This window comes from Cyanistes caeruleus, chromosome 8 (genome assembly GCF_971803275.1).
Source record: "Cyanistes caeruleus chromosome 8, bCyaCae1.hap1.1, whole genome shotgun sequence".
Classification (NCBI taxonomy): domain Eukaryota; kingdom Metazoa; phylum Chordata; class Aves; order Passeriformes; family Paridae; genus Cyanistes; species Cyanistes caeruleus.
Genome location: NC_141708.1, coordinates 13,215,028 through 13,435,486, shown reverse-complemented (window position 1 = coordinate 13,435,486; position 220,459 = coordinate 13,215,028). Strand labels below are relative to the sequence as shown.

General features: G+C 44.4%; 2 protein-coding genes and 2 long non-coding RNA genes across 17 annotated transcripts; 2 read left to right on the top strand and 2 right to left on the bottom strand.

Annotated features, from left to right (window-relative positions):
• Nucleotides 1-15,212: 15,212 nt before the first annotated feature.
• LOC111930943 (solute carrier family 2, facilitated glucose transporter member 5-like) lies at nt 15,213-22,977 on the bottom strand. Its single transcript, XM_086899948.1, has 12 exons — nt 22,761-22,977; nt 21,712-21,810; nt 21,106-21,266; nt 20,895-21,019; nt 20,493-20,638; nt 20,280-20,412; nt 19,753-19,940; nt 19,515-19,625; nt 18,255-18,356; nt 17,616-17,691; nt 15,979-16,106; nt 15,213-15,763 (listed from the first exon to the last, which is right to left on the bottom strand). Exons 1-12 carry the CDS (start codon nt 22,899-22,901, stop codon nt 15,524-15,526), a joined length of 1,650 nt encoding a protein of 549 aa, XP_086756074.1. The 5' UTR covers nt 22,902-22,977; the 3' UTR covers nt 15,213-15,523.
• Nucleotides 22,978-28,401: 5,424 nt separating this feature from the next.
• Nucleotides 28,402-149,682, bottom strand: BTRC (beta-transducin repeat containing E3 ubiquitin protein ligase). 13 transcript variants are annotated; one of them, XR_015290321.1, is made up of 16 exons: nt 149,386-149,555; nt 121,997-122,104; nt 100,718-100,795; nt 88,225-88,314; nt 57,062-57,293; nt 52,332-52,518; nt 48,646-48,742; nt 47,629-47,766; nt 47,032-47,150; nt 44,454-44,703; nt 43,680-43,798; nt 39,415-39,525; nt 38,734-38,812; nt 35,226-35,419; nt 31,844-34,203; nt 28,402-31,555 (listed from the first exon to the last, which is right to left on the bottom strand). XR_015290321.1 is itself a non-coding variant. In XM_086901440.1 (16 exons), exons 1-15 carry the CDS (start codon nt 149,680-149,682, stop codon nt 35,258-35,260), a joined length of 2,136 nt encoding a protein of 711 aa, XP_086757566.1. In that variant the 3' UTR covers nt 28,402-34,203; nt 35,226-35,257. The 13 variants fall into 13 exon arrangements, 11 of the variants coding, with proteins under 11 accessions (XP_086757566.1, XP_086757572.1, XP_086757569.1 ...); XM_086901440.1 differs by adding an exon at nt 132,793-132,861 and having other exon boundaries at nt 28,402-34,203; nt 149,386-149,682; XM_086901441.1 differs by lacking the exons at nt 28,402-31,555; nt 31,844-34,203 and adding exons at nt 34,241-34,933; nt 132,793-132,861 and having other exon boundaries at nt 149,386-149,682.
• Nucleotides 149,416-152,703, top strand: LOC111931255 (uncharacterized). 2 transcript variants are annotated; one of them, XR_015290324.1, is made up of 4 exons: nt 149,416-149,606; nt 149,928-150,115; nt 150,439-150,541; nt 150,843-152,703. It is a non-coding gene; the product is annotated as an uncharacterized LOC111931255 (long non-coding RNA). The 2 variants fall into 2 exon arrangements; XR_015290323.1 differs by lacking the exon at nt 149,416-149,606 and adding an exon at nt 149,690-149,831.
• Nucleotides 152,704-190,434: 37,731 nt separating this feature from the next.
• On the top strand, nt 190,435-197,253 carry LOC147651872 (uncharacterized). The gene is made up of 3 exons (XR_015290320.1): nt 190,435-190,548; nt 195,817-195,915; nt 196,887-197,253. It is a non-coding gene; the product is annotated as an uncharacterized LOC147651872 (long non-coding RNA).
• The last annotated feature ends 23,206 nt before the right edge of the window (nt 197,254-220,459 follow it).

Sequence of the window (220,459 nt, the reverse complement as noted above, 5' to 3'; positions counted from 1 at the left end):
AGGGGAATCTGAACATCTGGGAAGCCAAGGGTGCACATGGAGATAAGCAGCAGAAGTGATTGGCTTGCAAGGGATTTGCAGAAGCTGGAGAAGGACAAGGGCTGCTGAGGCAGAATTGAGCTGGGTTATCCATGAGCAGAAGGGGAGGCAACCTCAGACTATGGGGCTGTCAGGTCCAGGGAGAACACTTTGACCCCAGGAGGGCTGTGTAGCCCAGGGACCACCCCTCAGGGAAAGGGGTCTCCATCCTTCCAGTCAGCCAACTTTGGCTGGGCTGCACCACATCTGGCTTTGTCCCATCCCACAGACAGTCCTGTCCCACAGGGAGGTTAGATGGGGAAGCTGGGACAGAAATTCCACCAGTGCCCTGCTCTGTGAGGGAATGAGCCTGCTGTCTGTCCTCTCCCACCCCACAAATGCCTGCCCAGGAGCTTTGGAGGGGGCAGAGGGCCCTCATGTGGCTAACTGCAGCCAGGTGGGCCATGGATGGATAAGGGCCGTTTCTCCTGGGTGTAGCTGTAAGGGTTGAAAGGGGCAGGAGGTGAAGGAGCACAAGGAGCCTGTCCACAGCAGCTGGAGGGTGACATTTCTGGATGCTGATTCTCCCACATCCTGCTGCAAGGGGAGAAACATGAGAGGCTGGGCCATGCCACCCACTGTGAGTCAGCCCTGCCCTGGGCAGAGGGGACAGAGCTGTCCCACACATGCTCCTCTCCACACCTCTAATCCCTGCCCTTGCAGCAGGGCAGGGCCTGACCAGCTCACAGCATACCTCCTGCCTCTTCTAAACAGCATGCCACACTTGGGAAGAAGGTACAAGGGATGAGTCTCCTGGGGTGTGTGAGAAGAGGTGGGTGCTGAGTCCCCTGGATCAGTGCAGGCAGGGAGAGCAAGCATGCTTTTAGGCATATCTTGCCTGGTTTCTGCTTCCCAGGAAGGGGATTCAGTTATTCCTCCCTCTCCAGCACACCCCCTCCCGCTCTCCCTGGCTGTGAGTCTGATCATCCTGAAAATTAAAAATAACACAAAAAGCAGCAGCACTTATAGAATGAGTGGAAAGTCATGGAGCTGGGACAGGCCCTCAGGTTCTGCTGCAGAGCCCCTTGCTCTCACCCTGCCAACCCTGTACCCTGAAGGTGAGTCTAGACTGGGGTCTCGGGCAATTCCTGTCCCCCCAACAACTCTCCGCCTCCCTCATTGAAAAGGAAGAAAAGCTCTGTATGAAGAAAAAGCTCTAGGCATTAGGCAGCTCTTCCCACCCTGCTCTTCTTCCCTGTGGGGAGGACATTCAGCTGTCCTGCTCATCCGGGTGCAGGGATGGTAGGGGGCTGGGGGAAAGGGGTGCAGGGAGAGTAGTTTGGTCTCCAACTGGCACTTTGTATTCATGAGTAAATATTTGCTAATGGCAGCATGGCTGGGCAAATGTAGGGGAGCTGCTGCTCCCCCCGTCGGAGCAGGCAGGGAAATGAATATGAATTTATCATGATTAGGTGAACTCAGCAGGGAGAGCGGGAGAGAGAGGGCTAGGCAAGGAGGGGGCGGGCGAAGATGGATCTGTGCAATAAAATTAAATAAGGACACCAAATAGAGTCACTTCTCACGCACTCACCCGCCCTCCCGCGTGCAGGGCCTCTCCTGCCTCCCGTGCTTCTCTGGCTTTGCTGATTTCTCTCTTTCCTCGAATTTATGAGGCCAATTATGAAGATGAGGTTGGAAGTTCTCAGAAGTTCACTAAATGCAAAGTGTGGTCCCTGCTGTTCCCATCAAATTAATTAACCAAGTGCTATTGATGGCCAGGGTGACGTCGGCACGGTGCGGAGCGTGAGGGAAGGGTTGCTGGGGTGTAGCTGAGGAAGCCTGGTTGGAGAAGGCCTGGAGGGAAGAGCACCCTGCGGGGCATTCTCGGGGCCAGTGGGTGCAGAGTGAGAGGCCTGCCTGGGCAGCCAGTGGACAACAGCAGCAAGGAATGCAGCAGGGCATGCACCAGGTCCTGGTGTGATGATTTGTACTGCAGTCCCTGTTTCCAGCAGTTTCCTCTGTCTGGAATAAGATCCAGCTGGGTGATGGCAGAGCTGCCCTGATGAGAACATGGCTTGGATACATGGTGGGATGCTGGGCCATGTTCTGAAGAGGATACCATGGTAGTGTCTTGTGGTCTGCATGAGCCTGTGTCTGCAGGAGCAAAGCCAGGAATCAGTGCCTTCTCAGAATCATCCCTCCCATCTGGTGAAGGGATTGCGACCCCAATCCCATGGGAATGGTCTGCACAGGGGCTTCATGCTTGCTTGACAAGTGACTTTACGGTTCAGCAGTGATGGTGCAGCTGGGACAGGCCTGCTGCCACCTTCCCTTGCTCCCAGAGTCCCAGCAGCCCTCCCTGCCTCAGTTTCCTTGTCTGTTCTGTAGGAAATAGCCTGCCTGGTAGGATCTCATGAGCAGAATGTCCTGATTCTCCAGACTCCCTTGGCCATCCCTAATCTCTGTGCAAAGCCGCCCAACTCTGTGCAGGGCTCAGGGTGCCAATGAGTGCCTTTGCCACGGGGGCAGCAACGTGTGCCTAGATCATCCCTGCTCTCATGTGCCTGGCTGTGTCAGTGTCATGTCAGCCCCTTCTAGGGAACGTGCTTGGGGGGGCTGTCTCCAACGTGAGCCCGTTTGCCTGCCCTGTCCCATGGTTCACTCACTGCAGGGAAGGTGCTGCAGGGCTGCTGCAGCAAGGGGCTTGTGGATCCCCAGACTGCTCAGGCCCAGGTCAGACACTGGGCACGGGGCTCCTCCTTTGCCTACCTGGGGGAAGTTCACTCAGAGCAGTTTGTAGTTCCTGGGGTTAAATCTCAGCATTCTCTGTGCTACAGCAAATGCTTGAGGTTGTAAAAGGATTCCCTCATACTGGCTGAAACCCAGGATGTCACTGCATGCCCCATGGGCTCTCTGTGCCTCAGTTTCCCTCCTTGTATTTCTCAAAACTGTTTTTTCATTGGGCAGGGTCTGTTTATCTCTGGGTACAAATAACATCCTGGTTCCTGAGTATCCTTGGTAGCATTTAGTGGCTGTGAGTTGTGGGCCAAGTAAAGGGTCAGTCCTCACCCCCAAACCAGCCTTTTTTCATACCAAATATGCATGCCATATTGGCTCTGTGCTTGCACCATGCTGTCATAGGGACCTTTCTCCATGGACTTCTGACTTAAATCCTTTTGCAGTTGCTGGCCAAGCAAATGAGCTTGTTCAAACTGTGTCCTTAGACCAGGGATCTCACAGAGGCAAAAGAACACAGAGGGCCAGATCCAAGCATCCCTGCATGTGTCCAGCTCCTGGCATGGCTCTGGCTGTGTGTCTCCACCATTCCAGCTCCTGCTTCTCTTCACTGGCTTCACTCCTGACCTATGGGATCAATGTGATCAATGGGCCCTGGTTGAGCTGGAAAACAGCACAAACAGAGGCATTTACAAACCCGCTGTCTCTCCAACAGGGCCATAACTCAGGATGCCCGTCACCGTGGGGAATGGGACGCAGGAGCTCCTGCTTTGGTGGCAGCAGCAGCACTGGCATTTTTCTTCTCATGGTAAATGTGTTACTTGGGGATAATTTACCTGCTTATGTGAAGTTTTAAAAAGAAACAGACTGGCTGCTGAGCAGCTCCTGACACTTGCAGTGTGCATGGCATGAGCACACACGTCTACCCAGAGAAATCACCTAAGCTGAAAAGACCTGTTTGCAAGTGCCTGCACTTTGGAGCTGCAGTCTCAGCGTGGAGTCCCTGGTGTGTAGTACTGAGGCTGAGATCTTGCCATAGTCCGTCCCTCCATGGGGTCTTCAGGGTCTGCAGCCACCTACTGGTTCTGGCAAGGCTGCCCACCTGCACAGGGGGCTGCTCGGGACTAGGTGTCCCACGTCTCCCCAGCAGCGTGCTGGGAGCATCCTCTGCCCGCAGCCCTTCTCCAGGTGAACGGATCGGGGGGCGTGTGGGTGATGCTGGTGCAGGTGCCCTGTCGTCCGTGTTTGAAGACCTTAGTGGGGACCTAGGGCGGCTGCGATGCTGCTCCGGCCGGCTCGGGCAGCCGCCGTCCTCGCCGGCAGCAGAGGGAGCTGGAGGACCGGGGATGGCAGCACGGGCAGGCAGAGGGAGGCTGGACTGGGCTGGGCTCTGCTGGGCTGGGCAGCTCAGAGAGACCCATTGCGGGAGAGAGACCCCTCTTCACCCACATCCTTCCCTAGCAGGGCAGTGGGATGTCTGTGGCGGACACCTCCTGAGCTGGCCCTCAATCCCCTATCTGGGCTTTTAGGGTCTCAGCCCTACTGTTTCATTCTGGGGAGCCATGTAGCCTCTCTGTGGCACAGTCCCTTGTCCTCTCCCTCGACACAGTGCTTCTCATCACCCTGCTGGGTGCTGGTGGGACAGCAAGGTCCCCAAGGAACCTGTCTGGAAGTGATGGGGATAAAGACTCCATCCCTGGGAAGCATCCCAGAGCCAAGGTGGTAGAGTCCTATAGCCCGTGGTGGGCACTTGTCACTGCCATCCCCATGTCTCCTTGCCCATAGGGAGCTGATTTATGTCTGGGCCAGCCTGCACTGACCTCCTGCTTGGGCTCGGGCATTATAACTAATGGCAGGTCAGTGGAGCTACAGCTAAAGTGAAGTGGCTGGTATGGGTCAGGGAGGGGGGATGCAGAACAGAGGTTTCTGAGGATCCCAGTTTCAATGGCACAGCTGCCTGGAGCAGTGAACAGCAGGGGTGAAGCACGTGTAGCTCCTAGTATACCCCTCCCTACCCTGTCCCCTGCCCCTGAGCTCTCTTTCTGACCATACTCTCCTTCTGTTTTAACCACATCATGTTCTGAGTCAGTGGTAGCAAGCCTGGAGAGGTGGCTCCTTGCTGGGGGGGGAAACTGAGGCATACATGGACTGATGGTTTCATGAGCATCAACAGCAGAGCCAGGGAGGGCACCAGGTATCTGAGCCCAGCTCCTGCCCAGGACTTGGGGTGAGGAATCAGGAGGACCTGATGCAGGTACAGCAGGGGGCAATGCCACAGCTGGTGGCCTGAAATGTCCCCTTTGGTCTGCTCTCACCTTCTGCTTGATCCATGAGCCTTAAGGTGCAGAAATCTCTTGTGGAAATCTTGTGCAGAAATCTCACCCCTCCTGTTCCCTCGTGACAGGTTTACCAGACCCCAGTGTGCATGGGCCCTGTGTCATTCAGCCCCATCTCAGCATACTCTCTGTGTGTTTTGGCAATAAACCCTGTTTGTTTTCCCAGCTGGAGTGGATAACCAGAGCAGTATCCAGCTGGGCTATGGGAACTGAGCTTTGGGGACATATATATCCTATGTATATCTATCTATCTATCTATCTATCTATCTATCTATCTATCTATCTATCTATCTATCTATCTATCTATATCTACTCCCCCAAGTCCCTGCCTGCACCAGCTGCTGAGGTGAGACCTGAACATAGCTGTAAACCTGGATATTCATGTACCCACCAGGCAGCTGCTCCACATCCTAGGATGATGCCAGCCCGACCTGCCAGCCTAAGTGGTTTAAGCTGGTTGAGGGGAGCCCTGGGGGATGCAATAAAAAACACCCTATGCCACTCCTGGCCACACACTGAGCTCCCCTCTGTCCAGCAGTAAGGGAGAACATTTTTGCTGATACCCTGCCTTTTCCCTCTGCTTGGGAAGAGGGAGAACAGCAAAACATATCTGAGTAAGGCATTAGGACTTTCCCAGGGATAAGCTATATCTGCCTGACTGCCTGTGCTGGGATGGGCTCATTTTTGGTGAGCAGTACAGCCAAGGGCTGGGGTGTGCAGGCTGCCAACCCCCTGGCTGGGCAGGCAGGGCTCTGTGAGCCTCTCCTGGCACTGCCTGGCCATCTCACAGGTGCATTGCATCTGTCACAGTCCTGCCAGGCTCCTGCTGCTGGTCACAAACTGAAGGGTGTGCTGGTGTCCAGACTGACACTTGTGCTTTCCAACTGGAAGCACACATTTCTGCTCCCATTTCTCAGCCAAGGAGTATTACTAACTTTGCAAGGCTGCAGCGAGAACTCCCATCCTTCTAAGCAACCCCTCCCCAACAAGTTTGTCAAGTCCTCCAGATGACCCCATTGCAAGTTGTTTTTTCAATGTTTATTGGGGTGATTTATCTTTTTTAGGGTGTTTCTTAGGGCTAAGCTGGGTTCAGACAGCAGCAGCTTGAGGCCAATGCCTAAACATCACCCTTGAGCACTGGCCTCTGACAGGTCCAGGTGCAGCATCCAAAGCTCATCCCAGCTGGGGAAGCAAGTCCCCTGGTTGAACCTGCTGCAAAACCAGGTGGTGCATTCCCAGCTGGCTCTCAGCAAAGGTGATTTGTTTAAAATAATTTCCATATCCCCTACACTTATTTTTGCCACTTGATCCAGGAGAGCAGGTTTAATCTTGGCTGCTAGGCAGCACCAGAGACTGAGTTTCATCCAGAAGAAGCTGTTGGAAGACTTCACTCAGATCTCACTCTGAATAGATCTAAAATTAGATCTGGGATACAAAAGTATATGAGCAACCGATACGTAAGTTTGGCTTCAGATTAGCAGCTTTTACAACAGAGCTGGGATGCTCCCACTGGCAGTGGTTGCCATTTGGGATCAGTTTTGCTCCAGCAATATTTCAGGTTTGTCAAAGCCCCTTTGAAGGCCTAGGCAGGCGAAAGGAGCATGGGGAGCTGTAAATAAATGTGAGGCTTAAAAAACTTCCTGAAATTACCAATAAATCCCCCAGGACATGACATCTCATTCAGGGATCCTTCCTGAAGAAACTTAGCTTTCCATTGAAAAGGAAAAGTACTTTCAAAAGCATGTTCAGATCAGCACAATGTGGTTTCCAGGCAGGGAGTAGCTTGTGTCCAAGCCTCCTTCTCCATCACCAAGGAGGTGTCACAAGGACAGTGACATTCCCTGACAGACCCTGTGCCACTTATTCCCCATACCTTGCCCTACCTGGAATTATTAAGATATATGGTACAAAACCAAATAAATGGAAAACCTGAACCTACAGACTGCCTGGCATGAGGTAATATATGTTGGATCTGGCCAGGACCTGCAGCAGGAAATGCTGCTCTGTGCGGTCCTTTGGGGTGTAGGGGGTGTGTGGGGCATCCCCTTCGCACCACCCTCATCAGGTCTGGTGAGGGCTGGAGGTTGCCCAGATCTTCCTTGCATATAGAAAAGATGGGAAAACTCCATCAGTGTGGGCCCTCAGCATATCTGCAAGGTGCAGTCAGGGATAGATCCAGCCACACAGAAGGGCCCTGGTGGCAGTGCTCCTCTCTCAGGAGTGGGACTGGAAGTGTTGTTGTGTGTCTGCACAGACCACTGAGACACCCCACAAGCCTGACTCTCATCTGTGAGTGCTCTTCTGATCTCTGGGAAGAAGATGGGGAATGACTTGTCACTTGCACATCTCTTTCTCCCAGTGAAAACACCCAAGGAGGCTGGGTATGTGGGGTGGGCTGAGGTGGAGAGGGAGACCACCTCCTTTGCTGGGGAGCTGGGAGGGGGCGAGGGATGTGCAGGCAGCTGGGTGGCAGTGGAGAAAATGTGTTTATCCCCACTGTGCACCTGTGGCAGGGGCTGACCCCTCCTTTCCCCCAGCAGGTTGCTCCCACCTCACTGGCAGCTGTGGTCATGTCCTTGTCACCAAGGGCACAGCCGTCGGTGTGCTCAGTGGGTATGGACACACAGAACTCCTGGAGGGACTGGCCCTCCCCAGCTGCCCTCTCCCACTCCTGTCCCAAAGCAAGTGCTGCTTTCCATGAGCATCCCATGGACTCCTGTTCAGCCCTGTCAATGGCTACCCCCACACAGAACCCACTGGTCAGTACCGACCCGCTCCACAGCGGCCGAGCCTCCTCCCAGGGTGACACCGTCCCGCCCGTCCCCTCTCTGCCGCGCAGCGCTCCCCCCGCCACTTCACATGCTGCAGCAGATGGTGGAGGTGACATTTGTCTCCAAGTGACGCATTTGACGGTGGCCGTGTCCCCCCTCCTCCCTTCGCCCTGGATGGGGGAACCTTGAACCCACCTGGCAGAGGCAAGATGGGCAGGCACAGGCCGAGGGATCCCCCACCCCTCCTGCACACCCCCCGGACATCTGCACTTCTTGTCCATCTGCATCCCCACCAAAGCTCTCTCCCAAGGCTCTGGGGCACCAGGGCAGCTGGGGGACATTGTGCCTGAGGGCGAGTGCCCATCACCCGTGGGGCGTTTGAGGGGGCGGTTCTAGGTGGGAGCCGGGCACCAGGGACTCCTGTTCATTCTCCGTTTTCTGCCTTAATTAGAACCCGGAGAGACCAGGCGAAATCGCATTAGCGCGGGGCCCCGGTGCGCTGAGCCATCCATCTTTTTTTATTACAGCGTAATGGGGCTGCTCGCGAGGCGCCGTGCGATTTGTCACAGGCCTCGTTCCCTGATAACGGGCATTTGTCATCACTTTCTTCCCGTGTTAATGTCATCATCGGCGAGCTGACAGGCAGACCCGTTGAGGGAGCACTGGCGACAGACCACATCCGTCAACCTAATATTTCCATGGCTGTGGGGATCAGCCGGGCTGCGAACACACATTAAAGCGCTTATGAGGGGAGGGGGAAGAAAAAAAAAATAGGGGTTGTCATTAATTAAAATGTTAGTGTGAGAGTGTGAGCGTGTGTGCGGGTGGCACCGCGTGGGGACACGGGGGGGCCGCGGCGCGGGGCGGGCGCGGCGCGGGTGCGACGCGGTGGCCTTTTAACGGAGCTCGCATCAGCTCCTGAAACCCATTTAAAAGATATTTGGGACTGGGGAATCAGCGGTGAGCACGGTGGAAAGGTCATTGTTAATAAGGGAGAGCACATGGGAGCACGTGGGGAGGGCGCAGGCATGGCCAGTGGAGGATGGAGGATGGAGATTGTCATCCCCCTGGAGCGGGGGCGTGTTTGTCCCACCGGGAGTGGTTGAGCCACTTCTGTCATGAAGTGAGTGGCCTCAAATCTACATGGCTGAAGGATGAGGCAGGGGGAAGGAAACCCTGCAGTGGGGTTGCCCCATAGTTGGCCAAGAGCAGGAGTGGAGTGTGGGATGGGCTTGGGGCTGCGTCCCTCCCAAACAGGAGTTTGTGACAGGGCTCTGCAGCTGCAAGACGGGCTCGTGGCACAAGTCTAGAGGGTCAAACCTGAGATGTCCCCCCTAAGCAAACAGTGAAAGGACCTGCCCTGGTCCTGAGGCCATTCAGTGACAAGGGGGCTCAGGTCCCTACCCCAGAATATGTGGCTGTTGCCATGGAAATGGGTGGTGGTGACTGGGAGGAGTGGATGTGTGGTATCTATATCGGATTTTCCTGACAGTGGGAGCTTGTTTTTGATACTTTTCTGGTGTTCCTGTGTTATACAGAACAGGAAGGTTTCGTGGGCTGCTTTTTTTTTTTTTTCCCTTTATCTTTTTGTGGGGTTTTTGAGGGTTTGGGGATGAGCATCTCAGTCAGATCTACCCAGCTCCCATGATGTACTGGTACAACCCTGATCTGAACTGCAAAATATGACTCCAGGAGCTCTTACACAAATGAGACCAAAGGTGCTGCTTCCTCTGCTCAAATCCCGTCCTCAGGTTCCCTGGGAAATGTTTTCGACCTGTGGTTGGACACAGTGTTAGAACAGGCCATGGCAGGGCACAGGCAGGTGTGGGCAGTGCTGAAACCCTGCTGAGTGCAGACAGGGGGCTCACGGTTTGAGAATGTGGCTGCACAGGGCTTTCACTGACATCCCATGGCCCAGGAAAGCTCACAACTCCTTCTCTCATTGTTTTTCTTCTTTTTCTTCTCTTCTGTCCTTCCTCATTCCAGTCACAGGCTCTGTGCATGGGAAAGTCAGGTTTGGGATGAGGTGTGGGGTGTTTTTAGAGGTCTGGGTCCTTGATGTGTGTGCACACAAAGACACATTCCTGCACACACATACCCATAAGTAATTTCTCTAAGTGCACCCCAAACTTTGGCTCGCTGGGGAGCACTGAGAATAGGTAGAGCTGGGAGAGGGTAGTTTTCTTCAGGTCTCGACAGGGAAACTGAGGCATTGTTTCCCAGGATTTTTCAAGGATTTGCAGTCCTCATCCATGCTGTGGATCATCCACATCAAACAGGTCATCCCATCACCGGCAGCATCCAACAAGTCTGCAGACATCAGGGAAAAGTGTGCAGGAAATTTTCTTAGGACTGCCCAGCAGTGGTCAGGCTCCCGAAGCTGTGACATCCCCAACACCCCCGGCAGCACACTCAGCCACCAAACCTCCCTCTGCTCCATCTCCCCGCCATAAATCACTGCCCTGCATTGGCCGAGGACCTTTTAAAAAGGATTTATTAGGGGGGATTTAAGCACAGGCAGCCATACGGTTTCATAAATCGAAAGGCAATAGTGCTGATCGTTACCGGTTGGCTCGGGGGGACACCCCTGCTCCCCCCGTTCCCACGGCCCTGTACCAGCTCCTCCCCGGCACCGCCGCCTCTGCCGCTCCCCTTCCTCCAGTCTGTGGAGACTGCGAGTGTGGAAAATCCCCAGACAGGGAGTGTAAATGCTTGTTCTTTGTAAATGAAGAACATAATTAACATTAAATTAAGGTAATACAAATGAAGACAACACAGAGCCTGACAGGATGAGTGTTTGGGGAGGCAGTAGAGAGAAGTGATTCATATTTTTAATTTACTGTACAAATAGACTAGCAGGGCTGGGGGGAAAAGGGCCATCCAAGTGGAGTGGGGATTTTTTTTTTTCCCACTGTTGTTTTGCTGTGCTTTAAGCACACAATGACTATTAAAGTCAACTGCCCATATAATAGGACATCTCCTACATGACTGCTCTCTGAGAGGCAGCTTGCTGTAGCAATAAATTCTGGGAGTGCCATCTGCTGGTGTGCACCCTCCGCCGGGCACCCTTGCTCCGGCCACCCAGCCTGGACTAGTCCTGGCTCCCCACCATTGCTGCAAAGACCTGCAGAGCACCAGCCGCAGGCCTGCAGGCATCCATATATTTCCATGCAGTAAGAAACACTTTCCCCCACCCAATTGTAAGTATTTTTCATTATATATATATTTTTTTTTTCTGAGGTTGATGCCGGGGGAATAATTGAGGCTTTTAAAAGATACGAATCACTGTTCTCCACCCCTCTGAAGCGCTGGGTTTCAGCTGAGTGCCTATTACCCAGACAGAGTAAAAAACCCACCCATTTTAGATTTTTACCTGCAGAAAGACTGTTGATCAGAGTCCATGAGAGCTGCAGGCTGGACCTGGCTCTGCACTTTAAGGAGATGAGCTGTGGTCTCAGCCTGGGGAGTCCCCACAAAGGGATGACTTTCCGTGAGGAGGGAGCCAGGTTTATCATAGCACAGAAGTGTCCATGGGGCTGTGACACCTGGAATGGACACACCTGCTTCTGTGTCCTGTTCCATTCCCTGGGAAACTCCTGACACCATCAGGCAAAGAAAAAACAGGAGAAGGTTCCAAGAGGTCCCATTCCTTAATGAAATCCCCCTTCCCAGCTAGAAGATCCCCTGGAATGGTGCTGAAAGATTCCTCTGCTGTGTCAAAACAGGAGAAGAATTTTCATCTTTCGCCAGGGAGGGGTGGGTGAGTGGTGTCCTAATTTTGGGTGTGCCATCTTTTCCCTCTGGGTGGCTTGTATCCTGGCAGTTATTACTGTGAGCAGTGCTCATGGGTCCAGGGCAGCCACTTGGCCAACTTGCCCTTGAACACTTCCAGGGATAGGACATCCACGATTTCTCTGGGCAACCTGTGCCAGTGCCTCACCACTCTGACAGCAAAAAATTTCTCCCTAATATCTGATCTAAACCTGCTTTCTGCCAGTATAAACAATTCTGCCTTGTCCTATCACTACATGCCCTTGTACCAAGTCCCTCCCCAGTTTCTTGTAGCCCCTTTATTCAGTGAAACCTCCCCAAAGCCTTTTCTTCTCCAGGCTAAACAACCTAAGCCATCTCAGCCTGTCTTCATAGGAGAGCACTCTGAGCATCTTCATGGCCTCCTCTGGACTTGTTCCAGCAGGTCCATGTCCTTCTTGTGCTGAGGACCCCAGGGGTGGATGCAGCATTCCAGCTGGGAATCACTGGAGTGTTCTAGAGGGACAGAATCCCTTGACCTGTTGGTCACACCTCTTGTTATGCAGCTCAGGCTATGATTGGCATCCTAGGCTGCAGGTATGGATTGCAGGGTCATGTCAGACCTCTCATCCACCTCCAAATCCCTGAATCAGTCCCTGAATCCCTGGAATACATCCAGGGCCCAGGCTGCAAACACGGGGTCTATTTACAAACAGAGCTAACCCAGGCAATGCTCCCTTTGTCCAGTGACCTTCTCCCATGGCTGCTAAACTGGGAGCATGAACAATCTTAGTGAGACAAGAGGCAGGAACAAATTCTGCACCAACCTCTGTGGGGCAACAGGATGCTGTCCCAGAGCCGCTTTTCCCACATGGAATAAGAGAGGAGGTGGAGCACACAGGAACCTACCTCAGTCAAACCGGGCCCTGGTGGAGGCTCCGCAGCCAGCTGAGATTTGTGGGGAGTGAAGGCATCCCCATTGTGGTGACAGGGATGGTTTGCTGTTAGAACACCTGGTGAAACCAGTGTGAGAAGGGTTCAGCCTCAAAGGCTTGGTGGGCCCCCTGGAGCCCATCTCTGCTGGAGCCATGGGGACTGAGGGGACTAGCAGGGTATGAATGCTCTGTGGCTTGTCTGACCATGGTCTGCAGCCACTTGTGGCCTCACCAATCCCCAGTGATTGCACAGGGACACCAGGGTGTGTCTAGCAAGCCTTAATCAGCTTTCCACTTGGGATGTGACCATTCACCTTGAGCCAGGTGAGCTCCTAGACAGCTTCCATGAAGGATCTGCAGATATCCAGTGATGGGCCATGACCATTTCCTTGAGGATCTCCATTCAAAGCATCTGGAGAGTTTGAACCAGGGTCTTCTCTCCCATTCCACATTGTCCTGGGCTGAGCCCCAGCCCTCCATGTGAATACCTCAGCACTTGAACCCACCCACCCTTTAGCATCAGGAGAAGGCACTTGTGCATTTGGAGAAAACAACCTTCATTTCTGCAAACCTTAAGAGGATCAGCAGCATTTCCAGGTGTCCAAGTAATTTCTCAGAATCTTCTTTGCACCTTCTCCAGTCTTTCCAGATCTGCTTGGACACTGCTAGAGAATACAGCCTTATCCTCATCAGACAGAACCAGTGCTTTTGGGGGTGTCAATCTAGGGAACTGGATTTTGTCATTTTTGTGGAAAAGCAGCTCAGAGCTCACCCAGCCATATCCTTCCTGAGAAGCCTGCAGTGGAGCAGCTGGGAATGCCTCCCTGGCAAGACAAGCAGAGAGGAAGCCCAAATCCTTCTTTTGCAAAAGTACCAGGTCAGTGGCATGGGACAGCTTGAACTACAACCCAAAAGAAAAAAAAGTCTTGCCCCAGTAGCCTCAGAAAAAACTGATGAGTTGCTGGTGTTCTGTGAGCATGGGGGTTCCTCTACCCCCAGGCCCTGATGGAAAAGAGGATGGACATGCCCTTGGACATGGTACCCTCAAATGAATCCCCAGGAACAAATGCATCCAAAAGGCACCAAAGAATTTTGCCAGTGACCCCCCAGTCCTTGGAAAGAGGGCATTTCTGGCTCTGGTGGCATCCAAAATCCTGACAGAAATGGGTCCTGACCCCACATTGCCCAGGTCTGCCCCATCTCACTGGCCACTTAGAGCAATCCTTGGCCATAAGGGAACATTCCAACTCATTGGCTGTGCTAGAACCACAGGAATGGGGGCTGGTCCCTAGGGGGCCATTGCTTCCCACATGGAGGGCAGGGGGCATCCTCCAAGCTGCCCCACATGCTGGGTGGGAGAGATAGATAAATACCAGAATAAATAAATACAAGTGGCAAAGAGGCCTGAAATGATGCTGTCGTTTGCTGGGAATGAGAGACACAAGTGTAATTTAGGTTTTGATATTATCAAAGTCTCGCTGCTCTAAAACAGCAGGGCACTCAGTGCCTCATTAATAAAGGATAAACTTGGAGTCTATTTACAATGCACTTTTTGGGGTTATTTACACTCCATTATACATATGTAATGCTGCACATATTTACCGCTCTGTTCTGCTGCCGAGAGCAGCCGAGTCGGGAGGGAGGCGGAGTGGGAAGCGGCTGATGCTGCGGAGCCGTGACCCTGCTCTGACTGGTGTCCTTTAAACGGCTCAAGATGCGGGAGAGCCCCAAGCTGGGGGCTGAGGAGGGAAGGGATAGGACCAGGCACTGGGGTCCCAGTATGGCCCGGTCCCTGTCCCCATAGGTGCAGCACCCACACGCACCCGGAGGCACCCTGAGGCTTTGCCAAGGGATGCAGGAAGGGTGGGCTCCTCACTAAGAGACCTCAAACACCAAACACCAACCTGTGGACCTGTCATGGAGAGGGAAACCAGAAAAAAAAAAAAAAAGAGGCTAAATTATTTGCAACAAAATGATGTTGGTGTTGGCATGAGAGTGTTTTGGCCACATAACCCTCCCCACCACCTGGGCTTATCTCTTACTGGAACAAAATGTGGTAGTTTCCCTGCAAAAACAGCTCCTGGAGGGTCTGGGAACCCCACGGTCTACCACGGTATCTGTGGGAGCTGCTGTGGAGGGGTCCTGGGACACAGGACAGCCTCTCCCTCCAACACAGGCCCCAGGATTCACAGCAGAGACATGGGAGAGGTCGTGCTTGGAGAGCACCTTGGGGTCACAGCAATTCATGAGGTGCAGTAAGGGGATGAGGGTAAAACCTGGATCCCTCTGTCCTCCAGAGAGTTTGGGAGTGTGCAGTGTTCCCATGGGAGCACTCTGTGGGGCCAGCACATGAGGCTTCCAGCAGTCTGTGGAGGGGCACAGTGGCTGGACTGTCACCCCCAGCTCAGAGCTGCTCTGTGTCCCTTCTGCAGCAGCATCCAGCTTTACACAACCAACTTGGGGTGAGAGGCAAGAGCCTGGGAGACATCCTGACCACCCTTCCTAGAAAATGTGGGGTGACTTTGACCTTTCCAGCCAGCCACAGTGGGGAGGAGGACAAGCCCCTCTTCCCATTCTACTCATCCCTGGTACTGGAGAGGCACCTGCTCATTCCAGCACACACCTGCTTGCTGCCATTCCAGGCTAAAATTGCCAAACAATGGCGCTGGTGGCAATGCTCTTTATTAACAGCTCATGCCAGAAGCTCTTGCCAAGGCCCCGCATCCAGGAGCATTGAGCACCCTTGCCTCAGGATGGTTCCCTTGTCTCTGTGGGGGCATCTCTTCCAGCATGGGGGTCATGCCCAGCAGTCACTGCAGCCTTGGTGCATCAATAGGGCTCATTGTGGGCACAGATTGTGCCATGGAGAGATGTGCTGGGAGACCCAGCGGTGACTGGGTTGGAACAAATTGGCCACCACATCCTTCCCCAGCCCCAAGCCTCCTCCACCATCCCCATTGCCCCCAGCCCACTCAGATCAGGGCAGGCTGGAGCCTGAGCCCTCCAGGGAGCTGCTCTCCAAAGTCCCATAGCCATCGAGCTTCATCATCCCAATGAGATGGGCTGGGACAGAGAGGACAGAGCGGCGTGTGGCAAAGATGTGGCTGATCTCCATGAAGGTTTTGTTCTTGGTCTCAGGGATGACAAGGTAGACGTACAGGGCCACCAGCAGGCAGACACCACAGAAAACCAGGTAGCAAAAGGCACCGGCTGACATCTGGGGACAAAAGCAGGATGAGGCAGAGAGCCAGGCACTCCCAAACTGGGCATGGCACGAGGCAGTGTCCCCTCCCATCAGCCTGCCCTGGGCTGGCTCTGTCCAGCACTAAGCTGAGCCGTGAGCATACAAATCCCTGACTTGGCACCCCATCCTGGGAGAGCAGCAGGGCTGTGTCCATCCCCTCCCTCTCCCAGGCCCCTCTGAACTGATACCTGCAAGAAGGGGAAGATGAAGCCGACGGTGAAGTTGCAGAGCCAGTTGAGAGAGCCCCCCACGATGTAGGCAGCTGGGCGGTGTGACTGCATGAAGAGCTCAGCTGTCATCAGGAAGGGGACACCAGCTGCAGAGGGAGGGGACAGATTAAGGGTATGGGGGACAAGCTGGGTCAAGTACCCCTGGGTCAACACCTTCTGCCCAGGTCAGTCCTGTGGCCAAAGGGCTGGAGGCCAGCAAGACTCATGGTTCAAACTGGTGGTGCTGGGAGAGCTGGAGGAGACAGGGAGTGTGGGGGAACAGTGTCCTACCCTTGGTGTCCTTTGGGATATGCCTTGGGGTGGGTGATGTCCCCCTGACATACCACACTGGCACATTACGGGGTGCTCAGGCCAGCTCCCCAAGTTGCATGACTGGAAAGTTTCAGACTGAGTCAAAATAAAGGTGGAACATTTCACGTGGATCCTCGTCTTCCAAAAATCTTTCTAAATGCTGATATATTAAATCTCAGAGATCACAGGCATAGAGAAATATCTTCCTGGCACCCTCCATAATGCCCTTTCCAGACTCCCTTGATCAAAGCAGTTTAGAAAAATTCCTTTTATTAATCATCTTCTGTTGCCACTGTGGCTGATTTGGGGAGGAAAGAAGCAAACACTTTTCTGAACATCAGAATCTCCCACAGGACACAGAAATGCCATTCTCCAACCTGCTTTTCCCATGTATGGTGAAAAAACCCAGAATGTATGGAAGTGGTTTCCCAAGCCAACTTGCAAGTGGTCTGAAAACTGGATACAGGTTGTGGCTATTTCTTCTAGAAGGACTCAGCATCTCCAGCCAAGTGTCACTGAGCCAGAAGTCCTGAGTCCCAGGGCTGTCCCTGTGTTGGGGGGCAGGATCCGAGGTCCAGAGTACATTCCAAGACACACAGAAATCTGGCAAGGGATTGTATTTGATATGGTGACATGGCTGGGGTCCCAATTGCCTGGAACAGGGCTGGCTGGACCTCTTTATAAATGCAAGGAAAAGATGAACCAAAAACCAAGTGTAAGAAGTGAGGGAGGAGTGGAGCCCCTGACGGACTCTTACTCACAGCTCGCCCAGAACAGAGATATATATTTTTTTGTTTTAAAACTCCTATTCATCATTGTTTGTGAACAATGAGCCATTAAAATCCTAATTAAAGATGTAATTACAGTGAATAAAGTCTGGGCTGAGGATGAATTATAGATCTGTTAAGAGCTCTGCTAATACATCAACTGGGTAAACCAGTCCAGGTTTCACTCCTGGCTGTTGGAGCCTGCACTTGATTAGGGGCAGGATGATTCTCATCAGTTGCACTGTGATAGGAGTGGTGACACCTCCATAGAGGTCTGGAGAAGGCTGCCAGGGCTTTCACTCTGCTTCCTCCTGGAGGAATGGCCAAGGAGGAAGAGGTAGAGTGTGCCCTGGGGATGTGTGGGGCTGGAGGTGTTTGTGGTGGGGTTTCACTTGGAAGTACAGCATCATAAACCAGGGCCTGACCACGGGGACAGGGCCAAGGCTTAGGTCCTGTCACCTGCCTGCAAACCCTGCTGGTCGCCTAGAGCCCCCATTCCCACCCTGTTGCTCCCCATTGCCCCAGCCCCAGACCCACCTGGTCCCATGCAGAAGCCAGCGATGATGCCGACCACGCAGGCAACGCTGATGTAGCGCATCCAGGGCAGGGCGGCCTGCGAGGGGACACTGGGCTGGGGATGCTGCTGGGGGCTGCTCCTGAGCTTCACACCCCACATCCCTGGGACACGGCTTTGTGCCTGCCCTTGGCTTGGTGGTGGCTCTTGAGGACAGTGGCCACAAAGGACACATTGGTGAGATGCAGACAAGCAATGGTTTGGGGTGAAGCAGGTAAGGGTCAACCTCAGCCAAGCTCAGCAGCTCATGATGGAGCAGTATCCCCAGAGCCATGGGAGCATCCTCTGGAAGCTCTGGAAGACAGCAGGAGAAGGACCCTCCACCTGCCTTGGCATTTCAAAGCTGCCTCCCTGTGAATAACTGTTTCTGAAAAAAAGCTAACAGGAGCAGCAGGATTTTTCTCATATGGATTTGTGTTTTCTTTTTCTTGTTGTTCTTGGTGCTAAATTTGCCTTCTCTTTAACTTTGAAGGGAAAACATGACTTGGTAGAGCCAGCGCACCTCTCATTTCCATGCACGCTCCTTCCCCCAGGATTCTACCCATCCCTCCACCACGGAGCCCCAGATAATGGCCCAGGGGGTGGCAGTGGGCAGGGCCTACCTGCAGCAGCAGGGAGATGGTGATGCCAGCCGAGCAGACACCCATGGCACAGAAGCCGGTGATGATGAGGGGCCGCCGGCCCACCCTCTCGATGGTGAAGCACTGCCAGGAGGGAGCAGAGACTGACTGGATGTTGGGGAGCTCCAAGGTGGATGGGACCACCCCTGAACCCCAGATCCAGCTGAAGGTGGGGAGATGCTCCTGATGGCATCTAGGGATCAGGGACAACTCTAGCTCAGAGTTCCAGGGTTGGGGCTGAGGCATGGGAAGTGCCAGGTGTGAGCGTGCATGGGGCAGGAGATGGGTCCCACAGAGCATGGTTGGGGCTGGCTGGGGTGATCTGGAAGCCACATTTGCATCAGTGCCAGGAGGAGGTGCTGGGGCATGGGGTGTTTGAGGGGCAGTGGGCACAGCAGGGCATGGGCAGACAGTGCAGCAGCAGGGGGAGCAGGCAGGGTATTGACAGCAGAACAAATGCCTGTAATTTTATAACCAATCTCGGCATGTCCATCGGGGGCCATTTGTGGGGCTGCTCCCAAGCAATCTGGCTCTATGCTGGGCCACTGCTGGGGGGCTGGGACACCCCCACAGACTGGGGAAGGGAGAAGGGGGTACCCTTCAGAGAGGCAGGGGACCCCACTCTGCTCTAGATTGGGCTATGGGAGAGAGGAGCAGCCCCCTCACTCATTCCCTGTTTTCTGGAAGCAGCCACCCCCATCCATCTCTGTAATTGTCTGGGAGCAGATTTAGTGCCGGGTGGCTTGGGCTGGCCCTGGGTGACACTTGCAGACGGGACAAGGGCCATAAATCTGCCTGGCCCAGTGCTAACTCTCCAGCTAAATGAGGGCTGGCTGGGGTGGGGCAGGGCTGCTAGCCTGGGGCCAGGCCAGTGCTTGGCTGGGGGCAGGGGAAATGGGGACATGTGGTTCTGCTAACAGAGGGACAATGAAAGTGGGAGCTGGAAGGAACTTCTAGTCCCCTCCATCATCTCCAGCCTAGTCTTTGCCTGCCATCTCTACCCAACCTTCCTGCTACCCTAAAATTATCCCACCACTCCTAGATGTGACTCCTAAATTGAGCCTGTCTCATACCATCTCCCATCCCCATTTCCATGCCAAATCATTTGCCCCCCAGAAAAGGGGCTATGTTGTGGCATGTATAATAATTGGGGGTCCACTCTGTCCCCTCTGATGGTGCTGGGAGCTGGCAGGAGGGCTCTGGCATGGAGGGTCTGTGTCCATCTGTCTGTCCCTCACTCACCCCGATCAGCCCAGCAATGACCTCGATGGCGCCGGTGCCCATGGTGGTGTAGGGGATCTGGGACACGGGGATCCCGGCATTCTCGAAGATGGTGTTGGTGTAAAACCAGATCTGCCGAGGAGGGGACACAGCATGAGCTGCGGGATGGAGCCACGGGGCACAAGATGAAATGAGCTGCCGGGTCTTAGCTCAGCATCTGCAGAGCCGTGTCCCGGGGCGAGGACCATGCGGGGCTTACGGCATCGATCCCCGAGAGCTGCATGCCGGCGTTCACCACCGCCACCGAGAGCGTCTGCCAGCGCACGGAGCGGTCCCGCAGCAGCTGCCAGACCGACACCATCTCCATGGAGGAGAGCGACCGCTGCTCCTCCTTCATCTCCTTGATCACATCCTGTACATCAGGGGTCCCCAGGAATCGGTGCAGTGCTGTGGGGAGAGCGGGGCCATGGACATGTGTTTCCAGCACAGGGTGGATGCCCAGGTATTGCACAGGGTAGGGGCTGGCCCAGCCTCCCCAGCAGCCTCCCTGCTGAGGCTCAGCATCCACAGGAAATGGAGAAAAGCCTCAGAGCACAGTGCTGGGCACCATGGAAATGCTGTGGCACAGCCAGGTGGGACAAAAGGGCTGAAGCATCAGGACTGTGGTGGGCTGTCAAGTATGGGTAGGGATGAATGCCATGAGAATGCACCTAGGTCTTGGAAGACCTTGGAGAAGCACCCAGCCCCTTATTCCTGGAGCCAGTCTCCTCCAGGATAACCCCTCACCTTTGGTGGCCCCACAGACGTCGTTTCTCTCTATCAGCAGGTACCGAGGGCTCTCAGGGAAGCAGTGCAGCAGCAGAAGCTGAAGGGAGGCAGGAACAACCACCACTGACAGGAAAAGGGGCCAGAATCTGTCCTGAAAGGAATTGAAATGGGATGTGTCATGGGGAGGGCAGAGCAGCATCCAGCATGTGTGGGCTAGGGTATTGTGCTCACCTTGCCCAGCAGCTCTGGGAGGCCCAGGACCTGGGCAGAGAAAACTCCCAGGCAGATGAAGATGCTGGGCATGAGGCCCAGGAACCCCCGCAGGTTCTTGGGAGCGATTTCTCCCAGGTAGAGGGGCACCACACTAAGACAGATACCTGGGGGGCACAGGAGGGACTGGGATGGCAGAGGCAGTAGGGAGAAGGGTACCTAGCCAGACCCTTGGTCCATCTGCACCCATGCCCAGCATCATCCACAGCGGGGACCCCATGGCCTTGGAGGTGGCCCTGGCTGTACCAGAGAACCCCTCCAGAGAGCCTGTGGGGAATACAAAGCTTTCTCCATTCCCCTAGGAATGGCTGTAGGGGAGTGAGCCATGAGGAAGAGGCTGAGCACAGCCCAGGAAGCACCCACCTGAGTGGAGCCCCGTGATGGAGCGGCCGATGATCACCATCTCGGGGGATCCCAGCTCCCGGCTGAAGCTCATGAAGCCGCCGGCCAGGAGGACGAGGAGAGCACTGCGGCTCAGAGCACCATTCCTGGCAGGCACAAGCAGCAGGGCAGTTCCTCCAGTCCCACCCCACCTCCAAACCACCCTGGCCCATGGTACTACACCCTGCCTTACCTGCCGTACCGCTCCACCAGCACCCCCACCAGCAAGGAGCCCACCAGCCCACCCAGGGCGAAGATGGAGACAGTCAGGGCATAGAGGAGGGTCAGGGGCCCGGGGGCCAGCCCGTGTCCGTACCGCTGGGACCATGTGGCGTTGTAGAAAGCTTTTATGTGCTGCATGGCAGAGACACACACAGGCACCAGATGTGTTGGCAGAAAGGGTAAGGCAAGGGAAGACAGGATCTATAGGGATGATATCATGGGTTTAACAGCACTAAAGGAGATGCAGGGCAGAACATGCTTGGGGATGACTGGGATGTGCTGGTCTGGTTGCTCAGCAAGTCTCAGCACCTGAGAGGCCTAAGGATGACTTAGAGACCACAGACAGTGCTCAGACTGGAGCAGGGAGGTTGTGGCCAGCTTTCCAAGCACTGCTTTCCCGGGGGGACCAGTTTGGTGTACATGAACATGTCCCTCCCATGCCACTCCTCTCTGGGTGACTGCTCAAGGAAAGTGCCAGTGTTCTGATGTGGGGCTGCTGGACAGCTGTCCCTCCACCCTCCAAGGGAGGGATGCAGAACCATTTTCTCTGCTCCCAGAGAGGCTGCCCATCCCTTACCTCTGCCGGTGAGTTCACCACAGCAAGGTTGTAGCCATAGAGCATGGAGGAGCCAAAGGATACCAGAAGGGTGACAGACAGCAGGGGGAAGGTGAGACGCTGGGAAAGAGGAGGAGGATCAGCACAGCCCTGGCCAGCAGAGCCAGGAGCCAAGGTGTCATGACATGCCCCTTTTCCAGTAGGGATGACCCTGGCCCAGAGCAAAAACCCCAGTGTGATGGAATCCTGTGTTGAGCACTGCTTCATGCCAGTGCCCAGCACCCAGCCCAGCTGACCCAGCTTCCTCGTGGCTGGTCTTGTGGCTGTGGTGTGAGGCTTTCACAGCGGCAGTGACTCTGCCTGGGTAACCCGGGCACCCCTGTGCCCAGCTGGGAGGGGCAGCAGATGGAAAGGGGCAGGTGGAGAAAGGAGGGACACCCATCCCCATACCTTAATGGAGCAGCTGAATGGTGCTGCCGTCAGTGGCCCAACACCACTGAAAGGTCCCCGTGGAAAGTCCTGGCCCACCCCAAAATGCCACATGGACCCACCTCCTAAACCCTCACCCTCTCCAGGACCTTTGTGTCCCCCTCCAGCTGCTGGGGGTCCTCACTGCGGGGAGCCGGTGGCTGCGGGGGAACAGCCACCCTGCAGCTCTGACCCAGCCCACCCCAGGATCGGGGTGTTCAGGAGCATTCAGAGCACCCCCAGCTGCAGGGACATCCCTGGGTGCTGCATCCCGGAGCAATTAATGTCCCCGGAGCGACGGGGCTTGCAGGGCGCGGGCATGGGACGATTCTGCGCCCCCCGAGCAGCCCCGCTCCCCAGCACCCCCAGCCCGACCCTCCTGGCAGCACCCCCCGCACGGTAGCCGGATTCGCAGCACCCAGCAGCTCCCGGCTCATGCACAGCAAATCCTCCCTAATCCCATCAGGAATCCCAAGCCGGGAAAAAGGGGAGGGGGATGCCAGGCCGGGGGGTGTCGGGTCAGGGGCTAGAGAGGGACAGGGACACCGTCAGGCAGGAAGGAAGCGGGGATGGGGCAGCCCTCCCGGCCGCAGGGAGCTCACCCCAGGGATGTCCCCGCCGGGCGTTGGGGTCCCGCTCCCGAGCGGCGGCGCGAGGCTGCGGGCGGAGAGAGGGGAGGGAGGAGGAGGAGGAGAGGGCGAGGAAGGCAGCCCCGGTCCGGTGGCCCGGCTGGTCTCTCCCATTTTTAGATCGAAGAAGGAGGGGGTGAGGGAGGAAGGCAGGGCAGGGCAGGCCGGGCGCCCCCGGGGCTCATTGGAGGCGCCTGAGCGGCCGGAGGAGGAGTCCGGGAGCCTCTCCCCTCGCCGGGGGCAGGGGCAGCACCTCCGCCCTGCTCAGCCCGCGGAGGGGTCACGGCCCAGCCTGGGGCAGCGGAACCACCGACGTGATGCTCTGTCACCGCTGAGAGCTCTCGCATGTCCCCTCTAGACGGGAGTGACCCCGGGAACCGTAAGTGGGGCAACATCACCGCGCCATCCCCGAGGCCAAGGGGCGGCCACACATCACCCAACGCCCCGAACACCTCCGGGCCCTCGCCCACCGTGGGGCAGATGTGCCCCATCCCCTGCGCTCGGGAAGAGGCTGCTAGCCCACGGCAGTGGCTCCAGGCAGCTGCCTTCCCCGGACACGGAGGGACACAGCCCCCAGTCCCAGAGAGGAGAGAATCGGCTCACGGCAGCTCAGAGGAATCCAATTTTGCTGCGGCCAGGAGCTGCCTCCCCTGCTGCTAATGAAGTGCCTTTAATTAGCAGCCTAATAGCAAGCTCTTAATTTGCCGAACAGCCAGTTGAAAGGATGGGGACCCCACTAAGCCACGGCTGGCAACAGCTCCGAGGGCTTAAAAAGGACAGGTCCCGACAGGCTGGCCCCGCTCAGGACGGTGCCGTGGAGCAGGGAAAGCGGAGCAGAGCTGGGAGAGCCTCACGGGCACCCCCAGACCGGCCGTGCCAGCCCCAACTGGGCTGTCCGGGGTGTGGGAGAATCCCGGCAACGCATTCTCCCACGGAGGATGTTCCAGCTCTGGGCTCCTCCCTGCACATGAGCCTCCAGGTTTTCCTGAAAGCATCGGGCCCTCTCCCCCAGCCACCACTCCTTGCCAGCCTGCCAGTGTTCAGTTTTCCCAGGGCTGGCCCCTGCTCAAGGGTTCCCTGTGTCTTGCCTAGACTCAGTTTCTCCACATTTGGATCAGGGCATCACCTTTACCTTTGTGGGGGCGTGTTGGGTGGCTGCAGAGACCTTGGTGACAGGGCCACAGTGGGGGAGACCTGCAGGAGCCACAGTCCTTCTGGGGATGGTCCTGGTTCATTCCCAGAGCAGCAGGATGAAGTTCCATTTTATTGGACTTCACCATGGGTGCGATGACTCAGCAAGAGAACATGCAGCCTGTGGGTCCCAGCCATGCCCAAAGCACCTGCAGTGCTCCAGGGCAGCCCTAAACATGCCCAGGACTCACCACAAGCCCTTGCTAAGACAGGACAAAGCAGCAAACCCGGGACAGGATGATGAGGCATGATGCTGTGTCCTGCAGCCATGCTCCAACTCTGGTCATTCAGGTACATGGCTCATCTCAGAGGGCAGCGTGTGGAGGGTTAAATGTGTCCAGTGGTCTCTGGAAAGAGGACTGGAAGTAGGAAACAGCAGCAGCCATCCCTCCCCCACCCTGGTACTCTCCCAATAAGTACCTACCGAAAAACCCTCCTGGAACTTCCCAGCTCCCCTGAACTTCTGAAGCCCATACCTGTCCCTGAGCCCCGTGCTCATCTCTGCAGCCACAGCCCCTCCTCCTGCAGGCCACACAGCCTGATGCTGGGGACCAAGCAGGGACCTCAGGACACAGCTCCAAGCCAGGGGATGGCTGCTACCTTGATTTAGGGAGTAAATATGGGTTATGGTCACTGGTTCCCAGCAGTGGCTGGGATGATGGGAGCAGAGGCTTAGCAGCAGATGTGAGAAACTCGTGGTGGTGCAAGAAGGGGGAGGAGGAAAGCCTGGAGTGCCAATTAAGGATCACCAGGGGGCTGGGTTAATTGGAGACACTCCTGTGACCTGACCCGGTGATAGTGGCACACGACAGACAAGGGCTGGTGAGAAACAGCCACCGCTCTGAGCTGCAAGGGAGCTTGTCTCCATATTTTACAGGCATTCCTCCCCTGTCTCCATGCAAGGTATCCCTGGCTAAAATATTTCCCATGGCCAGGTAAGTGGCTGTGAGTCCATAAACCATCCTGATCCTCACCCATCATCACTCCCCGAGCTCCTGTCCCACTCTTGCCTCGCTGCTGCCCCAGACTCCAGACACAGCTCTGGGGCTGTCCCGGTCCCAGCACTCCACCATGGGATGCTCATGCATCTCCTTTCCTCAAGGCATCTGACACAGTGCCTGAGGCACACAGAGAAACCCATGAGAACCGGGAGAGGCAGAGCAGCAGGTGGAGCTGGTCCCAGCACACATCCTGCACTGAGTGATGGCATTTGCTGACTGATTTGAATTTTTGCTGAGGCTAGGAGGATGGAGAAGCAGTTGGGACACCTGAGGGCTTCCCCTGAGCTGACAGCTCCCCACTGGGAGGTCTGTCCTCTTTTTCAAGATGAGAGAGAAATCCCTTAGAAAGGATGCGGTCCCAGTGCTGGTTCTCGGGGTTTGCCCAGCACCATCTAGTCTAAACTAGTTAAATTCCACAAGGGAGCAATAAGCAGCTCCTGCAAAGGCAAAAAGATGCACTGCTTGGCAGCCACTGACCCCTTCCCCTGTGCTGGAGGAGAGGGGACTCTGCAGCATGAGCAGGGCAGGCAGAGCTGCTCCCAGACATCACCACCGCTCCCAAGATCAGGGCAGTTTGCTGGAGCTGCCCTTTTGGAGTTGACACTGCAGAAACTGAGATGGTCTGGCAGCCTTACTGCCCTTGGAGGAGAAGCCTTCCTTGACCCACCTTTGTAAATGCCAGTAGGGTGCTTGGGGCATGGGACAGGGAGTTGTGGATACATCAGCCGTGTGATGTTAACCAGGGGCTTGAGTTTCTTCAAACCACAGTGGCCTCCAGAAGGCAGGCAGTGCTGTCCCCAGTGAAAAGCCCATGTGACTGTTCTCCATCTGCAGGCGCACTATTTACCTGTACAGGTGAGACCTTTCCAGCCCAGGTTTCCCTGGTCACATTCCTTATCCAGCTTCAGCTGATCAGCCCCACAGCTCAGCAACCTCTCTGCTGGTTTGGAGATTTCTAGCTGCTCCTACCAGCCAGGTGCATGTCAGCAAATAATTTTGGAGAGAAAGCTCAGGATTGGGAGGTAACATGGATGTGAAACAAAGAGTATCTCCCTTGGGGATGTAATGATTGTGTATCTGAGCTCTTTCAGAGTAAAGCAAAGTGGCTGGTACTCACAGACATGCACTGCTGGGCATGGATGAGCTGGCAAAGGGGTCAGGCTGAGACCTCTGATGGCTGCAGCCCACTGCAAGTGAGAATGTCAGCAGCAGCTTAGTCTTCCTCTCTTACCTTCTCCTCCAGCAGCACTTTGTGGGACAAGGTCATGGACAGTGCATATGTGCTGGCTGAAAAACAACTTCAGGAGTGGCATCTTACTCCCAAAAAACATTGAGTAATTCCCACATCCTGGGCACTGACATGTGCCATTGCACAGGAAGCTGTGCCACACACTGCCTTGGAACTCCTGGAGCCAGGTACAGCCTTTACTCCCAGGACAGACAGACAGCTCACCCACAGAAATCCAAGGCAGCATTACAGCACGTCAGTCTGCTCAGGGCCTTTTGTTTCCTTGGCCACGCTGCCTCCTCTCCTGAGAGCTCATCATCCTCTTCAAACTACCAATTGCTAAACTCAAACAGTTATTGTAAGAACTGCATTCTTTGTAGCCTAGCTAATCTAAACTGGCCAATTCACCCTTTCCAAAAAATGCCTTACTATACTCTTGAAAAGATGTATATAAGACAACAATAAAAAACCACCAAACAAGAGAAGATTTCATTTTAAAGCTGTAGGTTGATCAAATGCTGTTAATTTGAAGCTATGGCAAACATTACTTTCCTCCTTCATTTGAAGTGGAAATAAGGCACACATTTTTAAACAGAAAGGGTAATTAACCACTGAATCTATTTAAGATAAGCTGTTCATTCTTTCCAGTGGAAATTTACAATTGAGATTGCTTTTCTTTCTCAAAGACTCTCTTTAGTACTTGAGTTTGTGGATTCCAGTCCAGATTTACTGTGAGAAGTTTTCCAGTCCATGCCCTGCAGGACAGAACTGTCCTAGTCCTAGAAATCTGGAATAAAGACTCTGATTCTCATGTTTAAACATCAGGGAGAAGAAGGGGAAGGACTATATAAGGAACATCTGGAAATAACCCACAAGGAGAACCTGTTTCTCATGGGAGTGGGCAGTATATGTGCTGTTTGGATACACACAGACACCTGGGACTGTGGGTATGGAAGGGGTCTCATTTATGTGTGCTGGCACTCAGAGATTGTTAAAATCAAGCTGCATTCTGTGTTACAGACCAATCCAAAACAATGGATGTAGCCTGTCACCGCAACTCCTCTTCCAAGTCTATTATTGGATGGAAAGAAATAGCTGAGAGGGAACAGAAAAGGTTAAAGTGGTGTAAATATATATATTTTACATATTATATATGAATATGTATGTAAAATATATATTATATATGCGAGCACATACATGCATACATATAAACACCAAAGCCTTGCCAAATAAAGCAGGGGGCTGCTGGGAACCCTGTCACAAGGAGAGATAGAGATTGGAACTGACAAAAATCCTGCTCCCAGCACTTCAGAAAAGCAAGAGCCTTCACAATCTCCAGTCCCCCGCTGGCTCCCAAGAATGGAGCCAGCAGGGAGAGAGATGTTGGGAGTGCAGGGCTTTGTTTGTTTTCTGACCACCCCTGGAGTCAGGATCTTAAAACTGCGGTGGCCTTTGTTTTAAAAGGGGCTGTTAAGTAAAACGGAAAGATCCAAGACTGCTATCCAAGGAGCACTTTTAAAAGGAAGGTATTCTGAGGGCAAGGGTGCTTGCGTTCTGTTTCGGGTGAGCAGTAAGCATGGCAGCATCCCCAGCCATGGAACTGTGTGGCAGTGCTGTGATATGTCAATTACTCACTCATTATTGAACAGCAGGATTCTGATTAGCTTATAAAACAAATTTGTGCTTCTCCTACCGGGATCTTGCAACAGTACCCAGAAAAACACAAAGTCTTTATAGGTTTCCCCCCACACTTTTTAAATGGGCAGGATGGCTCCAACTCTTCTCTATCAGTCACATCCACTCTGGTTTACAGGGCAGACTCATCTGCCCCAGCCAGAGGTCATTAACTATGAATGGAGAGAGTGTTAATTAAAAAGTATGCCGTAGTTTTAGGAATAAGTGGTTTTTTTCTGACTGCCAGGGCAGTTTTTTATGCTGCAATCATCCATGAGCAGCACCTCTGAGGGGGGACTAGCTACTGCAGATTCTGTGTGTCCTGTGAAGCTGCCTCCACCTCAGGCTCGGGGCAAAACCGTCCACTTTTCGTCCCCAGCACTTGCAGGTGTTCACACTGCAGATGTTGTGTACAGTACATGTGTAGTAAAGTGTGACTCACACACATGGGGCTTGAGGAAGATACAGGATTGGTATTCTGTCAGTGTCTTCCCCCCCCCCAAAAGGAAAACAGGAGAGATTCACAGCTTAATCTTTGTATTTAAGTTATTTTCTGAACAGTTAAAAAAAAAAACAAAACAAACCACACTGTTACCATGATCCTAGCTCAAGTGAACATTAGTACATTAACTACACATCACCGTAACATAATCACAAAATTCAAAGCACTCATTACTTAAGAATCCAGATAACAAATATAGCAGAGTAACAAACAGAAAACTCTGGAGAAACCATGTTCTTTCTCACCTCTCCCACTTCCACAGCCAACCCAGCCTGAGCAGGCTGGAGTGATGCAGCACAGGCTGGCCTGGCAGGCAGGCAGCTCTCCTAAACGCAGTGATGGCAAATGACAGGAAGAAATGGGACAATACACTTTGCTGAGGTCCACACTATTGTTCTGCCATGCTAAAACTGGGGCTAGGCTAAGCCCTGCAGTGCCTCGCATGATAAAGACAAAGTAGCCAAAGCAAAGTTTTACACTCAAAAGCAAATCCAGATTTTCACAATGAATTGCCCAGAAGTTTTCATAGGTAGCTCCTTGTAAAAGCCCCTGCAAACAGCCCACTGGCCTGCCTCCTGCATGTGGAGCTTTGCTGAGATGTAAACCACTGCTCCAGTGCCAGGAGGTTAAACACTTTACCAGTGAAGGCAAAAAACTGTTCATCATGCAGGTACAAGCACAGCTGCTCTGTGATGAAGACTTGTATTTCATGCTGATTTTCTGGCCACAGCTGCACTTGGCTCCTGCTTGAGCAGAAATCAAGGTATTCAATAGAAATCTTAGGGTGATAGGCTATTGAAAAAAGGGATTTATTTAGGAGTTGTTTATAGTATCTAAAGGGCTTGCTGCACATCCATGTACATGAGAATCCCCCTGATTTTGAGAGTTATCATCTTAACATCCCTAAGGATCAATCAGTGTTGCCAACTCCAATGGGTTATCTGCTGGACAAGGTATGCGGAAGCCCAGCGATCTTTGGGAACAAGCACAAAGTCATGGGAAGAGTTTTCTGACCAGTCAAAGATAATCTATTCTGGCAGTGTGCCAAAGCCCCCCCTGGGGATTTGCTGTGGGGATTTTGCCCAGTAGTTTGGCTACACTTCATCTTTAAAAAAAATGGGGCAAGCGGGGAATAGAGGGGAAACCAAATGCTCAGTCTCAGCAGGCAGCCATTCCTCTCAACTCACTATTGGGATTTTGGAGAAGAAACACACCCAAGGGACCTGCTGCTCCCATCTCTGAATTAAAAATGGGGGCAGAAAGACTGTAACCCTCTCATGCCAATCAATCCAGTAGGTATTTTCCAGCAGGACAGTGGAATTTCATCTGGAGACCTTTGAGGACAGCTGGGTCACTTGCTGTTTCCCCCCTCCTTCAGTGAAGCTGCTGCTTATCACTTTGGAGGAAACAGTAGGGCAAAGCTCAGCATGTCAAATGCATCATGCATGCCACTTGGAGACCCTGGAAAAGCTCATTCTTCTCTTGGCAAGTGTAGTTCAGACCATCCCTTTCTCCTTATGTCTCCACTGCGTCCTAAAAGGGGAATCACCTGACAAGTTCAACAGTTGGAGGCCTTGATCACCTCCAGATGACTTCTGATCATGGAAAACCTCAATTTTTCCCAGCCAACTGCACAAGCTAAAAGATCTATTTTCAGCACTGCCTCCACTTCTGCAGAGACCCATCTCCATTCCCACATACCCCTGGTTTTTAACCACTCGAGGCACCTCCTCCTTTTCCTCCCACAGTTAAGAGCCAGCCTGCAGTAGGAAGGCTTGCTCCCTTCTCTAGCAAAGGAGAGCTGCTAGTATTTGTGATTTATTAAATGCAAATATTGCCCTTTCTCAGTGAATTAAGTAATAATAAGCCACAAAAGGCAGATCTAAAATCATGTTAAAGGAAGCTAACAAAGTTAGACAAGAGCCTAACCTAGAGAGGTGCTTCCCATTGGAGCCAGGATGCCAAAAAAATTCAGAACCAAGCCTGAAGCTCTGCTCAGACTGAGGAAGGGACATGTGGAAGGGGCAGAAACACATACCTGGGAGTGGAGAAATGTGCATGATGCTCTCCAGCTTTTTCAGTGTTCAAAAAAAATTAAGAAAAAGAAAAAAGGATCCTTTGGAGCAGGAGGTGGGTAGGTAGAGCATGGTGGTCCAAGTCAGCTTCCAGTTTAGAAACAAGTGTAAAGCATTTCAATGTTTCTGATGATCATAGACTTCTCAACTTGTCACCTGAATCCTTCTGTTCCAACAGTGGATGTGTCTGTCCTTGAATGTTAACAAGGAGCAGAGGGAGCTGCTCCAGATGAGACATCTGTAGAAGTTATCTCACTGCAAACTCCTTCATGCCATTTTCTACTTGCATATTTGAAAGCAGGCTGTGTTCCTCTGAGGACGAGAAATACTTGCAGCAAAACTGTGCCCTATTGCAAAGGAGTCACAAGCAGGAGATGGTGCGGCCACAACAAATTGTCCCACACCTCCAGTACCTTCCATCCCATAATCCAAAGTGGAAGGCTAGCATGAGCTTCCTACTTGTGGGAGAAGTGACGATCTCTAAGCAGCAGAGGTATTTCATTTCAAAGCAATGTGCAACACTTAAAGCCCACAGACACTTCCAGCCCTTTTTTATCTCCTTTCAGCAGGCATGTTCTAGTTATTTTCATTATAAACTCTGCAATTATTCCAATCTGGTTGAGGGATTATCCAACCTGTTCATGCTGAAACCTCTCTCTCACATGCACTCTTGCACTCACACACACATGCACACATATCCTAAGGAAAGGGAAGGGAGTTTGAAAAAGCCACTTTCTTCTGACATTGGGAGATCTACTTACCAGATTTTCCCTCCCTGGGTGCACAATAAACGCCACCAAATGTCAGGCTGTGGCAGTTTCAAGTTCAAGTTACATCAGTTAACTTCAGTTTCCTTCTTAGCTATCAGAAAATTTGTACAACTTGGGGAGTGGGGTAGGAATCCTCACCCTTCTGCAGTCCTGTTTGAAGTACCTACACACAGTCCCTTCCTGAGGGTGACACACCTTTCTTACCACGTGCCAAAAATGGATTCCAGCAGTTGCTTGCTAAATGTACCTTAAAGAGCTCTATACAGCAGAGTACAAAGTATGGTACCACTTGAAGACCCAAGAGAATAGCAGCATACAGCAGCAGGGCTATGACAACCAAGGACAATTTGCAGTGGTGGTGTCTTTTGTGTTTGGCCAGCTAGTCTGCCAGTTCTCCCAAATTCTCTCAACCAGCAAAAATACAACACATCCTTGTAGATGTTGCCACAAAGATATAAGTAAAATACTAGGAAATTCTGCAGCCTTCAGCAGCTGGAGTTACGGATCATTGTTTTCTACAGTAACAGAAATGGAAAAGACAGAGGATGACCAAACTGAGGAAAATAATTATTAAAACTTCACCCAAGGTCATCTAAAGCCCTGCTGATATGCAGCCATGCCACAGACCCCTTGTAATATCTGAACTTAGAGGGACAATGTTAAAATAGTATTAAGACTCAGAACTTGAATTCAATGAAGTTTGGGATGTGAACTTGGATTCTCTTTGCTCTCTTGCCACTTTGGCTTTGGGACTGCAGTATTCATAATATGTAGAGCTGCCTAAAAGTCAATACAGTCTTCCTGGACTTAAAAAGTAGTGCCAAAATTAGTTGTGGATAAACATTGTGACTCAGAACTTACTTATGACTCTGCAGAGGTAAGTCACCCTGTCACTGTTACCTGAACAGAGCTGTTAACCTGTTTGACTCTTTTACATTAATAGTTCAAACAGAAAAGAGGAGTGTCATCACATGCTCTGAGATGCTCGACACTGCTGCCCACATGCTTCAGGAAATGCACTAGGTACTCCCCAAGAACCAGCTCTGCTCTCCTCCCTAGCTCCACTGCCTTGTTGTCTGTCTTAGCTGACACCTAAATTATTTAAGCCCTCTGGACTGCTCTTTGGGGACTCTTGGACCAGCTCCTTACTAGATTTCACTGGTGGAAAAAGCACATCCCAAGCAATTAGAAACAATGCAACAGCTTCCCCAGCAAAGTGAAGTTGATGAGAAAAGCTTATAAAAAAATCCCACCTGCCAAGTTCAGAGGGTGTTAACAAAGTCAGTTTAAATCCCTCCAGCCCAGAGACAAAGGACCTTGATTTTCTACTGTGGGATTGGAGCAACTCCCCACTAAAGAAGTGGAGATTTTTTCAGACCTACAGCAGAAGATCTGGGCCTAAACCTGGAATGGCCAGGGACTGATTTTACAGAGTAATTTCTGATCTAAATGCAGGCCAGCTGCAATTTGTTCCAGCTCTGTGAAGAGAGCTGTTTACCCCCAGACCTCTGTCTAGTTCAGAGACATGCAGAATTGTTTCTCATGTACCTACTCTTCAGGGCTATTTTTGTCTTCTAAACAATGACAATTGGCAGAAGTCTCAGCCAGAAAGTAAAGACCCATCTCACCTATCAGCAAAAAAAAAAAAAAAAATAAAACCAGCCCATGTCCCTAAACTGCAGTGCAGTACATAGGTTAGAGAAGCAGACCAAAAACTCCTCAAACCCTTCTAGCAAAGCCAGTCCCAGAAATACTGCAGAACTGGCCTGGAGTCACTGCTAAATGCAATGGTTGTCTTCATGGCCAGACTTATTTTACTTAACCACAATCTCCAGGGTGTGCATTTGCTCATTCAAGTGAGGCAATCTTATTGTCATGGCCAGAATGTTTGTGTAGCGTGTCCACTCTAGGGTGGCTCTTGAGAGCTCCATGAAGTTTGGAACAGCTCTCTACTTCCAGTAGAGAGTAGTATCCAGCTACAGCCTCTCTGAGGTGAAGGAATGGAAAGATAAGAGCAATGTCCAGCCTTCCTTCTCAGCCCAGCCTCAAACTTCCTCCAATTTAGAGAATGGTTCATAAGCTACCAGCAAAATAGTGTCTTCAGGGAGAACAGCAGTAGGAAGATGGTACAGACAATCCCTTTGCTAGTGAAATACTGTCCTGGGCCAACAGTTCACCTGGGGTGGGGGTGGACAGGATCTCAGCCCCAGTCCATCATGCTTGGGACTTTGGCAGGAGAGAGTTTAACTTTTCATTGACTAGCATTCCCCAGCCAAGCAGATGTTAAGGGGAGACTACAATACACATCCAGATTCCAAAGGGTTAGCATAGCAGGCAGGAGACGAAAGATGGATTTGGCTGATAATAGTCAAATTTCAAGGGTCCTCTCTCCACAAAAAATAAGTCTGCTGTCAGAACAGCCAAAAGCTGCAGGGAAACTGGGGCTAGGGGGATGATGGTCTGGCTGTTGTGTTTTTGCTGCTCTTCAGAGCTGAATGCTTTTTCAAAGGCCTAGCGATGGATATTGATTTCAGCCTGAGAGTAGCAGCCTCCCCCCCACCCACCCTCCCACCCACCCTGAAATGACTCTCAGCAGGATGCACTGTGGCTGTAAGTCTTCTGCTTAACAGCAAAGCAACACATTCTGGCGACATCTTAAATATATTCATAGGACATCGGTGACTGGGCTTGGAGGGGAACCAAATGGGGTAAAGGGAAGAGTGAACATGGAGAGGGGAATGAGGGAAGAAAGGGATGGGCAGGTTTAAAAATGTTAACTGTTCATGAAAGATAAAAGTCATCTTCTGATATAGCAGCACTTTAGCAGTCAGCCGCGCTGAGTAGACCCTGTCTGAGATCAACCGCATGCCAACTTTGTTCCAGAAACAAGTCTGAGAGCCTCTCTCTTCAGCAAGTATTGGTTACGTGGATAGTTCTTTTGTCCTGGCATTTAAATACTGCAGCTTAAATGAGTCCTGGGAACAAAAAACAGAACAAACCAAACAAACCCCATTCATACTAAGCCTTTTAATGATTTAAAATAACATCTGATTGATCAGAGTGTTTGATCAAGATCTGACAGGTCCAGAGCATCACTGTACAGTTACCAAACAGGATACAAGATGTGCCCTGTGACAGAGCACTTTCATGGGAAAATGTCACTGTGGACACCCCTTTTCAGAAGCCTGTCAGCTCTTCTGCCATTCTTCTCTCTAATGTTTACTGCTATCAACAGTAATTGTGCGTGTACCCACCCATGCAGGAAAGCATGTTATCCCACTTCACTCATATGCATAAAATTCACTTTACAACTGACCCAAACACATGAAACATTTTGTCCTGCCCACACTGTGCTGGCCAAGACAAAAGGTAATGAGCAAACCAACCAGGCTCTGATATGAATAATTTAACATCCATGCTATGAGAGAGAGAACAAGTGCTAGGCCCTATCAGTATATTATTTTGCACATTGATTCATCTCAATTTAATTTGCCTGGGTTTGTGCTTGTGCCTCAGTGTCTCCTCCCCCGGCCAAGCTGTAATCTTGAATCAGCTTGCTGCAGAGTGAGGAGAATGGTCATCACTTCAGAGGGAGGTTCTTGGCAAAACTCTCCTGCCTGGTGACAACTGCCCAGGGTCAGGCCATCTGCATCCTCTTGTTAGGCAGCAGCTGCTCTACTCGCTCTGCAGAAACTCTTCTTCCTTCTGGACAACAGCATAACTGATTTAATTATTGATGATGATGGACAGAGGAGGAGGAGTTCTTCAGGGGGAGTCATAGGCACCACATGTCACAAATCCTAAAATAAAGTCCCTATTCTAAGGTACCAGAACCATTCCTGTCCTTTTTCAGGACACTGTAATTACTGTATAACCAAGATGACAAACACTTAGATAGACCCAGCCAGTTACTCAGGCAGCAGGCTCACACTACATCCAGTGTCACCTTTGAGCCTCACCTTATTTTTTTAAGTTTTTTATTCTTTTTTTATTTTACCTGTGCGAGTGTGAGGTACAGTGTAGTGTTATTTATCTGGAGATGTAGGTGTATGTTCTGGACGGGGAACGAGTGGATTCTGCCTGGGCAGCTGGATCATTCAGAAAATCCCAGATGAGGATGGTGTCATCATGTGAGCTGCTGACGATCTGGAACTCATCAAACTGAAGTCGAAAGACTCTTCCAGAATGCTCCTGAAATGCCAGTGGGAGACACAGCATGTTACTTTGCAAACTAACTAGCACCTGAGATGGAGCAGGGAAGATGAACTTGGGCTTGATTTTAGTGTTGTATTAATTTGTCAGTAAACCCCACATGACATACTGTGCCTCACCATCACAGAGCATAAATTAAACCCTCTCTCAAGGAAAAGGGTTTGTCATATCTGACTACTTGACTTGCAGGAAGTTTTCATTACAGTTGCCCCACTACTCCTTAAATCCCAGTATTAGACACACACTGTGCAGAACAAACCAAACTCCCTCCCCACATAATTCCCTCTGGTGAGGCTGACAGGTGCACTGTCTTCCTTATTCCATGGCAAAACTCCTTCCTGAAATTACAGCATTCTCAGGTATAGCAGGATACAGGGTAAGAGATGAGAACTTTGTATTCAAGACTTGGCATTGCCATGCTGAAGAGGGAACAGCTTAACACCGGAGGACACTAAGGAGCCTGTTGTAAAGTCCAGTGACACAGCAGTAATTCCTCCTAAACAGTTCTAAAAATATGATCTAGAAAGGGCATTCTTTATAGGCAGTTTGCATTCTGCTCTGAGGCTGAGTGGAAATGGCATGACAATTTGGCAAGAGTTCAGACCATAATTAACAGGAGGCAATGGCAACATCCTGGATATTACAGAGCAAATCCACTCTGCTTTCCCTTGTGTGTTGCCTATTTTCTCCTGGTACTCGTATACTCCAAAAGCAGTGGCCTCCCTGGTCATCAAGGAACAGAAACGGTGCAGTGACAGTGAGCCCTATCCCTTCCATGAAGACACATTTCTCTTTAGTGCTCACACACTGTAAGGGGCTTCTGAGGGTCAGGAAAAAAACACATCTTAAAATACTTTAATACTGAAACTACAGGTTTCTCAAACACTTAGGCAAAAGAGAATTGCAAGTTACTCAAGGGGAAGTCTTTATCTTATAGCACAAGACTACAAAAATACAGCTCAGTTTACAAAGAACAACAGCTCCTTTAAAGTTAATTTCTGAATCTTTAAATAAAAGTTATCTAAAAATAAATGGACACGTAAGTCAGATTCTAAGATAAATTTTTTAGAATTTCTAACCAATGGAACCTTTTTGATCTTCTAACTATAACTTGAGTTTGTCTTATAAGCACCTTATGAGTTTCTGTCTTCCCACCTATTCTTAAGGAAGTGTTTTTCCATATTTTGTGTTACAGCAGTAAAGAAGTTCTTCCAAAAAGTTATCATTACAACAGTCAGATCCACTGATTGACTGATTACTCACAGAGACGGTGGGAGGGGAGGGAGGAAGGGAGAGGGGGAGAGAGAGAGAGGGGAAGAGAGAGAGAGAATGGTACTTTCAAAAGTTTTTTTCAAAGCTCTCTTTTTGATCCCAGTCATTGTGAACTAAGTAAGGCTGCCCTACCTGGACTGTTTATGTCATAAAGAAAGCTGAACTGTGAGATTATTCTGTTCATAGAAAGCTTCTGTCAAATTCATGTGGCCACTGTTCCAGCTAACGGAAGACAAAACTGGAAGGGACCTGGCATGCAGCGAACATTTGTTATCTGTGCACTTTCCTCCTACTGTTTGAAAATTGAACACAAGCAGCAGGAGACTCATGATGTTCATTGTGCAGCCAGGTTTAATTTTGGAGGACGAGGGAAGAGGAAAAAAAAACACCAAAGCATGGATAAGCGGGTATAAGGACACCCTGTTGTCATAAAAGTCCTAAAAGCACTGCAACAGCTTCCTCTGCTCCCCATCCTGCTTTTGGCCCCCTCCATTGCTATCAAACAGGGATTTATGAATATCCATGTGTTGAGATTCCTACAGTGTTTCCATCCCACCGCTTCTGATTTATACTATAATTAGCTGGGGCACTTTGGCTGTCCACTGCTGGAAAATGCAAAGGAAATCACACCAGTTAAATTAAGTCTACAGGTTACTAGGCACACATTTGTCTCAAGCTGGAGCAGAAACACTACAAATACCAAGCTTAAGTCTTAAGACTCTCAGGATATGAGCTCATGGGCACACAGTGGCTCTGTAGCTTGGAACTGGGTGACCAATGACAAAGGATTTTTCTGGATTTCAGCCATGAAACTATTTGCACTTCTATCTGGCTAACAAGAAGGTTTTCAACACAGCACCTGCAGGCATCCAAAGCTCTTATGAATTCTGATCCTGTACCTGATGGTCCAAATACATGCTTGGAAAAGGGTGGCATAGCTTAATGATCTTACTACCTGTCAGCTGAGTTCCAGTAACCTTACATTCTGCACCAAATGTGATGGAAAGTACTTCAGTGAAATCTACAACAGGAGCAATTCAGCTGGTTCACGAGTGTGCAGAAGGTCAGCCAGCACAGCTCAGCTGGTGAGAAGTAACCACACTTTTAGAGAATCAGATAGCCTTGGTACAATCCTGTTTTAGAGCACAGGCTACAGTCATGTGCCACAGCAGGAAAAGGTCTAGAATATACAATCAAAACACTGCCCAAACACTTTTAGCCTAAGAAATAAAAACATATAGTACTTGTTTTTCAATGGGATTTTGGTTCTGGTTGAAATCTTTCTTTATGCCCAGCAACAGTGTCGTTTTTTTGGGTTGAATGTGGTGGAGGAACATTTATAGGAACCACCCCAAGGCCTTGGCTGTCCTGGCATTTTTCTAACAATTTTCCCACATTATTGTAAGACCAAGCAGAGCCGTTGTTAAACATGACTGTGAATGTTGTTAACACTCACATAATGACATTCTAACCACACCATCATTGATCTGCACTAGAAACCAGTGGACAGCATGAAAAGAGTCATTGCTGTTTAAGCATAAGGCAATTTCCCTGTCTGTTGCAGTCCTTACCTGCTTTTTCTCTGAATACCCAAAAGGCAGTTAAAAGCAATCCCAAGAATGTTTTTGTTCCTGTTCCTCAAATTTGGAACAGTATTTTTAAGAAATTTCATGCCAACAATTCAGAGAACTTACTGCTACATCATCAGGTACACACAGATCAATGTAAACCCACTGGCATATGCGGGTAAGTTAAAAAATTGATTCAATTATTAACTTCAAATCACAGAATAAAACTGTTGAGAAGTCCAGAGTGGAGTGAAAAGGCCAGAGATTCTAACTTTTAATGCTTGCAATTAATAGCTTGTAAAATTAAAAGAAGTTGAACACCCAAAGAAGCCAGACCCCTAGAAATTATTTCAAGATCCTGCAGACTTGGGCTAAACTGACCTTGAGTTTCCACAGCTCAAGACAGCTCTGAACAACCACACTTTCTTCAACACCTCTACCTAAAGCTCTTACCACAAGGGTTCGCAAGCAGAGGGTCCCTGCTGGAGCACGGGGATCCAAAGCAGCCACAAGATCCCATACTTTGATTTTCCTAGTGGTGAAAAAATAGACAAACACCATGGCTCTGTTAAAGAGAAAAGAGCAAGTACTCACAGAAAAAAAATAACTGTTAGTACAACTTAGCTAATACACCAGTTTAAGGAAAATTTCAGCAATCCTTCTGCTCTTGAGACCTGGTTCTTGCATTTCCCCTTTGTAAAGCTTATAGAGCTTAATGGGAGGTAAAAATATGCTGTCAATAAAGTAAAACACATAAAAAACAGGTGGCAATAACTAACAAACACATAGGAGGGCAGACAACTAGTCTGTAATGGCAAATGGTCCTGCAGACAACCACAGATGGGAAAGATTGCTCTTACAAGAGGCTGAGCTGGAAGAAGTTTCTGGTTGAGTCAGTCAGATATTTTTTCAAGTACAAGAACTGGACCACACACATCAAATCACATGGACTGATTTCAAAAGAAGAATGAAAGCTATGCTCTGTAGCATGGTCCTCATTTACTGGCCATGAAAAGATCCTTTTAGTATGACAGACAGAGAGTCTGATATCTATATGGAAGATGCACAAAGTGGGATGGGAGACACTGTGACAGACAGGAAGATGCAAAGCATTGACTGCACTGATAATCTCACCCATCATATGCCCCACTGACTATCCTCTTGTTATCAAAGCGTATGCATCTCACCAACTCTTCATGGCCTTCCAGTACTCGTAAACATGCCCCACACTCGATATCCCACAGCCTGGAAGAGAGTACAAAGGAGCATTAATAATTTTTTAATACCTTAGCATTGCAATGAAACATTTTCTTGTTAATGGAAACTTGGAAATAAAGATTACGAGGAAACAACAAAGAAGAAACAAATTATCACTCCTTTTCCCACAGTTAAATGGATACACACTTTTCCAGGTGTTCCTATGATGTTACAGTAACACTGTAGAGATGAATCACAAACCAGTTGCGCTCTAGTAGCACAGGGTATCTCCCAGTTATCTTCACAGTGAACCTCACTTTATTTTACTGAGGTCCACTGTTCATAAATGTGCTGTGCCTTGGTTTTAAGATATTAAGAGAGGGAGACTTACCAATCCCCTTGGCAGTTTGTTTCAGTTGATATGATCACCTTCACAGGGCATGAGCCCCTTTCTGGTCCCCTATATGCCCATTTCTGATTTGGAGACTACCATCAGACAAATTAAGTTATCAGTATAATGGCAGAGGTACAAGAATTAACAAAACCTTTTTCTTTGTCATTTCTCCCCCTTAAAGTATGTTTAATCTGTAATCCAGGCACTTTATGCATAAAATGTATGCTCTGTGTTTATTATTTTGAAATGCATTTTTTTCTTGCTCTCAAATAACTCCTGTGGTTCTATGTGAACTGTTTCTAATAATACATTATTTTTAAAAAGTTCTGGCACCCAAACCAATATAAAGTAAGAGGCCCAGAAACACATTATTCTCTCAACAGTAACTGTTCCCAGCGTTCTGGCTTTTGTGATGGATTTTCAGCATGGAGAATAAATGAAAATACATAATTTTTACACTTGCACACTACCTTGAAAAATAGTTAAACACTTTAAACAGTTATGAAGCAAGTCTATTTGTTTTCCATACTTTTGCCAGCTCTTTGACATAACTCCCAATTACCATGGATAAAGAAAGATTATTTGCCTACAAGAACTGAAATTCTTCGACATGTAGAGGTGTTCCATCTCTGGCTGAGACATGCTCTGCTCATACAGCAGTCTTGTAATAGCAATATCTGCTCTGACTCCTTGACACACAGCAGAAAGAAAACAGTCAAAAATGGTCTCAAATGCTCATTCAATAGGTGCTCTGACTGGCATGAGCTTCACAGTAGTGAGAAATACGGGAGATTTGTGGAATTTCTCTGGGTGACACATCTTGAAGCAGCACAGCTGCTGAGAGGTCAAGTCACTTTTGCTTGAGAGACAAAGAAAGAGATAAACCATCCCCACATATTTGATTCCTGAGGTTCCCCAGGGAATAATCCAGATTCAGTTGATGTGTGCCCAAGGCTGGTGGATAATGATTGCAGCTGTCTTGCCACAAGTTGCTCTCACTTTGGACAACAGAGGAATGAACAGAACGTTTTTGTCACTGTAGAACTGAGAAAGGGTATGTCTATGCACATGTTTGAAGCCAACAAGGAGCACAAAGCAATTCTTCAATCTGTGAAGTGGATCTTTCAGGAATCTGTGAAGGGCCCAACAGTTTTCACTTGAGTACAGCACACAAGTCAAGGTCAGAACAAGCAACTCCATGGCAAAGGTCAGCCAAAGGCACTCTGCCTGGTCAGAGAGCATTATGTCTCTCAAGGACTGTAAATACGACGGACAATGCCAAGAGATTAACTGGTGCAGAAAGGTTTGAAGAGCAATCTTGTGCCAGGAACTATTTTGCCATGTGTTTCCATTCCTTGCCATTGATCCTGAACCTGCCAGCAGCTCTGTGAGGCTGCATGACACTAACTCAGGCCTGTATTTTCAGGTCCCAGTCTGAGGTTTTACCTGAATCTGAACAGGATTACAAGAGGCAATCATGTTCCTTGCCACATGGCAAATGGGCTCTCATGTACAAAGGGGATAATTGCTAGTAAGAGTAGGATCTCCTACTAGATTTGGTGCCAAGGGTCCTTTTCAGATTTGGTAAGTCTCTCTAAGTTCTACTTCTTTAAATATTCAAAGGAACAAACAGTAAAATAATTAAACTTAAGGCTTGAGAACTAACTAAAAAAAAGTCACTACAACATGTGTGCAGTCAAACACACTACCACTGATCCTTCCTGTAACTTTGGGAGACCTTCCAGAAGTAGAGGGAGGTCTGCAATTATCTCAGCCTTTAATTCAGTTGAAAACAGATTGGGGAGATGTACAGAAGGCAGGTGAATTTGAATCCCCACCTCTTAGAGAGAATGCTGTTGTCTACACAGATTAGTATTTGATCCTTATGTGTGTACACACTAGAAATAAACACATGAAGACCAGCTACTCATTAAAGACTTAACCCAAGATGATCTAGTCTAACTTTATTTTCTTGCCCTAAATTCCCTGGTTCCTTTTTTTCTATACCATGTTTGTCTGTTGCAATTAAGAACTCTGGCCCTAGAAGCTAAGATACTGAAGTGATTGGATTAAATTTGATGGACTAGTTTCTGCTAGATGGAAATTGGCACAGTGATAGTGATGCCTATGTAGTTCTGTCCTCTTACAAAGGTGAAATTTCCCGCCTAAATCAAAACGTAAATAATTTTTCTATGTGGAGTCTCCCTACAGAAGTCTCAGCTACTTCACATGTCCTTAATGTTTGCAGTTGCAGAACTAGAAATCACAAAGTCATCTGGAAAGAAGTTTCCCTGCAATTGAGGAATAATGGACTTTTAAGTTCTGTATCAGCCTCTACTGAAACCCAGCACACAACATCTGGTAGCAGATTAAAACCAGACCTACAAAGCAACAAGCCATCCACAAAGATGACTTAGGAACCTTTATCTTCATCATTCATCCACTGACTTGTGCCCTCTGCTAATGGCTGGGAGAAAACTGTCTTTTAGCACTGGGTAAGTTTTTCACCTTGCTCACACTGCTGCTAAACTTGACTTCCATTAAGATTCACTGTTGACATTCATGAAATTCTAGTATAATTTATCTGTCAAGTAGGGATTTTGTCCAATGCAAACATAAAAGTAACTGTATTCCTGTTTAGCATTATCACTATCTTGACATTTATTTTTATTAGCACTGCATATTTTAGATCCCTCCCTAACTGCTGTAGTATTTAACTATTTCTTGCTCTACTTCTGAGACCAAGTTTCATAGTACAACAACTGCAGAGGCTTATTTTTTCTATTTGAAATGCAGAAGTTCTCACTTAGTGGTGCTGCTCTTACACAATACCTGTAATACCTCTTCCCTTGATTAAGAGATGGAAGTTTTAGCTTTCCTGGTCATGCTCTCAGACAGCCCTGCACTAAAATCTGGAACAGTGACCTGGTGATGTCAACCAAAGGACCACTGTTTTCCACAGAATGCAGAGCAGGGAGAGGCAGCACGTTGCAAACCGAGTCCACAGACAAACAATAGCATGGATCACTCTCACTGAGGAAAAATCATTACTGACATGAAGGGTTCCTTCTTACACTGTCCAGCTTTCAAGTTTTTATCAAAAGGCAGACAATTATTTTAAAAAATGACAAAGGGAAAAGGGAGGTTGTTGTTACTCCCATTTCCATGACAGGGCCATTTTTCTTTATCACATAAACACATATTCAAGCTTGTTCTGTACATCCTGGAATTAGTGGGACATCCCTCTGCCAGCAGCTGCAGGATGTAGGGAGGAATTCTGACTTGTGATACCAGAAAGAGTTAAATCTCAGACTGCAGCCAGGGCAGCTGGAGAAGTGCAAAAGGCAGCAAACTGAACTTCATGCTCTAAACCAGCTGTTCCAAACTTAACCAGGTGCCAAGTACCACAAGAAGAGTTTGGCGAGAGCCCAGGAGGATTTCTGCAGAGGATTAAATGCCTCTTACTGCAAATCTGACCCCTTTAACTAGACACATAGTCCAATTAAAATATCACAAGAGGACATTGTAGAAAGTGGTACTTGCCAGCTCTTTCATACACCAGAACTGTCAGAGCACTGCAACTTGTTGATTAGTATGGGACTCTTGAGATGTAGAGGATGAAAGACAACACAGTAAAACAGGCTTCTAATATCTCTTTCCAGTAGTTGCCAATGTTCTATACCAGAGAAAGCATATTTCAAAGTTGACAAGGGTACAGAGCACTCCCATTGCCTAGCCTCTGCATGTCCCAGCGCACCAGAGACAGCGTGCTCGCACAGAACCCTGCAATGGGGAGTTGGTCTCTCACCTGATGGTATTATCTGAAGAGCCGCTCACTACTAGCCTGTCTCTGTACTGCAGACATGCAATGCCTCGTTTGTGGCCATTTAAGGTGCGCACAAATTCGCAGGTACTAGTGTTCCATACCTGTGACAGGAAGCGGGGAGGGAACCACACAGAGACAAAATTATTACGAAGAGACTAACAAAAGATGGTGTCTGTATGATATATAGATGAATCCAGAATGCTCATAATGAAGATGCTATCATTAAGACTGGGAAAATCGCCCCTCTGATAACCTGTGATTATAGTCTGCAACCAATAGCAGGTTGGGTCACTGTACACAGAAGATTTTTGCCACACAGTATCAAATTAGCTTCCAGGTTTAGCATTCTTGAGCTATGATTTAATTTACACATGATATAGATTTTCCTGAGGTTTAATGCTGCAGACTGGGATCACAGCAGTAACACCGAAGTGTCTCCTATCCACTCACCTTCACTTTTGTACCCATGCTGCCCTCTAACAACTGTTTAAATGACTGAAGAGGTTATGGAAGTGGTCAAGTCGAAAAAGAACACAGAAAAAAATGTTCTTTTTCAACTGCATCTGTATCTGGAACTTATTTGCCACAAGCTCTGTAAATGAGTTGTACCAGCTTAACAGGGACAAGTGCAAATGAGCAGGAGGAACACTGCTTCTAAAGGAAGATCCTGCCAGGGGCCATCTTCCCTGTCTGGTCAATGTCCTTTGTTAATAAATACCCCAGTGCTGTAAACAAAAAGCCTCTGAAACACCTCACCTTTATAGTTCTGTCACCTGATGCCGATACAATGTACTTGTCATCAAAGTCCACTACGTTGACGGCAGCTCGGTGCCCCACGAGCACCCTCCTCAGGGTGATGTCTGTTGGGGAGGCCATGTCCCACACGGCGATGGAGCGGTCCTTGGAACACGTCACCATCATGCCGTTGTTGAAGCGGAGGTGCAGCACGGCTTCGCAGTGGTGGATCAGTGTATTCAGCATCTCACCTGCATTCACATCCCACACTCTGCAAGGTTCACATTTCAAACCAGAGAGAAGAGAGTTAAAAACCTGCACAGTGAATTTTCTGCAGAGCAAGAGAGGGACAGGGAGGGGTAATTGACTCTCTAGCGTTATTAGAGAAGCAAACACCACAAGTTATATCCACATCTATTAAATAGTTCATTAAAAATTGTATTAGATAAACCTGTTGATTATGTGTACATTGAGACAGTCCAGCAGCCAAAACCCTGCAATGCAGTTAACACCATAAAAATAATGCACCCAGGAAAAAAAGCGTTCTTTAATTAAAGGAATTTAATGCTGAGGAAAGGTAGAAGACTGATGACCTTAAAGACTGGTGTTTCCTGGTTGTGCCAGCCTATTACACACTTCATTTCCAGTCAATGTGGAGAAGTAAGTTCCCTGACAAGCTTCATTTTTGACCTCTCTCACAGGACTATCAGCTCAAGTGGTAATTTATACAGAACCAGGAAGACAAGACAATTCTTTTCAAACAAATACAAAATTACTTAATTGCCACAAGTTGCACCATGATTTGCATTTACCCTGCGGTGCATCTGGTACACAGCTACATTCCAGGAATGTGCTGAATACCCAAATTAAGACATAGCATTTATGTCAATTTAATGTTATTGGAACCAACTGTTTCAACTGAAAGATAATTTAAGATACAAGTTAGATGAAAGCTTCATATAGAACTTCTAGAACTTGAAATGAAGACTTTAAGCCTTAAAAATATTTATTTTGGGCTATTCTGTTGGCAGAAACTTCTTCTGCCCTCCATAAAGAGATTTCTTTTGGCACTATCACACTTATATTCCAGATACACTATATGAAGCAGAAAATGGCTGTATCATCAGGCACATCAGACCCTGAAGAAGTTAAAACTTCCTGCTGTCAGTAAGGCAAGCAGTAAGAAAGATCTGGGAAAGACTTCTAATGTCTTATTTTCTAACTTATGGAAATTAAGTGCATCAACTTATAAACTCTAAATGAGAAAGAAAACCACATTCCAATTAGAAAATGCAAAGGAGAAAAAACTAAAGACCTGAGCCATTAACATATGAACAGTTTGCAGACAGGGCTGCCAAAGTGAACAGGAGCTGGAGACCCACTGACTTCTTTGGACAAATGCATCCCTGAGATCTCAGAAGCATTAAGAGCCCATCTGTACTGTCTATTGGATGAAGCCTCTCTTCCTGAGGAGACCCAAGGATAAAAGTGATGCATCCTATGTGCCTCTGGGGTCTGCACAAACATTTATAGATACAGTGGGAGACAAAGTATTCCTGGGCAAGTAGCCAGTCTGCAATTTAGCCTGCCTGGCCTGGTATGCAAAATGACAGTGTTTGTTACAGAAATCAGCCTCTCCTTTTGTGATCTGTTTAGCCCAGTGCAGCTCCCACATCACCTCCAGGCTGGTGGCGTTGCTGAAATTCTGGATTGCTATGAATGACAGGACCCCAAAACCTAGCAGAACTGCAAGACTGCATGCATCACATATCAGGAATTTAATTTAATAGTTATTAGCTTAACAGTAGTAGTCTACACAAGCACAGAGGAGCTTGCAGCCATAGGAAAGCATACTAATAGCTCCAGAAAAAGCCACCAACGCAGCTCATTGCTGTCTAACTCCACTGCATGAGCATTGCTTGTACTCTGACAAGGAGGGAATATATAACAACATGGAGAAGTCAAACCTGCCCCTTCACATCCAAGTTCATATTGCAATTCATTAACTCATATGTGCCTCTATTTACACTACAGGTCTTACACTCTCTGGTATCCTCTAATATAACTAATGCACTTCACAAATTCACAACATGCACCACAAGTGCTACCTTGAGGTAGCCTTTTACTGGAGACTTGAAGGATAGCAAGGTTAGAAATATTGAATGAAAAGAAACATCATGCTGAAATTTAATTTAGAGTCATAGGATATCTAGTCATACATATTTTGTTAAAATTAAATGACAGTGGATGACTAAACCTTCAAACTTACTTTGAAAATTTCAACTCTTAAAAAGTTATTCTCAAAAATAATTTATAACATTCTCAGGGAGTGTCAAAACATGCAAAACCTTGATGAAATTCTAGATGGCCTTCCTAAGTCATCTTGACCTTGACTGGCCTTGGCTTAGATTCTCATTTCTCCTTGACAGCGATTTGCATGGACATCTGATAAACAAGGACAGCAGAATGCTGAACAAATTTGCTGAACTACTTCATGGAACTGCTTGAACAGCTCATGTTTAAGAAGAGATCATTTCAGCAACTTGCAAAGCTGAAATCTTAGGAGGCAAACAGAAAGGTCCAAATCATGAGCACACACCTGACTGTTGAGTCTGAAGATCCAGTAATGATCACCCGTTCATCATACTGGAGGCACAGGACAGAACCCGTGTGTCCCGTGAGAATTCGCTTGCATTCCAATGTATTCTTATCCCAGATCTAAGAAGCAAACATTCAAAACCAGACAGTTCAGTAAGGTTTTCATCTTTCAGCACATACCAGTTTGACTAGACTGATTTTCACTACAGCCCATCTTCCATAGTGCACTTAGAACATCTCTAGTGGCATCTGCAAAGTCTTCTACAAGCTCTTTGGTGCAATACATTGACATCTTTGATATTACCAGCTTTACTACGAATATTGGTTTTACCCTTCTTATTAGGGTACAGGGCCCAATAACTACATAGCCTGTAATTACTGCTGGACAGAAACTCTGCTGGTGAAGCCTGTCTGCAAACAGGGTCTCTCTAGCCAGATAAAAGAGGCATAGCTGCTGTGCAGGTGGGAGATGGGGGAAGGGGAAGGAGAAGGCTAGGTTACTAACAAGAGACTGGGTATGTGTCACTAAAATTAGGACACTATTATTTATGACATAGGCACTCCAAGTCATTAGTATGCCATGATGGAGCATTCTCACCTTAATAGTATTGTCTCTTAGGCCGCTTACTATCTTCTGATCATCATACTGTAAACAATAAACCCCTTTGCTTGTCTCACTTCGGCAGTGGATCCTCTGTAAACTGTGCCTTCCACACCGCCAGTTCGACTCTATTGTCTTGAGAAGAGACAGGAGACAAATGAGATGCAGGGAAAAAAAAGCATGGAATTATCTCCCCTTTTTTTTTTTTTGTTTGGTTGAGAAGGCAGCAGACACTTTTCTTTATGCTTTTTCCTGTAATCAGACCCATATAATGACATAATTGCTTTATAGAATACATGTAATAAAACCAATCAAACAGACAAATGCTTGGAAAACATATCATACCTAAACTGGTCTGTGTTGTTGGGAATGGTGAGGAAGATGTAACCTAAACGCCTTTTGTATCTCCAACCTTTAGTCCCCTGTGATGACCCAACAGCTAATTAACTGAAGATAGTCTCAGTTGAACTCTAAGTGCTTTTACAAACTTGTCCCAACAGTGCCTGAGCACTACTTCTACCATTAGGAAACAACCAGAACATGCAATTTTGCTCACACTAAATGCTAGGCAAACACGCTCAGCTGCTTCCTGTTTCCCTGAACCTTAGAACTGAAGACTTTTGAAATGCACTCTCTCCCTGCCTCAGTTCTTGATATCCTGTAACAGCCTATTAGGTCTCATTGCAGGAGGAGCAAAGTACTGTGGAACAGAAAAACCAAGATGTTACGGTGCTGCTGTGATACCTGATGTGCAAAGTGCAGAGACTCCACCTGCAAACAGCTCACTGAACAACCCAAGTCATCCTCTGTCTAAAGGAGTAGCAGAACCTTTTATAACTATCCCAGATCTACAAACTCCAGACAAACAAAAGACATGTCAGATTTAATAAAATATTACACTGCAGTGGAATATCCCCAGAATTTCAGCATCATGAATAAATCAGGAACATTTGAAGAAAACAAAACTGAAAAACCAACAGTGAAACACCACCACATCTGGCAGCTCTCTCTTACCTCTATGTCTTGTATAATTTTGGGGTAAAGTGCTCTGTAGAAGGAGTTGGGTGGCGCAGTTCCATCAGGAGGTTTATTTTTAAATAGATATTGCCCCCTGGAAGACAAAGAACATTTCCATTGAACACAAATCACGTTTCAGCATTTTGGAGAAAGGTCTTCCTGGCATTTTACAAATGGGTAACCACTGCTGACAGATTCATAGTCAAACTTAATTTACTAAGATGGGATGGTTCCTTGTTTGTTTTCCCTGCAACATGTCAGTGTCATATTTTAACACTGAAATACCCAAGAAAAATCTGTGTCTAGTAACTCAGGGAAGGGAAATAAATTCTCTGTTATGGACATGGGTCCATTCAGCTCAGTAAGGGGTGACAATGGTTCATGCCTGCAATACTCACACACATTATCAGAGGTCACCTTTAAAATACAGCTTGCAAAGAAAACAAAACAAGCCAAGGAACCCTCAAATCAACTACACATTCAAGGCTAGCTTTTATCTGCATTAGCAGGAACAGTGTCAATTTGGCTACATGGACATTTTACTGCTACTACTCTGTTTTGGTACGCAAACACCTCATTTGTGGTGCTTCCCTCATCTCAACACTGATTTGGAATACTCATATCCCAAGCTAGATTTTTGTTACCAAAAAATCTGTGAACAGCAATCACTGCCTGCTGTGTAAAAAACTTTAATTCCTCATCCTGAAGTTAAGAAGCCACCAAACACGGTGTGGAAGCTAGTAAAGCCCACCATGGGCGTACTAACTGCTGCTCTGCCTGGCAACATGCCTCACAAAACGGAGAGAGGCACAAATGCCTCCGAGTGTAATCCTGGCATCAGAGACACAGAGTTTACACTGGGCCAGCTCTCCACTTCTCCCTCCCTTGCTCCATTACAGCATAATTAATTGTTCAATACTTCCTTGTGCATTTCCTTCCTGTCCTTTCCATTCAGTATACCTCAAAACTCATTTCAGAGACTGTACATTAGCTGCCTTGATGCACTTGAACTAGAGATACCACAACAGTGAACCAAAATCTTTGGGTTGTAAGGCAGTACAAACTATAGGACTGGACAAACAAACTGACAAATGCTCAGGAAAAGAACTTCTGATACTTCTTTAAAATATTCTAAGTACAACTCAAGAGAAAGGTGCTTTCATGTTTGGACAGAAGAATTACCTGTTTCTTCAAATACAATGACCAGCAGACATGCATACGGGAACAAACACATGAGGATGGTACACACGGATGCAGACAAACCACTAACTAGACAGATGCCTATTAAATGTGATCCAGCCAGGAAGTGCATTCATGAAAATTAATATCACTGGCCAAGGAAGACGAAAACGTCTTTGGAGATGCACAGAATACCTCAGAGACATCCTGGAAGACTTGGAGCAGGTATAGAAAAACCTTTGTACAAGCCTATGTGCCTAAAAATCTTTATATTCTTTCTAACTTTACTAGCTAAGATAAAACAAAGTCTAGTTGCTACCTGTAAGTTGTGTCCTGCTGCATGTAGAGTCAGTTGTTTACTGACTGTCAGCTGAAAGATTGCTTGGAATTTCCATGGCATCCCAGTAGTTGTTGTGCTGTGGCTCTGGGATAAAAGGAACTATTGTTTGAAGGTTTTGATGGCCAGCCAATTCAATCAGATGGACACAAGCGTGCCCAGATTTTGGGCTTCTGTTTTATATTTCTCTAAATCTGTGTAACCCTTACTGCTCTCCGACAATCTGCCAGTGAAGGCTGCCATGCTGCAGAATGGGGAGGGGTTCTGTTGTAAAGCACAAGCTGCAAATGCTGAAATCAGGCAGCTTGTGCAAATTGAGGAGCTGTAAACAAATAACATCAGTCATCCATCATTCTGAACTGTCCAGTTAGTCACCTCCTTGTGCCATGCACAGAACTAGCACTGATTACAAGCTATAACATTCTATATGGCAGAAATGCAATTGCACCGGGTATTTCTTGTCTTCATCTCTTATCCACAGAGCTCTATCTGTTGATCAAAGAGATAACCAGAGGGCATAACTTGCTTGTGTCTAAGCAACCTCCAGCACATAGCACAAACCTGAAGAGGTGCAGTAACAGGGTGACTGTCCTTGAGATGAGAAGCAAAATTTTGCACCTGTCTTTTAGAAATGTCATGTGTCTGTATGACTAGTATTTGGAGCAAATGTTATTTCTGAAGTGTGGAGGGAGCAAACCCCAGTGATGCCTCAGCAGAAGATACTCAGCTGATTACACCATACTCCAAGAATGGAGTAGAGTAATTGGGAAGGGTCTAAACAGAGAAAACTGAAAATAGAGTACAAGACAACACATCATTATGGTTGGCTAGTGCAGCCAAAACATAGGAAACATGGTCATCTTCCAACACGGATAGGATTACTTCAGAAAGGAGAATGAGAAAGTGTCCTGTTTATCTGTGCAGGTTAAGTGTAACAAGTCAAAATGTAGCCTAGATATCAGGAAAACCTCTCGAACACTGAAGTTAGAAAGAGTTAAAAAGTGAAACTGTGGAATCCCTTTTTTAGACATTGCCTGGGAACTCTCCATCAGTAGAGGATTTTAAGAACAAGACCAAGATTTGGGATGAATTTAGAAAAACCTGTCCCTGCCTGTGGGAAACATAAAGGACTAAATGACCTCTCAAGCTCCTCTTAGGACATACCATGACCTCAACAGTAGGGAGGAAAAATGTCAGAGAATAAGGCACTAAAAGAAATGCCAAAGTTACCACTGCCACGCTTGTGTTTATTTTATGCTCTTTAGAAACACTGCACTATTAGAGGCAGATCAAAGTAGTATTTATTTTTAAAGAATGTCTCATAATCCTGATTTACTTGCCTTTACTTCCTGAGACAAACAGTATAACAAAATTAACCATAAACCAGGGGTCTTTGTTTGCAACTCTGTATCTTTTTCTTTTTAATAGCAACCAAAATGCCTGAGCTGTCACTTTTATCTTGTTTATGAAATATTCATACCCAGTTTCCCTTCTGCCAACATCCTAGGGACACCCTTGGAAAAGAAAATTATGTATTAAAGGGTGCACCCCTGAGAGAGAAAGTTCTAATGAAATGTTAGCAGAGCAGCTTCAAACTTGAGTGAGACCTACATTGCAGTAAGGCTATTCCAGATGATTATTAACTAATCTATCTGCATTTCTAAAGTCCCCTATTCTCTGTGGTACCTACCCTCAGCTTCCAGTTTGAAAATTAAACAGATATCTAATAGTGAAAATCTGCTGAGGAAAACAAACAGACCTATCAGGAAAGAACTAATTCATAGCACATGCTCCCCCACTGCCACTCCTGAAAAAGCTCTTCTGCTCTAAACTGCTGACCGGTTTAGGGTTCTCACGAGGCATACACTGCTTCTTAATTTGAACTGAATGACAGCTGGGCGTAAAAATCTCAGTCCATATATCTCACTTGTCACAGTGGGGTAAGAGCATGGCCAGATGAGGAAGTTGAGGAAAAAATCCCCCACACTGCCACATAGCCAAATGATGCCCTAACTACCCAAACCCTGATTTTTGGTGTAAGCAACTGTCAGGTTTGGAACCAACATGATGTTTCAGTGCTGAATAACCCTCTCCAAATATGGCTTGAAACACATAACCCCTATTGTCCTGAATGGGGGCAAAAGAGGTGAAGATTCAGTTTCCTTACCATCCTCTCCTCTCTGACAAACCCTTCCACAGGGAATCTGTTCTGACCATTCTCTCAATGAGCTTCTTCCATAGCATCCCGTCAGATGTCACCCGGTACCACTCCTTGCACACCAGCTCAGCAGCACACAAAGATTTGGCATCCAGGTATGACAGAATGTTCTCAGCAATGTGATCCAATCCCCGAGCTGGGGGAGAACAACAACAACAGAAAAAACATTATTTGCTGGACAGACACAGAGTTTAAAACAACTCCCCCTGCTAGTACAATGATACACTCTCCTTCCATCTCCTCTTCCGCATGCAGAGCTGGACCAAATGCACAGAAGAGCATTTGAGGCTAAGTTCAGGAGTGAGCAGTCTTCTCCAACTTCCTTTGGATATAGCACAACAAGTCATTAAAAATAATAAAGAATCCAAGAAGTCATTCCAATCTATTTCGATGGGTTTTAGCACTAGGGGGATATTCTATGGATGGCATTTCCAACTCAGCAATGCAGCCCCCAAAATCTCTCTATATTAGGACCATTTCTCATCTCACTGCTACAGCTGTTCTCATGTTGAAATGGCTCAAAAGCTGTTTTTGCTAAAGCAGTAGCTTTTAAATGTAATGAAGAAAAAAATATATATTCCCAATGTGTGCCCTGAAGGGTAGTGGTACCTTTAGACAGGGGGGAGGGAAGGATATGCAGATGCACAGGGACGTCAAGAGGGAAGGAGAGGCTGTGGAGGAGAAAGTGAAGCAGGTTTGCTAGTTTCATTTATTTTAGTGGGTGAAGGAAAAATAGGCACCAAAATAATAAAATTTGCAAATATTTCCCAATGTGAATACCAGGACTGACTTTACTTCAACATGACTGGAGTGAAATGTAAAGCAACTGCCTGGTTAGCACCAAGCAGCTCAATGTAAGGTCTACATAGGGAAGGTTATGCTATGTTTCTTAACTGGATGGATGAAGTCAATAAAAATGTGTCCATACCGACTCAAATTTAATCACAATCAAGACTTCAGGAAAACAAGATGCCTTAAAATGTGAAGTTGTGCAAATACAGCTTCTCTTGAAGGCTGTTTACTTCACAAATGAGACACACCACCAAGAGATTATCTTAGTTCACAGGTTAAATTTCATAAGCTTTGTGAAAGTTTAGACCACATCATCCCTCAGGCATAATGTTCAGTCCAGCCAAAAATGAAGCATGGCAGATTGGTATCACATGAATCTTCCCTCTTGTTCGCATTTGGAACAAAGTTAAATACTTGTTTTCTTGCTTTTAAAACAGTCTCAAAGACCAGGATCTGCTTGTGAGAGGGAAAGAAAAGGCAGTAAATACATTTTTACAGTCACAAGTCTGGACTTTTGAAAACCGAAACTAGGCACAACCAGCTGATTTTGATCAGAGTTCATGATACACAAATGGCCCAACCTTTATTTCCTTAACGAAAAGATCTCAAAAGTATCTCCCACTGCATTAAAATGAGACAATTCAGCATGCCTCCTCCTGCTGCTTTCAAATATACTAAACTTAGAATACATTTTGGGTGAGACATTCTGCTCAGCATTTTATGCTTCAATCTTTATGTAGAAAAAGCATGTGAATGATACCAGGTACAACCAGAGAGTAGAGAAAGAAGTCTGACATTTCTTATCTTTAGAGATACAAAATTAGAGGTCAACTGCAAAATAAAAGCATCATCAGCCTTTATTATGTATTTAATCTGAAGAGACATGTACAACCACTATTAAAAAAAAAAAGTGTAAATTTAGATTGACCCTTCAGCAAATTGCAGAAAGAGGGAGACAATGGTTAAGTGAATGTGAACTGGAATTTTCAGGAATTCCACAACTGGCAGGGTAGACATGGACATCCTGTTGCCCTGTTCCTGAAGCTTTGTGTGGAAATGGCAGATTTCCCAGACTGTGTTGCTTCCAACAGGCTTACAGACATTTATACACCCACCAGGACACTTAAAAATGCCTGCCTCCATAGCATCCTTACAGGTGGCTTTAAGTCAGCAGTGTCACAGAATTAATTAATTTTATCTATGGAGAACAACTGGTGGCTTTAGGAAGCAGGGCTACACTGCAACATCTGGGCATAGCAAACCTCATCCACGTGCCCTTTCTATTTCATCAGCAGTTGCACTTTAGATCTTGGCTGCAATGAGGTGCTGTAACTACTGCCACATCCTTAAGTCATCCTTTGCCATTGATACTAGACCCTGTGCAGCGAAAGAATACTAATGTTTTGGCCTCTCTTCCTCACAGTTATGATAAGTGGATGGGCAGAACTATTTTGGCCTGGTTGCAAACTCAATTTTATTATTTTGTTTCTTAGGAACAGCACAACTCACTGAGGTATGTATCTAACAAAGCACTGCTTCCTTAGAAAGGGAAAACTCTGCTCACAGAAGACTTTGCTAAATGGATGTGAAACACGATTAGCCCTTCAGCCCTCCGAACCAACAAGAATGTCTCAGTTATTTCACACATGAAATCCTTATCAAAATGACTTTCCTCATAAAAAATGTTAAACAGCTTGAAAATGCTAAGCAGAAGCCTTATTTTTCAGAAACTGAACAAACTTTGTAAGTACACAGTTAAGCTGTATTTTACAAACAACCTTAATTCTGTTCAAAGCACTGGGAAAATAATCCCAGCCAACTTTATATTGGTAAAACATGCCCAAGATCTAAAACTACCTTTAATTCTGGTCATTCTTTGGGACCACGCTAGGAGGACAGAGATAAGATGCCTCATGATTTTGAGGTAGCTTTATTGTTTTATTCACTCAAGGGGGAGAGCAGGAGAGAGAATGAAGCAGTAAAAATGAAATCAGAGTACTGAACACTTGAGAATTTCAGAAAGCTAAAAAATACTTACAGATTTTAGGTTTTTTTTTCATTATATGACTTACTTTAGAATTTTAGGCTCATCATTCTTTTCTAGGCTGTTTCTTACCTTCCTCCCTTTCCATTTCCCTCATTAGAACCTGCTTATACTCAGGACATCCTGCACAGACTGCAGAGTCTGTGCCATTGTAATTCCTTGACATTAATTTTCTCCCTTAGAGCTATATTCACTAGGACATTTGCACCTTGCAAATATGCAAATTGATGCACATACATTATTTATGCACACATTTCCCCCAACTATTAAAATACTCACATATTAGCTGCTTGGTTCCTATTTATTCTGCATTCTGATAGAGTAAAATCAGCTGCTTCCTGGGCAACTGTGAATAGACCAGTAACAAATATGGTATGGCTAGGAAATCTGGAATGCTTCTAGAAGTATTTATAGCACCTGCCCAAAATTCTCAGAAAAAGCTCTGTTGGAAGAAACTAACCAAGTGCAGTGAGATGTGTTGATTTCATGGGGTGCTTTCATGGGGTTCCGTGGAGAAAGACCTGGAAAGATTGTGTATGCAACTACATGTATACTTCAAAAGTGAGGAAACCAATGCAGTTTCCAAATAATTCCTATTTTTCTGAAACAGAGCAGCTCCACAAGTTATAATGCTGCTCTAAGTACATGAGATTATTGCCATTGGACTACTAAAAACTAACATAAAGCAGGTACTTAGCATAACTAACATTTTTTTTTAATGCTACAACAGCCATTAGATTACTGGGCACAATAAGCTTAAAATCCAATGAGTCTACCTATTTAACTTCCTAGCAAAACTCCTGCAGTGCCTTTATGCTTTATATAATTCACAGTTAAAGATACTTTTTTCTGTCTTTTAGGGCTAGAATTTATATTTCATGTTGAGAATTCCCTTCTGAAGAACGATCAAACTGCTTGAAGTTCAGCACTTCTCCAAAGGTATTCACAGAGTAAGGTTTTGGCAAGAAACATCTTCTTCAACTGTCTGTTTAGAGACAACACCTGTACCACTCCTCACTCAGGTCCCTCACAAACTAAGGACTTATGGCATGGGAATACTAATCTACTAGCTATCTATCTATTTATCTGTCTACCAAGGTATGATCTAATGGTCTGAAAAAATATGAGCAAAAGAGCCAGGAATTTCTGCTTGGTTCTGAAACTCTATTACTGTATATATCTGATCTCCCACCACTTTAGTTTTCCCATGTATAAGACAGGGCCGATATAAAACTGCATGTTTATACACACTACTTTATGTGTGCATTCAATGAAATCTGCCCAATGCCACATCTGAGAATAACTGGGATAATATTTTCCATGGAAGGCACTAAAAAGGTGTAAAAAACAGAACACTTCCATCTTTTGCTCTTATGCCCTCCATTTTCTATTAGCAATAAACACATAATCAAAGCAATGGCTTCAGGAAGTTATTTCAGTAGGAAAGAGAGACAAATATCTAAATAAGAAAAGGGAAAACCTCAGCTGAGCAACCAGAAAGAGTAGTAGTTTTAATTTAAAAAAATTTCGTTATTCATGCATCGCTGTGGGCATTAAGAGCACAAGTACCTGCCCTGTGGCTTGGGATAACTACCCTTACAACACACAGATTAGCTAACACTTACTCCTAGACAAACCATGACGGTGTTAGATCATGCCTTGACACACAGTAGAATCACAAATTAAAATATTACAACGTTTCATACTGGTATAGAGCTTTTCATTCAAAAGCTACTATCTGTTCTGCAAACTGACTGTATAAGAGACCTCTCCAGCAGGGTAGGGTGAAACAGAATAGTTTTTTGAAAGACAGGGAGCAAGCTCCCTCTGCCTGCAGAAATACCTGGCAGTGCAGTGATGAAGTCCCGCTGTAACATGGGTTTGAGGTATGAGTTTATGTGTCCGTGCTGGTAGTGACACATCTGGGAGATGAGGTGCTCCACAAACTCCACCTGATCAGACTCGGACCACTGTTCAAAGTACTTGACGCAGAGCTCCTTCTCCTTCTCATAGCTTGCAGACAGTTTTCTTTGCTTGGGCACAATCATACTGGAAGTGCCATTGGCAAGTTTTGTCTGTAAACAGGAAGGACAGGAACAACCCAAATAACACATATGAGAAGAAACACAAGCAGTTGTACAATTTCTTACAGGAGGCAGACAATAGAAGGCAAAAAGCACTCTGACACATGAAAGCTGTCTGAAACCACATATCGCGGCCGGTGCCGCCAGCCCGAGCACAGCCTGCAGGACAATGCACTGCCTCGTGCCAGAGCTGCACACAAAGCACTCTGGTCAGATGGGAAACCTTCAGCAGCAGTTTAACATAAACACATATTTTTATTATTTAACACATTATTTAATATATAGACAGTAAAATGCATTTGGATTCCTAATGTACATCTATCATTTACTTCAATGCACCAACAGCAAACTGCATTTGTACTCTGTAGTATGAACTGCTTTGTTTTTTTCTTCTAAAGAATGGATTGCTGCTAAAATTCATAGGGAATGCATGAAATGGATGAAAAAAAATTGAATTATACCTTGAGAGCAAAGCCAGCTAAAATACACCCTGACATTTGGTAAATACTTCTTTCACAGAATAAAATATTTTCAACTTTCTGAGCACTGTTAATATCTTGTCAGAAGGAGTCAGCTCAAAGAAGAGTTTCAGGGACAAAACAGAACACTGACATTTCAATTTACTACTTGATAGTAAGATATAAATTCTGCTTTCTAAATGATTTAACTGGAAGAAAAGTGCACATTTTGCATTGCAAGGGTATCCTTTGTCCAAATAAGATTAACCGTTTGCTGGGAAATTATTTTTTCTTATGCTGGTCAAATAGTTCCTATCTTCTGCTAAAAATGTGATTTTCTCTCTTTTATTGCAACAGTTTAACACCAGACAGCATTATAATAACAGTCAATATTATTACATCATTTTTATTGTCAAAATACACACAGAGGTTCTTCATTAATTATCAAATAATTTACAGATATAAGAACACATAAAACACTGAGGTAGGGATGCCATATTTTTGTTCTATAATGATAATTCCAAGCATCAACCTTGCCAGGGAACCTTATTAAATTTAAGAGAAAAAAAAATGAGTACCTAAATATCTCTGCAAAGATATCTAATGAACTAAAAGAAATACAATGATTAATCAATTTTACAGGAAAAGGGAAAACAAGAAAAAAGCCCCTTTTCAGCAAGTGCAAAAACAGCAAGCTATTTGAAGACCACAAAATTTAGTTATCAATAGTAGATTTGGAATGCAGAAGTTTCTCATTTCTCAGGAGTAAATAACTCCTGAACTTCAATACCTCCCAATCCCAACAGTAATTCTGATTTTGGAACACCAAAATCTTGTAATTTTAAAATCTACATAACTGGTCACCATATAAATTTCATTTTCTTAGAGATAATGCACCTAAATACTCTTTTCAACATTTCTGGAAAGCTGGACCTTCCTTTGGTAGAAAAAGATAGCAAACAGCTGTAATTTTTAATAAGCAGCTTCTTCTATTTCTGGATTATAGTTTGACTTTAACTTCTTTGAGAACACAGAATAAGGTGATCACACCATCAGTGCTCCACTGTGTAGCTGTTTTCAAGTTTACCCCTGTTCCCCCCTGCAAATGTGTGGCTGTGGGTGGCTGTGTCCAGCAAGATCATTCAAGACAAGGACACAAGGACAGCAAGTTACAATTTCATTCAATCCTCACGTGGACAGCACTGACTGCTGTGACTTGCAGTGACTGCAAGCAAGTTACAGAGCCAGTACTGGGCAGCAGGAACAAAAAACTCTCTCTTGGGCCAAGACAAATCACTAAAGAGACTATAGGCATCAAGTCCTGTGTGTGAAAGACTGGACTTCTTCTAGCAAAGTCCAACAGTACTTAAGGTAAATATGATTACCAGAGGAGTGGACTGAACATCTTTGTTAAGGGATTCTGGTAATTTTTTGCCGCACTTAAACTGCCTGCAAAACAGGCATCCCAGCAAAATGCCAGATTAAGACAGTGGGGAGATGTTGCAATCTACAAACTTGATCTCTTTTAATTTCTCATTTTGTTTGCTGTGCACCTTACGAAACATCTTGTCTCTAAAAAACATTTTTTGAAAACCTACACATCTGTCTTCTAATTTGAGAGACTGTGAAGTCTGCCTGATATGCTGAGGCTGAGCAGAGTATACAGCTGATGTTCAAAGGACACAAAGCTGCAGCTCCTTTCACAGGGTGGCACCATATTCTGGCCTTTCCTTGCCTTCTGAACACCCTTCTCCCAGCAGCCTTCAACTCCCCAGTTTCTTCGAAAACATTGGTTTGTGGTATCAAACAGAAGTTGTAACATCTGCAAATAAAAGTCATGGCTTATGTGTGTACAAATAGATGGTTCAGATGGGACAAAACAATTAATTCTGTCTTAACACAGGCTCCTTGGATAGGAATAATGAGTAAATTAAACAATCCATTGACCAGCACTTTTAACAACTCTGGAAGTGAAACTCCAGATTTATAAAGTGGTTCTGCTAAGAAAAGCATGTTGCAGTGTTTATGTCCAAATTAGTGGACATGAGAACACCATATTTTTTAGGTTCATACTTCAGCTGCATTGTTACAATGTCAGCTTGAGACCCAGTTTGCACTCTCACCTGCCCTGGTTTCCCACCAAAAGGAGTGAACATAAGCCCAAGAGGTGTGCTCAGCAGGTCCTATGGTTTGTGCAAGCAGGGGACCAAGAGAACAGGATATGCCATGAACACACCAGTTCTGCCGAACAGAGACAGGTAAACTGACAGGGTTCTCAAATCACTCCAACTATAGTTTAGAACAAAAGTTCCAGAATTTGAATTTAAAGATTCCTGAAAATCCACTGGCAGTTCAGTGAAAAAGACCTATTACAACAAAAAAAGCAGCAACAAAACAACATCATCAAGCGTCTGTATTATTGAATCATCTACAGCCTCCTCTGTCTCTTGACACAATAATCAGGCCTCACCTGAAAAAGAAAAACCTGTTCCACTTGCCATCCACACTGCTAGGGTAAATATCCATCCAAATGCACTGTATACAATCATATTTTTTATAAGCTTCACTTCCAAAAATGGCAAAGAAGAATAAGCACCAGTAGTTCATCATCTGGGAGGAAATTTGGGTATAACAGAAAAAACCACTAACTTGGAGCAGATGAAGCTTCACCAACTCTTTTTCACAAAGCCCTGTAAGTGAGGGCTGAGAGGTGCCCCAGCTGGCTCTGGGCACCATGACTCATCTGCAGGAATGGCAGAGGTGTCCTCTGACAATGCTGAGCCTGAGCTCATAAGCAGTGCCAGGAAACACAGGGGATTGAGTGCCTCAGGTTGGTACGAGCTCAGGGATCTACGTACTATGCTCCACTGCATCCCCTAATTACAAGACCATTTCTCCAAATGGCTACATTTAACACAAAGCACATTTGTATGCCCAGTGAAGTAGAAGAGGACTAATATATGAAAGGACTTTAATCTAAATAATGGCTTGCAACTGTAGGAAGGTGCAATATTTCAACACAGATAAATAAAGACTGGATAAATCTACTGCTTTGCACATAAAACAAACCATCTACAGTAAACTGCAGCTGTAAACCCATATATGACAACCAAAGTTACTTTTGGTTTTCTTCGGTGCAAGGGACCAAGGAGCCTCCTAAAGCACAGAAAAAAACCAAAACCAAGCAACTTCCCTGACTGTAGTACAGCAATAGTGTTTACCCACCAACACAAGTGGTCACAACTTTTACGTTTTTTTTAAAAAAATTACGTTGCTCTAGTCATTGCAGAGGACTTTGTTCAGTCACCTTTCACAGGATAGATGAATTCAGCTTTTGTGTTTCTCAGTGCAAGAAGACATCTCTTCAAGTCACAGAGAAACTGTCTCCTAGAATATCAAGAATGGCTTAAATGATCCCAGCAAAATGTGGGACCTTCTGAATGTTCAAGACATCTTCATGATGAAGCTCTAAAAATACTGAGAGCTTAGACCATCACTGAAAAATTCAGCTTCTCTGTAGATAAAAGGAAAGGTCTTCTCTTTCATGTTCTAGTACCAACAGGTCATTCTGGGCTTTTTCCCTCCTTCCTGGACTCACAGGGACTACAGGCTCTGACACAGACAAATGTCCTTTACTGCTTCTCTGCAATTGCAGCATTTCTCCTCCAATTGCCTGCACTGCCCGTTGTGGTTAAGTCACTGATCTAGACAGAACCACCTTAACAGGAATTTTGGATGGGTCTTAGTGAAGGGGAGGAAAAAAGAGGACATAATGTTTAATTATAAGAAATGATTGAAATAGGCACAGACATACCCCGGGTGCCTCTGCACTGCAGCAAGCTCTAAACTTGTTATCGTTAATGGTTTAAATTTCACTGTGCTAATCATTTCAGGACACAAGCCTTTCTTGATAATCTAATGAATTATTCCAACATCCTTCAGCAAAAAAAATCCTCCATGACAGCACTAATTACAAGACGTTTTCCCAGTGCTTATGTAAAATATGACAGAGCAGCAGCTTAGGGAATTGCAGAAAACTGCTTCTAATTTCCACTGAGAAACTGACAAACACCTCTCTTTCATCTCTCCCAGCTCTCAAGTAAGATTTAACTTTCTCATTTAGTTAATTACCGAGTGAGGATCATCATTTTCCCGGATCGGAGCGGCACAGAGCCTTTATCGTGTTAACTTGTGAACTTGATCGATGGCTGCTGCTAAAACTTAATAACTTCACCCCCTGGCAAATTGTAAGATAAATATAATAGGAGAAACTCTGACAGTAAAAACCTGCCAGAAATGAGCGCTGTGTTTATGTTTCTTTGCAGGCAGCAAAAAAACAACCGACAGCTTATTACTGGGTGCGTGTTACTTATATTTAAAAGACTCCAGGCAGTTAACTTTCTGCGTACTGTTCAAACTTTACTCACAAGATAAAAGACACTGGGGGAAAAAACCCAAGCAATGGAATGACAAAGAAAGGAACCACGGAGGTGTATGTCCAGGGGCCAAGGAAGGCGGGGAAAGACAAGAACTTCACAATGAAAGCAAAGCCATGCTTGCCTCTATATCCTGAATATTCTTCAAGATTGACCACATAAAAAATGCCCACAACTGTGAATCCAAACATGAAACTATTTTCACCAGCAGCAAAAGCTCAGGAATTCTGGATCAAGTTAGAAGCATGTGGGAAAAAGCAGAAGGATTAAAAAGTACACACATGGCCATGGGACGGTTTGGTTGATGCCTGAAAAGGTGCTCTTAGCCAGAGAATCTCAGCCCAGTTGCCTTTCCCAAAGTTACTTGTGTGGCCATGGAATTGCTTGCTACTGCTCATGATGAAGTAGCACTCAATGCCACAACAATGTAACCACAGCAATGTAACAAAAATGGTGAAACCGAGCTGAGGTATTCTAGCCTTCCATGCTAAAGGCAGAGATAGTTACTTGAGAATCCAGTTCAAAGGGTGTTTTTTTCCACTGCCCAAAGGCAGTAGAAATACTCTTAATTAAGAGGATACAGGTTCAATTTCTATGGCGGGCTTCTTTTTTAGGCTTGCAGTTACCAAATGCTCCAGAACTGATTCCCAGACTGCCAAGGCTAAGAAAAGAGGTAAGTTCCTTTACAGATCCTCACTGGCAGCTTCCAATAAAAGAACTCCTTTGCTTTGAGAACTGGGGGGTGGTGAGAGGGTTGCCTCACCATAAAAAACATGATCTCATGAGCCATAGCACCTGAGAGACATGAATAGGGCAGCCAGCTCCTCATTTTTCTCCTTTGCAGGATGAACCTGCTTTTCCAGTGTTTGAGTTGACAGCAAGGCTACAATGCTAGGTCATTAAACAACTCACTCCATTTACTTTTATTTTAAAAGCTCAGTTTAGAATCTACCCATTTCTGCCTGCCTCCATCTCACATAACAGCCTCTGTGAGGTTAACCATGGGTTTAGCTCATATATGGACTTACTCGCTCAGTACTGAATTACTTTCCACGCTGCAAAGCTCACTGAAACATTCTGAAAAACGAACATAACCCACAAGTAGATGATCATCAATCACATCTGAGAGTCAAAAAGAAACCACCATGAAAGAAACTGCAGCATCTCTACTGTTTATTTTCAAGAGAAAATTCAAAACACACATACTGAATCTAACAGCACCCAAGGAACTAGCAATTTTGCTTCTCTGGAGCTTTAGGCTGCTTGTCCACATCTGGTTTCTAATCACACTGCAGAAAAGCTTTGTAAGAAAGGATACATCTAGATGAAAGATCACGGGAATTACGCTGGACACAGCATCCCAACCTGCTGCACTTTCTGAAATCCTGGGAGGGCAATAGTTTTCAGAGGTACCATCTAAGTACCTATGATATGGTGTCAGCCTGGAGGGCACCTGGCTGAGGATATTACCTCAGATACAGAAGAAAAGGAAAGGGCTGATTTTGTTCAGGGCCAGGAAAAGCTGCAGACACCAGAGAAGTAACATGGGTAGTCTCTCTAGGGACTGGGGAGACAGGACTGAGCCACGGGCACTTGCACATAGGCTACACAAAGAGCAGCAATAATACCTTGCTGGATAAGATGCTCCCCTCCCACACTGCTACACAGTAAACAGTAACAGGGAGAGGAGATTAAAAAAATATTCTTTTAAGCTAATACTTAATGTTTCAGACAGGCTAATAAAGTTTAACTGTCTGGAATCTCATAGCTCTTACTGTAAACTTTCCTTCGATATAGGTCTCCCACCTAAATTTTAAGTGTTGACAAAAACCTCCAAAATAAAATTTTTCTGATGCCAGCAATGGATGTGAATTGGGAGTCCCTCTCCTCCTCCTCATCTCCAAGTTGTCTTTGCAAATAACCAGCAGTGATGAGAAATCTGCTTGCATCAGCACAGCACTGGCATATGTTACTTTCCCAAACTATGATCCCTGACCAAATGCATATCTAGACATTTGGGGGGGAGGGCAGGCACCATCACTCTTAAAGAGACAGATTACAGAGCACACCTTTTACTAGCTGTAAAGTGATCATACATAAATTTCAAAACAGACACTCCAGTAACAACAAATCTCTTCCACTGGAAACCATCAAAGGAAATGCTTTCTTCCTTGGTATGGCTACCAGAACCAGAGCTGAACTGCTGGGACCATTACATGTTATTACTGTTAATGGAGGGAAGGAATATGCACATTATGACTTGAAGAACCAGTCTACTAAAGTCATCAGGTAATGGCCAGTAGCAGCAAAGCGCTCATTTATATCAGGGAGAGGCATAAGTAAACAATGCTCTAAGCAGCAGTTTCATAGTTTTCTGGAACAGTTGCTTCTGTTTTTAAAACACTCAAGCATGATCTACTGCCTGAGTGAAGTTACTCTTTATGGGTGTTACTGCTGATTTTCTTCTTGCTTCAAGTGCTCCCTTAATTGAGAGAGAAAGGCAGCCATGAACAGGTAGATGGACTCAAATGATTCAAAACATGGCTGAAGTAACAGTGAAGACTGATACTACTGTGAACAACACAAAAAGAGAGAGAGAATGACCCTTAAAACCTGTTATCTGCTCTCAATAACAGTACTGAAATTTTCAGACCACTTGGTTCTTCCTATGTAAAGCTTTTAGCACCAAGAAACAGAAGCCCTCCAAGATGGCTTAGTTGTATTTTCAGTGAGTTTTTCCTTTGAGATGCATTTTGTTATCAACAAAGAGGGCACATGTGCACCAAACTACTAGGCCAAGGCAATGTGAGAGATTCAGAACTGGACATCAGGAATATACATGCTGGATATCATATAATATTTGCAAGCTACAGGAGTACTACGTATTTCAGGCATACTGGAGAGATAGATGTAACAAACAAAAACCCAGCAGCCTTCTGAAAAAGCACAAGATTCATGTATGTGCTCTGCTCCCATTGCAAATGTACTCCTTGGATCTGCTGGAGGAGTTGGCTACACGAGCACTCCCTAACCTATTTCAGTCAAAATAAGCTTGTTAGCAGAGACCTGCTATTTAAACTGTCTACACTAAAACACCTCATCTTAACTGAGAGCAGGTTTGCAGTTTTGCTGACAGATCCTGGAGGGCAGCAACCTGCAGCAGCCAGGCAAAGGCTGCATGGTATTCTTTTCCACCTGTACAGCCAGATCTAGAAGAGGACATCTGAGCAACTCACACTGGCTGATACCAATACTATTGCTATTAGCAGCCACCACAGAGGCACTTGTAAGAAGACAAATCCATTAAATATTCTTGTACAGTGCTAAGTTAAAGCTGGTCAGTGGTCTGCAGCCAAAATCTTGAGATTTTGTCTTGTAGTGGTCCTATAACCTCTACAAGGTCATCCAATAACCCTCTCTTGCTAATGAGCATTGTCTTCTCCAGATGAGCTGTTCTGCTAAACTTCCAGTCAAACACTACCTTCCTGGCAAAGCAGGGTGATTCCCATGGAGGACCCCTAGGATTGCCAAGGAAGATGGATGTGTTTCACCTGGAGAAGACTGGGGGTTATCCACCAGCCTTCCACTACCTAAAGGGAGGTTCAGAGGAAAGAGAGATGGAATCTTTTCAGAAGTGTGTAAAGACACGAAGAGGGGCAACAGCAACAGGGTGTAGCAATCAAAGCTCTTGACATTAAAAGGAAGACATTCAAAATATGAGTGGACAAAATTCCAAGCAAAATGAACTGGTTGTGAAGTAATCCTCCTCTGAACAGGCAGCTGAACTACAGACCTCCAGAGGTCCATCCTACCTTGAAGTTTTCTTTGACTTTGTATCTTAAGATTAAGATTGATCTTAAAATATAAGATTGTGTTGGTCCATTCTTTCATTGATACCTGATAAGAGATTCATGACCTGAGGAACAGACTCCAAATATACCTGCTAAGGACAATGAATTCTGTATCTTCAGAAACAGCATTAAGTTGGGTTAGGCCAATTGCTGCTGCAATGTGAAAGCACATGACATAAGAAAGGCAGAAACGAGGACTCTCTGTTACAGCAAGTGACCAGCTCTAACCATAACAGCACTTCAGGAAGGCATATGCAGCTCCACAGCTGAGCAGACTTCATTCGTATCAGCTGACACTCAAATTGCATAACCCAGAGGCTCAAATCACAAACTGTTCCACCAGGGATTCCTCCTTGACTTGGTGTTTAGCTGCCAATAATCTTTCAGAAAAATACCTCAAACTAAAGGAGGGAGGGAGCTTTCCATTATTCATCTCATTATACTAGGCTCAATCAAAGTGGATGTGTTTGAATGTAGCATACAAACAATATAAATCCCCCAGTAAATAGTGGCAAAACAGAACTGCTAGCCTCACTTGGTCCTTCAAAATACTGTACTTTCCACACAATGTTCCTTCACACAAAACCATGATTCTGCTATTCCTTTTAGTGAGTTTGTTAATAAACAATGAAAATAGTATCAACTCACCTATATTTCCCTTTCTACAGATAAAAACCAAGTTTTCTTTTCTTTTTTTTATATCCCATTTCTGAGAGTTACTTTCCTGTCATATCAAGAATGTTATCAGTGTGGAGCATATGAAGTGAGAAATCTCTCCCATCCTCATGCACTGATGCATCCAATTTGTAAATTTATCTAACAACCACCAATGTGTTCTATAACTTCTACTATAATAACTGGCTAAACATCTAAGACTCTGTTACATGCTGAGTAAAGTAGCTTCTGCTTCCACCAGTTTAAGATGTATTCTCTTTTAAATACCATTAGGTCTTTCATGGTTAGAATTTTTCTCCTTTGCAGAAGGAAAAGACTATTAGCCTTCAGCACTCAGTATTTGCTAAACATCTCTCTGATACCACTCGTTTTCTGTATTTTCAGGTAGCTCACAATAGCCTGTATTAAAGCTAATAATAGTACACCTACAAATATAGTATTTGCATCTTCTCATCTAGGAAGGGCAATTTGGGCTCATGCCTGGAAAAACCATATGCAACCTTCTGCTATAAAATAAAATTAAAACATCAAAAACACTCAACGTTTCCTACCACAGCCCAAACTCTGAGATGCACCATTGACAGCCTGTTCCTCGATCGAGGGGTTAGAGCTCCCTCTAGCACTCTCCAAACAGAAGAGCCATAGATGCCAAGCGGTGACTGACTGATCCCAGTCAAAGCAGTCCTGGGTAATGCTGTTTGTAATTTTCACTTGATTTACTTTTTTTGTCACATGCATAATTAACACATCCACTAATTTATCTGAAATTCAAGAGAAACAAGTGTCATTAGAAATTCCCTCTACAACTGATTAAAAATACTCAGATCACTATAATTATCTTATCTCTATTTTAAAATGTAATTTAGGACAAGCTGAAGGATTATCATGTCAGCTGTGTGTACAACGTGAAATGTAACAAGAAATTAAATGAAAAAGTTGTTGAAAATTTTCAATTTTCATGGCATAAAGAAAGTCTTGCTACTTCACCCACCTTTTGGCTGACAAACATCCCAACACAGCTGACTGCAGTTGTGAATTACGTGTTTCTATTTCACATTAAATATTGAGTAATGCCACTTAAGTAAAACTAAAAACATGTAACACTGCTGAGTTCTGCACAATGCTGAAGACAAAGAAACATCTCACGACAGAAGGAGTGTCAGGCCTTTTCTATCATGGGTTATTACTTATTAATTCTTGATAAACTGAAAGCTGGAAGTACAAATGCAAAAATGAAAAAGGGAAACGGGAGCCAAATCTTTCGAGTTTTACTCCTAACTCTCCCACTCCCTTCCTGTGCTGCCATAGGCAAGTCACTCCATTTCACAAGTCTATCAGTTAAATAGATGTGTCCCAACACACTTCACACAAAGCACTGCTTAATGCTGGGAATGAAGCCTCTGCACCAAAGGTGCTTGTTGAGGGCAATGCCACAAAGTGACACCACATCACACAAGTGTAAATTTCCTCTCAGGTGTCAGCAAACAAATCTGTCATGTAAAAACTAAACAAAACAGAACCCCTTAGTAAAGGCATGGTCTCACTTCACCAGCTGGAAAAAATGCAGCAGCAGTAATTGTTTCCACAGCCTTCCAAAGCAGAACCAAAAGCCAAGTGTGTTATCAAAGTTTCACGTTGAGTTTTCTCAAACTGAGACACAGAGATAGCACTCCAAAATCAATACAGACATGGCAACAACTCATATCCCAAAGGTAAGTGCCTTAGGGAGGATATGCTTTGGCTAAGTTTCTTTACTCATCACAGCAATTCTAACGTGTAACCACTGGGAGACTTCAGAACACCTCCTGGGTTTAGAAGTTTGTGATTTTAATATTTGTATGTGACAGAGATGAGGAAATACAGTAGGATGTGCTAGGCAATCCACAGCTACGTTTTCATGCCTCTGACAAGTCCAATAAGAAAGATTAGAAGTAACTAGACCCGAGTAGATGACAGAAGCACCTGACCAAAACTTCCCAACATCGCCTGCTGATGCCCCTCAGTCCCATCTGACAGCTGTCCTTGCCATTTTGGGCCCGAACTCTGTACACAGTCCTGCTGCTGCACCCAAATCCTGACACACAGACCTTCCTCCTGCACTACAGATGGCATCCAAGGCCATTCCTTTCATCCCCTTAAGAGGACCTGGAGAAAAGCATTGGCAACAACTTCTCCCTCCCCACACCTCTTGCATGTGGCAGGAGAGGATTACAGTGTGACATCTGACCTGTCCAGCAACAGTGAAAGGACATCTCAAATGAAAGGAAGATCTCTGCAGTTGCAGATCTGTTGGTTGGGCTGGTGACCTTCAGCTGGGTGTCTCTTGGGCTGACACCACAATCAATCTGGTCTCCCCCCATCTCTACAGAGCTGTGGCTTAGGCCTGAATGAGACAAGTAAAAGGTGGTGCTGACCACACTGCAGGAAAACAGCAGCAGCAGCTCCCCAAACATACATGACCAAGTACTGAAACTTTTGAGATCCGTGATTACTTCTGTATATTAACAGCAATATATCTCCCTTCCTTTTTGAAAAACAGCTTGCAGCTGTTTTTGTGTCTTTGTTACTTCAATACTACCTAACTTGATGTGGTCCTTGGTGCTATGTTAGGAGACAAAGGTGGACAACAGCTAGGACAAAATGTAGCCCTTCTTACACAACGCACATGCTGGCTTCACTTCTCAGTGCAGTCTGAGACCTCAAATTGTATGTAGATATTCTGTAGATGTAAAACCCAAAGAAGAGAAGCTGGTACCTGGCTGTGGAGCTTACTTGGAAGTAATGAATTCAATATTGACTCAACTGTAAGCAGAAGGTTGGATCACCTGAGGTCTTTTCCAACCTACGTGACTTTGTACTTCTAACCTCACTATCCAAGTTCATATACACTTGACAGGTTTTTGGATAGTTACAATTGTCTGATGTTGAAATATTTAATTTATCATGAGCAAACTCTGGAACTCTTTTTAAAAGATGCTGTATAGAGAATAATATTTTAGTTAGATTTTCCAACTATAGGGTTCACAAACCTTTGCTGTTCATCTTTTGCAGCCACTAAAGACCATGTTCTTCAAGAGTACTGCATATGTACTTGCCCTCTGGATTTACAAGTTGAGAACAAGCAGTATCCATCTGTTCAGACATCCAATACTGACCTTCAATTACATTCATCCAACTATTTAAAATTTTTCAAAACCTGTTTATTTTTTTATGATCCATATGCTCTCTAGGAACTTCAGCTAATACTTTCCAAGAATTATTAAATTCCCAACATACCTTCACTTATGACCCGAACCAGTTTCAAAACTCAGGTTTTACAATTAATTAACTGCCTGTGAAGTCTAATCATCTGCAGTCTTCTAAATCAAACCTTGAAATACTCCCATTACAGCCCACCTCAGAACTATTTGGGATTACAAATTATGATCCAGAATAGGGCTGACAGATCTAAATCAACATGGCAGGAGAACAACCTGATTCAGCTCTGCAGTTCACACAATTTCATAAAATACAGTGACTTGAAAGAAAACAACAAATACACATAATTGGCATTAATTAAGAACATTTTTATTACCTACAATCAAAGACCTATAAGGAAGGTTTACTTGTCAGAGAGGGAGCTTTCTTTGCTGAGAAATTACAAGTCTTAGTTAATTAACCATCTAATTTTTTGTAGTATAGTTGTTAAGTGGTTTTCACTTTTATTTTCTTCTAAATGGATGTTAGTCTACACACAAAAGCAGTTGCTTAAAGTGAGAGAAGTGAAGTCAGAAAAAAACAATGCTGAAATATTTTAGTCTCGTTTGAACTGAATTCTCCGTTTGTCATCACTGTTACAAAGGTTTCACTGTGTGCTGAGAAGCAACAGGAGTTTTTCAGACTTCAATATTGTGAGAAGAAAGTTAAGTCTGAACTTGTGCACACACATTTAGGATAGACCTACTGTATTTCAAAAATTCAGGGCATCACAAAGGCAAGTTCACCTGTTGGGCACAGGACCCAAACAGCCCGGTTACATGAATTGAGCAGGTAAGGGCTAATTGCCAGTCAAGATTCATTATTATGGTAAAACAAGTAACTGCAGCCACTTAGAATATTATTTTCAGGACTGTGAGCGCAACTGCTTTTCTGCTCATTTTTAATTTCCCTCAACAGTAAGGTTCAGCAATGTATACAAGTGACTATTGCTGTCTCCCTCCAAGCTGCAGCCTCAACTAAGCCATCGCTTTCAAGCAACAAGGGACTGCCTGCCTGCCTTGCTGAAGTTATCTTAGGTACGAGCTTCCACAGGCAGACTAATTCAAATCTATTTTTGTAAATTACAGATTGTGTTAAATATACATGAAGGAAAATATGGAACAGTTGCTTTTACTGCACAACATGAATTATTTCCCATTATAAATTCCCTCCGAGAAAACAATAAATTTTAAAATCTGCCAATTAGTGGCAGTGACTACTGATGATTCTGTATTCCAGTCAAGCAGCAGTATTTGCTGAGTACTGCACTGGGCAGAACAATATTCCAGGAAAATCAGGGACCATGATACCTGACAATAACAAGTTGGAAGATGCAGTGATTCATCCAAGCTTTCTTTTCCTTTTAGAGGGATGCAGGCTGCGTCACTACATCTGCCAGAGGGATTAAATCTTTACATGTATGTAAGATTTTCAATACCTGAAGTACAGCTCAGAACAATAATTTGACAACTTTTGCCTAAGAGAGAGTGATCAGAAAAGTAAATATATTCTTCCTAGAAAATGAAGTCCTCAACCACAAATGCTCAAACATCTTTTCCATTTCTTAAATCACACCACTCCCTAAGGACCATTCAACTTGTCCTAATAAAACAAAGCACGTATGACAGCTCTCTAAAACTATATGTGGATAAACATAAAAAATGGAACAAGAACTACTAAAACCAAATGAAGAAACAAAGAACCAGTGGTACAACCTCTCCATGAATAAGCTAGGTTGAAAACTCTAGCAGGGGATTTCCAGTCATTAGAACAACTGGGTTCTGGAAAAAATCTTTTGATGGAAACAATGGAAAACAAAAAGACTGCAGAGCAGACCTTAACTGATTGCAAAATGAAATTTTGTAAGTCCACTAAAGAGACAAAGAAGGATCTACAAGACAAGATGCTGGAACCAGTGACCTGCAAAGTCCCAAAAGGTAGAATCATGGAGGCTGGAAAATACCTCAAAGATCATCAAGTCTATCTATTAACTTTGCCAAATCCACCACTAAACTAAGTGCCACATACACAAGCCTTTAAAATACCTCCAGGTCTGTGATTCAGCTTTCCTGTAGCTTGTTCCAATGCTCCATAAACCTTTCAGTGAAAAAAGTTTTCATAATAGCCAATCTAAACCTTCCCTGCACAACTTGAGGCCATTTCCTCTTGTTCTGTTGCTTGTTACTTGGGAGAAAAGGCTGACCCTCACTTTGCTACACCCTCCTCTCAGGCAGTTGTAGACAGCAATAAGGTTTCCCTGAGCCTGAGACTCCTTTTCTCCAGGCTAAACACTCCCAGTTCCCTCAGCCACTCCTCACAGGACCTGTGCTCCAGGCCCTTCATCAGCTACACTGCCCTTCTCCAGACTCGCTCCAGCACCTCAATGTTTCTCTTGTAGTGAGGGGTCCAAAACTGAACATGGAATTTGAGGTGCAGTGTCGTTAGAGGACATGAAGTATAGAGCAAAGGGCTCTGAGAATCACACACAGCCACAGGTTTTCATGAGGCAAAAAAGCCTTTATTTTGGGGTTTTTCAACCCTTTTATCAGGTGTTCTGATTACAGGTTATCCTGACTGGTAGAATGAACACCATCTCTCTCATCCCATTGGTGGGACAAGAGAGAAAATACTCTCAGAACATCTGTGTCTTGCTTTGGGAAAGTAAAACCTTATTTACACAAACAATCCTTGAGAGAAGAAAAAGTTCCCAAAAGATTTTCCCTTGGGAACAATCAGCCCCTGAGAGCTTGAAATTCTCTCAGGTTCAGAAATTATGTCCACAGTGCAGCCTCATCAGTGCTGAGTACAGGGGGATGGATAATTGGTGTCCTGGTCCTGCTGGCCACACTACTTCTCATACAAGCCAGGATACCACTGGCCTTCTTGGCCACCTGGGCAACTGCTGGCTCCTGATCAGCTGCTGTTGACCAGTACCCACAGGTCCTTTCCACTAGGCAGTTTTCAGCAATGCTGCTCCAGCCTGCAGCACCATGTGGGGTTGTGATCCAAGCGAAGGACCCGGCACTTCACTTTCCTGAATCTCATATAGTTGGCCTTGGTACATTGATCCAGCTTGTTCAGATCCATCTGCAAAGCCTTCCCTACCTTCAAGCAGACCAACACCCCACCCAATTAAGTGTCATCTATCAGTTTGCTGAGGGTACACTTGATCTCTTGTCAATAATGATACTAAACAGAACTGGCTCCAATATTGGGCCCTGGGGAGCACCACTGGTAACTGGTGACCAGCTGCATTTGACTCCATTCACCACCACTCTTTGGGCTTGGCCAGTTTCTCCAGGAGAATGCTGCAGGACATGATATCAAAGGCTTTACTGAAGTCAAGGTGACACATTTACAGCCTTTCCCTTATCACAGATCAGGCTGGACAAGCAGGACTTGCCTCTAAGAAGCCTTTGCTGACTGGGTCTGATCACCTGTTTGTCCCATATGTGATGGTACTGAGGATGATCTGTTGATGATCTGATGACCTGCCCTAGCATCAAGGTCAGACTCATGTGCCTGTAGTTCCCTGGATCCCCCTTCCAGCCCTTCCTGTGTAACAAGACCGGTAATGTCTTGTTCTGCAAGAGACATTCATCACTCCATAGCTCAGAGAACACACGAAAAGCTGCAGATGCAAACTTGCTGACTGTTAACTAAGCAAACTGATTTTGAATGAGTAGAGAACATTGATGGGACTGTGGACTCCACTTTGTTAATACACAAAGATGGGGCTTCATTCCTCTCTCATGGATAACTGGAAGAGCTCTCAGTTTTCAGTCTGGCATGTGCCCAGTGAGCTTGAGCCTATCTGAGATTATGAAATGTACAACCTACACCTTTCCACCATGTGCTGAACAGCTGAGTTGCACATGACAGGCAGGAACACTACTTATTCTGGTGAGGTTTTATCCATTGATCTTGCCTCCAGGAAACTCCCAGGTAACTTCAGATTGCCCTGAGGCCATATTCATTGTGTTTGTCACTGGTTTCACAGGATATCCCTCATGGTATCTGATGCATTTATAATAAATGTATTACATGGGAACAGAGAATATCTCTTTTTATATCTTCACTATCTCTAGGTAAACTCTTACAGGATCTGGGACAAACTTTTACATTCTTCATTCATGTGATGTCTGGATGTCTGATGAAGATCCACATGTGAGTAATGCAAGTGACCTTAGAGTCCCTGATATGGAGGCACTTTTGCTGGAGGAGTTGCCTTCAAGCCACTTACTGGGAAGATCAGGCCGAGATCTGCTGGGCAGCAAGATGTTATAACTATGAACTCCATTTTCTCTAGGGCCAATTGTCTATTGTTTCCACAATTAGAAGAAAAGCTACATGGTTGATTTCAATATTGTTGATGTTTTGTGACTTTAAGTGACCAGTTATGTGGGTATAGATCACAGTGGCTATCTGAAAACTCCTGGGATTGCGAAGAGCAAAAATTCAGAGAGGTGGCAGTTGGATCCCAGTACGATTCCAAATCAACTCTTACGACTACCAGGATTAAAACCTGTTCTGCCACTTGACAGTCATTTACTTTGAGAGAAAGGAGATGGAGGCAGGTTCAGTTTCTGACCTCCACACTATGTTGAGTCACTTGAGGTCCCATATAAGATGAAAAGTTCTTTACTGCAGTATCAGGAAACTCTGAAAGAAAATGTGTCTCAACCTGAGGACAGGATTTGAACCTTGTTGATCTGGTTTTTCATATTAGAAGGGATTCCACCTGTCAGTACTCGATCCAAAGAAGTTACTATGGTAGTAAGTATCCAGAAATAAAGGTGATTAACTATTTGGAAGTAAACTGAGGGCAAGACATCAGGTTGTCCTATGAGAACTGCTTTATTCTACTAAGCATTACTGTAGGATATGAGACTGCAGACTCGACAGTGCTGCTCCCATTTCTGATAACTTATGTATGCAATGTATAAATTCACATTTCTCTGACCCCACCTTCATGGGAACTACAAGATATATTTCAGGAACTAGCACTTTAAAATATGCATTAATTTCATTAGTGCAGCTAAGGTTTTATAATCTCTTTAAAGACAAATCACATTCTAGAACACTTTATTAGTAACTGTTTAAAAAACCTTAATAAGTAAACTTACAAAATTATTTCTCTTAAAATGTTATCCTTGTGTTTTAAAGTTATTAACAAAAAGGAGTTTCGTGTACTTACACTTTCTTCATATCCAAGACACAAAATTACTATTTATCACATGTTGACTCATACTGCTTATATGAAAAGGGACAGTTAAAATCAAGTGAAAATTTTGAATCACAGGTTTTAAAGTGTTTCACATATAGTAAATACTACTGCATTAAGAAAAGAAGGATTTCTGTGGAAGGGTAATACTATATGTAAAAGAGTACAAAGAAGAGTACTAATAATACAGCTACAAAAAACATACAAAACCTTTTGATATATGAAACTTGCTATTACTTTTCAACATGCAAAAGTCAGGCTAAATTGAGTCTGAAAACTGTAATTCTGTTAAACAGTTTTTACAGAAAATAAAAAAAAGAGAGGAATTTAAAAAAAAAATGTTGCTGATATTCTGTCAACAGCTACTAGACAGTTTGCTAGTCCTCAGAGAGCAAAGAAAGAAAGAAACGATAATTGGATTAACTAAAATATAGACCCGACCAAGAAATTCAACACTGATAAAAACATACACTTGCAAAAGCCAAGAGCTAGAATGAAATTATTTTATTAGGTTCAAATAGAATTAATATTTGCTCTATGTTCATGTTAACATATACATAAACATTAACAATCTCAAGGCTGCCTATTAATTCACTAGTGGCATATTTACAGTATTTATGATATTATACCCCATGTTGGGACATCCCATTACAGAGTCACGGTGGTAAGCTCCATACTTAAGGTGGATTCTGCAACACATCACATCTTTCCAGTTATTCTCCTGCAGTATGATTACTTTTGGGGCAAGAATTTACCACTTGGTTTCCGCCCACAGGGTAATCTCTGTGGAAACTGACAAACTGATTTAAGCAGCTGTGGAATAATTTACTGGGTCTTGAGTTTTATTAAAGGAGAACAAAAGGCTTTGAGAGCTTTTGGTGTTTTATGCCAGAACAAGAAGGATGTTTGGCTTAGGAACTGTTCAGTTTCTCTTAAACTTTCCTCTTGCCTCCCACAAGGATCATATTTGACTGCCATTTGAATGGAACCATTGCTAAGTGCATCTTTCCCAAGATTCATGTCCAACACAGCCCGTTAAAAATGTACATGGTCCTGGGGAGAGAGAAGATGCCACAACAATAGAATAAACAAAATAAACAAAATAAAAATAGTGTTTAAATACAAAACATGCTTCAATGATACCATATTTCAAGATTCCCAAAAATCTAGCGAGGAAATGTTAAGCAGCATTATCCTTTTACAGTTGAAAGAACTGAGACAGAAAAGCAGAATATGGTAAAGACAAAAGATACCTCAAAATCTGGGGTCATAATTCCTAATCTAATAGTCCTCCTGCTTACTACAAATAAACTATTTCCTCCCTTTATTTCAGCTGTTAAAATAACTTCTGAACTTTTCTGCAAAAAAGCGATGGTGTGAGTCCAACTCTCACCCCAAGAAACACTGGAAGGATTAATTAAGGTTTGTGAAGCACTGAAAGTGCAGGGGAAACCCCCAGGAGGAAGTCTGTATTTCCATATTCTGACCAGGACTTGAAAGGCATGCAATAAATACAGCCTGGGGCACAGAACAAGCAATAAGAATAAAGTAAAATATTGAACAGCTGTTTGTTAAGTGAATACTATTTGTCCCACACAACAGATTTTATTTTTGCCTTAGGCTGCAGGGAGCGGGAGGCTGAAATAAAATGTTACTTTGAAGGGTTAAATAGTGACAAAGTTATAAAAAATTGGAACTTCTTCTTACAAACAAGAATATTAAGACAACCTTTACAAGCAGAACTGCAAGCTCTGCTCATTATTATATTAGAAATACAACTGGTTAGATAATACAAAAAGTCTCTGATTTACCAGATTAACATCTTTGTGGAGATGCAATGTCTTTCAGCCTATAAAAACTATGTGGACACCACCACACTCATTAAAAGCCATCATTTTTTAAAGAGGGGTGAGAAGGAAAGAGCTTACTCTTAGAAAACTAGGAATGTTCCACATACTACAGTAAGCAAAGATGGTGAGATCTGCCTGGAACTAAACCCCAAAGGAACAAACCTCACCCACAGCAGCTTTCCTCCCCAGCACACTGCTACCTACCTAAAGCAGGCAACGCGAAGTTGCCAGTGGGTGTGAGCTCACAACTCACACAAGTACGGCTTGCTGGGTGCAGAGCGCTGACTTTTGCCTTCTCTTGCAAACTGACAAGAGTTTATTTGCTTTTCAGCATCAGAAAGTGGAATAACTAAAAGTAAAGAGAGCCTGTGTGCTGTCTGGAAAAATGAAAGGAAAGCAGCACAGCTGCTGTGCCCAGTGACAGTCTCACTCTTCTACCACTACAACTTCTTTGGGAATTACATGGAAGAAGAAAAGAATTGCCTGAAAACAATAATACAGAGAGTAAGGAAGGAAGAACAGGAAGCGTGGTTATCAGAAATAGCTGCGTTCCCACTGCAAACATAATTATTTTCTAACATTTCTTATTTTCCTTTCCAGAAATTGCTCCATAATACCGCTTTTTTCCCCCCACATTTTTTTCTCTCTTTCCAAAATAAAGATTTTCCTAAGACTGGTATTCAGAACTGACAGCCATTAACTCCAGTGCCTGTTTTTAGAATGTGCTTGAGAAAACTGTGATTTTCTCAAACCACCAAGAAAAAAAATCAATTCAATCTTAGCAATTACAGCAGTCAAATATTTTTAATTATAATTTCTTGCTGTTAAATGAATAAACAGAAAATACTGGGGCAAAAAAACACATTGAAAAAAAAAAACAACAAAAAGGAGCATTAGGAAAGCAACCCAGTATTTGATGTCTCCTCTTTTTTTGCTGCTGAAAGCCACATGGCACACACAGTATTTTTAACTGAGGAGTCTCGTTTCAAATATATGCTGAGGAATCTTATTTCAAACATATTCTAAATAAGGAGAGGAGTATTAAAACAAGCAGTCCCTTACTCTAATTTTATCCATCTCCCTCCTCTTCTTTCCTTGATGCAATGAAACTTTAACACCAAACACTGTCTCTCTCTTTTTTTTGTAAACAGTGATCAACATTTTCCTAAATGACCCCCAAAACGACCTACTTCGAATCTACTCATTAGTAACAGCCACGTTTGCAATATTAACCTGGATGTGGCTGTTTATTAAGATCTTTTAAGGGGGTTAGAATGAAGACACACTGCCGGTGTACAGGGAGCACAGAAGGGGTAATTTAAAACCCATGTTTTTCCTCCCCCTCACCGAAAACATGCCCAACATTGTGCAGCTGTGCTGCCAGCTTCATCACTCCCTCCATCTCCACTCTTGCTAATTAAAAGGTTGATCACAGAACAATGCTCTTCTCATTAATTTCAGCCTTCTGATTGGGCAGGATTCCCACTCGCTCCGCCTGATCTTTTCCACACTGCTGAAGTTAATGTGACAGGAGCCCGAAGATGGATTACCCGCTGCCATATTGCCCATCACCTCCAATCAGCAGCTATCGGGGTAAACTGATTGTTCTAATTTGCTCTCATTATTTTTACAATATCAGGAGAAAATAACGCACACAGCTCACTGTCAAAGCTGTGAAAATCAGCCATTAGTTAAACCCAGACACTGAGTGGCTTTATTAGAAGCACTGCAGTTTATTGATTTGGCTTCGGTAAACTAAGATAATACCTGTCCTCTTTACACACAATTTTTAAGGTGCACTTATGTAGCAAGAAAATATTTATTAGGATACTTTTGGAAATGCTCGCTGTCTCAGCCTGTTATTTTGATACACTGTCAGACAACAAAGATTAAGAACAATGGAAGCTTGACTTCCACATAAAGAAGGGCAAAATATGCAGCATTATCCACATGGCAGCCTGCATGCATGCCTCAGCTACTCTTCTATAGTTTAAATAAAAATCATCTCAGGATGAGTATGGCAGGTGAATATGTAAATACACCCCATAATCACAGAAAATACAGTACTACTATAAAGACAGACATAGTACAGGCATGATTCCATGAGCTGTATGTACAAGGTCAGCAATTTAGTATCGGGTTTGGTTTTCTGTTGGGCTTTTTTTTTGGCTAAGCAAGCCCACCATCAAAACACAGGGTCTGAGAGCAGAAGGTCCAAATAAGAGAAACTGTTTTGTATGACTGGGAACTATTTTTTACCCTATGTAAAGGCATTACGCTGCTACAACTTGGGAACAGGATCTGAGATGTCACTCCACACTAAAGCCTCACAGGATCCCAGAGCTAAGAAATTAATAAAGTATTGTTAGCAGTATGAAGTCAGGCATTTTTACACCACAGCAGTGTTTAGAAAACACTGAAAATTCTGGACCTCTAACTGTCTCTATGTATAAAGGGACCTACATTATTTTGCCTACTGCCTCTCTGCATCTTAGCAAAGGGAAATGCTAAATAATGGGATTAACAGAAATATGATACCTTAAATCTTCCTAAACATAAACCCTTAACTGGTGTCTACGATGCTCTAACTGCCAATGTACTCCAAGAGTGACAGGTAGAGCACAGCGGACTGATTTTACTTTTAAATAATATCTAAATTAGATTAGTTCTTTGTGTAGATCTGCATGAGCCAGAGGGGACATTCATCATTGTGCCAAAAAAGTTAAATTCACTGGGGTACGCTCAAAGTGAGTGGTTCTAGATCTATGTTTTATCTCTCAGACGCATCATCAAGATGCTGTGCCAACATGCATGAAGCCAGCTAGGAGCCGCAAGAAAGACAACGGGAGAGTAACTGGATAGTAGAAAAGGTTTAATTTTTTCCTTTGTAGATTATGAATTACTTGGGACAGGATCTGTGGTTTCTCTGTCTTGTAAGCACAGAGCATCCCTTTCAAGACTTGAGCTTCTTTTTTAATATTTAAATGGCTTAAATATAAGGAAGAGTATTCTCCTCCCTCTCCCTCCTCCCCCTGATGTAATTAAAAATGCTACAATTTTCATTAGGGCTTTTTAATATTTTTAAATCTTCATCAGCTAGAGCCTCGCATTTGGGGTTTGATTTTTCCTCCCTCCTAGAAAAGCCACCTCCTAGCTTTGTTTGGTATCTCTTTTGACCCTTGCTAATGGTGTTCTCTTGGAGGGGCGTGCCATGCTTTTCCCCTTAAAATTCCTGCACTGAAAGACTGCGCCACACCACACTCCACAAAACGTGCTGATGGCACAAATTACAAGCCCCCAGCCGAACACTCCAGCCCCCACCATTCGGGCAGATTTATGTGGGCTCTTGCCGACGTTATTACAAGTCAGAGTTTATTGGGAAATTGTTACATTATGCGGAGTGTCTAACAAATTGCTTATGCTGCTATAATTGGATTACAACAGCCGCTTGCTCCCACCGGTAAGATTAGGCAAGTAGGACTCCTGCCGATCTCTGAGCGTTAGCAGTAATTTTATTTGCCTTGCCTCTCTCTTTCCTAACAACATGCCTCTTTCCCTGCCAGCTGTCTGCTGAAAAGGCACAGGCTTGTTCCTTGGCCCTAACAATGCAATTACAGCCCTGCAGATCGCACTGTTTGTGCATTAAGTACAGAGCCAAAACGAGGCGAATTGATCGTTTGACTTTTGGAGGAGCCATGTGATCTCTGCGTGCGGGTGATCCGGCATGCACCAGTGGGCAGTGCTGCAGTGCGTGCCTCACGATGAACCCGCTTCACGCTGCCTCCCCTCCCCTGCCCGCTCCCAACAGCAAAGATGCTGAAGCCCACCCCATGTTAACCCCCATCAGGCTACAAAAACAGACTCATTTTTGGGTGATCTCTTGCTAGGCTGAACTCAGAACTCACTATGCTTTCTGAAATGTGATACTTGGCCACATCAGTGGCTTCCCTGCAGTGGGCTACACTAGGAAACTGTTATTACAGCATTTCATACCACAAGCTTTAGCACAAGAATTGGACATATTTTCAAACAACTTTTTCAATTCATGTATTTGAAAAATACTAAAAATACATCTAATGTCATATATTCCATACCATCATGTCTGCCACCATTTATTGTCAAAGCCACCGATGACTTGTATTCCAAACTGTTTCACATTTCCAGCACAAAGGATTCTAAAGTACTTTGTAAATGCAAGTCCAGTTTGGTTTTAACATTTATTAAGGAGATAAACACTCCTTACAAATATAATGTGATGGATCTCGAATGAAGACCTCAAGGCTGTAATTCTTTATGCAGCGTATCTGTCAGCAAACACACAGCAAGGAACTACAGCACATACTACACATAATAAAGTTGCAGGTGAATTTTGACTAAGGATGTCAGGTCAAGTTCTAAATTTAAAAAAAAAAAGACTTCTATTACATCTTCATTGTCTGTTCACTGAGAGGATTCCAGGATGATTCCAGTTAGAAAACACCCCTGGAGTTCTCCAGCTCAGCCTCCTGCTCAAAGCAGGGTGCATTCATTATGAAGAATGGTCAGATCAGGTAGCTCATGGCTTCATTTAACATGGTCTTGAAAACCTCCAAGGATGGAGGCTGCAGATCCTCCACAAGCAACTTGTTCCAGCTTGACTGTCATCACCACAAGAGAACTCTTCCTTGAAACCACTCAAACATGAGATGGAATTTCTAACATCTGAGGGGGGACCTGCCAGTATTTACTGAACTCAATCTGAAATGTAATGCAATTTGCTTTATCAAGACTCCAGACCATGGGGTCCAAAAAGTAGAAACATCTCCATCAAGTTGACCAAACTTTGAAAATGATTCTTCATATAAAGATTTGTCTATCCCCTGCCTGACCATCCTTACTGCAGAGTTTAGAGAGCTGATCTCCATAATACACTTAAGAGACCCTCAGCTACAAAGCAATGTAGGAGTTAGCTTTTATATTGCTATTTCTTCAAAGTCTCTGTTGCATTCAAAATACCCTAAGTGCAATTATTTTTTAATTTTTTGTTTCATTGACATGCAAAGTCATTTTGGGTGGTAAGAGTAGCAGAAATGACAACCACTCCACAATGTTTTCGTAACTGAAGACTAAAGAAGCCTGTTTACACATAGTTTAACACTCAAAAGAAACTCTGAACAGCTGAAATGCCTTATAAATAGCTCAGACCCAGAGGAAGTGCAAACGTCTGCATTGTGAATTGTAGATCTTAATTACAGACAATGGCTGGTACAGCAAGTAGCACAGAAAAAAAAAAGTGAAACAGTTGCACTGTTCATGGTTGGCAATAATTCTTCAGGAAAATATTTACTATCAATCAGTTATGAGAAAAGGGACTCTGCGCTCATAAAACAGCACGTTGCTTCTCATACCAGGACCATTTTGCTTCAGCATAATCTGAATTTAAACAGCTTGTTTCCTGCGGATATAATTTTGGAAATAAATAAAACAAGTCTATCAAAATCTGGAGAATGTGTATGGTGGGGTGGAGTGGGGGAGCAAGAATATCACATTTCTGTCTCTGTCATTTGCAAAAAGATTATTAGACCAAGATGAAGCTAAAGCATAAAGATTGTCTTGACCTAAAAAAAGACAGACAAACTAGCAATGAAGATAGAAGTAGTCATATTTGTGAAAGGACGATCATTATTAGGTCAAAGCTTTTGGATAAACTTCTGATGCCATTTTCTACTTTTGTTGTCTGAGAATTCACTTTCAAGACACCTTTTTCATGTTAAGTACCCCCAGCAATGTCCCTGCAATGCCTGCCATTCATACAACCCTCTTATTACAGAGAGAATGCCTCCAACAGAAGGGTAAAATGACATGCTCACATCTCTATCAGCCAGTGGCTGAGGCAGTGTTTATCCAGTTTGCAACAACCTCAAAAACTGCTGATCCTCGCAGAGAAAGGTATTGCCAAGTCATAATAGAGGATATTTTACTGAGGGATTTGGGGCTGAAAGCATGTCCACTAAAAGTCCCTCTGCATCATTACACAGAAGCTTAATACTAAAAATTAAGCTAACATACTTTCTTATTAAAACGGTAGAACAAATATCAGGAAACAATGTTGCTAGTCAAATAATGTTTGTTCATTATTAAATTGTTCTAATTTCAATGTCAGTGACTGGAAAGGCTTCAAAAGCACTAGAAAACTATGCATTATCTGACTATATACTGACTCAGTGGTATATATCACAGCAGAACTCTAAGCTGGTTGTGCTATTCATGCAAAGTAAATGCAGACACACTCTCTGGAAAAAAAAGAGCTATCAATCTGTGACATAAAGGGACTTGAGAGTACAAGAGGGACACTCTTCAGATCAATTTGTCCTACTGCCAACTGGAACATCCAGCTTGGAACCTAAATGCTTCTTTATTAAAGAGTGCTCGTGGTGTCTCCTTTAAATTCATATAAAAATTCCAGACATAGTGTTATTATTGTGCAGACTATGTTTGTTTTAAAAATTCGAAAGTAGTCATGCAGAAAGAACTGACAAAGGAAAGAAGATTTCAATTACCAGCTACTTCCACCACTCCTTGCTTTAGCTGAATCACCCTTGAGTGTAAAATGCGTAGCTATAGCTAAATAATAAGATCCATCTTTGAAAGGAAACTTCACAGAGCACACTGGGAGTGCCAAGGCCTGTTCTGTGTTTCCAGATCTGAGCACAAGAGAGCTCCATCCCACCTTTAGAAGTATAATGAACAGTAAAGATTCCCTAAATGATAGAAAATGCCTAAAAGACCCTGAGAAGTCCCTTAGTTTGCCAGGAACTTAAAAAGCAAGAGCGGTTATCACATGTGAGTAGAAAGCAGTGGCCTGAAACAGAAGTCTGATTTTTCAAGGGTGGTGTGCATGACTATATTTTTCTTCCAATTTTACTTAGTTCAAGGTAGAGAACCTCTCCCAGCTGCTGCTGCTGAGTTCAGAACTAAGTAAAAGCCTGGGGATGCTGGATGCCATTTTGAAGGTGTCTCATCAGTGCTGTCACAGGGATGCCATAGGGTGCCTGTCTCTGGCACAAGTAGGAAAGAATTCAATATGCAAAATGAAACTGAGAACACTCCTTTGTACAGGAGATACAGATGAACTTGAACCAACTGCAAGAGCAAATAAACAGTAAGACCTATCTAATGAATGGAAGAAACTGGTATTGACTGTAGGACTCTGAGATCAGTTATATACCCATCTCCGGTTGGGAAAAGAAAGAGCACTTGGAATCTAAAGGGTATTTCCAGGATCCAGGGAAATGCAAAATCTAACAGACGTGAAACAAACAGCAAATCTCAGACCTAACACAGCCCACATAACAAAAGGGTGAAAAGGTAAGACCTCTGTTTGAAAACAGGACTGTATTTAATCCATCCAAGCAAAGACTCAGCCAAGGGGACTGAAGACACACCAAAGCATCCCTCACGACACATCAAATAGAAAGTGTGAAGGTCACCACAGAAAGATTTCCTGGGTACAAAACAGAATAGAAACTTGTTTGCTCACCCAGGAGCATCAAAAGAATCCTAGTGACATACCAGATGCCAGGGGACTTTTAACTATGTCCCTCTCTAATTGAGGATGAAGCACACACCAACACCATTATCTGCCTGAAGATACTGGCTTACAAAATATGGAACAAACAATAGGAACAGATGCTCATTTGGCCAGATTTCAATAAGCCTCATTAAAATCAAACACCCTGTCCTTGGAGCCCAGGTTCATGCTACATCTCTACCTTATTTAAGCACCTAGCACAAATTCCTGAGGAAGCTGTCCACTTGTGGTTGCACACCAGTTGTATCATTAAAAGAAACCCTCTTGCAGAGATTTTTTGGTTTCTAAAGAAACAAAAAAAAAGGGATATTTTCTATATCTATGCCTGTGTGTGTACATACACATGTAAAAACACAATCAGAGATTGCATTTCCTTTTAAAAGACGTTAGCTTGAATATACATCAGACTTGTTAATCACTCAAAGGCAATGGGAAAAAGGATGCAAAAAAATAACAGAAAAACTCTGGCACATGGGAGAGAAATGATGTTACAGATCACACATATGAAATCCACACATCACAATATATAATTTTTAATTTAGGATCCCAGCTCTTCAGTTGAAACATGCTCATACTTGAAACAATTTCTAATGCTCCTTATTTGCTTTTACCCAAACTTGTCCAATCAATGGACAACTATCAATGGAGTTTCAGAGGAAAAATACCAGAAAAGAAGGGCTAAGAACAAGACAGATTCATCAGAATATGACATTCTAGCTTTATTTTAAAATGTCTGAATAAAAATAGTTAAGCTATAGGTTTGCAAAAGGCACTGAGCTCCTGGCTGCAGAGGCAGCATGACACTGTACACAAAACCAGACAGATGAGGTTTCCTAACACATAAAAAATTTCTTGAGTGATCAAAATACTGTGCCCTTTGCTGCTGTCCATACCTGAATATGTGTATCTGTTTTTTCCCCCCTCTATTTTAGGATGAATGCTAGTTGTTAGGTTGGTAGTTTACACTGGATGTCCTGTATAGAAGCACTCCTTCACAAGAGAGTTTAACAAATGAACAGTGCTTCAGCCTGGGAGAAGAGATACCTCAATATCGGCATGTGTGGTCTCACAGGTAACTGCATTTCATTCTTTGAACAAACTTTTAGAAATGTCAAGCACACAGTCAGTAAATGCCATTAATACACTCTTAACAGAGCACAATTATCTTTTCTGCAACTAGGTGCAGAATCAGAAATTTAGTTTTCAGTAAAACCATTGTCTCTTGCAGACTGACTGACACATCTGACAAACAAGTGATAATGCAGATGGTGTCTCCCAATCAGGGCTGATATTGCACTGCAGAACCAGAAAAAGTACATCATGATTTCAAAGTAACCCTTTCTGTTTCACTGCAAGTTGGAAAAAAAAAAAAATGGAACCCCCTGGAATATGTTTGGAAAAGTCCTGGAGATAATGAAAACTGTATCACCTTCCACTATTCACCTTCCTGACAAAACATTTTAAAGTCCAAGGCTATAAAATACATCAGTCATAGAGGATAAATCTTGCTGTGTACATGTGGTAGAAGAAGGCCTCTAGACTCCCTAAATCCCATTTAAGCCCTTTATGTAGGGAACATTTAACAGTTGTGCCATTTGCCTATGCCATCATGAAACCATCTGCATTTAGATAGCTGGATTTATAAATGCTTTGACACTTCTGGAATTTGTAAGACAAGCTTTCTTAGAACCAACTTCATGTGGTTTGTAGATAGGAAGGCAAAGGAAAGGAGTACAACAGCCAGGCAAGACAGTATTAGAGGAATTATATCCCCAGTAAAGTCCTTATGTTTTTTTAGAGTAAGATACATGTATATTTCATATACATATATACACACACACATACATATATGTATATATAGACACATGTACGTGGATGTATGCATGCATATATATGTGTGTGTGTTTATATATGGTTTGCCATACATACATATGACGGCAGACTGTCCAAGAGTATATATATACATGTATTTCCCTACAGCATATAGAGACACGATACTTCAAAAACATACACTTTTTTATCTCCAGGATGGTGTCTCAAATTCATCCTCAATAGCATGAAACAAGTCTTGCTGTTCCTGCCTTGAGCCCTATCCACAGCTCTCACCACAAACCTGCTGAAAACTTAACTTTTGGAGAGCTTATTAATTAGGACACAAAGTTGTTAAAGGATGTGATTTTATTCAAAAGAGGCACCACTTAAATTTGCTGTACTTGTTGCACACCCTTGCCCCTTAGTGAGGCAATCAAGTCAAACAGGACACTGTAGAACAGATGGGGTTGAATGGGTTTGCTCCTATGAGCTTGCTGTGAGCTGCTCTATGGCATTGGAACAATGCTCTATAATGAGACAACTCAGCCAGAGTTGTCCTGATTAAAAGTTTCACCTAGTCTGTATCAGAAAGCACCGTAGGAAGCAGTGTGCAAGACCAGTCATGTTAAGAATGGAAGTGCTGGTATTAGACTTTGTATCAGGACCTTGCACCAGAACTGGTAACTTCTCTCAAAAGTGCTTCTCCAGTGGGAGGTAACTGGCATGTCAAGCACAGTTTATGAATGCTAAGCCACCTGCAAACACCATTACAAACTTCTATGGTAGCCAATTCCCTGACAAGAGTCCAAAGTAATGGGACATCCAAATTCCACCAGCAAAACCCCAGCAAAGATTTAGCTGGGAAATTATCTTAAAGGTCAATACAAAAGTGGCCCCTGAAGGGACAAGGCACCTTTAACAACCAATCAAAGAATGAAAGAAATGGACTTCAAGAAGATCAAAGAATAATAACTGAAAGAGAAAACAGGCTTTTGAGTGGTTGGGTTTGTGGTGACAGAAGAGCAACAAAATGCCAGCTGGTTTCAGTAACAGATGGCTGTATGCACTGATCTCTCCTGCATGCCCATTCTAAACTTCCTTTCAGTGGAAATACAAAGCTTACACAAGGCTAAACGCATCGTCCATGCAGCCTTTCCACGCATCATCATGGTTCAAATGTTCTCCATTCACAAACAGACCAAGCTGTACATTTTTTTTACTCTAGTTATGCTGAATTCTAAGAGGGTGGCTAATGGCACCTCATCTTTTCCAATCACATCTACCTCAATTGTCAAAAAATCACTTTTCCGTGACAGGCTAATAAATTCATTTTCTTACCATTCTGCCTCTAATATCTCCCTTGTCCCTTTCCTTTACGTACAGTGTTCGCTGTATTTTAATTGAAAAGTCTTCTTGCACCTCCCTTCTGGTATCTAAGAAAGGGAACCATGATACAAAGAGCTCTCATGTAGTATTTCTAATATGTATCTGGGCATTTATCATTTGAAGCTGCCACAGCTAATTACATGGCTGGCATAGGTCATCCCACTGGAAAAGCCTATTACTTGAATAGCAGAATGAACCCTTCAATCCTACATAGCTCAGGCAGGACTCAAGTAATCATTTCCAGCAGAGAAAAACAGCAAGTCTAAAATCTCTACACTGAAGGACAGAAAAGCCTACTCAAAATACTTGCTCTTTGTTTAAATATTTTTTTCCTAACTGTAATATTCCACAAGAACTTTTTGTTGACTAATAATGAACAATTTGCTAAAAACCCCTCAAAACCAAAGCCGTTCTCTTACTTACTTTGGCCACACAATTTTCAGTCTTCATAGCAGTGCTTCCTAGACATACTGTTTCCTGGTTTAAGCACAGTCTGGCACAGCTGTTGTAGGTCTGCAGAAAGATTAAAATGGTTATGAATAGAAGAACACAATTTTCTTTCAGGCACCACATTTTTGGCACAGGAACCTACACTAACTCTACTACTCTACTACATTTCCTTTTTCTTAGATGTAAATGTTTCAAACCAAAATAAATTAGTTTATAGCAAAAGTCTATGTTCAGGGCATGCATGTCCTCTGAGAAGCTATGTACAATTTTACAGTAGGGAAATACAAAGAAAAAGATTTTTCTTCTCTATTCCTTTGAAAATGGAAAAGAAATTCTCATCTCAGTTTTTGTTCTTTCACAAAATGCTGCATAATGAAACAACTAAAGCAAGGTGATTTCTACACACTAGTTAACACAAAGTATGTCAAATGTGAATAAACATCCGACTTTATCAGAATATAAAATGTAAAATACATGGGACATAGTGAAGGCTATAGTCAGAAAGGAGCAAATGCAGACCACATTTCATTGTTGTATTTAATCTTCTCAGTCATGTAAAGCTTTTTTAATTTTTTTGAAATAGAATGTCTTTTTTCTTTAATGCTGCCCTGCACAAGTGAGCCCCAGTCAGGGCTGCAGACTTCAGAGTCCTTGCAGAACACATCACTCACGGTCTCTCTGCCTTTCGAGGGAAGTGTATGAACAATACTTACAAAGTGGGCTTAAAATTATAATTTGGTTGACTTGGCTGTTTAAACTACTATGTCTGAAAAACTCAGGAGCTTTTAATAGAGGCTCTCCTCCTCACCCCCAAAGCCTTTTCATCTAAGAGCTTCAGTATGGGATTAATACACCTGCCACCATTTACACAAAAATGCTCCCATGCAAAAGTGGCAGCTCAAAAGCAAGCACCAACTTGGTTTCTTTCAAGAGTAGAAAGCAGACCACAAAGAAGATGCTGCCACCTCAAATAATTGCTTGGGGAAAACCCAAAAATATGCTGAAAGAGAATGAAATCAAACTTGTTACAAAGACATTTTCAAGAGCAGTAAGCAAAGCATACTAATATTCATGATATTTTTATGATTGCCTTAATGGGAGGATGCACAAACACTTGTAGTGAGCTGCCTGTCAGTTCTCTCCCTGTAATACTCACTGGCAATCTCTGGAGATGTTTTTTTCAGGGCTTGCTATGATTTCCATTTGCTTGACTTGAAATGACTTCAACCCCAAATCTGGTACAGGTTACCAAACCTGTGGACAACACTGGTATGATAAGGGCACCTAAACTTCTCCCTCTGCCCCAAAGCTCCATCAGCAGAGCCAAATTCCCTCAGTGTCAAGGACCAAAAAGCTATTTCCCTCTCTTGCCCCTCTGCCAGAGGCTTGATTCTGTGCAAAATATTGTCAGCAGCAACACAAAAACTGGCAGAGGAGCACATGGCAAAGGATGTCAGAGGCAAGAATGCAAAGAGATTAAAAGGGGTTTATGCTGAGCAATTGGAGATGTGTCCACAAAGCCAGTGCTCCCAACAGCCCCCAGATGAGGTAAGCACCAACTGAAGGGAACTGCATGTTACCAATCAGTTTATAACATTCACCTAAGTTCTAACAATCCTCATGAATCATTCCTTACTGCACGGGGGAATCAGTATACTGGCTTAGGTGAATCTGTACTGGACCAGCACAGTACAACCATCCTTGGAGAAATTAAGGAAATCACAGTCCTTTCCACCTTACCTATTTACAGAGTCCCTTTAAAGTTCACCATGACGCAGAAACAAAAGAGAGCACAAAAGCCCTAATTTCTCCATTGCTTTAGCGGTTCATATTTCATTTCTCAGTGAGGTCTCTAACCAGAAAACAACCAGTGACAGACAGGAATGCAGAATATTCTGGCTCCAGCAGCTCTCCTTACATGTCACAACATTGATATCTGCTTTGACTAGCAGCCAGCAAGCAATTTCTGACTCTAGACCCAGAAAGAGAAACTGAAAAAATCAAACACATGAATTCTTTCAAGGTGCTGCGCAGATGAGCAAAGTGCATCTTTCAGCAGGAGAGGCTCAGATTCAAACTGGATTAGGCCACAAGCAATCAGAAGTCTGACTGCCTCTTGCAAATATTTGCCACCATCACACTGGTATGCATACAACTTTCTCCTCAGAAGAAAGATCAGAATGGTATAAACTGCTATAAATTTGGGCTTAGATATAGCATCCTAACCGATAAGACAAAAAGTTGATACCATCTGCTTTGCACTGACATTCAGACAATACCATGCAAACTTCATTTCACAGGCATGGTATTAAACTCAACTAGATTATGAAGGTGAAAAACTACGAAGAGATGGTAAGATTCTTTGTTCAGTTTTTACATTTGTGTAATTTAACCCATTTATTGTAAATCTGTATTTTTTTCACTTGCAATTTAATTCTTAGAATTCTATATGAAGTATTTCTGTACAACTTGTCTGCTACATACTGTACATACATATGTAAGTTTTATGAGGAGCCCTGACGTGAGAAAAGCTACTACTAACTCCACTTTGCAGATCAAAAGCTCAGCCACAAAAACATTTACTGAAAGCAACAAGGAAGTCTGTGGCTCTGTGAACCGAACCATGAACTCAAATCTTGTCAGTCTTTTTCCTCCCAAGACAGGTATGCACAAACCTTGGTTGCATGCCAGCTTTTTAAAAGCTCGGCTTACAACAGGCTTTCTCCACATTTACAAATGGGAAAAAGTAGACAATCCAAATACAAAATGTGAAATACTAAATGCTAAACCTAAAGATGTCAGCATTTTCTGAGAATGAAAGAAGCTCACCATGCACTATTCAAAAGTTACATGCATGTCAGAACACAAATACAAATAATTATTCCAGTGTATTGCTTAATTTTGATTACTTTCACCCACACATTGCTGTTCTCAGTGAGAACAGCACTGACTGAACTTCCAGCATAACTTGTTAATCAAATCCCACAATAGCAGGACTACTGACATTTGACAGAACTAGTATAGCATAAATTTAAAGAAGATAAAGTGAAATACTTCTTCAGATAGCTGGCACTGAACTTCTAGTGCTTCCTGCCCCAGGACATCATGCAGAGAAACTTCATCAGAAGTAGAAAAATGAACGAAACAAATTCATGGACAGCAGCTCCATAGATACTCAGCACAGATATCCTCCAGACATGCCTAGTGCAACAGCAGTAGCTGCTGCAGGAACAGGAGGCCAGTGGAGTACCAAAAGAGGCCAGACTTGTTTGCTGTCATTTAACAGCACCTTCCACTGAGTGCTGGAGTTGGCAGGGGATGAGCTGACTAGGTCTGACTGACCTGGGCATTCTCATGCTATCAATATACCTCTCTGCCCTTTGAGAACAAGCCAAGGAACTCCTCCTGCCCAACCTTTTAAACCACAGAAGGAGAGAAGAACATGATTTTACTGTAAGAGCCAATGTTTACACAGTAATTTTATTACATAAGGATTCATGTATGTGCCAAATTACCAGACAACCATTTAGTCCTTCAGCAGCTCTTTGTTTCTCAGCAGAAGTAAAAGGGAAAAAGAGAAAATAAAAAAGAGTACATATCATGGATTCAACACATCAGGATGCATATTTGAGAATAAAACATAAAGTACTCTTCCATTTGACATACATTACTGTCTTTGCAAAGTTACAAAGTTCTTATTTTCACATTCTCACAGAAGAATGTGTCATTAGCCTTGTGGGATGAATAAAGAGGGCGAAGAAGATTCACATGCATGTTCTACAATATCTTTTAAAAGGTTGAAAGCAAAACACAGAAAACCTAGTTCTCCCTTAAAGTCCAGAGGAAAAAGAAGTAATGTCACTCTGCTTGATAGGTCTCAATGGAAATGTACTGCCAGTGTTAAAAAGAAGCTGCATCTGGCTCATGAGGCCAGGTTTTAAGAAGCTTGGAGAATATATTGTCAAGGCAGTACTATATGGTAGTCTCCAAGTGCTTTTTTGCAGGCAGCAGTTACTGGCTACTGAGAGACACAAAATGGCTGCTGGACATGGTGATTTGGTTTCATCTGATACTCTTTGTACACTAATAGCTATTGTGAATAGGTCCAGTGAATAGACTAGTGAATTCTGAAAGCAGAATGAATGTCATTTCATCAAGTAATAATGCAGAGCCCTTCACGTTAAGTGAAACATTTGATGGTGTCTAATGCTACACTGCAACGTAAGAGTACCTCCTTTCACTTGTTCATTTGTTCCAATGCCCATGGGAACACTGACTTACCTGGAAGAAAAACAGGAAAATCAAAGCCAAAACTAAGCCTTAGAAAAGGAAATTTCTCAAATTCGCCTTTAAAGCTTGACCCTTTTACATATCTCATCTAATGCACCAAAACTGTTCAAGTTTCTCCTCACCTTTCATCAAAATAAGAGGTTTCTTCATCAAGGAAAAGTATTCTGAAATGGTAGCCTGGTTCAACGCTACAGGCAGATAGCTTTGCGTTGGAGTGCTTTAATATGTTTTTATATTGCATATAAAGCATGCAAACATAAACCAGTTTGTTGAAAACTACCCTCTTTGTGGAAGCTGGCTGTAATTCTGAACAAGTTTTCAATTTTCGCACTGCTGCTAGGGTAAAACATTTTAAAGAGTTTAATTTTTACAGTGGCTTCAATGACACAAGATTATCTAACAAAGTAATGGTTAATCAATAGAGGGTTTAGTTGTCAGGTGAAACATATAACACACTAAAAGGGATTGATTGCAAGACTCTTCCTTATTTACTGGGAGGTATATATTTAAAATGACACAAACTTGTTACCAAGCTGCATTCCTTTAACCTTGCAAAAGCCGTTTGAGAAGAGTGTTAAGCAGCCCTATAGCCAAACAAGCTCAAATGGAAAAAAAAAAAGAAACCTACAAATATATGGGAACACCAAATCATGTCAGAAGCAGGGGAACCACAAAGCTGTATTCACTCTCAGCCAAAGGCTTAAAATGCCACAGAGGCACTAGACTATGGTTCACTAAAGATAGAGCTGTATCTGATCTCATTCCGTAAGTGTCTTTGGTTACATTTTTCTTTTTAAAGAAAGTGTGGTCCTGCTCTTTGACACAAACACATGAACATTTCTACTCTTGTGTGCAGCTCTGGATGAACAGTGAGCAGCAGCCTGAAGCTTCCAACCCCAGGCAGAACTCCATGTGTGTGCAGCTTTTCTACCAACTGAAATCCATTTCTTTGGCCATTCATTCCAAGAATCCCCAGTCCCTTAACAAAGCTCCACTTTTTAATAGAAGCTGCAACCCAGGAGTTCAATAACATTTCCCCCCCCAATAGTTAGTAATTACATGATTTATCAGAGAAAGATAACACTAATAAAAACACAGCAAAAAGACAAAACCCATACCCTCCCTTCAAGTAATTTTCAGGGAAAAGATTATTAAACTGCTCTTTTTGAACAAGGGCTTTTGTAGCTAAGCACAAATTGCCAAACGGTTAGAAAAAAAGTTATTAGACTCAGAAGAATTCAGCAGAAGTGGGAAGTTATATAAACAAATCACTCCAGCAGATTTGGAAAGATCGCTTTCATCTTATTTAGAGTCTTAGGAGACTTGCATTAATTACCCTTTAAAGGTCTTTCACATGGACTATTTAAAATAAATGCAATTTATTTATTTATTTCAAATGAGGTGCTTCTTCTGAAAGAATTAAGTAATCTTAACAAATTTAAAAACGTTTTTATAAACAGGTAATTAAAAAGAAGACTAGAATTAAGTCGAGCTGTAAGACATTACCCAGGATCCACCTTGACTACTTTCTTAAGATGAAATTTTTGTTATCCCCAGCCCAGCCTTGGGAAGGATAGTCTCCACAGAAAGTCATAAGACAAAATAAAGACTAGCCAAACAAAAAAACTCGATCATTTACTGGATTTTCCCTAAAGCACAGTTTGTCATATTGCAATTACACCTTGCTGACTGTGAAAGCCAGAGTCCTTAATATTGCCACTAGAGGGAAGACGTGTCTTAACACACAGCAATGGTAGTTGGGGAGTGGGTTTTCTTGTGCAATTACCATAACAAAGCTCCCTTGGCTGTGTGTACCTTCTAATTACCCAGTACAATTAAAATGACTTACCTAAAACAAACATGAAAAAAAAGGCCCCTAAACAAAAAAAACTCAAGACAATGCAAACAAAAAGCTTTAGTCCAATATGCTTGTTACCTGAAATTACACTAAAGCTGAAGATTTTTTTTAACTCATCCATCAATGCACAAGGGGGAGAAACACAAAAAGGAATATGCCACAATGCCCAACACCATGGGGTTGTTCAGCTAAGTAAAAGCATTAAAACAAACAAAAAACAAAGAGCAAGGCAAACTAGATCTCTTGTTAAAGAAAAGAAGGAAACAAAAAAAAAGAAAATGTCGTGGTATTTAGCCATCTGGTAGCTGCATGAAAACAAATTGTCCTCAGAAGAGCAGAAATACAGTATGTCTTCTCGCAGTTCACTGGCTTATGAATCAGACTACTTTTCCTACTTTTTTTTTTTTAATACAGGCATGATAATGTTAGACTTCTCTGCTGCTGCTTTCACTTCCCTCTTGTCCCACTGTGCAGACATAACCATGGTCATCCCAATCAGACCCGGTTATTCTAACTCGGATGCATTACCCAAAGTCTTTTGAGATACATCTTGTTGGGCCCATTGTTCAAAATCCCCCAGGATTTTTTTTCTTTCCCCCTAACAGCTACTTGCTGATTTTTAAACCCTTAAATCTTTCATTTTATAAGGCATATCATTATGGGAAGATGGCAGCCAAGTGATTTTTCTTTCCATTGACAATTCGTGACATTTTTCCAGCAGCGTGCAAGGTGTTGAAAACCTGGCAGCTGTTACCTCCCGGGATGAAGATCCTTTTTTATCCTCCCTTGACAGTTTAACTCAATGGGTCAGCACCTTTAAAGACTGCAAAGTACCACTGAAGTGGATGGAGGCTTGAATTACTGCTCCCTCCCTAATCAATGTAAACCCTCACTGCAGGTGAAACTCTTCATCTATAGAGGTGCATGGGGGAGGAAAATGTAATGCCCTGAGCCAGATGGTTTTCATCTTGTTTTTTAAAGAAGAAAGGAACAAGCTAACAAGGGGACAGCCACTTTTGTTAGCTTCTTGGCCTCTCTCATGGCTTTGGATCCCCAGGGTTCCAGCCACACAAGAGAAAGAATACAGAAAAACATAAACACTTAAAGAAACATAACTAGGGGGCTGGCAACATGCTGCTTTCAAAGAGCTTGGAGCCCTGTTCAGCACTTTATTTATCACTGCCCACGTTCTTCGGATGGTAAGTGGACATGGACACAAAGGGCAGGGGGAGCAGACAACACTTGCAATTTACTCAATTACAGAGGAATGCAGCAATGTGGTGGGGTGACAGATTCCTATTAGCACTAATGCTGAAAGAGCCCAGTGGCCTTTCTGCCACAAGGCAGCATTCCCATTGTAACTTAGACTCCAGCACAACCCGCATTGGCTAGCTTTTTAACACGCACTAAGTGTCACAAAAGAATGGAAATTATTTTTTGTTGTTAGAGAATAATGAGAAAAAAAACTTAAAAAGAAAGAATAATCTCACAAGTAAGACTAAGGGTGTACTTCTAGCAATTACAGGGGGCTTTTCAATCAGCAACTGCTTATTACCAAGTGTTGTGGTAATCAGGACAACTTCATCGACTAGGACTGCCCTGCCTCAGCCAGCTCTCCAGAAGGCAAATCTAAAGTGCAGCATCTTCCCCAAAGAGATGGAGGGAACTGAAGGACCCTCTTCCTCCATACCATGCAACTTTCCTCATCAGTCGAAACGAGGGCTTCAATTCTGCATGACAGAAACACTTCTGCAGAGAAGCAGTACACCTGGAGAAGAGCCCTAAGCAGCAGGATGAGGCTGCCAGCCAAAAGTAAACCACTAACAATTGCTACTTCTTGTTTTTCCTTTGCTCTACCTTCTTCAGCCACTTTCTGCTTCTCACAGCTTTCTTGAGTACTGGCTTTAAACTCTTAAAATCACATTGTGCCTATTTTAACTTTGAAATAGTGCCCAGAGCATGTTTTAGGTGCTACATGTAATTTTAGAAAATTATCTCAAATCTGTAGGAGTGAATTGAGGTAATATTCCGTGCCAAAACTGTAAGAGGAAGAACTCTTGAAAATGCTAAGGGGCTTGTCTGAATGGGGTAACAGACAGGGATTTTTTTCCCCCGGACTTCCATCTGGAAGCTTGCAGAAAGACAGCAGAGTCCAATGTGAGGTTTGCAGGAGGTACACTGTGGCAGCCTTGCTGCTGCCAGCTTTTCCCCACAAGGCACCTTCGCCCACAGATGAACCACAGCAGCAAAAGGCACTTCATTATTGCTGCACTGAAGAGAAGGGAGGGAGGGTTTTAAACAACCAGTATTGTGCCCGTCTTCTTTAAAAACCAGCGGGGTAATCAAGTTCAGGGCAGCCCTGGACAGCTGCCCTGTGACCTATTCATGTTGACCCCCACTATTCATCACTTTCCTTAGGACTATGAGGGCAAGCTCCCGGGGAGTGACCACCACAATAGACAGATACGAGCCAACAATAATACGGTTCCTGCAAAAAAACCAGATGGCACTGCAATAAATTTACAAATCTGCATTCATGGCTCTGTTAAAAACACCCAGAAGCTAAAAGGCTGGAGGGGCCCCCAGAGAGTTTCCCCTTCCCAGTTTCTAAAGGCTGGCTCTCTCCCCAAGACTATTGAGCTCATGTTCTTCATAAATGAAGGATGGAGACATAGCCCTTAAAATAACAAATGGCTGACCTAATCAATCTAGTGTTTGGGTCTAACACTAAATGATAGGCACTGAAAACTAATTATGTTTTTTGGCAAGGAAGTTGAATTAAAATGGAAACACACAGGTTAAAAATGCACTGAAGCATTTGCGAGTCCCTTTGAAAGGGCAGCACACACACACACACGCTCACATGCAGGGTTTGAAACAGGAACCTGATTCAATAACTCATGCATTTATTTTTAAAATGAATCAGATTAGTCCCATGTGTGACCTGCCGGTCCATCTGTATGAGCTGGACTTAATGGGCACTCTTCTCACGCTTACTTCAGTTTGAAGTATGAGAGAGATAAATTTAGTTTAATTTTCAACAGATCAAGCTATCCATTTTCCAAATGGACCATCTGGATCAGCCTATTAAAATTAATTTATAACTTTGCAGTGTGAAAATTCGTTTGTTAGCTTAAATAAAGTTGCCAAAAACTTTTGCCACTTGTCATTGTTTTTTTCTGATCTGTTTTCATACTATGATTTTCAGTTTATCCCTTCAAAATTTAATTTTGTCAGATCAAGCACTCAACAAAAACTGAATGTCTGCATCCATATTTCAGAGTCCATCACAGCTTAGATCTTTTCACTTTTCCAGCTAACAGCGTCAAGTTCATTGCCTTTTCTGTTTCCCAGTGCTAATCTCCATGTCTCTTCTGCCTTGCTGCCCCCACATGCACCCAACAGTGGCTGTGCCTTCTACTTCCAGCAATTCAAGGACAGCCCCACTTGTTGAGACTTCTGAAGACACCCTTCTCCATAAACCATTTTAATCAACAGCAAAATTATATTTCTCTTACTAAAGAGTTCCACAGCACTGAGCAACGGGTGTCTTCAGCCCCTGCACACAATTTCAGATGTGTAAGTATTACACCTCCTCAATGCCTCTACCTTCTGGTATGTCTGATCCACACACCCACCTGGGTAAACATTATGGGTAAGGCTGCATAACAGCACTGCAAACAAGGCAAGAAAAGTAAATGCACCTTTACTTAAACTTGTTAGCAGCTGAACAGGTCAAGACATAGTACTTACCCTGAAGTGGTCTGATGCATCTCATTAATTTTCTAAGACCAATCAAAAAGTACTAAATATGAGGATACATTCACTGGAAAGACCATTTAAATAAACAGACTGCTCTTCTACCCACATACATTCAATTTCTCTGTTCATGTCGGTCCATGTTCCCCAATAATGAAATATTGAAGGATTCTTACAGGAGAAACAGAAAATATGAAACTGTTCACACAATATCTACCAGGTTAGCATCTTTCCACTAAAATGGAAGCCATTTTTTGAGCATTACTGCTTTGACAGCATTTGTGGGTCACATTCTTCTGGTTCTAAAAAGTATGGAAATATGTAAGACATAGCAGTCACTCTGCCTCTATAGGAGATCCAGATCTTTCCCCTAAGTATTACGCATTGACTGTGAGTATTTAGGCACATGGCTAAATATGTGTCTGACTTCTGGAACAAGAGCCAGAAAACTCCCCACTGCTCCTGTCCATTATGGCTAATAGAGACAAGGAGCAATCTTAGCTTTCAAAATGCTCAGACAGCTTTATGTCTATGTAAAGAACAAGAATTCCCTCCATAACAGGCAAAAAATCATGGACAACCACCTCCTACAATCTAGACAAGAGGGCACCTGCTTTAAGATTAAGACTACATCTTGAATTTATTTACAAAGACTGTTCTCAACACAAAGGCTCCAAATAGCAATAGAAGACCCAAGGATTTTGTCCTGCATCTGTCACTGTAAGGACTGGACACAAAGATGGAGACTGATACAATGTCTCAGCAATACTTTGCAACACAGCTAACCATCTTCAATGTAAACTACGTCCATTGAATTCTTTCCAATATGAAATCTTGGGACACTACAAGTGGTCTTCTAGTTGTACTCCTGGTTTATGTTGTATTCCTTGATTTATGATGAATTGTGGGCTTGAGGGAAAAGACAGCTTTCTTGTGACACTAAGAATACTTTTACAGATTGAAGTATAACAAAATGGAAACCCAATTCAAGAAACTGTACCTTTCTCATCTGCATAATAAAGTTTGTAGGTATCTACTTTCTCAATCAGTAATCATGAGAAAGGACTCAGTGTAATGAAGAGACACACAAAATATGTAACTCACTATCCTTTTTAATTAACACCTCTTACTATGAATCTTCTTCTGGAGAAGAGTCATACACCTCTTCTTGCAGAACCTGAAGACTTGCCATGTATAATATAAGTAAGATAAAAATCCCCAGATTTTCTGGCATGCTGGGGACCTTGTTTCCTATCCTGGGGATACACAGTAGGGACCTAGTAGGTTTGTCCTCTTCCTCCAGCTCTTGTTTGCTGAATGCCAGAAACAGTTTAAGTTTCATCTAACATATTTAATCAGTTCTTCAAGGTAATCCTTTTCAGCTATAAATGGGACCTCACCTTAGGCCAGCATATTGCCTTATGTCTAAATGACTCCTATGGACTAAATCTGATAGATGGACCTGTCTTAGTCACATGTATGTAGTCCTCCATATGACACCTCCTCCCACAAAATTTAACACTCCTAAAACAATCCATTATTAAAAAAAAAATAAATCCCCAAACCAACCACGCAAAACCAACAACTCTGAGCACAAGTGCACTGTATCAAAAAGATACTTTTTCCTTAACTATGGTTCTGACCCACTACTTCTCCAGGAAATAGCTGATGTGGGGCAGGACTGTGCCATCTTATTCCTCTGCCTGAGACTTATGCTCCTGTGGCTGAGATGCAGAAGGAAACATAACAATTCCTCAGCTGCTGCAATGTGTGGCCTGGGGTATTCACTTAAGTGAATACCAATGGTTTCACTCTGATACTCCAGGCAGCAACCTCAGGCAGCTAAGGCATGGACATCATTTTGCTTCTGCTGCCTGAAGGTTGCAGTGGGGAGAAAGACCAAGGTGAAACTGGATCAGAAATCACTAAACCCAACTTGAATATCTCAGAAAGCATGTGCCAGACTCCCTTTGTTGGCCACAGGGATTAAATAAAGGAATTATTTTGAATTGGTAAAAAATCTGCTTTACTATATATAAAGGACAAAGAAATATTATTTTATTAGACCATCCTTTCTCCTTTTTACCCTTAAGTAATGTATATGAATGCAAAAGAAGTAAGAATAGGTCCTTTTTCAAGTTATTAACCTGGATATAATCTCCAAAAAAATTTACCTTCAAGGACAATAAGAAGTTTAATTGTTGTAGAACCTTTTGAGAGTCTTGATCTGAGGCAAGGCAAAATATACTACAAACAAGACAGGAACAATTACAGAAGAAAAGGCTGAAGAGGTCTTGATGAACACTAACTGGAGAAAGGTAAAGCTAGTCACAGTTGACTGAACTATACTGAAGCATACATTTCTTCAGAGTCATCAAACTCCCCTGAAAGCTAAATCTCTGTGTCTGATTTTCCTGGGTACAATGTAACTTGCTCAGACTTCAAAGAAGAAAAGAAAGTATTTCCATGAACATAAGCCAGACTTCAGCTTCTAGAAACATTTAAGGATTCAAATAGCTAGAAAGTTTTATCACATTTTTAAAGAGACTGATCACATACCTGTCTAAGTGAATTCTTCTCAGGAATGATCTTCCTAGGGGGCTCATCATTATTACAGTCTTCTCTCTCAGAGGAATTCTGTGAAAGAAAGTAAGCTTTAATTCAGTTCTTATCCCTAATATTATTCTGCGAGGAGAAAAGAAACAGAATATTTCTGCTACACAGGCTGTAGCATTTTACATATACACATACTGGAGGCTAAGTTGTACTTTTATGCCAAACAGCTTGTTATTGCAGAGAAAGAATTTCTCCTCCTCAACACAACAATGCACCGCTGTGCAGGTATCTATCTACTGAAGAAGCCTGTGCTTTAGGGATTTATTCTGAAACTACCAGTAACAGCCACTTTGAAAAGCTGAAATGGTGGTTGAATCAGAATGGCAACACTGGTGCTCCTGAACACCCCAGAATAACCTTTTAAAACAGTGGAGCCTGTTGAAAACAAGAGATTGTTAATGTGTGCAACTGTTCTCTGAGCCCCTATGTTTTCAGTCTGCCTAACAATTATTAATTGCACTCAGTCTGCTTGGCTGCCCAAAATCATAGATAAATTATGGTGGAGCCAAATTCTTGTAAAAGATGTCATCAGGAAATCCTTCCCAAAAGACCCCAAATATTGTGTACATAGTCTATGATAATATAGCTATGTTTTCCTCTCTTACCCCCTGACTCCACATACATGTACAGTTTCTAGAAAGACTGATTCTCCAAAATGCAAGCTGCCACCTCCAAAAAAAATCAGTAAGAGGAGAGAAGGTAGACAAGAAATACAAGGGCTTTTCCAGCATGAGGAAAAAATACAACCAGGAAACTTTTGTCCTGCTAATGTCATGATTAAAACCAAATATTGCTTGGTTTAAAGACAAACCAAGGGCATGAATAGTCTCTTGCAAATGTTTGGTTAAAAACTGCTGGATACAGTGGGGAGAATCCTGACCTCACTGCCAAAGTCAGCTACTCTGAAAGACAGTATTCCTTTGCACAGGTTCAGCTATGGCACTCAGGGAGAAATGACAGCCAGCTTTGGGGGAATCCCACACACACATCTAAAATCATTTTGATCACCACAGTATTCATAGCCTTAGGCCACATTCCCACACATTCAGTAGTGAGCAACTAAACAGGTTTTAAAGAGATACAGAAAAACTGCCTAGGGAGAGCTCTGCCAGGAAAAGGGTGGTTTTCCAGTTTCTTGCAGGCAAGCTGAGGACTGCATCTATTACAGCACAAGTTTGCACTGTACCTGTCCCCCAAATAACCTGTCCTTCACTGAGCATGGCTCTGCCTGGCTACTCACAGACAGCTTCCAGCCCAACACCTCAGGAGACAGAAGTGGCATCTGTTGGCAGAGGAGGAGCAGGGCCCTGCGAGCAGTGGCAGCACAGGGCCAGCAGCAGCACGGCAGCTGCAGGAAGCCTCAGCAGAGCAGAGTGTGTGCCCACTGCAGTGCTGCGTGATCCGGCACCGGCGGGGCAGCGCGAGCTCGCTGCTCTGGGCGAAGGGACAGCCAGCAGACAGGGCAGGGACAGAGGATGCTTGCTGAGAAATGGCTGAGAAGGGGTGGAGGGAGAGGAATACAACAGTAAAACCCCACTTGGGATGTCATAAACTGGTCAGGAGTAAATCGAGACTTCCAGACCAACTAGTGATTTTGAATTTTTTTTTTTTTTTTTAAACAAGATACAGAACTTGTAAGGTACCATGACATTTGGGATGCTGTAACCAGGGTTTTATGATGGAAATCAATCCTAAACAGGGCTGATAAATCCCTGTAAGAGGGCAGCTTTTTAAACTTTCTGTATGAGGTCACAGTCAGGACCAAGTTATTACATTAAATCCTGCTTTGAAAGAACTGTGATCATAAAAACACACAAGCTATCATTGCATATATATGAAAAGGAAGGTCAGACATTAAAGCTGCTCTTTTCTGCTCATGAAATTTAGTTTAGTAAGTGGTTCATTGAAGTTAGGATTTTAATTTTTGTGCTTTGGAAAAAAAATAAAGGTCAAGAGTGAAAACTATAAGAACCTGAAGTGAGTTACTACAGACTTCCAGGAACACATTTTGTTGTGGCTGTAGGGTAAAGGGGTTGTTTTGTACTTCTGGATTCATTTTCAACACCCACCCCCTTCCCTACAGTAAGTATCAGAATTATTTTCCCTTCCAAATAATCTCTCTTAGACAGTGAAATCTTGCATTCTTCTCATCTTTCAAAGCCACTAAGGATCCTCCCTCACACAAACAACAAAAAGCAAGAACTGCTGGTGAACTGTTAGCCCTTATTTTGAAATTTCTAGTTACTGCAAAGCATCAAGTTATCTGTTTTTTCTTTAAGCTGAGCATCTAATTTTAAGAGCAAGCAGAGGACCATTTTGCATTCATTATCTTTATAGGTGGCAAGGCTAAGAGGTTGGCTGAACAAAGACCAGACAAAGACTGCCAAGTGCATATGGTGGTTCACAGCTTGGCGTCTCACCATTCTACAGCACCAACACAGCAGCTCCGATAGCAGACTATTAAAGAGGAGCGCTGCTCATGCACTTTTGTCGGCAAGTAAGTTACGCTCGGTGAAGACAGAATGACTGGAAAGCATTACACTTAAGAAAAAGCACAGATGTTTATAACTCCCGCTCATTTCTCAGGAAAAGGAAACCTATCAATCCAGGTGAAGGTACAGGACCCCGTGTATTTCAGGACTAACTGTAGCTGCATGGAAGTGAATTTCACTTGACAGGGCAACACAGACATGGCCAAGGGAAGAGCATAACGTAATCGACTGAAACGGTACATCTATATATTTCTCCTTGCTGAACAAGGTGGGAGGAGGGATAAACACGTGTGAGGTCAGAATAAGGTTTGTCTCAGCAGGACTCCAGCGATGCTCTCGGCCACAGGAGAGGCAGACAAAGGGAGGAACTGCTCTGAGCACCCTCTCGTGGTTACAGAAATGCACATCCCGGGCACAGACCTGGAAAGAAGCATTTGGTATCCAGACGGTAAGTTGGGTGTACTCACTGGGAATATTAAAGATCTGCAGCAACTGTACTTCATACATAGTAGGGAAACGATGGAATTCGTTAGGGAGAAAGAAGCAAAGAAAAGTAGCACACATGGGAAGCTGAAAATCCGCACAAACTCCCTTCCACCAAAGAAAATTTTTACTTCCCACAGGCAAGCCTTCTTGACTAAAGCTGGGCTGGCTAAAAGTGTTTGTGCTTGCATGCAAGGGTCTCTTCTTTCAAACAAATAAAGGGAAGATTAGAGGCTAAAGTCTCCAAAGCAGCCCCTCTTTCTACAGACAAGTGAAAATTTTTTTTTACTTTTTTTTTTTGCCCAAGGTCACACAATGACAGGGGAAGTACTGAGAAGTCAGGAAACCCAAGCTCATAGTTCTTGTAACCTTGAAAATTTCTCTCTAACAGGAGATTCCTGCAAAGGGGCTCTGCCTTCCATAGCTCATTTTTGCTAAAATGGCTACTGCCTATAATGAGATCCCTTTAAATCTGATTTGCATTTAAAACTTCAGCCTGTAATTAAGAGAATATAACTCCATGGCAGGTTGTCTTAAAGACCACTACAAAATTATTACTATTTAACTCTCCCCATGAAGCCTCCTCCACCACTAAACACAACATGCTACAATGCATACAAAATCCCCAGACTGAAGCATTTGACAGGAGATGACATGCAGTATTTTGTGTACACAACCCCAGCAAAACACTGCTGGGAATGAGATATAATACATGGAGAAATGCACTCCCAGGGACTACCAATTGGGCAGAGCTACCTTTAGTACCGCCTCACTCATGGTGGAAATCAAACCCCTGCCAACTGGGGGAGGCTCTCTTTGATGCTGTTCTGCCCTGCACTAATTATAAAAGAGTACAGACACAGCCTTTTTTCCAAGTGCGTGGAGGTGGGGGTGGGGGAGAAGCGTGTGTCTATGTGAGGAGCACAACTATTTTTTATGCTTTCAAATTCTTAATCCTGTTTGGAGCTGTCAGTGGGGGTTAATGGAAGCCTTGGATAGGAGAATTCCAATCTGGTTGGCAGATGGATAGGTTGGTTATAGCTGCATAACTATGTCTTGCCTGCAGGCACAATTCAGAACACTGTTAAAGCAATATAAAGTCTCTGTCAAGCTGAACCATTTGGATCAGTAGCAAGGAGAAATAATAATAAAAAAGGAGTTCATTTCTGGGCCTTGCGTGTTTATGCTAGTATGCAGAAACTGATTAATTGTCATCGTGTGCTGGTCTGCTATACCTCAGATTTCTACTTCTGGAGTAGATTTTGCATGCTAATATAATCCTTCTCCCTCTTGAGACATTAGCAAATAATCAAATGAAAAACAGGATCATAATTTACTGAGATTCGGGCAATTCTCTATGCAAATTTGACTTGTTATTGCTGCTGCCTCGTTAATCTGAATGCCTTTGACAAACTCCTTTGATTTATGAACTCATGACAACTCCAATGTGTATATATTTTGCTAGATTGACATTATCATTAAGAGTGGGTGGACTGAGCTCACATGAATGGCTGATTTTATTCGCTGGTGTCTGCTGCTCAACAGCTGAGCATCTCCTTCTCACAAAGCCCCTGAGCGCCAGGCTCTTCCCATCTACCCATCCATTCATCATCTCGATGTTAATTGGCCCAGGCTTTAAGCAAATTTTCAACACGATTTAAAGGCACGATGACACTGATTACTGACCCTCTGCCATACGGTGCCTATTGATTAACCTGACAGAGATGATGAGCTTGAGGGAAACTAGGTGTGTGTGGACCTCGGGGAGGGGAAAAAAATAATATATTGTTTATGCAGGCAAAACACTTGTCTTTATCCCAAAGGCCAGAATTTGTGCTGCACTGGCCCTTAAAACACACTATTGCTTTAAACACCTGCATCCAATACAGAAAATGCTTGCTTGCTTGCTGTGGAAAAATGATTACAAATTTGATGTCATGTGCAGTCTGTATTTTAATCGAGTTCCCTGATAAATAGACCCCCTCAAGCCAATCAAGTCTCGCTCCAGCCATTGCGTGCGTATACATCAGTGAGAACAGAAGCCTGGGCAGGGTGTGCTTTTAGTGGTATCAGCAGATCCAACTGCATGTAGGAAATCTACTTGGGTATTTTAGGTCTCTAAGCAAATAATACGGTGGGAACACAGTGTGCAAACAGTTAGAGTAGAGTAAATGTTCCAAGGGCGAACTGGATGCCAGACATAGCTGTCTCAGTATTTTTGCTGCCACATTAAAATAGATGCTTTAGCACACACCGATGAAATAGTGCATTTTTCCTTTTCCAGTGCAAACTGTTGCTATGACCTGACCCTCAAGCTCCTAAGTGCATTGAATGAACACAACATTTTATCAGAAATTGAAAATAACTGACATCCTTTTTCATGTTCCTGGAAGTGTCCCTGCGCTGCACTTGGTCCTCCTCGCCAAGGACAGAAGGGTACTCTCTCAGTCAAGAGGGAGCCACTGAATAAAGAGGTACATCAGCATTCTGTCTGCAGACTGGTGCTGTATGAAAGTAAAAGGAGGCAGAAGGCCTGTTTAACCCCTGCCCAGCCCCGGGTTAAGTCTGTCAATCAGGGCACACTGTTCTTCTCTCCCAATTCAAGCCAGCAGCCTGCCAGAAGTCAGGATGTTCCTCTTGTTCAGGAGGGGGGAATCTGGGAGAAAGAGGGTGTTGCTCCAAGATGCTGTGAAGTTTGTTGTCTTGCAGAAAACAGGACAAAGCATTACCAGGTTAAGGTATGGAGGAATTAGCTGTAATTGCCTAATGTCGATGTCAGCCAGAGAAGACCGAAAAGAGAGAGATATGAGTGGAAATAAGTGCCAGTCTAAGACCAGAGGCACATAGAAGCCTTATGTTCCCTTTCCAATAACCTCTGTAAGTGATAGATGAGTTCAAGCCCATTGTTATCGTTAAGGGACTGTCAGCATCCTCATTTTATAAATGCTGTCTGTCAGTTTATAAATATCTCAGCCATTTCAAACAGTGCTAGGATGAATCCTGGCATAGCCAGTGTCAGCCTGAAGCAGTATTACTGTTAAAAAAAATAAGTGTCTAAGATACACTAAAAACATGTAAGGATAGCTTCTCCTTTTTGTCCTATCATGAGGCCCAAAACATTCAAATTCACACTTATCTGGCTAGTCACTACAATATATAAAACCACTCCTTAGGATTGGTAATGTTCTTTGAGAAGAACAAGTATGAAAGCTGCAAGTTTGAAGGCAATTCTCTGCTGTTCAGTAGATAAAACAAAAATGACAGCTATAACACACAGGGAGATCCACAGCAATGAAAATGCAGAGATAAGTATCAGGCCCCATTCCTCCTCGGCATTTGCTGCTCTGAACATTCACCAAGATTAGATCCTTTTAGAGAACACCATAAATTGCAATGTGTAGGCACAAGGGGGTGACTTCAGCCTGGAATGAAGGCACAGACAAGTTTCCCAGCTCTTACATGTTTAAAGTTAAGTGGTACTTTTGCAAGGGGTTTTGGCTGAGCGTGAGAATGATGGAAGGAGAGGGCAGAGAATCTGCAGCCTGCCTTGCACTGATAATGGAAAAAGAAAGGGAATAAACTAAAAAGGCCTTCTAGTTCAGTGCCTGCTTTACAGACTGGCATGCATATGTCTATTCTGTTTATTATATCTATTATCTTGTTAGCTGCCCAGAATCATGCCCCTTTTTCTTCCTCCAATACATTTATAAATGTCCCATGATGGAGACTTCACCACACCTGGAACATTTACAAGTTGAAATTCATGCCCAAGCAGCTCAGGTGCCCACTATAACTTAAATTCTTAAAACTGAAGCTCTGACAGCAGTGAAAATGGGAAGTACAACACTACACCACTGACCAGACACATACATGCATGTTCACACAAGCCCTAATTTGGTCTGCCTCCATGTTAACAATGCTGATGATAACAAAAATTTCAACAACCAGGACAAGATTCTGGTTTTCACATCTGTACAATGGATCCTTCATGGTTTTCTTTATTTTTCGTTCAAATAAATAATTGGAAAAATATAAATTTTCAAAGCTACAAGACTTGGTAACAGAATTTCACAACATAAAGAGAAGCTTCTTATGACATTCTTTAACTTAGTAATTACTGGTTGGCCATGAAAGGTAATTTAATGGTGTGGGAAGTCAGGAAGAACAGTAAATTCAGTTCAACATTAAAATACCAAAAACCAGCACAAATATCAATGATCTGATGAACAGATGCATTTTGAACAGCAAAAATTTAGTTTAAAAATCTAATTTATTTAAATCTAATCTAATTAAAAAATCTGGTTTGGCTAAAAAAACCAAACTCACTACCATCACCACCACCCCCTCCCCCTCAAATACTGATGCTGGGAGCAAGTCATTTAGGGGAATTTTAAAAAGCTACCTTCACTTCATCCACATTTTTCAAGAGGAGGGAGAGAGGGAGGGAGAGAGAGAGAGAAAAAGAGAGAGAGAGAGAGAATATGGCTAATGAAAACAGGCTTTCCATGTTTTCCAGGAAGCAGGAAGCAACCCTGCTTAACAGTTCTGTTCTGTGCATTTAAGAGAGTCAGCAGTGGCAAATTTGTTTTTAATATTCAAGCTTTCAAGCCTTGCAAGCTAGTTGGCCAATGGCCCTTTCTATTCCAATGTTTGTTGGTGCCTTATTTACACACACATTACATCCGGAGAGCCTTTGAATATAATTTCATGTGAATTAAGGGAAGAACATTTGCTTCTGCTAATCAGGACATCTGGTTATTTTTGTAACTCACAGACATCTGCATTAGGCAGTTCAACTTCCCCATTCCTCATAACAAGGTTAGAGCTTAAGAAGCCTCAAGGACCTCTAGTTGAATTTTATTATTTGCATTTCCTCACAGCCGGGACTGTTTCAGAATTTTCTTTCCTAAATAGCACAAATTGATCAGCACCTTCACAGGTATACACGTTTTTATAGCTAGCACTTTCTATGCATGATTTTATAGTGTACATCTTGTACTCAAAGACTTTATGTAGTTCAAAGCCATCAACATCTTTTTAAGGAACAGAAAGCTCACATTCCCCAAAAAAAACATGGCTGAAAACATTCAATTAACCTTACAATACACGTAATATGGGTATACTTTCAAATATTCAACCAGATCACCTATGTAAGACTGGTGTCAGGGCTCATTCTGAATCTTATTATATCTCTGTGCATTGGTTTGCCTCTTCCTACTGACCCTTGAGCATCTGCTCCTCACATTGAACAAAACAATATTCCTCCCTATTCTTCAGGACATTAGTAATTTCTCCCTTATTTTAAATTCATGTTAAAATTCCTTTATAACAGTTTCAGATAGGGTTAAATTTTTCTGCCAGACTGCTGAATTTTGCCACACATACTTCAGGAAGAAGGATTTTGCATGCAACAGAAGCCTTTTAGAGAAGAACTGAATCAATCCAGACTTGGCTCTCACTTCTTTGTTGCTTTCATTTTGCTACATTCCTTCCACAAAAATTCATTTTCAACACTCATCCCAGAGTGTAAAAGTACTAAAGTTTGAAATTATACACTCTTATTCACAGTTCACAGCATTCTTCCCTCTCATGCTTATGAATTGTAGGCTTTTATCAGTAATTTTATATGCAGGAATACGATGTTCTCTTGATTTCTCTCCCCTACATGTAGGGTGGCGGGGAAATCGCAAAGTCAGCCTTTACAAGCTTGGAATATAAACCAACATTCAAAATACATGTCAAAAACATATTTCTAGTACTAACAAGAGTTAGCAAGAGCCAATGGATCCGGGGAGTGTTTTAAAAAACTTTTTATTTATTAAAATTCTCCAGATACAGTTTAACTTTCTTTGTACAATATTTATTACAGCTTCATCTGCATAGGAGCTGCAAGTGCTCTTAGAAACCAGTTGTAAAAGTGTCTAGTTTTGCTGTAGATTTCATGTCCTTGATGCCCAAAAGACAGGCTGGAAATAAACCCCCATAGACCAATGTCTATAGAGCAGGTGTTTGTTTATTCCCAGCACTGGTGGTGAGGGGGTATCTCCACCTAACTCACTGACCCTTGTCAAGTGCTGTGGTACATTTATACAGTAAGTATTGCTCAGTGTCACTATGTCACCACAACATCATCACATACACACAGGAACTAATTTACATAGTATGATCTCTTGGTTATTAGATAGTTCTTTTGCACTGTGATTGCACCTCCCCAATTTGGGCATTACTGGGGGGCTTTGATGAAGGCTTCCAAAGTCTTCTTTGCATCTGAACTGCTCAACTTTGTCTTCAGAGCATGCCAGTTACTGTGTTCCTTTGTCTGACTGGTCTCAACTGTTTGTTTTGCAGCCAATTTGCTTTGTACTTGCCAATCTTTCACTAGTACTATACTTATCTATCTCTAAAGCTATCCTCTTGGCAAGTTTTTTTCTTCTTTTTTTTTTTTGTCTATTCATATTAAGCAACTAGTTAACCATATACTAGTCATTACATTCTATAAAAAGTTATTTATATCAGGTTATATTGGTATGAAAGTTAGGATTCAGGTTATATAGGTATAAGAAGCTATGATTCAGGTCATATTGGTATCATGTTATATAGGTATATAAAAAGTCACGATTTAGGTCATATTGATACCAGGTTATATAGATGTATCAGGTTATATTGATATCTTTCAACTCAAACTATATAAGCACCTTGTAACTTTGAAATTAAATAGGCATCATCCTTCTTCAAACATTATTTTCTAACTTTTTTAACTACTTCTCTCAAAGAACCAATGCTGTCTCACTGGACTGACTACAAAACCCCTTCCCCTCTCATTCCTGGTCATCAGCTACACTTATTATAATAATTTTCGTTTTCCGTTTTCCAAAACCTCTCATTCTGAGTGTTCCTGTCAAACAGACAAAATACATCCATTTGACATCACACCCCTTCCTCACAGCCTGTGGTATTCTCACTCCCAAGCACCTAAATCAACCACATCATCCTCATCTTGCTGTACTGTTTTATGCTTTATTAGTTGTTTCTTCCTATTTTTTATTGCATGAACGGGGAAAATGAGATACAAAACCAAGGCATGAAGCACAAGTTGTCTGTCCAAAGTAAAAATGACAGCAAAGGGGAACAAAATTTGTTAACTTTTTAGGCAGTTTCTTCCCTGAAGCAGCTCACTTGTTAAGTGGCTATTCAGTGGTCTCACTGCAGTGTCAGACTGATGGGAATTCACAGCACTGTCTCCACCACCAAATGTGGAGGCACCCAGATTTTTGTCTTAGACAGTGTGAACCAGGTGACCCTGTAGCCAAAGCTACTTGGTTCTCAATCTGGAACAGGTTCAAAGTACCTACACAGTCACCATGGAGCAGTTCAGATGACACAGCTCCACCTCCCCAATGTGCCTCACAGTAATAATTAGTCCATACAGTCAGGCTTCAGTGCCTTTTCCAGCTTCCAAAGCTACATTTATTACAAGAAGCATCAATCACACCACTGGACTAGGAGGCAAATTTAGTTAGCTTCCAATACATGGTGTGCTTATCTCCATACAGTGCTGTTGAAAAACCTCATTGCTGATATGAAAACAGGTGTGATTGTTCAATCGCATTAAGAAAAAAATAAATTATAACCTTAAAATAAAAGAATCAAAGGTTACAGATTAGGCACTGCACATTATAATGTCTGGCTAGTAACACTGCAGCCTTTTAACAGCTGCCACCCAAGAAACAAACCCTGGGGTTCTCCTGATTTGGCGAGTTCAAACTTAAATTTTGGCAACACAATAACCCCTCCTGCAACATTTAAATTTAACAGCTCACCACTACCTACTAAAATAATTCCAACTCTAAAACACCATTTTCTTAAACTACAACAAGGAGTTACAAAGTATTATTTTAAATTTCATTGAACTGGGTAAGAAAGAAGAGCTGGACATGCTTTGGAAACCGGCAAATTGGGTGAGTAGCCAAGCAACCAAAGAAGGAAAGATAAAGATGTACATAGGTTCTCACCTTCATATACCTTGGGGGTGGCAAACACTTTGTTCCTATAGGAAATTATACAGCTCTAGACCACCACCTATTTGAGTTTCAGTAGTTGCAGCTTTTTTGCTACAACATGAACGGCTTATTAAACCTACAGCATATCTGTTTTATTTAACTTCTTGGTGGAAAGGGGCCAGGAAAACAAAATGTACTTAAATGCTGAATTTTTTTTTCCAGGCTGAATGCCTTTCATCCAGTAAGACATTCAAAGCAGTGACCCAGCAAATGGATTGAAAAAGCAATCTTCCGTCTCAGTGCCACATTATCATTCCTATTCAGTATTCTCGGTGAGATATCTCAATCAGCTGGATGTGTGTGTAAGTGACAGCGCAGCCCATTGCTGGGTTAATTAAACATTTGACTTTAACACCCTCCCCATCATTAAGCAAATAAAAACAGATAATTCAAACTGCACTTCATCCACGGGGTACACAACATACATGTCAAAATTAAGAGAGTCCAAGGCCCTCAGGGAGTTCTACTCGGGGAGGTAATCAGTTTAAATCTTATCTGGTTTATCAATTATTCTATTGATTAAAGCAGGGTGATTATACAAAACTCCCTCTTGCCACATGGGATACATGTAAGCAGAGGAGGACAACACACAGAGGCTCAAAAACAATTTAAAGAAAACAGAGACAGATGAATAACAGTCTATTAGTACATGCCAACAATCCATAGATGGAAAACCTGATACTTCTTCTAAGCAACTGAATTAAGTCCTTCCAAATTAGAGTGCCAATGCTTTTACCTCATCTGCTTTAAAATCAGATCTATATGTTGAAACGACCACATTTCTTCATTTTAAATAGGTAATTTTTTTGCCTGAAATATGTTTCATTGTTACAGTCCCAGAACATAACAAAGACACCCAACACCAAAAATTCCAGACTTTTAAAAGGCATCATACTTATGTACAAGTGACTCTGAAAAAGTGGATAGAAAGGGCATTCTCTGTATATTCACTCTCCCACACACATATATGGCATAGCCAAAAGTAGAATGTTGTATTTTAACAATTTAAGTGACAGATCAACTCAGACAAAAAAAAAGAATGTGCTGTGGAGTTGTGGAGTTTTTTTTGCTTTTGCAACCCTGCAAAGTGAGATATTACAGCTGTGGGAGCTGCCACTGCCACATACTCCTCATTTTCAACAAACCCTCACAGAAAATCCCACCACAGTGGTCCTTATCACAATTCTCTTGCATACAGCTGCACTACACAAAGCAATTCCAATTACTTCTCATTTTTTGTTTTCAGGTAAAGACCTCATTCTCTTCAAATGTCTGTTTGTGTCCTGAGTTTATGATCACAGTCCCACCTCCACCATCTTCCAGCAATATTATGTTTCAAGTTTCACCTTATCCTAATGTGGACTGTACAAGACCTTGCCCTACACATACAAAACAGGAATCTTTCAAAACCAAAACACTGGAGGCTACTGCAAACAACAATTGGAATTTATTTCCAAAAGTACCCTCAAAGCAATAATTAGCAGCAAAAGAAAACTCAGCTTTAAACCAGGGCCTATTTTTTTTCTATAGTATCTCCTGCGATCTGCTTCATAATGGTCATACTGGTAGCACAAATTAGTCATCTAATCACATCTCAGCTCTTAACCAGGACACAGGGTATGAACCACAGCAGTCAAAACACTGACAAGCCAGAGAGCCCCAACACCTCACCAGCCAGTATTGCTGGAGTTGCAGTCACAGGAATTTTAAGCAACAAGGACAGCTAAAAAGCTGAGGTGTGTTCTTGCCCTTCACCTTCAGGAGGGGATTATGTGCTGCTCCACATTGGCATTGTGTGTGCATCCAACCATACTTCGGCCTCTTCTTTGTAGATCCCTTTTCTTCTTTGCAAGCAGACTACAAGGCTGCATTAGCATGCTGTATTTTGCTCTCACCACTAGAAATACTGAGGGTGCTATTTGTAATTGTATTCTTTTAAGAGGTTTGTTCTCTGCAGCTGTTTTCTGCTTGCAGTGTATTTTGTGTAATCAGCACATCATCATAAATACATTGGCTGTTCCCCCGAGGGAAGCTGTCACTGTTTAATTTACAGAACAACCTGGCCAATGTGAATTCTAACACTACAGCACTATGGCAAGAAGTTACCACACTCGGAAAAACAGGTTTCTATGAATTTTTATATCAAGAGCTGGTCCCAGGACAATTTAGTTTCTAGAAATAGATTGATTTTAAAAGCACTCTATACACTGGATGGAATAGATTCTTTCCCATTTACAGCCTCTTAAGGCAGCACCAAATTCACTCTCACATTATTTTAAAGGTGACAATCTCACCACAACCATCTTCACTTCTGACTTTTGCCCAAAGAAGGCACTGGATAGAGGTGTATTATCCTACACACCAATTCTGTGTGTGTTTGGGGTTTTTTTAAAGAACAACCACAACAACATCAACGTGTTAAGTTTGTCTTCATTTGCACAAGGGAACGTACTGTCTTGCAAGGTCAAATGTTATTACCCACATCAAAGGGGTGCTGCACAGTTTATTACTCTGAAGATGTGATAGCAGAGCAAGGTATATTCCTGAAAGAGTAGAAGTGTATGCAGCTTTATTGGCTGAATGAAAAGTTGCTTCCTTTGTTTGCTGGATATATGGCTGTGTTTTGAGAGAATAAATCACAGGGATTTTTTTGTAGAAGGTAAGCAAAAGGCGATGGTTGATCTTGCTATATACAGACACAATTTAGAAAATTCCACAATGGTGGAATATCAAATTATATTGATAGTCATTTAAGAACTAGACATGAGCCCAAAATATATTTCTGGGTATGATCAATGAGGTACTTGGATATTTCATTCACAATGGCTACTAGAAGCAGTCTGACTACTTAGAAAGGGAATCAAGAAGACTGACAACCTAATTTTTTTAATACTTACAGATACACATATATATATGTAAATATATAAATAAAATGCTAGAGAGAAACAATTACAAATATAAATAAAATCAGAAAAACAGAATTCCCGAAGTATAAACTTCTTTGGGAATTCTCGTGAAAAAGCAACAAAAAACTGTTTCATATATTTAACAAAAAATTTGCATTTTATTTTGGGGGGCAGCTGATTATTAAATAACTTTCAGCATAACTGAAAATTCCTAAAATTTCTGTGTTTAGCAGCAATTTTTCTAACTCTTAGTGGTAATTAGAAGCCCTGTTTAACATCACCAGACACAGGGCAAGTATACAAACATCATAAAAATGAATCATGCGTATCACAGAGTATTGGCTATGTATTTTCACAAGGAGAGTTTAATTTTACTTAGTTAGTAGAGTATTCTAGCAAATTATTTTTATTTCAAATGTAACAAAATTTAAGAAACCATTGAAGCAAAACAAATACATCTTGTCTCTTATATGGTTTATGTTTATGAGAATGGTCTACCAAACACAGATAAAACTGAGTGAAAATAGTTGAGATTTTTATGGACAAGTGAGTCATCTGCTTATCTGTAGAAGAAAGAATACAGGAAAGAGAATATCTGAATAAAAATACTCAGATAGTCTATATAAGTAATAGCCAACAGAAAGCAGAGGAAATAAGATAAAACCCACCTGACACAATGTAGCAAAGTACTTCTTCAAGCTATGAATTTTAAGATTTAGCAATCACATTTCTACTGAGAGTGTTTGGGCTGATTCCCTGCAATTTTGCATGCGTTTACCTTATTTCAAAGAAGAAACATTTTATTTTCTTCTCCTTATACAGAACTATTCACAACTATCTCTGCATATTTCCTAAGAGTGACTGAATTCTAACACTGCCTTAAATTTAGATGCTGGATAAGAAAGTATTTCATGACTTCTCCAAATTCGTGGTAAAAATCCATATTTGCCTTTTAAAATTAAAATTATTGGTGTTATCGCTTTGCCAGTTGTGCACAAATAGGTACAACTTGATCTTGTGCCACGGGCTCCCTCTGAAGCCCTCGCTGCCCGTGGAACCATCAAATCCAAAGTGCTAACTGAGCGATTTACAGAGACTAGCACTGGACCATCTGTGACTGGTGCGAGAGGGCTGCAGCGGGGTACCCTCAGATCCTCCCTTCTCCACAGAAAGGGACAGGGATTCGGAGCAGCACGAAGAGCGCTGATATGTTATTCGAGCGGCAAACGCCCGCGGCGGCCGGCGGAGCCCCGGGGCTGCAGTTCCGGGCGCGGCCGGGGGAGCGCAGCACAGTCCGCGCCATGGCCCGGCCCCCGCCCCGCGCCCGCGCCGCACCGCGCACGGCCCCCTTCTAATTCAATTAGCGCAGCCTGCAACTCCAGAAAAGAGTAATTCAATTAGTGCATTGTGGAGCTCCACAATACCTCCAAGCAGATGTTCGCAATCCTGAGGAACCGGAGCTAGCTTTAAAGATACCTGTATGCCTCCAACGCGGCGCTGCATATGCCGTTTGTCACTACGGCTTTACACACCTTCCTGACTCCTAACGAGGGAGGAAGGAAAACGCGGATGAGTTTTGTTTCATTTTTTAAACCAAACAGCCAAACCTGTGCTGCTGTGCTAGAAACCTTGCTCTCACCTTAGCGGGAAAAGCACGTCAGTGGTAACCGGACCATCGCTACCGAGGCTGAGGGAGGGGGAGGCCTTGTAGCTACGGTGCACTTTAAATTAATCATTCTGTTGGACACACTGGGGTGTTTTGTCTCAGTGAGAGATACTGTCACATTTCTTGATACTCAGATTAAAGAGCTAATAAAAGCACATGGAACTTTTGAAGATCAATGTGTCTGCAGAACAAATGCCGATTTCTGTTACTAAATGTAATTACTCAGTGTAATTAGAAATTAGTGATGTGCTACAAAAAAAAAAACCAAACCCATCCCACTGATCCACAAAAGAAGATTTCTTTCTAGTCCCCTTTCATTTCTTTGTCACGTGAAAGGAGGAAAATATCTCTTGCTGTTGCTACTACCCGAGAGCTGAGATTGTGCAGCACACCCTGGCAACTCCCTGAGTTTGGTGGGCTCCACAGCATCAGTCAGCCTCTGCACAGGTCACAGTACCAGCCAGACAAGGTCACCAGATTTAAAGAGGGATAAATCCTAAATATGTTTAAGAAAAAGCTCTTCTGTAGTCACTGGGCACTTTATTTAAAGAAATTTAAAGCCAGGCTAACCATCATGGGTCTTCCTACAGTGAAGCTCCCGAAAGTCTGAGCTACAAATGGAGCTGGAGTCAAACACAAAAATTATGTGATTTGGCTTTGTTTCTGCTCTTTCTTGTACTGTCTCTCATGCCTTTATAATTGCTCCTGCCAGGTGGTAAAATGAGGAAAACCAGGAAAGACTGCTGCTGAACACCTCCAACAAGAAACTTTGCTTAAAAAACTAGGTGTCACATTGTGGCAGTTCAATATTTCATAGCCAATACAAGGAATGTGCAACAGCACTGCAACTTTAAATCTTAGCCTCCTGTGTCAGTCTATCTCCTCTCATTGTAATGCCAAAGGGAACAGCAATCAGAGTGGAGATGTTCAACGTGATAGAGGTCAGGACACCAGTGGATCAACGTACCAGAAACACGACCTTGTTTATTTTTTTCCCCAGTATTATTGTTTACAGGGTGCTTTGCTCATGTACCTTGTGGTTCTTAGCTAAAAGATGAAATTACAGCCCAGGATGAAGCGCTCAGGCACACATCCAATTTGTGTTTCCATCTCAGAAAACAAAAAGCTTCTGAGGCCCTCGGGCTGCCATTCAAACTTGGAGAGGCTGACATTTTTAACAGCATGAACCAGAGACTGGCAGAGGAATGATCTAATGCATTTCTGACTTGTCAATCAAAGATCTCACCTCTGCTGTCTTGTAAACAGTTGGGGGCCACCTAACTACATTCACTACCAGGGCAGAGCCTACTGCCAGCCAGGGGGGTGCTGGAACCACATGCTTTGGCTATTAGTCACAAAAATTAGGATTCTGCTTTAGAGGTGCACTGTAAACAGCCCCAGGGCAGCTTTCACACAGCCACTGGCAGAGCGAGAGGGGTGAATACAAAGCAGGCTTAGTGTCTCCATGCTGATGGAGTCTATGACTGGACACCCCCTATCTTTCCCAATTAGAGACAGAACTATGCACACCAGCAAACACTGGCTCCAAAGCCAAACAATTTCCTTCAAACGTATTTCTCATAAATGCATTTCTGAGCAGCTAGTTTGCCCACTCCAAGACTCTAGCTCTAACCTCCTGTATAACCAGAAATTATGTACTACTACTCACATTTACACTGTATTTCCAGCAATAAAATGTCAACTTCTAACACAAAAGTGCATGAACGGGCTGAAGGAAATTTACAGACACAACTGCTTCCACCAATACACAGACAACGCTTCTTAACAAATACTCCGTTTTTTAACACAAGAATATAAACACCACGAAAAAATAATGTAAAAGTAATTTGAAAAATAAGTTCATGTCTGTCTCACAGGGACAACAGACTTCCATCACTGCATCCCTTTAACATCTATTGCATTTTCATCTTTCTGCTAAAGTAATCTCAGTCCATCGAGGTCACATCCACACAGCACAGCCTCAAGTGCACTGCTTTTGCTTCAATTTGCCTAGTACAGTACACCTATGCGTTCCTCCCCAGGACAGAGCATTTAGCCCAGACCGAGGAAGTCTCACACACACGCTCATTTCTGCAAAACCAAGTAGAAAATCTTCCCCTTTACCTGACAAACCCTGATGTCTAGTTCTTTATGGCCAAGATCTTCAGGGAAAACAAAATGCAAATTTCTGACGTTCTATAGAGACACTTCTATATTCAACAAGATGCTGCTACTTCTACAACAAAAGTTAATCCTCCTCTTTGATTACTAGAGCCTGTTATAGAAACAGAAGTTCCAGATTTGGCAAAATAAAGCTGACAAGTCAACTCTGTTCTTCTGCACCTGTGTCTAGGCTCCAGACAAAGGTAGTAAAAGTGTGACTCTTGTCCCAAGAAGTTCACAATCTAAACAGGAGCTGTTATTTGTGTTGGCTGTGAATTAGGTAAAAAGGAAGAGGTGGACTGCTCTCTGTGATTATGGTGATACATAAACTCTTTGGCAAGCCTTTAAAATTCCTCTTCAAACCTCCTCATTTATACAGCAGCCTACAGAACTGAATTAAAGGAAATATGTTGGTCTTCTGCAGACCTGAAATGATTAATACAATCATTCCCTTGGCATACTTGATGGGTGTAAATGTAAATTTGAATTTTCAAAGGCCTGCAACTATGAAAAACAACATAAACAGAGCATTGTGAGCATGCATGGAAAAATATTTGAACAGGGAAAGTAATTATCTTCACATGGAAAATGTCATGAAAACAGACACCTGTTGGCACATCTGGAAACTTATGAAGCACAAGTTTCTACGAAAAAGAAGTATATTCAGCATAATTTATTTTTTAGGAGAATCTGCATGCAACCTCACTTTCAGTTGCTTTGCAGAATAATACTGTAAAATCTGGCATCAAAATACTGCAAATGGAATGGCTGGCCTTTTTCTCTTGTTAAAATATCCTCTTTGACCACTTCCCACTGTGCCTTATAGGAGTTCATGTTCCAATTTGCTGCCATCTTCAACCATGATTGCTACGAAATTCAGTTACACAGTAGACTGTCAGTTGCAAAGCCCTTTGAGATAAAGGATATAAAAAAAGAACTGTTTCTAGTTCCTTATTCCCCTATTCATGAGTTCAGCCTTAAAGCCTTTCCTACTGCAGGATAACTGCCTAAAACCTGGGCTGAGGAACCCTGTTTTCACCTAAGCGTCTCCAATAATAAAAACACAAAGAGGAAAAACAAAGTTACCTGACATATGAACAGAATCATCTCTTCATTTACTACCTGCCAATGCTTCCCATGAGCAGTCAGCAAGACTTTAACTGAGCTATTCACAAAGAGCATCTTTTCACATTTCTGTCTGAGCATCTGAAGGCAGCCATGTAAATAACTAGACAAATTCAGCAGTGACTAAGTAGCCTTCCAGATGGCATCTTCTCTTTTGCCACAAGCAAAGAACATTGATATGCTTCTCCAGTTACTTCAAGCTTGCTACGGAAAAAAGAAAGTAACTTAATATGAGAAAATTCACTGGGCTACAGTAAAGTCTTTAATGCTTTCCCAAAGATTTGATACCAAAAAAAAGGCATCAAAGAATGATGAAATACTGCATCACTGCTTCAAGCAGGCTCCAAACCACTCCCTTCTGCACTGGAAAATGCAGAAAGCCATGACTCAGAGGGGAGTTTTTTCAAACCATGCAAGCTAATGAGGATCAATCAGAGCCCATTGAAAAAAATGGACTGAAATGTGGATGACTCAGTGCTGCAGAAGCTGTTGCTGGCAATGTGGTTTCTCTCTCAACTGGCAGTAAATGTGTTCCTCAACACAGCAGTCAGAGTTCAGTGAAGAGTACCAGTCTACCATTTCAGATGGCACGTAGGACATACTTTCCCAATACCCAAAGTCACTAAATATACATGGAAATGTCTCTCAAAATATGCAAAAATGCAAATGTCAGTCCTACCAGTATCCCAACACAGTGAATGGTTGTACAGCTGGCTCGTTTGACACCAAATATCAATGCACTGCACTAGCAAAACAGTTATTGTTCATATCTGTCATTAGCAAGGGTATCTTAAGCTAAAATAAATTTATATCTCTTCCCCTTTGTAATATATGCCTATTTTAAGTAATCAAAAAAAATCAAATAGAAAGGGAGAAGCGTCAATTTGAGTTTATAAATTACTTTTTATGTACTGCTAAGCTTAAAGAGATCTGAGATTTATTCAACAGCCAGAAGCTCAAAAATTAGACCCATCCGATTTAGTTAAATTATGAAAATCAGGATTAGGAGTCTAAACTCTGCCTGCTGTCTCTAGAGTCCTTGTAGACTAATAAAAAGTCGTGTTTCCCCCTCCCCCATGGAAAGCTCCACTAAAAGCTTGGTTCAGCAAAGGAGGCCTGGCAGGACACCTTCCAGAGTCCATCAGTGCTACTTGTTGTGTCAGCAAAAGAGTTGCAGCAAAATGATGCAAGACACTTAAGCCTCCTCTGGGACTAAGAGGATTATTTCCACCGCACTAGCCTGGCTCTGGGAGCAAGAAGTAAAACCTAAAATAATCTTTGCATACCTTCCTTTAGAGGTGCATAATCAACTTACCCAAAAACATGTGAAAATCTCAGAAATATTCTGTCCTATTCTTTTTATCTGGTTTTGAAAGATGCTGGTAAATCAAACTCTCTGCCACAGGTTAGGCCACCAGTAGCATATTCTAGCAGCATAAACCTTGAAGTAGATGTTCATGCTACCATAAGCTCAAATAAACACGCTCTTTACAGAGATACTCCTGCAGTCCCTCAGTCACTGCACTTCATAGAATACCTCAGAGTTTCCAATGTGAATATAACATCTCTGGACCAGTCTCTGCTGTTACATTCACGTCATCAAAAATGCTTGCAATGATCTTGAGAGCCTTGTCTAGGTTTCTTGATGCTCACCCAGCACTTGTCTAACTCTCCCATAGGAGAACGTCTCCATTTTTTAGGATTCACTGGTCACACAAAGGGTCTGAACAAACTTGTTTGCCAGAAAGCTGACTCATGACAGAGAAAAGCCTGAATCTAACAAATTCAGAGATCAAAGGAAAAAAAAAAAGAAAAAGGTTTCCTTTATTTGCCTTTTGACTGACAACTTACTTGAACAATAATTTTCTGTAGTGAAAATGTCCAGACTCCTGGTAACAAAGCTGAAGTAAAGAATTGCTGGCATCAATTCTCATCATGGCAATGAACTTATCCTCTCAGTCCTTTACGTTGCAGACAAAAAATTTAGACAGGAGAGGAATCGCAAATAGCCAGAATAGCCAGATTGGAGACTGTGTGATGGATGCTGTTTGCCAGATATAATTAAGTGGTATCTTTTTGACACAATTTAAAGCAAATGAAAAAGATGATGGTATCAAGCCAATTTAGATGAAATAACTATATCAAGGTAAATGGAAATGCCCCAGCTGACCTGAATCTACACAAGATGGGTTAAAATACTAGAGATCAGAATGACAGAGGAGAGGCATAGAGTATGAACCAGAATAAATAGAGGTCAAGCAGGCAAGTAAAGGAGATGCACACGCACACAGATGGAGAGAAAAGGAGTGGGGAGAGACAGAAAGTACCTGGAAAGCTGGGAGTGCGCCAGTCCCTGGGTTATACAGGCATCGCAGCGAGGGCATGCTGTCCGCCAGGCTGGAGCAGCCCAGCCACAGAGATCTGGGCATAGAGCACTGCAGAGAAAGGACAACTATGAGATGGGACTGTATGAGACAGGATGGCACAGATTACAGGAACTTTTAAGGCTTAGCCAAATGGCATCAACACAACTGCCCTTTAAGAGAGCACTAACTGCTGAAGCATCTTTTCCTTGAGAGAAGCTTTACAGATGTCATAGTAGCAAGAAAAAGGCACTATGGATCCAGAAAGTAAATTTTGATTTATTTTTCACAACAGTGTGTTGAGTTTTCCCAGTAACAAAAAGTTTCCTTCCAATTAATCAGACCTCTTCTCCATCCATAGCAATGCTCCAGGCAGAACACAAGGCGAGCAATTTTGCAAGGAAAGCAGAAAAGTAAATGACAACTTTAAGTGTAATACTTGCAGGGAAAGAAAAGGTTTGTGATTTGTCTGTAAGTGGGATAAAAGTAAAAACCTATGACCCAAGGTGAATAGGAAGTTGGTGACACTTTATAAGAGTTTCATATTTCTGCTTGCCTTGTTTTTTAAATAAAATACAATTGTTATAATAAATAGATTCAGTTCCTACAAACAGAAATACAAAAAAGGAGCCAAAGCAGCCAATCAAAGAAAATACTAGTAATTTTGATAGTTAAAGCCATTACCCCTTGAAATAGAGAGCTGCTTATTCATTTTACACCACTACTATTAAATTTAGGGATGCATTATGACAGCAATTGCTTTTACCAGTCACAGAGTTTTTGATGCCATAAGCACTACTGCATTTGTCTAATTACTGGCAAGGCCGGAAAAAACAAGTGTATTTTAAATTGGCAGATAGCCATGAAAACTGAAGGATGTGATAGATTAGCTGCTAGAGATTTTAAATCCTCATACTCTTCTTTTTTCTGCAATTATGCTCCTGCTTTTTTTTTTTTTTTTTTTTTTTTTAATAGCGGGGGAGGGGATGGGAGGAAATTTGAGTGGAAAGGGCAGCTGGAATGGGTATGAAATGACAGCTGCCTTCTGAGCCACCATTTCTTCCTGCTCTTTAGAGGGCTAGAAAACCTTGCACAATCTTGCACTAAATGAGTATGTAAGAGCAACAGAACCCATCTCTGAATGAGCAGAAAGGTGATCACCAACATCCATAATCTGGTCCTGTGCAGACAGACACAGAGATTAACCGCGTCTGTCACCACATTCTTTGCTGTACTTTGTTGCAATTTACACTGCTGTTCCCGAATTAGTATTTAAAGACTGCTGGATAATATAACCTATAGAAATGTTCTCAATAGAAGTTTATGATACCTTAAAACACATTCACTGCTGCATTTTCATTAAAAAAAACAAACAACCAATTCCCCCTTTATAAAGGTACTGAAACTCAAGAATTTGAGTACAAATAATTGTAGTAATACATATCACATGAACTTGTATGTAATGCCCCTCCTGAAGCCAAAAAAATTACAGCCATAGTATTGTAACAAGCTACCAAAGTGAGCCATACTTCCCTGTTCACCGTTCTAACCTCCCAAACACTCCCACATATAAAAAACCTTCCAAATGCCAGCAGTCTTTTCTTTGCAATGTAATATGCATCACTACAGCTACTGAAAGCTGTTGTGACAATAACTTTAAAAAAACCCCATACATGAAATGGACCATCCATGTTTAAGCATTTCACCAGTTTTATTTATTTAAATCGAAGTTGTTTATTATTCTCCAAGAACGTCACAGTAACAGGAGATTCACTACATGGTGCCTCTGATGATGCAGAGAAAATTCACTAGGTAAGCATCAACTGCTTACCATTAACCATCCCAGGATTCATAACATAATACAAAATAAATACGGGATGATTTTTTTTTTTTCCCCTACAGAGTTACCCAAGACTTGCAGCTATCATTTATTCCATCTTCTCAAGCTTTCCCATCCCTTGGGCTGGCTCAAGTTTTCATGCTGTGATAATGAATTCAAAGAACTGACTGCCATTTAGACTGACAAATAAATCAAAGAAGTTACTTTAAATATTTTTACTGACTTAAGCATGGAATGGTACAGAGGCAGGAAAAATGTGGAGCATTTTGTCAGTGGAAAGGCAAGCTTAAGTTGACTCAAGGTTTATATGAGATTACAGCTCAAGTCAGAGTCATCACAATCTGCAGGTAGGGCACTCTATTGTGCCAGGGAATTTACAAGGCAATGAAATGTCTTCCTCCAAAATTGCCACAATAACAAAGGAAAACATTGAACGGCTATTCTGCAGAGCTCTCTGTCCAACAGAGGATATCATTCCTCACCCATGCACTCCTGCCACTTAGTATTGTTCCAGAATTAGGAAGTACAAAGTAAAAAACTACCACTACCTTAGATGATTTCTGAATCTGCTCCAGTATATAACAAAATCCACATTAGTGATACAGTTCTGTTACCTCTCTAAAAATATAAGCGTGAAGTTGCACAGTGTGGAAGGAAATGTCATTCCCGTACTTGCCTTTTACCTATTGAAGGAAGCAGTGACACTAAATTACTGTTGGTGACTGAAAGAGGCTTATTCACAAGCCTGAACAAAAGGCCCCAGGTGCTTCAATAGAAACAGCTTGTGTGTAAATCAGATGAGTGACCCAACAGAACAACTTCATTTAGAGGCTGATCTCTGAAAAATCTCAACAGCTTCTATCCCCATGCACTGAGCAAGCCACGTGTCAAACACTCACTTTTGTACTGTCAGCTCCACAAACTAGGGACTGGCCTCAATGTTCATGACTTGAAAGCTGACTGACAAAATCCTCTCCTGAACTGAAGTCAATCTACATCGATTCATCAAAACAAAGATAGAGGCACAGTGCATGGACTAGAGCCAAATGGGAATGCTGGTATTGCTTGCTAAGTACTGGGCTGGGATGCAGCAATCTCTTTACTTTCCTAACACCCAGCTGCATTAATACTTCAGATGTCTGTGCAACTTTCAGACCCAGAGATGCAAAGCTGTTTATTTAGAAAAGCTAAGCATCTTTAATACACATCAAATGGCATAAAATAGGGAATTATTTGATGAAAAACCCAATTTCTTTTTCCAATTGATTTTAAAATCCTACTCCCTGAACTCTGAAATGTATTTTCCCACTAAATAAATACAGGGAGTACAGTTTCAAACGAGACCAGCATCCTCCTTCTGACAGAGGCTGGTTCCAGCTGCTCCACTGGTGATTAAAATGGGTTTGCCTTACTTTGAATTAAAATAGGCTAGAAAGATTCACAGGCACTGCCTGAGCTGAGTGGACAGTAACCATGAGCTGAAGGGAAGATGTATTTTAACCTATTCAATTATTCTTGTAATTATATTGCAAGAACATTTTTTGACTACATCAGATGTTCTGCCTCTAATAGTCTACCCTCTCTTCCAATTATTGGATGTCCTAAAGACAAATTTCAATACACACTCAATGGCTAAATTTTTGCCAGTGCTAAAAATTGGTTATTTACTTTATTTGTTACTGCATTACAAGATTATATCATTTCAGACTGGGTTTTTCTTATCAAATTTGTTCTCTTCTAGTCCTTCAGCAAATACAATATACTAGTGGTAACTAACACAGTTTTAGTAAATTGTGTTACAGGTCAGAAATATATCACCTTGTCCTGTAAAACTAAGTGGCTCTACATGAGGAAAAAAAAGTTCTTGGACTACTACAGTGCACAACTATAGTGCACAGGTATGAAAGCATAAACTGACTATACTGAGCTCACTGTAAAACAAGAATGACCAAAAGAAAATCAAACAATAGTTGAAGGATATTTTCTTTGTAATCACTTCAGAGAAATTAATTAGACAGTAGTATACAATGACTGTCTCTAACTGCGGCACATTTTAAAATAGTGAGGTATTACCTACTACCCCTATACGAACTCTGTACTGAACTTTATGATAACCTGTGCACTTAAAAAACCTTTGATTTACAGGCAGCCTAACATACTTTTGTACATCTGCACAAATTGGTGACAAAGCCAAAGAGGAAACCAAATTATCTCCCCAAGGGCTGATGTTTGGTGTACTGTACATAAGATTAATTTCAGATGCTAACCACATCTATTTCAGTCCTTCCCCAGTTCAGAATTATTCTTCCTCTAGTACAGCATCCAGTGCCTTATGCAGGTGAACTCTAAAGATAAACTAGTAACAATTTCTAACTCTTACAAAAAACAAGACATGAGGGGAAAAGAAGTCCTAGAAATTCCACCACCCAAACTGAAGCAGACAAAAAATAAGGGATGCTCTGAAGGGTATTAAAAGTTATTAAAAGTATGTAAACCAGATGTGAGCTCTGTATGAGGAGACAGATCACCACTTCAGAAAGCATATACAGGATGGCTGGCAAGAACAATTTTCATTGAAAGTCTCTTTCACACTACTGTTTCCTGCATGCTCTATAAAACCTAATTCTCAGGAAATGTGTCTAAGGAATTTTAATCCTTTATCAAACACATGCTCAGATCTTACTGGAATTCCTAATATTCAGAATTATTTTTAATTGCACTACAAAAAATGGGAGAACAAACCTCAATACCTTTCCATCTCACTCAGTTCCTCTTATACTTTTTTTGGCCACATACTTAACTAAGCCAATGCCAAAAATATAACATACATCACTTTCACATTGTGTTCAGTCTGCACTATTCCTGTCACCACAGAATGCAACACATTGCATGAAACATATCAGATAAGGCATCTGCTATTTACATTACAAATGTTGGTCTCACAAAACTTAATAACAATTCCAGAAATTTACTTCTGACAAAAAATTATTTTGAATCCTTTCTCTGGTTCACTTTTCATTCTTTTAACCTCTCACATACATGTAAAAATTAAAAGGTATCTCTTATTTTTCCCTCTGCTGTTCTGAGAGATGTTTTCTGATTATATATACAAGTATTAAAAAAATACTCCCAATGCATTTTGTATGCTTCCATAATTAAAAAAATGCCATACATATTTCATTTTTTAGCTTTGGTAGTTCTTTTTATCTGAAAAAAGTATAAAATACAACTTCTAAAAAAGCTGCCAAAACAGAATGAGAATATTCTTTTATTATTTATTTTAGTAGATTTTCTGGGGCTTAATTTTTTTTCGTTTCCCCTATCCCAACAATGGATTCAAGGCATACTAAATACGTAATTACATGAGAGAGCCACACAGCTTTCAAAGGAGCCATTCAAGTGAATTGTGTAAATAATATGCCTTTAAAAACTCTAACATATGAATACAGATTTACCAGTTATGAAGTAGTTATATACCTGAGAGACAAGAATATGCATTTTTAAAAAAATTCTGCCCAATTATGAACTTACCAAGGAGACTAGCATGTCTCAGAGCAAATTAATACTTTCATAACTTTTGGAGAAAGTTTTTTGCCTGTTTTCATTTGAAAATAAGAAAAAACATTAAAAGCTGTAAGTCTTAATTAAGACAAAGAAACAAGAGTCAAAACCACACAGTTAAAATGTGCACCTCCTTGCATCCCAGACCAGTTTTCCACACTTAGAACCAGATAACTCTGACTTTGTCACTGGTGGCTTTTCTTGAAAGCCTTTCCACAGTAAGAAAATAATTTAGATAAATAAAGAGGCAACTGTAGTAATCCTTGGAGTGTGACCATGAGAAGGATCTAGCAGAGCTCAGCCAGCCCACCACATCAGCTCTTCTAGCCACACATATTGCACCAGAATCATGAAAGGCCAGACACAGTACTTGTCACAACCAGTGCTTTGCACAGTTCCTCACCTTCTATTACACTCAGACACCTTGGTCACATTTCCACAAGCATCTATGGGGATGATTCAAAGTGGTTTGTGCTCCTGTTTTGCCACAACAAAAGCTGAGCAATCTCATTACAGACCCTTGGACCATTTTTCACAAACTGCAAATCAAGCAAACCAACATCTGACTTTGGGAAAGCTGAGCATATGTTTCTGGGACAACCAGGGTCTGACATCCAAACAGTTAGGTCTCACAAACCAGAGGCTGAAACATGCTACTAGGATCCAATTATAACAGTCTTTCTAGATTCCAAACATAGGTAATACTGGACTTCTTACCCTGGTACAGATCATTGACTTCAGTGCAGCAGTTTTCCCCTTCACCCTCAGGGTGTTACTACATTCTGCCAGCTTTGCTGTGCACACAGAGCTCCAACTGCTGTAAGGGTTCTTTTTCCTTCAGCCACCCACTTTGTGTGTAATTGCTCAGTAAATTTTCCTTAACGTACGTATTATGCAAACTCTTCTCTAATCTTCTGGTAACTCCCTAGCTAACAGTAACTTTTTACAAGATATTCTAGTTCACAAACTACTTTTAAATATCAAAGATAAGACACATGGGAAAGGATTTACGTATTCAGATTATCCAAATAATAACTTACCTGAGTGGGATCTGGGAGGATCAAATCCCAGTTTTTAGGTAAATGTTTATGAAGAAATGTTTTCCCCAAGGAGTGGTTACTGGAGTTCAACCTCTGTGATTTCAAGTCAACAGAAATTATATGTCCCAACAAGGGGCCAACTTCCATCTATAAGGTGTACAAGATCTTCATTTGCCAAGTGCTTGAGCAAACTTGTTTGTATGGATCACATCTGAACTTGACAATACTAATGTTTTCATAATTATAGCTCTTTAATGCATGAAGCTGATACATCTAAACCAGTGCAGCTGCAGAGCTTTAAGATTTAGGTGCCATACCCTTCTTTAAGGAGAAAAACTTGCAGAGACCTGTGTGTGCTTCTTTAAACACCAAACTTACTAAGAGCAATCTCACCAAGGTCTAAAGCATGAAACTACATGAAAGCTTAAAATTGAGATCTTACAAGACCAAATACACTTGGCTCTTTGGTAAGCAAGAAAACCCCAGCTGCTACTAAGCTCCATTGTGTCTGGTGATCTTAGAAGTACCTTCCAAACTTAATGATTCTATAATTCTGTGTCTAAAGCCTGATCAATTCCAAACAATTCCCCATGAGTTTGGGCAGAGTAAAACAGCATCCTAAGGAATGTGTTGAAACCTCTTCATCTTGGAACATTTCTAGAACTTCTCTCTATTTTCATGACACAAACTGCAGAGAAAAAATACATGTCTCTACACTGCTGGAGAGATGAAACGGAAGTTTCATTAGATTTTTCCCTCATCTCTAGCTTTATTTAATTCCATAAAATCTCTCAGAGTTATTGTTATGCACCTACCACACAAAAGTGTTTCAAGGATAACTGATATGCCTGCATAGTGCTTTGAGGACATAATGTACCATATGACTGCCAAGTATTAATAAATGAACTGCAGGAAGAAATCTTATTTCAACTTTCCACCCAAGGAGTTAGTATCTGCATTTTAAAAAGCATATGGATCCACTGAAAATAGATGTCTTAGAAATTAAGGAAAAGATGCCAAATGACAAAATTACAAAACCAAAATATATCCAGAATAATTTAATTTTTCTCTCAGCAAAGTGCAATTCTAGCAGAAGAATCCTGGTTTTACCACAGTCCTGGTTTTTACATTCTCTTTTCCAGCTGACTTGACTGAAGTGCAGACCATTAATATCTGAAGTGCCTTGTTTTGATTATATTGGCCTTTGCTGGTACCAATCTAGTTAAGGTATCACCAAGAATTTCCAGCATAAAACACATTTACAGGTTTATAACTTGGCTTTAAAAATTCTACTACAAAAAGACAGTGGGAGGCAGAAAGGCTCAGATGAGTGCATTGCATTACATTACATATCCTACGTGATCCATACTTGCTCACAATGCTATGAAAAAGGGAGGCATTAGCTTTAACTCTGAATTACCATGTTTCAGAAGTCACCTGAAATGATACTTTTACTTCCCTGTTTATGCAATCAAAATAATGTTTTGTAAGTGCTTTACCTAATTAGCTTAACTTGCCCAGTTTCATAGTTTGGCTTAAATTATTCAAAGTGTCCATATAATAGAGGAATTAAAATGTCATGTCTGTTGACTGTATTTATACACAAATATTTCCCCCTTTTCCCCTTCAGAGAGTCAATTGTGGCTTGTCTCCAAAGGGTCAGCATCTAGGTGATGGGATGTTACAGACTGCTATCAAGTCAAAAGCTTAAATGAAGATCAACGCTGAATAAACCACCTGTATCTTCTACAAAAAGACAAACACCTAAACAGGAAAGAGCTAGAGTAAAGAGAACAATGCAGGTTACTTAAAATGCCAGTCTTAAGGCAACATGTATTTCTGGCCATAGGTATTGTATTTCCTCTAGCCCACATAAGTACGCAATACAACTCTCCACTGCAGCACAGCAACATTAAATATATAAACCTGACATTAAAGGGCAGAGGATAATGGCATCAGTGTGGGCAACCCATGCTTAGGTAATGTTCAACTATTACCTCCAGTTTAAAAAGGCTGAAAATACGCAAATGCAGCCAGCACTGGTTTTAGATAAAATTGTCGGTTTTATGGATATTTATAGTATGTGTCCAGTCTTGCAGAACTCCATCTTCCTCCACCTCATCTGTAATATAAACTGCTTTTAGTCCACATTAATACAGTGTGTTACTGGGATACTTCTCACATTCTGTGTAAGTCAGGCAACAGATCAATACTCAGCCATGCTGAGAAAAAAAAAAAATCATTAAGTTAGGATCCTGTTAAAAATACAGACAACAGGAGAATAAACCTGATGAACAGCCCCCATTCCATTTGGATGCATATATAGATTATGCTTTTACATACATCAAAAGTGGCTTTCTTTTCAATACATAGTTTTAAGGAATCCTACAGGTTGTAGGATTCCTATACCAAATCAAACTCACCTCAAAAAAAATTAACCTCTCTGCTTCCCATGAAAGCTCTTTCCAGCCTTTATATCAACTGCCTTACCCTTACACTTCCTGTGGTGAAATCACAGCACGAAATTGGAATAGCAAAGCTATTTCCACGACAGTATCTGATGATGACAAGCACAGGTTTATAACTTTTCCTTGGATCAAGAAGTAAGAAGATTGAGATAGACATTAGAACTAATATCAATAAACTGAAAATCAAAGGGAAAGCATGCTTACAAAAAATATATTTTTTCAAAAAGTGCAAGTTCTTTTATTATTTGAGGTTGCTTTGTGTAAAGGCTCCTTAGAAATTTTACTGTGCATTTTAGGCTTTTTTACCCCTTGGTATTTTTCAGTCCAAAAAACATATATTCCACCTGCATCAGAGCACTGGCAAGATACGACTGGTCTGTTTGCCTCAGAAGTAAAAGGAAAACAGAACAGCCACACAATTCTCTTCCTATTGTTCTCCCAACACACATAAGAAACAGAAACTGATGCCATGCCCCATAGGTCAACAAACTTGAGCTCTGTGAGACAATAATTGCAGAGTTTAGATTCCTCTGAGACACCTTGCCTCCGGCTCAGCAAAGTTTAAATCAAGAAAACATAAGCTTCAGTGTCCCAACTGACCTTCACTAGAGTGGACTTGAGGAGAGCAAGAGAGAAAGTCTCTCAGAAAGAAGCTCCAAAGCACACTTCACCTTTGTGGCACATCATTCAAAGAACTCATTCAAAGAAATGGTTTGCATATATAATTTAAAACTTGATGCCCATCTTCTAATAGATGTTCAAGCTCTGCTCAGTTTCACAGAAGTCAATATAAGTTGACAGCAGTAGGCAGCTTGCACAAGCAAGTTACTACTGCTTATAAGATACTGACACAACAGGGGACAATCCAAACCATCCTGTTAGCACCTTCAATGAAACTCTCATATTTTAAGGGGATTTGCTGATGCAGCTTTTCATTCTCACACTCTGCTCAAGTGACTTGGCTCTTTGTTTATGTTGGGCTCACGGCACCACCTTGAAGATCCCTTCATCACCATGTTTTGTCATTTCACAACTGCAGTTGCCATGACAACGGGATGCAGCTTATCTGTGCTGTTTTCATATTTCCAGTTTTTGTTGCCATAACAACACATTCTGGCTTTCTACAGAAACAGCAACTTTAAGTCATGTATTCTCAAGGACACAGGACTCATCATATATGTATGTTCATCAGAGAAGAGATCTGTACAGGCCATTTGTAAATTAAGCGATTTTTTCTGAAGGGGGATTTTTCACTCACAAAAGTGAAAAGCTGACAGCAATTGCTAGAGGCAGGCTGCTGAGACATCTAAAGCCTGGCCTTTAATAATAGCCAGAGTAATATAGCACTAGGCCACTTCCGAGTGGGGACTCCCCACAGTGTCAGACTATGTCAAACTGCACAATTGTTATGTGATGTGAGTAAGTGTCCATACTTGATTCACCCAGGCAGATTTGAATTAGATGCTAGATGCAATCCTCTTGAGTTTTAACCCAGTGGCCTCCCCATTATTACCAGCACCACCACCATGCAGCTTTGTGTTTGAAGGCCCATTTTAATTCTGTAATTCAAGCTGTTGTTGTAGATTTGTTTTCAGACTCTGACCCTCTTCGCTTCCAGGTGACTGCATTTTGAACTTTTATTTACAGGAAGTGCACATTCATCAGACTGGTGAGAAAATGTTATACAAACACAGCATGCATAAACACAAAACAGTGATGGCTATGAGGGGTATCAGCTAACATGGCACTGTAACTTCATTACACCCTCATTTATGTACTTCACTAATGAGACAAGCACAGGTGTCCAACACGGTCCCTCACATGAGATGAATAACAATAATACAGTCCAACCTGCTTTAGCCATGCTTGGTATCCAGAAGATATAAGCTGAAATCCATCTTTTGGCATGTGTATTCGGGGCTAGGAGAGAATAGACATAAAGAGAGACCTCCTTTTACACTGGGACCTAGCTAACCTAAGTCTAAATTCTGGAGCATTTTAAACAATGCAGATTTTTTAAAGGCACATACGAAGATTTAGACCCCAGATTAGTTCTTGTTTACTGCTCTGATATCAGCTGCTTTAAGAACACTTTTTAATAAAGTCACCGTTTTTCTGTTTTTCAGTTTTACATTTCAGTTCAGTATATATAGGTATTTATTTTTAATTTCCACAAAAATGTGCTTGGATAAGCACAGCCTCTGTGGTGGGTGCAATAGCAAAGACTAATGGTCATTAATGCTTTTGACATTACATAAAAAGCAAATGGTGTCAAAACAGCAGTAGTCAAGCTATGAGTGCTTTCACAGTTACCATCCTCAACATGGTCAGAGCAGACACTGGACAACATGAAGAGATGACAGAAAATTCCTGAAGAGGTGCAGCCTTAATACCACGGTAACAGGTTACTGTACTTACACACAGCCATAAATTATGCCTCAAATCAACAGACAAATATAACCTCCCCCCTCATTTACTGTTTTTATGCTTTATTGGATTGAAGAAAAGGCAAGACATCAAATTGCTCTAGAAGCACAAAACATATATAGCATAACTTACAGCTAGGAAAAAACATGCAACAAACCCCAAAACATTGTCTAACGTGACATTTATTTGTAGTTCAAAGATACTTCCATATTCAAGTGGATTCAAGTGTTCCCCCTCCCCCTCAAAACAAGGAGACACTTAGAAATTAAAATCATATCTAAGCAACAGGACCAGACAGAATATCCACAAACAGCAAGCCTAGAGACTTCTCTTACTCTCCGAAACTACTTCACAATTCCTTTCTTAACTTACAGTACTTCCCCTCCAAATCAGATGTGTGCCCCTACCATTCCTCCTGGAAGGCTGGAAGAAGCTTACTCATTTTAGTTTGTACAAACTGCATCCACTTCGGTACTCGTAACAACAAAAAGTACAATTTCTTGGAGAGAAAAAAGGTGTTACAGCTGAATGATAAACTATCACATCTATGGTGGGCATTTAATAAAGAAATAATAATACATATAATAAATATATAAAAATAATATATATTAAATATATATTAAAGAAATAAAATTATTAATAAAATAAGGACTAGAACAGACTAAAATCTTGCCTCTAAAGAGAAGTACACACTCAGGATTTTACAGTATACTTTGAGCACTTGTTATTTTTGCTTCTCTCCAGTTTGAATTTAAATCCTCCTAAATCTTTCAAAGTAGTAGTAAGATTATGCCCTGGTGTCCTAGCCAATGATCTCAGTTGAACATGAATTTTAATAACCACCATTGTGCTGATAAATTAAAGTCAAGTATGTCTGGTTACTGCATTCACCTGCTGTGTTTGGACTTGCAATGCTTAACACATTAACAAACCATGTTTTAGGAGACTTCTCACACAGCTAGAAGCATCATCCTCCAACTGATCCTTCCTTCAGCACTAACATCATGGGTGGTTAGTCTCTCTACGACTGTAAAATGGGGACAACACTCATTTAACCCACCTCACAGGTTTGCTAAGAGGAGCTCTTGACATTTCCATGTGCTTTGGAAATGGAAGAAACTATATGAAGTGCTGCATATCTAGCAAGAACAATATAGAAATACACATTTTACTTCTGGCTCAAGTGCTTCAGTTTCTTTTTCAAAGAAGCACAGCCCAGTATGTATCTATTCAGGAAATAAAAATAAGAGCCCTCATAAACTAGCAGAAATAACAATCACTTGAAATTGGTTTCAGAAGAAGAGAGACCTGAATACCACTCTCAGATGTGCCCAAGTTCACAGAACAAATTGTTGTGATGATAGAAACAAATTGCATTCACAACAAATTGTGAAAAATTACTTCATTTCTTTCTGTCACCTAACCTACAAATTAAAGGATAACAGTCAAGCTATTCAGACCAGCAGGCTTCTTAACATTTGCTAACCCATCAGTCCAGAGCAGTCTGAATAATTGATTTAAGACACTGACTTGAACCATTTCATTTGAAGACCCCGGTCCTGCAAATATGTAACTGTATTAACAGATCTGTTACCAGTAACAGGATTACTCTTCAGCAGAAGTGTTTTCAGTAGTAAAGATAACACTGTATTTCTATTTACACAATGCTTACCAACACAATTTTTTGTGATTAGAAGGTAAAGTTGTTTGAGTATTGTAATAAAAGCAATCAGGAGTTTCAGCAGATTAGCAGCTACCATAAACTCAATTTATTTTTCAATGCTGACAAGTGAAACATAAAAATAGTAGAAACTAAGACCCATCATTCATCCCTCAATACTTGCAAATATTTGCAAAATCCTCTCAATGAGCTACGTCTCCTCTGCATTTGATAAACCTACTCTCATCTAAGAAGAAATGACAGACTGCATAGAAGAGAAGCGAATTTTACCACTATAAGGTATGTGTGTCATTACCCACATACTGCCACTTATGCCATTAAAGTGAGATATGCACAAGTGAGCCCCCATTTACATCAAAATAAGTACAATAGAAAAGTATAATTTAATTAAAATTTATCAGAGTGATGATTGGTTGTAAAAGTTTAGCCAATTTCCTAAATTCTGAATTTCTGTGGTTCTATAAGGCACACTGTAAATGACCCCTAGGAATGCATCCTTCAGCAGAAAGAGGCAATTAAAATAATACATCTGGTTAAAATATTCTGAATTGCAGTATCCCAATGACAGCAGACAGGACTGTAAGACTGACAATTAAAAAAAATAAAATTGCCCCTCTTACCCTCAGCCTTAAAAAGAAGTGGGGCCCAGAAAACTGTCCTGTTTGAAAGCTGTATTAATTTATAAATCAACACTAAAATCTTCCATGATTATGATCCATTCAAAGCAATTCCACCAGCAATACAATTAATTGCCCAGCAAGACCTACTCATTTTTGTATTTTCATGAGCACACATCGTTTATGCTCATGGTTCAATACCATTCATAAACACAGTATTTTCTCTTAGCATCTGCTCCAGCATTTTCCTTGACTAGAAGTCAGGCTGCTAGGGGAATTTTGCTCTTTTTCAATAGCATTGACAGTGATTGCTTTCCTCAAAAAGTAACTCTAAAAGCACTCTAACTACTAATTTCTATCATGCTATTTCGTGAATATTTCATGTTTTGGTTTAGGTGAGGGACTAATTTGTAATTTAACCTAGTCTACTTCCTTTTCCAAGACATTGATATTTATTATTGAGGCCTTGCCTTAAAAATGAGCCTTACATTACTACAAATGGCTTATTCCACAACCATCAGCACCTTACTCACAGTTCTAAAATGCAATTTTACTGCATATGAAGTCCTTACTCTCTCTCTAGTCTTTCTGGTGTCCACAGAATATGTTATCTATACATTAGCCATATATTAAAATTAAATATATTGCATATGTCTATAAACTGGGGAGCCAAAATAGCTTACTTTGCTCATTTCTTTGTCTGCAACCCCTGCCTTTTTTCCCTTTAGTAATCTACTCTTCCATTTTTAAACCATTTGATTTCTGCAGTCTCTAGCAAGGTCCAGAACAACAGAATGATTCTTGAGAACAAGTCAGTAATTTAAAATTCAGTGGTACCCTCTCCACTTCTCTACCAAGACTGATTTTCAGAGGACATTTAATTACAGGCCTGAGTTCCTATTTTCTAAGCCTAAACACAACCCCTGAAGGCTTACAAGATTTGAGTCACAGCTGGAGCTGTGGTTACTATACAGTTTAAATATCAGCCTCTTTACTGTGCAATTTGTTTCGAAAATCAAATCAGATGCTGTGTCATAAACAAGTGCTAATTAAGTACTGAGCGGAAATTGAGCTTTTTTGTGCAAGAAGGGTTCTTAAATATCTGCATCTTCACTTCCATAAGAAAGGATAAATATGTCAAGAATGATAATTATAAAAGGAAACCTACTATGGTACTTCCAAGGCAGTACTGCTGCTTCTGCATTTCATCTGCTTCCATGTAAGAAGAAATGAGGGGGGGAAAAAAGTTGAGACCTGTATGAAATATATATGTACTAAGGATCTTATTAATCTGATCATATCACCCATAATGCTTGCTGTTCCCTCAGAGAAGACATTCACTCTGGGTTTCCATCACACAGGACTTAAACAAGCAAACTAAACCCATCTCTCTCCATCACTGCAAAGCAATAATGAAGCTACTTATATTGCCATTTCTTTTAAGTCATGATCTACACACAGTACTTATTTTACAATAGCATTGAATTCATTAGATACAACACCTTGTTTGATAAATATCAAGTGAAGAACAGGAATCATGCATTTTAATACTCTGAAGGTTGCCTCTGAGTAACAATATTCACGACTCCATTAACTAACAGGCTCTCGGCTATAAAAGCAGAATTAGATCTGTCAGTCACTGACATGGAAGGGCATGGCCAGTTGCACTGAAGATTGTCCGGCTGAGATGACTTCCACAGCAAAGGAAAGTATCCCCTGTGGCCTAGAACTTGTAATGAGTTTGCATCCATTACAGCAATAAACTGAATTCCTATTACAGAATATACAACTTCATGGCCCAAACAGATCCCTGACTCTACTGCCCAAAGCAATACTCAAAATAAGGCACAGTTAGATCTGTGGACCACAGCTCAACAAAACCAAACATGATTTCAAAATATTTCATTGTTATTAGGAGAAAAACCCATGAGCTATCTGATCCTAAAAGCTTAAGTTGCCAGTATTTAAGTGTGTCCTTTGTGAGATTTTGTAGAAAGAATGAACAAACACTAAGTCAGCTGACTGTCAGGTCTCACAGTTTGATACAAACTCCTTCAGAAGGACACAGCACTCTTGAACAGTAGGCTCTGACTGCCTGTGAACTTAATGAGTTCACCGCACGTGGTGAACATGGCTACTCCAGTTCTTTAATGAATCTGCCTGAGTTCGTCAACTGAGATCTGCTCAAAACCAACTCCCACTGGAGAGTGTCTATTTATACTCCTTGACAGATAAATAGATGCAAGGTTTTTTTATATCCTGCAAGAGCAGCAGCAACCAGGTAAACTACCTCTGTAACATGAAACACCTGGATATCTTCTTTAGGGCTCACAAGAATACTAAGCTACAGTATTGAAAACCAAATGGTGACAGCACTCCATTAATCTCTGAACAAAGTAACAGCAAGATCCACAAACATGCTTACTCGAGCAGTGTGGAGATTCTCTTTGTGCCCGCACTTGATTTCCCAATGATTTAACATTTTAAATATGAAAATCAAGTACTATATCCAGCCTTCTTCAGAACTGCAAGATCTGTGGTGAAGGCCATTTCCCATGCTTGTTTCTGAATTTGTGCCAGGTAAGTATCCAACAAGAACAGCAACATTCCAACATTCACAGTGCAAGCATTTATGTATAAGCTGGAAGCTTGTCCAGAGATCAACAAAAAGAAGTTGCTGCCTTCCAAGTATTGTGTCTCTTTTTTGTAAGTCCATAGAAAAGTCATAGAGCTCACTTGGATTCTAATTTTTCACTGACATTCAGAGCATCAGGAAAAGAAAGTTCTGTTTTTTTTTAAAAAAATACAGCCAAGGTAAACCAAATTAAGTTTGGAAAACTAAAATTTCCATAATCAGCATAAGAAACTACAATATTAACTTTTTACCCTCCCAATCTCCTGTTGAGTCTTAGGTAACAGACAAAAAAGCATGCAGGAGAGATGGGTTACAGGTCTGTGCCAAATATCCTGGAAGGAAACCTGCCATTCACACATTAAGCAGACAGATTTGTAAAAGGAATACCATTTTTTTTCTAAAGAGAAGGAAACACTTTGAAGAGCACACTCCAGCACTCCCCCAGATTTTCTGCTTAGCTACTGAGCTCTTGTCTTCTGAGCAGGGTCCAGCATTAGCCAAATATTTTCCTGTTCAATAAATCACTTCCTTTCTGCAGGAATGGTCATTCTGTCCAAATACATTTCCCTCACAAAGCACTCTGCTACCATTACAATGCAGGACCTTTTCACCCATCAGAAGTAATTTGGAATTTGTAACTAATTGCTTCAAAAACTTACCAAAATATATTAAATTTCTTTTCCTTACGTAAATACCCTGTACCAAGTTCAGCTCCATGACAGTTCTTAATTCCTGGCATAGGATGCAAGTGTTCCTTTGCTTTGCTTAACTAGAGCAAACTCCTCCTTCAACCAAGAAACACCAAAGCATCATGTGCTGTCTTGGAGGACTGCAATGCCAGAAGGAAGCAGGGGCAAGAGCAATAGTTGAAGATACCTAAAGAGCAGCCCCTGGTAGCATCCTCACACAGGACAACCATCTGTAATTCTAACCAGAATGAATCTAAAATGTTGCAGAAATGGCTGGCCAAAAAATCAAAAACCAAAGCTAAAACACAGACAAACAGTATGTCCAGCCTCCCAAGAAAGTAAAGGTACTGAGACTGAGTACTGATAACTATAGCCAAAATGAAACAGTCACCATGGGAGGCTAAGTAAATCTATTCCCAATTTAGAACAAATGAGAATTAGTGCTAGACTAACCCAATCTTCTTCTTTAAGAAGATCACTGAAGTCCAGACAAATTAGAAGTAGTTAAGCATTTGAGATGACATGTAGGAAGTTACTCGTTAAAATTAAGAGGATTAGGATTAATACCAGAGTCACAAGAAGGCTAAGAAACTAAAAACTGTAGTGCATCACAGGCAATTTTGAAAAAGGAACCACTAAGCTGTAAAGAGAATGATCCTTGTTGAAATCTATTATTATTCTTGAAATTATGTTAAATATTCTCACTAATACCTAAAATACTCAAGAATTACCAATGTGCTAATGAAATAGACATCATAAATATATAGGAGAAAACATCTTAGAAATTTGGTAACAGAACTGACACATGATGAATAAAAATCAAAGTTACATTATTTCCATTTTAAATTATGAACTCAGTACCTGAGAAGAGGAAAAGAGACCCTGGGATATGTTACTCATTAGAGTAATTATTATTATTAGATAATGATGGCTCACCCATAAGATGGAGCCAAGGAAATGGCAAATACTACTATAGGATACTGTATAAAGTAAAAAATTCCCAGAAAAGAGGAATTAGGATCACTGCTTTAGTGCAAGGAATCTATAAAATATTTCCTGGAATGTTCTGTATAGCTCTGGTCATTCGTGTTTCAGGAAGACTAATGAAATTTTGCAGCTGTTTAAAAAGGTCTACTAAGATGATCAAAAACTATGATCCTCCTGTCTTATAGCAGAATTAAAGAATGCTGGTTTAGCCTGACCAGATCCAGCTCAGAGCAGAATATGATTGCTCTCCACAAATATCTACAGATGAACACAGGGGAACGAGGAGAGCTGTTTATGCTCAAGGACACTGGCATAACAAATGAGAATGAATTAGCCATGAATGGAGTTAAGCAAGAAAGTAAGAACTAGGATTCTGACTTTCAAAGTAGTCAAATTTGGAATAGCTCTACAATGTCATAGCAAAGAGAATTCCACTTAGCTACTGCTTTCAATAGTTTGCGAAAGCTTTAGAGAGTACTTTGGTTACCAGTATCAGACTTGAACACATAAGACCTATTCCAAGCCAACACCAACGTGTCCTCTCACTGACGGGCCCTTTATCATCTCCATGTAAATTCTTATTTTAAAGTCAGTGAGATTATAGGAATATTTTCTTAGCAGTAAAAAATTTTCAGGGTATTTATGCTTGCTTTTAACAACAGCTGTAACAAAGTACTAGAGCAATACACTTCACTGGAGTCATCCTAGTCAAGAGAAGGAAAAATAAAAAGGAAAAAGTTACAAAAAGAAAAGGAAATGTAGATTTTAAAATATATTAGAAAAAGGGAACACCTGTCACATTTGAAGAGGCTGTTAACATTATTTGAATTTTTTTCTGTTGAGATGCTTCTAAGACTCATCTTCGAAAACAAGATCGATCCATCGTTTCTTGAGACTACACCCCCTTCTTGTTGTTCTAATTTGCAGGAGATGAATGATAGCTGGCTGCATTTCTCAATCATGCTCACAGTTTTGGCATATAAGAAGGAAGGGCATTGAGTAGACCAAATGAACAACCCCCCTGGAGAATCGCCAACATCTTCCTAATAGACAGAATTCAAGGCCAACTATCCATAAACTAAAAGCAACTCCCACATAAACACTGCTCCATTCTGTATTGCTCTCACAATAAATTACAAACGATGTGTGTAGAGAGGGAGAGTGACTACATTGTATGACAGACTTTCATGATAGACCATTTTTCTCTGAAACAACCAGAGACTGTTCTGGTTGCTGTATGGGCAACCATGGAAACATTCAGACTCTTTTCTAGTCAGTGTACAGTCCAGCCCTGATTAGTATCCAAGCAAAGACTGCCATCACCTTTCACAACAGTGTTTCATCCATCTCACTATATCTGGGGGAAAAGAACCCCCTCCATTCTGTAAGAATAACTATGTCCTAAAATGGACATAAGAGTGTGTTCCTACAAACAGAAAAATCCCATGTAAGGCACAAAGCCAGCTAAAAAAATTCACACCAGAGTTCTGCACTGGCTGGTGTTAACCAAATTCCCTCTCTACCATCTTCTTCAGATCTGGCTTGCTCCAGGTCCTTCTGAAGAAGATAGCTCCATCTAGACTATAGTTAAAAGAACACACTTACTATTGTTTTGCTAACATACAACTGCACTTAAGAACTTCATTCCTTCGTAGCATGCCCCTGCAACCTTTCCCTTCTCACCACGGGAAGAAGCAAATTAAACCAGCATTAGGCCTTTTTGCTGCTTCTAGTCCAAACTGGTTACTCCAGTGGATTCTGCCAAGAGGCTGCATGGCTCCTGCCCACAGACTGTAAACACTTCTGTCCTTTCCTCAAAGAAGACTAGAAAAACCCCTTGCTGAGCTTTCCCATTCTTCCTCATTCTCTCCTTTCTGTTGCTCTCATCAAAATGACTGCACAAGACCCTGTTTTAGCAGTGGGGGAAGGAAAATTAAATCAGATGTTTCTCAATTTTTAGCACAGAGGAGGACTAGAAGTAGCTAGAGAGTGCAAAATTATGATCAGTCATTTGCTTCCAAGCAAAATCATTGTGGAAAAATGAAATAATTTAAAACTGTAAGTCATCGTGTCTGCTTCTGAACCCTTCTGCCATCCCAGCTAACAAATATGACTGTGCACACACAGCGGCAAATAGGCTGAGCACCCATTGGTTAATGGGACTATGGAACTTGCACAGCAAAGAGAAAAAAATGAATTTTAATGCAGTTTTTAGAAATACTTGTCATTGTTTCAGCATTGCCATTTAGTGAATGGGACCGATTTCTCTCTCAGTAGGGGATGATATTTTAATGATGTAACAATGTACTTCCCAGAAGAAAGACAAGCCTCATGAGGCAGATTAAAACTAAGAATATTCAGATCCCATTAAAATCAGACAGTTTCAAGCCATTTTTAAAATTAATTTTGTTTAATGATAAAATGGGTTATCTTAACAGGTGGCTAGCCAATTGTAAAATTAACCAAAACATGGTCAGAAGCACAATGGTAGCTATTAGAAGAACTGGTTTCTTTGTATTCTGCCTTCTATTAACAGCGTACGCTATCCCTACACAAATTCCTCCAGTCCATGACCCCTGGCAAATTTCTGAGCTTCAGCTTTCTCTTTCTGCAAGCAGTGGCAGCATTTGTCCAACACCAGACTTCCTCAGCACCTCAGAAAAAAAGGCATTAGGAAGATCTGTTGTTTAATAAGCAGAAAATATTTAATGTAATTCCCAGGATGTTTATTTTCAACCATTTCTGTGGTATCCAGAAGTTTTTCACATCACTAATCAGTATCCTGTCAGGGAAACAGCTTCATGTTTGATTGCTCATTAGTTGTATTTTGAGCACTTACTCTTTAGCTGCAGCCACTGGACACTGCTATTCTACAATTAATTTTCAGTTTCCACAGCTGAACACACAGTGGATTCAGCCCTTCCGTGCAAAATCACTTAAAATGTATAAATAATATGCCTAGTTGAGCATTCTCTGAATTGTAAGGAAGAAATGAGGAAGACTAAAGAAAATACTCAGTACTGGAAATACCAGTTAAGCTTGCTACTGAGGACAGTTAAATATTACACAAATCTCACCAGCACGCATGGAGTTTAAGATGACACAATATAAACAGACAAGGAAGTGAGAAAACAGCCTATTCCATCTGCATTGATTAATTTAGCATGAAAATTTTTCTACAAAAAAAATCAAGTTGCTCAGCTTGCTGGTTTTGCTGGTCTTAAATGTGACCATAAATACTGCTGCAGTAATCACTGAGAAAATTAATATGACAAGAATATATAGCAACCTATACAAATGAAAAAAAGTTAGTGGAATCCCTTCACACAATACTTAGTGAGAATTCCTAATTTCCAGGTATAAATTACTCTCCTTCTAATGGAAAATAAGTATCTTTCATTAACACATTTTATAATACAAACAAACTGCCAACACAGTAAAATCCATAGAAAACAAAATAATGGATGAACACATTCACTTGACAGACATATCCAGCCAACATCTGTATGTCAGGAAATACTATCTGATCCCCACTGAAAATGTTTTTAGAGTGTGAAGTGAATTTTAAATGAGACCAGACCAGGAAGTCTCCTCAACCATTTAACTTCATCTCAAGTCATTATTTCTGCTACCTCAGTAGCTGCTAGCACTGAAAATGAAGAAGGAAACAACATAACTTTATATTTCATCTCATTTATGGCCCAGACATCAGAACTTGGAGTATTCCACTTGAAGTGGCCAACCAAAGATGACCATTTGATTTTTTTTCTTCATTAGGCACCTCTTAAGGTAATCTCTGAACACTGCACATTCCTATCTTACCACGATATACAACTATGGAATAATTTTATTTTCTTCCTCTGAAATCCGCATTTTCTTTTTACATGTCACAATCTATTTTAGGATACTGAGAATGCTGAGGCCACCACACACCTTGTATCTTCCAATGACTATTTAGGAAGCCCTTTGCCTAACCAAACTTCGTGGTTAGAACAGTCTGCTTTATCTTACTAATGAGAATGATAATTTAGTACCAAATACTCATGAGGAATTATAGCTCTGCTGACTGGCAAATAATTTGCCAAGGCAGATTAGTTTAGCTGCATAAAATAAATATCCACCTGCACATACTAGCACTAATCAGGGCGTGAAATTAAACTTTTTATTCAGTGGGAAATAACTGCTGCAAGGCGGCGATTTAGTCTGAGAAGCAAATATTAAGGTCAGCCTATTCTCTCTGATGTTTATAGTACATATTACAGTGCGGAGAGCATGGTGCAACAAATTTGGCTTTTTAAGTCTATCAAACTAAATACTTCAGTGATGCGATAGCAAATTTGCCATTTGCTTTTCTAATTGCATACATTTAATGGAGCAAAGTGGCTGAAATGAAACATTACCAAAGAAGTGAGGGTAAAGTTACTGAAGTACCAAAGGCCTGCATCAAGTGCAGAAAAATCTACAGCACGAAGTTTGGGGTAGAAGAAAATTAATCAATGTTTTTCCATACAATATGCTAGTCCCAACAAATATCAAAAAAAACAGGATACTATTTCAGTACCATTGGAAAAACTGGCAAATGCATATTTATAGTTATAATATACATATTTAAATGTTTAATATTCAAGAAGGATTTGCAACCCCACATTTAAAAGGCAATGCTCTGCTATCCCAGCTAACAAAATTATTCTACTGCTTTGATGACATCCTTGCTTTGGATACCCAGGTGTCTCTACCACAATGTCCATGACACAAATAAGTTACTGGGAAAACTGCAAGGTTTTCAAAGATTTTTTAAAAATAGCTAAAAAAGAACAGGTCTTAAAAATCCTGGTCCCATTGACACCAAGAATGACATAGGTTTGGTGCAAGCAGAGCCTCTTTTAAAGTATAAGCCTTTGTCCATCTGTTCCATATATAAACATACATGCAAACAGCAGGAAAAAAAAATCCAACTTTATTATCCTCCAGCCTTCAATTACACTGACTATTCTTTACTGTATTACCTGCCAGTTATGTGGGAGCTCCTACAAACATGCAAATATAAAAATTAATGAACTTGAGAGTTTTCCCTCATTAAAAAATAAAACAACCCACAACCAAAAAGAAGCCCAACCACCAAAAAACCCAAACAAACAAAAAGCACCCCCAAATCCCAAAACAAAACAAAAAACAAAAACAACAATAACCCTCACAGATGCATCTTAAAACACAGCCAGAAGGCTCTGGTTCTGCTATGAAACTGGAAGACCCATTAGCAGCTCCTAGAATCCAATTATCCAAAACCAAAAGGAAAATGGTATTTTGGGGGTGAAACAGAAATAAAAGAACACTCAGACTGACTTCTTCATACTCATGAGCCAGGAAATGAAGTAAATTATTATAAATGAAGTAAATTATTATTCAAATTAATTAATTTATAAAAACTGAGAAAGTGAAGCTCTTAAGTATCAAGTTTTTGCCTCTCAAATGGCCCTAGATGGGACCCCAAACTGGTCAGGTACTGTTCCAAGCACTGCTAATTAAACACAACTGAAGTTGTCACTAGTCCATTCAAGAAAACAGATGTTGCTTCATAGAGCTTTGATATTTTTCTTAAATACCTTTCAAAATGAGGAACAAAAAATATGAACTCTTATAAAAAGGGCTTTATTGTATTTTTATAGCATATTACATACCTTGTAACAATCATTCTGTTAAGAGTGAATGTCAGTTTTATTTTCTGTCCCTTTTTTCCTGGCTATTTACAAGCTTTGAAAGAATCATTCCTTAATTAAGTCTAAACATAGTTTTATATAAATGGATTCCTGGAATTAAAAACGTTCAGACTTAAGAAATGATTGTTACAGAGACTGTAACAGGTCGTAAAAAAGAATGCCACTTTAAACAAAGATTTCTCATTTTAATTAAAAAGATAATCATCAGAACATTCGTATACTTAACAGAACCATTTGAAGCTACTTTGAAAAAATATCTACTATTCTATGCAGGCTTATGTAGTTTACTTTATATGACATTTAATGAAAGTCTCAGTTGAGCCTATCACACTCATACTTTAAATACTGTATCTACAGTTTCAAACACTTATTTGAACTTGAAAGTTACTTACTGAGCACCTCAATTTCTTGATCTTGGGTAAATCACTATGTGACTATGGAAATCCCATATTCCTGAATGCATAAAGGCAGAGCTCTCTATGGCAGGGGGTTTTGGGTGGGACTTTTGTGCGCATTTTTTTAGGTTAATGGGCACAGTCACCTCTCTCTGTAGCTGGTGCATCAGTCTCTTATACACTGTACTTTATAAAGAGTGTACTTTTATCAGTAGGACCATACAAAAAAGAAAACAGGCTGAAGTGAATGAAGGTTCCACTCTGGTGAAATCCTTGCTGCAGCTGCAGAACACTGGACTATTTAATTTAAAAGATTGTATTTTAAATCTATGAATCATCTTTCATTTAAAAAAACAACAACAAAAAAACCCCACCAAACTTTTGAAAGATGATGTGCAGAATACATGATACAAGACATGCATTCACCAGTGAAAATAGTTTTGTGAGCAGTTGCTTAGTACTGTGTAGTGTTAATACACAGCAATTTATTATCAGGAATAAATTAGGTCTTATTAAGACAAAGAGGTAAATTGAGTAAGCAAATTAAATTAAATAAATCACTTAAACCTTAAATATTAGATTATACATATTGTACCTGACCACAGATAACCAGGAAATTAGTAGCAGATATCAGTTAAATGCAATACTGCCTCACTGGCAAGCAATCCAGCCAACAGCAGCCAGTGAGAAGGCAGATGCCTTCTACTCCCATCAAAAAGTTACACAAACATGAGCATACAGAAAAACAACAGAGTACTGTTTGTCTTTCAAAGCATCAAATATAGATGCAAACAATGAAAATAATTTCATTCAAAATATTAGCACTGGATGAGTCTTTCCCATGACACTTTTCTGTTAGAGTTGGACATTAAAATGAAAATCAAATCACCAGGTCCATCTTCCTTCACACCTGGTGATTCAAGAGAGCTGCTCAAAGTTAATGTCAAAAATTAAGTACTGACATTTTTAAGTGGAAAAAAATATTATTTTCTAGAGAAGCATAAACAAACTACCACCTAGAGGGTTGCTTTTCAATATGAAATGAAACCTACTCCAAACACATTTCAAAACCAAAACTGTCTCTCCTACCTTTGCTAATAGGCCTCATACCTCCAAAATGTATTTGATTATTTACCTACAATGCTCCTTGGGAAACTCTCAGGAAAAATCAATAATTAATAGCAAAGCCCACCCTTCAAGCCAAACTGTGAGCCACCTAATAAGGAAGATGCAAATGAAGCACACCACACACTAAGATGGACAAGGTAATCCACTGTGAATGATTCAGCATAAGCTGAGAGGATGCACGAGCTGTTCTGCTACCTCTGTGTGGATAACTGTACCAGTGCCATTACTGCAGTGCCCAAGCACTGTCTGAGTGCTACAAGGCAGAGAAAAGACATTTCCTAGGAGGGCCAAGATGATACCTGCAACTTATTCCTCATGTATCCTGATGTATCTACCTGTGCAGCCCTTCCAGAAGACCCCATCAAGCCTGACAAACACTTTACTCCATCAGCAGAATTAAAGAGTCACATTCTGGACCAATGCACCCTAAAGCAAAAGCCTGAGATGTGCTTAACAAGACCTTTGCTTCCTCTACTCTCAACCTGTACGCAAAAATACTCTAAAAAGTTCAGAATGGACAGAGGGAAGCTAAATCTTGCACTGCATGTTTTACCAGCATTTTGCATACAAAAGGTACTTTAATAAAACATGAAAGAACATGGGTTAGCTTTCAGCTATCAGTGCAGTCTCTCTTGATAATTCTTCCCTTTATCAGGTGTTCTTAACAGATGCATATCCCAGAAGAGCAGCTTCATTTCATTTATGACTCTCCCCAGTGTCAGGGAGTCTATTGTTTGAGTGGGACACTGCCAGCTGCAGAATGGACAGGGATTCCCTCAGCCTCCAGGCCCAGTGTTACAGATGATCTCAGACCACCTGGACTAAGCCCTTGAATGAGGATCTTGGCACAAAGGGTGAAAAAAGTAATGTATGAGAAGTCAGTGTAGCACGTTCACGATGCTGTCTGGCAGCAGACAATAATGTTTCAGCAGAAACTTCTTGGGATGTGAAACTCACTATCTAAAGGCAGGTTGTAATTAGCAAGCTTGGCCAAACACAAGTGTGGCAGGATCTGTGACACTCCTTTGGCCAATCCCACACCAAAGAGGGCCATTCATTATTACTAATTGCTACCTTGCATATTTAGGTGTCCATAGCATTTTTCCACTTTGCCTAGCTGAGACTCTATAAACCTGCCAAACTTGGAGACTACTAGCAAATGGGTGAAAAAGTCTCATGAAAGAAACAAATTCGTCCTGATTAAAAAACAAAAGCCAAACAAGTGTTCTGAAGCTCAATTAGAAATTAAAATCTGCAACTAGAGTTTCCTCAATTTCATTTTGGGCATATGTTCTGAAGATCTAATAGAATTCCTTCTTCGTGATGAACTCAAGTTTAATTCTGTGCCACTAGAAGCACTAATCCAAAATAAACTTTTAGCAAGTGTTGCCAGTCATTTAAATTATACCCTTAGGGAAAGAACAGTTTGGGGCACCTGAAATTTACATTCAGTTTAGTTGGCAACACCTTGTTTTCATTTCTAAATTTTAAGTTTCTAGCCAAAACCCTTAGAAATATCAACAAAGGACGAAAAAAAGAATTAATCTACAGTTTAAGTAGACAATGCCTCAAATCTATGGAAATTAGCCATATTTGAAGAGCACCTTGGATGCATGTACTGGTTTCCATACCAAAGGCCAACTCAAAGCCTAAACAATGTACGAGCTCCCCGCAGTCACTATCACTGATACACTGCTGCAGCAGCAGGTGAAACACTCAATTGCCAGTATTTAGAGATCTCAAAGTAGAATGGGAGGAAAAACAAAATGACAGAGGGATATTCTAAGGTGCAGAAATAAAGAAAGAAACCCAAGAATTACATGCGCAAAGCCTGCCGGTGCCTGTGGGGCCCTCTGCCAGTTCCTGCCTCACTCCAGTTAAACTTCTCCCACTCCCAGGTGGCACCTGCAGCCCCCTCCCCCTCCTCCCAATTCTCCTTTTGCCCGGATCTGGGGACCCTGCTCACTGCCCTCCCCGTAGGCAGGACGCCTCCTCTCCCCGGGTCCCGCTCACCACCTTCCCCCGCCCGCCAGCCCAGCGCCCTCCGGCCCGGCCCAGCCCCGAGGCCCGGGTCCCCTTCCCCACTGCCCCCCGCTCCATCTCGCCCCTCCATCGACAGAGGCAGCCACCCTCCCCCGCCGCCTCCCCCAACCCCCGCGGCCCCTCACCATGAACTTGAGCGCCTTCTCCTGCAGGACGGCCTCGGCCGGGTCCATCGTCCTGCGGGGCCGGGCCGGGGCCGCCCCCCCGCTCAGTGAAGGCCGCAGCCAGTGCAGACGGGAACCTGCGCTGCCCCGCGCCCCCCCACCTCGCCCCGCTGCCTGCACGGCGCATGCGCCGCTCCGCAGGCCCACGGGAAATGGAGTCCCCGGCCGCGTCCCTGGCAAAGGTCCTACCTGCACAATAAAACTACAAATCCCGGCAGGTTCCGGATTTGGGGGCACGCTGGGAGCCGGCTGGCGCATGCGTTTTGTGCGGTGCAGGGGCCGACGGGGGTTGTAGTAATCTGGGGCCGTGGCGGTGCGAGGTGCGGGCCGGGGGTGACGGACACGGCCGCTCTGAGCGAGCGAGCGAGCGAGCGAGGGAGGGAGATGAGGAGGCGCTCGTCCTGCAGGTGCCGAGCGGGCAGTTTCCAGCTCCAGACCTTCCCTGGGGTGGAAGGTACGGCTGGCTCCTGAGTCACAGCCCGGCGCTCTCACATGCCCCGTAGGAGGGTCCCACGCTTTGCTCTGGCTGCTCTCCGTGCTCGCGCACTGCCGGCGTTCCAGTCGATCATTGCTGCCAAACCTAAACAGAGCTCCGTGCACTGCGTGCCAAAAATGTCTGCTGAAAAGTCACCAGACCGAAGGTCCACGGGGGACGTGAAACAGGAAAATTTGCATCGCTGGAGTGGATCAAGTAGGCTGACATCATTCTTGAGAGATGTTTGTTTGAAGCCATCCTGTACATAAAAAGCCTCCCGTGGTGTTTTGGTGCCCTTTTTCTAATAATGTTTCTAGATCAATTTTCCCTGAAAATTGGACCAAGTTTTCTTTGCTATACTGAGCAGCAAAGAGAAAAAAATAGATGATCAGCATTCCTTGACTACCAGCTGCACATAGAGAGGAGAATATTTACCATATCCCCTCTGTTTCTCTGTTGCACACCCTATATGACCAACTCACGTGGAAGCCATTGCTTCTAATCCTCTTGTTTATTACATTTGCCTCATCTCTTTCCAGTTTTTCTACATTTTTCACATTGCCCAAAAAACTGAATCCACATCGTATGGAGCAGCAGAGAGGAATTGCTTCCTGTGGTTTTGATACCAATTATAAGACCCCGGTAAGTTTCTACTTCTCTATAGCAAACACAACACTGATTTCTAGCCAGTCTGTCATCTAGTAAAACATTCAGATTCTTTTCCTTGCTGCATTTACATAATTTGCTCTGCATTTTGAGTGAAATATTCTGAATTTCTTCCTGTTTAAATGCAGAGAAGCCAGCAACAAACATCAGCACTTGCTTACCCATATGTAGCTCAAACCCATTGTTTTCATTCCTGTCTTTGACACAGGCACAAAACCAGTATCTCCTGAGTACCAGTCCCTTCCCTCATTTTCTCTAAACACTCCATCTCCTCCAGATTTTCAGACAAGATGATCAGAGAGAAAACAGAGGATGCAGAGGATGTGCCCATTACTGGATTCCTCCCAGGGACATGTGACTAGGTGGTGCCTCATGAGCCAGCGCCAGGAGTGTCTGCTGCAGCCAGTGACCCAGCAGAGGTGACGGGGAATGTCAGCCTTTGCAGGGTGTGATGCTGGCATGATCTATGCTCCCAGAGCAGTGGTCTAAGAGAAGGAGGAAGAGATACCCTGATGTTTTCCCTCTACAAATCCCAGGGCATAGAAATCTCACGAATAAAGCTTCCATGTCACCAGGATAAGAAGCTTCCATGCTCTTGGCCGTTGTACTTTAAGCCCAGACTCTTAGCACTGAAATGCCTGAAATGCTTGGCTCTAGTGGGGCTGGGCACTTTCCAGACTGCTGACAGCACTGAAAACACTCACCACGATTATATAAATAACAGTAATTATAATGAGGGAGTCCTATAATTACAAAGGGAGGGCTCCTGTAACAGCACTGAAGGCAACCAGGGGCTGCTGGTGCTTGAGGCAGGACTCTCCTGTGTCTCCTCCCTCCAGGCATCCTGCAACTGACTTGGGATGTAAATGGATCCTCCTGGTAGCAGTGTGGCAGGCTCAGGGCTTTGATTGCATGGTTTATTTGTCAATAATATCTGATGGCCGCCTAATTGTTGGAAAATTGGAAAGTGTAATGCTTCAGCATTAGACACCAGTGTCCCAAAGCCCTCCAGGCTGATTGATCTGTCTGGACTGTAACTTACAGGGGATTATGTCCCTGAACTATGTGGAGCCAAAACTAATGAGTGTTTAGGGGCTGGACTTAAACTTGGTGGTAGGTCAGGGCTTGGTTATTCTGCCACACTGCCATCGGGACCCCACAAAGCAGAACCACTGCAGAGGGACAGGGCAAGAGCCTCAACCTTAGCACAGAGTGACTGAGGAAGGACTCTGAGAAGCAGCACTTGGCCCAGCAGGACTGAACATGAATTAACACCTTGTTGTGGGAATCTCACCTGGATCTCTGCATCTGCAGCCTGACCTTGTGTCTCTTCCCACTGTGGGATGCTCCCTGCAGCTGAATGGCCAGCTGTGCACCTTCCAGCTTTCTATGTCCTCTGTGGCCAGAGGAGAGAATGGTCAGCGCACCAAGCTGTGACACCATCAAGGTGTCACATCACATAGCAGGTGAAGAGACATTGGAGAGGTCTGTGGTGCATAAGGCAGGGAGAAGGCACACTCAACAGATTTATAACCAAACAAACCATTGCTTGTTTGAATTGCAGGAATTGAACATGTCTAGTCACTGCTATCTCTGCCACACTAGAGCCGCCCTGACCAATTCCTCTTTACTTTTCCTTGAAACAGCAACCATACCCTCCTCCCTGCCCTCCACCCCCTCACTGCAGAGCACGTTGCATGAAATGAGCCCATATAGTGCTCAGGGACCTCACCATCCTTCCAGATGAAGGATGCTACCTAACAGTAAAGATATTACTGTGATTATTTTTGCAATAGCATATTGCTCTGTGCATTCTGGACTCTGCGGACCACATCCACGCCTGGTGTAAAGCCATGTTAATTTGCTGTGGCAGTCATTAATTGGGTAAGGAACAGCTGGTGCTTTGCTTCAAGTGAAGCTGGTTGGGTCAGTAAGTAAGTGGTTAAGTGATCTACCACAGGTACAGCCCTACCTTTCTCTGCACTGCAGAGGGGTTTCTCTTCTTGTCCCAGTGACCCATGGTGGAAGCAGAAAGATTTGGCCATGAAACATTAGAAAACTTTAATCAGTGCAGTTCCTTTGGGCATTATTGCCTGAATTTTTATATTTTGAATAATAAAGGATGATTTTAAATTAAATTTGTGGAGTCACCATCTGTGTGTGTTTGGCCTTGTTTTCATCTACTTTGGCAGTGCCTTGGCTTCATTCTTTCCAAGTTGGAGCAAAAAGGAAGGGAAGAAGGGATTTCACTGGTGGAAGAATCTTTTGTTGTTCCCTTTGTCCTGCAAGAACTTGGCGGCAGCAGTGGCAGCAGCTGCTACTGGGGCTGTGTTTCACAGTGATGAGCACACAGGCGATCTCTGATAGCATAAGAGCTTGTGAGAAGGTGACAGGGAGCCCTGCACCCAGAAACATCCCAGTGGTTCAGCTCAGCCTCTCCAGCCCAGCTTATCCCTGACAGTGGCATGTTTCACACAGGACTCTGGCTTCTCAGCTAAAGGCTGTGTGCAGTGGCCTGGGGAAACTGAAGGCAGAATGGCTCCCTGCAGCCAGTGGGCAAAGGGCTTTTTTAGGACAAAGGGCTACTCAGTCATGAAAGAGCAAAGGGAGAGAGTCCAAAACCACACAGTATGAATTATGTTCACTGATCAGATACTCATTACCTGGTATAAGAAGATACGTGCAAGGCTGCACATATGGAGGGGATGACCAGAGAAGAAGGCTTGTCTGCAGAGAAACCACAGCAGTGTAAGCTGTAGATTAACATTTACAGGTTGAGCTGATTGTATCCCTTGTGCTGCTGAAAAGGGGAGCTGAATCCTCTCTCCTGACTCTGACAGCCACATGTTTCCTCTTCTCACCTTCTGCTGGTTCCAAAACCTGTTTGCTAGCACAGTGAGCTGTTTTAGTTCACTGTAGTGTCAGGAAAATTATACTCAGGAAATATAAGTTAAACACTTTCCTGGCAAGTCTAACTGGCTTTTTCTTGTGACCACACAAATGGCAAAACTACTGTAAGGGCAGATGGGACCAGGGCAGGGAAGGATGAGATTGGTCCCTCTCAGTTATTGGGAGCTGCTAATTCAGCAAATAGAAGGTGGAAAGCCTCTTGTCTTCACACTTGTTAGGATCTGGTGACCCTCCTGGGGGTTGAGAGCTCTCCCTGCACTAATAGCATCATCACTGACTCTGGATGGCCAAGGCAGAGTGTCTTGGGCAGGGCAGATGCTGAGCAGATGAAACCTGAGCTCACTTCCCAGTTTCCCATCTTACCATGGTGGCTGCATGATGCTGCTCCCCCACCAGATTCACTTGGCCACTGGGAAGCAGAAGATGCTGAAGCCTTGGTCTCAGTCCTCTCTATTGACTCTGTAGGTGCTTTGTTTACAGTATGGATTAAAATAAATCAGGGTGACAACATTCTTGAACAGGTACTATACCGCCAGTTCAACAGCCTTCCTAGTCTCCATGTCTTGCCAGAGGCCCCAATGTGGAGCACCAGGCTGATGCACATACAGAAACACGCACCCTGACTCCCAGCCAGACAGGAGCCCCCAGCACAGATGTGGAATTTCCTCTTTACCCTTAAAGCAGCTCCTTCACTCTCTGAGGCCTTGCTACCTCCCCTGGGATGTGTCGTATGGTGTTTGCAACACCTTCCATCAGCCTGTCCTTGACACAGCAGCAATGACAAATTCATCAGTCCTTCGGCAAACACGAGTCCAGAGGAGCATTGCTGGGAGCTCAGTGCTGCTGCCTGAAGGGTGGCAAAGAGGAAAGAAAGATTTCTTCTTAGGAGGACAAAAAACAAACCCAAACCAGCAAACCTGACCTGGCAGAACAAAAACAACCCCAACAAGTACCTTGTAGTCAGAACAGCCTTTTAAAGCCTCATGAATATTTAGTTTGTCCTCATGTAAAATATATGACTTTGTGTAAGGATCAGGCAAAGGAGGTGCATGATTTTTTTCTGATTTATGGGCCCAGCAACGGATTATTCATAGCAGAGCAGCTGTGTGGAAAGATTCATCCACTGCAAAATGTGATTGTACATCAGGCAGTGTGAGGGAACAGAGCTATGACTAATGGCTACTTTACATATAAATGAGAAGGTTTGCGCTAGGAACTGTAAAAAAAATGCAATCGTTCAGCTGACGGGCCTGGCCTCTGTATCGCGCATGCTGCACAGGGGCCAAGGAAAACCAGGAACAAGCCTGGCTGAAGGCACTGCCTTCTCTCACATCCTTCAACATGCAATAAATGAGACAACAGCAGTCAAGACTTCCAAGGGCCAAATTTGTTGCTGGCATCAATCTGTAACGGAGGAAGGCAGATGTTTCTCCTCCTACCCTGAATGCCCCTGAAGTCCCTCCTGGCTGGGCTGGATCCTGCTTTGAGCATGATGCTCAAAAGCAGAGGGGCAGCATGAGCCAGGGTGCTTGGCACAAGCCCCAGCATTGCTTCCCCTCCCCACTGTGATCACAGCACCCCCCATGCTCACTCTTCTAGCCGAGACGGGTTGTCTAGACACTGCAGATGTGGACAGATGTTGGGGCTGTAATTTATAACAATGGCCTCCAGAAGGCAATTCCAATTTGTTTCGCTAAAGCTTTAAGTTACAGGCAGCAAGCTCTCCTGTAAATACTCTTGACTTACATAGTAAGTACATAAGAGAATTTTCCTGGCAAAAGCCTACTTGCTGCAGTGACTGTGCCTTTCCCCATATCACAGAGGCACATTATAATTCTCAGATCCCAAGGCAATTGCCCTCTTCCATGGACCCAATGAGTCCAAGAGTGACCTGGGTTCCAGGTGCTGACAGACATGCAGTTCTTCGACGTTATTCTTCTACAGCATCATTCACTGCTCAGAGGAGGAGTTTGGAATCCTGCCTGCAGAGTTAACCCACTCATTCATGTGCATCCATTCCTCATGGGGCATTTTCCTGCCATTTGGTGCCTGAAGGAGAACTCAGAAAAGGAGATTTTCCCAGCCCTTGAAAATACTCCCAAGAGGGACACCTCTCTTGAAAGCAAAAAGGCCCTCACAAAGATTTCGCTCTAGGAAATGATGCACATAGGTATCTGCCCAATCCTCTTCAGTGCAGCCCAGAGTAGGCATCACGAGACCTTCTTCCTCCATCACCCAGTATCTCAGGCACTCCTTTTGCTGCTCTAACCTTCCTGTGAAAGACAGTCATGGTCCCAGTTTTGCACACCTGCAACAGATACTATTACAATGAAGGACCCAGAGCTGTGAGCCTGTAGCCATGGGTGAAGAGGGCACCCAGGAGTCACAAGCTACTACTTTGAGCTTTTCGGTCATTTGAACCAGGGATTACACAAGCGAGGGGGAATTCCTCCAGCACCTACAGTTCATCTGCTTGCAGAGTCTGAGGGGAAAAAATAGAAGCCCTTTAGCAATTATTTGCTCCTGAAGCAGTGTTTATGCAGGTTGTTCCTAAATTGAGCAGCACAGACTTTGTCACAGAGCATTGAGGTGCTCTGCAGTGGCTGTATTGGTGCACAGGTCCATGAGTACCTATGGAGGCATGTGCTGAACTGTCTGTAAGTCCCTCCAGCAGTCTCTAATAAATTACAAAAGCTGTTTCTAACATCCAGCAGCCAGACTGGCCCCAGAGATCCCACTCTGTAGCAGATTCCATCATACTAGGTGCACTACTGAGAGGATCACTGCCCAGGAAACTAGCAAACGCCTTCATTTCAGTCTGCATAGATTTCCACATTCGTAAGTCTGCCTGTCCCATTCACCTCTATGGCTAGGCCATCATACTAATGAAAATGTGTAGAAGAGCTCTGCATGTAGAAAACCACCAGAAATCAGAGACATGAGGTTTTATCTCATGTTCATTAGAGGTGAACATATTTGGAGACTGGGAGACGGTGTATGGCTGAAATCCCACCTTCAAGTCCCAGCACAGGACATCAACCAAAAGAAACTTACATATATATGTATGTAATAATATATTTATTTAACTTATAAATATATATTTGGCTTACATGTATTTGAAACAAAGAGCACAGGGCATGGGTGGAGCACAGCCAGCCACTATGACAATTTCACCCATAAAGCAAGATTATGTAGAAACAAGACCCTGCAAAGTCTAAAAGACACAAAGTGCTTCAGCTAGAGGACATTTGTGTAAATTTGGTTGGGATTAGAGATGTGCTCCATTTGGATTTGCTGCTGAAAGTCTGCAGCCATGTGATAAAGTGAGAAAGAGAAACCTAGTGATCTCCCAGAGGAGTGGGAGCAGAGACCAAACCAGCACAACTACGCTTTGTAAAATTTGTGTCACTTTGGTTCTAGAGTTTGCAATTAAAGCAATGGGAAACAGCCGTTTTCATGTTTTCAGCCAAATTAAAAAGTCTTACTTTCCCCAGCCCGCAAAAGTTTAATCTCAGATTTAATGAAACATTTAATTTGAAGCAATATATCTTAATTTGTGGGGAAGCAATTTATTGAATTAAAGTAAATAAAGTAATAAATTATTTATTGTTCTTTAATTTTGAATCCTTCAGCAGAGCGATCAGCTGAATTCAAGGCAAAACAAATGTCTGAGTCCCCATTTACCTTCGTCTGCCGGGAGAATACTTGATGCCTCTTTCAACTCAGTGTGGTGCAGGAGAGGATCTTGAAGGAGGGGCTTTTCTAGGAGGGAATCAGACTTTTGGCACTCAGCTCCTTTTTCAACCACAAAGGCACATTTCCATACTGCTTTGCGTACCTGTGATTATCAGTGCAGGGGAGACACAATGGTGCTGCAGCTCATTCTGCAGGCAGCATTCAGACCATCCCAAGGCAGGCAGATTGTTTCGTCCATGGAAATCTGACTTGGAGACTTTTCTGTGCCCTTTTTCTGTGCCTTTTCTGTGCAGGGATTAGGATCCAAAAGTGGATTTTCTCCATTTTGGATTTAAAATGGGAAAGCAGAGCAGGCCTCTTAAGTTTAGGTTATTCTTCCAAAACATATCACAGTTGCAAATTGCATACCCAATATCTGCAGCCCAGCCAGCTGCTGCTGAGTCCCACCCTGGAGCTGTGCTGTCCCTGTCAAGGGACAAAAGCCAGATTTTCATGGGAGAGGACTGGGCAGCACAGGAAGGACAGGACCTGTGCCTCACTTGCACACTTTGTGCCCTGAACCATCTTCCAAAGTAAAATACAGACCCAAATACTGCATCTTCCCAGACTTCAAAGCTGCATACTTCCTTGACCCAGCATTTCCAGATCCCATGTGGGATACTAGCAACTAATGGAACAGAAAGCCAAGGTTGAGGTGCACAGATGACCCCAAGGAAGGAAACAAGCCAGACCCTTCAGCTTCCCCAACAGTCAAGAGGATAAGGTGGCCCTGGGACTATTCAGCTCCACAGGCACGAAGCCTAGGGCTAGTACTGCTGCTTCCAGAGAGCTGGACTGGACGACTCCCTCCCCTGTTTGCTCAAGCACTTCCAATTAAACCCAGTGGAATTCAATCTCTTACTCTTAATAAACTTCCCTGTTTCCTTGCCAACTCCCCTCCGGACACCAAGACGCTATTACTCCAAACACAACAGGAAAGGGCTATTTTTTCTGCAAACTTTCTGACTGAAGAGGCAAGCACGATCCCCCCTAGCAGGATCTGAGCCATTAGGATCCATGAAAATTAACTGCAAATAAACATTTGGGGAGGGGAGGGGGAATGGGGCTACCAAGCCACAGCAAAAAGGTTGTGCACATGCTTTCCCAGACAGGTGAACACCTGCAGTTGCTAATACCTGCAGTTGCTAGTACCTGCACATGGGACCCAACATGGAATTTGGGAACTTGTGTTCTGCTGTGAGCATGTATATCTCCAAGGATGCTGCCCCTTATTTCCATGCCACCCCAGGTCCATTTTCATGCATCCCAAGCATGCAGTTCTCTGGGTGGGAAAGCTCTAACAGCCCCTTTCTAACACCATTCTACAGCATGCACATGTAAGGAAGCTTTACAGCCCCCCCTCCTCCAGCCTAGAGTCCTCATCCCCACGTGCTACATTTCCATTGCACAGACCCAGAAGATTAATGCAGCCATCTCCCCTTTCCCAAAGCCCTGGTCGCAGCTTTGCAAGGCAGGAGCCTCCTTCTCCGCTCTCCACTCCCTGACAGATGCCTCAGAGCCCGGGGCCGCAGTTAAGGTGACAAGATTCAGCAATTCTTTATGAACATTTCATTCCCGCTCGCTACACGACGTAAATTAGATGGTGTGTTACATTCGGGCAAGAAGCACGATATGTCACTGTGGCGCCGGCCCATTGGATGGAGAGGCTAATCCTGCCGTGAATTTCATTACTGCTTTTATGCCATCGGAATTAGCTCGGTGACAGCGAGCCTGATTGTCTTTCACTAGGGGTTTGCTGGGGTACAGGAAGGCTTCCTCCCTGATGGGAGCACTACTGAGTGACCCCGCTCTGTGGCCACTCATTGTGCCTTCCCTGGGGCAGGGAGGGAGTGGTGTCCAGCTCCTGGGGAGCTCTGATATTCCTCCTCCCCAGTGCTCACATAAAGAGATTGAAGGATGTCCTTGCATGGGTGTGGCCAGGATGATGACAACCCCCCTCCCTGTATGAGGAAGGTGTTTTATCCCTCCCCCTCGTCTTTATGCTCACACAGGCAGCTGTCCTGGGAATGCTCTTCTTGCTATGGTGGATTCCTCATTCTCCCAGCACACACCATGTCAGGTACCAGTGCTTGAAAGCCTGGAGCCTCAGAGCCAGGGACACAAACTGCAATCTGTGCTGCAGCTGGGCCATACTCAGTTCTCATATCAGTGTCTGCACTTGTGAGTTTCATGGCCTTGCCCAGCGTAAGAGGAGACGGATGAGATGCACAGAGCCATTTCCCATCACTCAGGCTCAGTTTGGCCAAGTTTCCTCCTGAAGCATCCTGATGAAGAATATCATAACTCTGGGTGACTCATCAGGTGCTGACCATAAGGAGTGAAGCTGGACAAGTTGAACCTGTCTTGTGTTTATCACTCCATCTTGTTTATCGCTCCATCTCTCCTGTTGTAGCACTACTGCTAATCTGGGGGCAAAGGCAGGACCACACAAGAGCTTTCCAAAAAGCCAGCACTTACCTAGGTGAGATTGCTGAGAGGTCAGACACCCTAAGGGTGACTCACAGTAAGAAGTGGCGGAGAGAAATGTGGGACACCTGGAGAGCTCAAGTGAAACAAAGGTAGGGCTGGCCACATGCACATCCTGTATCCACTTAGGAAGCTGTACATTCCCTGGTGAAAAAAGGGGTCTCAGAAACATGCTGTAAGCTGTCCCCTGATGCCATCTCCAGACCCAGCCAGCAGTCTGCTGAACCTGAGCACCCATATTTCATAAACATCATGGCTTTAGTTCTCCAAACATAGCTTCTGGAAATACTTTCTCCATCCCCAAAGGCCTATGACAGCCGCAGCTCACTCCTCTCCATTTTTATGTCTCATCCCATCCACATGCCCTCCCCCAGCTTGCATCTGGCTACATTTGCTACCTCTCTCCCAAGATGTCTCCATAGACTTAACCAGCAAACACCCATGAGCAGACCCACACCTGCCCACCTCTTACTGAAGCATTTGACCTTTCTCCTGGTGCTTTTGAGCACTGCTGCCATTTACAATGTTTAAATGTCAGTGTGATGCCCTCCAGGGGTCTATAGGATTGAGCTACAAAACACTTGAAGGTTGCAGATGACGTTGGTGATGGTCATAAGGCTGCTCTAATTGGTTCTGAACCCTAGCATAGGTTCAGAAACCAAACTGCAGGATAGAGGCACATATTGATCATCACAGCCTATCGTCCCAGTGCATCTCCAAAGTTCAGGTATTGTGGTTCTGAATAGTTACAACTTCAAACTCTCCTCCAGTGCTGGGTATGCCCCCTGGAAAATGCATAGAAGGCTTCAAAGCCAGACAACTAGCAGGAAAAAACCTCTCATGACATTCATGGATGGAAGGTCTAGGTATACAGCAGCTCCTGAAGTGCTCTCTGCCTCCAGACAGATGTGTCCTGCTCTCCTTCTGGCTGTCCCAGTGTCTTGTCCCAGGGCAGCTTTGGGTAATCCAATACTGATGCAGGCACTTCAGTCCTGGGGGACTGGAGGAGCCCTCCTGTGCTGGGTGTTGTACAAACACAGCATGGGGAAAATGTCCTCTTTTGCCCAAGAAGGAAAGCTGAAATCCATAACTGGCAAAGGACCGTGTTGCACCTACTGGGAGTCAAATCTACCTGGCTGGGGTGTTACCAAAGAGCAAGTTAGATCTGAAACCCATCCCTAAGGGTGAATCTAAGAGCAGAGATCGTCTTACTGTACAGTCTGGATATCTGGAAAAAGCCAGTAGTACCGATGCCTGGAGCTCTGCTCTGTACTGTTGGCCCCCTCCTCCCACTCTCAGGACAAGAGGATGCACAGCCTTAATGCACATCTATTAGTCAAAGTGCTCTCCTCTTAGGTAAGCACTTTGGGAAGCTTGCCTAGTCCCTCACAGTAATACTCCATTAGTCCTTCACTCCAATTAGTGGGAGGAGGAGTGGGAGGGGATGGGAAGAGCAGGAGGAAGTTAACAAACCGATTTGGGTTGATAAACTACATAAGAGGTTTGTCAAAGACAGGGAAAGGAATAAAAGCAGTCAAACCACAAATGTTTGCAGGACAAGTGTTTGAAGGTACATAAGGAACAAGGTGTAGTAGACAAGGGTTCCTGATCTCCCCTCAAAGGAGGGGCCAGGATTCAGCCTTTACTCTGTCCTTTGGGATGGGCGGGCAGGTAGCACCTGCAGCTTGGATGGGGGTGGCAGCTCCTTGCCAGCAGTTTGGGGAATGTGTTGTTGGATTCAACCAGGACGATAAAAAGATGTGAAAAATTAAAATGAGGATAGAATCTGCTATTGTGTCCATAGCCTTCTTGACAGAAATTTTCTCTTCTCCACCATCAAGTCAAATACAAACACGGGCCCAAAGAGCTGGGCCAGGGCAGAGGACCTCAGTGCTCAGAAGAAATCAGATTGGCTTTGTGACATATCATGAGAGGTGACAATTGAGCCCCAGAGGTCAGAGTGTCCCTTCTCTGGGGATCACTGGGGTCCAGGTACCACTGTCTGCATTATGACAGTCACTGCTCTTCACAGCTCAAGAAGCTCCCCTGACCCTGGAGGTACCCAAACCTGGAAAGGACTCACCTGTGATAGGGGAAAGCCTCTAGGCAGATCCAGCAGGAAAGAGTCATTGGAAGATGCAACTGTTGGGCACCACAGCATATGGCTGTCCCTCAGCCCATCTCTGTCACCCTGTCACAAAGTGCCCCAGCATCAGAAGTAATGGCAGGAGAGCTTGGTCCCTCCCAGCCCCCAGCCCAAAATCTGGGCTAGCCCAAAAGCTCTCCGAGCATCACTTCCCTCCCCTCCAAGCCTCTCCTCTTGCTGTGCCAATCGTCCAGGCTTCAGGCAGAGCTGATTCATAGAGACAGTTCTCCCGGCAGCCGAGAGCAGTCTCAGCTGGATTTGCCCCCAGACGCAAGAAAGCCTTGGACAGATAATTCATCGTGCAGCCCGACGCAGCCGAGACAAGGCCAGGAGCTGTACAGAGCAAAAATAAAAAAGTCACCGGGACTCCCCATATCATATATATATCAGCCAGCAACAGCTCCATCGGGAACAAAGGTATTCAAGCATTGGAAAGAGAGTGCTTAGCAGTAAAATAGGTCCTGGAAGCCCCCGGGCACTATTTACTGGGGAATGAATCTACCTTGGTGACTGATTGCAGCCTTTTAACCTGGATAAATCAGATGACAGATAAGAGCGTCTCCCAGGTAGCCCTGCCGGCAGGTACCTCCATTACAGCCCCATCCATTTCAGCCAGCTCTGTCGCCCACCAGGGGACTCGTAGCCTGCTGTGTGGGGTGAGCCCTGCACTGGGATCAGCTGGCACAGGCGCCTACTAGTTTTTGGAGCACCTCTGCTCTTCTTTTTAGTTAGGGAAGGCAGGGAAGCCTTTTCCAGCTAGAGAAGAAGCAAAAGCAGCTGCAAAGCTGGGGACTCATCCCTCCCTGTCTCTGTAATTCCAGAGCATTCTATAACCCAGACTACTGCCGGGGGTGGGGAAAGGACATGCAGTAGATGCCAGCACAGGTTTCTGGGCTACACCACTCCAGCACACTTTTCTCATCTGCAGAGGGCACCTTCCAGGCTGCAGCAGGACCCATTACAGTTTCTGAATCAGCCTATATCACATCTGAGAGATGGCAGAGACAGAGCTATCCCCAAAGCCACTTATACTGCAAGGACAGCCATCAGCCAGGAAAGAAGCTTGATTTATATAAGAACACTTACAAGTCGTGAGTGCTTGCAGGCAGGAATGAACAGGTTGCCTGTCCCAGTCTTTCATTTTGAGAGATGCCCTGTCTTCCACCCCATGGCACATATTAACTAGGATTCAAGTGTCTGTAATAGGCACCTTCCCTGCTTATCCTGTCCCAGAGACAAGCTGCAGGGACGAAGTCTTCCATCTCCCCATGTGGCTCTCCAGCAAAGCAGTCAGGAGCGGTGGCAGTGCTGTTGAGCAGTGCCAGTGAAGGTGGCAGACCCTGGCCATGTGCTTTCAGGCTCAGGGCACACAGGGCTGGTTTTGCATGCACCGTCCTGCCAGGTCAGCCACAGCCCGCTGTGCTGAATTGGAGCAGGTTAACAGCATCAGAGTCTGCCCCATGCAGGCTGTTGCTGCTCCTTTGTGTTTTCCTGCTTATTTTTTACCCTTTGAGTGCTCAAAACTTGCAAGCACACACTTAACATCCACAGTTTCAGCCATGACAAAGTCTAGCTGCCATCCAATGCCATTTTTGATCCTAATGCTTTTTACTGCTGCTTCAGCCTTGGAGGGCAGAGTAACTCAACACTCACTCACCCTGCAACTCTCCTGACACAGCAAGGAGTGCTCATTAGGAACACCAGAACATTTCAACAGCCACTTGAGCAATTAGTACTCAATACATCTCTTTATCTTGCAAAAAGGAGAGCTAGTCCTTTCCACAATGCAGCTTGCGCTCAGGCACCTTTTTGGGGCAGAGTAGGGACCCTCTCTCCTTTCCTCTCCTGCATCACAGATTTGAGGAAGAACACAAAAGCACAAACAGGTGTTCTAGCACCTTATAACCCAATCCTGTGCTCTGCTGATCTCTCCAGCACAGCTCCCACCCAGGGCCAGATGCTGATGTTCAAGAGAATTAATTATCCACATGAGATAATAATCCTAAGCAAAGCACTGGATGGAGAGGAATTAAAGGAACAGTGCTTTTGTTTCTGAGATAGAGTCTGGGTTAGAAAACCTCACAATGCTCCACCACTTCTCCCAAACAAGAGACTTCTGAAAACTCTGAAAGCAGACAGCAAGTGTTGTTCAATTCAAAGGAATTAAACTTTGGTTTTGCATGTTAAATCAGCATGGTCTGGAAAGTGCAAAATTGTTCCTGGGTTTCTGTGCCTTGGCATGATAGTTTCTGCAGTGAGAATGGGAAACAAAATCAAACTGACATATCTTGAGTCTCTCCATATGGGAGTGCTCCCTACCATGCCATTCCTATGACAGCTGGGTGCCAGTTTCAGCTAGAGGCATGCAGAGCAGGCACGGGATGTTTGCTGGGGCTGAATGCAGAGCAGGCCATGTAGTACAGGGACAGTGGTGCCCCAGTTGCACCAGAACATGCACAGTGATGCTCAGTCTGCCATAAATCACCAAATTCAGTCATGAACCCTTTCTGGCTGGTTCAAACTCATCAGGCTGTAATTTTTGGAGTTGCTGAAATCAACAGGAACTCCTGGTCAGGGTAATTCCTGAGAAGCCTGCAAAAGGGGCTTCTCTTCTGCAGTAGCTGTTAATCATGTTGGGAACTAGAAGATGATGGGTCTGATCCAGCAAGTTGCCCCTCAGTGAGAAAATCCAGTCAATTCCCTGCAACTGCTCTGCTCTGTGTAGTGGGTTGGATCAGGTACCTGATCCCTATGGGATATTTTTTTTATTATTTTATTATTTTTTTTATTTTTGATGGTAGGACTGTTTTCAGTCGAATTGCTTCCCTGATCTAGCCTCCATACATCCTCTGGGACAGCAGACCTGAACAGGGTTAGACAAACAGCTTGGCTGAGCAGCAGGGGTGAGGGTGCCCTGGGGCAGGATTAATCCCGGCTTGACACATTTCCCACACACCAGAGCATTCGAGCTGAGATGGAGATGCTCCGGGGCGCCGGGCAGGGGCTGGTAGGATTCAGGGACCAGCGCGTCCCCTCTACCCTCTACACAAACTGCAGCATGTCCCTGCCCTACTCTGGGGTCATGATGCAGGTGGGACAAGAATCCAGTGGCTGCCTGTCTGTCCAGCCAGGTCTGTCAGTCCAGTCGGGTTCCACAGACCCAGGCGGTCAAAGGGAGATGAAGCTGTGTGTGTGAGGGCTGTAGAGCACCGAGGATCCACCCAGATCCTGACCTCCCTATCCATCAGAGATCGCACCCTGGAAGCCTTATTCAGATGTCATTAGTATGCAAAGACTGTGATCCGAGAGAGGGGGAGAAAGAAAGGGAGAGGGAGGGAGGGGGGAGAGAGGGAAGGGAGAGAGAAAGAGAGAAAAAGCCAGTTGTTTTATTCATGGCTGGTGATATTATAGACTGAGTGAAAATCACATTATCGTAATGGGAAAGTTAGAGTTGCCGTGATGATGCCCTGAAGCTTGTGTGCTGATTGGGGTGTGATTGCTATCTGTATTTATATGTAGAAAGCAAAGTTCACTGCCAGTTCAAGATGGTGGAGCCTGCTTCTTCATGCTACATAATTCTTCAGTAGGGAGAAACTGAGAGCAGCCGGGACTGCTGAGCAGGCGTGGGGGCTCCAGCCGTGCGGGGCCGCGGGCAGGGATGGTTTGTGCTGCCCAGCGTGCTGCTGGCAGTGCGGGCTGGGGGCACTGCCTGCCATGGGATGGGATGGGATGGGATGGGATGGGATGGGATGGGATGGGATGGGATGGGATGGGATGGGATGGCATGGGGCGGTAGGTGTGAGCACCTGGGTGTGTTTGCCTGTGAGTCATTCTCACAGCCCTGATTGCTCGTGATGTCGGGGAAACTGAGCCGCGGTTTCAGTTTTGAGGATCCAGAGCAACGAAGGATGCAGAGCAGAGAGTGTAAGTGATCATTGTAAATGTCATGGTGCTGTTTGCAGGCTGCAGAGGGCTGCAAAGGCTTTGGGGATGTGAATTATTGATGCTTCTGGTATTTCTGTGGGATGGAGAGTCAGGTGGACTCTGCATGTCCCATCCATTAGCCAACCTCCCCCCTCGTCCCCCAAAGCAGAGAGCAGCCTTGGACTTTCCTACTTCAAACTCCAACTTCAGCTCTACAGCTGGGACAGTGCTGGGTGTCTGTACAGCAGCAGGTAGTGGGCATGTAGGTGTTTCTTGGAATAAATCCATACAAAGAAAAAGATGATGCTCAAAACCCTCCAACCTCACTCCTGCAACCCTGTCACTCATGTCTGACTGCTGTAGGTCCTGGTCCCATCCCGCCCCTGGCATCCTGGAGAGTCTGTAAGCCTAAGAACATGTTCCAGACCAGGAGCTGCTATCCATCATACAGCAGCACCTGGGAAACATCCTGTGGGGTGAGGACAAGTCATGATCACCAGCTTCTCCCAGGCAGCCACAGAGAGGAGATCCAGGGGTGGAAAGTTACTGCTCTGCTTGGAACTCAAGCAAGTGCCCTGACACGGCAGCACAAGGCGACTTCCACTCACCGGTTTGGGTTTTTAGATTCCAAAGTGACACACATTAAAAAGACAGACTATGAACTGTGCATCTGTCAGCAGTAACACTGAGGTTATACTGGCACCCCAGTGCCCCTGAGTTCTCCCAAGGACACACTTTCCAGCTGGCTCCTGCATCTGCAGAGATGTGTTGGCATACAAAGGGTGCATTTACCTTGTGTTACTGAGCACAATTTGAGAGAATAACAAAAATCAAAGTCTGAGGGAAACAGAAGTTAAATTTTTAAACAACAAAACAGGGAAATAAATATAACTAGTGTTGCAGAGGTAAAGTGAGGCAGATATTGGAAAAGTGGGAAGACCAGAGAAATATGCTAATCCTTTTCTTTCTTTCTTTCAGTGGGGTTTATAGCAAGCCTAAATGTGCTTTACTCCCACTGGAGAGTCTTCTTTGTCAGCTCAGCTAGGTGCCTACCATCTTGCTTTTGCCTTTCCCTTTCAACTCCCTATGAGGACCTGCAGCACTGTGGTGGGAATTTCCTCTGCCTCTCCAGACTCCTCATCCTTTGGTTTTCTCTACAGTCATTTGCAAACATATCTCATGTATGAAATGCTTTTCCACTCATATTTTTAACAGATGCAAATGGCACAAGGTGCAGTGCCCAAAGCAGTGTTCCCCAGTTTTCTCTCACAGCTCAGGGCATGACACAGCCTGGGAGAAGACAGGAAAAGTCTGGATTGTGCCTGGCCTATGTGGAGAGCTGCTGCAGAGCAGAGGGACTGAGGGATGCAGTTGCTCCACAGGGACTGCTCAGCGCCAAGGTCAGAGGGAAGGACAAGTTTTCCATTCTAGGCAGAGCTCAGACCTGGCCCTTCCATGACACATGGTGACAGAGCCAGCTCCTGGGTGCCAAACCCCCTGTGCCCTCAGCGCACCAGATGGATGCTCATGTTCCCGAAAGAGCAGCCATTACCTCGTCCGCCTCCCTCCCACTGAGGGAGTCAAATGCAGCTCCAAAATGTGCCATGCTGCAGAGCAGAGACTGCCTGCGCCCCCACCTGTCCCCTCCACCAGCCGTCACAGTGTGGCTGCCAGCCAGGACACCCCGTGTATCACGCACGGGGCAGGCTGGGACCAAAGGACAATGAGCTGGGATGGGCAGGAGGCAGCAAGGAGCTGGCTGGAGAAACAGAAGAGCAAGAAGGCTGCCAGCTGGGCTCAAAAGCAGGAGGAGAGGAGGCTGCAGGGCACTGTGGAACTGGGGACAGGGAGAGCAGAGGCAGAGTGAAGGTCAGGCCATGCATACGGGCAGCTGGGGAGCATCCCTGGGGTAAAATACAGTCTGGGGTACCTCATGACTGCCTGTGCTGATGGCTAGTGGGGACTGCCTAAATAGCTGTTCATGAGCTACAGCATCAAGTCCCCACACCCAGCTCCTCATCACTGGCCATGGCAGTGCCAGCTGTGCTTGGCTCTGGCACCAGGCCGACATCTCCCCCTCTCCTCAGCTGCAGGAGAGGCTGTGCCAGGGACACAAGGAGAGAGGGGCTGCTCTGAGCTGCCTTTGTGCCATGCAGGCTCTACCATGGACAACAGCTGGAGACCACAGTCCACTTACCTCCTTCCTCAGGAGCCTGCGTGCAGGCATTTGGTTGAACGTGTGTGGGGCACATGCACAGTCCCTGCACACATGCACTTGTTGTTAGGGAAAACAGCACCCCTGCTCTTTTTTTTTTTTTTTCTGCATGCAAACAAATAAAGAAAATGACATCTCAGAGACACAGACCTCAGCAAACACCTACACAAAAACTGAAGGTCTCCTCCTGCCAAACGCCCACACAAAGCTCTGTCACACACAGCAGTACACTGTTGTCCCAACACGCACACGTGGGATCATTGCAGCCAGGGCTGACTGCTTCACAAACATCTCAGCCCAAACCTATGTGGGTTTTGTTTTGTGTGTGGAGACATCACCCACATGCTCAGGCACTGACAATGCAGTGAGCCAAGTAGGGGAAGCATGGCAGATCCAGCCTGCACAGCCTACAGTGACCATTGTGGTGTAAACATCTGGATATTCCCATATGAACATGGGCGCACACACACACACACACACACACACGTTTTTTACCCCAGTTGCCTGCTTCCCATGGTACTGACTCTTTCCTGTCCCTAGCTTATCAGTTTTTCACAGTTTAACCAGAATCAGCAACTTCTGTCACCTGCTGCTACCTGGTGCATCCCTTCCCATGCTGGCTAAGTCTGTTTGAACCCACAGATGTGTGATTAAACACGGCGAGCGTTAGTGGCGAAGCACCGCTGCGCGCTCCCCGTATGGCTGATGAGCGTGCAGCTGGAGCAGAGCTCCCTGGGGTACCCTGCTGCTCGCTCAACATGCACCAGGTCGGGGGGAGGAAGGTGTCGACATGGCAGGGAGGGTATTTAAGCATTAAGCCATTTCTTTTCCCTACAGGGATTCTAAAAACTGCACCTTTTCCTGCCTAGGTATGTCTGGCTAAGCCTCTGACAGGGAGACTGGAAAGACTTTCCTTTGTAGAAAAGCTGGAAAGAGCAGGGAAGTAGTGAATGGGAAGGATAATGTGAGTGAATGGAGAAGACTGTATAGAATAGCAAAAGCAGCTGCTGTGTCTTCTCCCAGCCTTGCCACACAAAATTCAAGGGGCTTCCAGGGGAACAAAACAGCAGAGACCATGGGGTTGACTGTACCTCCCTTCCACATGATGATGCTGAGACCAAAGAATATGCCACCATATATGTTTCCAAAGGGGAAACCTTGCCTCACAGGCTCCAGTATGTAGACCACTCTCTAGCTTCTCTCAAGCATGTGTTCCCTAGATCCTGAGGGATTTGGTTTCCAGAGGACTCCCCTGGTTTATGTATTTTGTCAACCAGAAGCAGTGGGACTGACACCAATGTGATCTGTGCTGCAGGGGAGAGGAGTGCCTTGACCCAACACACTAGAAAAACCTTTGTTGGTGACTTGCCCAAACAGAGCATATCATGAGCTCAGAGCACCTGGTCCCTTTTCCAAGCTCATCAGTGTCAAGCATTTTGGGTCAGATTTAAGATGCATCAAGAGGCATCTGAGGATAGATCCCAGAGAAAAGGGACAGAGTTGTTTCACATTTGCCTCAAATAAATAGCAACTCATCTTTCTTGAAAGTCTAGTCCAAGCTGCAGAAACACAGGGACACACTTGAGTAATGCAGTAAAAAACCTTTCACAGCACAGAACTGGCCCACTCTGTTCTCACTGCTCCCTGCCATGGTCCTGGCTAAGACACCCTACCCAGCTCCTCTACTTCCCTCCCTAACAGGACACAGCATCAGGGCAGCCTCCCAGTGCCACAGGAATAGGTTAACCACATGGATCAGGATGTTGTCTGCCTCATTCCTGATGAGAGTGACATGTGGCTTGCTTTCAGCATGCCAGCCACTATTGCCCACAGCAGTTCCAGGGATGTGGAGGGTGAGTTACTATGAATGTCCCATTTTGGAGTGTGTTCTCTTGCCATTTTCCTGCTGAAAGCAGGGCTTTCCTTGGAGAGAAGACACAGCTGGAAAAATGCTGGTGGGGCTGAGGAACAGCATGGGATAGAGCAGCCTGCCAGGCTGGGGAGCTAGCACTGCCCATTCCAAAGGACATTCCAAGGGACATGGGCACCAGGTCTTGCTGCCTCTCTTATCACCTCTCTCAGCTCAATCTTTCCCTGGAGGACCCTTCAAGACACCCATGCACAGCACAACTCCATCTGCTCCCAGCACTGCACCTGCTGAATCTTTGTTCCTTTGACTCTTGCTTATTTTCCTGCAAACAGCCCTTATTTTTCCTGTCCTCACCCCTCCCCACTGGGTATCTCCTATCAGCCTGAATCCAAACCCTGCCTCTCTGCTTCCATCTCTTCTTTGCTTGCTCCAGGTCCTGCTGGCCTCACCATCAGCCTTCTTGCATCCATGTGTCGTGATATAATGGGGAGCAGACTGGGTGCAATGCTCTTCTTGGAGCAGGCCCTGCACCATGGAAATGCTGAGGTGGCTGTTCAGCTACACACAAAGGGTTAATGCATAGAGGGCAACTCAGAAGCCTGTAGGACTATGGAGCATCATTCCTGGGGAATTAGTACCACGCAAATTGACATTGCGCTCTGCAGCTGGTTTCCTCTGTGCGCTGCCTTGTGCCAACAATTACTGCAGGCAGGGAGAAGAAGAGAAACAGATGAATGGGTGGTTCATGGAAGATCCCTGCATGGACGGAGGGATGAAGGACAGCCCAGATGGGTGCTAAGTCCAGTCAAGGTTCCGGTCTAATTTCTTAAATTCCTTATATTAATTTACTTTCCCATCTGCTCTAAGTGAAACCAAACACCCTCAACTTTTCCTTATTCCCACTTTCCGACATCAATTTGATGTGTTCTGTTGGTGCTTTGCTTGCCAGTCACTTTCTGCACAGCATGAAGCACTTCATCGAAGCAGCCAGGATTAACATCCTTCCCACAAGAGCATCGTTTCCTCAGGGCCAGATACCAGATACTCCCGAGTCTGTATTTTCCCCTGTCCCTGTGACACTGTGTAGTCTGATCAGCCACCAAGACCTCTGCACTGATCTTCTGCACCCTAGAAGTGTTCAAGGACAGACTGGATGAGGCTTTGAGCAACCTGGTCTTGCTGATGGCATCCCTGCCCTTGGCATAGGGGTTGGGACTAGATGAAGTTTAAGGTCCCTTCCAACCCAAACCATTCCATGGCACTATGAAACAGGTATGAACATTCCAGGACTTTGGGAAATAGAGAAGGTTACTAGTCCCTGTCTTCCCCAAACACCATGTGATTTGCACAGCATCAGAAAAATCTGTAGACCTCTGTGTTGTGGAGGACTTTTTGCTTTACTGGTCAGCAGCATGGCTGGAGTTACCCAGGGACAGCTCAGGCACACAAGACAGCAGCAATCTCCCTCTTTACTAGATGTCAGCCACTTGGCTTGCCACACCTCACATCTGCTGCCTGCTGCAGGAGCCAACTGGTCAGCAGGCACGCAGCGATCCTGGGAGGGTGGTGCTTTGCATTCTACAAGTGGTTTTGGGGAAAGCAACAATGTGTTACTTGGATGGAGTTAGTAGAGTCATAGCCTTATTTTCCTTGTGAGATGAGAGACAACAGAACTGGTGACACTGAAGTCTTAGCAGGGAAGGGCAAAGGATAACCCTGCTCATGAGCTGTGCTCACCTGCAGCAAATGCTGATGGATCTGGGTGACAAAATATTTTTTGACCAAACAGTTTTTAAAGCAGACCAAGCCCTTTGCACTTTTCACTTCACTATAACTCCCCTAGTTATTGTTTTGTTTATAATTCTGCAAAGCCCTTGAGTCCAATTTGGGTCTTAGCAAGGCAAAATAAAAAAATGACAGCCAGGGGTTTCTTCTAATTTTTTGGAAAGCCAAGCACATTCTACAAAATCTGGCTTTGAAAGTTGATTTTGGAAGAGAGGGGGGACAGGTTGCTTCCAGCCAATACTCCTCTGGAGTATTTACTCATTGATAGGAAAAATTAAAAAAAAAGAGAAAAAGTGAAGCCATTGGCAGTTGCACACAAACTTGGAGAAGCAGAAGGAAAATGTCAATGCTATGTCACAACTCTAGCTGGTACAAGACAGCTCTTAAACAGAGATGTGAAAGGGCTGTTTGGGATCATGTACCCTCCATTCCATAAATTACAGCTGAGTTGACGCGGGTAGAGCAATGCTGGACTGGTCAGCGGTTTTGGGAAGAGGTCCCAGATGGTTCCTATTTCATCCAAAGTGGGTCACCTGCCCCACCTCCTGATCCCTCTCAATTTCAGACCTGGCATAATCTAGCAAAATCTTTGGGTGGTGGTGGGCACCTTGCTGTGGCCCTTTGACCTCGCCCCCTTGCCTTTCTGAACCCTTCCTTCTGAGAAGACATTTGTGGGGTGGGTAGAGCCGGGGGGATGGAGACAGCTGCCCCCCTTGTCCCACGTAATTTAGGATCCCATGGCATTGAGTCCCTGTGGGCCAAGAAAGCACTGGCACGATGCAGCCGGGCAGGCTGTCCTGTGGGCTGTAAATCATGCCTGCACATTCCTTCAGTGGCATTTTGCTCAGGACACATCCCCCCCTCAAAAACTACAGCAAGCTTGTACCCCACCACCTCCCCACTCCTGCCCAACCAAGCTCCAGCAGTCCCCATCCCAGGGAACAACACTCAGCCCCTTCTTGTAATTTTTGAGCATGAAGAAGCATTAAATTGTAATCTACCTTCTTGGCACTCTTTCTCCTTCCTTCCTTGTTCTTCTCCATCCCCAGTCTCCTTATCCTTCTGGGTCTATAAATCTTAATTGTGTCTGTGACTTGGGTTTTCATTTCCCCTTTCTCTTGCTCTCTTTCAGTCTTGATCTTTCCTTTTTTTACGATGTTAATTAATCATATTTAGGCCTGGTCCCAGCTGTTACCATAAGGAGAGTCCCTCGCCAGCCCCCTCTCCCCACCCCCAGCCCAGATGCATGTTACTTTTGGATAAATGCAACCAGTTGGAGGAATTCTTTGATTGTCCAGCAGCGGAGGCACTGAGTGATCTGTCTGACTCCCCATGGAACCTCTGTGACCTGCCATTTGCAGCACTGCTCCCCTGGGCATGGCCCACCCTATTGCCACCTCTAAGGGGTTCCTGCTCCAGAGGAAGAATCTCTCTGAAGACATGCTGAGGAGTTTTTGAAAGAAGCAGGACCTGTCAGCCCAGCCTTATGTGGATGGGAGCAAGATGTGATTGAGGGGCTTCTGTCTCCAAGGCCTCATCCAGCCTGAAAGGGATGCAGAAGGGAGAGACAGGGCTCATTGGGAAAGCATATGGGGACAACCTTGGAAGAGTTTCTGTGAGGTCCAAATGTAAGGTCAGGCCCTGCAATCAGTCTTCCTCTGTTCTTCCATCCCCTCCTTTCTCTGTGGCTGGCGCTGCTCCCTTGGAGCAGGAGCAGTGTTTGCATCAGCTGACAGGGCTGGCACATCTCTGTGCCACATGGCACCCCATCTCCAGAGGTGACCTTGTATCTGACACTGTTGGGACACATGGGAACATGCAGGGAGGTGGCTCAGTGTGCTCATGCTCTCCAGAGCCTGCTGCCAGTGGATATTCAGTATCAAAAAAAAATAAAAGTTCTCTCCATGTGCTACTTAGGATGGTTGGGAATCCTTGCCTTGGAAAGACAGAGGGCTGAAATAACAGAGGTGGGAAGGGTCAGGTATGCCAAGACGTGCAGAGGTCCCTGAGAAGGGGTAAGGAGGAAAGGTGGGATGCAGGCAGAGCCCAAGGGTGCAGGGAGAGCCCAAAGATACAGAGAAAGCAAAGGGTGGCTGAGCAGCAGTGGCAGAGCTGGCACTGGGGAGCTTCGGGAGAGATGCAGAAGGCGTGGAGGGCACGGGCAAAGGGGACAGGGTTGGACATCAAAGGCCTGCACTACATACCCCAGCTGATGTGTGAGTGTGACTAAGGCATGGATTCAACTGGCTTCCAGCCATGGCTGGCTGGCATTGGCTCCCAAAACTTCCATAAATGCTTGCCTCTAGTGCCCAATACTTTGCTGCTCCCCAGCAATGCACCAACTTGTCACACCACGGATCACATGGACCAGCAATGTGAAAAGCCCATGAGCCCTCTCTTGTCCCCCATGCCAGGTGTGTCCCCCAGCACACATTTCAGCTCCTTGTTCAGGCTGTTCTTAGGTCCCAGGTTGCTTCCAACCATTGCCTGAAGGGCATATCCCATTTCTTAATGCTCCTGGTTCCCTGGAAGCTATCTTGAAGCTCCTTCTTTGCCTCCCTTCCCTGACGCCTGTCCCTCTAAATTATACCCTTTCAGTCCCCCATGACTGGCTCCTAGTGCTAATACCCCTCAGATATTTGCAAGCTATCATCGTGTCCTCACTGTGTCATCATTAGGTTAAGCTCTTGCAGTCAGCTCCATCAAAAGTTCCTTGTAAATCTTTCCCTTTACACCTCTGCTTGTTTTCATAGCCTTTTCTGAATGTCTTCCAATGATGCCAATGGCTTTCAGGTCATAGGCCTGGAAATGACCCTTGGAACTATACTTGGGCCAAAGGCAAAGCTGCTAATGGGTTTTCTAGGCTGATCCTTCCCTCTGTGCATCTGTGCTCAGTCCCAAATCATATCAGCACCTTTCCCATGGCAATCTCATCTTTACTGGCTACTCATGCCTGTGCCTGTGTTCCAATACCAGCTGAACCAATGTAGACTAGAAAAAAAAGATAGCATTCCATTCTGCTTATTCCATTTGGAAGAAAGCCAGACTGTTTTCCCTTTAATCTCATAAGGGAAGAGGTGGTAACTCACATGAAAAGTGGAGCAGGTGAAAATGGATCAGGATCCTTTCCCCCAGTGAGACACCAAGCCACCAATGGGTATTTGAGGTTTGGGGCTGGAATGAACCTGATGGGGCCCATCTGTTACTTTTCCCTTTGCAGATCAGCTGTGTTTTCCCAAGCTGACCTTCATCTGCTATTTCAAACCCCAGGTTAGAGTTCCCATGGGCTTCATCCAGCTCCCACTGGGAATGAAACCAAGTACTAAATATTTTGGTGTCATTTCACTATCTGTTCCTGTCTTTACTACCACCTACAGGCTTCAGGAATGAAGCAGCTTCTTCCCAGATCATTAACAGAGAGCTTAATTAAAAGCTGTCATAACACCAGGCATCATTGCTGGAAAAGGGTAGTCCACTTTGCAGATGGGTGACAGGGTCACGCTGCTCTCATTTTCCCATCAAGAACATGCTTTTTTTTATCACTGACTCCAGGATTTATTTTGGCTCCAACTCATTTTAACGACTTGTATCTCCTGTAACCTTTTCTGCCCTTGTTAAAGTTTTGACCAGTTTTTAAAATTAAAAATGCCCCTTTGAAGTGAAGAATGCAGGACTGATGAAACAAAATATTGCAGGTTGTTTCTGTTCCATCACTCTCTCCTCTAGAGTATTTTCTGTGGTGAGATATTTTGTGTTTTAAAACAATATTCACATTAGCGGGTTTGGGGAAGGCACAAAGTGGTTTCCTAATGTTCACAAAAAAACTTCCTTAGATTTAGATGTCACGCAGACAGAAACACAGGGCAGGCCAGAAAGTTCCATATGTTTTGTAAAAAAGGTCTAAAAGCAGGCTTTGTTCTTTTCTGAGGCTATTTGAGTTCCAAAAGCACTTTCTCACAGTAACCATACATCCAGAAAACTTCCTCCAGAAAAGGGAGGTGAGAATAATTAGTGGCTACTCTTCTGCTTCACTTTCATTCACTAGGAACAAAAACAGTTGGCAGGGACCTGTGAAAGATATTTTGGGTTTTACCTGAGTGCTTCACCTTCCCTGCTCTGTGCTAGCCCCGCTTCGTGGATTTTCATACCCCATTTTCCTGTGATTTTACAGTCTGTGAGAGCAGGCATGTTCCTGTCCTCACTGACATGAAGAGATGAGCCTCTGTTCATGTGAACCCTAATCCTACCCAACTCTCTGCACCCTGTAAGTGGGTAAAAGTCTTCACAGAGATTGGTTTATGTCCTGCCCCTTGTTGTTTTCAAAGCTGAGCCCCACTGGGACCCCAACCCAACTCACGCAGATATTGAAACACACACTCAAACCATGACCACATGAGCTCTGCCACTGCTCCCAGAGGACTTCAAAGGGTTGGGCCCACTTTGTGCTTAAAACTGAACAGGTGTTAAATAAGCTGCTGGATCAGGGCATCAGTCATCAGCAAGGCAGGGGGCACTGGATATATCTTGCGATAATAGACCACTTTGCTACATTTACACAGGCCTTTGCAACAGCCAATAAATCAGGCAAAACAGCTGCTACTAAACTATGCAGAGACTTTGCCCTTCAACACAAATTCTCTGGAAAGATCAACCATGATCTGGGCAGGGGAATTTGAAGCTGGGCTCCTGCACAGCCTGTAGTCAGACTAGGGATGGTCAGGGCAGCCCACCCTGCAACCCCACAGACTGAAGAGCAGCTGGAGAACAGGACCTGTAGACCCATGCACCCAGCCAGGTGAACTAAACACTGTGCCACTCAAACCAGGCAGCATCATCAGAATTGGCTCTAAAACATTTTGGGATATGCCAAGCATGAGGACAGCAGAAATTTGGGGCATAGGTCCTCAGTCTGACTCCTCTGGCTGCTCCTCAGATCCTGTTATTTCAGCCATTCACTAAATTCTCTGCTTTGTTAAATGATCCCCTCCAATTCAACCAGCAATTTACTGGGCACAGTTCCCCAGGGTGTGTTCTCTTTGGGCTTTATTACCTGCAGCTATGAAGAAAAAGGGAAAGAAAGCCCCAGCAGTCAGTGAGACCCCAGGGATCCACTGGTGTAGAGACAGCAAGAAACAGCTTCTGGAGCAAGTAGCAATGGATGAAAAAGGCAGAGTGAGAAAAGCCTGAGTACAGCCGGAACAGAAAGAAGAAAGAAGAAAGAAGAACAGAAAGAAGAAGAAGAAGATGGAAAAGACCCAGTTTGAGGGGAAACCCCAAATGAGACAAGTCTACAAGCTCCTCAGAGCCCACCTTGGGCATAAGGGCTACTGCTTCTCTCCATCCTGATCCCAAAGGCTTGTTTCTGATAATGGAGAGCAGTTTGAGTTGGCCAGGATTCTCAAGGTGATGCCAGCTCCCATCTTGTTTCTACCCACACCAGATATTTTGGAGCATTACAAGCCTGGATCCCATACATCGTGCCTCAACTATCACCAAGGCACTGGTGGGGGCTGACAGAGCACAGCTGCTGGACCAAGTACAGTGGTTGGTGCTAGCACACCACGTTCCACAGAAAATCTCTGCTCAGTTTTTCAGAGCCTGGCAAACACTTCAGAACTGCCAAGGTACTTGTTTGCAACAAAATGGGGAAGGTATTCTCTTTGCAGGACAAGAAGTATCACTTCCCTGTGTCATTCCTTGCAGGAGCTCAATCCAAGGCCTTCAGATTTGAAGGACAATCTTTACTCTAAAAGACCAAACAGCCAATCTGTGAGATAAAGCCACCAGCAGTGAGAGAGCACTGCATTATATCAATCTATCAGGCAGCAAGTTTACACTGTACTGGACTCACTGCTTTCAACCCAGGCAAATATGTCCAAACAGGAGAGGGCAGCCAAGAGAAGGTTATTTTTGCTTTTGCAACCTCAATCCAGGGATGCAGAATGCCTCCCAGAAAGCTCCTTCTGGCTTTGTCTTTTTCCCTGTCTCTGTCTTTACTCCCTCACTGACAAAACCCCCAACAATCTCTGATTCATTCCTGCTCCTCCTGCAAAAAAAGTGTACTTTTGCTCCACTGCTCATACATTCTATCACAATCATGGGTTAGAGCAAAGTTTTGCTCACAGAGATGAAAGTCTTGGTGCTGTGGCAGGGTTTGGTTGGGAGTAGAGTGCTGTAGGCTTAGTGCTGTTTGTTAAAAGGCATAGCTAGGCAACCTACAAATGGTTATCATCTCACTGTGTAGACTCTACAGGATACAGATAAACACTGGGGCTTGTTGATAATCCAGGCAAAGTGGCAGGAGCATCACTACACCTGAAGCCATTGTTTTCCATTTGTCTGCATTGAGCTCAAAGTTTGTGTTGTCGCACAAAGCCAAACATGGAGGTACAACTGGCCAGGAAGACCAGGTAGTGGGCTTCCAAGAGAAGGGAAAGTGGCTGACTGACCACACTGAATATTAAAGGGCTTGTTTGTCTAACATTTACAGCTGATCGTGTCCAATATATTCATTTTAGTGTGAGACCCTAGAAAAGTTTTCAGGAACTTGGCATCTACCGTCTACTTAACCATCTACCTGAGTAGTCTCTGGGCCTTATTTTTCCACATTTCAGGTAGTCTGATATATCTGTCCTCCATTTTTAAATGTGGTCCAGTCAAAACACCTGGATCCATTTCTCTCTTTTCAGTTATCTCTTCATGAGCAGCCAGTTGTCACCCCTTTACCTATCCATTCCCACACAGTATCTCCCTCTCCAAAGTCACAGATCCATCCTTGTCTACCTGTCTATCTGTCTGACAAGGGAACAAAGGACAATGAGTTTGGTTAAGATGGAATCAGATGGCAAAATTCAATGGCACCTTGTACAGCTGTCTGTTCTTACAGAAGGGAAAGATTGAGATGCAGTAGGAAGCCCCATGAGACAATTTGGAAAGAAAAGCAAACAAGACCAAAATTTTGGGAAGATAAAAGGTGATAAACATCCACCTCTTCACCAAACTTTCCTTCTTAGCCTCTTGCTGAACCCAATTACCCTAACTAAAATGAATGTTCTATCATATGACAGACTTTTCACTTTGATTAAGGACTTCCAGGCTTCTTTCAGGTGATGCACTCTATAACTCATTGTAAAGATGGCTGCATTTTATAACCAATGAGTTGTGTGGAGTTAAGGGCTTTTTTTGCCTGTCTCCCCCCTCTTCCCTGTTTCTCCAGTTCAGACCGAACTGGGTTTAACTAGGCCTGAATAATTTAATAGAGTCATTATGCTCCTGTGTTTTTCCCTTACTGTCAACTGTAAAATCCATACAGTAGCTTCGGGAAATGGGGCTAATTTGAATTGATAATAGGAGACTCTGGAAAAAGTCATCTATTGCCGTGCAATGGTGGAGCAGATGCATGCTAAATCTTGTATAATGAAAGAATATGCTGGTGTCAATTATGTAAGAAAACGACTTTACAGTGGTTTGAGGCAATGGGTTAGCATTCTGCTTGATATTATCACATAAAGAAACACCCATCAAAACTTCTCATAAATATGGAACGGCAAGTAAGATTACATTATAAATTTGAATGTTATGAATGTGTATGAGAGAGACAGATCGAAGCAGGATACCCACCACTCATAACTGGAAGTACAAAAGGGCCATATTTCAACATTTACACAGCACTGTCGTCAGGAGAGAGGACCAGGAGAAGGACTGGGGCTGTGTCCCTCCCCTACCTGCCCCAGAGCCACTGTAACAACATTTGCTGGGGAAAAGACAACTACTGAGCATTTTCTCTTAGTCATGTGCCTGCATGAAATAGCGATTTGTCATCAGACAAGGTGCCTGGGAAGGTGATGCTGCTGCTGCAGGTGTAGGGATGGCTTTCATTTCAAGAGATGTTTGCACAAGGATCTAGACTTCATGGCAGTCATTGAGCTCAGGGGAAGCACTGCTCTCAGCTTTTGAGGTTTGCTGCTTCCCAGGAAGTTGTTGTTTGGAAACAAGTGTTAAAAATGCCAGTTACAGTTCCAGTTGCCATCAGCCAAAATCAGTGTCACTGCCCAGATAAGAGAGGACAGCACATGGCTGAGCATGTATTTGACTGAAGAAGGCTGCAGCAGTTTCTGTTAAGCAGGTCACTAGGGAAGGGTCTGCTCCCCTGAGGAGAGAGCAGTATCAGCTCAGGTCATGGTGGTGTGGAGTGAGACAAAAAGGATTAGCCAGTATCAGAGGGGATTTGCTTCAGAGCAGATTCCCAGCACATGCTGGAGGGAGGAGGTACTTGGGGTGAGGGAATTCCAGGGCACAGTCAATGAACCACATAACTAAATTCCATTTGTCATAAAACAGGAGCTGCACTGGGCATAGATGAGAAAAGGGAAGTCTGGCCCAAGCAGATAGTGGGGACCGGAGGAGCTCCGTGGCCAGTCACACAGTTCACATCTAGCCTGGGCCAAAGTAGGTCACCCAGTGCAAACCTGCTGAGCTTGCACTGCCCACTTCAAATCCCCTTGAGACCCAAACACTGCCTGAGCCACTGACATCACAGAGCCTCCAACAGAGCTGTTGGTTATCCCTGGAGAATAATGTTTTGGGAATATCCAGTGCTGCATGGACTAGGCAGGCTCTGTCTTACACAAGCATTGACTGTGGCCCACTCTGGCCCTGTGGGATGCCTATTCCAGCCTCTCTTTGCTGGCTACAAATCTGCTGCTAATTTCCAGCCTACATTTTCTTTCCTTGTGCTTTAGCCCTGTTTGCTCCAGTGCCAGTGTCCTCTTTTAGCTTCAGTGGCTCTTCCCTGCTGTTAGGCCTGTTGACGTATTTATGGACAGCAATCAGATCCCCTCTCAGCGGGTGTCATGCTGGGCTAAACAAGCCGAGCTCTCTCAGCCTCCCCTCTCCAGAAGTGATAAGGACATCCTGCGCTGAAGCAGTGCAGCTGCTTTGCTCCTGCAGCCAGGTGGGAGCACATCTGGGTTGGATTCATATCACCCCCGCCCCTGTGCCTCTCTTGCTGCCATCACCTTGCTAGGAGAGCAGATGGATGCTGTGCCTCTTCTGCCCCCTCCAGAACAGAGATGTATGTCCAGCAGTCACCCTAAACAAGATAGGCACTTCCAAGGTCTTCTTTAGGGACAGTCTGAAGCCTGTTTAATCCTGGGGAATATTAGTAGAAAAACAGGGAAAAACTGGATAAGCTCACACCAAGAGGTGTGAGGAGGATCCCTTCTCTACCTTTGTGGAGGGGCTTCTTCTTGTGCTTGACTTTCGTATCTCCCCTGCTTCTCCCTTTGGTTTTTTGAAAAGACCCAGGCAACACCCTGATTGAGGTCAAATGAGTCAATCAATGTGTTTCATCATCCCAAATGTTGAGTTTTTGGTGTTTTCCATTACTGAAAGACTTCTTGTTTAATGATTTGGGACAGTTATCTGGCTGTTATGATTTATTTCTCCTTAGAAATAAAATTGTTTTCCACCTTCATAAGATTATTTTTTAGACTTGTCAGTAAAGTTTTACAATAGTAATAAAATAATGTTTTAAAAGACATGACTTCTATGCCTACTGGAAGAAGGCTTCTTCCTCCTGACACTTTGGTCCCCTGAACTTTAAGAAAAAGGACAGAGTGGTGTCTAATTTTACAAGGATTTTCATTAGAAAGAAAATACAAAGGGAATATTTGGTCAATGTTTAAAGACCTCACTTCTGTATTTTCAAAAATTACTATGTTTAGACACAGCTTTTTTTATTTTAACATTTTAGCAGTATGATGCTTTTAAACCTTGACATTAAAATGAAATTAATTAATCTGATCTGAAAAGAGTGTTCCTTGAGGACCTTCCTTTGCAGATAATTTTGAGATCAGTGAAAGGAGAGAGGGAACAAGATGGACATTTCTAATTAAGTGTTGAACATCTGGAACTCTCAGCATTCTTTCTCCCCTCTGGATTTTGCAAACTTCTGCACTTTGCAGAGCTCTGTCCAGCTCTTTATTGTGCTCGATGCTATAGAAGCATTTAAAAATGGTAGCCTCAATGTCAGTTCAAATCCCAGAGCTTCAGTTCTTACGTAGCTAAATGTTTTTCATTTACAAGCATAGATTTTCTCCTCCAAAGCTGTTTCTTTCCATATCTTTGTGAAGCATCCATTGCACTTTAGTCTGCCACCCCAGCTTCCTCCAAACGTGCCCTCGTTCTGTCCTAGACCTCTTGCATAATCCACCAATTCCTTGGCTGTAAAATATAAACACCTTGCCTAAGCAGAATAGTGGTTTATTAATTTATATCTTTTAATTTGCTGAAGCTAAACTGTTCAGTGGGCTGCATTAGACATGTTTCTTATTTAATAAAAAAAAAAAAAAGTGTAAACATTTTTAAAACGATTTACAGGCTCTACATTGAAAAAGTAGATGTTTTCTTCTTAAAAGGAACTTTTACATTTACACTGTAAAATAGTTTGATGAAATGTTGGAAACTGAAAGCCATCGGTTCAAAGTGGCACATACAAAAATATTCATCTGGGTTTCTGACCACACAGGTCTGGGGATGGGAAGGGGGCTGCTGTGACTGTTGGTGGGTATTGTTCTGACTTGGGGATGGAATATTTCTGCACTTCTCAGGGAAAAAAAAAAAAAAGCAAGACTTTCTAATCTTAATTCCAACCACATTTCAAGACCTCAGACTGTAAAACTCATAAAGATACAGAACTTTACCCTAACTTTGTCTCTGCCCCAGCTGGACAGACCTAGCCTAAAACCCCAGAGTGAGAATTCCCAGCCAGCTGGTTTCCTTGCAGTCTTTTGCCTCTTTTGCCTTGGCTTTTAAGCTAAGAATGGGGGAACAACCTCCCCAGCCGGCCAGAAAGCTCTCCTGGGGGTTTGATGGCAGGGCCCAGTGTGTGTGTAGGATGGATCCTGTGCTGCCTGCAGCCCTGGGAGCCTTGCCCACATGCTGTTCTCATCTACAGGGGGTTATTTATAGCCGCTGATGCCAGGAATTCGGCAGGGACACTGCCGGGGAGGATAACAAGTTTCTCTTTAGGAGGAATGTTCCACCCCGACCGGAGGAGCAAAGAACAATAAAAGATGATTGATTTCCTCGCAGCCGCCTCGGAGCATGGTGCAATACCCACATCAAGCATCCCAATGTGCAGGGCTCCCTTTCCCTAGCTGAAGTGTTCTGTGTCCAGATGCAGGATAAAACCAGTGGGCAGTAAGAGACCAGAGCGTGATATCCATGTTCACTCACCAAACTGGACATGTCTCATCATCTCCACCTGAGATAGTGAGAGAAGGAGGGAGGGGAGGGAGAGCTTGTAAGACTGTGTCTCTGGGCCTTCAGGCTCTTTCTATTTACATTCTTTGGAGTAAATTACTGAGGCTTAGAAATTTACAGGGAAATCACTTTGATTCTTAAACTATATGAATGAAGCTGCAGATGGAGAGAGTAATGGCTTAAATTTATTAGTGTGCATAAAATTGTTGATGCTAATTTTCAGCTGTACACTAAGCAAACACTCGATGGGATTAAACTGGATCCCTTATTTAAACGAACTCACAAAATGTAATTTACATCTAGTTATTGTTTCCTACTCTTCCCAGACCCCTTCCCAAAGCTCCCTCTAATGTTGTCAGGTCTGTATTGCACCCTCTGCCTCCGGCTCTTCCATCACCTCAGGACAGCGTTGAGACTGCTGTGGGACCTTTGCAGAGAGAAGTATATTTAGACAGAGCCGTACTCTGGGATTTGTTCTCCAGAGGAATTGGTCTGGATTTTTTTCCACTCTAGAGATGCAATATTTTCCACTAGAGATGCCACTTAAGGATGGGTTTTTTTCCAGTACCGATGCCAGTTATGAGGCTTTTCACCTCTCTTGGATTGAGCCATCACCAGTGGGCTCTCACAATGAAGGGAAATCCCTGTTACAGGGCAGGGCCACGCTGTCATGCCTCAAGGATTAAGTGTACAGCCTCGTCTCCTGCCCTGCAGCCTGTCTGGATATCACTTGTGCACAGCACTGAGTATCTCCCCTGCTTTTTGACCCCTACTACTGACACAGCCTTGCCTGACATACAGTCTGCTGGATCAGGAAGAAGGCTGGAGGAATACAGCAGGAAAACAAAGCTCGTGAGGACCATGAGAGATAGTCTTCATGCCAGCAGTATCCTCATGCCTTGCTCTGTGCTCCAACACCTGATCTGACATCACCTGCCATAGGAAAGGAAAGCTCAGCAACTGCCCCTGAGACAGCAGAGAAGACTGGACAATCAAAAGTGTTTCTTCTTCCTGTAAAACTCAGCAGATCTACCAAAGATCCACTGGTTAGGTGCAGAGTGCCTAACCTCAGTGGGGTCCATAGGTGCTGCAGGGATGTGAACTAATTAGAGAGAAAAAATACGTTCGGCTTCAGCCCTGACCACATGAACTAATCTTATAAATTTATTCCCTGCTCTCTGGTGCCTCCCTATGAGAGGAATCTGTGTTACAGAAAGTCTGGGTGCCACTGGAGGGTGGGAAGGCTGCAGAGGAATAACAAAGCTGACAGCACAGGCAGTGCATGTGATAATCCAGGAATACACAGGAGCTGCTAATCCTGCTCCCTATGGCTCTTAGGACCCTGACAGCAAGACCCATGTGCTGGCATCCTATGTCTGGCAGTGGCAATGGGGGTTACAAGAGTTGTTCCAGTGTGGAGCACACGAGTCATCCAGAAACACCCGCCCAGCGGGCTGGCTGAGAGCAGGAAGAAGAAGGCAGAGCAAGGGGATTACAGGGTGCTGGAGCCACCTGTGCTTGGAGAAAGAACTCTTCATGTGGCACAGCTCTTTCTTTGGTGTCTGATGATGGTGGTAGGGTCTCACAATGTTTCTGTGTGCCTTGTGGGGGAAAAATCACCATGGTAGAGCTGACCAAAGGTGAGGAAGAGATGATTAAAATCAGTGAAGCTCACACCTTCAGCACAGGGCTGCATTCAGAGATTTCCCTCCCTAATGTCCAGGCAACATCTATCCTCAGACCCCTGGGAAGCTCCCTGTGCTGGATACGTGATGGTTAATCTGCTTGTGGGAGCTGAGTGGATATGTCTGGCTTCTGTGTCCCTGTGGTGGAGCAGACACAGGGATGAATGCAGGAGCAGTTTTGTGCTGCAAATCATTCCTCATCTTCTGAGCAATGCTGAAGCCTTGCCACAGATCTGCAAGGACAGGAAGGAGAGAGGGATTTGAAGAGTCCATCCCATCTAATTGTCATATCTGTGCTTGAACAGCATCTACTTGCCTTCTTTCATCCTTTGCACCTCCAGCTCCTGGAGATACTCCACTGTCAATGTCACTGCTTAGGACAATAGAGAAGATATTAGGGAGACAAATCCTTCCCCTCTAGAGAGAAAAGGGCATAGAGGTAGTCTGAAAAGTGGGTGACAGATAAAGGAGCTGCTTTTCCTCCAGCAGGACAACACACTTCTGTGTTAGGGTAGAGGCTGGAGAGGAGAGCGGGAGCAGAGATGGAACACCACTTCAGCATCTCCCCTCCCACCACACCACTGAGAGCTGATCAACCCCGTGTCACCTTACAAGCCACTTAATCCCTTCCGTCATGCTTCTCAAGGAAGGGGCTGCGCAGGCCAAGGTTTAGCTGCCACCAGCTGCCCTGAAGTCATATGCTGAGTGTCTGCTGGAGCATGTGCAGGGGGACATGACTGACACCTTGCCAGTCTCCTGCACCTGGGAATTGCCCAGCCCTGTAACCCCAGACCCAGCTGGCTCTTTGATCTCTGTGGGTGCTGAAAAAAGTTCCCTTCCACTCCAGCTTTGGAGAGATCATTTTGATTTTGTCTGGACTTCTCATATCCTGTCAGGTGTCAGTCTTGACTTCCAAGACACCATGGCAGGGGAGGTGGGAAACAGGAGGATTATAAAAATAAATAAAGTGTTGAAAACCTATGAATATGCCCACTCTTCCTCTCAGTCCATATGATGGGGCCTTGCTAATCTAAGTAATTGCCCTCTCCTTCCTACTAATGCCATCAGGCTCCATAAGAGCAGCTACACAGGAGCACTCCCACAGGAAATATCATCCTCAGTGTTTTTAGAGCACCCTGGAGGTGGAAATGTGTGTAGATAGAGGACCAGGAGACAGCCTGTGCCACGTTTCAGCACTGGACAAAGTCATCCATGATCTTTACTAAGGAAGGAACCAGAGAGACCACCAGGCACATGCTGGGTGCAAGGACAGAGCAAAAAATCATGTTCCCCTCAGCTGCCCTGCTCTGGGTCTCACCAGCTGCTGCTCACACCATCTGAGCTGTGTGATAGATTAGTCTGCACTGTTCCCTGGAAGGAGCTGCTGTAGAAGTAAACCAGGGGCTTCTAAAGCTTTGAGTGCTCTCTACCTGCAAAAGGCATATTTCAACCCCTGCCAGAAGGACTTCAGTATTAAGAGAGATCTCCTGCTCTTGAGTACTCTAGTCCCAAACTTGGTAGAAGTGCAAGAAGATGAGAGTTCCCTCACAAAGTTTGGTCTTTCTGTCTGTTGAGGCTTAAATTACAGACACAAAAGCCATGGCTGCCGACAACTTCAGCCTAGGTGGGCCAGGACCTTGCTTTGCATTGGCCCTCACCCTTCAGGACGCTTGACCTTTGCTCCAGACAGTAAATTGATCTCGCACCTGGCTGGGATGGGATGTGTGAAATCTTACTGTAAACTGCCTTAAGTCCAGGGGCAGAGACTTAAAGGAAGCTGTGTCCACACAAGGCTGCGAGGCAGGTCAGCATCCCCCCACCTCAGTGTCCCACATGGGCCCAGCAGGCACTTCTAGCTGAGCAAAGTTTTCAGGATCACAGTGTATTATGCTACAGGACAAACTCTTAAATAGGACCAGCAAGTTTGGCCTGTTCTTGTGTGAGTTTCTGCAAGACTCACTGATGCTTTTTTTTTTTTTTTTCTCTCTTTCTTCATGTTCTTCAGGTCTCCTCTCTTTAGCTATTGAGAGACTCTGGATGACTGGGACAGCCAAGGTGTTCTTCTGACAACTGATGCTGAACCCATTTTTTAGCAAGGCCTATTGTTCACTAAGATAACCAGAGTTCTGGGATGCTCAGCAAAGGCAGGGTGTGAGCCAGAACAGGAAAAGACCCGATCAGTTCAAATCTAAGGTCCACGCAATCCTGGACAATGTCTGAGAGGATACCTGATTTATAAGAAGGGGGGTTGATGTGCTATGAGGTTTCTTCAGAATAGTTCCCCAGTCCTCAGTGATCTTTGATGGGGGGCTTCTTCAGAACAAACATTTAATTGCAGCTGTTGTGGATTTTTTTTCCCTATAATTGTTTTGAGATCCTTTTTTAATTTCTTCAAACAGGTAATCTCCATGTATCCCAAGGCAAGGAGTCTTCCAGGTTAGTTGTACACAGCACAAAGAGTTTATATTTCTGTTTGTTCTCCTGCTGCTTTCACTTGACAGCCTTGGTTTTTACCAAGAAACAGTGAAAGAAACAGTGGGCAGTCATTCCTTATTTACTAGTTCAATAACATTCACCTCTATCACCTATCCTGCCTCTAGGCTTTCACCAGCTGAAGGGTCTCAGCTCTCACTTGGCAGAGTCAATCCTCTGACCATCCTTGTAGCTCTTCACCATTTCTCATGAGGTTCTGCTGATGCCCTGTGAGGGAGAAGATCAGGAGTGCACCCTAGAGCTGATTATTCCTCTTTGCTCACAGCAGGTGGGACATCCAGAGTGCTGCATGACACTCCTTGGCACCAATAAAAAAACAAATGCTGAAAATCTGACCTTGGAAGGAAAATTGAAGGAACTGGGCTTGTTTTGTCTGGAAAAGGAATGGACCAGAAGGCAGAAAGTAAAATATATTCCTGTATATAAGGTTTTTATGAAAAGATAAGGATAAATTTTTCTCCATATTCAGTATGGAGACAAGATAAGGAGAGAGGGAAATGCCCCATTTGTGGCAGGCATGATTTAGGTCAGATGTTAGGAAACTCCTCCAGCTCTGAGCACACACAAACCCTGGAACAAGCTGTCAGGAGGGGATGGAGCCTCTTTCACTGGCAGTATTTACCAGCAGGTTGGACACCCATCTGTTGGGAGGGTTTGGGGAGAGCTGTCTTGCAAGACTGTCTATCAGGGTCCCTTCAGCCTCACATTTCTCCCTTCGTGTTCCCACTGTCGAACCATTGGGCTAGGACAGACCGTGCCATCCGGGCACTGGAGACATTCTGCCAAAGGCCCTCAGGGGAGGAGCAGCACTAAGAGGAAATCTGTGCAAATCTATTATCTGTACTCTCTGCCCAAGGCAGGGAGGGTCTCAGTATCAGGCACATCCCCAGTGGCAGCTGCCTTCTCACCCCACTCTGATCCCCCAAAATGTCACTGCTCTCATCACAGAAAACATCACAAAGGAAAACTTGCCAGGGGCAGTGTGGATTTTGGTCATTTGCAGTCCTACTGGCTTTTCTTTCTCATTTTTCAGGGACATTTTGGGGATCCGTGGACCACAGGCTGGAAAATGTTTATGACAATTACATGTCATGGCTTCATGTCCCTTCCAGGTCACAGAGTCTGGAGCCAAGCTGAGAGACCTCATCCTTCTCATCTGCCTCAAGGCAGAGGCGCCTGCTCACAGCTCTGAATCAGGCCATGTTAAAATGCCTCCAGTTTTGTCATGTCACAGAGCAGGGCTGCTGTTATAGCATCCATTCCTCAACTGCCCAGAGAAAGTGGGGTGGACAAGCAATTAACTTCCAGTTGCCCAATGGATCTCATCGAGGACATTTTTAGAAATCTTAAGCACAACATTCTTAGAGTTTACATCAAAGGAAGCTGCTGATGGTCACTCATTTCTCTGTGAGAGCAGGGTGAGCTGCCCACCAACACATGCTGTGGTACAGGTGTGGTGAAGAGGGGGATTAGCTAGGCCAGATGTGCACAGGCCACCCAAGGGCATGGTGTCCAGGCAGTCACTTCCACACTGTGTCCCTGAGGACAGTCACATCCTGGCTGAAGGTACCACTGAACTGCTCTGTCAACACTGGATTCATTATGTGAACCTTCTTAAGTGACTGAGTTTAACTAATGTCTCCTCCATGGGCTGTCAGGACACGTGTTAATGGTGGAGAATCATTCAGGTAGCAGTAACGATTCAGAGATGATGCTCAGCTCCCTCTCCAGATTTGTCTGTGTGGCCAATGCTGCACAGTCACTGCTGTGTGATCTCCCTTCCTTCTCTCCTAGCTCATGCAAGGCATGGCCACAAAGCAACCCATCTTTTTGTACTTGTAAACGCATTTTACAGAGTTGTAAATGCTCTTATTGATTCCTCAGCCTTATTATCCTTGCTGTTCAGCCAAGAATCAACTTCCATTTGAGGATAAATTATTAATCAGACTTCTTCAGGTCTATTTCATAATCATTTCCACCATTCTGGCTGTCACATAAGAAGGATTTGCATATTTATTCTGCCACTTTTCCCCAGAACAATACGTGGCAGCCCATGTTTACCTGCAGACTCTTAAATCACTTTCCCTACCTTATAAAAGCTTTGCTTTTAGACATAGCAGGCCCTGCACAGTTCAGTCCATGTCCTTCTGACTCACTTGCTTTGTAGCATATTTTTGCAGGCAAATACTTTTCCTTTTCACTTCTACGCTTTTTCATTCCTTATTTATGATACCCTGTGGGGTAAAACTGTGTAGTTTGTTCAACAACCCATAACAAAAATATAAAAGCTTCCAGCTTGGTACTGACTGTCTTCAGTGCCAAGCCCAGCTTGCACAGGAGAGTGTGTTGAGCAAGTATTTTGGCTTTCAGCACTGTTTTTTTCCCCAGATGGTCACAGATGAGCAGCCCTCATGCTCCATTCAAGGCATGGCTGTGTCTCTGGGACAGGGGAGTGCCAGTCAATAGGAATTGTTTTGGGAATGGTGGGGAGGAGTAGGGATGGGAACATGGTGAAGGTGATGGCACTGTCTAGGAAGGGACAATGTTTACACACACAGTAAGTCAAAAGGAGGGGGCTGAGTCACACCAAAGGCTAGTGTTTTAAGTAGCAACAGGGAAACTGAGGTTCAGACCAAACCAATGCCTTGTGCCAGACTCTGAAGCAGGATGGTGTCAGGGTCAAGGAAGCCTCCAAAACTGCAGTCTTTAAACAGCTCTAGGAGAGGTACATGGGTATCTTGGTCCCTCTGAACACAGGGTGGGAAGGCAGAGAGCAGGCAGATCCACTCCAGCACAGCCCTCACTCTTGTTCTGCCCGTGGGCAGATTCATCCCAGGACTGTTCTCGTCCTTATGCTGTCCATAGGCAAATTCACTACAGGACTGCTCTCGTCCTTGTGCTGTCCATGGGCAGGTTCACCCCAGGGCTGCTGTCGTCCTTGTGCTGTCCCCGTTATGGCACCCAACAGAGTTTTCATGTGGCAGGCAAGTGCACAGGCTGATTCCTTCCAGCAGATGGTAGCAGGAGTAAACAAGGGGATGGGCATCCACGCTGGGCTCCCCAGCTGGACACCACAGTGTTGTTCCTCATGTCCAGAGAGAATGGCTGCCAAGCAAGCAGCACCCAGAGCCAAGGCACCAAGGGGTGCTACAGCCCTTCCTTGTTGACAGGGCCATGGGCACCGTGAGTTTAATGAAGGACTCACCCGTTCTACAGTGAGTTCAGGTACAAAATGGCAGGGGGATGTGCTTGTAAACTCGGTGGTCAGCTGGGGTGGGTTAGCCAAAGTGACAGCTATGGCATGGGCCAGAATGGTTGCCATGGCATCAGACAAGATGTCAGCCATGGCTCAGGCCAAGACAGCTGTCACAGCACTGGGCAGGAACTGATTTACAGCCCCATTTTTCCCAGCTTGCTTTTGGACTGTGGTTCTTCCACTTGAGACCTTGCAACCCTGTTCTCTCACGGGTAACAAGGTATCAGGCCTTGACCTTCCCCACAGCTCCTCAGGTTTACTCCAGTGGCCCTCCATTTCCTTCCTTTGTTCTTTATCCTTCCCCCACATACATCCCTGTTTTTATCCCTCCTCTCCTGTTTTATCACCAGTGGTGGTGACTTTCTGCAGGCCTTTGAGATCCAAATTCCTAATATCAGAACACTACAAGGAAATTCCTGTCCATTTTTTTGGTAGAGGAAGTTTGAAAATGTGATGTTATGCAATGGGATGAGTGGAGTCCTGTCAATAAGAAATTTAAAAGAGCTATTAATCACTTAGTTTAACAGAAGGACTTGGATGGTTGAGGTGTGTGTGGTGCAATGAAGACATGGCTGTGGCATGTCTAGAAGTGAAGGCAAGAGATGTTTTCTCCAACAGCTCAGGCTGTGGCCAAGCTCCTGTAGAGGAGGAGCTGGGCTGGTTTGCAAAACTGTGTTTCTACATCCTGTCTTGCCAGCTTCCCACCTCCAAGTGGTCCAGTTCCCATTAGCTGGCTCACTTTCCCAAGACCCCAGAAGGGAACCAGATGATTGGGGTGCTCTTCCATGAAGCTGTGGAGTTTACAAGTGTTGAGTGCCGAAGTTTGAGGAGGTGATGGCACAGTGATGGGAAGGGGAGAGCCTCTTCCTGCTGCAGAGGGACCCATGGGGCAAGTGTTGCTCTGTGTGACATTTGACAGGTCTGCAACATATGCTGCATCCCAATGCAGGCTGAGGCTGTCCTCCAAATCAGCTTCCAGCCTGTCTCAATGTGAGGTTAAATCCTTGCTCAGGATAAAGAAAGTAGAGAAGCAGCAGATGGAACCAATCAATTTGCCATCCGAAAACCGATCAATTTGTGGGGACTCCTTCCCATCCAAAGGCAGGGTGGGAACAGGGTCCAGCCACTGCATGCATGCAGGAAAGATCAGTGGGCAGCCCATAATAAACCCTAAATGTATTTCCAGCCATAAAATGCTTGACATGCCTTCAGAGAGGCTGTTGAAATCCCTGATTTGCAGCTGGCACTCATTTTCCATTGCAGGTAATAAAAAGACTGAGCCAGAGTGCTCAGATATTCCATCATCGGGGTCCATTGCCATCCCCCAGCCTAATGGCCAGATCACCAGGACTCGCACACCTCCTCCTCTTCCTTCTCAGGGCTCTCCTTTCCCTTCAAACAGTATCCGGACCCTGCAGGTGATGGGAAGGCGAGATAACAAACAGGAGTGGTGATTTCAGGAAGTGGTTGGGACTTGTAAATCCTCACAGGGGCTTCCTCTGTCAGAGGAGCTATCCGGGCAGCGGGGCATGTGCTGGCTGAAGTCATGCCTGTTAGGGAGGTATTTGTTCTTTTGGCCCCCACAGCCCAGGCTGGTTGCTGTAACATCCCTCGAGCCAGGATCTGGTTGCAGCAATAAAGTTGAGCGGGTTGGGTTCCTGGCTGGACAGGAAAGAGTTATTGATCAATGCCATGGATCCTTCCCACCTTCCTCCTGCCCACGGGTGCATACCAAGAGAAGTGAGGAGAGCAAAGCTCAAAAGATGCTCTGTTTGGGAGTAAAGGCTGGCATGGCCAGGGCAAGGACATGGGAAAAGGTTAAACACCAGCTGAGCAAAGCACAGGACCTTTTAAGCATCTCTAAATCAGGGCTGGGAGCACTTTGAAGACAGTTTTATTTTGTTCTGGGGCTGGAGAAACAGGCAGGACCCTGATCCAAGGTGGATATCTCACCACAGTAGGGTAATACCAAGGAAAACTAACTAAAGCAACAACATGCTCACGTCTTGCATTTTACAAGGTCTCCAGGGCTTGTATCCTCTGCTGTGGTGGGGCTGGGACCATTAGTGGACAATCACTGTGTGCCCAGCAGGGAAATGTGGCTTGAGACCCAGCATTTCAGTCAGCTAGTCAAGCTTCATAATTTCTAATCCTGAGCAGATATTATGTCTACAGTAAGATTTATATTAGTAATACCACTAACAATTGTGGTAATGCTAATAAAATAATGTTGGGCTCCTCCATCCAAGGAGCTCCAAGCTTTTAAAGGAAATTAAGTCTCATGGCATCCATCCCACTTCATGAAAGCTTATTTAGCAGCAAAGCCTTCTCCCCACTTCTGTGGCATGCAGTCTCCTCCAAGGTGGAACACAGCAGCTATTTATGAGTAGGCAATAACTGTCCACAGCAATCTAGGTGAAGTAATGGAAGCAGGGTTATAGAGGAGACAGCGTACCAGGACACCCAGCTCAACCACTGGGCTTTTAGATGTATCAGGGGACTCTTTATGGTTTTCAGAACCTACAATGGTCAATCACTAAGGCCTAGTAGTAGCTCTTACTACTAAAGGCAGTAGTGTGGTCTCTTATCCCGCTCTGGGTACCATATGCTCCTGATTTTGAAATCAGGGAAAGTGGAAGCCTTGCTGCCTCCTCTGTGTGACTCAGCACAGCCTCACCCTGGCACTCTGCAGGAAACATTGCTTTATGTGCTAACTTGGGGTTGTCCACTGAGACTGACACCTTGGAGATGGAAAGCTCACCATCTTTTGCAAGCCATGTTCCCTTCCAGAGCTGTGTCAGCACAAGCCTGTCAGGAACCAGCAATCCCAAGAGTAAATCACATCCATAAGACAAGGTGCTTGATGACCAAGAAGACTCTTTGAGCCACCTCTTTTTCTTCTGTGGCCTTGAAGTCACAGACACCAATACCCCAGCCTGAACATCTCCAGCGAAAACTGCTCTGGGACTTAGACCTGGGGGGTGGTGGTGGAAAAAAATCCAAGGTATGTGTGCTGAAAATCCAAGGCATTTGTGATCATCAGTACACACTGCTCTGCCCCCTGCTCCTGCAGGCTTTGATGAATGCAGAACTAGTTAGCAGCACTGGTGTGAGTGGGTCCAAGAGGTCGCGCTGAAAAATGGCACTTTGTCAAAAATGTCATTTCAGCAGCATTTCATTGCCTTTTTCTTTAAATGAAAAAATTCAGAAGGAAATGAAGCCAATGTGTTATTTCACTGTGATTTGAAATTTTTTGCTGCTGATTTTTGAAACTTCTTCCTCTTCTCACCTTCTTTTGGTCTATCATTTGCAGATTTTCTTCATTCTTCAAAAGATGCAGGTTAGGGTCACATTATTTAGTATTATTTCCTTTACTCAAAGAAACTGCAAAAATCAAGATGAAAATTTGAGCTCCACAGGCTTGACCCTGTGCATCTTTTTTTCTTTTTTTTTTTTTAATGAGCTGGTTTCAAAGAGCTTGACCACCTCTTCCTACAGAACCTAGATGATTATGCTTTGGGGTCCTGTTACAGGAGGCCAGATCTTTTCTCATGGCCAACACTGGAAGCCCAGGACAGATGCAGGATGAGGGCAAACACAAAGCCTTACTTGTCCTGGACCTCCTGTCCCCATCACAGCCTGCCAGCTTAATGCTGGGAAATTTTGGGTTAGGATCGGCCACATCACTTGTGCTTGGCTTCCCAAAAAACATCCCTCCCAGACTCAGGGATCTCGAGGAACATAACAGCCATTGCTGCCTTAGGCTTGAGCTCCAGCAGCTCATCTCTTCTTTCACTTGAAAATGGGGATTTTGTTGCTCATTCTAAGCCATTTGGCTTCATCTCCAGCTCTGCATTCACTGCCAGAATAAGCAATAGGCTGTGGGGGCCCTCTGGCTTCCAGCATTATGGAGTGAAGAGGTGTAAGGGCTGGGAGAGCCCATCCTACTCCTCCTCGCTGCCCTTCCCCACCTCTGCCGTCTCACTGTCTGGGGAAGAGAGAGCAGGACCTCACCTAGGACCCTGGAGACAGACTTTCAGCGAGGAAGAGTCTGCCACTGTGCACGTCAGGAATGATTTGATCAGCCAGAGAGATGAGCACCTCCAGCACTGACATCAGGGGACAGACAGAGGAGAGTGCGAAAAAACAGGTGATGGACAGCAGGACTGCAGCACATGGCAGGGTGCAGAGACCCAGGGCTGCAGAGCAGCACCCATGGATGTCACGAATCTCTGCTGGGGACAGCAAGGGGCTGATGAAACTGTCTAATGCTGTGCTGAATTTCTTCTGCAAAACCATCCCTGCTGCTTCCATCTGGGATAACTGTTTAAGAGCTGTTCATGCAAAGCTCTGCTCCCACACAGCCTGCATTGGCTGGGAGTAAAACCAATTGGATGGTGCAAGAACCTTGCTCTTATCCACATTCATGAGTATTTACCCACGTGCAAACACCCCACATGTTACATATTACCTATGGAAACATAATATATGAAAAGATGGGTGAATATCCCTAAATGGGGAATGAGCTTTTCCCAAGCACTCCCTGGCAGACCTTACTTTAGAATGCTGTTCTTGGGAAAATGGTCCCTGATCAGACACATCTGCCAAGCCTTTCTGAGGGTCACCCCACAGCCTCCCTGTGTGCTCACTGAAACTGCCAAGGTCACCAAGACCCTAAACATCCTCCTCTGGCCTCCCTGGCTCAGCAGTTTCCAAGGGCCAGGATACCAGCTGCAAATTGCTCAGAAGGGCTGGATTGCCACCAAGCTCAGCTCAAAGCCTGGCATTGCAGCGTGTATGAAAGGACCATGGATATATTTTTGCCTCTCATATAACCACACACCTCAAGTTATAATGCTCTTCAAGGATGCTCATGGCGAATAGGCCTATGGGTAATATTCCCTGCCCAAGAGAAATTCCTCTCCTTTCAGAGCCAGTTTCCAGAGCTCTTTTATTACATCTTGCTCTCCTCTGCCCTCTCATCTTCAGAGCATTTTGCTCTCTCTTTGCTTTTCTTTCCTTTGGGAACAACTCCCTTTAATTTTAAAATTCTGGGGGCAAAATGTAGCCAAATGGCTGCAGGTGAACATGGCCTCTCTTAGCCTCCACTTTTAAAAAACCCTGCAAAACATGAGAAGAAAAAACAATAGCAACATAAAAAAAAAAAAAAAATTGAGATCAGAAATTCTGCAGAGGACTGCCAAATGGTATTACCACCACATCTACAGCCAAGCCCCACTGTCAAAACCTCACCCTGCCCCTCTGCATGTGATTCTCACCCATACAGTCTGCTGGTGTCTCCTTGCCTCTGTTTATACTAAAGCCCTTGTAGAATAAAACATCCATGTAAAATCCAATTTCCTCTGAATCTCTCTCTGAGAAGAGGCCTAGAGATTGAGTAGATAACCTCTGCAGTAATTGCCTGAACCACTCCTGTTTGCTGGAAAGGTGAGATCCATTTTTCAATTATCTATCTGCAGTGACAGCAGCGAGCAACGGAGCTAAGAGGAAGGAGAGAGAAAGAGAGAGAGGAAATCCAGCCAACAAGAGCCGTCTGTGTCAATCCTGGCAAACGGGAGGTACGATAGATGTGGTCACAGTTCCTGCCATCAATATCCTCTAATATAAATGTCAGCGATGCCATTTTACCCACAGTCATTTCCCACAATGCTGATTACATTATCGTATAATAGAGGGGCGCCAGCCGCACCGCTTTCTCTCCTAACCCTCCTTGCGGTAATGTGTCAATAGCCTGCCTCCATGAAACAAGTCAATTTTCTGCAGGCTTGGCAGCGGAATAAATCTGCCGACTATCTAGAGAGCTGGAGATATTTATACACACCGTGTCCTCTCTCTCTCTCTCTCACTTGCTCTCTTTCTCCCTCTCTCTCTTTCTCTCCCTCCCCCTCCCACCTTCCCTCCCTGCGTGTGCAAGCATAGATGTGTGTCCTCAGCAGAATTGAGTGATTTTCAGCCCAGACTCAATAAGAAGAGAATTTAGGGCAGTCCTACAGCTTGGCTTCCAGTAACAGCCCTACACGTTTATTTTCTTTAGCTTAACAGGAAAGAGAGAATTATGTTTAGATTTATATGACAAGGGCAGTTCTACCAAAACGCTTGTGATAAGCACCGTAGAAGGGGGAGGAAGGTGTGTGCATGTGTGACAAAAACCAGGCAGGCCAGTGGCAGAGAGGGATTGCAACACCTTGCAGGTCACACCAGGGGGATCCTCTGGGAGCTGGAAAAGCAGCTCTTACTTTAACCGACAGCTCCTTTTTTAGTGCATGTCTGAATCAAATGCCAGTGGAAAGAGGAGGAGGGAGGCCATGGGCTCCTCCAACCCTGCTGATGGATGAAAGTGAAGGCGTTTGGCTCTGGTCTCTTGACTCTTGCAGGTAAAGAGACTTCCAAGGACAAGATACTCTGGCCACTGCAGTGTTAATTGTTCTCTTGGGGATGTCCCCAGGACACCCTGTAGTCATCCCCAGGACACCCTGTGGTCCACTGCTCCATACACCCCTGCTATGATGTCTCCCTTTCTCTAACACAGATGGTCCTCCCTGAAAGCTCCAACGGCTTCCTCTGCCAGCCAGCAAAGACTGCTCAGGCCATTCTGGACCCCCAGGCACTGGTTAAAATGGCAGATACTCCTCATGCTCACAAAGGAAAACTTTTCCACTTTAGTGAGGCACAGCAACAACTCAGAGTGCTCTGGAGAGTCTCTGCTCCCTCTGCATGCTGGACAGAGAGACAGACTCAGATCTCCAATCCCTCTTGGACTAATACCGTGAAGTATTTCTCCTTCCTCTCATCTCTGCTCAACACAGAAGACTTTATATTTAGTTCTCAGTGGCGGAAGTCTTTTGGTGATGGAAATTGTCAATTATTTTTTGCCAAGAGGGAAAATCAAAGCCTGAAAAGACTAATAGCAAATACAAGATTGCTTTCAAATTTTGGGCTTTGATTTTATTTTTTTTTTAATAAAAACCTGCAAATGTTCCATCTGTTTCCATCAAATTTTGTGCAAGAGGCAAATAATGTTTGGATCATTGCTTTTGGCTTGATTTCTCTATCCTCCTGCTCCAGAACATGGCAGTTTCTGGGCAAGGAGATTGTGTGTCCTCCACTAGCCCTGGGAGGGGTGAGTCCACCATGTCCCAGTGATGGGGAAGGCTCCACCAAAGGCACAGCTCACAGTAAAAGGTTGTCCTGCTGGCTCCCTAGAGTCACTCCTGTCAGCTTTCAGAAGGTCGGGCTGGGAGAGGATAAGGAGAACTCGGGGTCCTCATTCAATCCCTAGGCCAGCACAGAACTCTGCCCATGTATCCCCAGCCTTGATGAACATCACACTTTTCCTTGTCCACCTCCACCATGACTTTGTTAAATGTAACTTGTAACCCACACAGTCACCACAAAGTTAATTGCTAACACAAATCCCCTCTGGGCAAGAGCAGGCCCAAAGGAAGCAGAGCATGCTCAGCACAATGGGGTGACTTGGCCCTGAGGAAAAGCCAGGGAGTAGGTACATTGGAGGATACTTGTCTTGGGCTCTGGCTCCTCTCCACAGAGGGAAGACATCCAACTCCCTGCCCATCATTCTGCTTGTGTACACACCTTCACAATGATGCCAGCAGCTTTGGGGTTTTTTGCCCTGGAAGCTGTGTCAGAGATTGACAAGAGCTTTATAAAATTGGGAGGGAAGTGGGGCACTGTGTCTTGATGAAAGTTTTATTTAGAAATCAATGCAACCCACAGCTCCATCATACAAGCTCCAGTCCTTCTACCCTTTTCAGTCCTGTCTGCCTGGGCTGCAAGTCATCAACACCTGTCAGAAAGAGAGGCCAGTGGTGAAGGTACATAAGAAAAAACAGGCATCATCCACCCAGAGGAACCTAAAATTCCTTCCATGGTCATCTTGAAAAGAACCTTTGTCTGGTAAAGGCTCTTATTGGGTCCTTGCTGGGAAAGGCTCTCCCCACATCTGGAAGGGACAAATCTGTCCCCAGTGGAAAAAAGCTAAAGTTGGAGACAGTTGGGGCTGCCCAGTCCAAGAGCCATCAGAGCCAACAGGAGCCTTCCTGTTGACACAATCAGCCTTCAAATGAGTCTAAAATCTGGACACATGCCCTGGACCACAGCCTTCAGAGGTAGGTATTGGTGCTGTTTCACTGCCAAGACCCAAGACAAACTGCAAAGGAAGGTTACTGTGTTAAGATACATTTCTCCAAAGTGAGGAAGTGAGAACTGACTCCAGAGCTCTGATTCAGATCCTTGTCTGCATATGTGGAATATCATTAAGAGAGAAAAGCTGGCAGCAAGCTTCAATTGCTTACTACTACACTGGCAGGAAAGACAAATGCAGAGCATAAGATAAATGAGGCACTTCCAATGCAAGAAAGTCAATACTATAGAGACCTTCAAACTGGAGTCTGGGGAGCAGCTTACAATTCAGCTTGCTGGTACAGACAGGAAGACATCTCTGAGCTGAGAGCTTATCAGCTATTCAGACTGGTACATGCCAGTGGGGTGACAAGACAGGTGGCCACATGGGACTGGACTGCACAAGTCCTTGCAAAAGTCTACTGGGAGGGATTGCTCATGCACCATCTGTGTTATGGAAGCTTTTGAAGAAAATCAGAGCCCTGCTGTGCAACATAATGTTCCAGTAAAAGAAGACTGAATCCTGGTTCAAGACAGTCTGGTGTGGCCAGGCAAAATGCAAGACAGAATAGAAAATAGGCTTGCTCCAAAATTTTATTAAAAAGCCATGCTGATCTCCCTGGGACTACTTTTCAGGATGCTCAGAGTCATCCAGAAACACCGAGCACCCAGAACACTCTGCCACGTCAGACCAATGCTGTGTCATTCCCCCTTCCCTGCTGTGGTTCACTGAGGGGCCAGACCTCCATGGCACAGCAATGCTGGGTGCCAGCTTCTCTGCTGTGCAGCATCACAACACAGCTGTGTGTGAGGCAGCATTAAATGTGGCTCTGGGTGCATATGCACGTGCTCAGTCCCACAACTGAGGGAAATGCAAACTGATCCACCGAGGAAAGAAAGGAAGAAGCTGCTCTCCTTTTTTCAATTATATCCAGGTCCAAGGTCAGCAACCTCTTCCCTCCTGCTCTGCAGTATCTTGTCACACAAAACCCAGAGAGAAAGGGAATGTGATAAAGATGAAAGTGATGTGGCAGGCTCGTATGTGAAAACAATCACCCTTCAATTAAATGTGATTGATTTCCCAAATCAGAGATGCATTCAGCTTCCAACAGATAGATATGGGCGAAGGCCAGATGCTGGGGAATTCAGCACACGTGCTTGGTCTAGGACATCACAAGGAAACAAAATGGAGATGCAATAAAGTACCAGGTGCTTTGAGATGAGTCTGAGATGGGCATAAAGCTGAGCCAGGAGAATTTTCCCCCTCAAAGGAAAACTCAGTGCTGAGAAACAAAATGCAGAGAAAGGTTGTGTTTTTCCAAGTTTTGAAGATTTTTTTGTATCAGACCAGCAACCAAGGACAGCCCAGAAGAGTTTGCAGGTATTTTGCAGATATATAGAAGAGTCTTTCTGACATAAAGCTGTTTCTGTTCAGGTCAGACAAGGGACATAGCCGGTCTCATCAGGGAGGTGGGTGCAGAATGGGGCAAGGCACTTTGGTGACATCTCACAGTGTTGCTCTAAAGCCTTTGACAAATAACTGGGAGGTTAAGAAACTCCATTTGGTTCTTCTAATGTCAGCTGTGTCTCTTTTCTCATTCAGATTCAGAGAGCCCTTCCAGCTGTTTTAAAGACCCCTGATGCTTTGTGAACCAAACCTGCCCACCGATGTCCACACTGCCACTGCTGGGGCAAAGCAACTCAGGGTGTTTCACAGCAGGCAGGTAGTGATATAGATGATATCGGAGAAGCCACTTTGCCCAAATAGGAGAGGAATCTGCTATAAATGTCTGCAGCAAGCAGACTGAAGCACTGCAATGAGGCAGAGGAGCAGCATCCAGATAACCAGCCTCTGTTGATATGGCTGTGCATATCAGGGCTGGCCAAAATATATGCCATGATTTAGAGGAAAATTGGGTACTCCAGTGCTGGTCACAACTACTCTAGCTAGCAGTCCTCATCAGCATTTTTTTAACCATGCAAGGGGGGCTTGCCACCCCCTCAGAAATTCACCCCCTCAGGTCCTATATGAGCATCCATCATTGCAGCATCTGGTCACACCATCCTACAGAGCCCCCTCCTGCATTTATCAGAAATAGGCAAGGGCAAAACTGGCAGCCTCAGTGAGGTGTTTGGCTAGAGAGAAAGGAAGGCAACACTGCAGATTTAGTACATTTCATGGCAGGAGAGCAGTTCCTGTATTTCAGTCTGAGCTGTTGTCCTGTTTTCCGTATCACGATCAACCCCATCCATCTCCCTCTCTCTCCCCCTTGTCCCTTTCAGGGATTTCACATAAAAGGTCTGCACTTGACCCCCCTCCTCCCTGCAGGGAGAGGGGAAGGCCGTGAATAGAGAGACCCTCATGTTTGCAGAAGTGATTTTCACATTAATGGCAGCATATGTTTGCATGGATTCCGAGCTGCGGGGCTGAGCGCGTGTGTGTGCCTGCGCTCGCTGCGGGCGCGGGCGGCCGCCGGCTCCGCGCGTGGGGCGCCAGGTGCTCGCTGTCAGGCTGAACAAAAAGAAGTGGCAGCACTCTGCGCCGGGAGGCTGCGCTGGCAGCTCCCCCCTGCCTGCAGCCCTGCGCTGAGCATCCTCTCTGAGCTGCCCTCCTCGCTCCCCGAATCGCACAGCACAGCGCTCCCTCGCTGGGGCTGTCTCCTGTCACCCATCCCTGCTACCCAAAGGCTCGGATGGTGACTTTGGGCGGACGGTGGTCTGCAGAGGGTGCTGGAATATACTCTGGAGGCTGCTCTGACCTTCTGCCAGACTGGTACATCTCACTGTCCACGTAAATTCTTGCTATACCAAAAAACAGATCAGCGAGGTCACTTGCGGGATTCACATGCCCAGTTCATGGCTGATACAGCCTGCTGCCTCCTTCCACCCCTTTTCTCATGCACCATATGGTTGTGATTTTCAGGCCATCCTGACTGGCGTCCCCAAGTTTCTCTGGGTGAGGAGCACTTCATTGTCCCCAGCACCCCATCTTCAGTGTGAGTAGCACCCACATTCCCTGCATGGGGCTGGACACCCTCCAGTCAGCACCAGCAAACCCTCAGCTCTGCCCCATCCAGGGCAACAGGGAAGCTGGAGCTGCAGCTTAAGAGCTGTGGGGATGAAAAGCAGTTTGCACATCTTGGTGCCCATCCAGGATATACTAAATCCAGGTGTTTGCCAACGACAATGGAACCAGGAATTGCAAAGGGGGAGGCCTGACCCTGCTGCCCCGTTCACTCATACCCAAGGAGTTCATGGATGTACTCAAACTTTCATCAACCAAACTTTCTGGGGGAGTCCAGGACTTAATCTTTTATTCTGCTCCATTTCTTCTGCCTCTGAAACAGGAGTCACTGTGTTTCTTTTTGCTGCACTGTGTATCCATCTTCTCTTCTTAGTTCCTGACCTGTCTGGTGCCCTGGAGATATGCAATGGCTCCAGCATCTCCCTGGGATTGTCCAGACACTGCTGCAATCACAGTAAATTCATGAAGAATAAGAATTTGGTGTGATTCTGTGTGGACTATGAGGACCCTCAGAAGTATGGCTGGCATGAATGGACAGAGCAAGCTGTCAGCAGTGCTGCTGCCCAGCACTCAATGACAAGAAGTCTCTTCTCTTCCCAGATAAGCTCAGGCCTATGCCCTGTGGGAGAGCTGCCTCATGCCCCCAGGTGAGCTCAGCTGCTGAAGAGTCCCATGCTGAGAACAGTAGAAATTGCTCATCTTGCTGTGTGAGCCCTCAAGTGTGGATGTTGCAGACTTTACAGCCTGTGCCACCTATTTGACACCTGATGAAAATTCCATCTCTTCCATCCGTGGCTTAATCTCCTTTGTGTGTGGCAAATGAACAGTGACCTTGAACCCTTGCGGGGTTCACAATCTGGAAATTGTTCATCTTCTCAGGACAGCCCCGTGCCTTTGCAACAACATGTTCTACAGGCAGAGCTCCCAGGGAGAGCTGTTGTGGTACTTCCACACACTCAGAGTGCTCACCTGGGACAGAGTCAGGGCCTTTGAGGCAGCCAGCACCAAGAATCAATGTTCATACTCAGAACCAAGACATTGTGCCTGGAACTTGGAGTAACTTCTCTTTACCCTCTGTCTTGTCAACCTGGCAATGCAGAAAAATAAAGAGAAGGTTTCATTTGCTGGAAATCTTGGTATTTCCAAGTCGTTCTCAGTGGGGAATCAGAAGGAAAAGTTGAAATGCAGATAGAACTTTTTTTTGCAGAAAGAAAAAAAAAAAAAAGAGAAAAATCTCCAAACTGCAGATTGCAACTAAATCATGAATCTAGAAAGTGAAAACACCAGCAAGAAAAATCTCTTTTGCCATTGGAAATGTAACTTGGGAAGAAGAAATTTCTTGTCATATTTTAAAATGAAGCCTGCTGCTCAGCCTGGGAATTTGAAGCTGGAATGATTTGTATAGTTTCTTTGATTCTCTTGATCAGAAAATAAAAAACCTGTATCAAAATATTTTCCTCAGAAGGATCTTGATGCTGGAATAACCACATTTTTCTCCATAAGAAATTTTTAAGCAAAACAGATCAGCTCTGTTCATTAGGATGCATTTGGACTCTAACCTTAAATTTTTGTTTCTGGCTTCTGCTTTGTTTTTTTCCAAGAAAACCCCAGAGATGACCATGTAATCCCAGAATCTGGGAGCCAGAGCTTTAGAGAAAACACCTGATACCACAAAGGGGCTGATGCTATACATAGCCCAGACACTACACTGCAGTAGACAGGAAGACAGGGAAGAATTTGGTGGGTGCAATAGCTCGATGCCTTATTTATAGTGTGAAGCTGTGAAGCAGTGGTGGGCTGAGCTCCGGTTGCCATTTCCTTTGCTGTGCTTGCACCCAGCAAAACAAACACATGTGGGACATGCTAAACTGGTGTCATCCACTCTCAGAAGGATATCTCCAAGGCAGGCTATTTTAATCTGCCTGGGCATACTCTATACCCTGCTGTAACCACTCTCCTTTTTTCGCTTGTGCTTTACATAAAAATACCTGCTGCAGATTCATTGTCAACTCTTGTGTGTACAGACCCCTATGAGTTTTTTTGTCTCCTCACCTACTCTGATGGGAGGGGCTGCGATGTAAGAGAGATCAGCTAGTGCAGATTTGTAAAACTGCAGAAGTGCTCAGGCCAGGTCTTGTTAATGAACCAAAGTCGTTTGCACCCTTCCAGACACTGAGCCCTCTGACTGTGAGAAGAGCATGGGTTGTAAACAGCTGAAGTGTTAGAAGTACTGAGTACAGCAGTATTTAAAATCTTGAAGACTGTAGTAGTACCCAGGAAGCAGATGATCCTCCAGATCCACCAACGGTATGTTTGGTGGATAGACTTCTACCAAGTGAGAACGTGGGAAGCAAACAGGTGGCCTCATGGCATGGAGAGGCTTTCTTTGGTTGTTTTGTGTGTGAGGAAGGATTGGAAAAAAAGCTAAAATCATTATACTTTTTTTTTAGTCCCCATGCAGTAAGATTGGCCACTTGTGAAATGAAGGGTCCCACCATGTTTTGAACATTAAATACTCAGATGGGGCTAGAGACCAGTGCAAAAAGCCCCACAGCTACCATCCTCTGAGACCACACTGCAACACCCACTGCTCCCTTCCTACAGAACAATCAGGCAGTGGGAATCACGGGCTGCTGAGCAGAGCAGGGCTGCTGTCAGTTTACAACAGGGCACAGCAAAGGGAAGCACCATGCCCTCAGGGGAGAGAAATCCCTTTGGCTTTTGAAAAGTATGTTTTTCTTTTAAGATCTCTAAGCAACCAGCAACCCCGATGTGCAGCCACTCCAATCAGGGCAGAGGTGTGAAGGTGTCTCACACGAGGTCTGCAGGGCATAGACAACTTTAACCCCACAGTCACAAATGTGTGTGTAAAATTCCCTTGCTGAGCACCTTCCCCCCAGCATTCCTGCATCGTGCTGACAGGATCACACATTCCCAGTACATCCTTCATGCAATAGCAGGGCTGCAGGGATGAAGGCTGATGTGAGGGCTTAATTAATCAGTTAATTAATCCCAATCATTTTAACCCTCCAAATCCCTGCTGCACTCTAGTTTGGCAGTTTGTTCATTAGTGGAAGTTTTTTTGGTTGTTTTGAACCTGGATCATTTGATTTCTCCCAAGACAGAAGCAAGGTATAATCATGTCATTAGGAGAGTGAATGTGGTTTTTATGTGTCTGTGTGTGTCTCCTGTGTTAGAAGCAAGCTCTGCTTGGGACTTTTCTGTCCTGCCTCTATCGTCTCCTTGGGTTGTACTCTGTACCAGACATTGAAAGGCTCAGGTCAGGCTGTGCAGGGGCAGGAATGCCTTTGCCCTCTATGCACTCTTTAAGCCACACCAAATACTCAGGATGTGCTGATGAGGGCACCTTTGGGTCTTGGGAGATGGACTTGGTGGATCTCATGCCCACATTCAGCAGGAGCTCCCTCCCTGTGAGTGTTAGGGCGACCCTACACAGCAGAGGTGTGAAACACAAATCCCAGCTTGCTGAAGAAGCAGCAGTTAAATATGTGGTCTCTGACTACCACATGAAATGGAAATCCACCCTGCTGTAGTTCTGCTCCGCTTGTTCTGTGGTAATGCTCTTTCTAAAGCACCAAGACACCCTGTCCCATCTTCTGACATGTTAGGACACCTGGATGTATCTTACAGACTTCCAAACCCTTCTTCCACCCTTTGTCCTGCTTCCATCGCTGTCCCTGGCTGAGGCAGAGAACTGCTCACTCACACCACTTCACTGACACCATTTTCAGACCTTCATTTCTCTCCTATCCTCTGCTCCTGGAATACACACACTCACTACCCTTCACTGTGTTTGCAGCCTCCCATCTTGAGACAAGCCCAGCAGCTTGGTTCAGGTGCCAAGCTCCAGCCAGCACCACCCAGGAGAAGGAACTCTGGGAAAGTGAGAAGATTTACTGCTCCAGGTCCTAAATACACCATCGGTGTTGTCACTCTGCCGGTGCACATCCCTGTTCCCTGGGTTTTTACAGCACATCTTTGTGCCACTTGGCTACAGTAATGAGACCCCAACCTAATTGCTATTCAAAAAACTCCAGTTAAATTAACAGCTCCATCCAATGATCACCAACATCTGCTGTTCATCAGGCAGCCTTCCCTCCCCTCCTGCTCCCTGCATCTCCTTAAATCCCAATGCCCCAAAATAGAGTGTGTCTGTGCTAGGCATGAGCTAGGTGTAACAGAAACACACTGTCTCTGCTCTCAGCTGTGCTGGGCCTGTGCATGAGCCCACTCACATGTGTGGGAGCACACACTTAGCTGCAGTGATGGGACTAGGTGAGCCAGAGCAATATGTAACCGCACAAATGCACAAACATCCCTGTGCCTTTGTCTCACAAACACCCAATATCTGAATCTCCAGACCCTTTGTTGCACTGGCGATTCATTTCCCCCACATCGCATGGGGAAGAACTGGTGAGGAAAGGAGGTGACTTGTGCAGCTGACACTGGCAGGGAGACCAACTTCACAGGAGCTTCACAGTCCTTTGACTCACCATTTCTGTGTGAGGATTTAGTCCAATACCAGCACAGCTCTGGCTGAAAATCAGGTCCTGACTCTGACTTCTGTAGGTAGTTTCAGTCTGTTTGTCCAGAGATTTGTGAAGCCCGTGTGTTCCTCACAAGCTCCAACAGCTCCACAGTGCTTGGGGAGAGGGAAGGTCACTTCTCTGATTCAGAGGTTAACAGGGTCACGCTTCACTTGTGGAAAAAACTCCTGCCTAAAATTAAGCCTCAGCCTTGCAGAAAGCCAGGCCAGGCAAGCCATTAAAAAAAGGTCAAAGATATTATCAGCTCCTAATCCAATTAGGTACTGATTATCTGTGAATTCAGCACAGCCTCACTGTTAGAGCTATGCTTAGGAAAATGAGCATCTCCAAAAAACCAGCTGGAGATCGAGGGGGCTCTGAGAGCTGAGGCAGCTTTGTGAGAGATTATGCTTCTGCCTAGGGAGCACCGACTGTAGCAAGAGCTACGTTGGGTTTTCATTGCTATCTTTCTTTGTACGTGTCGCTTGGTGGGTGACATTACATTGCTGGTGAAGGAGGCAGACAGATCTGTAACCATCCCCACTCCTAAATATAAGTTTAAGAACAAAGGGAAACAAGAATTTCTAAATTCGATTAAAATCAGTGATGCAGCAGCCTGACTTGTTGGGAATTCTCCAGCAAAACATTTTTAATGGAAAATATCATTCTGGCAAACCCAACAGTTTCCATGGGGAAATAACAGTTTTACCGTTTACTTGTTGGGGAGGGATTTAATTTTTTTATTTTTGGTCAGTCCAGCAAAACCAACACATTTTAAGGAGGTTTCCGCCTAGTGATGGGAAAAAAAAACCTTCCAGCAGGGTAGAAACCTTACTGTTTTTAATCTGGCACTTGATTGCTTTATTAAGAGGATTATGTGATACAGTCCTGAGATACCAGGGGAATGGATTTGCTCCCCTGGCAGGCGGTCTGACTTTGAGTAAAGAGAGTTTGTGTGCTGAGTGGTGGCTGAAAGAGTTATGGAAATTACCCCCTGTGGCTCCATCCCCCTTGTCTCTGGACCAGAAGGTCTTTGAGGTTTGTTTCTTTGGTTTGTTTGGGTTGTTTGGTTTTGTTTTTTTTTTGCTAATAATAGGATTGAACCATGGCAGGTTTCTCTCCCTAAATGGAACACCTTGCACATCTTGCTGTGGCAAACTTCCTTGTAGATATGTGAATTGTTTGGGGTGGTTTCTTCTGTGAAAACAGGGAGAGGTGCTCTGGACAGGACAAATCCTGCAGTCCCAAGTCCTGGATTTGTTTTTAAGTATGATTCACATACTTAAACTTGGGGGATCAGGGAATGCTTCCCTCTGCCCTTTGTGGCCCTCCTTCCTTGAAGGCAACATCAGTTTGGTTCCTTATTTCTTAGAGGCAACAATTCTAATATCTTTGCATGTGTTTTACAGTCCCCCATGGCTTGTTGGGCAGAGCCAGACAGCTTTGCAACACCTACCTGAGCAGCTCTATGGATTTCCACTGTTGCTGTTTGTCTGCAATGACATTTCGGTTGTAGCTTCTGCCTTAGGAAAGTGATACTCTTTCAAAGAGTATTTCAAAGAAATCTGCCTGTCAGCAGAGCCACCCCTGGGCAGGAGCTTGCAAATACTGACAAGTGGTGATCAGACTGGAAGGGCAGTACTCCTGATGGGGCTGGGACTCTGGTACCACTTCCTAACCTTTAGGAAAAAGCAAGTTCTGATCACAGACTGGACCTGCCAAGGGTGTTGGGCTCTGCAGGAGTTGAACCCGTCTGGATCTGAGTGCCAACAGTGGTTCTTGCTTCTGACACAGATTTGCGGCTCAGCCTAGGGAAGATGAAGTTTCCCTTCCATATTTTAGCTGTGAGAACAGCTTTCTGGCCAAAGATTATCAATCAGAGTCTGTGTTTTGGGTTTACATCTGCTGAACATCTGGGCTTGAGGGTTTAGCCATGCAGCAGTGGTCACCAGCATGCACTTGTAAAGGGCATCTATTACGCTGCATTAACCCCACGTGGACACATGCAGGCAGGATTAAGAGGCCATAATCACATTCAGCTTGGTGGGCTTTTGAAAGAGAAATCAAATGAAGGCTGTGAACAAGGACATCCCTGCGGGAGCTTAACACAATTTGGCTAATCCACTTGGCGTGTAAATGGTTTGTTCAACTTCATCTTTCCTGCCAGCATGTATAGACAAGGTGGGAGTGAGAAGACGTGCACTTGAGACACGCAGGTAAGCTGAGTCAGGTCTTCTGTGGGGGCCTGGCTCTGGAGTTCCCAACTGAGAAGGGGCTTCCTTGTGAGTCTGAAACAAACTGGGGGGAAAGCGTGAGGGGGGCAGCTGAGGGCAGGGCAGGTTCTCAGGCTCAGTGAAGACAGAGGAGGAGATGTTGGTAAATAGGCCATTAACACCCAGTGTCACTCCATTAATTTCACTGAATAAATCTGTCCTCTTTTCTTCCTCCCACCTCCTATGGCCCAAACTAGAGGCTGTTTGCTGGACTGGAAGAAGTACCCAACAAAACCATGGCTGTTCTTGGTCAGACCCTTACTAAAAGCTCAGTGAGTTCTGGGACTAGCACTGTCTCTTTGATTTGACAAAGGTGGACAACAATGGCAAGTGTTGCTTCCATGAAGAAATTTGGAATTGAGTGGCATTTTCTGTCTTCTTCCCTCCGCTGGAAAGGCAAGCAAATGCCTTTCAGCCAGCATCTGTACATGCCCATCCAGCCAAGAGGGCACCTTTCCCTCCACATATGTATCTCCCCAGCAAGGACAAAGCCCACAGAGGATGGGAGGAGCAGCTGACCCTGTCTCTGAGACAAGGTCTTTGCTGGTAGAAAGCTGAGGCTCAAGGCAGGCAGGTGCAACATCTCCCTGAGCTGAGCTGGGATGTCATGGCCAGGAAAAGAGTTGCAGCCAGTCCCCAGCTGGAGCAGCTTGCCTTATACCCAGGGCCTGCAGCACTGAAACCTAGGGTGCTGCCACCTGCTTAAAGAAGCAGCTCTGCTAGAACATCAAATAAATTAGGGGATTTTGTTCTCTATGTGCTGCTCTCGGAGCAACAGCACAAGTTATACTGCAAGACCATTATTCGTGTGGGAGGCACTGGTGAGGTCCCCACAGCCTGTGGCTCTTTCATTCCCTCCTGCCACTGCAATGGTTCATGCTATCAGTACCTTCAAAGGCTCTCAGAATCTGGATGTTTTGTGACCAGTGTTTCTCTGGCTATCAGTACGATCAAAGCAAAGAGAGTGAGCACGAGGTGGAGGAGGGAGGAGAGGTAAGAGCTGAAGCTGTTGCAGGGACTACAGCTGCCCTGTAGGAAAGTTCAGGTGTAAGGACATTGATCATCTCTCCTCTGCAAATGTGGCAGTGGAGATGTCCCTGACTCTGCCTTACTCACCTGTCTGGGCTGTGGCCGTAATGAATTCATACCAATAAAGAATTACTTAAAATTCCTTTACAAGCTAGCATCAGAGACATGGAACAGAGTGTGACTGACCTACATCCCTTCACAGAAATCCCAGACCCTGTCTCAGGCCTTCCCAGACCATATGCAATCACATCCAGCCCTTATCTCCATGGATCAGTGGAGATTTTGATTTCCAGGTAGAGATCTCATTGATTTTTTTTTAATTGATGTTGCTATGGCAAGAAAGAGTTTTACCCTATTGGAGACTGCATGGCTGCAGGTAAAGACTGCTACAGTCTGTATAAGGTTTCATTACAGAAGATGGTTTGAGTGACCTACCTCTAAAAAAGGCAATAAAAAAACCCTGTTAGGATCAGCCTTGCCTTGGCAAGATGGATCAATTTGGCAAGCACTGGCAGGAGGGAGCTCCCCATCTCTAACCAGCCTTACTAACCAGAGTCCCTGGCAATTTGTACTCTAGTATAAGGCAGCTCATTACTTGCTTTCTAAACAACTGCTGGGGTAAATACCTTTCCTCATCTCTTTGCCAATGCAGCCAGCACACTACTGCATGATTGGGGCACTGCTGCCTTTGCATGCCACAAGCTACCCCATAGGTCCTACTGAGGGGGAAATAGGTTGTGTGGGGTAACTAACTGAGTTCGAGGGCAAAGACAACGAGAGATGCTTTGGTTTCAGTTAAGCCTTGTCCCATGGGAAGGCAGGGAAAAGGTGATAAGGGACCCTTACTCTGGCATGCCTTCCTCACATCCCCCTTCCCACCGACTCTTGGGCAGCTGCAAAATTCACCACTTTCCCAGCACTCACCCAGGAGGGAATAACGATAATAAAAACAAAATCAGAATGATTCCCTTCCCCAGACTGGGGGGGGACGGGAGGGGAACAAGCTCTTGGGAAAGTCTTGGATTTCACAGCCTCCCCTGGCAAACGTGACTTTTCAGAGAGAAAGTCGCCGCCACTGGCTTGTCCTTCGTGTCTGCAGAAAGGGGGTCCTCTCTCAGCTTTTCCCTTGTCATTGGATCCGGTCGGAGGGGCTGCGGTCCTGCCACTTCCCCCATGCTAAAAGAAACAGATTTGTCATCCCTGATGGGCTCTGCTTTCCCAGCCTCTCTTGCCTCATTTAAAGAAAACCCCCCAATCCCTCAACAATGTAGAGCTTGAAATCTTTTCTTCCTACTTGATACTTCATTACTGTGATTGCTTTTTATTGATTGACAGAGCTGCCTTTGCAAACACATGGGACCCTCAGAGAATTGCAAGCAGCCGATTCAGTCCTGCTTTGAAACACGTGCTCGCAACTTCTCCCACTGAGCATGACGGAGCTGCACCTTCCCCTGCTCCTGAAACACAGCTTCCTTGGGGGGACAGTGGGAAGACTGGGAGCTGGTTTCTCTGCCAGGCTGGGAAACACAGAGCCTGATCATCAGGGAAGGCAAGAGGCTGCCACCAAGAGCTTTATTAATAATGGCCAAAATTGTCTCTTTCTGAGCTCTAAGGGCAGGCTGTGGCTCTACAGAAAATCACTGCACAGAGATGATGTTCCACTGCATTAGTGATACACAGGCCCTGGCAGGATATTTGGTTTACTTCTCATGAAAATCTCCCTGCTTCCTCCAAACCCATGCTGTGGCTCACCACTGTCTTCATGTGAACGGTGATTCTGTTTTTTGATCCATGTTCCACCTATGAGGGGTGTCCCCCAGTCACTCCAGCCACAAGAGACCAAATTCTTACTAGGCACCATGCAATGGTCAGGGCTTGTTAATGTTAGTCCTTGGCTGGTTTCATTCCTGGCTGCCAGCAGGCAGGAACACAAGCAGAGGAACTGGTGAAGCAGCAAGACCACACAGCAGAGCAAAGCACTGGCAGCTTTCTTGCTCTTCCTTGATGCAATTTAGGGCGACAACAACTCCCAGCAACCAGATCTCCTGAGGTGGTCTGGAGGATGTGTCTGCCTGCCCTGGGTTTTTAATCAAACCTGAGGATACTTTTGTCTCCTGACTTTCTGAGGAAACATTGCTCAGAAAGTAGGAGACAAAATGCAACTGTCAGAATACAGATCTTGGCCATGATGTATGGGGCGGTGAGATGGGCTGCTGCTTGTTATCCCCTGCCCTGTTTCAGCAACAGACAAGGGGATGATGCAAGAAGTGGTTGCCAGCCAGCAGGCAGATCACAGGGAGTCCAGCCATAAGAAAAAAATGACCTGAAAGGATCACTTGTAAAGGTGAGGAGAGCACTAGCTATTAACCTGCTGCAGACACTGATTAAAGACACACTATCCTATGGCTCACATTCAAGGTTTTCTAGCCACACTAGGAATAGCAATAATTCTTAACCAAGAAGTGCTTCCAGTGCTGTTTCCAAGTGTTTCAAATTTTAAAGCAGGTCTTTTCACTCCTTCCCTCAGGCAAGAAGCTGTTGGGCTGTCCCAGCAGTGCTAACCCAACCCTCACTTCCATTAGACCAGCACTTCAGCCCCACTCGCTGAGATGGCTTCACACAAGCACAGGTTGGGGTTCTCTTGCTCTGCCTGAACAAATCATTTAACCAGACCAGCAGCATAAAAGCTGGGGATGTGAGCTCAGCCAGCTCGCAAAGCAGCCTGCCCTCACCTGCCCCAGCATGTCAGGGATGCTTTCCTTCCTGCCTGCTCTGTGGCACCAAGCAGTCCGTGGGATCCCTTCCCAATGCCAGATACCAAGAGCAAGGGAGCTGTCTGTGTTGGGAGTGGCATTTACCAGTGTACACATTGCCACTGCTCTGGCCACCAGCTGCCTTTATTCCCACCCCATCCTTTCTGCAGCAGTTTCTACCCTCTGTGGTGTTTCTGCAGCAAGTTATCTTTTTGCTGAAATAAATTCTGGACACAATCAAGAAGTCTTTCCACAGCTGCAGTGTGGGCTGCAGTGTGGGCTGCTTGGTACTAGCATACAGCCCTCTGTCCCCAAATTTGCTTTGACTTGAGACCTTTCTGAGCCTCCCTGGTATCTCCCAGCAGAGGGAAACACTGGCACAAGGACACGACCAGGTTGCAGCAATACTCTGTAACGCTACGGGTGGACATTAGCACCCTACTTCCCTCCTGAGAGCCAGGGCACTCCTTGGCCACATCTGGGAGGATGGGGGAGCCTCAGGGCAAGGGGGCATGTATCAGCTGCCAGGCTTCCGTGTTGAGGATGCCTGGCAGCTTTGCCTCCAGGAAAATCTTCCCTGTGGTGAGGGGAGCTTTAAGCAGTGCCCCAAAGCCCTGACATCTTGGAAGGGTTTTTCCCTTTGTCTCTCTTTCCTTTTTTCCAGATCTGACTTAAAACAGAGATCAGGATGACTCTCAGCAAGCAAAGATCCCATGACTGTTTCCCCAAGAGTCAGGATATTAGTCCTTGTATGCTGGCCATATTCCAGCTCGGGAAATTACCTTCTGCCTCCCTAAATCCCCCCTGCGGTTTCAATTGGATACAGGCTTCTTCTCTCTCTTGCCGAAACTGCTGTGCCGGGTTGCTGTGCGCGGTTAAGCAGCTGCTGTCGGAGGTGGGTGACAGGATTGATCCCGGGGGTGCTGGGTCAGCGCTGTGCAGGGGCAGGAGCGCAGCCTGCTGAAACACTCCTGGGGATCACACTTGTCCCAAACGGGGCTCCACTCACAGAACTGCCCCTATGGACTCTGTTCCCAGATCCCTCTGTTCTTAGCCCCTCTTCTGCCCCCTTGGCCTCACAGAACCACAACTCGCACACACTGAGATGTATTTTGCTTCATTTTCCAGCATGTCAGCTGCTTGGCCAAGCAGCAGCTGCTGGAGCATCGATGTGCTCATGCACCTGGAGAACACGTGCTCTTCTCACTGGCATGATGAGGCACAGGATTCCTCCCCCCCGGCTTGTCCTCGTCTTTGCAGAATAGCTGTGGACTTTTGGCCATTCCAGGACTTGTGCCTCTGGGAACAGCTTTGGGGGCCACATGTGGTGTGCTGTGCCTGCAGTATGAGGTTCTGAGCAGAAAAGCACCATGGACCCTGCCCACAGGAAGGGTCCTGTTCTGCCCTCAGCCCAGGGCACAGCCAACAATAGGACCCCTTTCAGCAGCCCTTGTACTGGGGAAGGCACCACCATGGTCCCATCTACAGTCACCCAACACTGGAGCAAATCCCAGGAGTCAACAGCCCTGGAAGAGGAATCCCAGAGGTCTTCAGACTGAAGCTGTTCAACCCCGAGTTAAAAAAGCAACACTGTCAAACAGCCAGGCTTTGTGTTGTTCTTGTTGCCAGAATCTATATAAGCAAATTACTTTGCTGTCAGGAATACAACAGGAGACAGAGAGAGAAATCCCCTGCTCGGGCACTCTGGGGACAGGACTGCAATATTCTGAGTAATGCAGCCATATCACTGACATCCCCTGACATCTGGGGAATACAAAAAAAAAAACCAAACTAGCAGAAAACCTTTAGTCATTTAATAGATGTGATTTGTGGATGAACTATAATAAACAGTGAAGGGTGGGGACAAGGATGGCCTTTAATGAAGTGTCTTGGAGGAAATCTCACGTTTGCATATATATGTCAAGGGGAGGTGTTTATATAAATATACACATATTTGCACACACATCTGTTAAACATTCTTCCTGTGTGTCCTGTGTGTGCATATAGAAATGTATACATCTGTGCATGTGCCTGTGCTGTGGGCAAGAGAGCTGCCAGCAGCAGTAAAATTTCAATCCAGCGTGCAGAAAGCGGTGGGGCCCGCGGACAGGAGCTCAGCCCTCTCTTCTCCCCATGAATCACAGCCCACGGATGAGGATCAGTGCGGACGTCAACTCTGGTGCCAGCTCTTCTTCCCTGGCTCCTCCGGGCTGGATTCCCTCCCCTCCTTGCCCCCCCCCAACCCTCTTATTCCCTACCCCCCTTTCCCTTCCCAGCAGGATGACATTCATCCATCATCCAGCATTTTAAGTGCTGGCATGTCATTGAGGCTGTCAGCCGCCCTCTTTGCTCAGTGCAAGGAGCTCCGCTTGGCGGCTTGGTGCAACCATTTCCATTTGGAGCCTGTAATCCTCCTATACGGGTTAGTTCCACTCGGTTTCCCAGAGTGCAGAGTGGGGGAAACCCGGAGGGATAGATTATATCAAATAATAAAGAGAAGGCTTGCTCTAATAACTCCAGCCATGGGATACTCAGGCACTGCCAGGGGTCGAGCACTGCAACCTGCCAGGGTGTATCCTCTATAGGCTTTACCCCTTTCACTCCCAAAGCCAGAAACACTCCGGGTCCCACCTCAGTGCCACCAGGTGTAAATCTGGAATTAACTCCCCTGACTTCAGTGGAACTACTCCAGATTTATGACTGAAACTGATCTTGGGATCTGGCTCCAGCTCAAATCCTGTGGGTGTAAACTGAGCTGTAGCAACTTGGCCCCACAGCTGAAAAATGGATTGACATAAGGAGAAGGATGGAGACAGGGTTACTTAGGAAAGTCAGCACAAGGTGCCAGGGAAAAGTCATTTCACTATCCCTTGCCCAGAGGCCTGGCATTCCTCAGAGGTCTGCCTGTATTTCATCTCACCAAATGAACACGTCCTGATGTCAAATGTGCTCTTCAGAGAAGATGGACTGTCCAGCAGCAGGTACTACTGTGGGGACACTCTCTCTCATACCCAATAATCCCACTACACTCCCAGCAGATCCCTGATCCCCTTTGAAGCCCACACTGCCCTAACCCACATATGTGCTTGTCCCAGCTGTTCCAGGTGCCATTGCACTGAAAGGTAGCCTGAGAGATGGCACAGCTGCCATCCCAACTCCGCTATGTCATGCTCGGCTACTCAGGTTTAAACTGGGAGTTAGAGGAGATGCTTATTTTAGAAGCAAGTTGTTTTTGCAGCATGCTTAGTCAAAGCAAAAGTGGGAGGGGAGGCAGCGGGATTATTTAAAGGGAAAACCCCTGAGCATGGACCCAGGCACTGGGCTAATTTTAGAAGTCAGACTATCCTGGAGTCATGACAAGGGTCTTAGTGGGACTTCAAGAAGTGGGCAGCACACCAGAAGAAAGTGGGGTCCTGGACTGGTCGTGTATTGACTGGTGCCGAGAATCTGTGTGGACACACTGAATCAGCTACTTTGGCTGCAGCAAACAGCTTATGATCAGTTCCTCTGTTTCTCCATCCCTGTGTGGGGATACAGCTTTCATGTGATGTCACTATAAAAAAAGTCAAGATCCCAGGTATGCAGATGGCAACTAAAAAAGAGCAATTTGTTTCAATCTTTAAGAAAATATAAAGGAAATTTCTAAGGACTCGTTTGTATTTATGGTATTTTTATGTACTCCTTGCAAAAATATTGGGATAAAGGCCCCCAGCAGCTTCCTGCCGGAGGTGTGGGCATTTGCAGGAAATGCAAGCCATGGGGCCGTGACTGTATGGAGCCAGTTGATGAATCCTTGTTCCACATCTGCAGATTCAAGACTGGGTTATAACATCACCTCTGCTGCTTCTGAAGCCCTGCCACACTTGACACACACTCCCAAAAACTGCAAAACCCAGGAGCAAGAATTCACCTGCCTAGGATGCCAGAGTTTGGCAGCACTTCGTAGGGCAGCAGTCCCAGGCCTGCAGAGCCCTCACCCTCCTCTCCTTGCTGGGAAGTAGAGGAGCACACTGGGGGATGTGTGTGCATGCCTGTCTGCCTGCACTCCTTCCCCGCACCTGCCAGCCTGCTGATGTATAAGCTAATCCTACCCCAAGCTGATCTATAACTAATTCACTTACAACACAATTGCGATATCGATTCCCAAACTCCTTTGCAGACAATGCTAAAATGTGTGTGTGCAGCAGGGACAAGGGAGCCAGCTGACAAAAAGCCAGGGCATGGGGAGGGCTCCACTCTTCACAGGGGAGATCAGAACATGCTGCAGAGGCAGCTCCATGTGCGCCTTTCAAGACCTTCCCTTTGTCTCCGCTGCCACCAAGGGCCATGATGGCTGTGAGGAGGTCTGAACATACCTTTCTGCCCAGACATCCTATGGATCTTATGCGTCCATCATTCTTGCACCTGTGTGTCACCAAGGATGAGGTGTTTTTTGTCTTTCCCCACCATTTCAGCAGAGCAATCCTAGTCCCACACTCTCCCTCACTTTGGGAGCCAGAGCTGCACAAGCAGGTGTGGGTGCTGGACATCCCTGTCCGGAGGAGAAGCACATGAGCAAAGACCAACTTCTCCAGGGTCACATCTAACACAGAAGGTGAGAAAGGGGCTGTTTTCAGCCTACTCCAGCCTTCTCTGGAGGTGGGTTGAAGCAGGAATTGTCCTTATTTGGGGAGTTAATGGCTTCCACAGTTCCTGGTCCATCTCCAGATGACAGAGAAATTTATCCTAGCAGAGAGAACTATCTGGCCTCCAGTGTATGAATCAACAGCATCTTGAGGGCAAGCTTGAGTTCAGTGCCTGTGCACCTGACCTTGCTCACACCAAGCTGGTTTGGGATCAGTCTAAGGGGTAAAAAATCCCAGCACAACCTGAGACCAAATGGTCTTGGTACCTTCCCAACCCTTGGGGCAAGCAGATGCTATTCCAGTGTGTTCCTCCTGCACTGAGCAACTGGCGCAGTGTGCAGGGGCAGCATGAAGCTTAAAACTGCCCCAGCACCTGCAAGGGGCACCTAGTTTCCATGCTTCTTCACAAATATGCACCATTTACACCGGCAACACATGATAACTGAAGCCACCTAGAAAAGCCCCCGTTTTGGTCAGTGGTCTCTGAGATCAACTCTTCACTCCAGGAGTCACGTTTGAAAGGTTGATTTATGCAGCACAAAGTAAAGAAGACATATTTAATGATGAATGGAAATGTCATATTGATCCTATGGGCAAGCTGTGAAATATGGTTGTACAGGGGCTGTCGCTGAATCCACTGAGCAAGTGGAGGCATTCGACAGCAGGGCAGTCAATACGGGGATCAAGCTGCCCCCGTGCATCTGCCTCCCTGATGAGCAACACCAAACTGGGACGGAAATCAGGAAAAAGCTCCTAGGCATGATTGGAGAGAGGATATTGAAGGATTCTCCCTTCATCCAACCAATACTAATACTATTAGTACTTCAGGGATATTTGCAGACATGCACGTGCAGGGTGATGGGGCTGCCATCACATCGCACACGGCACAATGGGCACTGACTGAGGCCAATGTCCAGACTGAGGACTGGCAACTCCAGAATTAAATAATACTGATAAGAGGCAGGACTGTGTGGTGGGAGAAAAAAAGACTTGTCTCTCACCAAATACAGCTCGGTGATGGATGTCCCATGCAGTCTATAGCAGGAGCAGCACTACCCAATGCATGTGATTCTCTCCCTAAGGGAAAGGCGATGTCCCCAGGGTTGCCAGAACTCAGGTTGGAATATTGAGAAACAGTGCTACTGTTCAGTCTAAGGATAATCTTTGGTCCCCTTTGGAAAAGGAACCCTACAACCACACTGCCATGCAGAATGGCCCCCAGAGGACTTTGGTGGCCACCTTCATTGCCCTGCCCTGGTCACATTGCAGCCATGAGGATCTTTGTGTTGCTGTAGGAAAGACTCAGCTCAGCTGGAGGAAAGTTCCACTTGGACAGAGCACAGCAGAGGGGTAAAGTGATCTTAAACTGGCAAAAATAGAGCATCAGCCTCATATAATTCCTCTGAAAACAAGATTTATTGAAGTTCTGTCTGTGGAAATCACTGTAGTGTGGAACACTCACCATATAGATTCAATCACTGACTCGTACCCTACTACATTTTTCATTAGGAAAAATATTGGCTGGGAAAGTTTGACCCCATAATCTCTGCATTTTAAACAATAACCAAGGAAAATAAAAGTGACAGGCTAAGGAAATCTCTTCCACTTCAGCAACCCCCTAGGTAGGAGCCAGGAGCTGTAAAGCAGTCCTCTGGACCAGAGCTACTCACTATGACCCTTTGTGTCCAGACCCCTCCAGACATGATGCTCTTTGGCCACATTTACCCAGGGAGTCTCTGGTGTGGGCACAATGTACATCAGTACCTGCTGGAGGACTGAGCCACACCACTTTGTGCTCAGAGGGCAGCATTTCAGAAAACAGGGCTCTCATCATAATTTGCGATCCTGATATGCCCAAGGAGGGACAGTCTCCACTGTAGGGCAAATCAAAGATAACACTCATCTGAGACTTGGCTTCTCATCTTTCTGTAATAAGATCCCCTTGGTCTGCAGTGAGAACAGGGCTGAGACAGAGGACAGGCAGAGCTCTACAGAGCCAGTAGAACTGGTCTCCACCTTCAGTTTGGCCAACATGTCCCTGTCACCCCACCAGCATCACACAAGGGATGGCTGGAGTCTCAGCTGCTGCTCCACCACAGCCCCTTTCAAATTAACTCCTGGTTTATGGTCTAAATAAATTAACCTTCATCGATTAGAGGTTCGCAGTGCTTTTAATGTCAGTGTCATAATCAGATACCATAATGGATTTGCCTTTCTAAATCATAGCTCCAAAAGGCCTTCAATCTGAAACTCTATTTTATGCATGGCCCAATTAGAGACTACAAGGCTTTGGGCCCCAGTCACTTCTGATATCCTGATTTACACATGCTGCTTGTTGATGGCCTTCCAGACTGGAAGGAGACTTTACCCTGGATCCCATCCCTCTCTGCTTCCCACCACCTGCACTCCTTGATGCTCACCTTCTGACAGCAGGAAACACACCCCACTTTGCAGCAAAAAACTGAACTCAAGAAAGCCAGAAGCAGGCAGTGCTGCTCTGTCTTTAATTCGTGCACTGCATGGGAAGAGGTCTCCAAATCATTTATGAAGATGGACTCAGCTTGGTGATTCAGCGACAGCACCAGAATTCTACCAAAGCCCTCACCTCTACTCTCCCATTCTTGTTGGGAGTGTCTGTGCCCACCTAAAGCCAAAATTCATAGGATCAGGTAATTCATGTGTTTCAGTCTCTTCTCCCATGTAGCAAATGACAAGACAAGAGGAATCTTGACTCAGGCTGTGCCAGGGGAGGTTTAGATTGGGAAAAAATTCTTCACAGAAAAGGTTGTCAAGCATTGGAACAGGCTGCCCAGGGCAGTGGTTGAATCACCATTACCAGAGGTATTTAAAAGATGTAGATGTGGCGCTTACGGACATGGTTTAGTGGTGGACTTTGCAGTGCTGGGTTAGTGGTTGGGCTCAGTGATCTCAAGGGTCTTCTCCAACCTATATAATTCTATAATTCTGTGATCTTAAAAAATGCATCAGACAGAGCTGAAGTGGAGATTTTGGAGGACTTTGTCTCCAAGTGCAACTGAACAAAACATTTTGCCCATGTGGAGAGGAAAGGGTGCATCACAGGCAGCCTAATCAACTTGGATCTGTGAGAACAGCCACCACTTTCTAGGTAGGGTTCCTGTCTTTCCCTTTATCGCTGTTATCTCAGGGCCCTTTCTAAGCATCCATATGATACCGGAGACAGAATTCCTCTCCACCTCTTCTCCTGCACTCAGCATCTCCCTTGCAACTTCTCCAAGACTCTTTGGTTTGATTTCCAAGTTCTGACATAGTCATTAGTTACAAAGAGCGATTACTTTGGTGGTTGTTAAGTCATTTTTTAAATGGCTCCAGGCAGCATCAGAGAATAAAGAAACAAAATACCCATGAAAAGAGTTAATCACAAATTACTAATTATTTCCCCCCTCCCTCTGCACTCTTTCCTCCCCAAATCATGAAATATTATCCCCATGAAGAAAGGAAAAGGTCTGTCCATTTGTGAGCCCTTCACGGATTTTATACACCTAATTCATCAAATGAGAAACACTTCCTGATCATCCAGGATTATTTTGAGAGGTGAGCTCGTGACCCCCGACCTCGCTGCCGAGAGCTACGGCGAAGGGCAAAGGCTCTGATTTACGTGTCCCGAGATGCAGCCCCAGGCTGCGAGGTGGGGAATGGTGGAGCCTCACTGGCTCAAGGAACGAGCCCTGA

Coding starts and splice junctions, on each gene's coding strand:
- LOC111930943 (XM_086899948.1), bottom strand. CDS start 22,901: ATGGGAGAGACCAGCCGGGCCACCGGACCGGGGCTGCCTTCCTCGCCC. Junction 20,413..20,492: donor TCCCAGAGCTGCTGGGCAAG/GTGAGCACAATA, acceptor AATTCCTTTCAG/GACAGATTCTGGCCCCTTTT. Junction 18,357..19,514: donor TCATTGCTGGGCTGATCGGG/GTGAGTGAGGGA, acceptor CCCTCCTGGCAG/TGCTTCACCATCGAGAGGGT.
- BTRC (XM_086901440.1), bottom strand. CDS start 149,682: ATGCGCCAGCCGGCTCCCAGCGTGCCCCCAAATCCGGAACCTGCCGGG. Junction 47,151..47,628: donor TAAGAGACAATACTATTAAG/GTGAGAATGCTC, acceptor TTTGCTTCTTAG/ATCTGGGATAAGAATACATT. Junction 38,813..39,414: donor GTCAGTGGGGCATATGATGG/GTGAGATTATCA, acceptor TTTCACCACTAG/GAAAATCAAAGTATGGGATC.